Raw genomic sequence first — 256390 nt, forward strand, 5'->3', positions numbered from 1 at the left:
AATGTACGTTCACCACGATGTCACCAAACACGGATGGGACCATCATGATGCTGTAAACAGAACCTGGATTCATCCGAAAAAATGTCGTTTTGCCATTCGTGCACCCAGGTTCGTCGTTGAGTACACCATCGCAGGCGCTCCTGTCTGTGATGCAGTGTCAAGGGTAACTGCTACCATGGTCTCTGAGCTGATAGTCCATGCTGCTGCAAACATCGTCAAACTGTTTGTGCAGATGGTTGTTGTCTTGCAAACGTCCCCATCTGTTGACTCAGGGATCGAGACGTGACTGCACGCTCCGTTACAGCCATGCGGATAAGATGCCTGTCATCTCGACTGCTAGTGATACGAGGCCGTTGGGATCCAGCACGGCGTTCCGTATTACCCTCCTAAACCAACCGATTCCATATTCTGCTAACAGTCATTGGATCCCGACCAACGCGAGCAGCAATTTCACGATACGATAAACCGCAATCGTGATAGACTACAATCCGACTTTTATCAAAGTCGGAAACGTGATGGTACGCATTTCTCCTCCTTATACGAGGCATCAAAACAACGACTCACCAGGCAACGCCGGTCAACTGTTGTTTGTGTATGAGAAATCGGTTGGAAACTTCCGTCATTTCAGCACGTTGTAGGTGTCGCCACCGGCGCCAACCTTGTGCGATTGCTCTGAAAAGCCAATCTTTGCATATCACAGCATCTTCTTCCTGTCGGTTAAATTTCGCGTCTGTAGCACGTCATCTTCGCGGTGTTGCAATTTTAATGGCCAGTAGTGTATTATATAGTTTATTTCATGAATATCAAATTCCTGCTAAATGAACTAGAGTAGAGTCACCTAGATTTAAGCAACGGTTTTTATTAGCTGCAAACATCAAGATCAACAATAGAGTCATCTAAACTTTATAGACACCGGAAGTAAATGTGGAAAAGCGTTTTGTGAAGTTTTTCCTGCTGAGCACACCCAATGTTACATAAGTCTTTATGCAGTTATAGTTGGCGCCTTACGGTGTGCACCCCGCTTGCTCTATGGCGGCTTCGGCGCGAAGCATACATAATAGTTTTGAACAACAGAGAAATTCTTTTGTTTTTGTTTTGACCTGTTGAGTGAATTTAAACAGTGAGCGTATTGTCGTGTAACTAAGAAGAGCCCAAAAAGTGAGTACCTACATCTCCAATTAGGTTATTATTATCTCGAAATTTTATAGTGCATACTCTCAAGATCAGAAATGCATAGAGGCTATAATTCATTGCGAATATTAGATTCTTTCTTTACGCTGTTTCGCAGCAAATAAGTGTTTGTTCTAATATCAAAATGTGCTACAAATTGAAGAATCATTATATTTACCAAATACTGATTTGTGAGTTAGTAAAATAAAAGTAATCTTTTTATCCACTGAATCAATTGGCTTTATTGTCATCCACAACATAAACGTTATACACAACATTCATCTAAAAATGACTAATCATTCATGATCATGACGGTATGAACCTACAGGATAAACGCTGAGAAAAAATTACTTTTAATGGGCGTGTAGGTCATGATCTGTCACCGGAACAATATTGCGGTTTTTTTTAATGAAAAGAATTCACCATTTGTCTCTTACAAAACAAAACTATGAAAAGCAAAGACTGAAGAGGCTAAATCATTCGGTGAATTTTTATTCAAATACCTTTCTGCTCGTGGAGAAAATAAAGATGGCCACGAAACAGTCGTCAAACTGCTGAATCTGGCTCCGTCGTGCAGATAATTATTGATGCTGAGACCGCAAACACAGGTGGAAAGCCTGTTGTATGTGATTTTAATAAAGACTTTGACATAGGAGACACTGGAAGAAAGATAATAATGATGAGAAAATTACTAAGCATGAATCATCGCTTGAACATCTATCAAATTTAGAAAAATGGCAAACACTCCCCTTGGGCTCAAAACGAAATAAAACTTTAGAGAAAGATAATCATAAGATTGTTAACTGAGAGACCACGACATGGAGAAACATTTTGCATCGTCTTTAAGATATTACACTATTTTTAGGCGAACAAATCCTTGCTTTCCGCAGTCATTGTGAAGGCGCTCATTGGAAAACAGATGAAATTTTTTAGAACTGGTGTAATTGATGACGAAATATGACATAGTATTGAAAGTGCATTGTTTGTAACTTGAAGAGTCCGATGGTCGGCAAAGACAGTCCTTTCCTATTTATATGATGATGACGAAGTCCCATACTCCGTAACAGAGCGTAGGGAACGATGCGGGAGACCCGCACCGCTGTACTAGGCAAGGTCCTAGTGGAGGTGGTGTGACATTGCCTTCCTCCGACCGTAATGGGGATGAATCATGATGATGAAGACGACACAACAACACCCAGTCATCTCGAGACAGGTGAAAATCTCTGACCCTGCCGGGAATCGACCCCAGGACCCCGTGCTCTAGAAGCGAGGACGCTACCGGGAGACCACGAGCTGCGGACTCCTATTCTTGAACGGAAAAAAATGATTTTTTGGGTGAAAAAGTTAAGAAAAAATTATTTCAGATATAAAAAAGGCTAAATATTACGAAAGAATTTTCGACAGCACTCTAGACGAAACCTGAACTGACCAAATAAATCAAATAATTAGATATGTCCATGTAGAAGACAACATTGTGGAAGTCCGAGAATCCTTCTTAGTTTTATTTATGCCGCGGCAGACTGTAGGGGATATGTCAGAAGATATTCAACAGCAGCTGGAGAAACATGTTGTGGAGGGCTCGAGATTATCATAATACCGCGTTAATGCCAAATGTACATGGAGGAGTTCAACGAAAAATTTGAGAAATCAATCCAAAATTCTTTTCAGCCCCTATGCTAATCATTCCTTAAATCTTTGTGGAATTCATGCATTCTGTAGCGTCACCCATTTTGGAACTGTAGAGAAATTATATTCTTTCTTCTCGCGCCGACCTCGGTGGTCTAGAGGTTCTAGGCGCTCAGTCCGGAGTCGCGCGACTGCTACGGTCGCAGGTTCGAATCCTGCCTAGGGCATGGATGTTTGTGATGTCCTTAGGTTAGTTAGGTTTAAGTAGTTCTAAGTTATAGGGGACTGATGACTTCAAAAGTTAAGTCCCATAGTGCTCAGAGCCATTTGAACCATTTTTCTCGTCTGCTACATACGGTTTGGAATTACTTGTAGGAAAAAAAGGAGAAAGTCTGAAATGATTGTCTCATTGTCGCTGGAGTGCTCATTACAATTCAGCTGAAGTCATAAAACAAAATGTGGAAAAAAATTGTGAGCACGTTTGCAAAATATCTATTCAAAACAAACCGTGCTACTAGATCTGCAGCAAGTTTGCTCCTTCCAACTATATGCGATTTTACGATTTTGACCTACATCAACTCTTGGCACACGATACAGCTGGAAGTAAATTTAGTTCATCGGTATCTGACTTTGGATAAAGGAATCGTCGAATTAAAAACTCTGAATGAGCGTTTAGTGAGGAAACGAACTACAGTTATAGACACGGTGTTGTTTTTGTCACTAAAAATGCGATGATGTGGCCATACCAGTGACCGCCCATGCACGGCTATGAAGGAAAACACCAAAATTTTTCAAATCGTTGAAACAAAATTTATGCTTGAAGCTTTCGATGGCGCTCTGGCTGTAGGACTGCTGAATCTGGTAGAAATTTACGATGTGCTTGATAAGGAGAAGGTGCTGCAAGTAATAAAAAGTTATCGTAGACATCTAAGCGCAACCCATACGAATGTGAACGTTGCTGCTAGATGGACAGCGCAATAAATCTTTCAGTTTATTATTAAATGGTACTTCAGTGGTTCATTACGCTCCACATCACTTTTAATCCAATACATCTTGACCATTTGTGTCTCAGTAGCGCCATGCGAGAGAAGTTTTTCCAAACTGAAACTAATAAATTATCTTCTTTCCAAGAACGACTAGCCAGTCTGTCCATTTTATCAACTGAAAGAAAAGTTTCAGACGAAATAGGTTTCAATGATGTTATTCAGAATTACAGTAAATGAGGGGCACAAAAACATGCAGTATAATAACATTAGTAATAACGACTACCTCGTAATAAGTTTACAAAACTAACTGGTATAATTGTACAAGCTTTGTTTCTAGACTTATAAAATAAAAGGTAATTTTCTTATTCTATTCATTACTATTTTTTGCAGCCTACCTGTTGGTAGATGTACAAAATGCTGATTCGCATCGTAAATTTCTAACTTATATCTTTAGGTGGCACCGTATATTATAGTTACTAGAGTGCAGAGTACACACATAAAAATACTTAAGTTTTTTGTCAGTCATTACAATTATATTATTCATTTTTTACAAAATGTACACTACAAGTACATCAATTTCTAAGCGGGCTGGGGACCTCATTTAGTTTCGCCACCCCGAGCCTCCGACGGGCTTAGTCCGCCACTGTAAGCAATGCACATGAAACAATGTAGCAGCGTACGGTATGGTACCGACGCTGCGATCTGACCGCGAGAATGCTGAGAGAGAATGATACTAGCCCCTGCTGCACCACAGCGGTATCGCCGGTTGCCGCGAAGCAGCAGTCGTAGGTGAATGGGGCAATGCGTAAGGTTCGCAACCACAGAAGCAGCTGCCATCGGCCTGCCACAGATGCTGTTGGTCTGGGCGTCGAATTATTTATTGAAGGGGTGAAAAAATGCCCTGAAATACAGGAAACATCTCGCGAGGAGTATCGTGATAGGATTGGGAAGAGAGCCGCATGGTTTCAAGTGTGTTTAAAGTTTTGTGAGGATTGTGCTGCGAAACTGAATAAGGAGAGAAGTGATACAGGTAAACATCAGTGTATAACTATTTTCGGGTTGTGTTGTATAGGTGGCGTTTTTGTTCGAATGTGGCCATTTAAAATTTGCAGTAGTGCTAACAAGGAAAACTCCCCATCGCAACCCCCTCAGATTTAGTGGTAAGATAGTTCATTGGATAGCCCACCAAAAACTGAACCCAGATGAAGCATGAAAAGAGGAAGGGGGTGTACTGAGCAAACAAGAAGCAGTGAATAGTCGAAGATCAATATGTACAACATCGAGCAGATTACGTTGAATGCGGCGTAGTGGTCCTGTGGCCACTGTGTTGGTTTGCGAAGGAGGAGATCCGGCTTAAAATCTCTCTCGTGCCCCATTTTCTTTCTCAAAATTATAAACTGCCCTTCGCTCATTGACGTGTCCGTTCACGGTATTCAAATTTGTATTTGTGTCATGGCGTTACGTCCGTTTGCAACGGCGACGTGTAATGTAGGGACCATCAGACGAAAATACCTCCTATTTGTTATACACAAGTACCACATGTTATGTCTATTGTGTTCCGTTTTGAAAGTCTTGACTCTGGAATGCCTTCGTTGTAACATAGTTCACACCCATTTATTCGTTGTTTTAATTGTTGTATGTGTCTTAGTAGATATCTCCAAATTTCAGAAAAGAGCTATACGAATCATAACACATAATTCTCCAAGAAATCACTGTAGGCCCCTTTTCAAACAACTACAAATACTCACAGTACCATCACCGTATATGATTAAAAGCATTCTGTGTACAAGAGCACATATGAAAAATCTACATACAAATGAGGACTGTCACAATTATCATACAAGAAGTCATAAGAATTTGTATGTAGAAAGGGTAAGGACTACACAAACCCAAAAGCATGTAAGTTATTTTGGAATAAAACTTTACAATGCTCTGACAGTGTACATGAAGGAAATAATAGATGAAGTAAAATTTAAGACTGGGCTTAAAAAGTACCTTTTAAGCAAAACTTTCTGTGACATAGATGAGTACTTCGATTGTGTGTAAATTTATTTCCAAAGATTTTAATTTATATGTCTAAATTTGTAATTTTAAAAATGCCTTGAAAGTGATATTCCATTATTATATTTGTAGTACTTGTATGATAACTTTGTTGTGACAATTCCTACATCATGTATATGATTTACAGAAAGATAATAAAATGAAATGAAAAGTCTATGTGCCGTCTCGCCTGCTCTCAATATTCATCAATTTTACTTGTGATGGTGTTATATTCTTACAACATGACTCATATTCTATAACCAGTGTATAATATCACAGTTGCAAAGACTATAGAAGAATTGACATGCAAATGACCGGACGCGCAGTTTACAAATTTGTGAATATATATATGGCGCATGATGGAGATTTGAAACGAATCTACCACTTTGCAGTCGAATACTGTGACCATACAACCTCGACGCCGCGCTTCTTGCAAGCCATTCGATATTGCACATCTTCAGCTTGGACCATTCAATGTTTCTATTTTGCTTCATTTTTCACAGTTCAGCACAGCTTCTGCTTGTTTTCATGCTTGATCTCTGTTCAGTTTTAGACGTCCTATCCACTGGGCCATTTTGACACTAAATCTGTGGGGCGGGAGGGGGGAGGGCGATGGGGAGTTGAGGTTCCTTTGTAAGCAGCAAACTCCTTGCTCCCTGGAAGGATCCTCTTAGTTTGGATGAACAAATCTTCAACTAAGAAAAACAGTTTAAATTAAATTTTGTTATGTCATCTGGTTCAGTATAATCAGTGCTTTATTGTATTGCAGCCACAAAATACATAATTTCGCGCATTTTAATTGCGATATAAATTGAATAGTTTTTCACTTTTGGGAACAAATTGTGTTCACTAAGATTTTTACTGACCTAATTTAGATACATTTTCCTTGCAATGGTGTTTTTCCAGCATAGTGGTCGTGAAAACATTTCTTCTACCATAAAGTGATCTTTGGGTTGACAGGATTCCATTATCCAGATCACCTAGCATGCTTTTCAAATCCCCTGGCATCTCTCAGCCGCCATCCTTCTGTGAATTACACTATGGACTCTTGTGCAAGACTTCCCTCTCAGTTTTATAAAGTTTCCTTTCTAATTTACACAGTTTTGTGTGGCCATTTCTGTACTGATAATGCAGATCAGTTAAGAATGCTGCCGTCACCCAGATACCTGGGAAAGATTAACAGTTGACTTTACAGCTGCTACTTTATTCTTCATTCATCAAATGACTGTACATTCATCTGAAAAGTAATAATTTTCTTTCATCTTCACTTAAATGAATAGTATCACGAATGCCCCTTTCAGCAGCTGTGAACTAACCATTGGGTGAGTCCAAAACTTTCTGTTGCGTTTCTTAATATATGCTTAAACGAAGTAGATAAACATTGCCTGCTTTCTTCTACCTATGTCCATAAGGTTTGGCTTTCAATCTAGTACTGCTGTGCGATTATTGCTCTGATGCTGCTGAGGGTGTATTGAAGATTCTCAGCATAGAGAAAAGTGGTAAGCATGACCACAGCAGTTACACAGTTCTTCCATGAAGTGCTCTGTTGATACCAGATCATGCAAACACCAGGTATGGTATATGTCTAGATCTGACAAAAGTGTTCGACAAAGTAAACTATAGGTTATAATGGGTAATCAAATGGAAACCGAATACCCGCCGCAAGTATACCACGGAATGGTTCCATTCAAAAGTAATCGCCACATGTGTTAAGACATTTATGCCACTGGGAGATGAGAGGTAAGTTCCTGTTTTGTAGAACGTGGTCGGCCGCTGACGGATACACAACTGCAACCCCTCTTGCACTTCCTCGTTCTTGCACGTCCACAATGTCCGGTCGCCAAAGGTGTGTAAGCCACATGGTGAAAAATCCAGCGTGAACCTAGAATGTTGCAGTGTTTCCCAACCATATCGCTGAGGCATAGCCTTCATCTGACTGGCAGTGTGGGTGAGGCAGTACCGTGTGAGAGGATGATTCCCTCTAACACCATACCTGGACGTTTTGACTTTATGACTCATGACAGTTTCTGCAAAGTGTCTTTGTAGTACTGTACATCTGTGCACCGATTGTGGATCCACACTTGAGGAACTCGATGAGGAGAAGTCCCCTTCAGTTGAAGAAGGAGGTCGTCACGACCTTGCCAGAGCTTGTGTGAACAGCTATGTGTCTCTGGCGGGGAAATGTGTGGTGTTCCCACTGTTGGCTTTGTTGTTTGCCCTCATGCTGTCAGATTTCTGTCAGACAGAATCATCCTGTTGCATCATAATGCCCATCCTCACGCTGCCAATTGGACGAAGGCTATGCTTCAGCAGTTTTGTTGGGAGACACTGCAGCATCCGCCGTATAGCCAAGATCTTTCACCATGTGATTTTCACATCCTTAGTGACCTGAAGAAAGACATACATGGACATCAGTTTCAGCTGGACAAGGAAGTGCAAGAGAGGGTGTATTTGTGGGTTCATCAGTGGCCGACCACATTCTTTGAAACAGGCATTCATCATCTTGTCTCCAAGTGAGTGAAATGTCTTAAGTGTTTGGTGATTAATTTGAATGGCACCATTCCATGGTCCCATTGTGACCAGTCTTCGGTTTTCATTTTACTGCCCCTCTTACTTCTAGGGGGAAAAAAAGAAGATTCATCCACCTTACAGCAACTTGAGTGTTGGATCATAAGCAATGCACTAAACTGACATGCAAAAAAGATGAAAAAATTATAAGCCTTCAATCTGTCAGTGAAACTGCAGTGTAAACTGTGTGTTAGGGCTCAATCCTTTATCCCTTCCTCTTCTTTATTGGCACTGCACAATCTATTAACCCCCATATTATAATGTATGCAGGTGACATCTCAATATTATTCCATGGTAAAGAATATAAGGTGCTTGAACCTTTTGCTACTAGTGTGGTAACATAATTAACAATGTACTTCAGCGATCAGGGACTCAACATGAATGCCACCAAATTTCAGTCACAGGCATTTAAAACGGACAATATTCTCTACATCATAGTAAGTAATGTATACAATATTTTAGCAGCAGAAACTGACTGCTGCAAATGCCTAGGTGTGTACGTTGATGACAATCTGCTCTGGACAAACCACATTAACTTTGTACATGGAAAACTCAGTAGTGGCTTATATCTCAAACATCTTGCAAAGATAGCTCCTTGTGAAATACTAAAAACAGTTCACTATGGAACAATTTACCCGTTTATTAACTATGGGATTAAATTATGGGGTTCTGCAGCTGATCTCCATTTAAAGAGAAAATTGCAGCTATAGAAATGAGTTATAAGACTTATACATGAGATAGGTCATAAAGAATCCTGGAGTGAAGTTTTTGTACAGCACAAATATTTAACAATATATTCTTTGTATACATTTAAATTACTTACATTTTCTATGAGTTAATCAACTGAAGTTTTCAAACTTAGATTTGTATATAAGCACAACACCAGAACAGACTATAAGTACAGGGTGATGCAAAAGTCCATTAACATTTGGAATTTAAGTACTTCAAGAAATAATGAAGGTAGAGAGGTAAAAATTGACAAATGTGCTTGAAATGAAATGCTTTTATTGAAACCAAAGAAGTGCACAAAATGACAAATAGATGGTGCTTTATATGATAGAAATGCAATAATTAGTATAATGACTGAGTTTTAACAAATATGATTTTATTTATAACAAATGCTCAACATGTTGGCCATCATTCACCAAGAATACTTGTAGCTGAGGGACAATTTTGTGAACAGCACTGTATAGCATAGCAGTAGGTATGTTGAGAAATTACTATAGGATGTTGTCTTTCATCATTCCTAATGAGGTAGGACAACCTCAATAGACTTAAAACTTCAGATCACAATAAAATCAATAATCACTCAGATTGAAGTCTAGGGACCCAGGAGGCCAAGCATCACAGAAGTGGCCACTTGTAGCAATATGGATGAGAGTCATCCCGCGTAAAAGTTGTACCTTCCAGCAGGTGTTTATCAGCCAGCCTAGGGATGAAGCAATTCTGTAACATATTGGTGAACCCTGCACCAATCACACTGACAGTCTGAAAAGCTGCACCCCACATTTCCTTGAGGGAAAAGGGTCCAATCATAATTGATGTGGTAAATGCACATCACACCATGACTTTATTGTCATGTAATGGAGTTTCTGCAACAGTTCTAGGATTTGGTAATCCAAATTCTGCAGTTGTGGGTGTTGAGAGACCATTGGAGTGTGAAATGGTCTTAATTGGTCCACAACACATTAGACAATCAGTCATAATCTTGACCCATTTCTTGAAGTGCACACACTACACATGCTCTCCATATCACAAAATCAGTGGCTAACAGTTCATGATTATGTTGAATTTTGTAGGGGTAGCAATGGAGTGTACACCTTAGTGCTCTCCAAACAGTAGTGCATGAAATGCAGGTGTGACATGTGAGTTTCCTAGCACTGACTTCATCATGTGGAGATAAATCCTTTAAACTCTCTCTTTCTCCCTGACTTGTCTGAGTAGCAGTAGCACTTGCATCTGGTCACCCACTATGAGGCCAGTTGTCTAGACGACCCATGGTTTTTAACTTGGTGAACATTTTCTCCACACTGACACTTGCCACAGGACCTTTACCCTCTTGAATAACATTCTTATGCTGATAAGATTGTAAAGCAGCAGTAGTGAATTCTTCACTGTGATAATAAAGCTTCACTGACAGTGCAGCTTCTGGTAAAGTTAACATGCTGTGATTGCTGGTGCATGTGACAATCTCTTTCACTACAGCTCACTTTATACATGATTCTTATGCAATGACACTGACATGTTGCTGTCCAGTTTGCATGTTTGCTATCTCTTGACCAGTTTTTGCACTTGTTACTGGTTTCAATAAAACCCCATGTCATTTCAAGCATATTTATCATTTTTTACCTCTGTACTTTCATTATTCTGTATATTAGTGCATTTTTGAATGTTAATGGACTTTGGATGTTGATATACTTTCCGGGATGTGAGGTCATGGTCCAAGAACTTTTCTGCTCCTTACGTTTTGTCCTATTTTAATAGGAAAGAGGAGGCTATGAAACTTAGCGATATATGGACAGTGGCTCTACAAAATTGCTAACAATTTTTATCTTTGACAAGGTGGTAATCGATAGTCAACCTTATCTTTGCTATGGATTATCACTGCTCATCACGTGTCACCTGAACCATGCCCCCCTTTCTCACAATATATAAGTCGCTCTCAGACACCCGACCAGTCAGTCGGCAAGACTCAGTGGAGCAGCGCCTCTGAGGAAGTCCAGCGCAGTCCTGGACGAAACGTAAGGAGCAGAAAAGTTCTTGGATCACGACCTCACATCCCGGAATGTATATCAACAGCCATGTCACCCGGTCATGAAAGCCTTCATTCTACAATTAATGGACTTTATTTGGGTAACCCTCTACTTTATGAAAAGAACAAAATTAAAAATAATTAATGGAAGCCCATACATCCATGATTTGATTTGGTTGAAGAAACCATCAAACTATTTAAGAACATGAAACTGGATTGATTTTAACACAAAATTAATATCTCTTCTTATAATAAATGTTGACCATCGTTCAATGAGTTCTAAGACACTACTTATGACATGAACCCATAGCATATCAACCATTAAGTAATAAATGTATAAAACAGATATAAGACACGACAAGTGTAGTGTGCAAGATATTTTATAAATATAATTATTGTCATATTCAACCAATGGAAAATCCAGGATGGAACAATGACAATATTACGAAAAGGACAGTTGCTTCCCGCCATGTAGCAGAGATGCCAAGTCACACATAGGCACAAAAGAAAGACTATCAAACAAGTAAGCTTTTGATCAAAAAGGCCTTCTTCAGAGTTAGAAAAAAAACACACACACACACACACACACACACACACACACACACACACAGGTGCAAACGCAACTCACACACACTTGACCACAGACCTGACCTTGGCAGCTAGAGACTCTCTCTCTCTCTCTCTCTCTCTCTCTTTTGTGTGTGTGTGTGTGTGTGTGTGTGTGTGTGTGTGTGTGTGTGTGTGTGTGTGTGTGTGTGTGTGTGTGTGTGTGTGTCTAATTCTAATGAAGGCCTTTTTGGCCAAAAACTTACTTGATTGACAGTCTTTTTGTTGTGTCTATCTGCGACTCAGTGTCTTTGCTATATAGTGAGTAGCAACTGGCATTTTGATAATATTTTTATTGTCATATTGTTATTTCTGACATTTACAAAAGCCATCATTGTGATGGCTCCAGGCAAAGAAAATATAAATAAGTAACAAAATAAGTATAAATAGATAAAACACTTGAGTAATCTACAAAGAGAAAAGCTTTTGATTCATGTGCCATGTTTTGTGGTAGAGCATTGTAGCAAAGAGCCCAGAGCAGAATCCTGTGGCATTTTCCACTTAACATGACCTCAGTCACATTCAAACCTTCTTCCTGTTTGTTGACACAGGAGAACAACCTTCTACCTTCTACTTTCTGCTTTCCAGATATGAAATATGTCACTGAAGGGTTTTTTCCCAAATCGAGCAATGTTTCAACTTTTTTAACTGTATTATATGGTATGCACAGTCAAATGTTTTTCTTCAATCACAAACAAATATTTAGTATCCTTAAACTATTGTTTAGCCCTGTTACTGCATCACACACAAAATAATAAATTATATTTTCTATGGATAACACTTTACGGAAGCTGAACTGAGAGTCTGGAAGCAAATTATGACTAGCAAAATGTGGCACTAGTCTTACACATTGTTTTCTCAAAAACTGTTGAACACAAGCATCAAAGAAATTGACCAATAATAGACAGCATCTACTTTCCCATTTTTAGGGTTCTTTACCTCAATCTGTAAAGACAGAACTCCTATAGTATCCGTTTTTTGTCTGCCTGTGTGTCTGATCATTAAGAACCCTTTCTCGTAGGGATGGGTAAAGGTATCAAGTTGAAATTTTTGTCTCATGTTAAGGTCTATGATTCTCTATGATCCTGTAAATAGTTTAAGCTTCTGAGTCAATGTAGCCAAAAGACATGGCCATTTTGCCAGATATTCTGACACTCACAATGTGTGTGTGTGTGTGTGTGTGTGTGTGTGTGTGTGTGTGTGTGTGTGTGTGTGTTTTGTGCCTGGTGTTTTATTAACAGTCCATGTGCCTGGGGGTAGGCTAGAACATGCAAGCTGCCAAAGTGGTGTCCAATAGAAAGACTTGCACCAGGCCATTGAGCCACAAGAAATTATTATTATTACTATTGTTTAACCTTATGTTAAACTGACACATTCAACATCATTACCAAATGTCGTATTCATGGTCTATGGAACAATTATTAATGTAATGTACTGTAATTATCTATGCACATAACTAGCAAATTTCTGAATATGTATGGGAATTGGATATACACTTTAAACTTGTGTCCCCCTCTCTGGCAATAATTTCCTCCCCCCTCTCATTGCCCATCTCCTCCTGCTCCTTCCCTCCCTCTCTCTGTGTATCACCTCCGACTCCTCATCCCTCTCTCTGTCCATTTTATCCTCCCCTCTCTATATGTCCATTTCCTCAACCCCTCCCCCCTCTTCCCTTGTCCCCTTACCACTCTCTCAGACCTTGAGCCTTGTTTATTGTTACTGCAAACAAAACCTGCATTGTGAATTGAAATCGCCTCAAATGAATGGATAAATCAGTTGGTATCATTGGTATATGGAGTATGAGAAAGAGCTCTCCAGCTGCTGAATCTGAAAGGATAGTAGCTTCAATGATAGTATTCCACATAAGTTTTAATCTGTGAATCTGTAGGATTTCAAAGTATTGGACAATTCAGATTCCATGGTAGCATTCTGATCATAAGCAGATAAACCATAAGTACAACTCCCCTGTTTTCTGTAAAACTGATGGCAAGGAAGAAAATAAAACAGCACATTGCTCTGTATACAATTTTTGTTTGAAATCATATCTAAGGAGAAATAATATATATGTGAGAAAAAATTTATGCAATGGTTTACAAGCCTTGCTATCGTAATTGCAACTGCAAGAAAGAAAACTAAAACACAGTTTTGCAGCATAACATAGCATTCTCTTTCTCACAGTCTGTACATTGCCTTTCAAAAAAAATTATGGTCTATGTCTGTCTGAATGTTCATTAGAGTATTGTGTAAAAATTTGAAGTAAATCAGTCCTGTACTTTTTGTAATTTTTGGAAGCAACATTAAGTAACAGCTTATCTTTATATAGAAGCATAGACTAAATTTACATGGAACTCTCAGAATGTAACTCCTACTCACATTTGCCCAGTTTTTATAAAGTTGTTTCACTAATGAGTATTTCAGTCTCTCAGGAAACTGACCATACCTGGAAGACATATTGCACAGGTGACTGAGTACAGAACTGATCTATGGTGTACTGATCTTCATAATCCTACTTGATACCTCATGAAACTCACAGAAGTTTTTATTCTTTAATGATTTAATAAGTAATTTATTTTCATCTTTCCTTGTTCCCTGCAGCTACATATGAGAAAGTTTTCTTGGAATACAAGCTTTTATGAGTTTTGTGTTTTTACCTGTACTTATAAAATGTTGATTCAACTTGCCAGCTGTTGATTGATCAAACAGTTAGTGATTGTTAAATATTTTTGTATGGATCTGGTGGAGTACTTACAGTCTCATTCTGACACAAGAGAGGAGTAATGTTTTGAACACTCACCTTCTCGTGTGATACTTCTTTCACTATTGACCATATAGTTTTAATTTTATTCTGATAGCTTACTATTCTCTTGATGTAATGGTTTGTTTTGGCCTGTCTGCTGACATTCTTCAGCATTTTGAACTACTGTCTGGGCTCTGATTGTCCTTCATATTCTGATACACATCCTGTTTCCTCCTACATGATATCCTAATGCTGTTAGTTATTCAGAATGTCTGCTTATTTGTACTGCATATCAGTCTGAAAATCTTAATGGGAAAGCACTGTTTGAGCAAGTGATAAAGGTTTGGAGAAATTTATTACATTTGTCATTAAAGTTGTTCTGTAAATTTCTTGCCAAATTTGCTGTTTAATATTGGCTGTAAGTGTCTGCATTGTAAGTGTCCTGATATCTATAAATCTTTTGTTTACTACTTTGGGATATGTCCCTGCTTTAATTCCTCTCACTAATAAACAAGCATTTATATCATGATGATCAAAATTCTTCTGAGTGTTGTACAATGTCATTGTATAATATCCTTTAATTATAAACTTAAAACCAATGTTTTGACCATATTACAATAGCCTTCCTCAGGACAAGACTGGTTGACCAGTTTATAATTAAAGCATTTTATATAGTAATGTGTTACAACATCCAGAAGATTTCTAATCATCATGACACCAGATGTGGAAGCCTCTGAAGTTATGTCAAGTATTTATATCATTAATTGTTGTCATAAGTGTTGTGTCCTCTGTAGTTCTATATGCCGCAAGGAATTTTTTTTACCTACATAAACATATTCATGTCTTCCGTTTCTCAACTATAGAATTATATGTGACAGTAACACTATTAGTAATAACAATAATTAAATATAAAAATAAATACTACATATTTACTTCAGTGTTATTAGTTGATAAGGAGAAAGAAATGAATACAGACAGTCATTACATGCTCAGTTAACAACAGCATTTTGAGAATTTCCTTAAAAAAATGCTGTAAGTGCTGAAGACAAGTTCCAGGAAACAAACTTCTTTATTCACTTATTTTCCATTCACAGTTTAAATACTTGTTATGTATACAGTAACAGATATATGTACAAATTAACAATAAATTATTGATACAGTCATGTACATGTTCGAATATTCTACATTCTGTAAAACTTTATAAATACAGCATACACTTTTATCAGTCAATTACAATTTCTTTACAAACTATATGCATTATATACAAACAGTAAAGTACTCTCTCTAAACAAACTGTGACCTTTCCGAAGACTAGTATGAGTTAAATGATAGGTAATAATAGCTTCACTTAAAATAGTAAGAATATGATCAGATCCTTAAGTATTTTTATAACTGCTTGAGCTTTGCCTTTGCTTATATTGCAGATGACAACTATACATTTTTTTTAATTTACTGAGATAGTCCTCCTATAAAACGTTCACTGGCATTTCAAAATATTTGTTGTAAATCATTTTAATTTTCCCCACAAATTGGTACTGAATAATACTTCCTTGTTCTTGTATTGAGATTAACACATATTAGCAACATTTCTGGCACTGAATTAGGTGCACTAGTAGGCCTATATATTTCTTCCAGCATGTAGAAAGTATTAGGAGGTTTGAATTAAAGTTTAGCTACTCACAGAAGTCCAATGTGGGCTGTAATTATAAGATGGCTGTGAAACTTAGTACATATTCTAATGCATTAATGCAGAGCTGACTTATGCTGGAAGAAATTAGTTCCAGGTTTGGCCACCAGTTGCAAATCTGGTACTATGAATGTGAGAGTGACATATAGAAATTTTTCCACATGTAATGGATTAGAAATGGGTCTAGGTCAGGAAAGGTCAAACAAGTGAGAAAAGCATAATGTCAGTTTTACTATTAAGGGCCTGTACACAATTTGTTCAGCAGTATGAGCACTGGTGGCATTGATGAGATGCTGTACAGGGTCAGATTTGCACCTCGTGGCCAAAATTGGAACTTTTTTCCCAGTGTAAATTGGTTCCACAATAATGCTTTAGCATATCTACTGAGTTTCACTGCCTGCCATATAACTACAGTGCGAACTCAACCTCTGTGAGTAGCTGTGTTTTCATTATAACCAACTAGTATCTTACAACCTGCTTATAGCACTTCTAAAGACTTTATTATATCAATTATCCTCTAAATCAGAATGAAACTGCATAGTACATGTCACACTGAGCAGTTTCAATTACACACGTATAATTATGTGAAGCAAATAAAATCTCCTGCAAAAGATGGGCAATGGTTACAACAAATAAACCAGAGTTGTTCATTGTTGTACAATTTACAAACTTTGTGTGTGACAGTAACATGTTTTTTTCATATTACAGCTACGATAGACAGTGTATCACAAAAATATGTTTATTCTCTCTTCTACATCCAAACAAATAGTTTATGATCCATCACATAATGAAATGACTTGCAAAAGACCATGTGACAATATTGTTTTAATGTTATCTCATGAGAAGGGAAATGTAATTATATTAATGTGCAAGACAACAAGATGACTTATTAAATATGTAATATCATTGCTATTTTCAATATTTAGAACTTGCTACACCTGAAAAAGTGCTATTATCTCTGAGCTCTAGATGATCTGTCTACTCCACTTTTATATCATCTAATTTCTTTGTAACTTCCATTGGTAATTATCTGCTCTACTTTGATACAGTAACAGAAAAAAACCAACTCCAACTTCAGCTCCTTGTTATGCTTATCATTATAGGTGGTTTTAGTTGTAACAAAGGCTGTCACATATAATTTAAGGAGTTTCAGTTGAGGAAAAACAAATACATACTGGTGTAGTAAGATGGGTTGGTTAGTACTGACTGTCATGAAATGCCAGTTCAAATACAAATAATAGAAATACCCATACATATATTTTCTCTACCTCTCTCTAGTTACAAAGTGCTAGTTTCTTTTTAATGCAGCTTACTTCTTCTATCTGAAAAATAATGTGATAGATGTAGAAAATTTGAGGTATTTCATTCAGAGCCTTGATTGAGAAGGACTTTTGAGGTGTGTGGAGTATGTAGAAGAAAATGAGCACTCCATTAAACTAAGCTCTAAGTAACCTGGCTGTCCTTTATTACTTCTCACATCTTCCTCTATTTTCACTATGAAGAAGAAAATAACAATTATAAATGCAAGGATATCTTTTTATGCATTTATTTTATTTCTGTATTTGCTGTAATAAGTGATCTAACTCTTGGATGGGTGTACAAGCCTGATTACAGTGTACATGTGAAGGATTTGAAAAATAGGAAAGCATACATCTGACAGGCTATGGAGCACTTAAGTTTATATGTCTCCTTTTTGTACCAATCTACATAAAAGATATGTTACAAATTCATCAAATCCGTATGTGATTTTAGTTTCTAAATTAACAGTTGTCATTGATTAACAGCAACAATAAACGACTGAACTATCATATTCATTCCTCTTCAAAATATTCTTATGAAAGTCTTCTCTACTTGCCAACACTGGCAGTTTAAATATTTTCATGTATGGCATAACATTATGTTCTGTAACTGATAAGTCAATCAACAGAGAATTTTGCTGATACCGAGTTTATTACAAAAATGAAGTTCATTAACTGATAAATATTTTCACCTGGTGATTTACTTTTGCTTGCACCAGGTATATTAGAGAAATAATAAGTATTTCATCACTTTTACCTACCAGCTAGTCACAATAACAGATGCACATATTAGTGTGTAATACTTTTAAGAACTTCCTTCTGTTTATAACATATTCAGATTAAAAACTTTCAGTAATTCTTTCTTTGGAGATTAGTTGAGGCATTTCATCAGAAGAGATAGCCTACTTTCATCTTTAGTCTCAGATTAAGAACAGTAGCTTCATTTATTTCTATTATCAGCTATCAGCCATAGCTTCATTTATTTCTGTCATCAGCTAACAGCCAATGCAAACATTTTGACACAGCTGCATGTTTTGTTATGCTTCTAATTATCTGTTAAGTAAATAAGGTCAATTTAATTTAAAGTTAAGAATTAACTTGTATCTTAAGCTGATGCTAGACAGCCTTTTAAAGTTCATAAAATCAATGGGATACTACTGAAGGCAAAGACTTAAATGAATTTTATTAATCAAGAGTATGACCAAATGTTGCCAGAAAAAATGTCTTTGTATAATATGACTATGTGAAAGATCACTAAGATATTATCAGAACCTGAATATGGCATATACTGCAAAAAATAATAATGTCATAGTACTTGGTAATGGAAGTGCTGCTGATAAGGCACTAATAGAACCATCCATAGGAACACGCTCACACTGACTCATCCTCCATTTACGAATGTTTCCTTCACTGTCTCTTGCTAACAAGCACATTTGTAGGTCACCATGTCGTTTGGGTAAATCTTTCACAACATAGCTACGTGTTATGTAGGATAAGTCTTTCTCAAACAAATTCTGTACAAGTAGGTGTTGATTAGTGCTTTCATTTGATTGCATATTAGGCAGATCTCTCATTAGCAAGTGAAAGTCACCAATGTCTTCAGTACTTGACACATACCATGCCAGGCTAAGGTCACCCTTTTCATTCCTATAACATAAAACAGAATTTTGTAAGTTGATAACAAGAATTTGTGTAGAGCCTGAAAGACATACAGAATTTAGTTTATATTTTAAGACAGCAATGTGTGAAACATGGTATTTTACTATAATTATGACTGGAGTTGGGAAATATTTTTGTTTAAAAATGTAATTAAATATTAGGTTACATTCAAGTTCATTACAGTTCACCAGTGTTTCCAGCCACTTCAGAAGATAATATTATGAACAGTATCATTCTCTCTCTTTTTCTCCGTCTCTCTTCTCCCCGTCCTCGTTTTTTGCTTTTCTTTTTGAAAAAAAAAGAATACACTGCTATTTTACAGTATATTACTGTATTTTTTTCTGTAAAAGTCTATATTTTGTCTTTTGTGCCAATATCAAATACTATAATAAAAGTTCTTAGACCATTATCGAGTACAATGATAAAAGTTCTTAGACCATTAACATATCATACCTGCTAAAGTGAGCTCAAAGCTGACCTTACCAGATATGTAGCATTAATGGTCTAAGAACTTTTAGTATTATAATTGATAATGGCATTAAAGCTGAAACCTAGATTGTACAGAAGAAAAATACAGTAATATACAATCAGATGGTGACCTATTCTTTTGGAAAATATTGTATGACTCTGACTCAGCACCATCGAGTACCATTCTGTCAGTGTTTGTTAATTGTGTAATTGTTATAGTTTCAGTCAAAGATAAAACATTGTTATAGAAAGTAAATGAGGACTATTTTATTTTAACTGTGAATAATACAATTTTAAACATTGAAAATATGTCTTTTATGTGCCACATTTTCACAAAATGAATTCTGTATGAATGGAGAAAAAGGTTGTATTCAATAAATAATGTAACTTGTAATTTGAAATCTCTCTCTCTCTCTCTCTCTCTCTCTCTCTCTCCACACACACACACACACACACACACACACACACACACACACACACACACACACACACACACACACAAACACATTAATCATTCACATTTGTCAAGAAGCCTGCCTCCTGAATTTTTTCACTCACAGAAGAATGTTATAAACAGAACTGTTACACATAAGTGCTACATAAACAGAGTGAGGATTTCAGAAATAGTGTTCGATATTGCAAGCTTCTTGTTCATAATGTTTGTCATGTAACAAACTAACTTTCATCCATTTGATGACTTAAGACTGTCTTTTCATTTTCTCTTTACTAGATCACACAAATTGGTTTCCAGCTACTCTGATAAAATCTACCAAACTGACATGAAAAACAGCACATTCAAGTTTCATGTAAGACACCAAACATAAACATATACTAACCCCTTCAAAAAATGGCAACATTCAGAAAGAATGGCCTTAGTAATCCACTGTCAAATGATGATTGGAATTGTGCTTCAGGAATAATTGCATGAGATTGCAGAGAGGTGTCTTTTTGGCTCAAACAGGGAATGTTGTTATCACAGTTGTGAATGTGTGGAAACAGTGGACAGAAGAAGACTGTAGACAGCAACATGTGGATATTGGCCCACGCAATGTGACCAATGCAGATGATGAATGCAATCTTGTCCACATGACCATAACTGATAGTGTGGAGCACCACTGGATGAAACATGTGATCTTGATTTTCATGTAAATAGAGCAAACTATAAAACAACTGCAAAATCAGGAAGGTTGTAGAGCCTGAGGTACTGCCTCTTCTTCAGACTATTAACATATAACATTTTAGCAGTAAAAGGTCCAACCACATGTCAAGCAATAGTCAGAGAAGTACAGATAAAGCCTTCTCAAATGAAAGTGGAGAAAATTCCACTCCACAGATTCCACTCCTACCAGATTAAAACTGTGTGGTGGACTGGGACTGAAATCTGGAACATTTTCCTTTTGTAGGCAAATGCTCTACTGACAGAGCTACCCAAGCACAATTCACAACTGACCCTCACAGCTTTACTTCCACCAGTACCTCATCTCCTACCTTCCAAGCTTCACAGACGTTCTCCTGCAAAACGTGCAGGACTAGCACTCCTGGAAGAAATGATATTGCAGAGGCATGGCTTAGCCACAGCCTTGGGGATTGTCTCCAGAATGAAATTTGCACTCTGCAACAGAGTGTATCCTATATTAAACTTTCCGGCAGATTAAAATGGTGTGCACGACCTGCTCTCACAGCTTTATTTCCACCAGTACTACTTCTTCTACGTCTTCCAGAGTGAAAATTTCATTCTGGAAAGATCCCCCCCCCCCCCCCCCCCCCCCGTGGCTAAGCTGTGTCTCCCCAGAAACCTTTTTTCGAGAAGTGTTGCTCCTGTAATTTTTGTGGGAGAACTTTTGCGAAATATGAAAGGTAGGAGATGAAGCCATGGCAGAAGCTGTGTGCGTGAGCTGTGACTTGTGCTTGGATAGCTTAGTCAGTAGAGCACTTGTCCAAAAAAAGGCAAAGGTCCTGGGTTTGAGTCCTACTTCAGCATACAGTGCACACTCTGCTGCATACAAACTGTAGTGGGGGACAATCCCTCAGAATATATCCAGAGCCTCTTTAATTCTATACCACAACACATAAGATGTGCTCTTTATAGTATCTGCATCAGTCAACTTTTGTCATGTGGAGCCAGTTACATCATTCTGAATATTTAAACACAGATATCAGGTACAGCTCCGTAATCCCATTTATTATGGTATAGTCATTTGCCTAATCTTTGGACTAAAGTCAATTTCCCTCATATGTCTACTTCTTCGTGGAGCAACTTTCACAAAATTTAGTGCATTTTTCCAGTTTGAGCCCATGTATCAAAGTAATATTGATAAAGCATTGGCAAAAAATTATGCTGGCAGTGTACATTCAAGAGTTGGAAAATATACAGCTAAAATATTGAAATATAATCCTATTTTACTAATTAAGTCATAAACAGTTAGCAGAAATACCTATAAATATATATAATTATGTAATTTTGTGATTTATTAATGCATCTGCAATCACAAGTTGTTCTATGAGAGACCTAAATACCTGTTTTTGCATTACTATACAAAGTTAGGTGAATTGGCACTGCAGGGCAACAGTGACAGAATTTAACATTGTGGTGATTATACCAAGATATCAGAAAGGGTCACAGTTTGAAAACGTTAAAGGAGGAGGTAAACTCAAGAAACAAGCAGACAGAATGTAAATATGATGACGTAGGGAACAGTCATAGCAATAATCAAGTGAAGACATGAATGACAATTTCCATAAAGGGGTGTAACCAATAAACAATGAGAAGAAAAGAAGACATAAAAGAAAACAAATCAAGGAGGTTAAAGTATCTGTTCTACCCTCAAGTAATATCTGCCTTCTATTACCAACCCTGTCTTCTCCAACAAATTGTTCAAATTTTTATCAGTAAAATGGGTTCCCTACAGGAAGTATGCTGGCTTCCCTATTATATGGCATCAGATGAACTCATCAGGCAGTTATTTTTAAAACCAGAGTGTTCATTCAAGCAGATCATACTAGCATTCTGCTGGTGGAAATTATTTTGAAGAAGGTGAAAATAAACTCACCAGTACCCTTGAAGGACTATTAAAAAACCACCATTTGAACCCATATCCAGGAATGATGTAGATCTGTATATTACATCGAGGAACTAAGAGGCAAGAAGACAACAATATATAATGGGCTGTGAAATGGCAATGAGATAGATGGAAAAAATTAAGTAAATTGCTCATTATTTCAAAAGTAATCACCACAATTGCCAAGCCAAGACAGTCAACACCTTCATGGAAAAAGGTTTGCAGTTGCTACAGAACCATGATTGTAACCAGTCATGCACCTACTCACCTGAAGCAAATAGATTGCCACAAGCACCTTTCTTCAGGACTTCATAAATATGGAAATTGCATGGGGAGAGGTCAGGATTGTATGGAGTATGTGTAAGGGCTTCTGAGCGAAACTTCAGCAGTGATTCAAAACAACCTTGGCAGCCTGTGAGCCCTTACACATCATCCATACATTCACAATCTATCCCCATGCACTTTCCATATTTTTTGAGCACCGAAGAAAGACATTCGTAGCCATCAGTTTTCTTTGGATGAAGAGATGCATGCCTGGGTACAATCATGGTTCTGTGGAGAACCGAAAACATTTTTCCATGAAGGCATTGGCTGTCTTGTCGTACAGTGGGATAAATGTTTTAATGGTTATGGTGATTACTCTTGAAATAATGAACAGTTTACTGACTTTTTTCAATCTGTCTCATTTTCATTTGATTGTCCCTTATATAGCCTGGAATAATCTGTTGTCAGAATACCAAACACCTTGGTCGCAAAATCAAGCAAACTCTCATATTCAGATACCACTGCCAAGAATCAAGCAGAAGATTTGTACAACCAAAAAGAGGAAGACGCTAAGCTAAGTTGTTCCTGGCTTCCAACAACTTACAATGGCCAACTACACTCACATTTCAGAAACATGTGATGTCATATAGTGACGTGTGTTTACCTTGCTATGATATTTCAGTAAGTCAATGTGTGCAGTGAATCAAAGCCATGACCCAACCAAAGGTGTCTTATCCAGACAGAGGTCATATGTTTGGTTTCTTGAGAATTTATTCAACCATGGAATTAAAGTCTCAGAAGTTCTAATGAGTATACATTTCACATAAACTTTTAACAAGAAACAATACATTTAAAAAATAACCACTTATTAACACTAGAAATTTTTGGAGACTGCAATCAAGAATTTCAGTCACTTATGAACCTGTTCATAAATACTTTTTGATATAGTAACATCCCATCCAAGCAATGAGATTTAAGGAAAATATTGTCTATTTGAGACAAATTATAAATTGAACAATATTTACATATAACATTATAGCAGTAAATGCCTGAAGGGCTATGCAAAATGGTCTATCAGTAATTCACTGCCAGTATGCAGGGATATTTTTGAGCATATCATAAACACTACATTGTTCAATCAAAATACTTCTTCTTTATGTTAAGCAATAAAGTAAAAGAGTTGACATTTCTTGAGCGGTACTGCATAGTAGGGTTCCTTGAAATAGCTGGCATTGTGAAATATCAATAAGGTTTCATGAACAACACAATGAATCACATAGTGGTGGGTATCTATAACCCACCAAATGGACAGCTGAGTCATTTCTTCAACCACCTTAATAACTTGGTTGGACAGGTCCAAATAACCTCACTATAATGGGTGATTTAAATAATGATGCAACTTCCTGTAATATCAGTAGATGGAAATTATCAAATAAATTAAATATATATACCGTAATCTTACAAATATAGTAACTTCAGCGTCCAGGACAACAAACTAATCTCCTGTATGATAAACTATGTAATAATTAGAAAATATGATAAAAATGGTATTGAGCTCAGTAACCTAGAGTTCCACTACTACTGCCATTATTTCCAGCAAACTGATAGTTTACCTGTGGACCCTACAGAAATGATAAAAATAATTCAGCAGATGTGAAGCCTAACTACTGTGAACATAATCACACTCAAAAATACAGTAGATGAGAAAATTGAGACAGTGTCTTTCAGTTAGAAGGATCAAAAACTATATGGGATGAATTTAATCCAATCCTGCTCCGGCATTTTGATTGTTGTTGTCCAGTTAAAACAGTAACAATATCACTGACTCCCAATCAGTGGGAAAAAAAGAGCTTGAAATTAGCAGCTAGATTAGTCAAACTAAGATAGAATATCCATGACCTCTGTGTTGTACAAGTCATCTGCACTGTATATTTTTAAGGAAAGATATACCTAAATCTTAAGAAAAAAGTCCACACTGAATTAATGACACAGTTTGCAAATGTATGCCATGCCTCATAGAACATCACTAACAAATACTGTAGAAGATATACAAACACAAAAGTGGAAGCAAAAAATATCTGACATGGAGGTCAACAAGCCCATAAAACTGTCTAATCTTCATAATGAACATTGTGTTTTACCAACTGGTGCCATAATTCCAGGCTCAGAACCACTTATCAACTCAACACATTGCTACACAATTGACAAGAGCTTTCAATTCGGGGGAGTAAAAGAACAAGACATAAAAAAATAATTCTATAGCTAAAATATGGCAACACAAATGGTTTGGGTGGTCTTTTCAGCACAGTAATTAAAATTTTGCAGATAATCAAGATAATTCTGTAGCTAAAGATAGTCACTCAAGTGGTTTGGATGATCTTTCCACCACAGTAACTAAAATTGCAAAATCTTCTGGTTAAACCAGTTACATATCGCATCTGCTGTAGCATCAAAGAAGGTATGTTTCCCAGTGCACTGAAAATAAATGTAGTCCGACAATTGCATAAAAAAGGATCAAAGGTGAAAGCATCCTACAGCCAAAATGAGATAATTTTTGAGTTAGTGTTGTCTCCTTGCTGAAACCAAATCAGTATTTTGAAAGGATTGCAATATCACAACAGCTGTCACAGAATTTTTGTATAAAGTCTATAGCTGTCTTGATGAAATGAAGAACATTATGGGCATATTTCTAGATCTCACAAGGGCATTTGGTCCAATCAGCCACACACTGTTCTCACAGAAACTGAGCAATTGCAGTATCAGACACATGTCTCTTAAACTCCTGTCTACATACCTGAAAAATCATAAACAATGCACAAATATAAATTATCATGGGGTGAGAAAAAACAACATTCAGTCCATGAGTGAAACAGAAATGGAAGGTGTGCTGTAGGGATCAATATGGGGCCCGTTTTTGTTTCTCATGTATTTAGATGATATTGTAAAAATTTCTAATTACCATACAATTACTTATGCTGATGCCACCTCTGTGCTATTTTGTGGTGAAAATGGAGAGGAGATAACTCATTTTTCAACACATGGGACATCAGAAGTGTTTAAATATTTTTGTAACATGGGCCCTAAAGTTCATACTAGGAAATTAGAATTACTGGAGTTCAAAGCAGGGCACTCATTCCACAGATGAATAGGAAGTACTTGTGGAATTTTATATGTAGGTAGTGACGAGTGTAAATTCTTTGGTCTACACTTTGGATGGCATTCTTCGATGATAAATTCATTTTAACTTCATACACAGTGAATATGTAGTGCATTGTACTAGCTTAGCTGGCTGTTGAAAACAGTATATAATTGACTGCTGAGGAAATTCTAAGCTATACATGTCATGTATTGACATTTGTAGATAAATATGATATTTATTAAAGTTTTGTACCCAAGTATCATATGTATTTAAACTTTGTACACAAATATGATATGTATTGACCTTGTGCATAATATGATATTTTTCAAAGTGATTATTTAATGACTGCATGCAAAAAGGAATGTAAATAAATAAAAAATCAAGGGAATAGCTAACAATTACAAAGTTTGACCCTCAAATCTGAAAAGAAAATTTTTAAATAATATTTACATGTAACTTACTTTTTAACATTTCTGAATTTTATATCAGGATTGACATCAAAGGCAGGATCATTTTTATATTCTCGCTCAGAGTCACATGTCATCTTGTCCTCACTGACACTACTAAGAGATTGGTTGAACAGATATTCTGGTTGAGCACAGCGAATATCTTTCCAGTGCTGTTTGACATTAAGCTGTGATGACATCCAGTGCTTCAATGGACGCACAAGGCAGTTACATGATAAAGGATTTCCTGAAATGAATTATCATTATTGCTATTGTTGTTTTTATTGTTGTTATTACTACTAATATTCTTAATATTATAAAGCACTGATATACACAACAATATATATCTTTATGATCTAATTGTTTTGAAACTCATTTTTGTCTTTGTACTTACATTTAAGCTGCAAAGTATCATTAACATTATCAGTTGTAAAGTTTGTTTTCTTTGCTGACAAAACGAAAATTGTGTTAAATTGTAAATCAAGTAGAGTTACTTAAATTTCAAATGGGTTCTAGACAATTCATTGTCATCGTATCATGTTAAATAAATAAAATAATTAAAATTTAACTTAAAAAAATCTGCAAGAGACTTACATCCACCATGTGAATAAAATATGGAGACATGCAGTTGAAAAAGGTGTCCAGTGTTAAATTCTTACAATAGGACCTTTATAATAAATTCAGTTAGGTAGAACATTTTGTAGAAATGCTGAAACAACTTGACAAATCTTTATTTATAATGGATATGCTGTCTGGAGCAGCTGAAGAGTACCAAAGAAAGCTTACGTACTATAATTTCCTTCATCCCATAGTATCATACACTTTAATATTCTCTAGTAATTCATCAGATAAGTTAACATTTTCTGAGCCCAGAAATGTACAGTATGAATAATTTGTGGTGTAAATTTACGAACATTCTGCAGGAGCCAATTGAAAAAACGAGTATACTACTTACTTCTTCTCAGTATATTTATTCTTAATGAAATTTGTCATAAATAATGTATCTCTTTTTGGTTTTTGATAGCTCAGTTCATGGAATCATTGCTGGGAATAATCTACATAAAGACTTACTGTCACTGACTTTGGTGCGGTAATGTTTTATTATCAGGAAAACACACACACACACACACACACACACACACACACACACACACACACGCACACGCATGCTGATGAGTCAAAACATTATGAACACTTCGGACTTGTGGGCACATGACACATGATGGCGCTGATAGGAAAGTGTAGTGACGCTTCTCTCTCGTTAAAAAGGCAAAAAATGAACAGTTCTTCGTGTAGAGAATGTAAAAAGCGTGTGATGAAGGGTATTCTGTGTATCAAATACAACTTCTGGTTACACGAAAAGTGCACGAAAGTAAATCTAAAGTTCGTCAGCGATTATTTTCCGTGGACATGTCACGGTTGTTTACGTGACGAAACGGCCGATCTTGTAAGTGCAGTTGATACAAAAAACGAAATTATAAAGTTACTACGAAGTGACATTGAGGCATTAAAAACCGAACTTTCAACCATCAAGAAAGAAAACGATACATTAATACAAGAAAAGAAGTCCTGTGTGTGTAAAAGCCATCAAACGGAAAAGCAAGAAGATCGCGAATATACGAATGACCGATCGTACTTTAAAAACAACATTTCAAGTGTTCCCGTTAATGTCTCGGTAAACTCAGTAAGCCAAAAACCGGAAGACAAATATAAATGGAAGGTGGTGACGTACAGCAAAAGGAAAAACAAGGCGACAGATATGCAACAAAAGGAAAATGACTTTTTAATAATTGGCGATTCGCTGCTGAAGAATATCGCTGTCCCCAATTGCAAGATCGACGTACGACCTGTTATTAGAACGCATCAACTCGGTAAACATTTTAAAAATATGGTAAATGCAAGTCAAGATACTACAGAACCAGATTCTGAAACCAGACATAACTATAATGGGGTATTTATACATGTTGGAACGAATTCGTTAAGGAGCAGCAGTGAGGAAGAAATGGCAAGCGAAACAAGAAACATGATTCGTTCTGCAAGAAATATGTATGCGGGATCTCGTCTGATACTTAGCGGAATCATAAACAGAAAGTCGGTGAGTGAAAAATATATCGCCAAAATAAACTGTGCTCTTAAAGAACAATGTGATCGTCTTGGGGCAATTTTTATAGACCCAAACAAATTCCTTTGTGAAAACTCACTAGCGAAGGATGGCTTGTATTTAAATAGACTGGGGTCTGTAACGTTCAACAGAATGTTTGCAGATGTCTGCAAAATCATTAGATGCAAGGGAAACTAATATGGTCTGAAGGGGGTGAAAAATCATACACTCCAGCTGGAAAAGAAAAATATAAGCACCATACTAAAAAAGACGATACTAAAGAATTTGCCCCAGAAAGCAGCTCACAACATGTAAACCAACAAAAGAAAAATTACATGAAAGTACTTCATCAAAATATTCAATACTTTGGTAACAAAACATTAGAAGCAGAAGTACTCCTGAGTGAAGTAAGACCAGACATATTATGCATAAGTGAACATGGACTAACTGAAAGTAAAATACATAATGTGGCAATAAAGGACTACAAACTAGCTAGTTACTTCTGCAGATCTAAATATAAGGGTGGTGGTGTTTGTATATATATTAAAACAGGTACTCTATCAAAGAATGTAAACAGTGAAGCTGCTACATTTCCCATAGCTAGAGAAAAAGACTTTGAAGTTACTGGTATAGTGGCAGAGGATTTTAGAGTGTTTTGTGTGTACAGGTCACCATGTGGCAATATTAGCATCTTTCTAAAAAAGGTTGCTAGCTTATTGAGAATGAACATGAAGAGAAATCTCATTATATGTGGAGACTTCAACATTGACATGGGAAAAGACACAAAAATAAGACAGGATTTTGAAGAATTGTTAATACAGCATAACATGAAATTGACAATAACTGCACCAACAAGAGTGACAATTATTGACAACATAATTACTAATATGTGTAACTATGAGTCACATGTAGTTCAGACAGAAATATCTGATCATCATGGACAACTAATCAGCTTTTGCAGAAGTAATGACACAGTATCAGAACCAAAACAAACAACCAAAGAAGTTAGGGTCATCACTGAACAAAATATCAACATCTTTAGACAATGTTAAGTAAGGAAACCTGGAATGAAACCCTACAGGCCCAGAGTGCAAATGAAAAATATGATGCATTTGTTTCAACAATTAAGTACCATTTTAATGAAGCATTTCCCAAAGTAAAGAGACAAGAAAGGCAGCAAGATCAAACACAGTGGATTACCAGTGAAATACTAGAACAGCGAAGGAAGCTTCAGGACATGAGACAGATGGGCGAAGCTGAAAACTATAAAATGTTAAAAAAGAAGTATAGAAAAACAATAAGAAAAGCGAAAGCAAGAGCAATTGACACCACTATAGCGAACTCAAAAAACAAGGCAAAGGCAGCTTGGAATGCAATCAATGCTGAAAGAAAGGAAAAAGATGGGTCAAACGAAGAAGAAGGTATTAGGTCAATTAAAATAGACAACACGGTGGTCACAGATGGTATGGAAATAGCAAACATACTGAATAATAACTATATCAGTGTAGTAGAAAACCTAAAATTGGAAAGAAATAGTCAAAGACAGATGGGTATTAAGGTACCAAAAAGATCATGCAGTACTATGTTCTTAAGACCAGTCACGGAAGATGAATTGCGGAAAACTATACAGAAATTGAAGTCCAAGAAATCAGCTGGGGATGATGAAATATCAAATCATGTAATAAAGCTGGTATGTGAGGAGATAATAACACCACTGCTGAACATAGCAAACTGTTCTTTCAGAGATGCAATTTTTCCAGAAAAACTGAAGATAACGAAGGTAGTGCCAGTGTACAAGAAAGGGTGTAAGGATGATCCCAACAACTACAGACCAGTTTCACTGATATCAGGTTTCTCAAAAATCCTAGAAATGCTTATGTATACCAGATTAGTTAACTATTTGGACAAACATAACATTCTCATGACCTCACAACATGGTTTCAGAAAGGGTAAATCTACAGAATCAGCAATTGTCAGACTAACAGAATACATTTTACATTCCTTAGATGAGAAAAAGGTTGTCTCTGCAATGTTTCTGGATCTTTCAAAGGCATTTGACACCATTGACCATGAAATGCTGATACAAAAATTAAGCAACTATGGCATTCGGGGGCAACCAGGTGAATGGAAAAAATCATACTTGTGCAACCGCAAGCAGTATGTATCATTAGGAAACTCGTACCAATCAGAAACCAAATCCATCAAATATGGAGTGCCACAGGGTTCGGTAATGGGGCCATTGTTATTTAATGTATTTGTTAATGATATAGGTGTTGAGGAGGAAGAAAATAAAATATTGTATGCTGATGACATGACAATACTAAATAGTGACCAAAATATGGAACAGCTTGAGAGAAGAGCATACATATCTGCAAATGTCACAGCTCAATGGCTGTTGGAAAATGAACTGGTTATAAATCTGAAAAAGACTATGTATGCAGTGTTTAAAAACAAGGAAAAGGCTGTAGAGCATGGATTTAGAGGTTGATGGAACAAGGCTGGAAGAAGTAGAATCTGCTAGATTCTTAGGTATTCTTGTGGATAATGAACTGAAATGGAAAAAACATATTAATAATGTCCTTAAGAAATTGAGCTCTGTCATATTCTTAATGATGCAGCTATCACAGTATTCAGACAAGAACTTTCTGTGTACAGTGTATCATGGACTTTTCGAACCATACTTACAGTATGGAGTGACTGTGTGGGGAAACTCAAACAAACAAGAGACAAAACGAGTGTTCACATTACAAAAAAAAGCAATTAGGACCATTTTAAGAAGAAAGACCTCTGAAACATGCAGAAACTGTTTCAAGAATTTAGGTATCTTAACTTTTTCATCGTTGTATATATACAAAACAATAATGTACATCACAAAAGGTAGTGAGGACAGGATTACAAATGCTAGTGTACACACCCACAATACAAGAAAGAAGAATGAAGTATGGAGCATACCCCACCGACTGGCAATGCTAGAAAAGGACCCCAGTACTCTGGTATCAGACTACTAAGAAGTCTGCCCAAAACCCTGCAAGATAGTGTACTTCACAATGACTTTCCAAAGAAACTTAAAGACTATCTCATTGAAAAAGAGTTTTACAGTGTTGCAGAATACTTATGCCATTAAATTTGTATATATTGTTACTCATTATCAGTGATGTAAAAATGTAAGCTAAAGGTGTAGAAAAATAAGTGATAAAGAATGTTAATACTTTGACATGTCCTATATTACACGTACATTTACTGTACACAATGTAATCTTACAGGACCAAATAAAATTCAATTCATTCAATTCAATTCAATGTGTATCATCAGAGCAGAGATGAATGGGGAATCATTCTAACAACAACACAGATTGCAAATGGGGAAATCCACTGACATAAGTGACTTTGACAAAGGGCACATTGTTATAGCTTGGAGCCTGGGAATAAGGATCACAGAGAAGATGAAGTTGGTTGGCTGTTCACATGCCATTGTTGTGAGCATCTATGGAAAGTGGTTGAAGAACAGAAAAACTATGAGTAGGCAACAAGATGCTGGATGTCCACACCTCATCTCAAGATGTAAAGTTCAGAGGTTTGCCCACACTGTAAAGCAGGATAGCTAACAATCCGTATCATGTCTGACAACAGTGCACAATGCTGGTGCAGGTTCAGCTGTTTCAGAACAGTAGATGATGCCTACCTGTTCCCATGTTGACAATGTGTCATCATAAGTTACAGTAAGCACAGGGTCATTGAGATTGGACCATGAATCAATGGAAACATGTTGCCTGGTCAAATAAATCATGTTTCTTGTTGATCATCATCTCTGGACAAACTATGGACTGACATGCATCCCATCATGGTTTATGCCTTTTCCAACAGCTGTGGCATCTTCCACCAGGATCACTGGCTGAGTCACGAGGCCAGACTCATACAGTGGCAATTTAAGGAGCATGATAGTGAACTAAAGTTGATGTCTTGGCCACCTAATTCATCTGATCTGAACCCAGTGGAACACATCTGGGACACTTATCTGGTACCTGCCTGCACTCACAAACCAGAGGCCTATAATGTATGGGGATTGCTTTGACTTGTGCACAGACAACTTGTGCCACGTGTCCCTGGAAGTGTATTAAGGACTTGTTGAATCCATGCCATGCAGAATTCCTGCTGTATTGCATCCCAAAGGTGGTGGATCAATGAGCTATTAAACAGATATTCACATTGTTTTTTATCTATCTCTCTCTCTCTATGTGTATGTATGTGTGTGTGTGTGTGTGTGTGTGTGTGTGTGTGTGTGTGTGTGTCTCTGAGTTGAGCCACTGAAAACTAGCAAAAATTTTCCCGAACCATAATTTATTACCACATTTTCCTAACACACTAATAAATTGTGAGATGGGCAAGTTTCTTCAGTCTTTGATGGTTCACCTGAGGATGATTGGCAGGTGCTCAGTTGAAATGTCATGCAGGGAAGTGAGCACGACCAGCTGCCAGCTCAAAACTTTTATGAATGCTCTGTTTGAAGAGCAAATTTTAAAATTAACATGTATTATGCATTTTTTTCTTAAATCTTCCACAACTTTGAGAATCTCTACACTATGAGTTTATGTTCTGACCAGTGTATCTAATATCGTCAAATCTGCCACAACCTTTTGCTTTTCAATTTTGTATAGTGCATTATACAGATGGATAACTATGCAGAGTTTGTACACATTTTTCTTTCATTCTTCAGCAGCTTTTAGTCAAAATTTCATTCATTTCACCTTCACTTTTAGAAACATATTTTGAATCCCTGGAGATTAGACATCATGACAGATCAAGTCAAGGTTTGGAACATGGATGACCTATATTATTCATGATATATTCAGTATTTGTAACATTAGTGATTCAGAAAACTGCAGTAAGTGAATACAGTTCTTATAACTCATGATGTTCCCCTCTGTCACTAACTGAATCTTATTCTGTTTATTGAACACACTCATCACCACCACAGTCGTAGATCATTGTCTTTATCTGAATCTTTCTTATTTTATTCCCTGTGTCCTTATGCAAGATATATTATGTAGACAGTACAGCTGTCCAACCCAAATACCTGTTCTCTAAACATGATAAAAGATGAGTCAGCATTATCTGACAGTTTCTGAATTTATGAATGATTTATTATGTGGCGATAAAGTTGTGGGAACAAAGGATAACAATAATACTGATTAAAGGTTGTAACACACATCACAGCATCGTAATCAGAAGTTTATTACATACCTAAGCACTAGAAACCATAATTACCTGTCACAGCTTTTTCCCTACATATTTTTATATGTCCACTACTGTACTGCCTTTCATTGAAAAAATATTGATATGCCATGTCAGTATCTTGATGTCTATATTTGTTGTACAAGTAAACTACATACTTTGTAAAACTGTGATTCATTGTTAGAAAGAAGTAAGCCAGAGGTTGCTATTTTATTTTCTCTAATATTGAAAGGATAAGTCCAATCAAACACATCTCTCTAGAATGGTATTATCATAGCCAATGATGCTTACATATGTCAGCAACTCATTTGTGAGAAAAACAGTTTTTGTCGATTTTCTCAATTCCAGAAAAAATGACTTGGTTCGTTTTATGGAGTGACTGATTCAATTAAAGATGAGTTTTATGCCTTCTGGGTATTGACTTTCCCACCAGTTATCATCACTAGCTACAGAAACATCATCCATCATTATTGGTGCTGTGATAATGATCTGAATGTTCTAGTTGTGACTCAAACAATGACAATATCAAGGTACAAACAAATTCTGCCCATCATTCATTTATTAGTATGTCTCCCATTAATACAGATAAACCAATACATTTAAGTGAAACTGGAACCCAAAATAATCGAGCTCATTTCCCACATTTTGTTGCTATAGCCTATGTGGGAGATGTGAAAACAGTGCTCTTAATAATGTTGAATCATGACTTCATTCAAGGCATATCCCATGTAAATGTGAGGAAAAACTATTTTAATCAGTATGGTTTCTCAAGAACCAATGTATGTTGATGATGATGCCACTGTGACTGGACACAACTGTCAAAATACCTTTTCAAAAAAATAATTAAATGCCAAAATATCATAGTTGACTTCATTTTCTTTATACTAATACTTCTTTATGACCCACTCTAATTATGTACCAATTACTTTAAGAATAGTTGATGTCAAAAAAGAAAAATTAGGACAGTAAAGGTTTAGTAGGATCCCTATGTATTGAATTTGACAACCAGGAAGTCGACTCAGACAACTAAAAGTTAGTAATAATTCTGACCTCCTGGATTGAAAACCATAGTTTTCTAGAGTCCTTCTGTGACAAAAATGTGTCCCATGAGTTTCATGCAAATATTGCCCATAGCAGACAGAACCATTCAGATATGTATATATTCCTGGGATGGTTCTCCAAAGCCACTAAAATTTTATCCCTTGGATACTGTTCTAATTACGATATTGCAATTTCAGTGTTATTCTGATCATGATGCACTGTGATGACCACAGCCACTATTAAACACATCAGATGAATTCCCAGTTGTGAATAATGACTACCATCAGCTGTAGAATGGAATGACAACAATCAAAATTTGTGCCAGACTGGGAATAGAATCCGGATTTCCTGCTTATTGCGAACGGTTGCCTACTATTTGCTTATCCATGCACGACTCACTGACCCAAAATTCTATTTGTTGTCACCCATACATCTATGATCTGTACTTGCCCATCCATTCTGTGTATTCCCGTACAGATTACAAGTTTTGCTTGAAAGTTGCATGCCCGGTACCGGCAGATAAATACAATATTGCAGTGCCGGTGCTATTCTGATTGCTAACAACAACCACTCAGTCTCACTACTGACAGCTTTGTCCAAAAGTCTTGAAAAAGTAATGCATTCAAGAGTAGCTTCACATATTTCTAAAAATGAAGTACTAATGAAACATTAATTTGGTTTTCAGAAAGGCTTTTTAACAGAAAATGCTATATATACTTTCACTGATCAAATATCAAATGCTCTGAATAACGGAACATCAGCCATTGGGATATTCTGTGATCTCTCAAAGGCATCTGACTGTGTGCATCATGAAATCTTTCTAGATAAGCTTAAGTACAGGGTGATTCAATAAGAATACCACAACTTTAAAAATGTGTATTTAATGAAAGAAACATAATATAACCTTCTGTTATACATCATTACAAAGAGTATTTAAAAAGGTTTTTTTTCACTCAAAAACAAGTTCAGAGATGTTCAATATGGCCCCCTCCAGACACTCGAGCAATATCAACCCGATACTCCAACTCGTTCCACACTCTCTGTAGCATATCAGGCGTAACAGTTTGGATAGCTATTGTTATTTCTCGTTTCAAATCATCAATGGTGGCTGGGAGAGGTGGCCGAAACACAATATCCTTAACATACTCCCATAAGAAAAAATCGCAGGGGGTAAGATCAGGGCTTCTTGGAGGCCAGTGATGAAGTGCTCTGTCACGGGCTGCCTGGCGGCCGATCCATCGCCTCGGGTAGTTGACGTTCAGGTTTCATAACTAACCTTTTTCGTAGGACTCTCCATACAGTTGATTGTGGAATTTGCAGCTCTCTGCTAGTTCTGCAAGTCGATTTTCCTGGGCTGCGAACAAATGCTTGCTGGATGCGTGCTACATTTTCATCACTTGTTCTCGGCCGTCCAGAACTTTTCCCTTTGCACAAACACCCATTCTCTGTAAACTGTTTATACCAACATTTAATACACTACCTATCAGGAGGTTTAACACCATACTTCGTTCGAAATGCACGCTGAACAACTGTCGTCGATTCACTTCTGCCGTACTCAAGAACACAAAAAGCTTTCTGTTGAGTGGTCGCCATCTTAGCATCAACTGACGCTGACGCCTAGTCAACAGTGCCTCAAGCGAACAAATGTAAAACTAAATGAAACCTTATAGCTCCCTTAATTCGCCGACAGATAGTGCTTAGCTCTGCCTTTTGTCGTTGCAGAGTTTTAAATTCCTAAAGTTGTGGTATTCTTTTTGAATCACCCTGTATTATGGTATGAGTGGGACTGTATGCAAATTGTTTAACTCATATTTAACTCGAAGAATACAGAGGGTTGAAATTAACAGTACAGATAATTTGCATAAATCACCAGAGTCCTCTAACTGGGGAGGCATCAAGAATGGTATCCCACAGGATTCTGTCTTGGGGTCCCTTATTGTTCTTAACATATATTAATGACTTGCCACTCTATATTTATAAAAATCAAAGCTAGCTCTTTTTGCTGATGATACAAGTAATAACCCCCCCCCCCCCTGCCCCCCCCCCACCCCTCAAAAAAAGAGAGAATTAGCTAAGGAAATTGTAAATACTGTCTTCCAGAAAACTGTTGAGTACTTCTCTGCAAATTCTGAGAAAACACAGTATATACAATCTTGTACAGAAAATGGCATAACACCATTGATAAATATAGACTTTGAACAGAAGTCTGTGGCTAAGGCAGAATATTCAAAATTTCAGGTTGAACTGGATGAAACACATTGATGACATTCTGAATGGTTAGGTACAGCTCCTTATGCTATGAGGGTTATTGCAAATTTTGGTGATAAACAGATCAGTAGGTACCCTACTATGCCCATTTTCATTCACTACTTTCATATGGCATCATATTTTGGAGTAAATCATCACTAAGAGAAAAAGTATTCATTGCCCAAAAGCACGTAATCAGAATAATAGCTGGAGCCCACACAAGGTCACCTTCAAGACATTTGTTCAAGGAGCTCAGGATATTTACAGTACCTTCGTAATACATATATTCACTCACAATCTTTTTTATTAATAATCCATCCCTGTTCAAAAATATCAGCAAAGTACATAGCAGCAACACTAGAAGAAAGGATGATCTTCACTATTCTGCATTAAATCTGACTTTGGTACAGAAAGGGGTGAATTATGCTGCCACGAAAATCTTTATTGATTTGCCAAATAGCATTACAAGTCTGACTAACAGCCAACTAGCATTTAAGAACAAATTAAAAGAATTTTTGAATGATAACTCCTAATCAGCAGATGAATTTTTAGATATGAAGTAGTAACCATATATATAAAAAAATATCATGTAAAGAAAACTTATGTGGAACTGACACATTCCACATCATTACGAAATGTTGTATTCATTATGTATGGAACAAGGAAATGTGTGTTTGGGCTATTCTAAAAAAGAATTGTTTCATTGCACCATTATGCAATTTTTAAAAAATGTGAAATTCTGATATTTTAAAACAGAAATATGCAAGTCACTATAGAAAAAAGTTGATTGACCAAACAATGATGTTAGTAATAGAATACTTAAAATATTTTTACCATTGGTAGCAAACTTGGTAGTTATTTGGTTTGCTGGTTAGTGTTCCTAACAATAATATTATTAAAATCTGTTAACTATGTTGGATGGGAGGCCCTAAAATGCATAAAAGATTAGTTTGAAATAATTATAGTTATTTGTAATTCATTATAATTAATAAATATATTAATATACAAAAATAAATATTTATGACTGTCTTAGTGTCACCAGACATACTCGTGGACATGTCCTCACAGTAAAGTAAAATCATTGTAGTCTTAACAAAGGCAATATTAAGTAAATGCTGATGTATAACAACTAATAATTTTATGAGACAAGTCATTAGTCAATAGATTGATTTCCTTTATAATGTAGTGAGAATATTTGGTTCCACTTACAATCCCCAAAATGTCTAAAGATGATTTTTCCATGCCGTCAGTACACTATCATAACTCGTGTGATCATATCACCTAGGAATATAGGATGAGGAAGTTAATCTTGTTCTGAAAATGGTATATCCACCCTAAAGTTTGTAATGTGATAGGCCTATATCATGTTATAAATAGGTGGTAACCCAAGCATCAGATTTGTTCACTGGTTTCTCAGCTGGTCTCAAGATGGACATGAAATGGAGTGTGCCTGCAATCTCTCCTCCCTTAATGATATTGCCAATTTTATGTCATAAATGGGCAGCATACTTATGGTTTAGAAATAAAGTTATTACATGAGCTATACTAATAAAACCAAACGACAACACTGAGTCAGTCTTTCTCTCTGCAACTTACCACACACTTAATAATGGCCAGGAATAGCATGTAGGCACCTATAATATCCCATTACTAACTGCACAACAGAATATTTGTTCAAATTGTCCTTGAATTATGTGCTGTAATATGCATACAATAAATCCTACATTTTGTTTCCGAGATACATTTAAGCAGTAGGGAAAAAGAGTGAAAGGAAAAAGATAAGCTTAATTAAACTTATTGCAACCTTCTGTTGCAATGAATAATGTATATAGAAAATTACAATTACCTGAAAATAGCAAATCAGTTCCATTCTTGATTAATGGCATGATCTCAAATGGAAATTCTCTTATTTCATTATTCCTTGCATCTATATATAATAACTGTGATTTTAAAGAAGATATTTGCTTTAGAGGCAAGTTCTTTAATTTGTTGTATGACAGATACAATGAAGTCAGATTTGGTGGTGGCCCAAACACATTTCCTGGCAAATCTGTTAGTTCATTATGTGACAAATCAAGCACTTTAAGTGCTGTCAAGTTTCCAAGTGCATCTGGAAAGTATTTTAACAATTATTATTATTATATCACTTTCAAATGAGATTACCAAATATACTGCAAACTTTGCTTTTACTCACTTGTCCTTATCTCATTTATAAGATTGTGGCTCACATTAAGCAACTGTAGCTTCTTAGTCCCAAATGTTATATCATATGACAGTACTGGCATTGTGTTATAGCTAAGGTCAATTTCTTGCAAACGATAAGGTATCCATGGATTGCTAGGAAATGTTTTCCTTGTTATGGAGGATATCTTGTTGTTACTCAAATTCACCTAAGGACATAGAATGCACTATAATTAATATTTCAAGAAACTTTTTTGTTGATATATATTTGTTTTATATATAACTCAGGAACACACTGGGCTCTTCATCTGTGGAATCACTAGAGACTACTCCATTCTTAAGCCAAATGGTCCAGCCCAAGTTGACCCGTATTGACATGTTAGAGATAAGAATATTAGTTAGGGTTTATGAAATAACTATTTGAGCTGTTAGCTTAGAAAGCAGAGTGCATAGTTTTATTCACAGACATATGGGAAAAGGCATTTGAAAAGATCAATATAGCAAGAGTTTTTAATGGAATTAAATTAAAGAGGGAATAAAGAATTAATTATGTTAACTACAATACTCCTACAATTATTTTTCTATTTTGTACAAGGATAAAAGCTTCTTACTATTGTATCAATGGATGCACTTTATTATGAAGCTGAACTAGTTTACACAGATTCATGGTACTGCAACTAATTTTCTATTCCACAGGTACTTACTCTTTCTAGTGAGAGGCAGTCATCCAATAAACCATGTGTCTTGTTATCTAACTTCTCCAGGTAGTTGTGTGAAAGGTCTAATGTGCGTAATGAAACCAGACCTACAAAATTTTTTATGAAAATAGTAACTCCAGTAACAAAATAATGTTATGAAATGAACCAAGGTCCAGTATATTGAAATATTTTGAAAGTATTTACAAAGATAATCATGCTTTCAACATTTAATTTCATTTTTTCTTGAAGCTATTCTGATTTACATGTTGCTGAAGGCTCAATACGCTTATGTGTAAAACTGAAGGAGGAAAATAACTTTCACATGATGTGTCACTGCCAATTAATGTAGCTTGATGAAACTTGAACACTACATAGAAAGAATTGCTACAGTTTAGTCTTGAAGGTAATTGACAGAAATATGGAATGTGACAAACAGGAACGACACTTTTCTTGAAAAACCATCATTACAGTGAAGTCACCATGATTCATTATGGTCACCTGGACATTAAACATGGTGGCACATGGCTCTTAACAGGGTATTTGATCAGCATGGATGGCAATGAATTCTCTGAAAGATGCTCCCATGTTGGTCACAAGGTCGGTAAGAAGTTATTGCGATAAGGTGTTCCATTCCTACGTGAGTGTGGCTGACAACTACAGGATGATCATTGTTGCATGTGGACATGCTGCAGTATGTTTCCCCAATGCATCCCACATGTGCTCAATGAAATTTAAGTCAGGGAAATTGGCAGGCCAGTCTATTCACCAAGTATCCTCTCGTTCTTGTGGTAGGGCATTCCATTCCTACACCAGCACAGTTGACAACTGCTGGATGGCAGTTGATGGGTACAGAAATTTGCAGTACATCTCCTCGAGGCATCCCACATGTGCTTGATGGGATTTGAGTCTTGGAAAAAGGCAAGCTAGTATATTTGTCAAATATTCTCTCATTCCAAGAGCTCCTCTACTTGCATTATTCCTTGTGGTCATGCATTACCATCCATAAAAATGAAATCAGTGCCAAATGTACCTCTGAAAAGATACATATGTGGAAGGGGTACAGTGTTAAAATAATGTTGACCAGTGAGTGTACCACGTTCAAAGATTTGGAGATCAGTATGCCCAGGCAACATTATGTCTCCTCACATCATAACTCTTGGATCACCAAAATGATCATATTTGACAATGTTCCTGACTGCATCACGTGTTCTGGTTTCTTGCCATGTGGGGGTATGTAAAGCATTGTTGAGCATGATAATTTTGATGGTCCAGATGTTATGACATGGGGAGGCATAATGTCGCACGGGTGTTCTGAAAAACTTTGGACATAGTTCACTCACTGGTCATCATTATTGTAACACTGTACTCTTTGTCCAAGTGCATCTTATCAGGGGTGCATTCATCTGTGACTTCATTTTTAAGGATGATGATGTGTGACTGCATCAAACAGTGCAGGTGGAGTGGTTGTTGGAATGAGAGGATATTTGGCAAATTGACTGGCCTGTCTATTTCCCTGACTTAAATCCCACCAATCATATGTGGAATGCCTTGGGAAGATGTACTGCACATTTCCATATGCACCAACTGCATACTGCAGTTGTCAACTGTGGTGGTGTAAGAATGGAACTCCCTCCCACAAAAGCTCTTTACCAACCTTGTGGCCAACATGGGAACACATTGCAGGGTATGAATTGCCATTGTGATGATCACACAACATGATTAAAAAACCATGTAACGTCCAGGGGGCCATCATGAATCACGGTAAGTGTATTGTTCTATACTACACTATACTATACCAGTTAATTCAATGTATTGTCCAAGTTTCTTTGAGCTATGTTACTGGGCATTGACTCATAATGTGAAAGTTACTTTCGCCCATAAATTCTGCACACCAGTTTACATTCCATGTATGAAGTTTCATGGATGTTAGTAATTTCAAAAGCAGTTACACAAGCTTTTCTCTATACACATATTTACTTGGAATTATGGCATAATATCATTCCTATTGACACAAAAATATACAATGAACAGTTCAGAGGATGTTCCAACCAACAAAATTGAAGTTAGTTTCATCATGAGCTAACATCTAAGCTTCTACATTATAATAGTACAGTATTCTTAGGTATTAATGTTACAAATTAGCGTCATGAGTATGACACTAGTCTTGTGAAAGACTTGTAGGACATTCTGTGATTATAAAAGGGGAAAAACTACAAGTACAAGGTCTATATGAAAACAACCAACAAACTTTCAGTTGCTGTTAAGGTATTGTTTGATGAATGTTGAGTGCAAGGAAGCTATGGTCTCCAGAGGATCATTACTGAACAATTAAACTGTATCCTGGTTTTGTCCTAATTAACTTTTTCTGAGATTACATGATAAGTGTGACAAGAGTGCAAACAAAATATTTACATTAAATTGTGGTATATGCAGTTGACAATAAAGTCACTTCTCCTTTGTATAGCTCACATCTGAAAGTCTCACTCAGTAGATTGGTTGCAATGGTCCTGTTCCATAGCCATTTCATTTACAAAATATGATTCACTGGGACATTTATACATGCAGTCATCAAGTGGACCTACTTTATGAAACTTTAGTGAAAATTTTCATTGATGTATGTGCTAGGACTTTTACAGCTGCTATTGTGTTTCAGTCCCCTAAGATGTCCAATGAACAGTCATTAGTGATCACAGCAGACAATATCTGGACAGCTAGTTTAATAAAAGTTATCTGTTATAATGTAGTAGGTGCTGAACAGTATCCCAATGAAAGTGTACAAGTTTTGCAAAGAATTATTGCATAATTCATGTAATTTTGTTCATAACTTTTGGTTATCCATTACATTTACATGGTAGTACAGATACTAATTTAGTGCTTATTTAATTAGTTTATTTCCATAGATATCAAGAATCTAAATAAGCTATTGGAGAATACAGGTTTCTTGTTTCAATCAATTCAGTAGACATAACTAAAAAACATCTGAAAGTTTGTCAGTAGGCCTCTTAAATCAATCATGCAAACATGCTGTTAAACTATAGATTTTTTTCATTATTTACAGGGTATACACAAGAAAATATTGCCGTGTAAACGTAGAGGATCATTTCAACATTGAAGTACTTTACAGTTATTGTTCTACTTGAAGTGAGAAACCCTTGCCTATGTCTAACCCAAAACCTGACTCATCCACGAAGAATACCTTTAGATAATCACAGTTGTTTATGAAAAAAGAAAATGGAGAGAAAATAATTACCTAAATCTATGTCTGTGAATGTTAGACTGAGTTACACAGCAACTGAATGAGATACAGCCATTAAATTCATTCCTGACTGACAAAATTCATTCACAATATGTTTATTGTACAATATGCATATTTGTTTGCATGACTGCTGCATGGTATCTTCTAGGAGCCCAGAAGGTTGTACAAAACTGTATTGATATTTGGAAGTATGTAGTACAAGTAGTCAATAATTTGTTTATATATTCCTTGAAACTAGTAGAAAATGCATGCAGCGTTCTGTCCAAACTTTGTATGTCACTAAAATTACATATAACTATTTCAAAATGAAATAAGGATTTACATTTTTTTTCTTAAATAAATGAAAGACAAAGCATTTCCATTGCAGTACACATACTTACATTACACTTTTTCTGATTTTGTTATTACAAAAAACACAACCAATGCTTCAATTGTATTTTAGTTACAAACTATGTGCTTATTCACATGGAGTGAAATTGATTTACTGTATATACAAGAATTGTTATTGATTCCAAAATTACTGAAATGTGTACACTGTAAAAATATCTCATTTTTGGAATTTTCTGAACAATTGTCATTTCATAAATGTTGATTCTCCTGAGGAATGCCATGAAAAGTCTTGAATAACACATGCAACATGCAAGATACCATTTAAACTCAGTGGAAACCACATGAGCATTTAAATGCATGATGGTAGTTTTTCAGTTAGTGTCACTTATACATTAAAAGATTTACTCATTTAATTTTATACAAAAATGCCGCTATCAGTATCCTATATTTCATCCAAGACAACACAAGAAAATCACAGGCTTTATTTAGAGATATGTTGCATTTTGACTGAATGTTAGACTGAGTTACACAGCAACTGAATGAGATACAGCCATTAAATTCATTCCTGACTGACAAAATTCATTCACAATATGTTATGGGGGAAGGAGGTAGGTTCAGACATTGTTTGGTGATTTTAATAACTGTATATAAAACATACAGACTTTTCATGTGATGTTTCACAAATCTTAGATATTCATGTTTTGTTTCAACATGTTGGTGTCTATGATACCCTTATTAATATTTCCACTATACATCATAATTACATCTGTCACGTAGCACAATATTCCATTAATTTCCAGAGTAGATGCTACAATGTTTTTGACAGAAATACAGGGTGATTCAAGAAGAATACCACAACTTTAAAAATGTGTATTTAATGAAAGTAACATAATATAACCTTCTGTTATACATCATTACAAAGAGTATTTAAAAAGGTTTTTTTTCACTCAAAAACAAGTTCAGAGATGTTCAATATGGCCCCCTCCAGACACTCGAGCAATATCAACCCGATACTCCAACTCGTTCCACACTCTCTGTAGCATATCAGGCGTAACAGTTTGGATAGCTGCTGTTATTTCTCATTTCAAATCATCAATGGTGGCTGGGAGAGGTGGCCGAAACACCATATCCTTAACATACCCCCATAAGAAAAAATCGCAGGGGGTAAGATCAGGGCTTCTTGGAGGCCAGTGATGAAGTGCTCTGTCACGGGCTGCCTGGCGGCCGATCCATCGCCTCGGGTAGTTGACGTTCAGGTAGTTACGGACAGATAAGTGCCAATGTGGTGGCGCTCCATCCTGCTGAAATATGAATTGTTGTGCTTCTTGTTCGAGCTGAGGGAACAGCCAATTCTCTAACATCTCCAGATACTGTAGTCCAGTTACAGTAGCACCTTCGAAGAAAAAGGGACCAAAAACTTTATTGGCTGAAATGGCACAGAAAACATTCACCTTAGGCGAGTCACGTTCATACTGAGTTGTTTCCCGTGGATTCTCAGTGCCCCATATACAGACATTGTGACGGTCGACTTTCCCGTTAGTGTGGAAAGTTGCTTCATCACTAAACACAATCTTTGAAATGAAAGATTCATCTGTTTCCATTTGAGCAAGGATAAAATCACAGAAATCGATTCTTTTAATCTTATCAGCTGCAGACAGTGCTTGAACCAATTTCAGACGATAAGGTTTCATAACTAACCTTTTTCGTAGGACTCTCCATACAGCTGATTGTGGAATTTGCAGCTCTCTGCTAGCTCTGCGAGTCGATTTTCCTGGGCTGCGAACAAATGCTTGCTGGATGCGTGCTACATTTTCATCACTCGTTCTCGGCCGTCCAGAACTTTTCCCTTTGCACAAACACCCATTATCTGTTAACTGTTTATACCAACATTTAATACACCACCTGTCAGGAGGTTTAACACCATACTTCGTTCAAAATGCACGCTGAACAACTGTCATCGATTCACTTCTGCCATACTCAATAACACAAAAAGCTTTCTGTTGAGCGGTCGCCATCTTAGCATCAACTGACGCTGATGCCTAGTCAACAGTGCCTCAAGCGAACAAATGTACAACTAAATGAAACTTTATAGCTCCCTTAATTCGCCGACAGATAGTGCTTAGCTCTGCCTTTTGTCGTTGCAGAGTTTTAAATTCCTAAAGTTGTGGTATTCTTTTTGAATCACCCTGTATAATTGGTTTATTTCTGATAACATGTATGTATTAAGAAGCTCAGTAGCAGCAACTTCTGCTGTTAGTCTACCTTTGTGGGATAGCTTAGATGAAGAGCTCCTGACTTCTGTAATACATGCAAGGAACATTGATGGTGTGTTAACTTTTAGTATAGTTCTTATGTCACTATATAATATTAATAATGCATTTAGGGTGGAATATTACAGGAAACTGTTACAGTTGCAATGAAAGTAGTTGCATGATACAAACATATTTTCATCCCTTAGTCACAAGTTAGGAAAAGATACTTTTATAATTCAGTGTAAATCATAAGATTACAAGAAAGTGTTATAGAGGACTTAAACCACAGAGACTGCTGCTGCCAATAACACCATCTGCTATCTTTCATTCTGCGACACAGCTACTGTACAGCAGTGTGGTGCATGGCATGAGATGTTAAGTATGTCAGCATATTAATTTGAGAATTCTATTAATGCAGACTAGTTCTTTATCAATATAAGAAGAAGAACAAAAGTGCTTAACTTTGTGACAAGATCAACTTACTCAAAATGAAACATCATCTTGGACAGGTTCTCTTGCAAAAGGGTCTCTGGTGTATGAGGGCTTTCCCAGCCAAAGACCATTTCAATAAGCTTCTTCTGGTGTCATGATATGATAAAATGAGCAATATTTTGGCTACTATTGCAGGCAGCCTTCATCAGAATGATTGTCACCCTAATGAAGACTGCCAGCAATATTAACATAAATGACAATAGTTTTATCACTTCACACACCCAGAAAAAACCTCTGAAGCATTAATTACTGAAGTGGTGATCCCCATAACTTCTATACTCTGCGAACTATCTAATGGTGGATAGAAGGAATGACCCATATGAGCCCAGATATCTCTGAATTTGTTGTCATAGTCATTTTGTGAGAGCCCTGTAAGAGAAAGTAATAAATTACCTGACTCTTCTTGAATATATGATCTTGGAATTTTCATCATGTGCCAACCCTCTGCAGGTTTTCCTGCAATTTGCTACAGTTTTTCACCATTGTAACTTCTCCAAAGACATGTGCAAACAACCTTCTGACATCATCCATCAGATTATTTGTATAGACAATTGATATTTATCACCCTATTACAATTCTCTGGGTTTGTCTCAAAATTACTTTTACATCTGATGATTTTGCCTCATAAAAACAAGAAGTTAAGTTCTTTATGTCAGAAAGTCTTAAATCCAGACAAAATGTTGGTCTAATATTCTGCAAGCTTGTAGTTCAACAGAACTGTAATGAATATCCTCCAGATGTAGTCCACATATCTCTTCATAAGTTCAGTAGTAACTACTGTTTTTGGAATGTAAATGGCGCCTCTTTGAGTACAGGCACTTTTTCCTATAAATACATTATTGTGCCCCTTCAGGATCTAAACCTGTATTGTACAATGAAAACATCTTTGCTTAACCAACATGAAAAGTTGGAAACCATCGTTATGCTGAAAGAAGCAATGGTTGATAAAAGAAAGAATTTTTTCTTCAGTGCATAATGGTTAATACACTGAGAAAATCAGTCACTGAAATTACATAGACAGCTGCAGGATATGATGACAACAGTGTGTATGATCAAATTTATTGTTGACTTATTACTGCCCAAAACAAATGAATGACACCTTTAACTACTCTCTGAACCCAAGTGCCTACTCAACATCATAGAAATAGGGATTGTATAAAACTATTATTCAAGAAGGAATCTGGAAAATAACCCTCTGACTACCAGCCAACTTGTATTCTATCATAATTGTCTAAGATTAACAAGGCTAAATTTATCTTCAAGTGCTGTACAGTGGTTCACTTTACACCTTACAATCCACCAACTTATGTGTCATTTATTTATTTTATTTATTCATTCATCCAGGAATAATCATACAAAGATATGGGATTTTTCAATTTAATGCAATGAAAATAAGTAGTTCAAAAACAGAGAGAACATGTGGGCAACTGTGCCCTTGATGGAGGAACCATCCTGCCATATGCCATAAATGATATTTTTTTAAAAAAACCTTGGAAAATCTAAATCATGATGGCTGGTCAGAGCAAACTCCATCCTCCTGAATATGAGGTCAATTTCTTAACAACAGCACAGCCTCATTTTAGTGGTCCCTTTTGTACAATTTTCTTTTATCTACACACAGTTAGCTTTAAGAAACTTATAACATATAGTTTTCATCTTCATCACTGTACACACTAAGGACACATGTTGGTGATATCTGAACCATGAACATGCTGTTATGTCCATTGTATTAACTACAGTTGTTCAGAAAAATGATTCTGGGCCTGTAAAACTTCATCCATTTTCCATGCATGTTTTCGTGTCCTCCCCTCTATCCACCTGAAAAACTGAGTCAGCATTTCCTCATTGGGGAGTGGTATGTTGAAATCAGGAGAATGACAAGACATGACATGTTCAGAGCAATAAAGACACAAAGGTGGCATTTAGTATCAAGGGTATGACAACAATCAGTTGTTGTTATTGTTGTTGTCATGGTCTTCTGTCTGAAGACTGGTTTGATGCAGCTCTCCCTGTTAGTCTGTCCTGTACAAGGAGCCTGACAGCTGCCTTAACTATACTCTCTCTTAAAGCTACCCATTCATTCTCTGTTATGTTCTTTCTCCTGTTGCAATCAATAGTTGCCTAATGCTCCCTTTATAATACTACAACCTGTATCCATTTAAAATACCTTACAACATTCAAGCCTTGTCTTCTACAATTTTAAACACTCACACTTTCTTCCACTACCAAACAGACCATACTTTGATGCTTTAAGATGCATCCTGTCAACCAATTTGTTCTTTCACTGAAGTTGTGTCACACAGTTCTTTTGTCCCCAGTTTGATTCAGTACCTCTTCATTAGCTAGGCAATCTATCCCTCTGATCTTTGCATTCCTCTGTTGCTCCACTTTTCACCAACTTATATTCTCTTCTTGTTCAAACTGTTAACTGTCCATGTTTGAATTCCGTACAAGGTTATCTCTAGACAAATACCTTCAGAAAAGGATTTATAACATACAAATTTATATTCATTGTTAACCAGTTTCTCTTTGTGAGAAATAGTTTTCTTGCTATTGCCAGTCTTTGTTTTATTTATTCTCTAATTCAGCCATAATCAGTTATTTTTATGCCAAAATAGTGAAATTCATGTACTAATTTTAGTTTCTCATTTCCTAATCTAATTCTCTCAGCATTACCTGACATAATTTGCCTTCATTCCATTACCCTTCTTTTACTTTTGCTGTTCTTCATTATATAATCTCTTTTAAAGACACTGTCCATTACATTCAACTGCTCTTCCAACACCTTTGTCACCAATAACAGAAACCTCAAAGTTGTTAATTTCTTCTTCTTGAATCTTCATTCCCATTCCAAATTTCTACGTGGTTTTCTTCGTAACTTGCTCAGTCTGTGAACTGAATAAATGGGGATTGGCTACAAACCTGCCTCACTTTCTTCTTAACTAACGCTACCTTCTCATGTGCTTTGACTCTAATAACTGCAGTCCATTCCTGTACAAGTTTTAGGTTAGTATTCTACACTCTATAAAGGAATAGTCACGGAGATCAACTGCATCCATTGTGGATAAAGTTCACTTGTAGATGTTATTTTGTCCACTGTATTTTATCTATTCCAACTCCAGAATTATGAAGAGTGTATTCTATACAACATTGCAAAAACTTTCTTTAAATATATGAAATGCTTTAAATGTAGGTTTTTAATATAAATCACGGTGTCAGTATTGCCTCATATGTTCCTAGACTTCTCCAGAACCAAAACCGATAATCACAGAGGTCAGCTTCTACCAGTCTTTAAATTTTTCTGTAAATAATTCATACCCCTAATTTGCAACAATGAATTATTAATCTAATAGTTCTGTAATATTCATTCCTGCAAACACGTGTTTTCTTTGAAACTGGAGTTATTACATTCTTCTTGAAGTACGAGAGTCTTCATTCTTCTTCTTCTTCTTCTTCTTCTTCTTCTTCTCATGGCATTACAACCGTGCATGGATCTTATCCTCTTCAACAAGTTTCTTCCATTCTGCCCTCTCCAGTGCAGTTCTCCACCATCCTCTAACTCAAGGGATTTTATATCCTCTTCTACATCGTCTGTTCACCACTTTCATGGTCTGTGTCTCTGTCCTCATCCAGTTCGCCTCCATTCAAAAACCTTTGTAGTTGTTCATCCAGTATCCATCCTAAGGACATGTCCAAGGCAGGCTATTCTCCTACTTTGTATTGTTCTTACAATGTCAGCTCCCTGTATGAGGCTATCCAGCTCAGTGTTCATTCTAGATCTCTAGAAACCGTTGTTATCCTGAATTGCCATGTAGATCCTGCACAGAACCCTGCATTCAAATATCCTGAGCTGCTGCTCATAAGCACTCATCAGTGTCCATGTTCTACATCTATAGGTTACAACTGGCCTGATCATGACCCTGAAATTTCAGTTGTCTATTTAATAACGTAGAGGCCAACAATTTCCTAAATATGTGGAAGCATGTGCTACCACTTAGGATGCACTGTTTTATTTCAGTTGACATGGAATTTGTCATATCAATATTAGATCCCAGATAATCAAAGTTCTCCACTTGTTCAAAATTGAAACCAGCTGCTGATAGTTTATCCAAGATATTATTTCCCTTCCTGGTGAAATTCATGTATTTAGTCTTCTTTCCATTAATGGCTACGACTCTTAAGTACTGCTGCTTCTTTCAGCTCACCTATTGTTCTCTCTAGTGAAACTCTTCTTTAAGTAATAATTGCTACATCATCAGCATATGCACATATGAGGACTGTTCAAAAAATTGTGGAACTTTCCTAATGTCATGCCGATGGTGTGTAGGAGTGAACTTCATTTGGCATCCCTGCACATTCCTGTGTTTAATGTGTAACTACTGCAAGTTTCATTGTTGTATATCTGGTAGCTATTGTTCTGTGCTGTATTGCATAGAACATTGTGTCACATGGTTTGCAAATTTTGAGGTGGCAAAGTTAGAGGAGCAATGCATCTGCATTAAATTTCACATGAGACTTGAGAAAACCTTTACAGAGACACACAAAATGATGCAGGAAGCCTATGGTGTTGAGTGCTTAAACCATAATTAGTGTTACAAGTTGTTCACATAGTTTGAAAATGGCCAGACAGAAATTACAAATGACCCTCATTCAGGATGCCCTTTGATGTCTACCAACAATGCCCGTGTCAGGAACATCAACAAAATTGTGTGTGCCAATCAAAGACTAACTGTCCAAAAGGTTGCAGAAGAATGTAACATTTCAGTTGGCTCTTGTCATGAATTCTGACACATCATCTTGGAATCCATCTTGTTGCCATCAAATTCAGCCCCGAACTTGTTAGTCAAGATCAGAAAAATCTTTGTCTCCCAATGTGTGAAGAGCTTTTAGATTGTGCGAATAAGAATGTTCCTTAAGAGAATCATAACTGGTGATGAAACTTGGGTCTATGGTTATGATGTTGAGACCAAGGTTCAGTCTTCACCATGGGTCGGAAAAGGTTCTCCAAGACCAAAAAAGCTTGTAAGGTCAGGTCAGATGATAGTTTTCTTTGACTTTGAATTCATGCCACAAGGACAAACTGTTAATCTCTGTTGGTCCACCAAGGCCAGGGGACATCAGCTGGCAAGTAACTTTCAATGTCAATAAACTTCATGTCTTCATATGAAGCAATTGTATAATGATTGTAATTTATGATATCCAGTGATTTATGGTGCTATATGACAAGTTTGTTTATTTGGATAAAAGTGTATGGGGCCTCAAGCTGGCAAAATGAAATGCCAAAATTGATTGCTTTCAGAATAAAATGAAATATCTTAAAGTACATGGTTGTTGGTGAAGTTTATTGGCATGAAAAGAAAACTGTTTATCAGTGGTGCTATTGGGACATCTTGCGACGCCTGTGAGGAAATGTGAGAGTGGCCTGAAATGTGATGAGACAATTCATGGCTCTTACATCATGATAATACACCCGCACATTCATCCCTGTTGGTGCATGACTATTGCACAAAAAATTAAATCACTGTGCTGCCTCATGCTCCATACTCTCCAGACCTGGCCCCTGCAGACTTTTTTAATTTGCGAAGCTGAAAACCCCATTGAAAGGATGAAGATTTGCAACGACAGATGAGATAAAAGGAAATTCGCAGATGGCATTGCATGATCCAGCAAGAGGCATACCAAGACTTCTTCTGGAAGTAGAAACAGTGTTGGGAGCAGTGTATCCATTATGGAGGAGAGTATTTCGAAGCAGACAGTGCACAATAAGTAGAATGTAACCATAGAAAAATTTTGTAGACAAAATTTTGGAATTTTTTGAACAGACCTTGTATCTGGGCTGACTTTGTACGCTATGTGATCAACAGTATCCAGACATCTGGCTGAAAATGACTTACAAGTTCGTGGTGACCTCCTTTGGTAATGCTGGGATTCAGTATGGTGTAGGCCCACCCTTAGCCTTGATCACAGCTTCCTCTCTCGCAGGCATATGTTCAGTCAGGTGCTGGAAGGTTTCCTGGGGAATGGCAGCTCATTCTTCATGCAGCACTGCACTGAAGAGAGGTATTGATGTCGGTCGGTGAGGCTTGGCACAAATTCGATGTTCCAAAACATCCCAAAGGTGTTCTGTAGGGATCAGGTCAGGACCAGTCAATTACAGGGATGTTATTGTCATATAACCACTCCACCACAGGCTGTGCATTAGGAACAGGTACTTGATTGTGTTGAAAGATGCAATCGCCATCCCTGAATTGCTCTTCAACTGTGGGAAGCAAGAAGGTGCTTAAAACATCACTGTAGGCCTGTGCTGTGATAGTGCCAGGCAAAACAACAAGGGATGCCTGCCTCCTCCATGAAAAACATGACCACGCCATAACACCACCACCTCCAAAGTTTACTGTTGGCACTACATACGCTGGCAAATGACGTTCACCGGGCATTCACCATACCCACACCCTGCCATCGGATCGCCACATTGTGTACCATCATTCGTCAGTTGACAAAATGGTTTTCCACTGTTGAACCGTCCAACGTTACCACTCCTTATACCAAGCAAGGCATCGTTTGGCATTACCATGAAATCCAAGTTTTCTCACATCCCACCTAACTATCGTAGTACTTGCAGTGGATCCTTATGCAGTTTGAAATTCCTGTGTGATGGTCTGGATAGATGTCTGCCTATTACACATTAAGACCCTCTTCAACTGTTGGCGGTCTCTGTCAGTCAACAGCTGAGGTTGGCTTTTTACGTGTCCCTTCACATTTCCACTTCACTATCACATCGGAAACAGTGGACCTACAGATGTTAGGAGTGTGGAAATCTCACGTACAGACATGACACCCAATCACCTGTCAGCAATTTCTGAGTGACATCTACATGAAAAAAAAAAGAGAGAGAGAATATGCTGGCATCATCAACCACATCTCTGATGGTGATTCAGTGATCTTCCAGAACCATTTTCTGTACTTCTTCCACACTGTTATCAGTGACTGATGTGCTAGGGCATCCAGAGCAGTCGTTATCTTCAACATCCTCTTGACCCCCTTTGGAACATTTATACCACTTGTAAATTCATGTGTTACTGATAGTAGATTTGCCAAAAGCCATAGTTAACATTTCAAATGTGGTGCTGAACTTTATTCCAGTTTTAAAGAAAAATTTTATGCAGATTTTTTGATCCATCTTTTTTGAAAGCACAAATTCACCAAAGGCTCAAAAACAAAATCTTTTGACCATCACAAATAAACTAAACATTCCAAACAGCTGAAAATGCAGACATACATCAGGAACATGTATACCAAAATGTATGAGTTGGCCAGTTCCACTAGTCAACATGAACAGCAGGGGTCAGATGTAGAAGTAACTTCAGGTGTGCCTCAGGGAAGTGAGCAGTATTTATATTGTCTGCAAGGTCATTAACATACAACATGAACAGCAAAGGTCCCAACACACTAAAAGCCCTCAAGATGTCTAATGGGGATTTAGAAACATCAACTATAAACAGATGCACATTCTTCCTACAAATGACCAGCAACTAGCTATACTAACTTTCATCACTTGTAAGTGTGTAATATACTTGTATATTTCCTTATTAGATGCACATCAAAGTGAAATGGTACATACTTACACATATAATGCATGAAAAGTACAATTAAGAAGTTCTAATGGAACCAATCTAATAAGTAATTCAATCAAAATTAGGTTGCTCTGAATAGAATATATACATGTTTATCAGTCTGCAAGTTCTCCAACATATGGCACAAAAAAAGTATGCTTCTATGGCCAGAAGCATTTATCTCACTGTACTTTACTTCCTGTTTCTGGAAAAGCAGTTTGTCCAGTAGTACGATTTCCATTTCAATACAGTGTAAATCTCACATAATAGGACAACAAGACATTCATGAAGTGATCAGCTGAATAAATACATATTCACAGATTGTTGTTTCAGTTGTGATGCTTCTGCATATTTCCACACTTGTTCAGCATCTTAGACAGCATGCCTCTCAGTTTTACTGGCTATGCAAAACTCATGTTTTGTAAGAAGCAGAAACTGAAGATGATAAAATATAGTATAATTCATACTTTGTAGATGTGTACTTTGATAAGAAAACTATACATAATACACTTCTTAACATTATCTATAAGCAAACATACTCAGAAATGAACCAACACAAATTACAGAATGAATGATATTTTGAAATGTATGCTTACCTAAGAAAGCTCCATTTGGAATGTGAGTTAAATTGTTTGCAGTTAAATTTAGAGTCAGCAATTGAAGAAGCCCCTCAAATGCATTTTTAGAAATGTTATTTAATTTATTGTGGGCCAAATTCAAATCAAACACTACTGGTAGCCTTCCAAATGCACCTCTGCCAAGGGACTTTATTTCATTGTTCTACATGAGAAAAATATCACTTTAGAATTTTTAACTTTGTCTACAATTTACATTTCTATATGTGCTATAATTTATAGCCATTAAAACTTATTGGAAGAATTTCAATAATCACACAGCTTTCTAAAGGTACAGGAACTGTAACTAGGTATAGAAATAGCCTAAAGTATAGTGAGATAAAATAAAATAGAACGTAATATAACAGAAACAAACAGTCCTTCAATGAAGTCATAAATTACTTTTTGCAGTAATAAAAAAAATCATCTCAATCCTCAAATCCATGACAAAGATTCAGAAATAAGTATAAAGAAACATTTATGCTAAGAGATAATTAAATAACATAGTACAAGGAAGATTCTTATGACAGGGAAAAGGAAGACTCAAAGTTAACTGTTTATGAAGAGGATCATGAAAATGATAACTCTATGTACAATGTAAGAGACCAACTAAAAACCTGTACTTTATAAAGGATTTCAGAGAAGTACCTGTACATGCCATTGCTTTAGTGACAGTTTTTGTGCCTCTTCATCTTTAGCTATAGCCTGATGCCGTTAAACAAGTGTGGTAGGATTAATTTTCCACAATATCTTCATAAGAATTAGCTACTGGAGTTATGTTAGCTGTTGTATCATGAACAGACAGCAAGAAAAGGAAATTGCTTAATGTTTTATATATGAAGTGCAAGACTAAAAATCAGAGACTTATCTTTGCTACTAGTGTCTACACAGTACTCGTGTATTTCTTTTAGGTCAGTTGTGATGACAGCAGACAGGAATGAATGTAGTGACAAAGAAAAGACAGTGAGAAAATTGTAAGCAGTTAGTAAATTTAATATGATGAATGATATAGTTATGTTAGATTTAGTTAGATAAATGATGTTAGATCACATGTGTGTTTAATGACAGTGGCAGGTAAATGGTAAGTACCAATAGTGCATATCACTGCATATGTTAGGCTATTCACAGTAGTTCTTCATAAGCAATGTGTCTACTATTTTGGAGAGTGGCAGAAAAAACAATGACAAAGCATTGTTAATTTACTTGTGAACATGCCATATAAAAACTGATAATGGAAGAAATAGTCCTGCCTCAAGTTATTGCCTTTGAAATCTTGGTGTTTGTTCCCGCAATTTACTTATTGCCATTCACTGTGTTGTGATGTTAAGCTTGTAACATTATGAGAAACTGGCTCATGGTGTGAGCTAGTGGCAGCCAGCCAATCAAGCAAGGTATGCAGCTAAGCTGATGGCTGAGTGGTAGATGTTGGCCTTTTCCTGAAGCCAGAGTATGCAAATCACACAAACTTGGTACAGAAAAGTCAAATACACCAGAAAATTACAAATATGAGATGAGGTAGCTGCAACTTCAAGCATAATTCTAGGACACATATTGAGAAAATTTATTAAATTAAGATACATTGTAAAATTAATAACAACTGAACCATTGCAATGATCTGATCATATGAAAAGTAAAATAAGAGCTGACAAGATCAGTAAACATCACAAGCTAATTCAGAAACCATGCTTATACGTAAAGAAATACATAAGAGTTTATTAAAATTGCTATGCAGATGTGCCAATATTGTAAAGATTTGTTCAAAACACTGGGGATTTTAACTGCTGCATGTGAATACATTTACCAGTCAGTTATACACATCAAAAATAACATTGTTAATTACTGCACAAACAGCTCTGTCCATAACCATGCAACAAGAGATAGACTCAACTTACACTTACCAAGAAAAAATAAACATAAAACTCAAAACAGTGTTTTCTATCAAAAGAGATTAAAGAAATTGCAAAAATACACTTATTTGAAAAGGCAGCTGAAAATACCTGTTATGCAATACATTTTATACATTGAAGGATTACTTAGATAAAACAGAGTAGGGGTTTGATAAAAAAATGTTGTACAAATAAATAATAATAATAGTAATAATAATGATTATAAAACATCCAACATTCCACATAACACCTTCACTTTATGTTTTTTTCCCTTCTTTTTTCCTTTCTAGAAATGCTTACCCACAAGCTATGCCTAACACAATACTAACATCTCTTCCTCTTTCTGAGCTCAACATCTCACTCATTATGGAGGGATGCCAACTCAGTTTTTCAGGATAGCAAATGGGAAGTTGAGATACAGAAAATGGCCCAGAGATCAGCAATGTGTGTGTGTGTGTGTGTGTGTGTGTGTGTGTGTGTGTGTGTGTGTGTGTATTTAATAAGCTATCTGTAAAAACAAAGTATTGTATACCAGGGGTAAATTATTATTATGTCTAACTAGAAGTCTGTAAATATATGTGTATACGAATAAGCTTATTTTAAATTGGTCTAAACTTGTAAATACTTTGACATGTCCTATATCCTTGTGAAAAGAGATCTACAGATGAATAAAACTACTACTACTACATAAATACTCTGCAGTTACTTCAGTATGAAGGCAGTTTGGTTTTCCCAGATGCGTATCAAATCTCCCTATTTCAGAAATATTTATAATTTTACATAAACTTTCTCACATTGTAGAAATAGATATAGGCAGGCATCATAAACTTTGTTAATAACTTATTTAGTGCTGTGTTGTTATTTTAATAAGATGTCACAAAATGACCACAAAAAATTTCTCTGTTTTCTAGTATCTTATATGTATTTGTAATTAGCTTTAGATGTGAACAGTGGTCATTATTTATGTGTATAACTTGGATTCAGCAGTGCATGACACCACAGAAAAATATTTAAGGGTGAGCAGCAGGGGGCACTTTGTCTTTGTGTGTTGGTCAGTTGTTGTTGGTGAGTTTGTCATGTGGCTGTGTGAACAAGCAGCCATGTGAATTAGTTATGTTAACTTCCTGTTGGAATAATTTTGTGAGCACAAGTTACAGACTTTAACAGACATGTCCTGAAGACATTGTGATTACCATAGAGGAACCACACTATAAGATGTATAGTACATCCATCATTCAGAAACTTCAGTCAGACAGATCATTTTTTGAATTAGTGGTGTAAACAAAGTATGAATCTCGATTTCACTACCTTATGAATTCTACATTATATACAGAATCTTGATTTCACATTTCATGTTTCATTAGTTTGGTCTGTATGTTGACATGTTAGTCAAAATGTTCTGTACATATAGTTTCTTAAAGGTACCTAATGAGTGTTGGTGGGTTGGAACTCCTAATTGACTCATGCAGTAAATAATGAGGGCATCACTCTGAGTTAATGTTCAAGATGAGATACAGTTTCCTCACTCGGTCCTTTTGTGCATTGCTCCCTTGAATATCTGTAGTGTCTTCTGGATCACCACCTATCATTCTCATTATCATCCCTTGATCTCTTTCTGTACGTCACAATCTGTCATCACTTTTTATCATTTGCAGTACCTAGTATTGATTATTGTTTTGCCATTATTCAACCACACTTTCATGTCATTTCTGTCACCCTGGGCACTTTCCCTGTCATTGTTTCTCATCTGCACCACCTGGATAATTTTTGTGGCATCCCCTGTGACTGCTGTCACCTTCTCACCAGTGGTCAATGAAAAAATTAACCATGGACTTTTCTACCACTATAATATCCCACCCCTGTTCTACTCCTACCTTCACCCTCTATACCCTCTTCACCTTATACCCTTCCTTTTTACCATACTTCTCTCTTACTCCATCACTAGAGTGGCCATTACTGCCAAAGCCAGTTTTACATCACCATGCAACAACAGCACATGTTTTATTATTACCATTCATGATCATATCAGTGCATCTGCAACTGCAGCAGCCATACAACTTCCTCTATGCTTGCAATGTCATTAACCAGGCCACTCTCCAGGTAAGACATCATCCTTTAACAAATCTAATTGAGCCAACCAGATCAATTGCTCAAAAATTTTTAGATATGAAGTAGTAACTGTAAAAATGTGTGATGAAAACTTATGTTAAACTGACACATTCAACATCATTATGAAATGTCATATTCATGATTTAGGGAATGAGTATTAATGTAATGTAATGTACCAGTTCAGATTTGGGAGCAGATAAATTAGCCTGCTGATTAATATTTTTTTTTTCTTTCACAATCTTTCATTTTCTCCCACATTGTCCAGAAGAACTCTGTAGTATTCATCAGTTAGTGTTTAACCTTTACAACATGATCAATCAGAAGAATCCCTTTTCAATCCCAGAATACAGTGACCTTAAATTTCCAGTATATGGAACTAATTTTGTTTCTGGCACAGGGAAACTGACATCCAGCCACTGGTTTTGATGTTTTATTCCGAAATCAGGTGTTGCACCCATCTCTCACTCACATTAACAAATTCGTACATGCAATTACATTGATTCTTTTTAAAGTAACTGAAACTTTCTGAGGCATTTGTTTTTGCCTTTTATTTTGGTCATCTTTCAAAACTGCAGTATCCTTCTTGTATAAAGCTTTCAAATACTTAAATCAGCATGTAAAACATATTGTATTCCATCTCCTCATGTGCCTATGATGTCACCAATGTGCTACACCTTTGATTACTGTTTGTCCAAAATACTGTGCACAATCATCTGTGGTTGCAGTTTTGAAACATTATTGACATAAATTCAGGACCCAATTACTTAACTATTGAAAATGAAGGAGCAGACTCCTCAGAAACTTTTACCAACTTTCAGTGACTTTCTGGTAGCACTGAACCATAGAAAACAAATAATTTTATGATTTCATGGTGTTTCAGTTTATCACACACAACTGATTTAAAATCCATAAAAAAACTATTTTCTTAGATGAATTTAACATTCAACTATGTTTTTATGTAATGTGTGCCAATGTATCTTAAACACAATTTTATTGATATCAATACTGTATCTATTTCAGCCAAAAATATTTCCACAATTCTATATGCATAACATATAGGAAAATTTTGTAGAAACTACCTTCAGTCAGGAAATAAAACATTCACTTTGCTGCCATTCAGAAAATATAGGCACCACAAATACTAGGCCTGAATCTCTAAAATGTATAAAACTTTCAAATGAAACAAAATTGTGAGGCTCAGAGAAGACACTATTGTATGTATAATGTGAAGGAAGAACAGTGGAGACTTATTAATGACTGTTGAAACTACGTGGCAGATGAAAACTGTGTGTCAGATTGAGACTCTAACCTGGGTCCTTAACCTTTTGTGGGCAAGTAATCTAATATTGAACCATCCAAGCATGACTCACGACCTGCTCTCACAGCTTTACTTCCACCAGTACCTCATCTCCTACCTTCAAAACTTCACAGAAGTTTTCCTGCACACCTTGTAGGACTATCTCTCTTAGAAGAAAGGATACTGCAGATGAATCATTTCCAGAATCAATTTTCACTCTACAGTGAAGAGGGTGCTAACATGAAACTTCCTGGCAGATTAAAACTGTGTGCCAGACAGGGACTTGAACCTGTGACCTTTGGCTTTTGTAAGCAAGAACTCTACCAAAACAGCACGCAATCCACTGCAAAGTGAAAATTCATTCTGGATGAACTGTTGACACTGCATTAAAAACTTATTCATACCCTAGACTCCTTACTCTCCAGACATTGCTATCAATGATAAATTATTATTTGTAGAAGTGAAAATTTTCTTCGAATAATCACATTTAGCTGTGGAGAGAACATTCTGTGTATTGCAGTAGCTGGACTGAAATCTGTGCTGTAGGCTATTGATGAAATAGCTGCAAATAATTGTTAGCTGTGAAGGTATTTCTCTTTTTTCTCTTACCTTCAGATTCAGATACTGAAGAGTTGTCAGGCCAGACAGAGCTTCAAATGGAGGTTTTGATACATTATTAAAGCTCAAATCAAGTTTCTGCAACGTCAGTAGGTTGGTGAATGCTCCTGTTTCGAGAGAATCTCCAATTTTATTATGACTGAGGTCAAGAGACAGTAAGGAATTCATTGTTGGCCATGTTGTAAGGGGTGTAATTGATTCAATTGAATTGTTGCTAAGGTCAAGATGAGCTAGTGAGATGGGTAACTGAAATATTTTTTGGATTTTATTGTTGTTGAGCCTGAGAGTTCTTGTTGATGCTAGTCTTGTCAGGGAAGCACGATTAACATCAGATATGTTGTTATTGCTAACATCAAGTTCAAGTAATGTGTGTAAAGCACCAAATGTGGAACCTTTAATGGTCTGTAAAGAGTTGTGACTGAGATTTAAGTATCTGAGACTGAATAGTGTTTGAAAAACTGAGTTCCAGATTTCTGTGATTTGATTGTGGCTTAAATCAACAGTGTGAAGCTCATAGAGTTTAGGAAATGAGTTTCTTGGTATACTTTCCAACATATTATAAGAAACATTTAGTATCTTCAACCCAGTCATATTTTGAAGAGGGACCTGAAATAAAAAGATATATATATGTAAGTAACATTTCAAGCCACTATATCATGTGTGAAATTTTAGCCAACAATGTAAGAAACAATAGTGCACTTTCATGTCTAACAATTTGAAGATTCCTTGCATTGCACTGCCACCCAAAAATATCTACAATAAATAATTTTTTTACTTAAGTCATAAGTGATTAACATTGCATTCCTACAAAGATTCTTAGAAATTTAAATTATATTTCCCAAATACGTACCTGAGAAAGATTTGTGAGTTGGTTGTAAGCAAGATTAAAGTCAATAGCATATGAAGCACTATCAAAAGCTTTTGAGGGGATGTACTGTATCTTATTGTGTGATAAGTCAAGGAGGCTTATGTTTGAACATTGCTCAAATGCTCCAGCCTCAATTTTTTCAATTTCATTGTGCGAAATATTAATCTTCACTAGATAAAGATCTTTGAATGCAAGTTTCTCAATTACTTTTACTTTATTTTCTGAAACATCTATGACCTAAAAACAATGAAGACAAAATAAATATTTAATATTATAAAGTGTGCCAATACAAAAGTAAATAAATAAATGAAAAGTTACGAATGAAAAATAAAAGATGATTTAAATTTTGTTTGATTGAAATATTATATTCAAAAGTGAATTACACACACACACACACACACACACACACACACACACACCATAGAGGTGGCCATACTTAAAAACTGAATTACCTCAACGTACTGAAGCTGTTGAAACATCTGGTAATCAATCTTTTTGATATAATTTCTTGCAAGATTAATGATGCCTATTTTTGGTACAGAACCAAATGTCCCTCTTCCAACATCTGTGATGTTATTATCACTCATGAAAAGATGACGTATAAACCTCATGCCACGGAAGGTATTTGCATCAAGTTTCTTTATCTTATTGTGATTCAGGTTTAGAACCTTGAGGACAGCATTACGAGCAAATGCTCCCCTGAAATGCAGAAATATATTGAAAGCAGAAAAAGCTTTGTTTCTGCACAAATGTAACATAAAATTATTGTGTCATCTAAAAGACCAGGGCAAAGTTTTTTGTCCATACTTTTTGTGATAGCCTAGGTGCTCTTTATGAGGTCATGCACAAAATATAGTAGTTTCTCAGGTATATGTAATGTGTTTTGTAACCTCATGGTGAAACATTCATGCTTAAATTCCCCATGATATTAAATAATAAACACCACAATTTAGTCAAAGCACTTTGAATGACATTCGACTAGAAAACACTTTCACAAATAAAAATTCTGTTATCATACAGATTAATGGTTTATGGGATTGGTGACTTGGAGACCTCAGGCAACTGTAATATGTATAAAATTTGACAAAGCTAGAGGAATATACAGTAAGTATTGTAGACAAAATCTTCATACCTAAGACACTTATGCTTGAAAGCATTTCAAAGGCAAGAAAAATGAGTCACAAACGTGTTTAAATTTAATATACACTACTGGCCATTAAAATTGCTACACCAAAAAGAAATGTAGATGATAAACGGGTATTCACTGGACAAATATATTATACTAGAAACTGGCATGTGATTACATTTTCATGCAGTTTTGGTGCATAGATCGTGAGAAATCAGTATCCAGAACAACCATCTCTGGCCATAATAACGGCCTTGATACGCCTCGGCATTGAGGCAAACAGAGCTTGGATGGCGTGTACATGTACAGCTGCCCATGCACCTTCAACACGACACCACAGTTCATCAAGAGTAGTGACTGGCGTATTGTGGCAAGCCAGTTTCTCCACCACCACTGACCAGACGTTTTCAATTGGTGAGAGATCTGGAGAAGGTGCTGGCCAGGGCAGCAGTCAAACATTTTCTGTATCCAGAAAGGCCCGTACAGGACCTACAACATGCGGTCGTGCATTATCCTGCTGAAATGTAGGGTTTTGCAGGGACTGAATGAGGGGTAGAGCCAGGGGTCGTAACACATCTGAAATATAGCGTCAACTGTTCAAAGTGCCCTCAATGCGAACAAGAGGTGACAGAGACGTGTAACCAATGGCACCCCATACCATCACGCTGGGTGATACGCCAGTATGGCGATGACGAATACACGCTTCCAGTGTGCATTCACTGCGATGTCACCAAACACGGATGCGATCATCATGATGCTGTAAACAGAACCTGGATTCACCCGAAAAAATGTCTTTTTGCCATTCGTGCACCCAGGTTCGTTGTTGAGTACACCATCCCAGGCGCTCCTGTCTGCAATGCAGCATCAAGGGTAAAAGCAGCCATGGTCTCCGAGCTGATAATCCATGCTGCTGCAGAACGTCGTCGAACTGTTCGTGCAGGTGGTTTTTGTGTTGCAAACATCCCAATCGGTTGACTCTGGGATAGAGACGTGACTGCACGATCCGTTACAGCCACGCGGATAAGATGCCTGTCATCTCGACTGCTGGTGATACGATGCCATTGGGATCCAGCACAGCGTTCCATATTACCCTCCTAAACACACCGATTCCATGTTCTGCTAAAAGCTCTCGACCAATGCGAGCAGCAATGTTGCAATACGATAAACCGCAATTGCGATAGGCTACAATCTGACCTTTATCAAAGTCGGAAATGTGATGGTACACATTTCTCCTCCTTACATGAAGCATCACAACAATGTTTCGCCAGGCAATGCCAGTCAACTGCTGTTTGTGTATGAGAAATCGGTTGGAAACTTTCCTCATGTCAGCATGTTGTAGGTGTCGCCACAGGTGCCAACTTTGCATGAATACTCTGAAAAGCTAATCATTTGTATATCACAACATCTTCTTCCTGTTTGTTAAATTTCATGTCTGTAGCATGTCATCTTCTTGGTGTAGCAATTTTAATGGCCAGTAGTGTAGATAGATAATGTCATATACACATATCTGAGTCTTATTCTAGAACACAAATGTTAAGATTGAATAATTGTAGCACTGTTAAAGCACATTCAGAACAAGTAAGGAATATTCACAATATGACTGTTACTGTAGCCATCAACAATTCTCATTGTGTGTGGTCTGATAATGGTATAACTACATTACATTATATTAATGATAGGTGACCACAGAATTAAGAAAGCCTACACATAACTGAGTGACTGAGAAAGGTGATTTCCTCCAAGAAGACTGCCCTTGTATTTATTAGTATGTTAAAGCATACAAAGAAATTTAAGGGGAATTAGTTTTAATGAAAAATTTAGCTTTTTAGATTTCTGAAAGCACTTACTGCTGGTGGATCGACATCACATAGCAAAATCTAGATAATGCTCGCCTATATACAGCATGTAAGTCTGTGTATTGTGAATATACTTCTGCAGTCTACGGTACCAGCATCGTGGTTCCCTTAATTTGATTCCTCAGCCATGAGTACTTTGCTTTTACTTTTGGAGCATGAGTGTTTATAAGAAATCTGCTCAATATTTTGTTTTATTTGTTTGTTTATTACCTATATGTCTATGCTAGCCACATCTATTTGATCATAAAATGAATCAGTACATAAGCTACAGAATATGATAATAAAATTTGTAAATAAAAGAATTAATACAGAATGAAAAAATAATTGATTTGAATTCATGGGGTATATCTCTTGTTTTTTTCTCTCAGTTCTGATGGTAGCCAACTGAAAATGAAATCTGCTGAACCGCTTGTAAGGAAGTGATATCCAAATGCCTAACATTTCTCTGTCTCCTTTGGCTGTTACAAGTCTCTTCAGCACCTTCCATCAAAATTATTCTGACTCAGATCTTACTTATTGTTACTTTTATTAATAGCACACATAAAATATGTTGTATCAAAGTCAACAAACATGAAAAGTCACAGGTTGCAGGTTCAGTTTTTGAACATAGAAAGATAGCTTGTCAGTTCTTCACACCATTACATGTGAATAAGGGAGAGTCTGTAATGTTTGAGAAGAAGTGACTTATCATTGTATGCAGTGTAGTAATACTGGTCATTATAAATTCAACTAAAAGAAATAGTAAAATATGATCTCTCCATTTTCTTAGATTTCTGTGACTGGCAATGGTATACCTTGCTATAATCTGAAGATAGCAATTATTCACAGTTTTTGGATGAAATAACACCTCTCATTAAATTTAAAAAAACTGAATCATTATATGAAACTCATTTACAGCAGCAATTTTTGTTTTTTTCATTATCATAATCTGTCACTTCTTCAATATAACTCAGAAGTAAATGAATATGGAATTTATTTATACAAAAACATCAGGTGCTTTTTCTTGACACATCCACAAAATAAGCTGCAGTGCAGAGTTGGCCAGTATTTATCGAAAATCTTTACTTCTAGATGGTCTATAATTTTAATGGCAATAATTCAAATTTAAACCATCACAGGGCCTAGAATTTGGTCTTCAGATGCTGCACTTGGAATTATAAGTTGCATGCAAACTTTTCCTTACACAGTTTTATAGATGTGTGTAAGAAACAGGCAAAGCAAACTTTGTATCTCACATAAACTAATTCTGTGAGAGACAAAGCACCCACAAAAATTTTGCTTTTGTCTTCACACCAATCACATACAAAGGCTTAAGTAGTACAAAGAGGCAGTGCCTATGATGAATGAGGAAATCAGCTCTCCATCACTTATTTTAGGACAGTTAGTCTTAACACAGCCCAGTGAAGTGGCACAACCACTCATCATTACCACAGTGCTACTGCATTATAGTATTGTTTGATCAGTACGGTTTGTGGTGACTAGAGAAGAAATGTTAGTGGTCTCAAATCTTCTGGCTTCTACTGATCCATAACTAGGACACTAAGTATCAAGGCTGTATGTTATTAATGTGGTTCAATTACACATCACACACACACACACACGCACACACACACACACACACACACACACACACACACACACACACACACACAAAATAGACAGATAACTAGAGAGAGAGAGAGAGAGAAACACATTTCAAAATATTATTCTGATTCTTTACCTTGTCAACTCAGTAAGTGCATTATGAGACAGGTTGCACCAGCCCATCTTTGGAAGATCAGCAATTTGTGATGCATCTATCTTTGTTATGTTATTGTGTGACAAATCAAGCACTTCTGTGTCTCTAAGTCCTTTAAACTGATTTTTGCGCAGCTGTGTTATTCTGTTACCATGCAAATCAAGTTTCTTAAGTTTCCTCAGTGCTACAAAAACATCTGCAGGAATATCAGTGATAAGTCCATTTGTAATATGCAGTTTTTCCAAATGATTTGGAAGCAAGCCTGCAGAAAATGCATTCTGTGGTAACTTTTTCATATTGTGGTTATCAATTTCTAGTACAGAAATGTTACCAAGAATCTGAAACAATGAGTTAATTATTAGTAAACTCTTCAAGTATTAAGATATTAACCATAATTTAATTTTATGAAACTACAATTTAAGAAACAGTGCCACCAGTCAAACATGAATTAGCCTACTTTCATATAAAATCCATGGGCAATATATGCTATGTACTGGTAAATGAAAGTCCCCACAAATAATAATTTGCTTCCCCCTGTCTGACAGATAGCATAACAAGGAGTCCAAATTTTTCAGAAATAGATGAAAATTTCCCGATGGGGACCTATATACAGTTACAAATTAAATAAAGGCACATTTATAATTGTAACTGTATATAGGTCCCCATCGGGAAATTTTCATCTATTTCTGAAAAATTTGGACTCCTTGTTGTGCTATCTGTCAGACAGGGGGAAGCAAATTATTTTTTGTGGGGACTTCAATGTAGATTCCCTGAAAGAGGGTAATAGGAAAGATGACCTTGAAGTATTACTCGATTCTTTCAATTTGACACCCGTTATTGATTTTCCTACTCGGGTGATAAAGGATAGCAGCTCACTGATAGATAACTTCTTTATAGACCAAGATAAGTTTAACCAGATAAATGCTCAGCCTGTTGAGACTGGTCTTTCTGATCATGGTGCACAGCTAGTTACAATATATGACATAGCTCCATTCAGCAGTACTAAACAGTCCTCCAAAGTAGTACGTTCAGTCAATGATTTAACAATTGCAAATTTCAGGGAAAGCCTACAGCAGTTAGAGTGGGATGAGGTGTACTGTGAACCTGATGCCAATTTAAAATATAATTTATTTCATGACACTTTTGTAAATGCATTTGAAAACTGTTTCCCCAAGAAAATAATTAAATATACTCATAAGAAACCATGTAACAAACCATGGCTTACTAACGGTATAAAAATATCTTGTAACCGGAAAAGCGAAATGTATCTGACAGCAAGAAAGAGTAGTGACCCAGAAACTATCAAACATTATAAAAACTACTGTGCTATATTAAGAAAAGTTATTAAAAAATCCAGAAGTATGTGCATCATGTCTGAAATCAGCAACTCTGATAATAAAATTAAAACAATTTGGAATATTATTAAAAGAGAAACAGGTCAACCAAGAGCACAGGAAGACAGTATTACCATCAAATTGAATGAAAACTTTATGAACAAAAAGTCAGAAGTTGAGAATATTTTTAATAATCATTTTCTAAATGTTGTGGATATAGTAGAATCCAGGTGTTCATTAGAAGATGCTAGGCAGTTAATGGAAGAGGCCATACCTATGCAATTTGATACAATTGAAATCTCACCCAATTCTCCCTCTGAAATTAGGAAAATAATAAACTTGCTTAAAAGCAAAAACTCATATGTAATTGATGGCATTTCCAGCAAAATACTAAAAGCTTGTTCTCGACAGATAAGTAAGATTCTCAGCCACCTGTGTAATAGCTCTCTGGAACAGGTCATTTTCCCTGATAGATTGAAATATGCTATTGTTATACCTTTGCATAAAAAAGGGGATAGATCTGATGTCAAAATTACCATCCAATCTCCCTTGTAACAGCTTTATCCAAAATTTTTGAGAAAGTAATGTATTCAAGAGTAGCTTCACATATCTGCAAAAATGAAGTACTAACAAAATGTCAGTTTGGTTTCCAGAAAGGTTTTGCAACAGAAAATGCCATATATGCTTTCACCAATCAAATTCTGAATGATCTGAATAACTGAACACCACCCATTGCGATTTTTTGTGATCTCTCAAAGGCTTTTGATTGTGTAAATCATGAAATTCTGCTAGAGAAGCTCCAGTATGGTGGCATGAGTGGGACAGTGCACCAATGGTTTAATTCATACCTAACTGGAAGAGTGCAGAAAGTTGAAATAAGCAGTTCTCATGATATGCAAAGAGCAGCACATTTCTCAAACTGGGGAACTATCAAGAATGGGGTTCCACAAGGGTCGGTCTTGGGTCCTTTGTTGTTCTTAATATATATTAATGACTTGCCATTCTATATTCATGAAGAGGCAAAGTTAGTTCTCTTTGCTGATGATACAAGTATAGTAATCACACCTGACAAACGAGAATTAATTGATGAAATTGTCAATAATGTCTTTCAGAAAATTACTAAGTGGTTCCTTGTAAATGGACTCACTGAATTTTGATAAGACACAGTACATACAGTTCCGTACAGTAAATTGTATGACGCCATTAATAAATATAGACCTTAATCAGAAGCATATAGCTAAGGTAGAATATTCAAAAATTTTAGGTGTGTCCATTGATGAGAGATTAAATGGGAAGAAACACATTGATGATCTGCTGAAACGTTTGAGTTCAGCTACTTATGCAATATGGGTCATTGCAACTTTTGGTGATAAACATCTTAGTAAATTAGCTTACTACGCCTATTTTCACTCATTGCTTGCATATGGCATCATATTTTGGGGTAATTCATCACTAAGGAATAAAGTATTTATTGCACAAAAGTGTGTAATCAGAATAATAGCTGGAGTCCACCCAAGATCATCCTGCAGACATTTATTTAAGGATCTAGGAATATTCACAGTAGCTTCTCAGTATATATATTCTCTTAAGAAATTTGTTATTAACAACCAAACCCAATTCAAAAGTAATAGCAGTGTCCATAACTACAATACTAGGAGAAAGGATGATCTTCACAATTCAAGATTAAATCTAACTTTGGCACAGAAAGGGGTGAATTATACTGCCACAAAAGTCTTTGGTCACTTACCAAATAGTATCAAAAGTCTGACAGATAACCAACAAGTATTTAAGAAGAAATTAAAGAATTTCTGAATGACAACTCCTTCTACTCCATAGAGGAATTTTTAGATATAAATTAAGAAAAAAAGAAAAAACCAAACAAAAAATTATAAAAAAATAAAAAAAAAATAAAAATGTTGTTATATTAACTTAATTATGTTGTTAAATTAACTTAATTACGTCATGTATTGGAAAATTTGACTCGTTCCACATCATTACAAAATATTGTATTCATGATCCATGAAACTAGTATTAATCTAATCTAATCTACAGATTTATGAATAGTTTTTCATATGGAAATTTTAAAAGGTTGGCAGGTAACAGCCACCATTCACTTTTCCTTGTTATGAAGAGTTTTATTTTTAGAAGAAATTTGACTAACTGACAAGGTCTATTTAAAATCATAGAGTCATAAGACAAACTATGTAGCCCTAATCTTTCTGTAAATAGCAGCAATATTTTTAGTGCCCAAGTACACAGGCATATATTAAGATATTTAACAGTGCAACAGTGTAGCAGCAAACCACTAAAGAACTGCCTGATGAATACTTCAGAGGCAAATCCCATCTTGTGTCCAATACGCCATTAAGTAATATGTATAAAAACAAAGGAAACATAATGTAGGTGTCTTGTGAACTATTATGACAAAGTTTTAAATTATATGTACAGTATTACTGGTAGAAGGAGAAGAAATCCCTCTCAGTTTTAGGGAAGCTACTGTAATTCAATCAAAAAAGGTAAAATTGTTGTATTATTTGCTACATAAATCTCAAAATAATGACTTATCGTGCTCTATACATCTGCTAAATTCTTATTCAACAATCAATATTAGAAAATGAAGGAAATCAGAAGTTACCATTATCAGACATAAAAACAATGAAGTCCAACTTTCTAAATCGCTATCTTTAATTGTTTTTATACATTGCTTTCATTATCGCCAACCTATTTTTGATTATTGAGGATTCATCTTCAACACTACAGAGGCTGTAATTAAGAATGTGACCATTTTCTGAGTCTAGTTTTAAATTGCTTGCAGTTTCCTTGCAGCCCATGTTCTACATACATGTTAATTTTCCTTTTAATAGGTTAGGTTTGGGCAGTATCAGTTGGGATAAAATTTAAATGGCTAAAAAACTGGTTATCTGACTCCAGATATATTTTCTAATGAGAGATGCTGGTGTACATGTATCTACTTGAAAAGAGGCTGTTTCCTTAAGAATCTGCAAATCAATCAGTAATTCCTGTGGTTTACCTCCAGTGCCAGATTCGTATGCATGTTAAAACACTCAGTGCTGATTTGATGTTACTTTCACTAGCATCCACATACCATGTGCAAATAGTCACAGATTTTGGAATGCATTCAGCAAAAAGTTATTATGTATTTGATACTTTCCACAGAATCTTTACAAAAAATTGGTTATGATGACAATGAATGAAAAGTGCGCAGAGGCCTCCAAAGATTTGAATCGTATAGTTGCAGCACCACCCCTTGGTGCACACTTCACAACCCATGCAAGGCAGGCAAGCTAGTTACCTCTGAAATCTTTCTGGCAGGGCCAAAATATTACTAAAGCAGTATGGTGCAACACCCCAATCTGCCACAGTGGTGAGCTAAATTATCTCATGCCAAGCCCTGACACTGCACTGCAGTGCCTCTCCAGGACGCGTGACCATATCAGTTGGACCCTAGATGACTGGAAAACTGTGGCCTGGTCAACTGTCTCAATTTCAGTTGGTAAGAGCTGATGATAGTGTTTGAGTGTGGTGCAGAGCCACCTAGGTTGGTAACAAGGCACTGTGCAAACTGGTGGTGGGTCCATAATGGTGTAGGTCATGTTTACATGGAATGGACTGATTAATTGACTGTAAATTGCAATATTCAGCTACATGGAGACCATTTGCAGCCATTCGTGGACTTCATCTTCCCAAACAATGATGCAATTTTTAAGGATAACAATGTGCCATGTCACTGGGGCACAGTTGTTTGTGATTGAGTTCAAAGCACATTCTGGACAATTTGAGCAAATAATTTGGCAATCCAGATGACAAGGGTCATAATTGAGAGGTCAGTTCATGTACAAAATCCTGTACCAACACCACTTTTGCAATATTATGGACAGCTATAGAGGCAGTATGGCCCAGTATTTGTGAATGGGCCTTCATTGACTTGTGACATCCATGCCACGTCAAGTTGCTGCACGACGCTGGGCAAAAGGAGATCTGACATGATATTAGAAGGTATCCCATGACTTTTTTCACCTCAGTGTGTATACTTATTTTCACTGTCTATGACCACCTCAATATGATCACTAAAGAAAAATGTGACGAATTCCTACAATCACATAGCACAATATCCATGCCGACTGTTGCTTTGAACACTGTAAGTTACAGCTACATTGCACTACATTCATAGGAGTATCTCGGTGTCTCTGTCTTGCAATGACATCAGTAGGTTCATGGGAAAGGCACAGGTACTTCCAAAAAAGAAAAGAAAATGATGAAACTGCAGTTTGAGGCAGAAACCACTGGTACTCAGAGGCTTAATCAAGGAGTAAATGGAGCAGAGCACTTGGTAGCCTATGCCTCATGTCAGCTGAATATAGCAGAAAGGAATTAATGTGCTATGGAGAAGGGATTGATAAGCCTCAGACATGGTATAACATACTTCTGGTGTTATCTATATGGTAAAAAACTGAAGGTAATAACGAGTCACACAGCATTTAAGTGGCTACTAGTGTTCAAAGATCCATCAAGTAGATTAATGCTTTGTGCACTGAAACTTAGTGAAATTGATTTTGATGTAATTTATCAACATGACAAGAATCATGACCTCAGTAGGAACGTGCGCAATGCATGAAGAAGTTTTGTGACAGGCACATGGTCATGTGTTATCAGGGCACAAGGGTCGAAGAACCACAGAACAGTGTGTGACTGAACAGTACTGGTGCTGTAAATGTAAACAGGTTGTGGAGCAATATGTAAAGAACTGTTTACCTTGTGCACAGTGGTCTTAATTGATCCATCAGTGTACTCCACTGCAAAGAATATCAGCAATTAATAAGCCATCTGAAATGATTGGTGTGGTCATTCTAGCAAGAAAACACTATGTGCTGCAATAATGGATATTTTTTTGTATTACCTACGTGGGAATGGTAACTATCCAAAAGCAGCAAGCTGATGCAGTGCCTATGGCCATAGTAAATAATTGGTTGCTGAAGTTCAGTGTTCCAGAGATGTTAATTATGGATCAGGACCCTAATTTATGTCAGAACTGATGAAACAGTTTTGTCATTTATTGTGTATTTGTAAGTCACAAATGAGTGCATTGCATCCACAGATGAATGGGAAAATAGGGTGAGTTCACCAAACAACAGGGAAGATGTTAAGTATATGTCTCATTTATCAAGCTGGTAACATTCTGTAAATACTCATATTGAGCATAGAGTACCATGATGCATGGCACCTGTGAACAAACACATAGTTACTGAACTGAATTTGTGTATTGTTCTTTATCAGGAAAGTGTTTCTTCTGTTTTCATAGAAGATATTTAAAAGTATGACAAATTATCTCAAAAGATTGCAATAATACTTTGTACATCCTAAAACTACTCACAATAACTAACAACTGACTTACCTGAAACGCTTCAACTGGAAAATGCTCCAGCTGGGAATTGATTAAATGAAGCTCTTGCATTGTTCTGTTTATCCCAAGAAACGCATATTGGTCAATGGTTTTTAATGGCGTATCAATGATTTTCAAAATACGGACACGAAGAGGATACAGCATTGGCCCATAAAGCCGACCTAGAAAGGAGAATATCCAGTACAATTCATTAGGTACATAAGAAAGATACAACATAGTGAGAACAACAAAAATAAACTACCACTCTGCTTCATGAAGCCTACCAGTACTTAAAACACTGACGATAGCGAACATACGTGTTTCGCTTTAGTGTAGATGTAATAAACAGAGCTCCAGTGTCGTGATTTGGTGCATATTCATAACAAATTCAGATGTGTAAAATGTTCTGTGAGCACAACACTTAATAAAATAACATTCAGGAAACTGAAAGCCACTAGGTTAAATGGATCGGTATGGAGGTGGCAGATATAGAAGTAAGCCGTGAGTTCCACTAACTGAAACATGACAGAACATGTTTCATGCTCTTCTGTTATGGAGCACTGTAGCCAGAAACTTTGTGAAATGATAAAATCTATTAATTTCTTTTTTAATTATCTGTAAGAGGAGATACAAGTATAAAAAAGCTCTCTATGATACACATATGACAGTTAAAGACCGTTGGTTTTCAGTGTTCCAGAGACATTGTTGCCATAACAACTGTAACATGAGTGAATACCTTCCCATGGTAAACAGGAACATTTGGTAAAAAGACTCTTACTGCTCACGTGTGCCGTTAGCGTTCGACAACGCTGAACGAGCATGATATAGTCACTCATGGGTAGAGTGACTTATAGACTGTAATTGTTCTAGAGGAAATTTCACGATGTCGACCAGTGACAGGTGCGAGACTTGATTCATAAGCGTCAGATTAGCCTAGGAAACACACAATACGTAAGGGCCGATCAAAAAGTTTCCGTTCGAAGGCCATACAGTGCAGAATCGATATGCCAATCAGACAAAATCGCCGTGAGCATTTAGACAATCATCCCACTGAAGCACCAGGTTGGAGGTGCCCGTTTGGTAAAAAACCGTACACATCCTCGTCCGACAGTAATCGTCGTTCCTTCAAGCACTTTTTTTAAGGACGGAAGGTGTGATATTCGCATGGGGAGAGATCTCGACTATAGGGCGAGCGCTCGAGTGTCCCCCCAGTTCAAGTCTCCCAGTTGAGGCTAGCCCCCCAGATCGACCGGAGCCTTGTGTCGAAATGCGACCAGCATGGAACTTGGCATACCATTTCACAACGGTGGTTTTCGACACACATGCTGCCCCATACACATTCCTCATTCTTTGATAGCTGTCTACTGGTGTTTGTCCTTCGGCAGTCAAGAAAAGAGGAACAGCACATTGGTCGTGTTTGGACGCATTTGGTAATAACGCCTCCATGATTAACGCTTCCGCATTTACCACACGCACGTCGGAAAGACACGAATGCCCCACTTATCCCTTTCCATCATGTCGGTGCTTATTCGCCCGCATCGGACTCGCACTACGTTGCATATACGATTCAGCAACGCTCTCAAATGGAAACTTTGTGATCGCCCCTTACAATTCATATGAACAAGATTCAGAGACGTCACTCGATTAGCCCATTACACAAAATGTATCTTACTAACATGAACGATTTGTAACTACATCCTGCTGAAAGTGATGGACATCTTAAGCTATCCATGCCTGAACGATCCACAAAGACGTGAGAGATCGATTGTTAGACACACATGAAGAGCGTCAACATATTCCTAAGGTCCAAAGATACAGTTACATGCGTTTAGCACAAGCAACTGTGTGACTCGCGAACTGTCATATAACCTTAACCCCGCTGCCATCATCTTGGAGGTGACAGGAGAGAATGTTGTTAAACTGCGCAGACTGGTGCTGTGTTACGGACAGAAAGGAAATTATGCCTTACCGAAAAAGATGGCAGACGACTACAATTAAACACTGCAGGCACGAATCAGCTTAATCGTGGTGAACTGTCTGACATCCAGTGTGAGGTTTGAAAAAGTATATATTGTTCTGACGTTCGAAGTGAGTCGAAGTTGGTAGACTCCTTAACGAAGCACACAGCGCAGGCCAGTTCTGTTTGCTAAATGGGTAAAAAAGCGGATACACAGAATAACAGACCAGTAACGCTGACATCCGTCTGTTGCAGGATCCTAGAGAAATTTCTAAGTTCAACAACAAGCTAGTGTAACAGAATAAACACAGCTTCAGAGAAAAACGCTCTTGTGAACCACAGCTTGCTTTATTCATACATACCTTTTAAACAATAGGAGCAATTAAACACTTAGATTCTGTCATCTTCGAGTTCCGAAAGGCAGTCGACACAGAACCACACTGTACCACACTGTCGACTACTATCCAAGATATGATCATAAGGTTTTACCAAATATGACAAAATCTCGAGGCATATTTAACTCACAGAACCTAGTGCGTTACGTTGGACAGTGACTATTTCACAGAAACAAAAGTAACATAAGAAAGCGTAGTAGGGTCTCTAAACGATGTATCAGACTAGGTCAGCAGCACTATCAGATTGTTCGCTGACGATGCTGTTGTGCACATGAAAGTCTCGGCACTGGATTTAGTATCCCTGCTAACGGCAGATATCGATCGCAGCTCAGAGGTGCTGCAGCTCGCGATCGACGGACGCCGGCAAAAGCATACGCAGCACGTCACATGTGCTCACCCACTCTCGTCTGTATGAAGCCTCTCTGGCAGCCGCTAGTTTAGTATTGCATAGTATGTTACATGTGTTACTACCAGTCACGTTTTCCGCTATTCGGATAACGACCCTACTTTAAACATCGATTTACTTGTTCCCACTACAGGTTTCCATCAGTGCTCAGCTCAGATGATTTCGGCTTCGTTAATGGATTTTGCATTCATATTGGGAGCAGGGAGGAAATTGGATGATTTTAATAAACTGTTGACAGAACTGGCCAAAATTTCACTTGGTGTAATGAATTTGTGCTCTTTTTATAAGTAGATAAATGTAATGCAGTGCCTATATGCTGAGAAAGAAACTGATAGTGCCTAATTACGGAATTGGTGGTAAACATCGTAAGATCGTCATATTGTATAAATATTTAGAAGTAATACTAAGGAGCGATATGAAATGGGGCGATCGTGTGAAATTAGTATTCGGGAAGGTCAATGGAAAAATTATATTTGTTGAAAGGGTGCTGAGAAAGTATCTATAAAGGATATCGCATGCAAGGGGCTATTGCGACTCTTTCTAGAGTACAGTTCAGTGTTTGGAGCATTTATCAAGTAGATATGACAACATAGTTACATTTTTTAAACAATGAAATGTGAACCATTTGCGGACAGTTGGTTAGAAGATTTGCTTTTTAAACCTGGTGATATTCTTGTGATAGAGTAAACATCGTTGTCAAAACAGTAGACAAATCAATGCAGATGTGATACTTAACATTTGGAAACAGATACAAGTTCATAAGTAATCGATTTAATTGCACTACTCTATGTGGCCATTAAAAAGAAATAAGTGCAAATGTTAGGTGCTATCGAAACTATTAGATGTATTAAAATCATTTAAAATATTTTATTGTTTAGCCTTAGAAAGTGTAACCACAGACAGTTGTAGATTTAATTATTCAGTAAACCGAAACACATATAGCTACCTTATCCAACAAGACAGGTGTTCCAGTTCGAACTGCTAATACTGAATAAAATGATTTTAAAACATGGAGACGTGTCTGTTCTACCCTGTATCTGTGAGCAATCAATGTCTGAAGGTTAATGAATCTGCAGCCCAATAAGAAACGATACTCTGTGCAACAGACAATTATTTGGAACAGATTCACAAGAGCCATAAATGAGGCATTATTTGGCAAAAGGATAAATATTTGATTGGAACAATATATGGTAACAGATGCGGTACTTCCCAGAATAGAAGTTGCTGTTTTATACGCTCTTTCCTTTTCCCTCACAGAACTGCAAATGTAGAGTTTCAACGAAATGATCAGAACACTGCAGAATGGAACAATTCGTGGCAGAGATCTGGACCGTGTGATCACTGTGGCATTTTATATGGGACAGCTGCAGTGCATATACACCGAAAATGACGTAGCAAGTCCACGTGTTTCCTAGTCGTTTTAGTCACTAAACTGAAACCCCAGATTTTCACTTCGCTGACGAATGAGGGAAGAAAGTACAACACAGCAACTTTTATTTTGGGAAGTGTTAACACATACAGGGTAGTCGAAACAGTCTGAAAAGCTTGTAAGGGTGTTGCAGGGTATTTTGTGCTGAGAAATAAATGTTAAAAAAATTCGATACGTTGCGCCGTTCCCGAGTTAATTAGAACTGATGTTAGCCGACCAGGCTGTTGAGCACGGAAATTAAAGCGGCCCGCCAGAGACAGTGTCACCAAACGTGTCCTTCGTTTGGTTTCCTAAAACCAAACAAGAGAGCAATACCAAAACTGAACGTGGGACGGCAGTGAGGATAGAACCCAAACCAAAGGCTGAGTAGTCTTGTGCGCTACCATTTGCTCTATGAAAACAACTGACATTAATTGTATCTGGCCGGCAGTGGGCAACAGCCTGATTGGTTAACAGCAGTGTTAATTAACTCGGAAACGGCGCAACACATCGAATTCTTTTCTTAACAGCTATTTCTCAGCATAATCTATTCTGCAACATCGTCACAAGCCTTTCAGACTATTTCTGACCACCCTGCATTTTTTTAGAACAAATGTTTATCTTTTTGCCATATAATACCTAATTTATTACTTGTGAATCTGCTGGCCATTGTTGTCTGTTACACGGCATTGTTTCTTCAGTTAACTGTACTTCTGTTGGTTTTATATAGGTCAGACTTCAGGCATTGACAGCACAGTACAAAAAATGTAGAGTGTTAGAGGTAGAAGACCTTGATGGGTGGTAAAGCAGACACATATTCATAATTTAAAATAATTTTTATTCTATTTGTACATTAGAGTTCTGACGTTTCCGTTGTAAGATCTTGCCAGGATTAATACCCACAGCTCCATTTATCCTGCAGTTGATAACTTCCGCGAAAATCATTGAATAACCAATGGGATTGTCGGATAAAACAATTCCAGCGTAGCTGGCTACCTAGTGAAGGCGTGCGTAGGGGGCGCAGTTACATTTCACTGGAAACTTGCACTATAGAAACCTACTTCACGGACGGGTACTGTTAATGCGACCTCGTTCCTGGCTCCAAAGCCCTTAATTTACTGTCGCCGCGCGGTATCAGGCGCCTTGTCACAGTTCGCGCGGCTCCCCCCGTCGGAGGTTCGAATCCTCCCTGGGGCATAGGTGTGTGTGTTGTCCTTAGCGTAGGTTAGTTTAAGTTACATTAAGTAGTGTGTAAGCGTAGGGACCGATGACCTCAGCAACTTGGCACCATAGTCCTTACCACAAATTTCCAAATTAGTTTATTGTTGTATTATTGAAGTAACCGCGATCACATAATGTGGCTTTGTTGTATTATTGTGAATAGTGGCAGAGGACGATAACGAAAGACTATTTTTAAACTTATTGGGGCGTTTAAGATCGTCTAAAAGCACATAAGAACATCCTCCGATCAAATTTAGAAGCATTAAGGATACTGCGTTGACACTATTTGAAATTATCGTCAGAGTGGTAGATAGTCTATTATGTTTACATGTTTTACTCCTAGTAAATGCGTAGCAAAGTATATTTTTTATACAGCACCTTTTTCTTCTGAGATGTAGCGGAAATATGGAATGGGAATGTAAACTCTTATTAAAGCAAATAATGTTTAGTAATAACAGAGTCCTAAGTTAACGAACGAGGCAGTTTAAATTATTAAAATGGCTGCTACTTACCAATATTACACTCGTACAACACCAGTTCCTCAATAGGAGATCGGAGGGCAGCGACGTTGGCCAAACCTACAGCCATTGCTGCTAAATTTGTGTTCTCACAATGTATACTCAGGCCTTGATCACTTTCCTTAGAGCATTTGCAAGGATACAGCATTACACCATTTTCAGGACACCTGTAACGAGGTCCAGGAGGGATGTATTCCGCTGTCACCATCACAGCGAACAGCAGAACTGCGCTGTGTGGTATCATTCTCGAACTCTGAAATAGAAATGAGAAGAAAAACTGATTAAAGTAAGCTCACAGTTTACTTTAAATACAAGAACAGTCTCTGATGAGACAGGCACAGCCATTTTATTGGTTATGATTTGGCTTTGCATCGACGTCAAAATCACCATAGATTGAACACTATCTCAGTTATGTAAAGAAGGAGGATACGTCAGCTGTCACCTTTTTCAAGTAAGCATTTCCTATATTCTTAAGGTATAATGATACGGAAATGTATCTTAACATATCCGTACGGGCTACGAACTTCGTTGTTGCTGGATGACGATCTGTCGTCTGAGCCATTGCATCATTCACCCAGTCCCGTTGCACACAACTCTTTATGAGCTCTAGTGTAAGATTTACTGATTACGTAATTTCTCCAGCGCTAGCTACAGTTCTCTAAGCGGTACAAATACATAGTGTGTAACATATTTGATCATGTAAAAAAGTCAGCATTTTAGCTCACTTAATTTTTTAAGTGGGTGTTGTATATTTAGGAAAAGAGTGAATATAGGACATGTTGGTAGATGAAAACACAAGTGCACATCCTTCCCTCACGGAAAACTTAGCACCATAACAATGAGGCCATCAGAGGTGCTTAACTCACCCAAACTTTATCTCAATTACACCTGAAAAGACGGTAGCGCCATGAGTTAATGATGTATAATACAAAAAATCGTGTAATTTCTGTTAGGTTGTATCTGGAGATCCACATCAATTCTGGCGTCCAGAAAGAGAACTTAAGTCGTCGACGAAGGATGGAGCTTCCAGCTTAACTTTAGTGCCTACACCAGATGAACACAGTAAAGAGTGTACAACAGAGATTGGCCTGGTCTGCAGGCCACGCCCACGTCACCGTTTCACCTGCGGAGTGTTGCCCGCCTCAGGAAAGCAATAAGCAAGGTCGAAAGCGGCTCTGGGCACTTCGTGTGCGATTCTCTCCGTGCTTTATCTACTCTGAGTATCGTAACTGACATCGTGGTGGCCTGGACTTCACCTCTGGATTTGTATTTCGGACGCTGATGGTGACTGTGCATGGATGATCTGTACTGTGTTAAATTACCAACGGCAGCGACTGTTCTTGTTTTTATGGTCTTCGGCAATGTGCATCGGCGATTCGATTGTTGTCCAACAAGTAACTTCTGCTAACAATTGCATATGTCTGGGCGTAACTACTTTTTGTACTGACTACAGAAGAGAATGAGGTTGCCCAAAGCCGCAGGTCTACATTTACGATTATATATACAGGGTGTTTCAAAGTCTGAACATCAAACGCCTAGCAGCGATAGATCTCTTCATGGGGAACAACTTCTACTAGAGACAAAATGTTCGCTAATGCTTTCCACCGACTCTAGGCGTCCTTTAGCATTCACCGACCCTGGGATGACGAGATTTCACCGAACTAGCAGAGTCTACTAACCACTTGTGCTGCATACTACCTGATGAATCATGTTCAACAAGAGGACCTGAAGAATGAGTGTCTCTAAGCGGAGAAAGATGACTTAGAAGCGAATCAGGAAGGTTAATATTGCTGCGCCTACTACCTTTCATAAGGTGCAGATTACAGGACTATAGGCAACATACAAGGAATACCCACCCTGCAGAGGGGGTTGGAACATTTGCACGGAGTGAGATTTGCACGGACTGACACTTACATGGAGCCTGGGGCTCTTGCCGAACTGGCCTTTCACAAGTACAGGCACACTTATGTCTCGCAGTTCAGCACAGCCGATCGTGCGAGCTAGCTCGCGCTCACACCACACCACTGAACAACAACGTATCGCTTCAGGTGGCTCATTAACGCGTTTCGTGGCAAATTTATTTTTAAGATTGATGTATTAATGATAACTGACAATGAAATTCAACATAATGAGAACTGAAGATGAAATTCAATATCTCCTTTAATATTTTGATGTTGCTATATAAGAAACACGGTTTTTTTATTACTGTTGCAGCCTTATGACGACTGCTGTATTAGGACGAAATTTAAATTGACAAATTTATATTTCGTTAGAATTTTATTTAAAGTTAAACACAAAAACACAGAATGTCAATTAATATTACTTATGCTTTTGATTGAGAGATCAGTGTCTGTTACCACTTTTCGATTAATGCTAATTCGAAGACAAGCTCTTAAGTTGAAGTCTACCAGTGAGCTTTTGTGGGTGGATTTGGTTCCTTTCACCGTGAAAAAAAGCAGTATGTACATGTAAGCCCAAACATCGGCATAATTATAGCTGCAGTCTTGTAAAGACGTGAAAATTTACATTGAGGAAACAGAAGTCTACGAGACTAATTTTGCTATGAAACTAATCACTTAAACCGTACACAGTAGGTGTATAAGTTCTAACTGTAGCCAAGTTTCCACACTGCCAACACAACCTGGAAATCAATGAAATTGCGCAACCGTTTGCAAGCTGAAAAGCAGTATGGTAAATTGAGCTAACTGCAGATTCGTTGAGTGTTCCTCAGGAAAACAAAAATGTATTTTCATTGTGAAAATATTGGGAAAATTATTGAGACGGTTATTTCTCTGCTCCCATCTGGTGAATACTTTATTCAGTCTTATCGATTAAAAGCGGTTTTCTTTTTCTGTACATCGACTTCTCGCTGTTCATCTCCCAAATGACCATAATCTTTTGCATGGAATCTATTGCAATGTTGTCGTAAACTGATTTTTGCGTTGTGTTCAAAGTTTTGAAGCCCATTAATAGAACACTAAGCGTATCACATACAATAAAAGGAAAGACTAGGTATCATGCACTGATACGTTGACGTTGATGTGTCTGAATGAAGTTTCTAACACGACCATCATGCTACTTTTCATCCCTTTCAAAATAGCTACTTCTCATTTTAAGGGGACACTTCACTCAAAAACAAACAAAAAATAAAAACAAAAAATTGCATAAGGGCCCGTGGCACACCGAAAGATAACGAAGATAATTTTTCATTTCTATCACCATCAAAAAGAACCAACTTTACTCCGAACTTGGCGTAAACTCATACTGGAAAACTGAAGCGAAACAATTGGCCCCCAGAAGTTGGAAATCAATTACTTTGGCTGTTGACTGCGTAAATATAATTTGAGGGAACACACTGAAGTCTTGTTCATTACAGTCAACAAGCTCCAAGAAAATAGACATTGGCTTACAATCAGTTATCCCTACCATTGCACCACCTCAAGAAGACAGTAGATTTTTACTCAGAATATTCAAGGAAAAGGCTAACCTGAGCTTGAAATTACAAGAATTAGCCTCATATAAGCAGAATGGGAAAACGTTATGGTGCCCGTGAGTTGTAATTGGTATGTGTCTTGTAGTAACATTAATTTTAAGATAAAATATACTGATGCCCGTTGTAAATCAGTAAAGGCTTCTGTATGGTGGTCTCGGTGAACTCAGTTATCTAAGCACTGAGACATGAAACTCTACTACACTACTCGCCAGTCAAAGGTGAACCGCAATGCTGGGAGAAAGCCACGCACGCTGCGCAGTGGTGCGGGAATATGGAACTTTGTGCAGGAAATAGGCTTTTTCGTTCTCCACATTACGTCGCAGGTAGCAGCGGACAGGCCAGTATATCCTACTTCTGAAACACCCTGTCCCTACCTACAGTGTCCTGGGCTCCGTGCAAATGTCAACACATTCCCTTCTCGTACAAGTGTCACTCCGTGCAAGTGTCTGCATGCTGCAGAATGCCTGCACCGTGCCGCCTCTCAGGGGCATAACAAATACAAAAGGATGCCTAATGCAGCCAGGAAGTATCAACAACCATTTTGCATATAACAAAAGTTATTTCCCATGAAGTGATCTATCACACCTAGAAGACTGATACAAAGATTTTGAAATACACACTCTTCAGACAGCTGCGCATAGCTGACCGTACTTTGTACTGTGATATATCTGAGTGGAAGGAGGCTCTAAAGGCATGCATACCGCGACACAACGGACACCTCTACTATGCTCAAGAGCTCCAGAATACGATGAAAAGATTAGATACATATATTAGGCAGTGCGTGACAGAGAGTACATAACTGATGGACCATAGTTCCATCTAGCGTTTATAAATGCCCCGGTCCGAAAATTATTCCACTAGAAATTCCTTAAGACTTTGGTTTTATGCATAATGTACAGGTTGGCTAGGTCACAGATACCACGCACAAAACAGCCACTGTAGGTGCTACTTTGCTCCCACCCAATATGGAACCCAATATGGAACCCGTATGCGGAGGTAATAATGTACTCCTGCAAAATTTCACCCGCCAATATTCCGTTCATCTCAAAGTTATAGGCAAATAACACCCAGAAACTGTCCCTGAGATGATTAATACCAGCATAGGCCAATGATTATTTTTAAATACTGGTTTGTAACTGTAATATGCGTGTTCTTTTGTTTTAACAGCCCTTAACAGATATCTCTGCTTCAAATAAAAGCAATTACAATTTACCTTTATTACATTCTTACAACTCCCACATGACACCCTTTTATTATTGTTGATTGCAAGTTCTGCATTAAAGTGCCCTGCTTGAGTTAGTATAAACCGCGCGAGCGCACGCGCGAAATGTGAAACGCCAGCGAAAAGTACATTACAGTACCAATATTAACTCAGTGCTCAGAGCCATTTGAACCAATATTAACTAAACCATTTGAATTTTCCTGATGGATAAAATATTCGGATGCATTTTATAAAAGCTGATGATCCTGATCAGAAGAAATGTTCATGCACTACGCATGGCGCTGCAGACGATGGAGAATGTTAGGAGCAATATAGTTCTAATTGCAGGGCACAACTTTTATGCTCAATGTGGTCAATGCGACACGCTCATGAGGTGACGACGATGCAAGCATTTAGTGGTCCAGTTTGGGTGCCAACTTGTCCAATTGCCTTAGAACCACTTCTTTCACACGTACGTAACTGTAGTACTATTATTTCCTAATCAGATGAGGATCTGATCTAACGAAGAATGCATTCATGAAGACCGAACACTCGCTCAAGTTTGTACTCATCAACTTGGTTATTTGGCATCATTTGGCGCTTACGAGACATACTGGCGGTTCTTCTACAGGTATAAAACAACATCCAACGTTCTATGCTGCTCTAAGGCAGTTTACGTACAGGTATATAATGTATACGCTTAACAAGATATTTTAGGAGATGCTACTTAGCCCACAAGAATTCTGTCATTCTAAGCATTTGCAAGCGATAACTTACTTTGAATGTGTTGTAAGCACAATTCATTTACATGCAGCTTTCCTGCCATTGAAATTTTCTCAGGAAGTACCGTATTGAACACTGTATGGACAGGACTCTGATACATGCAGTGCCCGAAGAGAAAGTAAACTACAGCTAACTACCAAGCGCACATATCGTTCGAATCGCAAGACACGCCTAGCTTTGAATGTCGCAATTGGCTTGAGCCTTTCTGGTAACCACGCAACAAGTCCTTGGTGGATTTTGCAAGCTTGTTGCCGTAAAAGTTAGTAAAGAAGAAATATCGGAAACAGGCGTTGCACTTGATATCAGTTGCACTGAATCACCTGCAGGATGTTGTTAATAATAATTAAATGACATTAAGATGACACACATTTAGAGCTGTGCTGATTATTCCCAAGAAAATAACCGTTGCTCTCAAGACATTTCATTCCGTGAATCGATGCTCTTTATTAACAAGAATAGGAACAGTAACCAGCCATTTTCAGTACCGTTTATTAACGCTATTACAGGTTTTGCGAATCAAAGCCCATCTTAAGATTTAGTACATTCTTCGATACGACACTTAATTTGTTTATTAAGAATGGAAATAGATACCCAAGACTGTTCACGTCATATGTAAAAACCCAGTGAGTCATCCATCTTTTGCCATGTTTTCCTACGTTCAACGATCCCGTAACGTATTATATATCTCCTATACAGTAAAGTTTGTGAAAGTGGCTTAAAATACTTTGTTGTAATCTCAGATTCAATGTTGACGTCTTCCAATATATAACATGAAAATACATCACCTCCGAAAGTGAGCCTCGCTTTACGCAGCTGGTAATAGCGTGAATAAAATTTATCGAAAGTGACTTGTCGCTGTTGTTACGCGTCAAGCATGTTATTTCTTAGAGCAATGATGATATTTCCGGAACTGTGCTATAGTTTTGACATGCGCTGTGGTTGACACAGACACACACATGCTTTATTTGTTTTTTTACGGCATTCGCTTCTACTAGTGGCCGCTGCTAATCTACTGAGCAAGGTGGCACTGCAATTAAACAACACAGATTCGAATTCAGAAGGACATCATCTCACAACCCCGACCGCCTATCAAAATTTAAATTTTTGGCGATTTCAAAGAATAATCTTAAGCGCGTAGTTCCTTTGGATAGATCACACTGGCGCCTGCCGTTAGCAGTTGAATCACTGAAGATTAAAATTGGTTCAATAGGTGAAAAATTCGTATAGTCGCAAATTTTTGCACATCGGTAGGAGGAACTACCAAGAAACAATGTACTAAAAATCCTGACCGGTGGGGTGTAAGCTTGGAGGTGGTGAGAGGGGTGAGGGTATTTAAATGTTGTTTTTTTTTTGTTTTTCTTGAATAACTCGAAATCTGCTACTTCTAGCGAAATTATTTCCAAGCACAAAATTTAACTACATTATATTTCCTACAAAAAGAGTCTTTATTGTTTTCTCTATGGCTAATAATTTCCACGGTGCAGGGGATGGAAAAATCGAAAGGTATTAAAATAGTGTTTTAATGGTATAAAATTAATGTTCGTTGTTAAATGAAGTAGGGTAGAAAAACGTAGCTATAGATTATTAGTAACACTAACGTAACATATGCACATAGACAGAAACTATGTAAGCCTATGTACACTCTGGAAACTGGTGCTTAGTCATGCTCTACGGCAGCTTCAGTGGTCCTCCGGCAAAAGGCAACTTCCTCCACCCCGAGCGCTGCTCGTTTTTCAGTTTACAAACAAACTGTACCCCGGAACATTTCCTGTACAATTCTGTCATGAGAGTAGCAAAACAACTTCACTGAGCTCGTGTTTATGTAGTGGAGCTATTCTCAGTTTATTAAATGAGTAGTTATTTGTTGTTATTAAGTAAGATATTGGGCCTGTTATAAGCATGACATACTGTCAATATACACTCATCAAAAAAAGTTTTGCATCACCCCGGTTCCCAGAACTGCTGAAGACAGACGTTGACTGTGGATATTGTATCACAGACACAGTCCCTTTGACTCTTCAGAGATGTCACTAAACCCGTCCAAAGATGTAAACAATAATGCATGAGCAACGCCTATTAGACGGAGGGGTGCCGACAGCCGATCAGTTCCAGCCATTCCACTAGGAAGGAGGTACACGGCTCGTGTTGTTTGTAGTTCAACCATGCCTAGACGGTCAATACCACGTTTCGATCGCGTCCGCATTGTTACTTTGTCCCAGGGAGGGCTCTCAAGAAGGGACATGTCCAGGCGTCTCGGAGTGAACTAAAGTGATGTTCGGACGTGGAGGAGATACAGAGAGACAGGAAATGTCGATGACATGCCTTGCTCAGGACGCCCAAGGGCTCTACTGCAGTGGATGACCGCTACCTACGGATTATGGCTAGGAGGAACCCTGACAGCAACGCCACCATGTTGAATAATGCTTTTCTTGCAGCCACAAGACTTTGTGTTACGACTCCAACTGTGTGCAATAGGCTGCATGATGCGCAACTTCACTCCTGACGCCCATGGCGAGGTACATCATTGCAACCACGACATAATGCAGTGCGGTACACATGGGCCCAACAACATGCCAAATGGACCGCTGGGGGTTGGAAACAGTTCTCTTCACCGACGGGTGTCGCATACGCCTTCAACCAGACAATCGTCGGAGACGTGTTTGGAGTCGAGCTGGTCAGGCTGAACGCCTTAGACACACTGTCCAGCAAGTGTAGCAAGATGACGGTTTCCTGCTGTTTTGGGGTGGTATTATGTGGGGCCGACGTACGCCGCTGGTGTTCATGGAAGGCACCGTAACGGCTCTAGGATATGTGAATACCATGCTCCGACCGATGGTGCAACCATATCGGCAGCATATTGGCGAGGCATTCGTCTTCATGGACGACAGTTCGCGCCCCCATCGTACACAACTTGTAAATGACTTCCTTCAGGATAACGACATCGCTCGACTAGAGTGGCCAGCATGTTCTCCAGATATGAACGCTATCGAACATGCCTGAGACAGATTGAAAAGTACTGTTTATGGAGGACGTGACCCACCAACCTTTCTGAGGGATCTACGCCGAATCGCCGTTGACGAGTGGAACAATGTGGATAAACAGTGCCTTGATGAACTTGTGGATAGTATGCCACGACGAATACAGGCATGCAGCAATGCAAGAAGACGTGCTACTGGGTATTAGAGTTACCAGTGCCCACAGCAATCTGAATCACCACCTCCGAAAGTCTCGCTGTATGGTGGTACAACACGCAATGTGCGGTTTTCACGTGCAGTAAAAAGGGCGGAAATGATGTTTATGTTGACATCTATTCCAATTTTCTGTTCAGGTTCCAGAACTCTCGGAACCCAGATGATGCAAAACTTTTATTGATGTGTGTACATTCGATAGTGTCAATATTATTGTCTCCACTGTCAATGTCTGGAATTATGAGAGGTATCAAACGTATCACCCCAAGCTCAGCTTTCTCAAAATCTGAACAGGCCCGGAGGTTTAAATTGTCTCTCTCTGTGTGTCACCTATGTGTTATAAAAATTCACGCATTTCAGCATAAGTCAAACAATCCATTAAAGTAGTTTACTGTTCCAGAATTTAATATGATCAGCCCCATTCCATCAACTGAATCTCATGTCTGCACACACGTCTCTCCCTTCAACCCCCCCCCCCCCCCCACCACCCCTCCAGCTTGTTAAACCCCCAGAGTACAACGTATCCCCTAATACGGCTCTACTGCATTTGGAGGTGGTACACACATTTAATATATTTTCTTATCTCACTTCATTTAACAATAAACATTAATTTTATACCGACAGAGAAAAAATGAGTAAAACCTTCTTTGTGGAAATTTAATGTTGTTTAATTTTCTGCTGGGAAACATTTTCGCTGGAAGCCGCGGTTTTCGAGTTGTTCAAGAAAAAAAAAAAAGACCTTTAAATGCCCCTCCCCCTCCCCCGCCCCCATCCCCCCTCACTCAAACCCCACAAGTCAGGATATTTAGTGTATTGTTCACGGCGCTTTCTTCTACCACTGTACAAAAATTTGATACTAAGCGTATTTTTTCCCATAATTTCCGCGGTTATCGGAATTGTAATGCCGTCATTGTCGAAGGATCGTTAAGTCCCAAATCATTCTTTTCTCATTATTGCCTATCCGAGTTTACGTTTCTTCTCTAACAACATTGTCATCGATGGGATGTTGTTAAACCTTAATGTACCTCCCATCTCCCTTTAACAGTAACCTATGTCACTTGACACCGACCAGAGTTCCTTAACACACAGATTTCCTGATCGAGGCCTTGACAGAAACAGTACATGCTTCCAGCGTGTTCTTGGTCTTGGGTACTGATACGACGCCATTCCATTGTCTTGCAGGAGCTGGTGGACATTTAAGGGAACCTGACGTATAGGTTGGTATGAGTGTAATCTCTTGTCATTCAAAACATAGACAAATCCCCATTCACAATCTGTTGTAGAAATCTTCAGTCCTCTCTCTGCATGCGAGTCTAGATCTTACAAATCCTTCCCGTCGGTAACTCTTGTCTTCTCTCAGCCGTTGCATTCGTCACATCTTCTCAACCAATGTTTTGCGCTATGTGTCGAAAGGACCAGCCATCATCATATAGGCCTCTCTCGGACACAGCTACGCGTACGTAACTTCCTTCGAGGAAAATTGGGACTCCAGAACCGCTGCCACCCATCTCCTGTCGTCGTCGAAACAGACCTCTAGAAATTCTAAGCCCAGAATTTTGTGTAGATTCAAGCTATCCAGACCTTTCCTCGAGTAGTGGTATATTTCTCTTTCACGTTTGCCTCTAAATTTGATTTCCACAGTAGCAGCTGATTTTGTCTTCTGCAGCTGCCAGTAGTTCAAGTGACACATCCACAAGAACAGATCAGACATAGGCCAAACAAAAATGAAGTAAAGTTACTTTTCGGTTGCTGACGGTGCTGTCATTCCCTCTACTGTCTGCATGACGTTCAACAGTTTTCATAATACAGCAATGACGACACTATGCATATTGTAAGGTTCGTTCAAAACGGTCGTGTCAGTTCCACGTCGTACCAGCTGCGAATCTGGTGCAGTGACGTGAAGAAATATGATTATTTAATGCCCTAAATTGTGGTGGATGATGAAACTTGAGACGTGTATCATGTACCTTTGAATAAGTGAATTTTACCCCCACCCCCACACAACCGCCTCCCCCCCGCACACACATACGCTTGCACCACCAAAGAAATCATTCATCTACAGCTACATGATTACTCTGCAATTCACATTTAAGTGCTTGGCAGAGGGTTCATCGAACCACAATCATACTATCTCTCTGCCATTCCACTCCCGAACAGCGCGCGGGAAAAACTAACACCTAAACTTTTCTGTTCGAGCTCAGATTTGTCTTATTTTATTTTGATGATCATTCCTACCTACATCTACATCTACATTTATACTCCGCAAGCCACCCAACGGTGTGTGGCGGAGGGCACTTTACGTGCCACTGTCATTACCTCCCTTTTCTGTTCCAGTCGCGTATGGTTCGCGGGAAGAACGACTGTCTGAAATCCTCCGTGCGCGCTCGAATCTCTCTAATTTTACATTCGTGATCTCCTCGGGAGGTATAAGTAGGGGGAAGCAATATATTCGATACCTCATCCAGAAACGCACCCTCTCGAAAACTGGCGAGCAAGCTACACCGCGATGCAGAGCGCCTCTCTTGCAGTGTCTGCCACTTGAGTTTGCTAAACATCTCCGTAACGCTATCACGGTTACCAAATAACCCTGTGACGAAACGCGCCGCTCTTCTTTGGATCTTCTCTATCTCCTCCGTCAACCCGATCTGGAACGGATCCCACACTGATGAGCAATACTCAAGTATAGGTCGAGCGAGTGTTTTGTAAGCCACCTCCTTTGTTGATGGACTACATTTTCTAAGCACTCTCCCAATGAATCTCAACCTGGTACCCGCCTTACCAACAATTAATTTTATATGATCATTCCACTTCAAATCGTTCCGCACGCATACTACCAGATATTTTACAGAACTAACTGCTACCAGTGTTTGTTTCGCTATCATATAATCATACAATAAAGGATCCTTCTTTCTATGTATTCGCAATACATTACATTTGTCTATGTTAAGGGTCAGTTGCCACTCCCTGCACCACGTGCCTATCCGCTGCAGATCTTCCTGCATTTCGCTACAATTTTCTAATGCTGCAACTTCTCTGTATACTACAGCATCATTCGCGAAAAGCCGCATGGAACTTCCGACACGATATACTAGGTCATTTATATATATTGTGAAAAGCAATGGTCCCATAACACTCCCCTGTGGCACGCCAGAGGTTACTTTAACGTCTGTAGACGTCTCTCCATTGATAACAACATGCTGTGTTCTGTTTGCTAAAAACTCTTCAATCCAGCCACACAGCTGGTCTGATGTTCCGTAGGCTCTTACTTTGTTTATCAGGCGACAGTGCGGAACTGTATCGAACACCTTCCGGAAGTCAAGGAAAATAGCATCTACCTGGGAGCCTGCATCTAATATTTTCTGGGTCTCATGAACAAATAAAGCGAGTTGGGTCTCACACGATCGCTGTTTCCGGAATCCATATTGATTCCTACAGAGTAGATTCTGGGTTTCCAAAAATGACATGATACTCGAGCATAAAACATGTTCTAAAATTCTACAACAGATCGATGTCAAAGATATAGGTCTATAGTTTTGCGCATCTGCTCGACGACCCTTCTTGAAGACTGGGACTACCTGTGCTCTTTTCCAATCATTTGGAACCTTCCGTTCCTCTAGAGACTTGCGGTACACGGTTGTTAGAAAGGGGCAAGTTCTTTCGCGTACTCTGTGTAGAATCGAATTGGTATCCCGTCAGGTCCAGTGGACTTTCCTCAGTTGAGTGATTCCAGTTGCTTTTCTATTCCTTGGACACTTATTTACATGTCAGCCATTTTTTCGTTTTGTGCGAGGATTTAGAGAAGGAACTGCAGTGCGGTCTTCCTCTGTGAAACAGCTTTGGAAAAAGGTGTTTAGTATTTCAGCTTTACGCGTGTCATCCTCTGTTTCGATGCCATCATCATCTCGGAGTGTCTGGATGTGCTGTTTCGAGCCACTTACTGATTTAACGTAAGACCAGAACTTCCTAGGATTTTCTGTCAAGTCGGTAAATAGAATTTTACTTTCGAATTCACTGAACGCTTCACGCATAGCCCTCCTTACGCTAACTTTGACATCGTTTAGCTTCTGTTTGTCTGAGAGGTTTTGGCTGCGTTTACACTTGGAGTGAAGCTCTCTTTGCTTTCGCAGTAGGTTCCTAACTTTGTTGTTGAACCACGGTGGGTTTTTCCCGTCCCTCACAGTTTTACTCGGCACGTACCTGTCTAAAACGCATTTTACGATTGCCTTGAACTTTTTCCATAAACACTCAACATTGTCAGTGTCGGAACAGAAATTTTCGTTTTGATCTGTTAGGTAGTCTGAAATCTGCCTTCTATTACTCTTGCTAAACAGATAAACCTTCCTCCCTTTTTTTATATTCCTATTAACTTCCATATTCAGGGATGCTGCAACGGCCTTATGATCACTGATTCCCTGTTATGCACTTACCGAGTCGAAAAGTTCGGGTCTGTTTGTTATCAGTAGGTCCAAGATGTTATCTCCACGAGTCGGTTCTCTGTTTAATTGCTCGAGTTAATTTTCGGATAGTGCACTCAGTATAATGTCACTCGATGCTCTGTCCCTACCACCCGTCCTAAACATCTGAGTGCCCCAGTCTATATCTGGTAAATTGAAATTTCCACCTAAGACTATAACATGCTGAGAAAATTTATGTGAAATGTATTCCAAATTTTCTCTCAGTTGTTCTGCCACTAATGCTGCTGAGTTGGGAGGTCGGTAAAAGGAGCCAACTATTAATGTAGCTCGGTTGTTGAGTGTGACCGCCACCACTTCTACTTCACTACAAGATAAACTACTACTAACAGCGAAAAACACGCCACCACCGGTTGCATGTAATCTATCCTTTCTGAACACCGTCTGTGCCTTTGTAAAAATTTCGGCAGAATTTATCTCTGGCTTCAGTCAGCTTTCTGTACCTATAACGATTTGAGCTTCGGTGCGTTCTATTAGCGCTTGAAGTTCCGGTACTTTACCAATGCAGCTTCGACAGTTTACAATTACAATACCGATTGCTGCTTGGCCCCCGCATGTCCTGACTTTGCCCCGCACCCTTTGAGGCTGCTGCCCTTTCTGTACTTGCCCGAGGCCATCTAAGATAAAAAACCGCCCAGTCCACGCCACACAACCTCTGCTACCCATGTAGCCGCTTGCTGTGTGTAGTGGACTCCTGATCTATCCAGCGGAACCCGAAACCCCACCACCCTATGGCGCAAGTCGAGGAATCTGCAGCCCACACGGTCGCAGAACCGTCTCAGCCTCTGATTCAGACCCTCCACTCGGCTCTGTACCAAAGGTCCGCAGTCAGTCCTGTCGACGATGCTGCAGATGGTGAGCTCTGCTTTCATCCCGCTAGCGAGACTGGCAGTCTTCACCAAATCAGATAGCCGCCGGAAGCCAGAGAGGATTTCCTCCGATCCGTAGCGACACACATCATTGGTGCCGACATGAGCGACCACCTGCAGATGGGTGCACCTGTACCCTTCATGGCATCCAGAAGGACCCTTTCCACATCTGGACTGACTCCCCCCGGTATGCACACGGAGTGCACATTGGTTTCCTTCCCCTCTCTTGCTGCCATATCCCTAAGGGGCCCCATTACGCGCCTGACGTTGGAGCTCCCAACTACCAGTAAGCCCACGCTCTGCGACCGCCCGGATCTTGCAGATTGAGGGGCAACCTCTGGAACACGACAAGCGGCCATGTCCGGCCGAATATCAGTATCAGCCTGAGACAGAACCTGAAACCGGTTCGTCAGACAAACTATCTATGTAGGTTGGGCTCAACAAAATATTTTCGCGTTCGGAAGGGAAAGTAGGTGACTGAAACTTCGTAAATAGATCTCGCCGCGACTAAAAACGTCTTTGCTTTAATGACTTCCATCCCAACTCGCGTATCATATCTGCCACACTCTCTCCCCTATTACGTGATAATACAAAACGAGCTGCCCGTTTTTGCACCCTTTCGATGTCCTCCGTCAATCCCACCTGGTAAGGATCCCACATCGCGCAACAATATTCTAACAGAGGACGAACGAGTGCAGTGTAAGCTGTCTCTTTAGTGGACTTGTTGCATCTTCTAAGTGTCCTGCCAATGAAACGCAACCTTTGGCTCGCCTTCCCCACAATATTATCTATGTGGTCTTTCCAACTGAAGTTCTTCGTAATTTTAACACCCAGGTACTTAGTTGAATTGACAGCCTTGAGAATTGTACTATTTATCGAGTAATCGAATTCCAACGGATTTCTTTTGGAACTCATGTGGATTACCTCACACTTTTCCTTATTTAGCTTCAACTGCCACCTGCCACACCATACAGCAATCTTTTCTAAATCGCTTTGCAACTGATACTGGTCTTCGGATGACCTTACTAGAGGGTAAATTACAGCATCATCTGCGAACAACCTAAGAGAACTGCTCAGATTGTCACCCAGGTCATTTATGTAGATCAGGAACAGCAGAGGTCCCAGGACGGTTCCCTGGGGAACACCTGATATCACTTCAGTTTTACTCGATGATTTGCCGTCTATTACTACGAACTGCGACCTACCTGACAGGAAATCACGAATCCAGTCGCACAACTGAGGCGATACCCCATAGGCCCGCAGCTTGATTAGAAGTCGCTTGTGAGGAACGGTGTCAAAAGCTTTCCGGAAATCTAGAAATACGGAATCAACTTGAGATCCCCTGTCGATAGCGGCCATTACTTCGTGCGAATAAAGAGCTAGCTGCGTTGCACCAGAACGATGTTTCCTGAAACCATGCTGATTACGTATCAATAGATCGTTCCCTTCGAGGTGATTCATAATGTTTGAATACAGTATATGCTCCAAAACCCTACTGCAAACCGACATCAATGATACAGGTCTGTAGTTCGATGGATTACTCCTACTACCCTTCTTAAACACTGGTGCGACCTGCGCAATTTTCCAATCTGTAGGTACAGATCTATCGGTGAGCGAGCGGTTATATATGATTGCTAAGTAGGGAGCTATTGTATCAGTGTAATCTGAAAGGAACCTAATCGGTATACAGAACATCAGTTTATGGTAGCCATTCTTTGGGGTATATGAAGGCCATACGTCCACCTATTTTGTCCCAAGGTACTGTATCAGCGCTAATTTCCATTGTGAGATTTTGTCGCGACGTACTGCATCAGCGCTAATTTCCGCTGTGAGACATTATAAAAATTACGTCGGCATGGTGAAAACAAATAACGAGGAAAGCTGTGAAGTTTAATTTACTGGATGCCAACGCCCGTCTGATTGCTGCGCATGGTACTGCGGAACAACAGGAGTCCACTGAGGTTGCAGGAGATGGAGTATCAGCGCATCTGTCGAACGGCACAGCTCTCTAACCAAGTTTCTTTCATTTATTTCCACAGCTGAAACATTACCCGAGTGGTAACAGGATTGCAAAAAAAAGTGTGATTGAAGAAATCTTGGTAAATAGATTGAGAGGGCAGGAGTGTTAAAGTCCTACAATGGTATTAAAACAATGGATATAGTTAGTGATTATGTGGAAAAACAACTGTAGATGTATTCTAAAATGAAATAGAGTTAACGAAACTAAATGGCAACTCTATAAATATATTCTGTGGTCAGTACCTTTACTTTCGGGCACTCTGAAGAAATGTTTATATACTCTCGACTCTGGAACATTGGATCATATTCGCCTAGACCAAGGAAATTTGATATTCTCGCTCGTGCTGAGCGAGGGAGCCGAGCGGTTTTAGGCGCTACAGTAAACCACGTGACCGCTACGGTCGCAGGTTCGAATCCTGCCTCGGGCATGGATGTGTGTGATGTCCTTAGGTTAGTTAGGTTTAAGTAGTTATAAGTTCTAGGGGATTGATGACCTCAGAAGTTAAGTGCCATAGTGCTCAGAGCCATTTGAACCATTTTTTTTTGAGCGAGGGAAGTGACGCGGAAGTTAACGCACTGGACTCGTATTTCGGAGGACGAGAGTTCAAATTCGCGTTCGACCATCTAGATTTAGATTTTTCGTGATTTCCATAAATCGGTCCAGGCAAATGCCGGTATGGTTTCTTTGAAAGGACACGACAGATTTCCTTCCCCATCACTGAAACAGTCCCAGTATGTGTTCTGTCTCGAACGACCTCGTTTTCGACGGGACGTTAAAACCAAATCTTCCTTTTTTCGCTCGTCATGAAATTGTTCCTTTTAGTAAGAATGCACATCATTCGTTATTAAAGTCGGGATAGATGAGCCTTGTTTACTGCTGTTTCTTCCACAGGGAAGAAGTAATTTTTGAGAGGTCTGGCTCGTTTCTTCGTCACGCACTAAATGTAAGAAAGCCCGGTGGCTCGCAGTAGCGGAACGGCAAATACAGCGTCCGTTACGACTTACAAAATGCTCGACGAGGCATTGGAGTATTTGACCAGTGCGTTGCTAAAGAACGGATATTCCTTCGCCGAGATAAAATGAGCGTTAAGACAGCTGCTAAAATGTCATAGCGATGTACAGGCGTCTCCGAAATCCAAGGCTTTCCTGCCGCCGATGCAACACTTATTGACCGCATAGCAAAGATCTTGTAGAAACGGAGCATTGCTTTAGTCTACAGATCCACCCGGAAGGTACAGGAACATTTGAAGTCGTCCAAGGCTGCTCGAAAACCTCTGCAATATCAGGAATTTACAGGGTATAATGTAGTTGTACAGGCATAAACGTGGGTACTACTTAAAGAATGTTCGAAAAACGATTAAATGAACGCAAGGAAAACTGTATAAGCGGAGAAACTGACAGATCAACCACAAGCGTATGCTGTGAACGACTATACAGAGACTATTTTGCATGTTTTAAGATGTGCCATGCAATGTGCTTTATACATGTGTTCATGTCTGAAGGGACAGACACTGCTGCGATCTACAGCTATATAAAAACACAAGAAATGTAACTGCCGTAGATCGTAGCAGTGTCTGTTCCAACAGAAATGCATGCAGATTTGAAGGACATTTCATAGCATATGGTTAAACACAGACACTGCAAAACAGTATTACAAGCCTAGAGAGGCAGCGATAATTCCCTGTACGGGAATTACAGCAGCTGTGCGACTGTAGGACGTGGATAAACGATGACAAATGGGGGTTTCAGTCGGTCCGGGAGCCATAATCGGATAATCGAAGTGCTTAAGGCGACGGCTCGCGTAAAGCGGCAAATTCGGGTTCGAGTCCCGATCCGGTGCAAATTTTAATATGTCACCCATAAACTGTGCAGATGAAGTCTAATCGTATTCGAAATTGCGAATACATTTCTACTATACAGGGAGTCTACAGAGATAACTAAACACCAAAGTAATTTAATCGGAAGGAGGAAGGTATGAATTTTGGTGCTGAGAAAGTGTGTATCGATCTTCCACCATGTGTTGCCAGGAATAGCGGACGGCAGCAAAAGACAACGGCCAATTGCACTCGAGTATTAAAAACACATGAAGTCGCGCCTCTGCGTGGGAGCACGCGCAGCCAGGGTGTGCATCAGACCTTCGAAATCTACAACCCCCCTTGAAGATTTCCTCAGCAGAAGGGGACTAAACGTTGTGCTTCAACAAAAAATTCATACGATCACGACATAATAGCCCTGAATGCATCAGTAAGTGTAACTTTTTCGGCCTAATCTTAAACCTTCTAAAGCCCGAGTGTGGTTTCACACACAACTAGGAATACCAGATAACTACAACAGGGCGTACTGAGATCGCGCCGTGCGAAGAATACTTCGCTGCGCGGGATTAGCCGAGCGGTCTGGGTGCTGCAGTCATGGACTGTGCGGCTGGTCCCGGCGGAGGTTCGAGTCCTCCCTCGGCATGGGTGTATGTGTTTGTCCTTACGATAATTTAGGTTAAGTATTGTGTAAGCTTAGGGACTGATGTCCTTAGCAGTTAAGTCCCATAAGATTTCACATACATTTGAACATTTTTGAAGAATACTTCACTAGAGGACTAGAGGGTCACTGTAAAATTTGAGACTTCGTGTATATGCACCAGTGAACAGCGTGGGAAAGCAGACATTGATACAACGATGAGCCAAAACTTACGACCACCTGCCTAACTGCGTGTTGGTCCCATTTTGGAACGCAATACAGCAGGGGTCTTGTGTTGATACGTTGTTGGTAGGTTTTCGGAGGTATGTAGCATCAAACGTCGACGAACAGGCCACACAATTCCCATAAAATTACGGGCCGGCGAATTGCGGTCTTGGAGCTGGCGCCCAGTGGCATCCCAGTTATGTTCCATCGAGTTCAAGTAAGACGAATATGGTGGCCAAGACAGCAACAAGAGTTCACTATTATCCTGCTTAAACGACTGTAGTACGACGCTGGCCTTGTGGTATGGACAGTTATCCTGCTGAAAGATGGCATCGCCGGCAGGGAAAACCAGAAGCACAGTTACCAGAACACGCGGTAGTTATCACCAGATGTGTGCACAGTAGCAAGTTGCGACGCTGACGTCACAGCCGACCCAGCCACACCTCAGTATCTACATCTACATCTACATGACTACTCTGCAATTCACAATTAAGTGCGTGACAGAGGGTTCTCTACCGTTCTACTCTCGAACAGCGCTCGGGAAGAACGAACACTTAAATATTTCCATGCTAACTCTGATTTCTCTTATTTTATTACAATTATCATTTCTCCCTCTGTAGTTGGGCGCCAAGAAAACATTGTCGCATTAGGAAGAGGAAGATGGTGATTGAAATTTCACGTGAAGATTCTGCCGCAGCGAAAAACCCCTTTGTTTTAATGATTGCCAGCCCATTTCCGGCCACTGCCATATAACATGGAGATGTCATTGCGGTTTTGAGTGAATACAAGATTGTTGACGCGAGTATGAGCTCTTATTTGTGATTGACGATTCATGCAGAGTTATGCTATAGTTATCATTGTACTGAGAAATTCTAGGAGCATGTTTTGAATTGTTTTTCATTAAAAATAATGGTTTGCTGTGCGATCGCTTGTTGTACTAACCACTGCAGACAACGAAAAAAGTTGGAGGCGAAAGGGTTAGTGATAACATCACCGATCACAGCACATCTACACGTTATACCTATTGTTTATTCCAGTAACCGTGACACCAAGCATGACATGATTCAGATGATCCACAATAATGTTCATGGAGTCCACAACTTCGATTACTACCGTCGGTCATATGAAAACCCAGATGAATGTAACATATAACATAATATTGCCCTCATGGGCTGCGCCCGTGGCGTGGTACATGTTTCTAGCAGTCGTTCGGCTGGATGACGGCGTGTTCCGACACGACCATCGATCTGATGTAAAAAAAAAAACCTTGATTCATCCGACCATGGAATACGTCTTCAGTGATCCACGATCTAATATATATGATCCCGTGCCTACTGTAACCGTAAATACCGATGTCATTCGTTGAACGTGGGACAATGGTCGTCCGCTGTGGGACCCCACGTTCAATAATGTGCGCTGAGAGGTGTGCTCCGAAACACTTTTGCCTGCACCAGTACTGTATTCTGTCGTCTGATCTGTCACAGATCGCCGCCTATCCTCTTTTATAGACCGGGCAAGTTTCAGAGACGTGCATGTCCAACACCTTGTCGCCTACCATTCTGCAACCAGTTACTACAGATGCTCACGGCGGTGCTACGCGAACAGCCGATCAGCTTCACAGGTGCTCGTTCTCTGGCATCGTGCCATAACCATCTGACCTTTGTCGAAGTCGCTTATGTCAGTGGAATTCCGCATTGCGGTTCGTGTCGGCTAGTGATGGACCGTGATTTTAATGGTTTGACCCACCAGCGTAAGACAGAATGTAAGTGAAACTGTCAGACAAAAACATAAATGGACCGTACTTATTAGTCTTGCAGTATCAGTATCCAAGAAAGTCCAGGATGACTTCACGAGACAAGGAAATTAAATAAATAAACGAATGTCATCCGCTGACATGTTGTCAGTAAAGAAATACGCCTGGCAACCAAGAGCTAGAGGAAATGGACTAAATCCGCACATTGATTTGTTTCGAAAGCAAGTGTATCATTTTCTGCTGATTATGTTGTAGTGAGTAGAGTATACTGTGATATAACTTGGTTGTGAAGGTTTGTTTTGTAATGAAGGTTATTTTGTGATAGAATGTTGTGGTAGATAATGTAGTAATAATGTAAGAACTCGGAGTCTTGCATTCGTAATATTCAATAAAACATCTTCAGGTTTTCAGCCGTGTCACGTAGTTATAGCGCGAAGAGCTTTGGGACACGTATAGGATTGGTCATTGTCAACTGAAAATCCACTTGTCAATGGCCAAGAAGTACTTGGTCGAAATCTCGTGGAATTTTAACCACTTAACACGGCTGGAGGCCCAAGAACATTTTATTTGCTAATGGTAGTAGTTTATAGTAGAGATTAATCTGTCTACTGCAGACCGCTTAGCCGTGGATGTGGAGAAACATATAAAGAATAGATATAGCTATGGAAATACAACGAAATATTACTTTGTGTCGAGGCCCCCTTAAGCATAGCTGGAAATCCGTCTGCTGAGGGAATTGTGGCCAAATTTATAGATAAACATCTATAGGATACAAGTAACTACAGTAACACAAGAAATATCACACTGTGTTAAATGCCACCTTGTAAAATTGTATGAATATCACAGCTAGTTAAGTATGTAAAATGACGGCATTACATGTAAAATCGACAATAAATAAAATATTATATAATTTTCTTGATTATCGAGTAGTACGCAAATGTCCTGCATTAACCATCCCACATTGGAGCAAAGTAACGACGAACCTCTTCCGCCACTAACACCTGTCAGACGTCAACAGTGCGACCTTCTTTGTTTCTCACATGTTTAATGTGTATTCGATTTATGGCTGATTCTGTTACGTAATAATAGCTGATCTTAATAACGCCATGATACACGACGAAGTTTACGAACTAAATCCCGACAGAATGGTTTTTAAATGAAGGATAAAATTATAGGCCTATCATTATGTATTATTCTTTTGATTCCATCTAGGAATGTACTTGTACGTATACACATGTGACGAGTGACTGTTGACTCATTTCTCCCAAAAGTCAGTTGAATGTATTTCTTCAGATTTTTCAATGATTGCCCAAGGAAGCGAATAAACGGAAAAGAAAATATTTTATAAAAATAAGCACAAAACTGCGTACAGTAACTTGTGAGAGAAGTGTTGGCTGTATTTTTATGCAGTTGTCAGCAATTGCTTACGATGTAACGCCTGTATACAGTTACATCATTACATTGGGTTTATCAGCGCTGTAGACAGCATTTATTCATTTGTTTTCCATTTATGAGACGTTCTTTTGGTGGAAACCCGTGACAAACCCAGAAGGTGGAGCAAAACGGATATTAAGCTCATAACAGGAGTGCAAGTAGTGGACTATATGTTAGAAACCTGTGCATGTGGACTTGAAACAGTCTGGAGTCACTTAACCACTTTCACTTGTACTTCATGGCCGAATAATTGCACTATCACGGGGTGCCAACGTTGGAAAATCATATGTACTGTTACTGGAGCGGTTGATCTATATAACGTTAAAGAAAAGTAGCAGTCATTTCTCTTTCTGAACTTTAATTTACTAAGTCTCATTTAGGTTTTGCACATATTCTCAAATGCGCCTCTAATTTAGCTGAAAATGATTCCACGTCCGGAACGTGACTTCACAAAATAAATTAAGGAAAATGGCTGTTTTATGTGTTTTCTCGGATGCTATGGCCAACATCTGCGGTGCAAAATCATAAGTATCGTGGATAAAATAATGTAGTAATCAACTCTTATTTTGTTTTTCTTTTAGTGTGAAGTGATGGTGAGATAATTAACGCTTCTCCGTTCCTCAAAAAAATCTATATGTGTAATCTCCTTCAGATAATACTGTCTGATTTGTATTTAAGAGCATAATATCCACAAATTATTAAAATGCATTATAATTTTAAATTTCTATTGTTACGTTTGTGCGAGGATTATGTAATTCCGAAAGTATTTGCAGCTACTTTTCCCACTGAAGTCATATAGGCACTATCGTATCATTTGCTCGTCGGATGCCTCGATCAGACTTGAAATCGAAGTGTTACACACGTGAGTTGCAGCAGAATAGTTTCTGTGCCTTACGGTAAAAAAAAATGGCTCTAGGTGATTCTGGAACATATAGTCTTTTTGTTGAGTCGCCATACGATTTATATACACCAGCCAGTAATAACAAACCAGTAAAGCCGTCAAGTGTAATTTAATCAAATTCTTCCCAGTTGTTATCACAAACTCTTTTATCCTCAGTATTAGTCATTTCCACCAGCAAAGGCTTCAAGTTTAGTTTGATCTAATTCTTCCCAGTTTTACCAAAAACTCTTTGATCCTCAGTATTAGTCATATCCACCATAATGCTCTGAATATTATCGATCATAAGAGTTTGGAAATATGATCATTTTATCGCTTACTCTGGATATAGCATATCTTGTTGGACCAGGACTCAGCGTAATAATGTTTACACTGGATGACCTTCCAGTTTGTGAAAAAGGATCTAAGTTTCACTAGACAGTTTTGTCTTTTGATAGAACCTCTTGTCTCGCTAGGACGCTGCCATGTGAGGTGTTAATGTTTGAAGTGTCTCCCAATTCAGATGTAGGATGAATGCTGCCGCAACTTCTTCTTCATTAATATTCTCCTCACATCAAACCGCTTGTCAGAAGGAAATTGCTTCTTCATGATAGCTACACAGATATTACTACTATAGGCACATGAAACTAGTCAGCACCGAACAGTTGATAAAACATTACTGGTAGCTGTACTGATTTGAGCTATACTGATTTGAGTAGCTTAATACATGTAAACAATAAGCAGGTAAAGGCCTCTTTTGTTATAAAAAAAAATTATACGTGTATCTCAGACATGTGGAAATAAAATTTTACTACCGATATTTGCACGTGTTCTGAATTTTTCAACAACCTGGTCGTAAAGACCTAAGGAACACCGGTATAGTAAATTTAGCTATAACTAGGGGGAGAAAATCTTGTTTCTTTCATTTGAGTCTTCAGCTATGCAGAATGTATAGAAAAACGAATTCATTAAGCTTTAACGGTAGCGTTTAGATATTAAAAGGTTATGGAAGAACAAACTCCTTTCCGTGTCATACTGACCCCAAGATAACAACATGTTTAAGAATAGAGCTGCCGAGGTTTCCAACACATGCTGGTTCGAGTCTTTTTGGCGAAAGAAACTTTTATAAACTGAATTTGGCCGTCAAAGGGAGAGCGGGCTATTCAGAACGGTTCATGATCGTCAGACTGTGTCCCTATGTTCTGGATTACATTCCAAATCTCTCCAAAGTGTCTCGGGAGAATGAGGCAAGCCAAACTGTTCATGGTATCTGGCCGTCAAGCGGGAAAGTTCAGCTTTGCTACTCAAGGTTAGCAAGCTGTGTCAGCACTTTGTTCGTCATCAACAACACAAAGATGCTGTACACGTTCGCATCACAGTTTATGCACAGATAAACGTAAGGTATAGCCCACACACAACGAAGGAAAGGTGGTAAAACTCATAAAGGAAGTAATCCTTTCCGGCTAGGAGCATAAAAAACTACTCGCAGCCAGAAACAGCGAACTATCATTTTTCAAACCACCAGATCATACTTCTGACCATGACGTGGGCCGCGATTGGAAATAGCCTCCTAGAAAAAGAAACAAAATTCTGAAATTCATCTAGGTAACTCAGGGGGAACACAAGTAACTTTAATGAATATTGCTGAACGTTTCTTTGAAGTTGTTCCCTCTTTTATCTTTGGGACACATCACTTGGCACGTACATAGTCGATTTTGACATGAGTTTGATGTACCAAAGCTATGAGTGGGCTTTATCCAGTTTTCAAAAAAAGCGTGAAGTTACATCCAGTGTTTTTTTTTAGAAGGGATCGACAGAAAAGCTATTGCGATAACAGGGTGTGTCGGAGTAAAAATTTTCTGTGTGTAAGAGCAATAAGACGTTAGGATGCAACTGTAGGTGGGAATAAATATGAAAGGTGATGATAACTATAATTATGTTGAGGAAGTTACGAAATTTCTTACTTCGTATTTACATCGACGCAAATGTAAAGTTCTGCTGTAGTGATTACGGAGTAAGAAACCAGCGAACGACCGTCACTTCGCCTTGAAAAACAGGCAGTTCTTGGCTTGTTACACAGCGAAGCGTGGCGCTGTTTTGTTCCTTTACGGAGACCGCCGGGTCTCCTTGAAGTGCGGGCGGAGTAATCCGAGGACTGTCGTTTCCCGCTAGTGGCCGGCTCTGCAGACCGTTATGTGGTGCACGGAGGCCTTGACATACACGACAGAGTCGATAGCCGGCCGAACTAGTTTTTTAATGGATGCTGCGGCCAGCAGGGGAGACAGGCGTGTCCGACAACAGGAGAGGTTTTCAATCTCACAGAGATTCAGAAGTGTTAACTCTTTTCGAGAAAACAAATGAACTGATATAAATTATGATCAGAAGGAACATTTCTAGCTAGTGTCTACTACCACGGTTTGTCTCCGCATATTCACTGATGTTCTAAATTCAAAGCTGTACTCTGGCATTATGAATATTAAAAGACCGGACAAGTGGAAGCAAGCTCGAGCCCTGAAGTTTCTGTAGAAATTTAATTATGTATATAGACATCTACAGTATCTGATGAGTGAGTTTGCGAGTATCAAAATACGTGACACAAATGGCCGTATCTTTTGATTCCATTAACTTAGAAGCATACGTTTTTTACTCCGCCAATGGGCCGTACACCGTAATACTTTCATAAATTTCAGCTTGATAGCTCTACCCGTTCCTGAGTAAAAAGAGCCTTAACAGACGGACATGCAGATGGGCACTAAAGTGATACTACAAGAGTTCCTTTTTTACCGACTGAGGTGTGGAGGAGGAGGAGATTAGTGTTTAACGCCCCGTCGACAACGAGGTCATTAGAGACGGAGAACAAGCTCGGGTTAGGGAAGGATGGGGAAGGAAATCGGCCGTGCCCTTTCAAAGGAACCATCCCGGCATTTGCCTGAAGTGATCTAGGGAAATCACGGAAAACCTAAATCAGGATGGCCGGACGCGGGATTGAACCGTCGTCCTCCCGAATGCGAGTCCTGTGTGCTAACCACTCCGCCACCTCGCTCGGTGAGGTGTGGAACCCACAAAAAATGTAAAACGACGAACGACTAACTTATTTCTGGACGACGCTAGAAGGAAGTCCGCATAGTCAAAACGTTGTGCTAGTTTTCAGAATACTCCGGCAATTTCCACTCTGAAATCAGAATTTGAACATTTTTCTCCTGGCTGACTTACGAACCCCTTCTTTTCAGGCATCATTAATGGAATTTTCGAAACAAGTAACTAACCTTCCGTACTATATGAAAATATTAAGCACATTGATTGATTCGAATGTAAATAAGTAGGTTCCCGCGGCCGTTGTACCTTTCAATAAAATCGTTGTTGGTGTACTGCCACGCCACCACGTAAAATGCTAAAATACTAAATCGGCCATGTTTCGGCTGTGTTGCAGCGGCTATCCTGAGGGCGTTGTCAGTTACTGCTTGGGGAGGGAGAGGGGAGAAGGGAGTAATTCAGTATGCAGTGTGCGACAAAACAAACCACCAGGCTTTCCAGGACGTAGTCCTCTCAAGTAGAAGAAGAAAATAGTAATTAATTAGTGAATCTGAGTATTGGGCTTTGGTGAATCAGTGTTCCTTCGCCACAGCAAAACTTTCAGATTCTACTAGAAAAACTGGCTTCAATATAAATCCGAAACCAGTCGAGGAGTAAAATAAAGAGCTTTTTAGCAACTGGAGCGAATACTCATTAATTCAGTACAAAGTGTGAAGTAGCAGCGCTCTCCAAATACGGATAAAATAAAAATAAGGAAATGTATTACCCGATTATGGGACTTACTTAGGCGTTATATTTCATTTTTACCGACTCTTTAAACTACATTAATCTTGGGAAACACAGAAACGTAATGTACTAGCATACCACATCAGTCTTGTTATATAGAATGTTCAACATACCCTCCGTTAGAATTGACACATTCGATAACTTACCGTCGACTTGATTGTGGATTAGCTGTTGTTCACTTATCGCGTATGGTTTCGTAGCTTTACAAGTCAACATTTTGAACTTTTAATATAAGGAAGAGCTTTATGTGGTTTCTTGTTAATTTCTGTTTCTATGTACGAGATGTGTTCAAAAATCAACGGGAATTTTTCCAATTTCACGTGTTGTATTAGTATGATTCAAGCGAAGTTTGTCATTGTTGACTTGTTAAAAATGTCTCAAAATTGTCTTTGCAGTGTCAGCCATAATGGATACTTAGTCCGCTGTCAGCTCTCGAAAAAGTTATACGTGATTTGGTAGTATCGACGATTATTTTTTTATATACAAATGTGTTAGAGAATTTGTATTAAATTTTGCTACAAGAAAGGAATAACGTGCAACAAAGTTTTATAAATGTTAAATATTGCTTTTGGTAAATCTGCTATGAGTAAAACAAGGGTTTGCGAGTGGTATAAACATTCGAAGATTGCCACGAAGACGCTGAGGACGACAAGCGCCGTTGGCTTCTCAGCACATCATCAACGGAAGAAATCGTGGAAAAGGTGAAAGAAATGATTATGTACTACAGCAGTCAGTGGAGTCACAGATGATGTCAAAATATCGATTGGCTCATACCACGGAATTTTCTCGAGTGTCTCTTGAATGAAAAGTGTAACAGTAAAATCTGTCCCAAATTTGTTGAATTTCAAACAAAAACGGCAGCGAATGAAAGTTGGACAGGACTCCTCGTTACATGAAGTCAACAACATATCATAATAGGCGAGGAAGCATCGGTTACTCGATTGGCTCAAACGTCGCTGTGGGAGTATTTTTGATCACCAAGACCGAAAAAAAAGCCCCTCAACAAGTGTGGTCAAATATGAAAGTTATGTACAACGGATTCTTCGATTTTAACGGGAATGTGCATGATGAGTTTCCACCACAAGGTCGAATGATCGGCAAAGAGTACTACTTATACGTTCAAAGCCGTTTTCGTGAAGCAATCCAGAAAAAGACCTGGATTTGTGGTCAATAAATTCATAGATTTGGCAGAGCGATAACGTACCCCCTCCCCTCCCCCTCCCCCCCTCACACATCGTTCCTTGTTCGTGAATTTTTTTGGCCTAAGACGATACTTAATGGTGTCCCAGGCTCAATATTCGCCAGACCTTAAAGGGTCGTCGTTTTATAAGCAAGGTTGAGATTAAGAACACATACCTGTAATTGCCGAAAGGTCTCCCAAAAATCGAGTTCCAGGAGAATACTGGAATTGAAAATATCGTTGCCGTAAGTGTGTAACACGAATTGGAAGCTATTTTGAAGGGGAAACGTCGATGTAGATGAATAAATAAAATTCTTTAAAAAAATATCGTTATCTTTTTAACACATCTCGTATATTCCATGAGTAATGTAGGGAAGACAGTTGTACCTGGAGAACAGTTTACCTGTACACGATGCTTCCTAGCCAGTGTTTCAATCTAGTAGCTCATTTTAGATTCACATGAAGGAATGAGAACTAGAAATCGCCATAAGAAGTTTCTGGCATTTTTCGCTGTGGTTTTCTAGCCACAGACAAACGTTAAATATCAGTGGGTTCCACCAACAGCAAGATGTGTGTTTTAACTGGAAATAACGTGAAGATTTGGAGTCAAACCCGCACATACGATCGCTGTTGACTACAGCCGACGCGACATTAAATACCGAATTCTTTTTCACCAGTAGCAAGGAGTGGCGTGTTTGAACCTCAAATGGTATGATGAAAACTTGTGTATCTGACTGACAGTCGAAACCGGCAGCAATCGTTATTGTTGACAACGCACATTTACGTTGGTATTCATATGCTAAAGCTTTAAATAATATGATGAAAATTTTGTGTCGGACTAGGACTCAAAACCAGACAACTGGCTTTCGTGGAGAGTTTCAGTAGTTTTGAGTCTTGGGGAAACAGTTAAATGATGGAACAGTATTGTCGCAAAGGCATCAATTTCCGCGAAAGCGGAGATCTGAGTCGGAATCCCAGTCCAACAACAATATTTTCAAAATCTCCAGTTAAAATACGGTAAGAAATAAGTGTCCTGTGACTTTACATGACAATTGGTGTATAAAAAAATAGAATTTCTGGTATAAAGAAGCTTACTGATGACAGAGATTCTACTTGCCGCCATCTCTGCCTCTGTTATGCCTAAATGGCTCTGTGCACTATAGGACTTAACTTCTGAGGTCATCAGTCCCCTAGACTTACAACTACTTAAACCTAACTAACCTAAGGACATCACACACATCCATGCCCGCGGCAGGATTCGAACCTGGGACCGTAGCAGCAGCGCGGTTCCGGCCTGAAGAGCCTAGAACCGCTCGTCCACAACGGCCGGCACAGTGCGTACTTTCGACTTGATTTTGTAATCACTGAAATAAACTCACATAATGGCCATCTGCACGAACGGTAGTATGCGGAAATTTCTATATGAACAATTCATTTCCAGTTTCCTTTTCCTTTTTCCATTCGCTTACTATATCTTGCCTTCTCGGTCTAGCTTTGTTGCCATTATCTTTGCGTATTGTATTTCTGGTTCCAAAAAAATGGTTCAAATGGCTCTGAGCACTATGGGACTTAACTTCTGAGGTCATCAGTCCCCTAGAACTTAGAACTACTTAAACCTAACTAACCTAAGGACATCGCACACATCCATGCCCGAGGCAGGATTCCAACCTGCGACCGTAGCGGTCACGCGGTTCCAAACTGAAGCGCTTAGAACCGCACGGCCACACCGGCCGGCTTTCTGGTTCCAAACTAACGACAATATCCTGTTATAAAAATAAAATAATGATATACTTCTTGCACTAAAATGAAATTATTTACTGAGCCAGACTGAAATTCCCTTTTTTGTCAGCAATAACGAGACGTTCTTTAAGCATATTTTCTTTGTGTACTAATGAATGTAGTCTTCTTCCTTGGTGCATGCGACATATAAGTAGTGATCAACAGAAATTTTCTTCTGTGATGTTGCTCAGAAAGATCATATAAATAAAAGACGACTACTTGACTGGCAAATTAACATTTGTGTTCTTATTCGAATCTTATCGATCCATTATTTTGGAGTTATTTGTCTTCTGTAAGTGTACTTGGGGGACGAAATGCTTAATATCGTTCATGGGGTTTCGAGGTGAGACGGAGTGATTGTTAGGAAAGTTCGAGACCATTTTTTGTACATTTTTCCTCAAATAAGTCTTTGATGTTGTTCTCTGATACATAATTTGTATTCTTAGAAATATGTACATTATTTATCAAGCAGTTAACGCCGTGCCCCAACAACCAGGTTAGCTGTTGTTATTGGATTTGGGAAACCGTTTCCAGTTCGGTCGCAGTATGGGATTTATAGTAATCGTATCTTCTGCTGTTCTCTTTATTACTGCCGGACTTTTCGGGTCCATTTCCATGTGTCTGTTTGATTCCTGCATGAGAGTAAATGCTCTAAACTGTCCTTCGTTTGGCTGATTGTACCATTCAGCGTGGTTCTTAGTTTTATTTTGTGTAGTTTTGTTGCCATTGGTGTGACGTCGATTTTTGTATCGTACCAGATTGAGCAAATCTTTGTTGAAATTATCGAGTTACTGATGTTTTGCCAGATATTAGTCCAATTATTTGTGCGATGCCTGTTGATAATGGGATTCCGGGAATCACCCTGTGTGAATGCGACATATAGGGTGTATCAAAAGGGACTTTATAACTTTGAAAATTCGTACAAAATTGTTCATACGACTTACAGGTTTAGTTTTGGTGTCATCTTGAACGAATATATATCCGGTTTTGACTGTCTGGTAAGACATCTGGGATTTTCAAAATGTGTGCTTTCCATGTAAGTAAATTGGTCAAAGTGCGCCATTTGTATACCCCCCAGGTTCACTGCACCTGACACCTATTGACTTTTTCTTTTGGGGAATCATCAGGGGTACGTACCTTTGAAAGACTCTCCATCCGAGCTAGAATCCACATCGCAATTGACGTTCTGCAGAGAGATTGGCAACAAATAGACTTAAGATGGGATACGTGCCACATAACCAATTTGTGTAGGTATATGGCAATAAACATTATGTATTTTGCTATAGAATGACACCAAAACCATGTCTGTACGTTAAATGAATAAATCAATATGAGTTTAAAAGCTACGGTCGCAGGTTCGAATCCTGCCTCGGGCATGGATGTGTGTGATGTCCTTAGGTTAGTTAGGTTTAAGTAGTTCTAAGTTCTAGGGGACTGATGACCATAGATGTTAAGTCCCATAGTGCTCAGAGCCATTTGAACCATTTGAGTTTAAAAGTTGTAAACTGTATATCTCTGTAGTGTTGATATTACACACACTCGTTAGCATAGCTACAGTACAACTGAGTTGAGGTAACATCTCCTCATGTAAGCCATAATTGTTTTTATACGGCTCACATTTTACTGGGATTTGTTTATCTTCTGGTTCGAGGCAAGTATATAATTAGCTCATTGGGAGACAATATTCAATTATGTTTAACGTCCTGTTAATGAATAATACAGTGCTTGTATGTTCCATAGTCCAAGTGTTCTTTCTTGACGGTGTACAAGTGCCGTGTGGCATGGGGCTTTAAACAGATTGCCTCTCCATATTTACCATCCGGCGCTTACTACACTGTACGCTCATCCATTGGAGCTGCTGTGGTTCTGTATGCATTGGTGGTCCAGGGACAAACGTGGCACAAAGCCGAAATAATCTTTACTTCGAAAGCTGCGTTTCATCTGATATAACTGCGTAGGCAACAGTGTCGTGATCAGTGTTCATGCAGCACGTGACATGAAGAATATTCAAGAATGTAATCCACCATGCAAGCAAAATTTTACTGAAAAATGTAGACTGATGCATAAGTTCATGGAGATTCTCTTTCGCGTGTTGTAAGTATACTTATAACTCGTCATTTTCTAATTGTGAGTCTAGAACTGCTCTTGCGGAGACTTACTGAATATGGCATAGTTATGCGAAACGTCTTTTGAGCGTTTTAATGAGTGCGAGACGAAAAATGTTGGCACCTGTTGCCAATAACTAAGAGGTCTTGTGTTCGCCATATAATGAAACCGATTAAGGAAATTGTATCAAGTTTTGCTGCTGGACGAGAACGACTGTCTACACTCTACTGATTTGAATGAAGAACCTGTTCAGGAACTTGGCTGGAAAGCAATCCCTACCACACTTATTCTTGTGCCGTCAAACGTTTACCTATCTCGCTCCATATCGAACAGCCATCAAGAAAATTCCTTGTGGACAAAAACGGACTTTAAACATGGATTGAGAACACTTTATCTGTGAAACAGTAGCTTTCTACAGACGTCAAAACTAATAACTGCCTTAGCATTATCTGATTGTTTTATTTACTGTGAGAAAATATGTAGTTAATGATGAATTTCTCTCATACGTTTTTCTGTTACACAAAAGAAATCAACGAGAAGAGCTGTAAAAATATACACTTTTCTTGTAGAAGTGTATTAAAACTTACCGTGATAACCGTACTACTAAAGTATAATTTAATGAAACATTTTGTGTCTATAATACGAGCCTACCCAAAACTCCAACCACTTGTAAGATATTACGCACATTTGACCTCGATATGGCGTTTGTCTACACGACGTCCTGTGTCTTACACAAGAAGCATTTCATAAGAACGACGAAAATATGTAAATCTAGCATGGAGACCAAAACGAAATTCAGTGCACAAATTATATTATGCCGTCCATATATCAATAAAATTGAATATTCACAAAATACTAAAAATTATGTCGGTATAAGCAGAAAATTATAAGTTTTAACAAGGGTGCAGTGTAGAAATTTCTTAAATTTTTCAGCATTCGCATCAGAGGGGTAGCTACTAAATGTGGAATGCAAGAAATTTAAGGTGGAGAAATTAAGGTTTCCCTACTGACTTTCGAACTGGAAACTTGTAGCTTAGTAATGGAAGAGGAAAACAGCTCACAAATTATGTAGGTCACCACTGAGTTTAGAACTACCATTTGAGCTGGTACTGCCATGGTGTTTCATGATACAGGTATTTATCACGTATAATTTGAGATTAGCTGTAGATAATGCATAGAACGACCTTCCTTCAGTCAAATCTTAAATTTGAAAACCCATTATTGCACCTGAAGTGAGAACGATTCAGATTATTTATTCCAAATGACGAGAAACTATCGAGTGAATTTAGTAGGATAATTCTGAGCCACAGCGTGAAGTAAATCAATGACCACATAGTTACCGAACGAAATCTACAATGTTGACAATTCTCCATTAGATTATCGACAGGAAGAATACGTTTACTCACCCATTGTGCATCCTGAGCTGCCTAGCACTTGGGAACCTAGCAGTTTTTAAGACGCCGAAGCACCGCCTGCCACAACGTTGACAGATAGCCGAAATACCTAAATTACAGCACCATGAGTTTCATTCACATTTACGTAACTATGATTCAGATGTAGAGCAAATTATATCCAGATGCTCCAACTAGAACTCGAACATTATGGGTAAAGAGAAAGGGGAATTATGTGGACGGTCCTCCTCTTCAGTAGCTGTCTTAGCTATTTTTGTCTTTCAGCGTTAAGTGTGCTGCAGGCTAAGAAGCTCATTCACCGGAAGCGAATCGCCTTTTTAGCATCACCAGACGCTAGTAGTAACATTATGAGTAACATCCATTTTAATATTATACAGTTAAAAATAATTTTCCTTAACAGTTCTTTCATTGGCACCACCTCTAATACGAAATAATACATATGAAAAAAATAGTACTGATTAGAAAATGCGAATATCAAGAAAGGAATTTCATAAACTGCGAATAACAGTCTCAAATTAGAACAGCCAACTGTGCGACAAAATCTTGCACTATGACCGAAAAATAGGACCCAAGAAGCGGAGAAAGAAAAGGAAATTAATGAATAAGTGCTCTGGAAATTCGATTCCAGCTATTGACAACATGAAAGGAGAAGGAGTTGTGATGAGAATGTGGAACAAGCAACATAAGACGCTGATCTTAATGTCTCGGATATGTCATCGTCTAACAAAACTGTCACTCAGTATACAAGAAACAAAGGAACGTGTCATCTACACGTAACGATTACAATACAACTCAATGTAATTGCTGGTGACGCTTTATCGAGAAATTATCGAATGTAATTCGATACATTAAATACCACGATACTTATGGTCGAATCTTCCTCAGTGGAGAACACTAATTGTAGTTCTGTTTCATCTGGCAGACTATTGAAAAGGCTACATATCGCTTTGAAGAGAGCCCCTGCAAACATCCACTTGTGTCCTGGCACTATTTCTCATTGGATCTTACTTGACTAAAAAAACTGGGGTACATAAATGGGACCAAACCAGATAGAAAAATAGACGTGAAGACTAGAGATCTCACTCTTGACATCACCGTGTAGTGGCTTGAAAAAGTAAAAAATTAGTAAAGCAACTGTTTCAGATGATATGACGTTTATAAAATCAATTAAAAGTTTCAGGGTCAAACATAATTCATTGCTTGCTTAAGAATTCTTGTGCTTAAATGGCCTAAACATAGCGAACAAACGTCAAATAAGTGTCATTGAAGATGCCTTCACGTGGTCTTAGAAACTTACTTTCGTAACTCAAGAGTAGTGTGGACGATGTCTACAGTAGTCATAGCAGTCCCCATGCTGTACAGCATGCGATCTCACTACTCGGCGCATTTATGTAGTTATAGGTAAAATTTATTAGGAGATCTGTTTTGGTCTCATTTATGTGGCCCGAATATTTTTTTTTATTTAGTTAAGCAAGAGCCAATGAGAAGTAGTACCAGGACACAAGTAGATGTCTGCAGGGGCTCTCTTCAAAGCGATATGTAGCCTTTTCAACAGTCTACAAGATGAAATGAAACTGCAGTTAGTGTTCCACACTGAGGAAGATTCGACCACAAATATCGTGACATTTAACGTAGCATTCTGTTCTAAGAATTACATTCGATAATTCTCATATGAGTGTTCTGATAGCCTAGAGGCTTAGTTAGTGTGAAATAACCAAGGAATAAACTCTGAGTTATATCGTAATCGTTACGTGTAGATGAAACGTTCCTTTGTTTCTTGTATTCTGAGTGACAGTTTTGTTTGACGATGACATATCCGAGACATTAAGGTCAGCGTCTTATGTTCCTTGTTCCACATTCTCATCACAACTCCTTCTCCTTTCATGTTATCAATAGCTGGAATCGAATTTCCAGAGCACTTATTCATAAATTTACTTTCTTCTTTCACGGCTTCTTGAGTACTATTTTTAGGTCTTTGCGCAAGATTTTTTCGCACAGTTGGCTGTTATAATTCGAGACTGTTATTCGCAGTTTATGAAATTCCTTTCTTGATATTCGCATTTTCTAATCAGTTCTATTATTTTCATGTGTGTTATTACGTATTAGAGGTGGTGCCAAATGAAAGCACTGTTAAGGAAAATTATTTTTAACTGTATAATATTAAAATGGATGTTACTTGCTCATAATGTTACCAGCGTCTGATGATGCAAAAAAAGGCGATTCGCTTCCGGTGAATGAGCTTCTTAGATTGCAGCTCACTTAATGCTGAAAGACAAAAGTAGCCAAGGCAGCTACTGAGGAGGAGGACCACCCACGTAATTCCCCTTTCTCTCTACCCTTGATGTTCGAGTTGTTGTCGGAGTATCTGAATATTTATTCGCTTTAGATCCGAATCATAGTTCCATAAATGTGAATGAAACCCACGGTGCTGTACGTTACGTATTTCGGCTACCTGTCAACGTGGTGGCAGGCGGCGCTTCGGCGTCTTCAAAACTGCTAGATTCCCAAGTGCTAGGCAGCTCGAGGTGCACAATGGGTGAGTAAACGTACCCTTCCTGTCGATAGTCTAATAGAGAATTGTCACCATTGCAGAATACATTCGGTAACTATGTGGTCATTGATTTACTTCCTACTGTGGCTCAGAATTATCCTACTAAATTCACTCGATAGTTTCTCGTCATTTCGAATAAATAATCTGAGTGATTCTCACTTTAGGTGCAATATTGGGTTATCAGATTTATGGTTGGACTGCAGGAAGGTCGTTCTATGCATAATCAAGAGGTGATCTCATATTTTCCGTTGCGAGATACCAATTTTATTAATCATTATGGAAATAAGAGCTTGCTTCCAGAAGTACTAGCTCGCTAGCTAAGTGATAATGAGGCTGGATTGTGAAAGAGAAAATTCCTTAACCCTTAGCTCTAACCTCCCTATAGATACAGATAATGTGTAAGGTTTCTGCCCCATCTCTTGCCGAGCTACAAGATTACAGTTCGAAAATGTGTAAGGAAAAATTAATTTCTCCACTTTATGTCTCTTCACTACCTAGATTTAACACCCTCAATACCTAAGGGTGAAAAATTAAAGAAATTTCAACCTTGCATCCTTGTTGGTTTATGATTTTCTGCTAATGCTGACACAATTCTTAGATTCTGTGAATATGCCGTTTGATTGCTTTATGTGTGGTATTACGTAATTTGTAAACTGGAATGCAGTTCGTAATACCTGCTTTGGGCCTCCAGATGCTTCAAATTTCATTGTGTGGACTCACACTGGCCTTTACTTCAGATATTTTTTGTTAGGGTCAACCATTATTTTCTTTTTATTATTACACGCTGGTTCAAATGCCGGTCTGGCTATCCCGATTTTTATTTTCCGTTACTTCCCGAAGTCGATTAAGGCAAATACTAGATCTTTTCTTTGAAAGCGCACCGTCGATTTCGTTCCCCATCCTTCGCAATCTTACTTTCTGCTTCGTCTCTAATGACCTCGGCATCGGTGGAATATTAATCCCTAATCAGCGTTCCCCCCATTGGCCTCTGAATGCAAGCGCCTCACGAAGGTTAAATGATCGCAGTTCATCACATTTGCGAATAACTGAGTGAACCATAATGGTAAACAGTAAAAACGTTCATGAAAGCCGTTTTGTCTTCTTGACTCTGGAAAAATGTTTCACGTCAAAACGATCCGATTTGTAACGAGAAAACGAATTACACATACGTACGTTTTTCATTAGACAACTACTATATACAGCACAACAGCAGCTTAAATCAAAAGCAATAGTTCATGTAGCAATTTCCGCTTCCTACCGTTTTTCCAGTTCGTGCAGATGGCCGTTTTGTGTTTCTTATTTCAGTGACTATAAAATGAAGCTGAAAGTACACATTAGGTAGCCTAAGCAGCGGGTGGATGTCGATGCAGACGAATAAGGAAATGAATGTTTTGAACAGAGTGTAATCTACCTGCTGGAGAACAAAATTATCGTCAAGCCTGGAGCGCTTTCCGTTACGACAAAATCATGCTCCCAGCTTATCTGTGGTTCTGTTGTCTGTTGTAATATTTCCGGCTTCTTATTCTTAAGGTCTGGGTTCGATACACACTTTGGACAACCATATTTAACAAGCATGAACAAACCTTCTGTACCTCTTGCTAACGCCAACTGAATAACGTAGGTTTGCACCGTGATTCCAAACCCACATTAAACGTTACGTCCATTCGCTACCGACTGGAGGAGTGTCGGTGTAGGACGGAGATGGCGGCAAGTAGAATCTCTGGCAAAGGTATGTTTCTTTACACCAGAAATATTATTTTACAATGAACCAATTGTTACATCAAGTCACAGGACACTTGTTTCTTACAGTATTTTAAATTCATATGCTAGAAATATTGGTTCTGTACACTCTGCCAGGCACTTAAATATGATTTGCAGAGTATCCATGTAGATGTGGATGTGGATTAGAACTCAGATCTACCATTTGGTTCGATTTGATGCTTTCGGGATGATACAATTTCATCATTTAGTTGTTTCGCCAAGATTCAAAACTTCTCAATGTCTCCACAAAAAGCGCTTATCTGGGTTCGAATCCAGGCCCGACACAAAAATTTTCATCATCTCACTTCAAAAAGTAGCCTGTGCTCACCAAAATGTAAGTTGGAAAATGATTATGAATTGTTTCGTTTCTCCGTGTGGTTGTCAACAATACGATTGGTGCTGATTTCCACTCTCAGTCAGACAGAACTTTGCATCATATCATTTCAGGTTCAAACATGCTACTCCTCCCTATTAGTGAAAATAATTCGATATTTAAGAGTTATTCGTGTATAGTCAACATCAATCATTGTGCAGGTTCGACGTGCAGCCAGCACAGAATCTTGTATCGCCTAATTTCCTGTTAAAACACACACAAATCTTGCTACTGGTGAAACACTCCGATATTTAACATTTGTTCGTAGCTAGAAAACAATGGCGATAGCAGTCGAAACCGAGTACGGTGAAACATTTTCGTCTCGTAATTTCAGTGTCGTCTTGTTCCTAGTGAAAACTTTCGAAATCTAACATCTGATTGTGATTAGTGAACTATCGGTCAGGTAATGAGTTCAACTCCCCGTCAAACACAAAACTCTACGCCCCATCATCTCAAGTTTAATCTTGTGCACACGTTTTTGTTTGTGACTGAAACCATATTTAAGATTTTATGTGGTTAGTTAAGAGGGAAAACAATTGTTGGATAGGAGTCCCCGATCGTGGTCCAGTACAAATACAGAACAATGTTCTCTAGAAGTCTTTTGTAATAATCATTTTATATAGTTAAAGGACTGTACCGAAAAGAGAATAGCGGACCTGCAAAACAGTTTCGTTATGTGGGTTGCATACGAATCAGGCGGTGAGCAATTCTGGTCGTCCGGATACCTATGAAGATGATAGCTGATCAGCCAAAGACGCAATAAGGACCGCAGAGGAAGTGACTGCTATTTCATATTCTCTATATATCCAGGAAGCTGTCAAGATAGTGAAGACAGTCATTAAACAGGAAGATATCTAACATCTGAAAACATATAATTTGTCAAGATAACCAACTAACAAAGTGCATTTATTTTGAAGCGATAGTTGTGGTTAACGTAATGGATTATAAAGACATTTCAGTATATTTTTTACGAATTTTAAATGCAGCTTCATCGGAATGTTTGATACACATGCCCATAGTTATTGACCTTATGGTTGAGCTTCCGTCACTGAACGGCAAAACTCTACAGCCGCCAGACGCCAAAGACACCTTCACACCACTCCACAAGTGCCGCGTCGCTACACCACAACTGTTCTTCCCACCATGGACGTCTCAAAACCATGGGTGTACAACATCTCGGCAATGATAGCTCTGCTACACAAGGTACTTCAGTGACTGTTTTCCTAATCTACAGTCATTTTTTGTGGAATACTTACATTTACGAGGGCTACTCGGAAAGTAAGGAACGATAGGTCGCGAAATGGAAACCACAGTGAAAATCAAAACTGTTTTATTTGCAACAGTTAGCTACAACTTCCAGCTACTTATCTCCATAGTCGCCGATGCGACTTAGATGTTTGTCGTAGCGTTGTACCAACTTTCCAATACCCTCGTTATAGAAGGCAGCCGCCAGTGCTTTACGCCAATTCTCTACGCTGACCTACCGCTCGTTGTCTGTGCCAAAATGTTGTCTTCATAGCCAGCGGTTCATGTGAGCAGAGATGAAACTCAGAGGGAGACAATTACGGGCTGTATTGTGGGTAATCAAACACTTCCAATTGAAAACGGTGCAGGAGCATTTTCATTGCCCCTGCAGAATGCGGCTGAGGATTGTCTTGAAGAAGAAACCGCATGACAGTTATGTAATTGTGGTTGCATAGCTTCAGACGAATTTTCTCACCAAGCCCTTGTACTTGGCGGGAGACACTATTGTTCTTGGTATCTTTATGTGCTCCCTGTGTGCTCAGAAGTAAAAAGAACGACGGAACGCGATCGACGGGCATACTAGAGACACTGCCCAACACACCTGTGCAAAACTTCATCGGATTTTCACTGTGGTTTCCATTTCGCGACCGATCGTTCCTTACTTTCCGTATAACCCTCGTAAATTAGGAATGCGTTGCCTTGAAGTGGAGAAGTGAAGGTAGAGTTTCAGTTTCGCACTGCGCTCGATCGACCTCTGATTTACGTAGATAGTTATTCCATACACGGCTAAGATGAGGTCTGGAGACCAAAACAGTTACAAAACCATCCATAAGTAATTTTTACGCAGAACATCTGCGAATCACTTTGTAAAGTTGAGTACTGGACCTTTCAGGGCTATTATTCTGTGTACTACTGTAGCATTATGCTCACATATAGCAATCTGTACTACCATTTAGTTTCAAGAGCATTCCTTTAGAAGCTGTTATTACGTCTATCGTATTGCTGAGGAATACTTATTACTTGACGGAACTGGAGAAGCTCTTCTGATTATCTGCCGTTAGCTTCGTAGATAGAATGCGGTTCTGTCATGTAACCAGTTACGTTCAGAGTGGATGAGACTAGTTCTCAATATGGAACGAAGGAAGATTAATTCCTAATATGCCTGAGTATCTCGTTATCTTGAGCTCTTGGTGGATGACTTACAGATCCTTAATCCTCTTGACCGCTCATACGGTTTCAGGGTCGAAACAGGATAGAGAAGAATGAAAGACCGAAATCTCAGCGGTGCAGTATCACTAGCGTACAAGACTGATACGAGCCATATAATATCGAGGAAGTTTCAAATATGTTTAAAATGAAATTTTTTGAGATCTGTACTGATGTACGTCAGAGGTGTCAACATGCTGTATCTTTGTGAAAGTCAAAACAGTAGTTTACTGTTTGCATTTACTAGAGATAACTTACGCTTGAATGCTCACGCGCTTAGTTTGATCTATTTTCTATAGAATTATGGTGGACGGGCCTGTAACAGAGATTTGCTACTTCTGCAGGCGATTCTGCTGCCACTGTATTTACTAGCATCTGTATGAAGTGAAAACTGTGTTTGAACGTTTGCAAAGTCTCTTACTTGTTAGATGCTCTTGACAGTCCCATCAACTAACATGCACGATTCTTTGAAAGTCAGAAATTTCAAGATACAATTCTAACTTCGTTTTGATTTAGATTCGGTATATTTTGAGCATAAAAAATGCATGAACAACCTCTTATAACGTTATTCATCACACTAATCTACGTTTTTTCCTCAGGTGCAGGGTGAATCAGAACTCCACCTACAAACTTCCAGAGTTGGTATCTTCTGCCGACCGCGACTGTGGGTCCCTTGTACCAGAATACTCAAAAGATGCCTCTGAACAACCACTGAAAGTTGATCGATGGATTTCTGGTTCACGATGCATATTTAAACTCTCGAAGTAGAGTATAGTGTTTAACGTATTGTATCTGATGTAAAAAAAAAATTCTATAGAACACACCCGGTCAAATATTTTCCAAGTATTCTGAAGAGAACTAACATCAGGAGTTTCTTAAAACTGAAAAATACTGAAGCACAAATACCAAAACAATTTTCTGGCAAAAGGCTTCTTAAACAAAGTTCGGGCGTCTTTGAGAGTAGTTACCAAGGCACACTTTTCATACTGGTGGACTGTTTTCAATCTACGGTATATCCAGAAGGAATAGAAATGACGGGAACGATGAGTTGTGACATGTATTACACCAGATACGAAAATCGTTTGGAAATCATCGTTATTAATGATTCCTCATCCAGCCCCATACTTCTCACCGACTGGTCGGATGTGGAGCCATGGTGCCATAGTTTCGTACGATGACTCCATAGATGAGCCAGCATTATACCCGTAGAATTCAAATGGTTCAAATGGCTCTAAGCACTACGGGACTTAACATATGAGGTCATCAGTCCCCTATACTTAGAACTACTTAAACCTAACTAACCTAAGGACATCACACACATCCATGCCCGAGGCAAGATACGAAACTGCGACAAGAGCAGCAGCGCGGTTCTGGACTGAAGCGCCTAGAACCGCTCGGCCACAGCGGCCGGCTGCCTGTAGAATGTTGCTGAAACCATTTTGATACAGTTCTAGAGGGATGGGATTGCCCTGCTCGAGGATTCATCTCGTTCCATTTCATCCCGTACAAACATTTATCATTGAAGAATACTTCCGCTACCTCCCGACACTGCGCGCTCTTGGCACCGGGAATGCTTATCCTCATATAGATTTCGATGTACTCGCACTGTACCACCGGTGTGGACTAAAATGTTGCACAGAACATCAGTAGACATGACATTTATCCATGTCCTGAGCATTCAGTGGCGGAGCTTCTACAACCACGCCGATCTCTGTGCACTGTGGCGCGTCGCGAGCAAAGATACAATTTTAGGGCAGTGGATTCGAGGAGGTGGTTCCCCTTGTATTCGTTGCCTTTACCTTTTGTTGTTGTTCAGTGCAAAATTATGGACTGATTTGCAGTATTGTGGCCAGGCTATTTCTGTTACAAGTCACTATCGTCATCAACATATTGTTGCCCACGGCGGTTCACTCTGACAGCTGCGGTTTTTTTCGAATCGAAGTACTCATGGTACGCCCTTGATATGGTGAAGAGTGTGTCGACGACCTTGGAGGTACAGTGACCAAGGACTGTACAAGGTTTCGCGGCATCCCATGGCGTCAGGATTGCTCTTTTCAGTCAGTAGTTATCTTAAATTTAATTGCTCGTGTCAGAGTATTAGTTGTGCATCAGCTTACTTAAAACTCATAAAAAATGTTACCAGGTTTATATTCATTCGTGTGTTGAAGCAGGAAATATAATTTTGTCCAAGAGAAATTTCAATTTCTCTTTGGTCAGATAACGCATGAAATTTAAGTAAAAGTATTTAACTTCTTGCAAGTTAACAATCTTGTATTAGGTGTCAACGCTCCAAAGACGATCATTTGAAGTTATGTCATTGTGTCACACGCAAAGTGCTAAGAAGGTAGAGGTAAAGCTGTCGTCAATTGACGGTTGGTTTCACCGCTACAGTGCATTACTTGGCGTGGTTGTATTGGAATTGGTACGCTCTTTCCTTCATCTGACTTATGGACTGACTTTCCCAGCTAACTACAGGAGGATCTACAATTTGACATAGATTCTGAGCAACAGTGCATCTCGGCATTTTTCTCATTAACAAATACTGCAAGAGGGGAAAGAAGTAAAAAATGAGAGACATAAATTGTAGGACTAATCGGGCATCGAACTCTATACTTTTCAGTGTTCAGTCTAGCACTTAACCACTGATCAACCGGAACAGCTTTTTAAAGCATCACAAATCATTTATAATGAGAAACATCATGACATTTATGAGTCGGAATAATGAGCTGTTACCTGCATATCTTTCGTGTAAACAATGTAATGATGACTCCGACGGTACATTTAATCTGACAGCAGTTTACTGTAAAATTGATGACGTCTTAGAAACTCAGATTCCATTTTACTTGTATAAAAAAGTTATATAACAATTTGTATTAGCACTTGTTATTCGAAAGAATCCATTGCAGCCTTACGCACATAATGGCGGCCACCCCGTGCTACAGTCGAATTGCGTGGAGCACTGCCGCCGCCGATGCATACAATCGTCTTTGACCCAGTGCTATAACAGCATATCCTGTAAAAGCCGAAATTTCTCGGTATGAAAAACCAGATTTCTTGTAGACTTATCCTTCTGCCCCGTTTTAAATTACTCAAAGGATACTATTCTTCCCTTTGACCTCAACTAGGCGGCATGACAGTTTCTTTCATGTTTCCACTTCGATCGACGGTTCTTCATGATGTTGAGGGAATCCGTGTCTTATCGCTGTCACGAGACACTGCTGCTGGTCGTCCCGGTACACCATCTCTCTGTGAACTTAAGAGCTTGTTGCTAGTACGTTGTTCTCGATGTCTTCAGAGTTAGGTTAATTTGGGAATTTTTTGCCTTTTGCAATTTTCAAAAGTATTAACGTCTTATAATTGCCGTTTGTAGCTTTCACAAATCTCAAATGCGTTCAGAAAACTTAAGAGCAGTTGATAGCTCAACGTCTATCGTTTTTATCTTACTGAAACGTTGAAATAGCATTTACAAGCCGTATGATCACTTGCCATCGCAGCGGACAAGTGACGGAGGAACAAAAAACACGCATCTACCTGTAACTGGTCTTGTGGTTGAAACTCTACTCGATTACGACATCTGAGAAGAAGAGCTGGTCCCACCACAAAGGGGCGTCTGAGTTTTCAACAAGAAAGCGAGAGAAAGGAAAAACATGATTATAGTTATGAAACTTCTTGGCAGATTAAAACTGTGTGCCCGATCGAGACTCGAACTCGAAAGGCAAAGGGCCCGAGTTCGAGTCTCGGTCGGGCACACAGTTTTAATCTGCCAGGAAGTTTCATATCAGCGCACACTCTGCTGCAGAGTGAAAATCTCATTCTGGTATGATTATAGTTGTTACCACACTGAGTCCTTTTACCAGTGTCAGGAAGCTATTGAAATTCGAGCACCAAATCCCTTCAGATGTATTCAGTAGAATATATTTGACAAAATGCTCCAGCGTTAAACACAAGGTCAGAATATTTGTATAAATTATTCAACTATATTTTCTCGAGAAGTTTCACAAATCATGTACTCACTCCATCTGCCCTTATAGACTCGCAGCTTTGTTCGTACAATACGTTTTTTACCTTGAAAGTTTGCTTTCAGTACAAGAATTCACGCTACCAGACTTTCAAACGGAATGGTCTTTGTCCTTCGGGAATTCTATTCAAGCGCTTTACCGCAGCATCAGACCTCTGGTTACCACATTTTCTGCCGGGGTAGGAAGAGAAAGTTGTGCTGAACCAAAACGTTGCATAAGAGCACAGTCACAGATTTATTGTCGGCACTGTAATGAAATGATGGAAAGTCAAACAGTGAATGTTAAAACCTTTACGCTGTCTGTGCTACTCCACCTGATACTGGCATTGCAAATTTACGATTCGAGGAATGTGAATAGCATAAGTAGGTAGTGTACACAAAACCCATCTCTGAGCTGGAAAAACGCCGATTAATATTAAGGCATAGTCTCAAATGTGATGATTCTTGTTTTAATAGAGATCCGGAAATAGACAGAATGGCAAGAGAAATGAGAGATTCAGAAAAACCACTGTGCTGGGAATGTCATAATAACAGTTCTAGGACTGAAACACAGATGAGAGGGGAAAACGACAGAAGAACTGAACGAAGAGGCGGTAAGGAGATTTCTCGCTGGGTTTGTCATGAGAAACCAACTGTTTCACATCAGTATGACTTTCTGTAAACTTGATAAAACTATTATTCACACTACTAAAGTCTGTGCAACTTTACCACTTACCAAGTATTATAAGAATAGCAGCTGCGTCGTATAACGGATAAGTTTCATGAGTAGTATTATTACTAACTGTTCAGCTGCAACTATTTCCTCAGAACTTAGTTTCCATGCTAGGAAACAAAGCTACCTGACATTGAAAATATGCTTTTCAGGCTTGAAATTCACTTCACAGCTTTTCAACTACGGTTCCGAAGTTTATATTTAAGTCTATGTTTTACTTTATACCGTCTCTCATTCACAGATATTTCAATGAACAACGAAACTCATCACAGGCACAATTGAAGCAAAATGTTCGATGAGAGATATAAATTGTAATGGTACACTTATCACACGTAAAATAAATACTTAAGTGAATTTTAGTGTGAAATGCAGGGTATATCAATAAACTTATTATTTATTTGCAACATAGTTTTACAGAATTGTTTAACCAAATGATTCCGGACTAAATGTAGGTGATCCGTTTCGGTTTGCAAGACGGTAATTCTGAATGTTCCACTCCTTAAAACGCCTCATAAATATATCCCATGAACTAAGCAAGACATTAATTGCATATAATTCAAACAAAGACGTAGGAAGGAAGGTCACAGACGCTGTACGGATCTACTGCGACAACTCCTAGTGTATTTCCGGGGCAATTGCCAAGAAGTTTGAGCTGTTCACTTTCCAGTGTTTCGTGCTGGTAATTACGAGTACATGTAACCTACTACGTCAGTATGGGAGATGTGAAAGGCGACCCAGAATAGAATTTAAGCTGCCTGTTCGAAAGTCTCTGAGTTTTTTACACCTGAACTCAACTATAATGTTGAATTCAGGTTAGGTTAAATAGTAATTCAGCATAAAATGTATTATCTCGTCGACTAAACGTCCTTACACACTTTACAAACAACAAAGGTGAATTATCCTACTTGATTCGTGCGGCTCACCAACAAAGTTATGCTGACATTAGGAGTGATATAACATTGGCTTACGCTACTGTTTCTTTTCCATGAACCATGGACCTTGCCCCTTGTAGGGAGGCTTGAGTGCCCCAGCGATACAAATAGCCGTACCGTACGTGCAACCACAGCGGAGGGATATTTGTTAAGAGGTCAGACGAACATATGGTTCCTGAAGCTGGGTAGCAGCCTTTTCAGTAGGTGCAGGAGCAACGGTCTGGATGATTGAATGATCTGACCTTGTAACATCAACCAAAACGGCCTTGCTGTGCCGGTACTGCGAACGGCTGAAAGCAAGGGGAAACTACAGCTGTAACTTTTCCCGAGTGTATGCAGCTCTACTGTGTGGTTAACTGATGATGGCATCCTCTTGGGTAAAATATTCCGGAGGTAAAATCGTTCCCCAATCGGATCTCCTGGCAGGGACTACTCAGGAGGACGCCGTTATCAGGGGAAACAAAACTGGCGCTCTGCGGATTGGAGCGTGGAATGACAGATCCCTTAACTGGGCAGATAGGTTAAAAAATTTAAAAAGGGAAATAGATAGATTAAAGTTTGATATAGAGGGAATTAGTTAAGTTCTGTGGCAGGAGGAACAGGACATCTGGTCAGGTGAATACAGAATTATAATTACAAAATTAAATAGGGATAATGCAGGAGAAGGTTTAATAATGAATAAAAAAATAGGAACGTGGAGAAGCTACTGTGAACATTGCAGTGAACACATTATTGTAGCCAAGATAGACACGAAGCCCACACCCACCACAGTAGTACAAGTTTATATGACAACTGGCTCCGCAGATGAGGAAGAGATTGAAGAAACGTATGCTGAGATAAAGAAAATTATTCACATAGTTAAGGGAGAGAAGAATTTAATAGTCATGGAGGACTGGAAGTGGATAATAGGCAAAGGAAGAGAAGGAAAAGTAGTATGTGAATACGGGCTAGGGAAGAGGAATGAAAGAGGAAGCCGCCTGGAAGAATTTTGCACAGAGCATAACTTTTAATCACAGCTAACACTTGGTTTAAGAATCATTAAATACTGTTGTATACATGGAAGGACCTGGACGCGCCGGAAGGTTTCAGATCGATTATATAATAGTAATACAGAGACTTCCAGGGGCAGATGTGAACACTGAGCACAATTTATTGGTAATGAACTTCAAATTAAAACTGAAAAAACTGCAGAAAGATAAGAATTCAAGGTGATGTGACCTGGATAAACTGAAAGAATTAGAGGTTGTAGACAGTTTCAGAGGGAGTATTACGGAACTTTTGATAAGAACAGGGAAAGGAATACAGTAGAAGACGAATGGGTAGCTTTGAGAGATGAAATAGTGAAGGCAGCAGAAAACCAAGTAGGTAAAAAGACGAGGGCTAGTAGAAATCCTTGGGCAACACAAGAGGTATTGAATTTAATTGACGAAAGGAGGAAATATAAAAAGGCAGTAAATGAAGCAGGCGAAAGGGAATACAAACGTCTAAAAGATAAGATCGACAGGAAGTACAAAATGACTAAGCGGGAATGATTAGAGGCTAAATGTAAGGATGCAGAAGCATATATCACTAGGGGTAAAACAGTTTCCGCGTACAGGAAAATTAAAGGGACCCTTGGAAAAAAGAGAACCACGTGCATGAATACCAAGTGCTCAGATGGAAAACCAGTCACAAGCAAAGAAAGGAACGCAGAAAAGTGGAAGGAGTATATAGAGTGTCTATACAACGAAAATGTCCTTAAGGGCAATATTACGGAAGTGGAAGAGGATGTAGATGAAGATGAGATGGGAAACATGATACTGCGTGAAGAATTTGACAGAGCACGTAAGTCGAAACAAGGCCCCGGGCCCGTGATAGACAGCATTCCGTTACAACTACTGACAGCTTTGGGAGAGCCAGCCCTGACAAAACTCTTCCATCTGGTGAATAAGATGTATGAGATAGGCGAAACACCCTCAGACTTCAGGAAAAATATAATAACTCCAATTCCAAAGAAAGCATGTGCTGCCACGTGTGAAAATTACCAAACTATCAGTTTAATAAGTCACGGTTGCTAAATATTAACACGAATTTTTTACAGAAGAATGGAAAAACTAGTATAAGGCGACCGCAGGGAAGATCAGTTTGGACTCCGGAGAAATGTAGGAACTCGTGAGGAAATAGTGACTCTACGACTTCTCATAGAAGATAGGTTGAGGAAAGGCAGACCTACGTTTATAGAATTTGTAGATTTAGAGAAAGCTTTTCACAATGTTAACTGGAATACTCTCTTTCGAGTTCTAAAGACGGCAGGGTTAAAATACACGGAGCGAAAGACTATTTACAATTTGTACAGAACCCAGATGGCAGTTACAAGAGTCGAGGGGAACGAAAGGGGGTCAGTGGTTGAGAAGGGAGTGAGACAGAGTTGTAGTCTATCCCCGATGTTATTCAATCTGTATATTTAGGAAGCTGCAAAGGAAACAAAAGAAAAATTTGGAGTGGGGATTATAGTTCAGGGAGAAGAAATAAAATCTTTGAGGTGTGCCGATAACGTAGTAATTCTGTCAGTTATAGCAAAGGACTTGGAAGAGCAGTTGAACGTAATGGACAGTATCTTGATAGGAGGGTATAAGACGAACATTAACTAAAGTAAAACGAGGGTAATGGAATGTAGTCAAACTAAATGAGGTGATGCTGAGAGAATTAGATTAGGAAATGTGGCACTTAAAGTAGTTAGTGAGTTTTGCTATTTGCGCACCAAAATAACTTATGATGGTCGAAGTAGAGAGGATATAAAATGTAAACTGGCAATGGCAAGGAAAGCGTTTCTGAAGAAGAGAAATTCATTAACATCGAGTATAGTTTTAAGTGACAGGCAGTCTTTTCTGGCAGTATTTGTGTGGAGGGTAGCCATGTATGGTAGTGAAACGTGGGCGGTTAACAGTTTTGACAAGAAGAGACTAGAAGCTTTTGAAATTAGGTGTTTCAGAAGAATGTTGAAGATTAGACGGGTTGACCATGTAACTAATGAGGAGGTACTGAATAGAACTGGGGAGAAGAAAAATTTTTGTCGGCTGTCAGGACACATTCTGAGGCATCAATGGATCACCAGTTTAGTACTGGAGGGAAGCGTGGAGGTGTAAAAATCGGAGAGGGAGACAAGAGATGAACACAGCAAGCAGATTCAGAAGAATGTCGGTTGTAGAAGTTACTCGGAGATGAAGAGACTTGCACAGGATACAGTAGCATGGAAAGCTGCATCAGATCTGTCCTTTGACCAGAACAAAATTACTGTTATGTGCAAGGAGCAGCTGGTGAGTATAGGAGTAGAAAAACGGATCACAGGTCAGAAAATACAAATGTATGATTTTGAATGAGTCAGATGCTTTAGATGCAATATATGTTAAGATAGAAGCAATTTTTGTACCTCTGACACAGAAGAAATAATACCTTTCTTAATACAACAGCCCGAGATGAAGTAGAGTTTTGTTCAAATAATTCTCCCGCTATAAATTAAAGAAAAAAAAGGCTTACGAAAAACTGAAGAAAAACAATAACATATACGTAATGAACTGATAAAAAATTCACATAACTGAATTTCTTATTTTAAAATTCCTATTCACGCGAATGTGCAACGTGCTGCATACAGTTAAAATTGCTGTGAACCAGTTAGATTGGCGTTCCCTCTCGTTGTAAGGGGAGCTGAATGTGAGCCCTAACGTGAGTAGGTTAGTCAGGAGCCGGAAACATATTACTCTGACCAATCCGTTCTTTGAATACTGTATTATTTCGCGTGTTTGTTGCCAGACGTTCTCTGTGCGGAAGGATATTATCAATCTGGAGAATGAGCTTGTTCTATTAGTACTGCGCTACATACGCATCTTGTCATTCGAAGAACCTGTACCTCCAACTTTGGTTTTCATAGTCCCGTGATCTCGAGAGGCTCTTCACCAACAGAAATCCTGCTTACCAGCCACTATATTCCTTTTTTCAAAGATATGGTATTAATAGTAACATATCTTCTTCAATACAGCAAGCGTCGCCAATAACTGCCAAAAGTTATCTGTGAGGAGGACTAACTGTCAGTAATCGTGGGTTCCTCACAAGGGTTAGCACAGTCTAAGAGCTTTGTTTTTGATTATTGTTTTCCTCAGTTACAGTTACAACAAATGACTATGAGGCGATACCATCCTTTTCTCAAAAATATACCACCTTCCTCCAAAAAATTCTAGAATGCTCAATAACATATTCTGTAACTGCGAATGTGATTGATCATGTGGTGATGCTAAAGTTATCCATCATTCAGCTATGGTTTAGGAACTGTGTAATATAGACATTGCCATACGTTGTTCACAAAATTGGTCACATAAAATAAAAATTTATATTATATTAATGTGAATAGAATCCATATGGTAATGGAGATACAACAGTTCCAAACGCATGTTTGATGCTCCTACAGAATTACTGATAGCAAATATTTGTCACTTTCATTCGAAATTCATAAAAGCATAACTTAAGCATTACCTAACATATTCGCTTTAATCTTGAACTACACTGCTGTCCAAAATTAAAGCAACAATCGGATATTTTGCAAAGTCGTGTTTATTTTGCCGCAAAACAGCGTAAACAGGTGATAGTGAAGTAGAAACAATTTAAAGAATAGAAAACGTAAATAACTGCAATACGCATAACGGTAGACAAAAATGTTCTTCGTTTTCTCCAACTTAACGGATTTGCACATACATTCCGACGACTGGTTAATTTGCTCAGTATGGGGTGTGACCACCTCTGGCAGCAATACAGACCTGACAACGACGGAGCATGCTGTGAATGATATCATCAATCTCATATTGAGGCAATAATGCCCATTCTTACTCGAGAGCTGCTCGCAAGTCTTGGAGAATGCTTTATGGATGCTGAAATGATTCAACCCGTCTTCCTAATGCACCCCAGACATACTCTATGGGATTTAAATCGTGAGAGCGAGCAAGGCACGCCATGCGTGCAATATCTTCCGTCTCCAAGGAAACATCAACCGCTCTTGCTCTATGAGGTCGATCATTATCGTCCATCAATACAAAGTCTGGGCCCGCACCACTTCGCAACAACCGCACATGAGGTCCCAAGATCTCGTCGCGATATCTGATAGCAGTTAAACATTGCTTATTCATCCATACAATTTCATGAATAGGTATTCATGTGGTCAATATAATTCCTGCTCAAAACACTAGGGATCTTCCTCGATATCGGTCTTTTTCCATAATGTTTGGGTCCCGAAATCGTGTTCCACGTTCCCTTCAGATGCGAATGCGTCGAGAATCACGCTCCAGTAAAACTGGACTCATCTGTGAAAAGAATATTGCCCCCCTTCTCGACTCCCCGGGTGCCATTTTGACGACTCCAATCTAGATGTTCCATTCTGTGAAGACACATCAGAGGTACACATACAGCAGGTCTCCAACAATAAACGCCACTCTGCTGAAGCGTTCTGGACAACGATTGTCTCGAGACAACACGTCTAGTGGATGCTGCGAGGTCAGATGCCAGTTGCCGTGCAGTGCCAAGTCGGTAGCATCGAGTCCTTATTTACAAATAACGCTCCTCTCTTTCTGGTATCACACGTGGTCGGCGCTGCCCTGGTCTTCCGGGTACTGTTCCGGTCTTTATAATTGCTGCCAAATCTGAGAAGCAACAGAATGATTCACATTAAGCCATCGGAACTCATCAGTTTGCGACTGCCCAGCATCCATTCTTCTTATAGCCCTCCACCGCAGAGAGTCTGGGAGGCGTCTTCTTCGTGACATACTGCACCGGTAGTGACTGTATATACAGCGGTTGTGGCTGTGGGACTACCCGGCGAACACTACCCCATTTGAGAGGTGCCCTGACGTCATCGTTAGCGTGTTTGCCCGTTGACCACAATGCCATTTTCCGTGCAGAAGACAAATCGTACGGATATCTGTTGACAGTTTATGTGATTATACAGTGAATTAGACACAAGACGGGGAAATAGCGGTTCGCTGCTTTAATTTTGGACGCGAGTGTTGGTTAGGGTCTAGGTGAGTATAAAATAAAGGATCTAATGCAAGCCGTTAATGAGGTTGCAGAAAAGGGAAATGAGAATGAGTCGCCAGTTTATCACAGATTTATTCATCCGAAGGAAGATTTTAACTCTGGACAAAATCTGTACACACAGCATTTGATATATGTGGAATGGAATCGATAAGTACAAAGGAAGGAAAGAAGTAAGGAAGATTAGGATTAGACGTCCCGCCGACATCGAGGTCATTAGAGACGGAGCACAAGCTCGGAATGTTTCAAGGACGGGGAAGCAAATCGGCTGTGCGCTTTCAAAGGAACGATCCCGGCATTTGCGTGGAGCGATTTAGTGAAATCAATGAAGACCTAAATGTGGATGGCTGGTCACGGATTTGAACCTTCGTCATCCGGAATGCAAGTCTAGTGTGTTAATCACTGTGCCACCTCACCCAATCGTTAATAAGTACAAATATATCTGCCGTAACGCTACAGTTTTATTTATATTTCGGTGAGAGGATGGGAAATTCATAGCTTAAAAAGGTGGCTCTTTTTTGTTTTTAGTTCACTGAACTAAGGTGGACAAAGATTCTTTTCTAATGGAGGTTATCAATGAACATCAATTATCGAATGCGACTGTTTCGTTTCACTCGACTTCAGAAGAAGTGCGAGAAAGAATGGAATGTATTTGAATAAGTAAGGCTATTATTTATAGGAAGAACGAATACGTATGCTATTAAAAGACGAGACCATTAAATTGATTAAATCCTCGGATTATATGAAGACTTGAATTTGTCCCTGTCAAAAGAACCATTCGGAATTCTTGCATTCGTCTTAACGATTTAGGACAAGCACCTGAATCATGATCGGTCAGAAAAGATATTTTACTTCCGTTGCTCATAGGTGTGAGACCAGTGGCTTAAGCATTGTGCCACTTAACTCGATAACAGACAAACTGATGAATGAGTGGCTAATAAAAGGAATGGAAAGGCAGATAAGAGGTTAACAAAACCCACTAGATGAGAATGACATGTTGTCAGCTCTGAAACTGAAATGGGGATGAGTAGGGAAATAAGACCGAAATACTGACAGAGTAACAAGAGCTTCTGCTGGAATTTTCACGATAAATTAACTGCACAACGATCTGCTGAAAGATGTGCCTTCTAGCCTGTAGAAACTGTACCCGATCATTATCCCGCAGTAAAAATTTGTAATTTCGTGTGCAGAACAGCAAAGAATGTGCCCAAGACATCCGATTGATTACGCGCATGCAGTCTAACTGGTTGCACAAACTTTAAAGAAGTAAGCACATGGTCGAAAATCTGATCGTTCATTTATTGTTCCTTGTTTGTTAATAAGGACTGAACAGACGTATTAAGCTCCATATTTTTCTAGTAACTGGAAGTAACTTTTATGTTCTATTATGTATGTGTGTACCCGAACATAACCAGATGGCACATACATTGATGAGCCACAAAATCATGACCACCTGATTAATAGGTTGTTTGTCCGTCTTTGGAACGAAATACATCACTGATTCTGCGTGTCAGGGATCCGAACGTTTGTTGGTGGGTTCGTGGAGGTATGGGGCATTAAATGTCTACGCACCGGTTGTGAATTCGCGTAAGTAACTGGCCGCTGATTTGCGCACACTACGATGGCGGCCAACAGCGACCCAGATGGGAGATGGGTTCCATAGGATTTACATCAGGCGAATTTGGTCTCCGAGATATCAGCGTGACTTCACTATAATGCTCCTCAAACCACTGTAGCACGGTTCTGGCTCCGAGACACGGAAAACTGTACAGCTGAAAGATACATCGCCGTCGGGGAAGACATCAAGCATCAAGGGATGCAGATGGCTTGCAGCTGTCAGTGTGTCTTCGATTACTATCACAGGTGCCATGCAAGCGCAGGAAAATGTCTCCCATAGTATCTACATCTACATTTATACTCCGCAAGCCACCCAACGGTGTGTGGCGGAGGGCACTTTGCGTGCCACTGTCATTACCTCCCTTTCCTCTTCCAGTCGCGTATGGTTCGCGTGAAGAACGACTGCCGGAAAACCTCCGTGTGCGCTCGAATCTCTCTAATTTTACATTCGTGATCTCCTCGGGAGGTGTAAGTAGGAGGAAGCAATGTATTCGATACCTCATCCAGAAACGCACCCTCTCGAAACCTGGACAGCAAACTAGACCTCGATGCAGAGCGCCTCTCTTGCAGAGTCTGCCACTTGAGTTTGCTAAACATCTCCGTAACGCTATCACGCTTACCAAATAACCCTGTGACGAAACGCGCCGCTCTTCTTTGGATCTTTTCTACCTCCTCTGTCAAGCCGACCTGGTACAGATCCCACACTGATGAGCAATATTCAAGTATACGTTTAACGAGTGTTTTGTGAGCCACCTCCTTTGTTGATGGACTACATTTTCTAAGAACTCTCCCAATGAATCTCAACCTGGCACCCGCCTTACCAACAATTAATTTTATATGATCATTCCACTTCAAATCGTTCCGCACGCATACTACCAGATATTTTACAGAACTAACTGCTACCAGTGTTTGTTTCGCTATCATATAATCATACAATAAAGGATCCCTTTTTCTATGTATTCGCAATACATTACATTTGTCTATGTTAGGGGTCAGTTGCCAATCTCTGCACCAAGTGTCTATCCGCTGCAGATCTTCATGCATTTCGCTGCAATTTTCTAATGGTGCAACTTCTCTGTATACTACAGCATCATCCGCGAAAAGCCGCATGGGACTTCCGACACTATCTACTAGGTCATTTATATATATTGTGAAAAGCAGTGGTCCCGTAACACACCCCTGTGGCACGCCAGAGGTTACTTTAACGTCTGTAGACGTCTCTCCATTGATAACAACATGCTGTGTTCTGTTTGCTAAAAACTCTTCAATCCAGCCACACAGCTGGTCTGATATTCCGTAGGCTCTCACTTTGTTTATCAGGCGACAGTGCCGAACTGTATCGAACGCCTTGCGGAAGCCAAGGAAAATGGCATCTACCAGGGAGCCTGTATCTAATATTTTCTGGGTCTCATGAACAAATAAAGCGAGTTGGGTCTCACACGATCGCTGTTTCCGGAATCCATATTGATTCCTACAGAGTAGATTCTGGGTTTCCAAAAACGACATGATACGCGAGCAAAAAACATGTTCTAAAATTCTACAACAGATCGATGTCAGAGATATAGGTCTATAGTTTTGCGCATCTGCTCGACGACCCTTCTTGAAGACTGGGACTACCTGTGCTCTTTTCCAATCATTTGGAACCTTCCGTTCCTCAAGAGACTTGCGGTACACGGCTGTCAGAAGGGGGGAAAGTTCTTTCGCGTACTCTGTGTAGAATCGAATTGGTATCCCGTCAGGTCCAGTGGACTTTCCTCTGTTGAGTGATTCCAGTTGCTTTTCTATTCCTTGGACACTTATTTCGATGTCAGCCATTTTTTCGTTTGTGCTAGGATTTAGAGAAGGAACTGCAGTGCGGTCTTCCTCTGTGAAACAGCTTTGGAAAAAGGTGTTTAGTATTTCAGCTTTACGCGTGTCATCCTCTGTTTCAATGCCATCATCATCCCGGAGTGTCTAGATATGCTGTTTCGATCCACTTACTGATTTAACGTAAGACCAGAACTTCCTAGGATTTTCTGTCAAGTCGGTAAATAGAATTTTACTTTCTATGTCACTGAACGCTTCACGCATTGCCCCCCTTACGCTAACTTTGACATCTGCTCCCACCAGCCTGCGTCCGTGGTGTGCTGCATGTTGCGAGCCGCCGTTCTCCTCGATGACTGCGTTTGTGGAGACGACCATCGACCTAGTGTAGCAATAATCTGATTCACCCGAAGATCAGACACGTTTCCACCGATGGTTGGTAGAATCCCGATGTTCTCATGCCCACTGCAATCGTAACTGACGATGTTTTGGTTCAAATGGTTCAAATGGCTCTGAGCACTATGGGACTTAACAGCTGTGGTCATCAGTCCCCTAGAACTTAAAACTACTTAAACCTAACTAACCTAAGGACATCACACACATCCATGCCGGAGGCAGCATTCGAACCTGCGACGATGTTTTGGGTCAACATATGAACCCGCAAGGGTGATCTGCTGTGGAGCTCCGTGTTCAACAATGTACGGTGAAAGGGGGGGGAGGGGGTTCCGAAACACTTATGCTTGCACCAGCATTGTGCAGTTTCGGCAGAGATGCCACAGAACACCATCAATACTACTTTACCGAGCAGACAAGCCTCAGAATCCGACGTTCTGTGAAGAGTCGTGGACGTCCAACCATTTAGCGCCTAGTGGTAGTTTCACTGTCCTTCAACCTCTCTCCGTAGATGCTCACGACAGTAGCACGTGAACATTCGACCCGCTTCGCCGTTTTCGAGATACTCATTCACAGGCTCTGCGTAATAATAATCTGTCCTTTGATGCCCATATTTTGCTGGGGTGAGCCCCCGTTCGTGACTGCTGTGCTTACATATTTTGTTACCGTATCACGCCCCCGCAACGCCACCAGGCGGCATCCGGCATCCAACGTCGCGGTGAGCAGTGGTCATAATGTTTTGGCTTATCAGTGTATACTGCTAGCGATTGACCATTTCACTGCTGAGTGCGCCATAACAGAGAGCACATTCATTTTCTGTCGGGACATTCCACTGGTAGTGCCCGCTATGCTGAGCACTGCAGTGCCTGCTGTACTGTCGTTATCATCTCTGGCTCTTCTTTAATTATTCTCACTAATGAGTTCTTAAAATAAGCTGTACTTAGAATATTATTTATTGCTGAAGTTTCTAAAACCAGATAAAATTACAAAGAAGCGCATTTCAGAAAGTTTTTTGTGTGATGTATTTCGAAACAAGGAACAACACACAGTCTCACATCACACTGCTTACGCCAGGAAGGCGATGCCTTTCGTTTTTTGTTCTTGCTGCTTGTTCGTGTTGTTTTACTAGCGATTCAACGGTCGGTGCCTTTCTCGAAGGTGCAATACTTTTTCTCGTTTGGTCGACGACCTCCTAATGCTTTCATTTCTCTGTATGTCACGAATGAGGTTGAGATGAACCTCGGTGACTGGAGTATTTTTGCCAGTGTAAACCTTCCAAATAACGTTGGAAATCAACGTCTAAGGAAAAGAGTTCTTTGTACCATTTCTTTGTTTTACGAACACATTCCTTTGAGCTAAGTAGCGTACCGTATTTATACAGTGCACCCATAGACTCGTTATAATCCAACACACATTTTGGTTCAAATTTTTCAATATTAGTTGGGCAGTTCATTTTCAGAGTTGATTTCAAGCCATTTCAAAGCCATGAGAGTGTCTGTTGACTTAAATTCCATCTCAACTTTTTGCAGTTTGGCTTGAAGTTTCGGCGCACCTTCTCTGTTTGTACGAACTGTACCTTCTATATGTGTCCTTCTTTTCGTGCAAACAGTGGAGGAGAGATCGAGTTGTATACCAGTTGCCCAAATACTGCATGTGTTTTATAGCGTGAATTTACTAAGAAAACCTCGAAACGTATACAGTGTCCTAGGACGAATGGTTAATATTCAGGGATACGACAGGGTAGATCATTTGAAACAAAAAACTTCGTATGGACATATGCCGTACTCCGAAAGGTTTCTGAAATAGAACACATTTAATGTGCACTATTATTTATTTTCATTACTATTCAGTGCATTGTCTGGTTTACTCATGTACAGTTAGTAAACTCTAAAACATGCGTTTTTCAAAGTATCAGTTGGAAAGTACTTCTTCTGAAAACAGCAGAAAGGTTTTTTTTACTATATTTTCGCCGTCACCAGCGGACCAAAACCCAGCCGGGGATTGCAAGACGGCTGTGCGCAGCAAATGGCTGAAATTTTTACAATGTATTCCTAAGATCCCGATCTCGAACAAACTTGAAAATTTTCTTGAGATCTTTATCCGTATCTGAGATACTAAAACTCACAGTAATCCTACTTGTACATCTAAAAAATGCCCTTGAAATCTGGTGTGAGGCGAAAACGTAGTTTATAAAGTGACTAGCATGGAGGAACGTGTTATAGTGTCTCCTTTATCATCTGGGAAACTCATGTTGTAGCACCGAAGAACAGGCAAAATTTTTTTGCCCGTAAAACCCGGTCTGAAGTGTGAAATTAGTTTTATGTTATTTCAGTTTCACGTAAGTAAATTATCAAAATTTTACTGACCAGTACATTTCTTTTCATATGAGTTACATGTCTTACTGCAGCCGGGAAAAGGAGGGAACCAGCGAAAAAATGCCCCAATCGGACCTGTTTATTTAAAAGACTCTGACTGAAAATTGGGGTACCAGTTGCCTAATTCTACCTTCCTCAACAGCTTTAAAAATTTTCCCAAAAATTTTTTCATGCGAACATATTCGCAGTTTTTTGTGCTGAGAGAGAAGAAGGCAGTGGCAGTGGCAAAGAGACTGAAAAGTAATAAATACTGGAAGATAAAAAAGCACTCCGTCCTCAGGCCACGAGTGGCCTACCGGGACCATCCGACCGCCGTGTCATCCTCAGAGGAGGATAGGGATAGAGGGGCGTGCGGTCAGCACATCGCTCTCCCGGTCGTTATGATGGTATTCTTGACCGAAGCCGCTACTATTCGGTCGAGTAGCTCCTCAGTTGGCATCACGAGGCTGAGTGCACCCCGAAAAATGGCAATAGCGCATGGCGGCTGGATGGTCACCCATCCAAGTGCCGGCCATTCCCAACAGCGCTTAACTTCGGTGATCTCACGGGAACCGGTGTGTCCACTGCGGCAAGGCCGTTGAAATACTGGAAGATAATAGTTGTAATAGTTGTATTATAGAAAGAAAGAAGAAGAATACGATAACGGTGTGATGGAAAGAGAGAGACACAATGGCAGTAGAACATAATTGACCGAGTCGGAATTATGCTAGGAAAAAGTGAAGGAGACAGTGCCAGGGGGGGGGGGAGTAAAAGGGAAAGAGAAGGGGAAGTGGATGACAGACAGAGTATATGACAATGACAACGAGCAAGAGAAAGACAGCGACGGTGAGAAAAGACAGCAGTAGTAGGAAGTAAAGAATAATATATAAGCAGTAAGAGAGAGCAAGAGGGAGACGGTGACAGTGAGAGAAGACTGTAGTATTAGGACAGTACGAAGGGGACTGTGGCTGTGACACGGGAGACAATGGCAGAGAGACCCAAAGATAGAATGACAATGGGTTGGGTTGAATGAGCGGGTGAGAAAGGGCAAATGGGAGTGTATAGGTATCATCGACTTACAGTAATGGACTAGTGGGTGCGAGTTATAGTCAGGGGAGCTTCTGGGAACTTGAGGTCAACTGCATGTTTAAAAAAAGAGCGAATATATTCACATGCTAAAAATTTGGGGATCTTTTTTAAAGGTGCTGACGAAGGTAGAACGAGGCAGCTGGTACTCTACTGTTCAGACAGAGACTTTTAAAATAAACAGGTACGTATTCGCATTTTTTGTGATCCGATAGGAGCATTTTCCCTCTGCTCATCGTACAATTCACGTTACAGCTGTTGTACAGTTCACAGTAAATGCAATTTTGTACTCCTGGTGGGACACGCGTTACTTGTCTGAGTGCCTCTGCACGTTCCCTAACGAGGGCAGCGTCCATGATGCGACCAAGCAGTGCATCTCGCGCGTTACAATTTAGTTTGTGTATCTCAGACTTCATCCTGTCCTGTAAACAAATACCTAATTGTATAAAGTCTGGCGTTCTTGGCGGCCAATCAGTTGTACTACCACGATCAATCTAGCGATTAGGGTAAGTGCAGTTTAAATGTTCCCTCACATGTCTGGTAAAATGTGAACGGGCTCCGCCATGCTGCAAGCACATTGCAGTCCGCGTGGCCGAAGGAACTTGCTCAAGGTGTTCAACAAAACATGCAAGTAATATGTCCTGTTATTCTCTTTTCTAAAATGAATAGACCGATCAACATTATATATATCGTAACGAATCAGATAATGATAAAAAAACTAATTTGTAAATTAGTTTTCACTGTAGCGTGTGTATTTTTCTGCGACCGTCGATGATTATTACTGGTGTTGTTGATTCCACTCCGTGTAAACATTGCTTCATCAGTGAATAGTATTAATGGAAGCGAATGACGATTGTCACTTAACCAGTGACAGAATTCAAGTCGTTTTCCATTTTCCCCAATTGTGGACACGTTGTATGTGTGAAGGGTAGAATTTTTCCGCATGTCATGTTCGCCATACACGTGCCCTTGGGCCATTGATACGTGCAGAAAGTTGCCATGTGCTGGTAGTAGGACTACGCTACTCCAGTGTCTTACTGCTCCTGCACAGGTTGTTGAACTATACGCTCAGAAGAAAAATGGGAGCTTGTATGAGTACTTGTTTGACGCACTGTGCTGAAAAATCTAGTAAACACTCAGCGATCAGGAATTTGACGTGACGGAAATCGCCGACGGTATTCTTCGACAGCAGCAGGCGCACTACCATCGTAGAGGCAGAAAACATTCTTCGTTAGTACAGATGTGTGACAATTTAGCCAGAGCGTGTACAAACACAGTTAGTCGATGCTTCTCTCTGGTACACTGTCAATCCCTCGCACTAGGCGTCATTTCACTGACTGCGCGGCCCCTCCCGCCGGAGGTTCGAGGCCTCCCTCGGGCATAGGTGTGTGTGTTGTTCTTAGCATAGGTTAGTTTAAGTAGTGTGTAATTCTAGGGACCGATGACCTCTGCAGTTTGGTCCCTTAAGAACTCACACACACACACTGCACTCACAACACAGCACGGACAACTGCGCGTTCGGCAGCCTTGTTTAACGGCAGAAAGACATCTAGAGCAAAGAGGTTCAAAGTAACGAGGTAGATTGGGACAGAACAAAACGTCAAATAGTTAGGGTGGGCGACACGTATACGTGCATCCACTGCCTCCCAACCCCCCCCCCCCAAAAAAAACCGCTAAATGTGTTCCATCTCGTAAACCATGTGCATATGAAGTTTTTTCTTCAAATGAACGAACCAGTCGCATCCCTGAATACTGAAGATTCCTCCGGGGACACCCCGTATATCCGACGTTAGCTTTCCTGGCACCCTCAGCTCCAGTCGCATATATACGTCATTGGAAGTGAAAGCACTACGACTGCGCACGTATATAAACGTCGCTAGTAGATAAAGGGTTAAAACTGATACTTCATGATGCTATAAACGCGGATGATTCGTACTTGTGTATGAAAAGGGTAAGTGTTTCAGCGGAACCGCACGAAAGAAGTATGTGTAACGCCATCTACGCTCTGTACAGGATGGTAAGAAACAGTCTGAAAAGCTTGTAAGAGTGTTGCAGGGTAGGTTGTGCTGAGAAATATTTGTTAGAAAGTAATCGATACGTTGCGCCCTTTCCAAATTAATTAGCACTGAAGTTAGCCAATGAGGGTGTTGCGCGCTCGAATTCAAGCGGCCTGCCAAAGACAGTATCGCAAAACATCTTCTTCGTTTGGTTTCCTGAAAACCAACAAAAAACGATACAAAAATTGGACATTGGACGGTACTAAGGATCGAGCCCGAGCAAAAGGGTGAGCTGTCTCGTGCGCTATCTTCTACGCTATGGGAACAACTGACACTAATTGTATTTGGCGGGCCGCTTGAATTTCCGCGCGCAAGGGAATGATTGGTTATGGTTCAGATGGCTCTGAGCACTATGGGACTTAACATCTGAGGTCATCAGTCCCCTAGAACTTACAACTACTTAAACCTAACTAACTTAAGGACATCACACACATCCATGCCCGAGGCAGGATTCGAACCTGCGACCGAAGTGCCTAGAACCGCTCGGCCACTGCGGGCGGCCGGCGAATGATTGGTTATCTTCAGTGCTAAGTAACTTGGAAACAGCGCAACGCATCAAATTTTTCTTGACTATTATTTCTCAGCACAACCTACACTATAACACCCTTACAGGCTTTTCACTGTTTCTGATCACATTGTATTTAAGGATTTGTCTTTCATAAATCGCATTTAATTGTTGACTGATTGTGGGAAGATGGTATTATGTCTCATGTAAGAAACAAAAACTTCTACGTGTCGAAATTCGATAGCGACAGGATCGTGGGCTTCCGAGACTGTGGTTTATAGTTCCGCAATATTGCCAGTCGCGTTGCTCAAGGCTCCACCACTTTCTCACGAATGTGGAATCGACGGATTCAGCAGCGTCATACTCAACGCTATGCAGTATCTCAACGTTTCAAGGCGACTAGGACCTGTGAAGACAGATATATTGTTGGATTGGCCGTGCAGGATCGGACAGCCCCAAAAGTACCTCCAGTCACCATATAGGCTCATTTGAAGCAAGTCAAGAATCCAGACGGATAGTGTGGCGAGGTCTGGAGCACTACTGGCTGTCAGCATGGCGACCATTGTTGTGGCCTCCCTCAATGGGGCAGCAGAGAGAGGTGTGCCGACGAAAGTGAGGCCAATGCCTTCACTAGGAATAGGAGTGGCACCACGTCGCCTTTTCGTACGAATGCTGGTTCTGCATACAACATGACGATAGAAATATCGATTTGTGGAGGCTCCGAGGAGAACGGACGTAGCCAGATTGCTTTAGTCATCGTCACATGAGCCCAGCTTTTGGTATAATTTTTGTATCCTGCCTAGGAGGCGGCGCGTGGGTATGAACGGGAAAAGATAAGACAAGTCGGTACTGCAAGAAAATGGTTTAATGGTGCAAAAACAAGGTGATAAACGATTACATAACTTTGTACGTAGGTGCGATGCTGAAGCGAAGTGTCCTGGCTGATAAAATGGGCTGAAACTGTCGCGGAGCTCGTAGAGCTCGACAGCACCGGCTAGAGGGCGCTCTCGTCGGTGTCTCGTAGTAGTGCCAACCTAGCAGAGCGCACCTACGTCGTGGCATCGTAGATATCGATACCACAATAATGGTATGAGGTGCCACTGTATATACAATATAATTACCTCTGGTTCGCAATGCTGGTAATCTGATCAGCAGGTGTTACATTTCTGAGGTATTAAGGCCAACAACTTCGAGGTCTACATGACGTTATGCTTCAACAAAATAACGTAAGACCGCATGTTACCCTTGCTGTACCGAGCTATTTCGTTAAAAAGGGTACTCGACGAGCACCACACCTGATGAACTCTGGTATAGCGTTGAAGCAGCATGGAAAGACGTACTAAATTTGGTACTTTATATACCTTCAATCACATGCAAATTTAATCAGATGTTCTTCCTACTATGCTGTCTTCGTCAAATAAGTTAAATTTTGCATTTTGTTGTTCTTCTTAAGTTTGTAATGTTAATGGTCCGAAGAGTGTAATTACTTGAAACTGAGGCCTAATGGTCAGAACAATTTGATTTATCCTCTGAGGTTCTTTTATGGGTTTCATTCCGTTCTGCTGGCATCCGACTGGGTGTCAACATATCTGATAGCTAATAGATTTTGTGATTTCGAAATAATTTCAGTGGTAATCAAGGGCCTGACGCCGCGAATGGAGCTGCGACACCTCTTGCCTGAAGCAAGAAAGAAGCCTGGAGTCTGCAGGTAGCGTTAACTTGCAGACGGCGAACGCGGTGGGCGGCGCCGCCCCGATCGTCGACCGGCGGTGCGGGAAATTGGCAAGACGCGCCAAATAGCGGCGGCGGCAGCAGCAGCGGTACCCGCCCACTGACGAGCCTAACGGGGAGCGACCCGGCTTCCTTGTTACTCACTGCTCGGGGAAAGCCTGTACACACCACCAGCCTTACGAAACACGATTCTTACACACCGCCTTAAGAAGATCAGCCCGTCACAGTCGTAAATTACACCTCTGCGTGACTGAGGTTTTTCATTTGAAAGCGTTTACTGTTATTGCAGGCGAGCTCATCATCACTACCTACGCGTTCTGTTCGCACCGCAGTTTTTACTCGGTACGTTAACCTTCGAGTCTTCCTGGTGCCACGGAGACGCGACCTGACTCGGAGCTGCCTTTCAAGCATAGAGCGCACTGGCGTTGCTAATCGAGCTACATGTTGTCCTTAGAAAGATTTCACCTACATGTCTAGGAAAATGTCGGCTATCCCTTGAATTTGGACTCAACTACAAATAGACGGCAACATGCAAGATAATTCCCCTCTGTCTCACCCCATCCAAAAACATTTCTATCTGTGAAGGAGTGAAAATTGAACTGAAACTTCAATGTATTCTCAAGAACACTTGGAAATACTCCCCTAGTTTAGCCGAGGTGAGAAGCAAGATATTAAATTTTATGCTCAGTAAAGATGGAAAAGTGGTAAATGATACAAAGTTTTGTAATCGTCATTTCTGTAACTTGAACACGCGACAGGGAGAAATGTACAAGTTTTGGATCAGACTCCTCTGTAGTTGCCTCCCATTTGGTACCTTTTAAACTACAGAAATTCGGGAATTTAGGAAAAAACTAGTGAAGTTATCGGGATCTGAGAGAAATGGAGTATATTAGAACAGAGCAAGTTCATCTGATTACAATAAGGACGGTTCAGATTCTCGTTCGAGCATCGAGGAGTTGGTTAGATGCAATCATATGGCGAGAAAGCATCCATATAGTGACACGGGGAAATACTGGCATCAGAGCGCATGGAACCCACGTTTACTAGGTTCAAAATGTGGGGACTGTTTGCTAGGATGAGTTGGATTGACAAGAATGACCGAAGTGGAGGATTTAATGGGTTCCCATCTAGCTTCGCAAGCAATCGCAGATAAGCTGCAATTGAGAGCTCACTTGTGGACAACGCCAGGTCGTTACTGCTGCAGTTCCGCCGATAGTGCGAGGTTACTTTCGCCCAAGCCCAGGCGATGGGTACTACGGCCATGCAGTTCCCATAATTCCGGTTGTTTTTTTCATCACCAACCCTAAAGATGGCGAGATGCAGTTCTGCACTCCTGTCATTTGCTAGCTATTCTCTTCATTTCACAAGTGTTGTATCCAGCGGTATTGACTTATATCTAAGCCTGTGCTTGCGATTATCTCCCTCCACATCTCTTTAACTACAGTTTTAGCAACAGATCGGTCCTAATCTCCGCCTCCGTAGCTCAGTGGTCGCACAAAGTTATATTCTGTCCATCTTGTGGATTAACCAAACTGTGATTAGTGTAATGAAAAGAATACACTTATATACCGGTTCACATGGCATCATGCACGTGGAATCTCGGAATGGATTCAACATAAACTTGCAGCACTACTGCAGACGGCACAGCAATACGTCAAGAGCCGGCCGATGTGGCCGAGCGGTTCTAGGTGCCTCAGTCTTGAACCGCGCAACCGCTACGGTCGCAGGTTCGAATCCTGCCTCGGGCATGGATGTGTGTGATGTTCTTAGGTTAGTTAGGTTTAAGTAGTTCTAAGTTCTAGGGGACTGATGACCTCAGATGTTAAGTCCCATAGTGCTCAGAACCATTTAATACGTCAAGATATAAGAAGTTATGACATCAGAATAAAAGCGACATACCGGCCAGAAAAACAGTATGGTAATCTGACCAGGGGGTCAATTCGTAAACTAATTGATAACATTAGAAACTCCAAGATTAACAGTATTGAAGTTTAAACTGATAACATTACACCATGTATTGCAGAACAAACGAAATTATCAGAACAGTTTTGCAAACTACGCAAGAGAGTGGTATCTCCACGTATGAGATACTAGCTAGGGTACCGGGATTCACTCAGAGAATTAATATGAGATTGCAAGGTAGTTGGAATAAAAGGATAAACTTTAAAGTATAAGAGGTAAAAAATTTTATTGAAAACATACTCTAACTATTTACAGTGCATGTTAAAGTATAAGAGGCAAAGTAATTATTAATAACATATTCTTTCACATTGTTATCCGGGGTATACATGTACAAATTTTTCGAATTTCCTACATATACACTCCTGGAAATTGAAATAAGAACACCGTGAATTCATTGTCCCAGGAAGGGGAAACTTTATTGACACATTCCTGGGGTCAGATACATCACATGATCACACTGACAGAACCACAGGCACATAGACACAGGCAACAGAGCATGCACAATGTCGGCACTAGTACAGTGTATATCCACCTTTCGCAGCAATGCAGGCTGCTATTCTCCCATGGAGACGATCGTAGAGATGCTGGATGTAGTCCTGTGGAATGGCTTGCCATGCCATTTCCACCTGGCGCTTCAGTTGGACCAGCGTTTGTGCAGGACGTGCAGACCGCGTGAGACGACGCTTCATCCAGTCCCAAACATGCTCAATGGGGGACAGATCCGGAGATCTTGCTGGCCAGGGTAGTTGACTTACACCTTCTAGAGCACGTTGGGTGGCACGGGATACATTCGGACGTGCATTGTCCTGTTGGAACAGCAAGTTCCCTTGCCGGTCTAGGAATGGTAGAACGATGGGTTCGATGACGGTTTGGATGTACCGTGCACTATTCAGTGTCCCCTCGACGATCACCAGTGGTGTACGGCCAGTGTAGGAGATCGCTCCCCACACCATGATGCCGGGTGTTGGCCCTGTGTGCCTCGGTCGTATGCAGTCCTGATTGTGGCGCTCACCTGCATGGCGCCAAACACGCATACGTCCATCATTGGCACCAAGGCAGAAGCGACTCTCATCGCTGAAGACGACACGTCTCCATTCGTCCCTCCATTCACGCCTGTCGTGACACCACTGGAGGCGGGCTGCACGATGTTGGGGCGTGAGCGGAAGACGGCCTAACGGTGTGTGGGACCGTAGCCCAGCTTCATGGAGACGGTTAGGGAATGGTCCTCGCCGATACCCCAGGAGCAACAGTGTCCCTAATTTGCTGGGAAGTGGCGGTGCGGTCCCCTACGGCACTGCGTAGGATCCTACGGTCTTGGCGTGCATCCGTGCGTCGCTGCGGTCCGGTCCCAGGTCGACGGGCACGTGCACCTTCCGCCGACCACTGGCGACAACATCGATGTACTGTGGAGACCTCACGCCCCACGTGTTGAGCAATTCGGTGGTACGTCCACCCGGCCTCCCGCATGCCCACTATACACCCTCGCTCAAAGTCCGTCAACTGCACATACGGTTCACGTCCACGCTGTCGCGGCATGCTACCAGTGTTAAAGACTGCGATGGAGCTCCGTATGCCACGGCAAACTGGCTGACACTGACGGCGGCGGTGCACAAATGCTGCGCAGCTAGCGCCATTCGACGGCCAACACCGTGGTTCCTGGTGTGTCCACTGTGCCGTGCGTGTGATCATTGCTTGTACAGCCCTCTCGCAGTGTCCGGAGCAAGTATGGTGGGTCTGACACACCGGTGTCAATGTGTTCTTTTTTCCATTTCCAGGAGTGTAGTTGACTGTGAGAGAAGCAGGAGTCTGAGGTTGGTTCCGCGATATTTTAAGTTTGTTCTTGCGCTTTGTTAATTTGAAAACTGTAGGCTAATTTCATTCGAAATAGCACTCTTTTAAATTGGAATGGCAGTTCAGTAGCGATCATTGGTATTCTGGGAATGAATAGTTTCTGGTCATAAGTACGGCTTCGATCATATTATTCGACAGCTGTTTGACGATCATCCTTGTTGCATTACACAGTTTTGAAGAGTTCAGATTTCTGACTAGTATGATCGGAGATTCAATTTTACGTCAAAGGCAGTGTAATGGCATTCCTGGTACTAGCAAAGACTTTAGAAATTCTGCAGGGAAGTTCACACTTTCTTCAACGTTTACCATCGTCTCTCTCGATCTGTATGTTTTATCTCCACCGGGAATTTTCTTTTGAATAATAAAGTTGATATCGTCGATAATATTATTTTTAGTTGCGAAAATAGCCCTTTCAAATAGCCTGTCCAGATTGGTATAGTTGTGAACAATGTTTGTATAAATTTCGTTGATGAGTTCGTGTTCAGCAGAGGCTATCTACATCTACATGCATACTCCGTAAGCCACTTGACGGTGTGTGGCGGAGGGTACCTTGAGTACCTCTATCGGTTTTGTCTTCTATTCCAGTCTCGTATTGTTCGTGGAAAGAAGGATTGTCGGTATGCTTCTGTGTAGGCTCTAATCTCTCTGATTTTATCCTCATGGTCTCTTCGCGAGATATACGTAGGAGGGAGCAATATACTGCTTTACCCTTCGGTGACGGTATGTTCTCGAAACTTCAACAAAAGGCCGTACCGAACTACTGACCGTCTCTCCTGCAGAGTCTTCCACTGGAGTTTATCTATCATCTCCGTGACGCTTTCGCGATTACTAAATGATCCTGTAGCGAAGCGCGCTGCTCTCCGTTGGATTTTCTCTATCCCTTCTATTAACCCTATCTGGTATGGATCCCACAGTGCTGAGCAGTATTCAAGCAGTGGGCGAACAAGCGTACAGTAACATACTTCCTTTGTTGTCGGATTGCATTTCCTTAGGATTCTTCCAATGAATCTCAGTCTGGCATCTGCTTTACCAACGATCAGCTTTATATGATCATTCCATTTTAAATCACTCCTAATGCGTACTCCCAGATAATTTATGGAATTAACTGCTTCCAGTTGCTGACCTGCTATTTTGTAGCTAAATGATAAGGGATCTATCTTTCTATGTATTCGCAGCACATTACACTTGTCTACATTGAGATTCAATTGCCATTCCCTGCACCATGCGTCAATTAGCTGCAGATCCTCCTGCATTTCAGTACAATTTTCCATTGTTACAACCTCTCGATACACCACAGCATCATCTGCAAAAAGCCTCAGTGAACTTCCGATGTCATCCACAAGGCCATTTATGTATATTGTGAATAGCAACGGTCCTATGACACTCCCCTGCGGCACACCTGAAATCACTCTTACTTCGGAGGACTTCTCTCCATTGAGAATGACATGCTGCGCTCTGTTATCTAGGAACTCTTCAATCCAATCACACAATTGGTCTGATAGCCCATATGCTCTTACTTTGTTCATTAAACGACTGTGGGGGACTGTATCGAACGCCTTGCGGAAGTCAAGAAACACGGCATCTACCTGGGAACCCGTGTCTATGGCCCTCTGAGTCTCGTGGACGAATAGCGCGAGCTGGGTTTCACACGACCGTCTCTTTCGAAACCCATGCTGATTCCTACAGAGTAGATTTCTAGTCTCCAGAAAAGTCATTATACTCGAACATAATACGTGTTCCAAAATTCTACAACTGATCGACGTTAGAGATATAGGTCTATAGTTCTGGACATCTGTTCGACGTCCCTTCTTGAAAACGGGGATAATCTGTGCTCTTTGCCAATCCTTTGGAACGCAACGCTCTTCTAGAGACCTACGGTACACCGCTGCAAGAAGGGGGGCAAGTTCCTTCGCGTACTCTGTGTAAAATCGAACTGGTATCCCATCAGGTCCAGCGGCCTTTCCTCTTTTGAGCGATTTTAATTGTTTCTCCATCCCTCTGTCGTCTATTTCGATATCTACCATTTTGTCATCTGTGCGACAATCTAGAGAAGGAACTACAGTGCAGTCTTCCTCTGTGAAACAGCTTTGGAAAAAGACATTTAGTATTTCGGCCTTTAGTCTGTCATCCTCTGTTTCAGTACCATTTTGGTCACAGAGTGTCTGGACATTTTGTTTTGATCCACCTACCGCTTTGACATAAGACGAAAATTTCTTAGGATTTTCTGCCAAGTCAGTACATAGAACTTTACTTTCGAATTCATTGAACGCCTCTCGCATAGCCCTCCTCACACTACATTTCGCTTCGCGTAATTTTTGTTTGTCTGCAAGGCTTTGGCTATGTTTGTGTTTGCTGTGAAGTTCCCTTTGGTTCCGCAGCAATTTTCTAACTCGGTTGTTGTACCACGGTGGCTCTTTTCCATCTCTTACGATCTTGCTTGGCACATACTCATCTAACGCATATTGTACGATGGTTTTGAACTTTGTCCACTGATCCTCAACACTATCTGTACTTGAGACAAAACTTTTGTGTTGAGCCGTCAGGTACTCTGTACTCTGTTTTTTGTCACTTTTGCTAAGCAGAAAAATCTTCCTACCTTTTTTAATATTTCTATTTACGGCTGAAATCATAGATGCAGTAACCGCTTTATGGTCGCTGATTCCCTGTTCTGCGTTAACTGTTTCAAGTAGTTCGGGTCTGTTTGTCACCAGAAGGTCTAATATGTTATCGCCACGCGTCGGTTCTCTGTTTAACTGCTCAAGGTAGTTTTCAGATAAAGCACTTAAAAAAATTTCACTGAATTCTTTGTCCCTGCCACCCGTTATGACCGTTTGAGTCTCCCAGTCTATATCCGGCAAATTAAAATCTCCACCCAGAACTATAACATGGTGGGGAAATCTACTCTAAATATTTTCCAAATTATCCTTCAGGTGCTCAGCTACTAATGCTGCTGAGCCAGGGGGCCCATAGAGACATCCAATTACCATGTCTGAGCCTGCTTTAACCGTGACCTTCACCCAAATTATTTCACATTTCGAATCTCCGTCTATTTCCTTCGATACTATAGCACTTCTTATCGCTATAAACACGCCTCCCCCTTCACTGTCCAGCCTGTCTCTGCTGTATACATTCCAATCTGAGTTTAGGATTTCATTGCTGTTTACGTCTGGTTTCAGCCAACTTTCTGTCCCTAGTACTATATGGGCATTGTGACCGTTTATTAATGAGAGCAGTTCTGGGACCTTTCTATAGACGCTCCTGCAGTTTACTATTAGCACATTAATATTGTTATTCCTTGTCGCATTTTGCCTACTCCTACCTTGCTGCGTCTCAGGAGGCGTCTTGTCGGACCTAGGGAGGGAATTCTCTAATCTAAAAAACCCACACGTGCACTCCACACGTACTCCGCTACCCTTGTAGCCGCTTCCGGCGTGTAGTGCACGCCTGACCTATTCAGGGGGACCCTACATTTCTCCACCCGATAGCGGAGGTCGAGAAATTTGCACCCCAGATCTCCGCAGAATCGTCTGAGCCTCTGGTTTAAGCCTTCTACTCGGCCCCAAACCAGAGGATCGCGATCGGTTCTGGGAACGATACTACAAATACACTCCTGGAAATGGAAAAAAGAACACATTGACACCGGTGTGTCAGACCCACTTGCTCCGGACACTGCGAGAGGGCTGTACAAGCAATGATCACACGCACGGCACAGCGGACACACCAGGAACCGCAGCATTTGTGCACCGCCGCCGTCAGTGTCAGCCAGTTTGCCGTGGCATACGGAGCTCCATCGCAGACTTTAACACTGGTAGCATGCCGCGACAGCGTGGACGTGAACCGTATGTGCAGTTGACGGACTTTGAGCGAGGGCGTATGGTGGGCATGCGGGAGGCCGGGTGAACGTACCGCCGAATTGCTCAACACGTGGGGCGTGAGGTCTCCACAGTACATCGATGTTGTCGCCAGTGGTCGGCGGAAGGTGCACGTGCCCGTCGACCTGGGACCGGACCGCAGCGACGCACGGATGCACGCCAAGACTGTAGGATCCTACGCAGTGCCGTAGGGGACCGCACCGCCACTTCCCAGCATGGTTGCTCCTGGGGTATCGGCGAGGACCATTCGCAACCGTCTCCATGAAGCTGGGCTACGGTCCCGCATACTGTTAGGCCGTCTTCCGCTCACGCCCCAACATCGTGCAGCCCGCCTCCAGTGGTGTTGCGACAGGCGTGAATGGAGGGACGAATGGAGACGTGTCGTCTTCAGCGATGAGAGTCGCTTCTGCCTTGGCGCCAATGATGGTCGTATGCGTGTTTGGCGCCGTGCAGGTGAGCGCCACAATCAGGACTGCATACGACCGAGGCACACAGGGCCAACACCCGGCATCATGGTGTGGGGAGCGATCTCCTACACTGGCCGTACACCACTGGTGATCGTCGAGGGGACACTGAATAGTGCACGGTACATCCAAACCGTCATCGAACCCATCGTTCTACCATTCCTAGACCGGCAAGGGAACTTGCTGTTCCAACAGGACAATGCACGTCCGCATGTATCCCGTGCCACCCAACGTGCTCTAGAAGGTGTAAGTCAACTACCCTGGCCAGCAAGATCTCCGGATCTGTCCCCCATTGAGCATGTTTGGGACTGGATGAAGCGTCGTCTCACGCGGTCTGCACGTCCAGCACGAACGCTGGTCCAACTGAGGCGCCAGGTGGAAATGGCATGGCAAGCCGTTCCACAGGACTACATCCAGCATCTCTACGATCGTCTCCATGGGAGAATAGCAGCCTGCATTGCTGCGAAAGGTGGATATACACTGTACTAGTGTCGACATTGTGCATGCTCTGTTGCCTGTGTCTATGTGCCTGTGGTTCTGTCAGTGTGATCATGTGATGTATCTGACCCCAGGAATGTGTCAATAAAGTTTCCCCTTCCTGGGACAATGAATTCACGGTGTTCTTATTTCAATTTCCAGGAGTGTAGTTAGCTCAGATTCCACCCCGCGAGCGAGGCTTTCCGCCTTCACCAATTCCGCCAACCGCCTGTACGAACTGAGGATGACCTCTGAACCCAGACAGCAGGAGTCATTGGTGCCGACATGAGCAACAATTTGCAGTCGGGTGCACCCAGTGCTCTCTATCGCCGCCGGCCGCGGTGGTCTAGCGGTTCTAGGCGCACAGTCCGGAACCGCGCGACTGCTACGGTCGCAAGTTCGAATCCTGCCTCGGGCATGGATGTGTGTGATGTCCTTAAGTTAGTTAGGTTTAAGTAGTTCTAAGTTCTAGGGGACTGATGACCACAGATGTTAAGTCCCATAGTGCTCAGAGCCATTCGAGCCCCTCTCTATCGCCGCCGGCAAGGCCTCCTCCACATCTCGGATGAGACCCCCCGGCAAGCAGACAGAGTGAACACTGGTCTTCTTCCCCGACCTTTCCGCTATTTCCCTAAGGGGCTCCATCACCCGCCTAACATTGGAGCTCCCAATAACTAATAAACCCCTCCCCCCTTGTTCCTGCTCGGACTTTGCTGAAGGAGCGGCCACATGTCCACTCACAGGCTATGTTGTAGAAATCACTGTTGAGTTTAAAGATGCCGGTCGTCTGGTCAGTAGGATATGTGCCTTCGCCTATTTGTAAAAGATGTCGAGCAAAATGTGCTGTTGTTTCGTCTTTCGATACTTGAACTCTCACGTTTTTGGTTAGTCGCAGTACTTGTGTGTGTGGCCAGATTTGTGATTTTTTTTTTATAAGTATGCATTGACCTCGTCTGCTGGTGTTGGCTTCGTGATAACTAGAAGTGTTTGTCGAAAACCTCATGAGAGTATGAGTAGAGCTCCTCCTATCATTTCACAGTTTCCTCTCAAGTCTTGTTATGTTCTATCCATGGCTTCGAGTGATTTTTTTATGTGCCATTATCCATTCGTGCCAGAAGTTAATTTTAGCTTGCGTTAGGAATTCATCCCATCCTGATGCTCTTGAGATTTTACATACCAGGAATTGGTCTTCGGCTATGTTGAGTGGTAGTTATAGGGCAGAATGGGCAGTTCGTCCTCATTCCATAAGTGTGGCTGCGATGACGGATAATGCCAGTGCAAGTGCCATGCGTCGTTTAGCACGCATTTCCGCCAGCAATATATTTTTTGGAACCGTTCTCCTCGTGCTTCCTTGTGCGTCCGAATAAACAATTCCTCAAATACTGTTGTAAATCCGGTCCGTGATAATGTTGTTAATTTTCTCTTGATTGTCATTGAAGAATGGTTTGTTGTGAGTAATGTATCTAAGTAGACTTTTTCCTTTGTAATTTCGAAGTTTAGCACACTGACAGCATCAGCATTTGCACTAAGGTCTAGTTGTTTATTGCTAAACATTTATCTTCTAGGCAAATGAGTGTTTCATTGAAGATATCGTCGTTGAATGCAATGGTCGGTTCATGCTAAGCTTATCAGATTTCGTACAGTATGTCAACATTCACATTGTCTTTGAAGGAGTCCCATAGCAGTTTTTGATTCGATGGTTCCATGTTGTTAAAATTATGGCGAATAAGTCTCTCATTTGTTCACCTGAGGCTGAGAGTGAGGCTTCTGGTAGTGTTAATTCCCAGTGGTTACCGTTTTCCAGTAGTCCTAAGTATGGCATGCTTCTCTGTATGTCTGGCGTACGTAACCGCCAACAGTCTTGAGATTTGTGAAACTTCTTGGTACCCGTATTTCGTGTATCAACATCCGGAGATAGAAACATTCGGTGTTGTTCGGATGTACGTTGTATACTCGGCCTACAGCGCCAGTTTTCATAATTTCTGGATGATCTTCTACTGGAATTCCTTGTTTTCGTCGTTGAAAGATTTTTCTTGTTGTGTTACACGCATAATAAGTAGGGACGTCGACATATAGTAATGTTTTCGCGAAAGGATCCGTTTGGCACAGTCGGTGAAAAGCTGTTAACGTTGTGGTTCTGAGGTGGTTCGCTTGCAATTTTTCTGGCGGTGTCCGTTCTCCAAATGTACTGCTATATGTTGCACAGTTGGTTCGCGTTTGTGTGTGGGATAACCGAAAACCTGCCACGCCATTTCGTTACTGTTGATGTATCTTCCCATTTGGTACATGAGTATCTCACAGTTTCTGTCTTATTGTTCGCTCAAATGGTTCAAATAGCTCTGAGCACTATGGGACTTAACTTCTGAGATCATCAGTCCCCTAGAACTTAGAACTACTTAAACCTAACTAACCTAAGGACATCACACACATCCATGCCCGAGGCAGGATTCGAACCTGCGACCGTAGCGGTCGCGCGGTTTCAGACGGCAGTGTCTAGAACCGCTCGGCCACTCCGGCCGGCTGTTGTTCGCTGCCTTTGGCTATTTAAAATACTGCCAAGTCACATTCTTTGTTCGCATACTTACAGACATATTGATGGATTTCTCTTCATTGCAGTATTCTAAGTTTATGTATGCTTGGAACATTTTGGTAAGTAGTGTGTATCTATTTCCAGTTCGTTCCTGCTTCGTATTCGTATTTTTCCTGTGAAGCCACCGTAATCGCCTTCTGTATTTAGCATAGCCATCAACTTCGGTTATTGTGTCGTCCAAGTATGGTTTTGGGTATTTTTCTGTACATTTTCCATCACTCGTACATGGCAAATTGGGGTTTAACGGTCCACATGGTCCGTAAATCATGTTTTTCACTACTATGTGGTTCAGTTCCGGATCTTCTTGTGGATTGGGAAATTCAGCTTGGATAATTTTGTCGAAATCCGTTGGGTAGTTATATGAGATTGTGCTAGAGAGGCAGTTCTCGTTTTTGTCATTCGATTGTGTACATCGAGCGTCTAACGGTTCCAAAGATTTGGTGTTTTGTGATGACTTCAATAAATCTCATTTGTTTTTGTTGGAAAATTCGGGCTATTATGTCGAGTCGATGCACGGGTTCCTGTTCCATATATAATTGTTCTTTGATTTCTGGCCACGGCGAGTTGCATGTGAATGTTACTAAGAGCTGACCTCTTCAGGTCATCCATATTTTCTTATGTAGGTCATGGCGTCTTGAGTGTATTCCTGCATGTGTTTCGGACTATTTATAATGACAGTAAGATTACCATTGTTTCAGTGTCGACAGTGTTTCCGTCACTCATGATTTAGTCTAGAAGTACATTTCTAGAAGTACTTTTTTCCGCGCGCAGTTTCTTCTGATTCAGTCTCATGTACAGCGTCCGTTCTGCTTCTATTTTTGCACACATATCTACCAGGAATTGTTGGAATAAACGGAGAGTGTTGACAATGTGATTGTCTGCTTCATTGTCTCTGATCATTGAACGGTAAACATTGAACTCATTGGAAGTGACTTACTTGTTTGTTTCTACGCCTGTTCCAGGATGGATGTATTTCACATTAAAATGATATCTGTCCTCCCCGGGCAGAAATATTAATGGGTACTGGAGGGCATCATATGAACGGTGTGTCTCTTCAGTGCGTTGTAGTCCTTCTCTTCTTCATTATGTCACGGCTTGTGTTTCCATTGTCCACAATTATGAGGGAGACTCCGTCTATCTGAGGTGCATTAAATCGACGTTTGCGTTCTCCAGGGGGTCTTTTATCGACTCGATTTATAACCTTATAGTCATCAGAAATCATTCAGTCCAGTGCTCTTTTGAATACGTGAATCAGTTGATCTTATTTGTATAAGATTCTCTGTACATCTTGGACTACTTCTCGTGTCAATCCACTAATATTTGTGCATCGTTGACCAATCTCTGTTTCTTCATTATACTTGCAGAAATTTAAGGTCTTCGTTGGGTAGTGATAGTAACGATCCCATGTTGTAATAGATTTCTCCTTGGGTGGAAAAAAATATTATCTATTTCATCTCTGTTAGTGTTGATCGAAGTGATACCGAAAGAAGTCATTTGGAAGCAGGCGTTGTACGCTTTTAGATTTTGAAGAAAGTGTTTTGATTCTGGAGTTTTCCCAGGTCAGGTAATGTAAAAATTCCTGCGACGAACTTCCAGTGGTGGTAATCGAATTTTTCCAGTCATCCAACAGAATCGTGGTGTTCTTCTACTGAATTTTTTCCCGTTGCAAATTTAGCAGATGCTATCCATTTTCCAGGTACGACGTATTTGTGTTTGTTATATTCTTTCGTCGGGTCTTAGTGGAAGTCTTCATTTTTTAGGTTGTATTGTTTACTTGTTCTCGTCTGCGCTTCTCGTAGGGCGATATTTTCATGGCTGGCTTGATTTCACAGTCTTTTATTATAAGAGTGTGTCGCAACACTTGTTTCCTCAATCCGTTCATTTTACCATGGTATAACAAGTCTTATTGTATTTAATCCTTATAAGCATTTTGTCGTATTTTATTGTCAATCTAGTAAGGTTTCTATTACTTTCTAAATTAAGTTACAGGTCTGATGATGGTCATGTCATATGACCGAAACCGGTCACCTCTGTACTTGAAGCATACGTGGTGCGATCAAAACTGAATTTTAAAAAGAAAATTTTTTGAAGAGAATAAAAGCTTCTAAAATACAGTGCTATAGAAGAAAGCTAAAGATTAGATGGTATATCGAGTTGCTAGGGAAGAGGTTCAGAATCGAACTCGAGGAAGGAAATTAATGGCAAAAATTGAGAAAAAGAAGGGATCGGTTGACAGGAAGCAACCTGAGTCGTCGATGAGTAGTCCATTTCGTAATGGAGAGAAGTGTGTGTGTGTGTGTGTGTGTGTGTGTGTGTGTGTGTGTGTGTGTGTGTGTTTGCGGGGGGAAGGGGAGGGCGGTAAAGTTGCAGAAAGAGATATTTCAAGTTATGAGAAAGGGGAGTGTATCACTACGACATTTAGAGTTCTTCCCGGAACCTCCCCGTTTGTCGGCAGATGAAGTGGCACACGCTTCTAAGTCCTCAGTAGTCCACTTTGACTCAGGAAACAGCTATCTTCAGAGAACGAATCTGGTAGACGACATAATTGCACCTAAGACGGCACTGTAAAATAGAAATGCGAAGGGAACCTGTCCATCTTAGAAGGTTCTTCGCGTTTTTTACCAAGTCCAGAAGAACGTGGCAGTCTAACTTGGAAATCAGCAAATAAATCGAGTGACACGAAGAGGATCTAGTGTAATCCACGAGTTTTTAACTTTACATCCCGTTGCCGGCAGGCCGTAGAGTGGGCGAACCAGGAGCAACGGCCAGAAACACTTCGTAAGGTGGTTCTGTTCAGTCGGAATCGGAGTCTTGGAGGGCGACATTCGAACACAGAGCTCTGTTGTGTTGCAGTCTGAGTGGGGTCAAGACGTCTCAGTAGCCACTGATGCTTCGAGTTATTACCTTCGCCAATGTCTGCTCCTGACGCCATCACAGATTTTCCTATTGTAATGACCCGAGATCTACGTCTGAACGGCGCACCGTAATCCGATCCCGGAAGGAGGTAATTCTCTCCCGTTAACAAGCCTCGTCCCGCTGTAGGCTAGGCCTCTTAGTCCACTACATCATATGCCTGTAGTGTTGCGCAAGCAAAGCGCTCAGCGAGAATGTTGCCCAGTCATCAGCTGGTCAATATTTGTTTTCTAAGCCAGTCATTCATTGTCAAGATTGTCACGTTACTTACGCTCATTTCAAGTGGTGGAATACATGCACTTGTAGCGGTAATGATTTATTGTCTAATACCTGATATTTCTGTATGATTCCATTTTATTCTCCTGAAAATTTCTCTTTTAGGTTAGAATGCACTGTAGCATGTTCTAATTGTCTGGGAGTAACCAGCCTTGCACGCGTATCAATAAATTTATCACTTTAGCCAGTACCTACTCTACATAAGCTAATTATCCTATATATTGAAGTATCATAAAAACACAGTGTATACACTAATGAGCCAAAACATCATAACCACCTGCTTAACACTGTGCTGGCACTCAGCTGAACAGCAATACAGCGGGGATTCTGGGTGAAAAGGATTCGACAACTTCTTGACAGGTTTCTGGAGGTATGTGACACCAGATGTCTACATACAGCTCGAGCAGTTCCCGTAAATTGCGGACCAGTGGCTTGTGTGCCCAGAGCTAACACCCAACAGCGTCTCAAATGCGTTCCATTGGATTTAGATCAAGTGACAATCTACATGAATTCACTATCACTCTCCTCAAATAATTGTAGCACGCCGGCCGGAGTGGCCGTGCGGTTCTAGGCGCTACAGTCTGGAACCGAGCGACCGCTACGGTCGCAGGTTCGAATCCTGCCTCGGGCATGGATGTGTGTGATGTCCTTAGGTTAGTTAGGTTTAATTAGTTCTAAGTTCTAGGCGACTGATGACCTCAGAAGTTAAGTCGCATAGTGCTCAGAGCCATTTGAACAAATTGTAGCACAATTCTGGCCTTGTAACACGAGCAGTTATCGTACTGGAAGATGCTATCCTCGTCGGGGAAGACATCAAGCGTGACGAGATGCATGTGGCAAGCAATAATGTTCATGTAGTCCACAACTGTCATGGTAACCTCGGTTACTACCACAGCTATCATGGAACCCCAGGTAAACGTCCCTAATTGCATAATACTGGCGTTAACGGCATTGTTCGTGGCGCAGTGCATGTTTCGAGGACACGTTCACCTGGATGACGGTATACCTGGAAACGATCATCGACATGATACAACAAGAAAGGTGAATCATCCAATTAGGCAAGACGTTTCCACTGGTCTACGGTGCAACCTTGATGATCCTGTGCCCACTGAAATCGTAGTATGCGATGTCGTTGGGTCAACGTGGAACCACGTAGAAGTCGTCTGCTGCAGAGCCCCATGTTCAACATCGTGCGCTGAACAGTGTTCTCCGAAACACTTGTACCTGCCCCATCATCGTACTATATCGTCAGACCTGTCACAAAACGCCGGCTACCCTATTTTATACAGCAGGAAAGCCTGCGACTTCCACGTTCTGTGATGAGGCGTGGACGTCCAGCACCTTGCCGACTGGTGGATTCAAAGTCCTTCAACTACTTTCCAAAAATGGTAACAGCAGCAGCAGCATTCCAACACTTGACCAGCTGCAAGCTGCCACTTGCTAGATCCTCTTTCTGAGACGCTGGGCCGGCCGCGGTGGTCTCGCGGCTCTAGGCCCGCAGTCAGGAACCGTGCGACTGCTACGGTCGCAGGTTCGAATCCTGCCTCGGGCATGGATGTGTGTGATGTCCTTAGGTTAGTTAGGTTTAAGTAATTCTAAGTTCTAGGGGACTGATGACCACAGCAGTTGAGTCCCATAGTGCTCAGAGCCAATTTTTTTGAGACGCTGGGGTATAACAATCCATCAATTGACAAAGTCGCTTATGTCAGTGGATTTCCCCGGTTGCTGCCCATATCGTTGCTAGAATGATACACCATCAGTCTCTGCTAAGGTTAAATACTCTCCTCGTTACGTCACGTTCTCGCAACGCTACGAGGCTGCATTCTGTCTTGCGATGGGCAGTGGTCATAATGTTTCGGCTCATCATTGGAAGACGTCGCAACAGACACGTGAGTGCGGGATTAGCCGAGCGGTCAAGCCGGCACGGTAGCTCAGCGTGTTCGGTCAGAGCGCAGGCTGGTCTCTGTAATAAAAAAAACTGAGTGAAGGGATCAACAAAGAAGTTCAACGGATGTCATTTGACGTCCGCTACGACCAAACACAACGAACAATAAGGAACAAACTGTTAAAAAAAAAAAGCGGTCTAAGGCGCTGCAGTCATGGAGGAGTCCCGGCGGAGGTTCGAGTCCTCCCTCGGGCAGGGGTGTGTGTGTTTGTCCTTAGGATAATTTAGGTTAAGTTGTGTGTAAGCTTAGGGACTGATGACCTTAGCAGTTAAGTCCCATAAGATTTCACACACATCTGAACATGTTTTTGAACAGACACGTGATCCTTGGAATAAACATTAAAGACGTAACAATTTCAACATGAGGCTCTTGTCCAAATTAAAAATTTACCGATCCAGTACGTCCACCGTTTATACACACCTGTATCTTAGTTTTTATTTTTGTTTATGTGCATACCATAGCAAGTGTAGACTTAAAACTCGTGCCTGTAGCAGAATTCAGAATGCGTATACAAACAGTCCCACAACAAGTATGAAGTGCGCCACACACACACACACACACACACACACACACACACACACAGACAATATGCGCGTTTCACTCTCGTCATTTTTTTATTAAATCATCAATTGGTAATTGGGTGCAAAATCGCTCTCTCCTGGGTAGTGGGCGCCGAAAGCGTACGGAGGCCCAGTTAGTTCCATCAAGCGAATCTGATGAATAAGGCATCAACTTGAGTTCACGATCATGCTCCTAAAACAAATGTAACACGATTCTGGCCTTGTGACACGGGCGGATATCTGTTGGACGATACCACTGACGTGTAGGGAAGGGATGCAGGTGGTAAGCATTTGTGCTCACTTAGTGCACAGCTGTCATGATACCTTCTATGAATATCAGCCCTGGTGAATGTCCCGCAAGAGTATAATACTCCAGTCACAGACCTATGTCAGTGGCGTGGTACATGTTTCGAGCAGCCATTCCCTTGGATGTCAGCGTATCCGGACCCGACTATCGAACTGTTGTAACAAGAAATGTGATTTCTGCGACGGAGTGACACATCTACATTGAACCACCGTCCAATCTTAAATATTTTCAACATTTCGCGGCCCTGTCAGCAACTGTATAAATATTAATTTTAATTTTAAAAACCAACAGCCTCAGTTGCAAAGTTTACCTAGCTCTACCTAGGTTTCAGTCTGTATAACCCAACCTTCTTCAGAATAAAAGTAACTACCGTTTGTCCATAGTGGACATCGTCAACTAAAAGGTTGGGTTATCCCGACTGGAACCTAGGTAAAGCTAGGTAAACTTTGCAACTGAGGCTGTTGGTTTTTAAAATTAAAATTAATACCGTCCAATCTCATTTATCATTTAATCGTAACATACGACGTCGTTGGGTCGACATCGGAGAACGTAGGGATCGTCTGCAAAGGAGCTCCATTGTTAATTGGCACTGAGCACTATGGGACTTAACATCTATGGTCATCAGTCATCAGTCATCTATGGTCATCAGTCAGAACTACTTAAACCTAACTAACCTAAGGACATCACACAACACCCAGTCATCAAGAGGCAGAGAAAAAAGGAGCTCCATGTTCCGCAATATACACTGTACGATGTGTTCTGAAACACTTGTGCCTGCACTCTGCTACAGATCGCTACCTCTAATGGTTCACAGAACGATCATGCTACCAACCTCCACCTTCTGTGATAGGGCGTGAACTTTCAACACCTTGCATCTAATCATGGTTTCACCATTCTTCAACCACGTACCATGCATGCTCACGACAGTAGCAATCTAACAGCCAACCAGCTTCACCGTTTCCCAGATGCACGTTTGCAAACATCGGGCCATAACAATCTCGCCTTTGTCGAACTTGTTAATGTCAGTGTATTTCACATTTTTCCCCCTTAAGTGGCTAGAATGACTGCATATACGTCACTGATCCCCGTATATACACTGTTGTTGTTGTGGTCTTCAGTCCTGAGACTGGTTTGATGCAGCTCTCCATGCTACTCTATCCTGTGCAAGCTTTTTCATTTCCCAGTACTTACTGCAACCTACATCCTTCTGAATCTGCTTAGTGTATTCACCTCTTGGTCTCCCTCTACGATTTTTACCCTCCACGCTGCCCTCCAATGCTAAATTTGTGATCCCTTGATGCCTCAGAACATGCCCTACCAACTGGTCCCTTCTTCTTGTCAAGTTGTGCCACAAACTCCACTTCTCCCCAGTTCTATTCAATACCTCCTCATTAGTTATGTGATCTACCCATCTAATCTTCAGCATTCTTCTGTAGCACCACATTTCGAAAGCTTCTATTCTCTTCTTGTTCAAACCATTTATCGTCCATGTTTCACTTCCATACATGGCTACACTCCATGCAAATACTTTTCGAAACAGCTTCCTGACACTTAAATCTATACTCGATGTTAACAAATTTCTCTTCTTCAGAAACGCTTTCCTTGCCATTGCCAGTCTACATTTTATATCATCTCTACTTCGACCATCATCAGTTATTCTGCTCCTCAAATAGCAAAACTCCTTTACTAATTTAAGTATCTCATTTCCTAATCTAATTCCCTCAGCATCACCCGACTGAATTCGACTACATTCCATTATCCTAGTTTTGATTTTGTTGATGTTCATCTTGTATTCTCCTTTCAAGACACTGGCCATTCCGTTCAACTGCTCTTCCAAGTCCTTTGCTGTCTCTGACAGAATTACAATGTCATCGGCGAAACTCAAAGTTTTTATTTCTTCTCCATGGATTTTAATACCTACTCCGAATTTTTCTTTTGTTTCCTTTACTGCTTGCTCAATATACAGATTGAATAACATCGGGGAGAGGCTACAACCCTGTCTCATTACCTTCCCAACCGCAGCTTCCCTTTCATGCCCCTCGACTCTCATAACTGCCATCCGGTTTCTGTACAAATTGTAAATAGCCTTTCGCTCCCTGTATTTTACCCCTGCCACCTTTAGAATTTGAAAGAGAGTATTCCAGTCAACATTGTCAAAAGCTTTCTCTAAGTTTACAAATGTTAGAAACATAGGTTTGCCTTTCCTTAATCTATTTTCTAAGATAAGTAGTAGGGTCAGTATTGCCTCACGTGTTCCAACATTTCTACGGAATCCAAACTGATCTTTCACGATGTCGGCTTCTACCAGTTTTTCCATTCGTCTGTAATGAATTCGCGTTAGTATTTCGCAGCTGTGACTTATTAAACTGATAGTTCGGTAATTTTCACATCTGTCAACACCTGCTTTCTTTTGGATTGTAATTATTATATTCTTCTTGAAGTCTGAGGGTATTTCGCCTGTTTCATACATCTAGCTCACCAGATGGTAGAGTTTTGTCAGGACTAATGAAAAGTACACGGACATCTACATGTGGACATAAATATGGGGTGTGTCCATTCTTCGGATCTATGACAGCGTGAACTCTGCTGGGCACACTTTCAGTTAGGTATCTGAATGTCTGTAGGGGAATGGAAACCGAGATTTTCTCAAGAGCAGGTCTGGCGTGAAGTAGCGTCCTAACACTTACCAGATGTGTTCCACTCGGTTCAGGAAGTGACTCTGTGTAGATCAGTCCATTTCAGGAGTGTTATTTTCTAAAAACCATTCCTTCACAGATGCTGCTTCGTGACAGGGTGCACTGACATACTGATACAAAGAATCGAGGTCACTAAACCGTTCATCTACTGTACGCAGTACCTAAAGTATATCCTTTCGCATTTAGCGTTTTCCCAACCGCGGTATGGGGACCATACCCCAATCATGAGAAATACAGGCATTTCGTAACACCACCTCCTCCGTACTTCACTGTTTGCAGTACACACGACGACAGGTAATGTTCTCCGGGCAATCACCCATCCAAACACTTGCATCGTATTGCCACAGCGTGATTAATCACTCTAAATCACTTATTTCCAGTCAACCACTGTCCAGTGGCCTCGCCCTTTACAGCACATCAAGCGGCGCTTAGCGATAACTACAGAAATGTGTGACTTATGAAGAGCTTCTCGACCATTGTATCCCATTATTCTTAACTCTCTACGCACATTCATTGTGCTAGCTGGACTGTTGTCAGCTCTTTGGAACTCACGGGTGATTTCTTCCGCTGATATCACGTGATCTTTTACAATCACTCTCCCCAATGATCGACGATCCCTGTCCGTCAGTAAAAGAGGTCTGCCTGGACTTGGTTTAGCTGTGGTTGTTCCTTCGCTTCTTCACTTCACAGTCACACTACTAACAGTCGACATGGGCAACAAAAGATGTGTTGAAATGTCCGTGATGGATTTGTTAATCAGGTGATATCCACTGACTAGTCCATGTTCAATGTCAATGAGCTCTCCTGACGGACCCATTCTGCTTCTGCACTGACAACACAATTCTCTCCGCCTCATTTTATACTGGCGGGTCCGTCTATCGTGAGACCTAGTGGTCGATTTCGCTTTACGCCGGGGTGTCCGGATACTTTTGATCAGATAATGTACTTTTATTACCGCGCCACGTACCCGCAGCAAGTAACGAATCATAATGCTTTGGCTCGTCAACGTATGTTTTCCGTGATTTCCACAAATACACTTAATGCAAATGCCGGGATGGTTACTTTGAAATGAACACTACTGATTTCTTTCCCCAGTCCAAATTCCTGCTTCGCTTATAATGACCTCTCGTTGGGACATTAAAACCCAATCTTCCTTCCTTTTCTTCCGTTTTAATAATCAGCAACCGCGTGCGCTTAGAGTGAACCTTAGATGAAATGAACAACCAGGAAGGAAGGAAGCATGGTAAGGTTAAGCGTTTCATCGATATCGAGATTGTTACGGAGTGAGCAGAAGCTTCGTTACATAAGGATGTTGAAGGAATCGCTCGTGTCCTTGCTACAGGAATTAACCCATCATCCGGCTTAACTGACTGGAGAAAAACGAAAATCTTTAGTAAAGATGGGTAGGCGAGGTCTTAATTCTCGGTCCTGTCGAATGAGCCTTGAGTGTTTTAATCACTGAACCATATAATTGCGTTTCATGGAGCAGTTTGGGGGACGTAACGGGTTGCTGAGCAGTTCATTTTTATCGTGGATTGCAGTCTCACTGCAGAAAGGCAGCCTCCATTTACGTAACGTTTCTGGTTTGTGAAAGTCTTAGTGCTTGGTCTTTGCCACAAGAAAGAGTGTTGCAAGGTGAAGCAGTCGAATCTGAGGTGAGAATCAATATTTGGGAGAACTACTTTCTGTCTGTAGATTCGGGGACAACTACTTCATACACTAGCGTTTAATTCAGAAGTTATGGAAAAAAACTTCCTTTCTCTTGGTTTTATTGGTCAACGACGGGCAAGAACTACTTAAAATCAAAACTCATATTTCGCGCTATTCTTATGCATTTCATACTGTAACTACACAAGTTTGGGAAGCGGCGGCTTTGTGTCCCATGAGATAGTTTCGATCTATATTTAAACTTTCCTAAACAAAACAGTCTACATCACGATTAATTTTTATAGCTGGGTTCACGTTCATCTAAAACTTTTTGAAAGAGACAGTTGAAGCCTCTGTCTTTTTAAACTTTTTTTAATCGATATATGACTTTCGGCTGTTTCGCTCTGTGATCCATTTGAAAATGGTTAAACGCGCGAAACTGCAGAAGAAGAATTTATAAATAAGTAGTTTTAACGGTCAAAGGCGACTATTACGCTCTTCAAATTTCTAAACTAACTCTTATTCATAAAATTCTAGTTCAGCTTTCTATTTCATATTATTCTTGGTTGGTTGTTGTAAACTTGTTATTATAGTGCATATGTCCATCATTTTGCTTAAAAAATGAAATCCAAATTTCTGCAGGTATTGATTTCATTATCTGAAACACAATAAGAATTTGTCAGTTACCAGTTACCCCGTTGACTTGTAACCAAACGGAACTTATTATCTCTGTAAGGCCAGATGCTCAGGAATAGCATCATAGAAGCAAAACTATCTGTTGAACAGAACTTAACTTCCCTCTGCCCTCGCCAGACACACAGACACACACATTATCATCACTAATAGCAAAAAAAAAAAAAAAAAAAAAAACCAACACAAGGAAGACAAAATGACGAAGGTGTGTGAGGAAGCTAGGAACGGCACATATTAAAATATCACTATAATGGATGTGTTGAGAAAGGGAGCGTAGTGGTCAAAATTTGGACTAGAGTTTGAGGAGAGCCTACTTCTATCTGCACTCCGACCATCCGGCTATAGGTAGCTGTATCCGAAATTTGGAATGATTGCTTCAGAAAGGTCACCAGTGATTCCATCTTTTATAATTATCCGTGTGTGTAAATGTTTCTTTTTGAGGGGTCTTGCAACAGTGTTGAGAATATATGACGATTTTCAGAAACAGAAATCACGTGTCTCACATCGCAAGTTTGATCGTTAAAAATCTGGATGGGCGGGACTGTGCAGCATGGGCGGGGAGAGGGGGTGGGGTTGACGGTAAGGGACAGATAAACTATAATTAAGAAGCAAAAATATGGTAGAGGACAGTCCAAGTTAGATCTTTGGGTTGAGTGTCACTTGGCAGAAATAGAGGCTAATACTGAGTTACTCTAAGTTAACGAGTAGCAAAAGCATGTGATCGAATGTGGTCCAAAAGGTAGATTCGAGTGGAAAATGGACGCCAGATGAGTAACCATTATATACGGTGGAAAAAATGCTTTATACAGCTCTACAGTTGAGAGATACTGTTGGAGGGGCGGGAAGGCTCACTATTTTATTCTCCTGCTCAATCCCGTTTATATTCAGCTAGGCCGTTCACATTTCGACGGTCACAATATTTTGCTGGTACGAATGAATTAATATGTGAATATAGTCCCCTGAAATGGTTAAACGGACCTCCACTTACCTTTCTCTCCAGTGGCTGTATGATCTGCTGAAAACCAAAACATGACCCTTAAATTAAGAGCAAAACTTCTTTCAGCGCCACTGCCAAGTCCTGTTTCCTCAATTTGTAAAGACCTACGTAGCTAGAAACAACTTACAACGAAACTCACTAGACCATATTACCTGTTTCTATTGACAGTTCGCCGGCCGAAGTGGCCGTGCGGTTAAAGGCGCTGCAGTCTGGAACCGCAAGACCGCTACGGTCGCAGGTTCGAATCCTGCCTCGGGCATGGATGTTTGTGATGTCCTTAGGTTAGTTAGGTTTAACTAGTTCTAAGTTCTAGGGGACTAATGACCTCAGCAGTTGAGTCCCATAGTGCTCAGACCCATTATTGACAGTTCAGGTTTTGCAATTCTTGTCGCTGATGCTTCTTTTCTGTATTCACAAGGTGTATGAGACGTTCGGCGACAGCAACTCTACCATGAATATTTTTCTGCAGTTCCCATGGAACATTTTTCGCTGTCACTGGGTTGCCTACAAGATTACTAGGTCTAATAGTAAATTTTGTGACAGTATAGTTCTTATTAGAGCCTAGAAGACCACTTACGCCTGTCAGTAGCTGTTGTTTCTCATCCTGTACTTTGTTTAGGAGGCAAATAGGGCTCTTTCGCAGTGGAGTCCTTGTATAAAATGTTCGAGGTAGACTTGCCGCGTCAATTTCGGATAAAATCCCAAGCTTTCGATGATTGCCTCCACCATTATGGTCAGGAGCTATGTATGACTGTCGTGAAATTAGCGAGGCTTCCACTTTTATGGCCAAAAGGCCTGCATATGATTGCCTGGGATACGTCATGATGACATCACCGAAACAACGCGTACTGAGTTAGTGCCTTCCATGTCCATGCATTATGCTTGCGTGCTTTATCGAGCCAACCAGATGTCGTCCTTTGGGCATAAAAGTGGAAGCCTCGCCAGTTTCACTACAGTCAGACATTGCCCCTGTCGGCTTCAGCGCCATCACTTGCATCAGGCGGTAAACTAAGAAACCTTTTAGGAGACGAAGCTGTTCATTTTATTATTTTCCACCTTTGTACATTACGTGAACGGCTTCACCTAGGAGCAGGAGCCAATGAAACACATCTTTCCTGCACTTTCCACATTCCCCCTCCTTCCTCCCCTCCCCCCCCCCCTCCACCAACCTTCAGTTCCAAACGCAATACTCATTGCACACGCAGGTACACATTCGCACATGTTGGCGTACAAAGTGTATACTATTGAGTAGCGCACGAAAGAAAAGAGTAGAACAAAAAACCATGGTTCTGGGGAAAGAGAACGCATACAGAAAGTTTGAGACTAAAGATACACCTTCAGATATCCTTAATCTAGTCTTATAGCGGATGCGAAAGAACTTCTATCTCCACTTCCCGCTATTCGTCTTCACGAATTATCAGTTACACTATTTGAGAACTCGAGCCTCCATTTCTCGCTCTCTTTGTAGTAGCTGCTGTATGCTTACGAACAGCATTTGAAAGAGAGCTAGTTGTAGGCGGTGCCTATGTTAGGCGCACGATTGTGTCTGTTAGGGTAATAATCACTGGATTTAAAAAAAAAAAAAAAATCAGTGCGCACTCGTTGTGTGTTGCAGGTGGCATAGGTGGAAGAGGTTATTCCGTGGGAAATCGGAATTACAGGTTGCACTCAACTGCTGATCGTCGCTACATCGACACGAATGATATTTGCCATCTGAAACCTGGAAGCAGTCTGGTTTCTCAACGGAAATATGTACATAATGAATGAAACTTTTTTTGAAAGTTTAGACAAAACCCTGTGATCCCCAGGCGTAAACCAGTTACCAAAACCGATCTGTATCAGATATGTTTTATATTGATATAAAAACTGATGAGCGCAGAAGATTGTGCTCAAAGCTCAAACCCATGATAAATCGTCTTCTAGAGACCTAATTTAGTTTTTAGCGAAAAAAAAGAATAAAATATAATAGTATACCGCCCTGCTGACAACGAGGTCACTAGAGAAGGGGCACAAGCTCAAATTAGGGAAAGATGAGGAATTAAATTGGCCGTGCCCTTTCAAAGTAATCATCCCATCATTTACCTTTACTGATTTAGGGAAATGACGGGAAATCTGCATATGGATGGCTGGACGTGGATCTGAATCGTCATCCTCCCAAATGCTAACCACTGCACTACCTCGCTTGTTGTGTTTGTAGCGGAACTAACAAATAAAACTACTTTCGTTCGGGTAGGTACCATAGATGTTCCAAATGCGAGGCGTAGTTCTCCTTCGTGTCAACACAAAGACTGTGTCATCAGTTTCATGTTAGCCCGCCATATGCTCGTAATTGGAGAGCTTGGTGGCCTGTTTTCAAGCACGACAAGTACCACTTGACAGTGGTATCATGGGGGAAGTTGGCCAACAGTGGAAACTAAACAATTATTACATTTGACACGGATGTTGTCATGTCAGTAATAGAGAGACAAATTAACAGCAATTAGTGCATCCGTGAGAAGGGCTATGAATAAAGCTGATAAAAAAAACCGCATTCATACATACCTTGGCGTAGTACCTTTTCCATTGTCGTAGGAACTGCTGGCACTATGTAAAACCAATTAATGGATCGAAACATTATATTTAAAAATGATTTCAAGAATTAGAACCTTCTACCGTAGCATCATTTGACTGACAGATAAAATCTCATAATCGTTTCGGAGTTAAAAAACAAACAAAAACTACAATGCGAACCATGTAAAAAGCCCAGACGGAACATAGGAACTTTTATTTTGAGAAATATAACTAGCTAGGTAGTGCATGTTTAACATATATTGCTTCAAGCAGGTGTTTATCCTTTTGCCCAATAATACCTCATTTGTGACTCTTGTGTATTTGTTGGTCATAACTATGTTTAGAGTATTTAGATGCAAATTTAAGATGCAACAGGGAAAGCAGAAGGTGGTAAAATAAAGAAGAAAGGACAAAAAGATGTAGATTTACTCAACTACTTCAGCAAATTCGCTTTCTCCTATTCTAGTTTATTGAGTTAGAAACAAGTACATCAAATCATCACACAACAGAAAAAGGAAAAAAAAATCATTAAGCTACTGTACTTCAAGACACTAAGTATCTCAAGAGTTTTCAAAACAAGTTTGTTTTTATTAGGAGATAAAACGTCTTTGCAGGTGATAAAGCTTCTTTTGACGTCCACGGAAACCAGTGAGGTAAACTTTGTATTCCTTCGACATGGAAACTCTAGAGATGTGGCAGATTCATCAATATCCGGATTCTTCTGAATTTAGTGCTAGCTGCCATTCATCACACCAACTAGAGATTTTGGCTAACTCATCTTGTACCCTACTACAGTCACTCAACTTCGACACCTTCCCGTACACCACAACATCATCAACAAACAGCCGCAGATTGTTACCCACCCTGTCCGCCAGAACATTTATGTATGTAGGAAATAATAGCAGTCCTATCACACTCCCATGGAGCACTCCTGACGATATCCTTGTCCGTGATGAACACTGGCCGTTGACAACGTGCTGGGTTCTATTACGAAGCGCCTAGAACCGCTCGGCCACAACGGCCGAAAGATAGGATACGGATAATTTTAGTACCAAGTACCCTGCCGTACACTTACAGTACCTTGCGGAGTTTGAATGTACAAGCAGAAGGAAGGGAGGTTCATGTCCTGGTAACATCAAGGCAGACAATAGCTCAGCTGCACAAAGATGAAGTAGAAAAACTGTACAGTCACTGTCTGGTAGTTACCAAAAGTTATTTAGAGAAACTACAGAAAGACTGTAACAGGGTGTTCCGATGGTTATTTGATAAACACTCTTACCGAATAGTTATTGCCTTCACCACAGCAGTATATCGTTCGGAAACGTTCGGGAAACTGAGCTGCCGCGGAACTGGTTCACATTTCAAATTAGTTGTGACATCGTAAATCCTTGGCCTGTTTTGACATTATCTACTTTCCGCTGAAGCAGTTGCGACATCTCATTTTTCCTCATTCGTGGTGGTGAGTTTACTACGTCTGTGACACATTTCACCAAACAATATTAATCATAACTATTTTCTTATTCTGTGTTCAAGATCATTAGATTACCTAGTCTCAAAGTCAATACTTAACGTTGTACAAGATCTCTCCAAGAAAAAGCCTTCGCTTACACGAAACAGTGAGTGGTTGATTTCACTGTATAAGAAATACACGTTTTTCCTCTGAAATATAAATTACAGCCTTATCGAAAATTTTTAGTATGTGAACTGCAGTGTATAGCGTCACTTACGATATAGCTGTCAATTTCCTTCTTTGCCTAAATATGGCTGCAGTAGTCGCATAAGGAAAGGAAGAGTCGTGTGACACTGTTGGAAGTGAGACTCCGAGGGGTAGACTGAGCCACCTAATTGGAAACGGCTTTCTTCCTCCGCGCACAATGCCCCTTACGTCGAAATAAGTCAGAGTGTAAGTGACATATGGATGCATGTGTAGTGTGGTAGCATGTTTGTATTGTACGATGGTGAGAGAAGAGAGGACATAGCCTACTGCTCGCGAACAGCACCAGCGGGGCCGTCGGGATTAACGTTCCCATCCGACGCACGGGTCACCACCACCACTGTGAGGTGTCCTCACTTCCTGAGACACAGCGAATTTACTCCAGGGCATCACTACAAAGCCTGGTGATCAGGAACTGTACATCACCACCTCTCCTCCGGTTGTTAGTCAAGCACTAACTGTGAACATTTCTCCACCACCAGGATCCGAACCGATTACCTCTGAGCCGTGTACAGTTAGGAACTAGCTAGTGACAGCGATATCAGCAATGGTAGCAACTTACCGGATAAAGAGGTTTGGTGACTCCAGTTGCGAAGGCTGTAATACTTTTATTTCAAATCTTGAGAAGCAGGGTAATATCATGTTATGCATGTTACCCAAATACGAGCATTTATTCTGTAAGATCCCTGTACTGCTTCCAGAGATGTCAGAATATCTGTAGACATTCTTTAACGTGTATAGTTTTCGGTACCATAGAAGAATACGTCTCATTTACTAGCGGTAGTTGACAGGTATTGACACAAAGCTTGTTGATTGAGGACATAGTGACGGATGTGGAGTTACCACACTAACCTTGGACAAAAACAGAAGGAAGGTGGAGTTACACGTCTCATCGGCCTCGAAGTCGTTATAGACTGACTGCTACATTAGCTAAACAACGGTGTGTTTTTAGAGGCGGTGATTTGCTAAGCATTATTCTGAAGCATAAGGGGCTATCAAAAAGTTTCCGTCTCAAGGCCTTGCTGCAGCGTATTTGCAACGTAGCACGACTCCGATGGAGGGGTATACCCCTAAGCACCGCTATGTAGCCAAGGGATTAGTGTGCCATTCGTGTCTTTCCGACGTGCGTGTGGTAAATGCGGAAAGGTGAACTATGGTGACGTTATTACCGAATACGTCCAAACATGACCAACTTAACGTTTCTTGGCTTCCGATGGACAAACACCGGTAGACATCCGTCGGGTAATGAAGTACATATTTATATGGGGCAGCATGGCTGTTTGAAACCACCCTTGTGGAATGGTGCGGCATGGGGTGCAGCTGCTTCGTGATAAGGCACATCCCCATATCGCAAATCTCGTAACGCAGAAGTTACGCTAACTCAAGTGGGAGACCTTCGAGCATCCGCCCTATAGTCCTGAGCTCTCCTTATGCAATTATCACGCCTTCGGTCCCTTAGAAAAGGTCTTGAAGAGTGACGATTTCTGTCAGACGAAGATGTGCAGTAGGCAGTTACGGACTTCTTCAAATGGTTCAAATGGCTCTGAGCACTATGGGACTCAACTGCTGAGGTCATTAGTCCCCTAGAACTTAGAACTAGTTAAACCTAACTAACCTAAGGACATCACAAACATCCATGCCCGAGGCAGGATTCGAACCTGCGACCGTAGCGGTCTTGCGGTTCCAGACTGCAGCGCCTTTAACCGCACGGCCACTTCGGCCGGCCGGACTTCTTCCAGCAGCAGGATACGGTGTTTACCAAACGAGTATCTTGAACCTGGTGCATCAGTAGGTTGATTACCTACATGCTAAAAAATGGTTCAAATGGCTCTAAGCACTGTGAGACTTAACATCTAAGTTCATCAGTCCCCTAGACTTAGAACTACTTATACCTAACTAACCTAAGGACATCACACACATTCATGCCCGAGGCAGGATTCGAACCTGCGACCGTAGCAGCAGCGTGGTTCCGGACTGAAGTGCCTAGAACCGCTCGGTCACAACGACCGGCCCTAAATGCTCACGGTGATTTTGTCTGATTGGGATAACGATTCTGGGCTGTAAGGCCTTTTGCATCTATATTTACATCAACATCAACTTACATATTCCACGAGTCACTGCACTGTGTGCGGTGGAGTGTGCACTGCACCATTGCTAGTCATTTCCTTTCCCGTTCCACTCGCAAACAGAGGAGGGAAAAACGGCTCTCTATATCGCTTCGTATGAGCCTAAATTTTTCTTATGTTATCTTCGTGGTCTTTCAGCGAAATGTATGTTGGTAGCAGTAGAATCGTGCTACAGTCAACTTCAAATGCCAGTTCTCTATCTTCTCAATAGTGTTTCTCGAAAAGAACGTCGCCTTCCCTCCAGTGATTCCCATTTGAATTCCCGAATCATCTCCGTAACACCTGCTTGTTGGTCGAACCTATCGATGACAAATCTAGCAGCCCGCCTGTGAATGACATCGATGTCTTCCTTTAATCTGACCTGGTGCGGATCCCAAACACTCGAGCAATACTCAAGAACTGGTCGTCCGTTCCATTTCACACCGCCTTGCAACGTTACGCCCTGTTTCTTAAACGACGTGAGTGCGTCAAGCAGGACATTGCTGATGCTGTATTCGAACATTACAAGTTCGTTCTTCCTGCTCGTCTGCATTAACTTAAATTTTACTACATTTGGTGCTAGCTGCCATTCATCACACCAACTAGAGATTTTGGTTACCTCACCTCGTACCCTGATACAGTCACTAACTTCGACACCTTTCCGTACTCCACAACATCATTAACAAACAACCGCAGACTGCTACCCACCCTGTCCGCCAGAGCATTTATGTATGTAGGAAATAACAGCAGTCCTATCACACTTCCCTGGAGCACTCCTGATGATATCCTTGTCCGTGATGAACACTGGCCGTCGACAACGTGCTGGGTTCTATTACTTAAGAAGTCTTCGAGCCACTCACATATCTAATTACCTTAGTGAACATTCTGCAGAGGGGCACCGAGTTAAATGCTTTTCGGAAATCTAAAACTATGGAGTCAACCTGTTGCCTCTCATCCATAGTTCGCAATGCGGTATATCTTGTGAGAAAAGAGCTGACTGACTTTTGCACGAGCGATGCTTTCTAAAACCGTGCTGATTCGTGGACATAACCTTTTCGGCCTTAACGCAGAATATGTTCAAGAATTCTGCAGCAAGCCGATGTTAAGAATATTGGTCCGTAATTTTACGGATCCGGTTTTAAATACACAGCAGTCACCTGCGCTTTTTTCCAGTCTCTTAGGACTTTACGCTGGGCGAGAGACTCACGATAAAAGCAAGCTAAGTAAGGAGGCAATGCCGTTGAGTACTCTTCGTAAAACCGAATTTAGATTACAACCTGATCTGGCAACTTACACTCCTGGAAATTGAAATAAGAACACCGTGAATTCATTGTCCCAGGAAGGGGAAACTTTATTGACACATTCCTGGGGTCAGATACATCACATGATCACAGTGACAGAACCACAGGCACATAGACACAGGCAACAGAGCATGCACAATGTCGGCACTAGTACAGTGTATATCCACCTTTCGCAGCAATGTAGGCTGCTATTCTCCCATGGAGACGATCGTAGAGATGCTGGATGTAGTCCTGTGGAACGGCTTGCCATGCCATTTCCACCTGGCGCCTCAGTTGGACCAGCGTTCGTGCTGGACGTGCAGACCGCGTGAAACGACGCTTCATCCAGTCCCAAACATGCTCAATGGGGGACAGATTCGGAGATCTTGCTGGCCAGGGTAGTTGACGTACACCTTCTAGAGCACGTTGGGTGGCACGGGATACATGTGGACGTGCATTGTCCTGTTGGAACAGCAAGTTCCCTTGCCGGTCTAGGAATGGTAGAACGATGGGTTCGATGACGGTTTGGATGTACCGTGCACTATTCAGTGTCCCTTCGACGATCACCAGTGGTGTACGGCCAGTGTAGGAGATCGCTCCTCACACCATGATGCCGGGTGTTGGCCCTGTGTGCCTCGGTCGTATGCAGTCCTGATTGTGGCGCTCACCTGCACGGCGCCAAACACGCATACGACCATCATTGGCACCAAGGCAGAAGCGACTCTCATCGCTGAAGACGACACGTCTCCATTCGTCCCTCCATTCACGCCTGTCGCGACACCACTGGAGGCGGGCTGCACGATGTTGGGGCGTGAGCGGAAGACGGCCTAACGGTGTGCGGGACCGTAGCCCAGCTTCATGGAGACGGTTGCGAATGGTCCTCGCCGATACCCCAGGAGCAACAGTGTCCCTAATTTGCTGGGAAGTGGCGGTGCGGTCCCCTACGGCACTGCGTAGGATCCTACGGTCTTGGCGTGCATCCGTGCGTCGCTGCGGTCCGGTCCCAGGTCGACGGGCACGTGCACCTTCCGCCGACCACTGGCGACAACATCGATGTACTGTGGAGACCTCACGCCCCACGTGTTGAGCAATTCGGCGGTACGTCCACCCGGCCTCCCGCATGCCCACTATACGCCCTCGCTCAGAGTCCGTCAACTGCACATACGGTTCACGTCCACGCTGTCGCGGCTTGCTACCAGTGTTAAAGACTGCGATGGAGCTCCGTATGCCACGGCAAACTGGCTGACACTGACGGCGGCGGTGCACAAATGCTGCGCAGCTAGCGCCATTCGACGGCCAACACCGCGGTTCCTGGTGTGTCCGCTGTGCCGTGCGTGTGATCATTGCTTGTACAGCCCTCTCGCAGTGTCCGGAGCAAGTATGGTGGGTCTGACACACCGGTGTCAATGTGTTCTTTTTTCCATTTCCAGGAGTGTATTTGTTTTCAAATTTTTCTGTTGTTTCTCTACGTCAGCGGAGCTTATTACTGTGATGTCCGTACGGGACTCTGTGCGATGATCAAACGGCGGCATGTTTGTACGGTTGTCCTGTGTGAATTATTTCTTAAACGCGGAATTTAAAACCTTGCCTTTCGTTTTGCTATCTTCTGCTGCCCCACCAAAACGATAAACGAGTGAGTGAATGAAAGCCTTAATCCACTTGCCGATTTTACATAGGACCAAAATTGTCTTGAGTTCTCGGCCATATCCTTTTCTTAGGTTTGACGGTGGTAATCGTTGTATGCTTCACGTATGTATCTTTCCACAGACCCACGAATCTCTATTAACCTTTGCCTACCTTCATTTGCGCGTTCTCTTTTGAATCGAGAATACGACAGCCTTTTGTTTCCTCACTGTTTTCTGAATTTCGTCGTTAAACTTTTTTTTCGCCACTTATATGCAAAGGAAAGCACAAAAAGCCTAAATCTTAATGGCCGGACGGGGGCTTCATTCTCGTACCTACTGAATTTGAAATCAGTTTCTTAACCATTTCCCATATCTTTCATTGTTATATACGAATGCGTAACGTTTCCAATATATAAAAAATATATAAATATCGTGTGCCATAGGAACCTGTACACTCACCAAAGCCGAAATACAGTAACTTCTGAACCGCCGAAATCTTGTTAATGGCACAGTCAGTGCAAGGTGTGGAATCAATTAATATAACTTTTAATTTCTTTTGGTACGTCTCTTACCGACAGGATTACACAGTCTCAGGAGAATTTAATATGACATAGCATGCAATATACTTACCACTCGTAACTAAATGCATGTCTGTAAGCCACATACACACCGGTACAAACAAATGGCAGACTCTGACAGAGGTCGTGTTTGTGAGACCGAAGTAATAATGTCTTGAGTTACGCGTCGGTGGAGCTTTACTATTTTTTTAGTTGTGTTAAAGGAGATAGACGTTTGTAGGCCCAATATATTGCCTACTATGTCTCGGCAAACCTAATAGAAGACTGTTTCATCTTTAGAGACGTAGAAATTTTATTGGCGAACTCCTCTTTCAACACACACTTTCATGTGATAGCTTCAATAAAGTTCTTCACAGTACAAGAAGTCTTTAAAGACGGGCAGCGTTGGCATTTAGTGAACGACTTTGGTGTTTCCTGCATTTAATAATGACTGATGTGCTGGCTCAGCTGTTCAGTATTGGAGTTAGGTGTTGTTGAAGGAATCATCCCAGCGTTCCGCTGTAGTAGGGTAAAGAAATCATAGTGTCTTACATCGGTATGATTGGACCGAAATTTGAACCTAACTCTCCAAGAAATGAGACCTGCGTCTTGACCATTGCGCACATCATGGAAATGGGGAACAGAAACCACACACTTCGTACACAGCATTCTTCTTAGTTCTGCAGGAAATTTTAAACGAAGTATGAAGTAAGTTTTAAAGTCGGAAGAAGCGCAATTTTCCTGACAATATATAAATGATCTAGGCATCGACAAACGGATGGTAAAACCGTTGTTCCTTTGTTGGTGCCAAGGAGGAGCAGTCATAGTAATGAGTTCCTGCAGTAGGACGAAAGGTCAGTGCTCTTAGGGTTGAGTGTTTGCCTGCTAAGAGGCGAGCCCACCCACACCCACACCCACACCCGCACCCGCACCACAGAGCTGCGGCCTCCCTCCCCCCCCCCCCCCCCCCTCCTGTAAGGCAGGAGCGCCTCCCACCTCTGCAGCCTCCTCCAAGGACATCGCGTGACCTACACAAACCTGTCCCCCGCGTTTAAATACTGTTCGAATTATTCAGTCGACTGACCGAACAAAACTCCCACGAACTATTAATTTTGCTACACAGACAGAGAAATCCGCCCATGTCTGAATATCTCTGCCTATGCAGCGTTCTCCAAGTGGGTGTAATGAAATGAACCCTGGAGATAGTGGGGTTGGAGAACAATTTCATTGTGCTCACGTTATCCCTGAACCAGACTGCTACAATTTAGAAAACACTGAAGCGAATGGAAACTGTTAAACATTAGCTTGGTTTGCAATTTAAACTTTTAACCGAAAACTGATACTGTATACAATATCTTCAACCAGACTGATGCATTAACCACAGTTATCGCATGAATAAGATACAGAACCACCTGTGTAAAGACTGACATCGAGAGCTTCAGAAATTTACAATATTTCTTACTAAATGTAATAGATCTGACATCATGACAGTTTTGGAAAGATTGTAGGGAAACAAATTGTAATTTGCCAGTACAGAATCAGAACAAATTGGCTCTATTAACCTAAAAATCATGTTGTCCCCACCTCTCATGTCAGTGAGAGAGATGTGATTTCCTCAAATACGATTGCAGTGTTTCAGCAACTGCGCCATCTCACCTGGTAATGATTTAAGGAAATAAGTGAAATTTTATTCGTTATACCCATGGGACATACATCGATGACAAATGGCAATAATTTTAAGTGCTAGATAAGTATGCATTTTATTTACTGTAATTTCAGCTTACTGAAGGTTTCTTTTCTTTCTTATTTAAAATTCCGGCTACAGTTTAAATACTTTTCTGTCAGTTGCATATAGTGACTTAAAGAACTCATGAAATAAGGAAATAGGGACTATCACACTGAGGTTCGCACCCGAATAAGACTGACTGTGGTGTTCGATCTGCCACTGCTGATTTGTGAGTACGAATCCCCGTAAGCAACTATTGATTTCCGTCGTGATTCTAAAGCGATCAACTTCCATCCCATGCTTCGTTTGTCCGGAAATCACAAAGAAAATAAATCAAGTTTCCTAGAGCTTCTCAAAAATGGCTCAAATTTTTTGACACTGAACATTAACTGACTGAAAACGTCACTCTAGCATTCATACATAGTACTGTTCAAGACATTTTAGCGTTTTTGAAGAAAAACTAATTCCAGCATAACAACGTTGAAAGGTGTTTATGAGTAGCAAATTTTTGTAGATTTCAAAACGTGTTCTCTTGAGCTGTCATCTCTAATAGCATTCTAAAATCATTTTTTGTAACTGTAGATGCAGATAAAATTTTTGGAAGAGTGCACAACAAAGTAACTAAACGTTCATAAGGCAGTTAACATTATTTAAAAAAAAAACACTTCTCGTGGAGTATGACCTAATGCAAGGAATACAATGGTTAAGTTCCTATCTTGTATTCACCTCATAATACAGAAATTTATCATGAGATAAATTAACAAATACTATATTGACAATTTCACATCTTAAGTAACTCTTCCCTTAACGGAGAACAACTCCTTCCAAACACAGTTGACAGAAAAAACGAATGCTCTAGGAGAGCAGTCAATAAATAATGCTAAAACTTTCTTTTCAGCTTCGCGGCGGAAGATGAGTGCTGGCTGCCGTCTCCACACAGTCCATATGCTGTGTGGCGCTCGTGATCCACCTAAGCGACGCAATTGTCCCACGGTCGACAAAGAAAATATTTTATCGGAGGATCCCGATCTACCTGCTCCACTTCAGTGTTCAATAAATAGTTTCAACAAGGGACTTAGCCTTGCTCTGACACGGGAAAGTCTCTGCCAGTACGCCTATAATTCCCTCAGAAAACTCGTGATTCGAATATTCGAGTGGAAAAATGCGTCATTTGAATATCGCCACGTAATATTCACGTAATATTTTACTGGTATCCTTTATTCTCTGGATAACAGTTAAAATTGGAGTCCACTGTCGCAAAAACCAAAGTAGTAGAAATTGCATTGAATAATCACAGCTTATTGTCACTTTATCGGAATTTTGTGAAGTCCATTCTTTCCAGCAAAACCTTTTCCGACTGTTTATTATCTTTACAGACTAACAAGGATTTTCTCTAAAAGTCCTGGACGCTTGGTCAAAAATATAGAGCAGCTTCTTCAAAGCCCATTCCAGTAGCCGCCAGTGATACGAATTGTAACTCTGGTGTCACACTATGTCTATATGCTTCAAACGTCACTCTGCCAATCCCCTATGGCCAACAACTCTCGTCTTAAGAAAGCAAATAAATAAATAAATAAATATCTTGTGTCTCTGAGCCTAATACTAGTCATTTTATTTGACTCCACTTGAGTGGTTTGTGAGTAAAATTCTCGTGTTATTCATTCAATGAATGTCTCGTTTAACCTCATCAGGTTGAGAGGACCTATTCTAATAAACCTTCCACCCCAGAAAAGTAGTAAGTAGTCACCGCGAATCCAATCCGGGACTTCCAGTCACTATTCACCAACACTTACAAACTAGACCACAACGGCAGTCCTTAAAAAAATGACGAGTCTTTCAAACTCTGCAGAGCCAAACCTGCACAGCCTCACTTTACAGAATTCTTGCACCGCACTCTCAGACTTAAAAAGTCTAGAGCAACTCCCGAAAAATTTTCGCCATTTAGCATTTCAGTCTATGAGCACTACTTTTAGAATGACTGATTTCGCTTAGTACGAAACATTAATATTGGCGATTCCTCCCTTTTCACGAATTGCCCTTTATTAGCTGCTGTTGCTAATATTTACATTATAATGAGCAGAAAAGTTTCACTGACTTCCTGGAAGACACTCTTTTTAGCCCAGAAACTTGTAAGAAAGTATTCTGTAAGTGCAGGAATCCTTCTGGAGATCCAATCAGTGCTCTGCTTACGGAAAGTCAGTAACAGCTAACGGTTGCCGACAAATGTGTGCGTCCATAGCTGTGAGAAGACCTGATGCATCTCGCGCAGGTGGGCTTCCGAACACCTGACGCTGTTTCAGAGACATGAAATTAAATCTATGCTGCGGTAGACTCAAGTGTGTATACAAAATAAAATACAGACTGAATTATTCATTACAGTGAAAACGGATACCTGCAAAGCTTGGAAATGGTGGTTTACAAACATTCTCGGAGAGCCTGCAGTCGACGTTGGTTAGCTTTCTCAGAGAGAATCATGGAATAGACCTAACAACAGCTTTCTACAACTATCCTCCATACTTAACTCTCTGTGAGCTACGTTTCCCTACCTGACATCTGCCCTGTTTTCGTTCCTCCCTCCACTCACAGACACCTAGGCTCACGTATAATATCCAGAGTCTGTGGAGCATAAATTAAATTGTATTGAAACTATCAACCTGCATTTACTGCTTGCTACTTTCAGAAATAAATGGGGAATTCTGAAGCTCTGAATTTCTGAATGAGGTAAAGAATTACTCAAATCACGAACTGAATTCTAAGAACAGAAATAAGAAAAGCACTGTTCGCAACAAGAACCGGCCCTCAGTAGTCGATCGGTTCCTCCATGCAAAGCCTTACACATTGTTCTGAATTAATCAAGTACGCGGTAATGTCAAAAATCTCTGCAAACAGGCGAAGACAAAACAGTATTGCTGGAATCGAACCAAGATGCTCTTAAATGAGAGCAGTTAATGGTAATTTATCGGCAGTATAATTATTTTTAGCAATTCTCGCATTTTTCTCGTACGGAGTAGGTCTATATTTAACTACAGAATGAATATGAAAAGGATTCGTTGATAAATTTGATACACTCAAAATGTGACTAATAAAAAATATTTAATGACAGCTAAAATAATGTAATATGAGTTCATCCAATTAACTCTAAGATATAATATGCAGAACAATGGCAATAGCTCTGCAGGGGTCAGAAAGTCTCTGCAAAACGAGCGTGATGTACCAATAACATGCGACTCCTCTTTCTTTAAGCGGCCTTTTCTTTGTCGTACTAGAGATTTAGCTGTACAGTGGAACTACTGTATGACGCAATATCGGATGTGGACGGTTGCAGGGTATGTGCTGTGCGCTGCCTTTCTCGTAGTCGAAGAGAGTAACACAAGATCTACAAAGCTTGTGATTCCAGACTCTTCTGCATTCGACATGTTTGTTGGAACTATCACCAATCGGTTAATACTTTTTAGAAATTTGCGTAATTTCTTTTAGGAGGGTAAATTTCAACACTGAAATAGTTATTAAAAACACATTTGAGATGATTTCTCAGTTAAAATGTTGAATTTCTAAGCAAATGGAAATGCTGATTATTACTCCACTAGGAGAACGATACGGTAACGAACTAGTGGTTTTCATTCAAAACAACCATTCTTTCCACCGAGTGATTACTCACTGAGGTTCCACTGTATTTAACATAACATTCAGATTGCCCAGATATACACACTATGAAGAACATGCTTATCCGAATTCTTACTTTGCTGAAATTAGCATTCACAGGATTTGCGAAGTCTGATTTGACACACTTTTTGACCAGTAATATTTTCATTAGGACATGAACTCCTGATTTCGTAAATTAGTTGGTACCTAGGCAAGCATGACGGAGAAATACAGTTCCGTCAACTTTTAGTGCAATCAGAGACTAAAGTAAATACGCTACAGTATTAGTAAACCGGAACATGAGGTGGTCCCTAGAAGCAAATCCTTGTAATGTGGAGAATATTCTGAATGCCGTCTCTACGCTGACCCTCATGTTGGGGCGCTTACTGATCTTTTTCGATCAGAACCGCACTGTTGATCTTACACTGACGCGGCTAATAATTTCCTTTCCACAGCTTTCCAATCTCAGTCCAAAGCTGTTGCCTTGTAAGAAAGACTTATATTTACAAGTACTTAGTAATTTTGCTGCTGTCTGGATGTACTTCCGTTAGTGACGGAACTAACGTGGTGAGTTGCGAAACTCTTTAGTAAAATATCGAAGTCTTGTGGCAAAAGTAACCTGTCGAAAAAAAGATAGTTTTTGTATTCGGTGAATAGAAAATTTTTTTGTGTTTTACCATTCGTCAGTCTCTCGAACAAGCAAATGTAACTTCAGCAACAGGTCATTTTACATTTTACAGTGTCGGCTTAGCTCAACGGTAAATAATGGGTACAACAGTATCTTATAATACCACCTGTAGCTGTTTGTTGAGTAGTTCTGAGCATAAAGCGGCGATGAAAGAACATATCCTGTAATATTAAAGAGCTGCACAGAGTTTCATAGTCAATAATTTCAAGAAATTACTTGTGAAGTCTGAGTTTGAAAAGAAAATACAGTCAGTGGCTGAAGACAATTCATCGCAACTAAAATTTCCAGAAAGGCACAAACGTGAAAATAAATAACCATGATGGCTTTGCTGCTTCTATGTATACCTATGTGACTGCAGAGGTGATTTGTTGTGGATAAGTACATGCATGTGTACTTTTTATAGCAGCATGGCAGGAAAAGAATGGAGAACATACGACACTCGACTGCTGCACTTTCGCAAAGCAGTCACTGTACTTCTAGACACTAACACTAAATAACACCGCTTACAAAATGGTTAAAATGGCTCTGAGCACTATGGGACTTAACATCTGTGGTCATCAGTCCCCTAGAACTTAGAACTAGTTAAACCTAACTAACCTAAGGACATCACACACATCCATGCCCGAGGCAGGATTCGAACCTGCGACGTAGCAGTCGCGCGGTTCCGTACTGAGCGCCTAGAACCGCTAGACCACGGCGGCCGGCCAACACCGCTTACAGTTCGATCGTTTATGTAGGTACGTCATAAAATAACAATCTTTTTCTTTCATTTGTATCAGTATGCATGGTATTTTGAGAGGTGGTGTTATGGACCAAACACCGCAAAAATGTCCTGTAAACATGGGGTCCTAATGCATTCCTTAAGAACTATGAGCAGTTGTTTATTTTCGCTACTGTGCAACATATCTCTTCTACTGTCAACCCATATTTTTAGAGGTGTAAGTACGGACGAAAACAAGAAAAAATGGCCAGTAAAACATGATCTCTAAAGTACATACCTTAAGAGATCTGAGCATTAGTTCAGTAAAAGACATGTGTTTCAAAGAAGCGAAGACGAAGAAGTGCTCATAGTTCTTAAGGAATGTATTTTAGAGCCCATGTTTACCGGACATTTTTGCCTCCATACTTTGGTCCACACTAACACCACTCAAAATATGGAATTTTTTTTTATCAGAATGCATATTTAGTTTTAGATAGATAATTCGCCTTCAGAAAGAAATTGGGGGTAATGAACAAAATACACTATGCGATCAAATGTATCCGAACACCTGACTGAAAATGACTTACAAGTTCGTGGCGCCCTCCATCTGTAACTCTGGAATTCACTATGTTGTTGGACCACCCTAAGCCTTGATGACAACTTCCACTGTCGCAGGCATACGTTCAGGTTTCTTGGGGAATGGCAGCCCATTCTTCACGGAGTGCTGCACTGAGGAGAGGTATCGATGTCGGTCGGTAAGGCCTGGTACGAACTCGGGGTTCCAAAACATCCCGAAGATGTTCTATAGGATTCAATCAGGACTCCGTGCAGACCAATCCATTACAGGGATGTCACTGTCGTGCAACCACTCCGCCACAGGCTGTGCATTATGAACAGGTGCTCGATCGTGTCGAAAGATGCAATCGCCTTCCCTGAATTGCTCTTCAACAGTGGGAAGCAAGAAGGTGCTTAAAACATCAATGTAGGCATGTGCTGTGACAGTGCCACGCAAAACAATAAAGCGTACAAGCCCCCTCCATGAAAACACGACCACACCGTAACACCACCGCCTCCGAATTTTTCTGTTGGCACTACACACGCTGGTAGATGACGTTCACCGGTCATTCGCCATACCCACACCCTGCTATCGGATCGCCACATTGTGTACCGTGATTCAACAGTCCACAAAACGTTTTTCCACTGTTGAATCATCCAATGTTTACATTCCTTACACGAAGCGAGGCGTCTTTTCCCATTTACCGGCGTGAGGTATGGCTTATGAGCAGCCACTCGACCATGAAATCCAAGTTTTCTCACCTCTTGTCTAACTGTCATAGTACTTGCAGTGCATCCTGATGCAGTTTGGAATTCCTGTGTGATGGTCTGGATAGATGTCTGCCTATTACACGTTACGACCCTTTTCAACGGTTGGCGGTCTCTGTCAGTCAACAGCCAAGGTCGGCCTGTACGCTTTTGTGCTGTACATGTCCCTTCACGTTTCCAATTCACTATCACATTAGAAACAGTGGACCTAGGGATGTTTAGGAGTGTGGAAATCTCGCGTACAGACGTATGACACAAGTGACACCCAACCACCTGACCACCTTCGAAGTCCGTGACTTCCGCGGAGTGCCTCATTCTGCTCTCTCACGATGTTAATGACTTCTGAGGTCGCTGATATGGAGCTCCTGGCAGTAGGTGACAGCACAATGCACCTAATATGAAAAACGTATGTTTTCTGGGGTGTCTGGATACTTTTGATCCCATAGTGTACGTCTATACAAAGCGAAGCTGTTTCACAGTGAGAGAAAGCATGGGGTTGGACAGATAATGAAATTCGATTACTTTCTGAAAATACGATACGGAGGAAGCGAAAAAGCCTTGTCAACCCAATCGTAACGATGACGAAAATGCAAATACATAATTAAGCTACGAAGCCTGAAACGCTTTCCTTCTACATCTATCTCTACATAGATACTCTGCAAGCCACCGTACGGTACGTGGCGAACGGTACCCTGTACCACTACTAGTCATTTTCTTTACTGTTCCACTCGCAAGTAGAGCAAGGGAGAAACGGCTATCTATATGACTCCGTGTGACCCTTAATCCTTCGAAGCTTATCTTCGTGGTCCTTATGCTCAATGTATATTGACGACAGTAGAATCGTTCTGCAATCAGCTTCAAATGCCGGTTCTCTAAATTTTCTCAATAGTATTTCTCGAAAAGAACGTCGCCTTCCCTCCAAGGATTCCCATTTGAGTTCCCGAAGCATCTCCATAACACTTTTATGTTGTTCGAACCTGCCGGTAACAAATCTAGCAGCCGTCCTCCGAACTAACTCGATGTTCTCGTTCAATCCATCCTGGTACGCATCCCAAACACTCGAGCAGTACTCAAAAACAGGTCGCACCAGCGTCCTGTATGCGGTCTCCTTTACAGGTGAACCACTCTTTCCTAAAATTCTCCCACTAAACCGATGTGGACCATTAGCCTCACTCCCCTCCCCTCCCCCCCTCCTCCCCCCCGCCACACACACACACACACACACACTTCTCACATGTTCGTTCCGCTTCATATCGCTTAACAACGTTACCCCCAGATATTTAAACGATGTGACCGCTCAAGCAGGGCACTAGTAATACTGTATCCGAACATTTCAGGTTTCCTACTCATCCGCATTAACTTATATTTTACCACATTTAAGGCTAACTGCCATTCATCGCACCAACTGGAAATTTTGTTTAAGTCGTCTTCCATTTTGTTTAAGTCGTCTCAGCTTCGACACCTTATCGTACACCACGGCATCATCAGCAAACAACCGCAGATTGCTGTCCACCCTGTCCGCCAGATCATTTATTTATACAGAGCATGACATCATTCCTATCCCACTTCCCTGGGGCACTCCTGATGATACCCTTGTCTCTGATGAACACTCGCCGTCGAGGACAACATAATGGGTTCTGTTGTTTAAGAAGTCTTCGAGCCACTCACATATCGGTGAACTTATTCCGTCTGCTCATTATCAGCCTGCACCGTGTCAAATGCTTTCCGGAAATCTAGAAGTTTGGAATCTGCCCGTTGTTCTTCATCCATTGTTCGCCGTACATCTTTCAGGAGAGAACACGAAATGTAGCAGTTAGTTGGTAAAATATCTCCAAATCGAAGCTCACAGTCTCACCATTGCTTTAGGTAAGAACAGAGTTATGAAATTAATGAAATAGGGACAATTGTAATTACCGTAAAATCTTCGTTCTCATACTATCTGTGACCTGCCGGTGTGTTTGAAGTTGATTTTCTTGTACGCTGCCGGCCGCGGTGGCCGTGCGGTTCTAGGCGCTTCAGTCCGGAACCGCGGGACTGCTACGGTCGCAAGTTCGAATCCTGTGTCGGGCATGGATGTGTGTGATGTCCTTAGGTTAGTTCGGTTTAAGTAGTTCTAAGTTCTAGGGGACTGATTACCTAAGATGTTAAGTCCCATAGTGCTCAGAGCCATTTGAACCATTTTTCTTGTACGCTAACACTATATTCGATTACTTCATCTTACCTTAGGTTCTTCATTTACAGGTCACATCGACTTTCGCACAGTAACATTTGTTTTATCTCCTTCATCAATACGGTCGCTCGTGCTTCGCTTACACAACTTGTGCGAAAACTACCTCGTTTCGGTAGCCTTCTTTTAAATCGAAGATGAACTGTGCAGAAGTTGTTCTTAAGTAGGCATATTGCCAGTTGCAGTGTAACACTCTGACACGCAGGTTAATTGGGCTGTGGATACAGTACAGATGTTCAAAGAGGGCGAGAAACGCGTACCCACGCGCAAAATATACAGCAAAATGACAGTGCACAGTTTACGGTCTGTGTTCTGAATAGTAATACAGCGTTGCGTAGCTCCGCATCCGGGTCAGTTACAGAGGATTCGTGTTTCACCGAGACAGTGGATGGACATGTTTGACATTTCCATAATGCAGTATCCATTGGCTTCGATATCGTAGATGACTGTCCCACCGAATTCAGATCGAAACTTTTCGTGTCCAGGAAACTAAAGAACATTCTGCCGCCAACTTCCTTACATGAGTGTGCAGTGTTATTGAAGCTGTCTTTGACTTCGCTCGTAAGTTACGTTGAGATAGGTGGAAACTATTGACGCTGAGAGGACAAATAACACCAGTTTTTGGATTTTTTTACCTAAACTTGGAGTCGCACGACCTTTTCGTGTTAACTGCAGCATGAAAGGCGGCTACGACTTGACCGAGTTTCGTCGACTTCCGCCAGGTCCGACGAAAGTGAGCGGAAGGCTGGCGGCGCACCGGCTCCAAGGCTCTCGCCTGGTCAGCCCGCCGCACAGACGCGCCTTCCCAGAACCGCTGAGCTCACATTTAGTGGGAGGCAGTAGGAGCAGGATCTGACAGCTAAACCAACATTGACACTGGCTTGGTACAGTCTTTCAAAACAAAAAAAGTTTAACTGCAATAGCTGCTCTCATGATTTCTTGAAGCAATACTATATTCGGCTCTACACTGAGTTATAAATTGTTTCAAACGCTCCAGAATCATCTCGTAAATCTTCACAAGACTGTACAATCACTGTTCCAGTTACTCAACTGTATCATGTGGAGTGTTGGACACTTCACTTCTGAGATGACTACAAGCAGAAAAATTAAGAGCGTTGAGGTCAGGTATGGAGTAAACGGGTGAGTTAGCCAATTATCCACAATACAAACTACCGCGAGAACGTTTTCAGACGGTGACAGCAATTATATTTTACAAAGAGCAAAAAACAATGGTTCCTTTCCTGTGTGATTAGAACTGTGGCGTTGTAAGAGCTGGGCTTGACTGCTGGACATGCTGACATACAAATACGATATATGGATTGTGTCATATTTAATACAGAAAACGGACACGGGTGACAGTATACGGTAAAGTTTCCAGTAAACATTGTTCCGTAAAGGCATCGTTGGTGTTGTATTTGGGGATGTTGTGGTTTTGAGCCGCCATTCAATAGGCGGGAGCAAGCAGACACAGTATTGTATGTAAGGGATTATAGAACTGCTCTTTGCTGTACCCCACGCGACGTTCAGCCACACCTATAAGTTATAGTCCCTGTCAGCCTGATACTTCAAAAGTACAAAATCGACACCCTCCGATTTTCACGCCGAACTCATCGACAAGATTATAAATATTATTGACGTTATCTTTCAGAATATGCAAAAAAACAGCGTTATGAGCTATACCGATACCCGGCACCTCGTAACAAGCATATTTCATTCTTTTCCTGCCCAAATTATGAAGCCTATAACAGTACTGCTGCAGAACGCTAGGTCAGCCATCTCCTACAGACGAAGACTGAAACGAGAATTATTCATTAGTTAGCCTGATACCGTCCTGTTATGCGAAACATGATTCAAGTCTCAGCAAACTGTTTGCTTTAAAAATTATTTCATGATAACGGGGGACCGTCACCATGGGAAGGGTGGCTTTGCTATATTGGTAAAACATTTGATGCCGTATTAACAATAACCTCTCAATGTAAGAAAAAATGACGTCAAATTGGTTTCTGTGCGGATACAACCTGTTCACAAAACGTTTGCATTTGTCTCTGCGTATAAATCTCCCCACTACAGTATCTTGGAATACGACTGGGGACACTTAATAACCCAGCTTCGGCCTAGCTTTGTAATAGACGGTGACTTGAGTTCCCGTCATGTAGCGTAGGGAGGAGATATGACAGACAGAAGCGACAGGGCTCTGATGAACGTTATCGAAGATAATAACCTAATGATTGTCAACAATGGAGTTGCTACCATGGTATATTCACCCTTCAGTAGACGTTCAAAAGTAAATGAAACGCTTTGTAACCATCTGTTTACTGAACTTTCTAACTGGCACATTAAAATAGATCCCATGGGATTCGATTATCTCCCAGTAATTTCACATTCTACATCTACACCTACATCTACATTTATACTCCGCAAGCCACACAACGGTGTGTGGCGGAGGGCACTTTACGTGCCACTGTCCTTACCTCCCTTTCCTGTTCCAGTCGCGTATGGTTCGCGGGAAGAACGACTGTCTGAAAGCCTCCGTGCGCGCTCTAATCTCTCTAATTTTACATTCGTGATCTCCTCGGGAGGTATAAGTAGGGGGAAGCAATATATTCGATACCTCATCCAGAAACGCACCCTCTCGAAACCTGGCGAGCAAGCTACACCGCGATGCAGAGCGCCTCTCTTGCAGAGTCTGCCACTTGAGTTCGTTAAACATCTCCGTAACGCTATCACGGTTACCAAATAACCCTGTGACGAAACGCGCCTCTCTTCTTTGGATCTTTTCTATCTCATCCGTCAGACGTTGATACCAAACAACTATGTTACGCTAACAGTAAGTGGAAAATTACGGAATCCAAATGAGACAGGTATACGGGTATAATTAGACAGACACTCGAAAACATACGACGTGACTTTTTGGTAGAAGACGCGTACCGGTACCAATCTTTAACCAGCGCTATGGAATTGGCAGCGGAGGTCAGTTTTCCTAAGAAGAAAAGAGTTCACTATTATAAAGCAATGTTCCCCTCCTTGGTGGAATCCCGAATGCTTTCAAGAAATTACAAAACACAAACTTGCTTTGAAAACCTATCGCCAGAATTCTACTTTTGACAATATCTTGGAAGTGCGAAAAGTTAAAGCGCATCGTGTTAATGAATTCTTGAAAAACGTTAAACAAGATAACTGGATTAAATTTTGCTCTTCACTCAATAGAGCAACCAATATGACCAACATTTGGTATTAAAAAAGGCTTTTAGAAACAACCGACGGCATTCTCCTATTCCTACTTACACTACCATGTCAAAGGTATTTATCGATACACTCTGTCCTCCAATGGTGCATCTCCTAAATCGTCCGTCTCCAGTTGACGATGACTTCTTCCATTCTCTCACGAAGAACTCAACCACTCTTTAAAATCGTCGAGTGACAGATGTCCTGGCATCGATTTTACTCACTACTCTATGCTTGCGAACTTGTGGGAGCCAATGGTAAAACGGATACTGGAACATGACTTGAAAAATGCAATTTGATGCCTCGGAGTTAATAAAGATTCAGGAAAGGCAAAGAGACTATGGAAAATCTATATTCGCTCGCTAAGGATATCAAGTCAGCCTTTCAAACGAGACAAACAGACGTCACCGCTTCTCTGGACATTAAAGGAGTTTATGAAAACGTACACATACCGATTCTCTTGTACAAGCTGAAGGAATTAGGAATTCCTTCAAGGATGGTTAATGATATCTGCACCCTTGTTGCTCAAAGATCAGTCTACGTCAGATTCAAAGACCTTTTCCCATCTCGCAGTGCTTGACACACGATATAACTTTAACCCCCCCCCCTTGTACACTCTGTATACTCATGATTAAGAACGAACGATTTCTCCCTCCACTAAAATATTGCAATATGCTATCGACGTATGTGTTTATTCCAATTGCGAGTCGTATCTTCATGCCAAAACAGCGTTACTCACTACCATAGCGCGCACCGATGAGTGGCTGTCTACTAACGGGCTGGAGGTTTCGGCTGAGAAATCGGTTGATTATCCCTTTTTACAAATCGAAGGCTGTTCACATTGATGGTCATGCCACGTGTGGAATGTTCACTTTTCACATATAATATCATGCTCGATTCCTAGAAATGGTATTTGACTCTCGGTTAAGCTGGGCGGCTCATTCGATCTAATATGAAGTATCTAAGTACGAAGAAGGTTTTAACGTAATTCGCTCACTCACTCGTGTGTTGTGTGGAGCGCAACAGAGTACGTTACTCATCATGTTCTGAGTGATAACTCGATCTCGACTAGATTATTGCTGTCTACTGTATCGCAGTGCACTAAATTAGATACTCGTCAATACAGAGACATTCGTACCTCTCTTGGAGCCTTGTACTCGACGTCCACTAATGCCCTTTTGGTGGAGTCAGGGGAAAGGCCCTTGAACAGTAGACGTCAAATATTGTCCGAGAAATTTACATTCAGGGCATGGCCTTCATCGACAGTTCAGTCTATAAAAGTAGAGATTGCATTTACCGATTATGGACTGCCTCCTGCAAAAGAAAAAACTTCTGGCCAACTGTACCACCTTGCTGTCCCATCGTTCGTTCTATTCGACGTTCTTCGCATTTTCCTTTATTTGAATATTATCTCGTTACACTCAGCTTCCAGATTCAAGTCAATTATTTTCATACGACCGGCGCGGACAGTGTTGTCGTCAACTGCAAAAGCCGGCCGGAGTGGCCGTTCGGTTCTAGGCGCTACAGTCTGGAGCCGAGCGACCGCTACGGTCGCAGGTTCGAATCCTGCCTCGGGCACGGATGTGTGTGATGTCCTTAGGTTAGTTAGGTTTAATTAGTTCTAAGTTCTAGGCGACTGATGACCTCAGAAGTTAAGTCGCATAGTGCTCAGAGCCAGCCAACCGCAAAAAAATGGTTCAAATGGCTCTGAGCACTATGGGACTTAACTTCTGAGGTCATCAGTCCCCTATAACTTAGAACTACTTAAACCTAACCAACCTAAGGACATCACACACATCCATGCCAGAGGCAGGATTCGAACCTGCGACCGTAGCACGTCAACTGCAGCTCAGTGGCCTGATTATCTACGTATTTAAACTGATGGATCCAAAATTTAACTTGATGTGCTTTTATATGCCCTCAGCTTCAAGTCTGAAAAGACTTCAACCTGCCTAAAAGCGCTTCTATTTTTGCAGTGGAGACAGTGGCACTTCTGGATGCTCTCAGGTTTGCATCTTCAGCTCTTATCCGAAAGATATTAATTGTGTCTGACTCCGAGGGTGCCCTTAAAAATATTCAAACACCAGAGATGGAATAAAACAACCAACCGTAATACATCCGCCATAATGAGGGAGCTGAGGTCTTAGCGAAAGAAGCTCCCTCTATAGGGAATGTCATTGGTTTTTAAATTGCCGTGTAGACTAAATACGTGAGTTAAGAGCCACTGAAAACGTCTACTGAAAGAGATGTGGTACGTGTCAACAAACGAAAGGTGTTTATTATGCGGCCTTACAGCCTCGAATTCCTGCGATGACGTGGTTTACGTGCACACATTTGGACCGATCAACAGTATCTACTGTCATTTCACTCCACTTCAACCACGCATATTTTTCGTTGCATTTGCATCAAATCAACATTTATGGTTCTCCTGCACGTGAATGCTAGTGTGAATCGGAAGCAGATGTTAACCCCATATTGCTTTTGTGTCCCAAATTTGACTGTGGTACATTGGACTTTTTGAAGACATTGTTCAGCATGGGCCACCACCTCCCTTAATCAGCTTCTTCTCTTTTGTTTAGCAAAGACATTCGACTTTAGAAAGTTATTGTTAACTTCCTTATGAGTAGTGGGAAAAATCTTTAGGTTTTAATGGTATGTGTTTCTCATTTTTATGTCTTGCTTGTGATGCAATTTCCGTAATGATGTGGACTCATAAAAAAAAACAGTTGTCTGATTTTCTTCTAAATGTGTTTGTTATCATTTTACAGTGGACGAAATTCTGACAGCTTATATGAATCTATGTATTCTTTTTATACAATTCAGTGCACATTGTAACCACGTGTTTTAGACAGCTCAATAGTGAGACAGTGTTGTAGCCTATCCCCGATGTTATTCAATCTGTGCCCTGAGCAAGCAGTAAAGGAAACCAGAGAAAAATTTGGAATAGGAACTAAAGTTCAGAGAGAGCAAATAAAAACTTTGAGGTTTGCCGATAACAATGTAATTCTGACAGAGACAGTGAAAGGCCTGGGAGAGCAGCTGAACAAGATGGATAGCTTCTTGAAAGCAGGATGTAACATGAAAATCACCAAAGGCAAAAAAAGGATAATTGAGTGTAGTCGAATTAAATCAGGTGACGCTGAGGGAACTAGATTAGGGAACGAGACACTAAAAGTATTAGATTAGTGCTACTATTTGGGCAGAAAAATAACAGAACTGAAGATTGCCCAAGCAGAGAGAATATAAACTTTAGATTGGCAATGGAAAGAAAAGCGAATCGGAAGAAGAGAAATTTGTTAACATCGAATATAGATTTAAGTGTTAAGAAGTCTGTTTTGAAAGCATTTGTCTTGAGTGGACCATGTTAGGAAATGAAACGTGGAAGATAAAGAGTCTAGACAAGAAGAGAACAGACGCTTTTGAAATGTTATGCTACAGAAGAATGCTGAAGATTACGTGGTTAGATTGCGTAACTAATGAGGAAGAGCTGAATAGAACTGGGCAGAGAAGAAATTTGTGTGAAAACTTGACTAAATGAAGGGATCGGTTGACAGGACTCATTCGGAGACCTCAAGCGATCACCATTTCAGTGCTGTAGGGAAGTTTGGAGAGTAAAAATCGTAGAGCGAGATCAAGAGACGAATACAGTGAGCAGACACAGAAGGATGTAAGTTGTAGTAGTTATTCGGAGATGAAGAGGCTTGTACAGGATAGAGTAGCATGGAGAGCTGTATCAAACTAGCCTTCGGACTGTAAACCACAACACAACATTATACACACTCTGGAGGCCAAATAAATAAAAAAGAAACAAGCCGCCATTGACTTCAGCATGAAATATTGTCCTAATAGGTGCAAAGGTATTTTAAATGTATAGTTTTCGATTAAGCTCAAATTCCACCCATAGTTGCGCAATGTGGTAGATGCATGATGGGACACTAGCACAATTTGTTTCTGACGTAAGACGACATCTAGTGGATCAATGTCTGTGTCCGCCAGGAGGTACAAGACACAGCCATACACAGAGAGGGCTCCACACGTCAATGCCAGCGTCTAGAGAGTAGTCATGGTCAGACGGCACAGAGGGCCACACAACACGGACTATGTTATGCTTCATCATCACGTCACGCAAATAGTTCCCACGTGAAAATCCATCTAGCAAACGCGGATATAGGAAGACGCACGCCTGTACTTACAGCGTGTATCGTCAGTTAGTTCAAATGGTTCAAATGGCTCTGAGCACTATGGGACTTAACATCTGAGGTCATCAGTCCCCCAGAACTTAGAACTACTTAAACATAAATAACTTAAGGACATCGCACACATCCATGCCCGAGGCAGGATTCGAATCTGCGACCGTGGCATTCGCGTGGTTCCGGACTGAAGCGCCTAGAACCGCACGGCCACCACGGCCGGCCCAAGTTGTCAGTTAGTTAGACAGATCAATACTGTGTCTCAAGGCAGCATCGTAAAGTATCTACAGTCGCAACCGAGGAGAGCGCAGCTGGACATTTTACACGCTTTACTAGCTGTCGTGCGCTGGATTCAGGACTAGTCCAGTGTTCGAAGACAGACAAGTGAACTTTTAACAACATCGCCAAGCGTCTTCACACTCAAGATACTTGATGTATATTTTCTCTTAATAGATTATTGTAAACTGTTGCTAAAATGTGTTGCCTTAAGTTTCGCTGTAGTTTGCCTAAACCTGTTTGGCACTGTGATGAGGCTGTATAATTACTTCGCGCAAAAAGCCGCGCCAATAACAGCAACTGCTTTCTGTTGGGGGAGGGGTCTCTTCTTGCCACATTTAATTTATACGGAGTGAACATTAATAAAACCGACAAACTGCAGGGACGGATTCGTGACTTGAAATGGAGGAAAAATGTCCCATGAACATGTGTCAGGAAATGCATCGTTGCCACGTTATATGCCGCTGACGAATGACAGTTCCTCTGACCACGTGCCGTGTATTCCTTGTTTTTTTTTTTTTTTTTTTTTTTTTTGCGGGCTGTGTTATTGACGCAGCGCACTGTAAGCAGCAGTATGGCCAGGTATTCATGTCGGGAGCAAGCCGAGACATGTTTGTGTATGGCCAGGTAAATGTAAACTGTCGAGAGGCAACACGTCTATACGGAAACAAGCACCCTCATACGCACCAACACAACATATTAAGCCCTTTTTGGGCGTTTGTGTGATCATGGGTTCTTTCAGACAGGCAAACTTGTAAGGAGGTGGCGGACCGTGCGTGCAACAGATTTAGATGACCGTGTTCTACAGGATATTGAGACGAACCCCCGTACAAGCACCAGGCAAGAGGCCCGCCAACATGGTGTAAGTCAAAGCACGATTATGTGTATCCTGCACGACAACCGCTACTATCTCCATCACCTGCAATCCCATGGAGTCCACTCTGCACGTCTGTTGTAATGTGGATGTGATACAGCTGTGTTCTGTGTTTCGGGACGATTTGTTGTCGTTGCTCACACACCGTCCATTTCCAGACACATGTTCATAGGACATTCTTTCCTCTATTTCTAGTCAGGAATCGGTCCCTGCAGTTTGTCGGTTTCATTTATGTTCACCTTGTATATTGACGCCAAATGTATTTGGTGAATACAACACCTCGAGATGGATAGGCCAAGCAGGTCCTGTATCTTCACATCCAACATCACCTGACGTCAGTGCTCTGAACTTTTCTGGCTGGTGTCATCTCAAAGGTGATGTGTCTTGGATCTTGGACTCACGTTGATACAGTGCAGTCTTATCAAGATTTACGAGATGATCCGGCGGGGGGGGGGGGGGGGGGAGTAGGGTTTATGTGAAACGGTTCGTTGTAGAGACGAGTACAGCTTTGCATCCAAATACAAGGATAACACGTTCAATATCTGCTTTAGCAGACGGTGAATAGTACATTGTAACATGCAAAGTTCTGAAGTAATACTGTATTTTTTGTCAAGATAGGCCACGGATAACAATTTGGGCCCAATCAGATGGCGAATAAATCGCAAAGTTTACAGTTCAAATGCTTCTACACTAACCAGGACAATATTTTGTTCTGAAGTCAATGGCGGATCGTCGCCATGCGTTCGCTCTTATTTCACAAAGGATTCGTGTGCTGGCCGATGTTTCCTGGAACACATTTGCTTCTATTATCGTAAAGTATGACTTGTGCCAGTTTTCTCTGTTAATCATAATACACCCTGCGTTATAGTCGATCCATGCAATGTAGCGAGCAAGCAAGAGGGACACATAAAAAGAGGAAGAGAGAACTGAACTTTTGCTGATAATAAATAAGAAAAAACCTACTAGGTCTACAGACTGCGCTAATTCGGCTGACATACTCGAACTATTGGCACGCAGAACTACTCATTGTCATCAGGAGCAACTGTCTGCCAGGATTAGTTCAGTGCCCTCATATGCTAAATAAGAAAGTGCCTGGAAACTTACAGAGATGCACCGAAAGTAGGCTGAGCCCTGAAAAGAATCGAGGCAGTCCTAGTTGGCCCTGTGGAGAAGTGACGTTAGGAGAGTTGTACAGCCCCCAGCGCTGCCTGCCTTTAAACGTCAGGTGTCATTCGTTTCTTCCATTCATTGTCCAATTCGCAACGGCAGTTCCAGCTCAGTAGGTACCACTGAGCAATACTAAAATTATTCCAACACAATTCACTCTCAGCATTTCTTTTAGATCATATCATGATAAGATGGATTTTAGGATAACATATTAATATTATTAAACCGATACATGAGTTATTTATGTTTCCAATACAAAATACTTTTCATCAAACTAGAAAAGAGATCATTACGACATATTTTTGTAGAACTGATTTTTGCCCCTTTTGTTGCCAGACGTTAACAGCCTGTTGGTATTGGATGTCTGGCATCAATTTAACCAGACAGTGATGAAGCGATGAGAAAGTTATCGGCCGTGTCTTGAGGAAGCAGGCATTTCGCTGTTCGTCTAAAACGAGTGAGAGAAAACAGAAAAACTGCTTCATGGCCGATGGGTCATTTTCTAACTACGGCTTCTCCGGAATACGAGACAATGTTTAATTACTGCACCAGCTTTGAAAGTAATCTGAGGAGTTAAAGCGGTACACTGCTGAGTCGTGTTTCACGAACTTCCTCTTCCGAGCATTGTTAATAGCACACGTTTCTCTACTGGCTACTACTACTTGTTTTGTAAATAGCAACGCCTTTTCTTGCTCCACTGTATTTTATTTCTCCCAGACGCGTTTCGTCCTTTTCACTTTAAGGCATCATCAGTGGGATCTAGAATGATACAAAACAAAACAGCAATAAAAGGTGGTTTGTATTTACAAAACAAATATTTCTGTCTTGCTGCGGAGAATGGCCACGCAAACAAACTCGTTAACTGCTACTAATTTATAACTACAGTGCAGGCGTACATACGTAGAACTTTATGAAAATTTATTGTGGAGGAGTAACGAAGTTTGTAATGTCTGAGGTGTGACTTGCTTAAACGATATTCCTAGATTCAGTGGAAATCATATAATTCCCCTATGGAATGGTGCTATTCGTAATTATTAAGGGTCGATCTAATTTCTGCATAATCCGGTAAGTAAATCAGATGGGCATCTTTCCATTTCCGATGATTCACCAATAGTCAACACAAAAATACGTAATGTATCGTTCTTCAGACCTGCAGGAAATATGGCTTACAAGCGACGTTGATTATGAGAATAATCCGGACATTGGCCTAGAATTATTTACGAAAGCCGCAAAAAAATAAAAGAAAATAGGATGGTTGGGTGGTTGGAGTAAGATCTGATTACGGCTCCTCTTGAACACTTTGGCGCACGAGATCGTGGTCAAAAACTCATCCACCAAGAATATTTCTTAAGTACTAGCACGACAATTTCAGTACCATTACTTACTTTGGTAAAAATGGTGTAAAGATTTTCAACTCAATGTTGTAAAATACATTTTGATATCCTGTCTGATTTCATTGTAACACTTTATAATACAGTTTGAGTAGTAAGAGTAATTGCTGAAGTCCCCCCCCCCCCCCCCCGCAATGTACTGGTTTATTCCGATGTATGATATTCTAGAAATGGTGTGATTTAATGACACAGCAGGACGGTGTCGTTCTTGTTTACTATTGGCGAAAAGGAACATCTTCAGTTGGAAAACAGAGATGAGAACTAATCTCTTCAAGCTAGATTCCTAAAATATCTGTTACTAGCTTCGACTAACTGCAGCTATGCTGGTTCTTATTATTGTCCACAATTAAGTTTAGCACTGTACTCTTTAAGGGCGCGTCCTTCACCTAACCAACGTTCACACACTTTATTTTGTCAACATCGATTAAGTCAACACTAGAGTTCTCAGATAGTTATTTGCTGTACGAATCTCGTGTAAGCGTAGACGCATGAAACCAACGTCTTTCATCATATAGATATAATAAACAGCAAAGAACATTAAAGTTTAAGAAATGTCAGTTTGATATCATCAGTAATTACGTGACGACATCTTTAATACGTCATAATAAAGAAACTGTCACATAAATCTCATGCTGTCCTCTAAAAATGGCGTTCTTTAACTTTGTAAAAGCTGTGGAACACTATGTGCGCAAGATTTAGCGTAACACGAATGCGTTGTAGATCAGCTGGGACGCACCTGGGCGAGAGCAAGGCTGAGGCGGCGGCAGCACCGGCGGCGTCAGGCACACGACTGCCGTACCGTTAGATGGCGGCAGCAGCGCCGGCCTGGAGAAAGTGCTCGCAGCCGCAAGTGGAACGTAGCCTCCAGCCGCCGACACACATGGGGCGCCCTCGCTGCTGCTGTAGCCGTCTTGTGCACTGGCTCGTACCACTGTTTGTTTGGTCCGGGCGCTAGGAGTAGCTCAAGTATTTAACCATTTCAAGGTATAAAGCGTAAGGACGAGAGAGGGTGGGAACAAAGAAAGGGAAAATCAATAAATAATAAGACACTTGTATCACATATAGAGTCATGTCAGGAATTCTATACAAACGTCGTAAAGAAGAAATGGACCTAGGAGAATACCAAGCAGGTTTAGGCCATGGAAAAGCTGGCCAGAACAGATGGTTACTTTGAAATTGGTAATGTATTACTTCAAATGAAGACAAAAACAAGAAGTCATAAACTTTGTAGACTTCAAAGAATCTTGTGATTTTATCCAAAGATCTTGAATGATGAAGATACTAAGGAATTTCAGACTTCATCCCACATTAATAAAAATGATAAAATTAACTCTAACAAACACCAAATCTAATGTAAAGTTCAGAGGAGAAATATGTGAACCATTTACGACTGAAATAGGATTATCACAGGGAAGTGGTTTGTTGCCATTACTTTTCAGTAGTGCTCTGGAATACATGGTCTCTATACAGTGAAAAACGTATACCAGTCAAAACTAAATTAAAACGTTATAAGACGGTGGTTCAACCACAGGCGACTTACGGAAGTGTAACTCTTTTCAAAGATATACAGGACATAAAATCCCGTCTGAGGCCTGCGATGATTTTTATGTTAATAATTGGCAACCAATGCTGTACAATCGCAATAAAGTCACGAGATGCTCAATTGACTCTTTTATTAACACATGTTACGCATTTTGGGATTACATCCATCTTCAGACATCACAAATCTCAACTCCTTCCTAACCAACCAGGTGTGCAGCCTTGACAACTCAAAGAAAGTGTCCAGTAACATATGACTACAACTGCGACACAAGCAGTCTTTCTTTGAGTTGTCAAGGCTGCACGCCTGGTTGATTAGGAAGGAGTTGAAATTTGTGATGTCTGAAGATGGGTGTAATCCCGAAACTCGTACTATGTTCTAATAAAAGAGTCAATTGAACATCTCATGACTTAATTGCGATTGTACAACATTGGTTGCCAATTATTAGCTCTTTTCAAAGGAAACAAGGGAGGATATGAAAGAGCTAGAACTAACCCACGACAATTTGAAAAACAAAACAGAAAATATAAAGAAACTGAAAAATATAAAAATAGGATTTAAACCAAAAACAGACAGACGACAGATTATGAAAAGTGTAGTTATTGATGAGGAACGACAACAAAAGATAAGAAGGAATGAAAAGGTACTGGGAAATGCAGAAAGAAAACTTATTTTTGAAGATGACTAGAAAAGATTGACTGAAGTGGTCCAATGAGGCCTTAAATCCTGAAGAAGAAGAAGTCGAAGAAGTATAAAAAAAACAAACAAGGCACTGTTCCTAGAGTGGAGGGAGGTATTGAGAGTCATGATTCCTCCCCCCCCCCCCCCCCCCCCCACTCAAAAAAATGACTTTTGGTAGAAGTGTTTATATTCTCACACATACTAGTTTCCAAATTTCGTAGCTATGGTTGGTTGGTTGATTTGGGGGGAGGGGAGAGGTCATCGGTCCCATAGGATTAAGGAATAAAGTCGGCCGTGCTTTTTCAATGAAACCATCCCGGCATTTGCCTGAAGCGATTTAGGGAACTCACGGAAAACCTAAATCAGATGGCCAGACGTGGGTTTTGAACCGTCGTTCTCCCACTTGTTATCCCAATGTGCTAACCAGTGAGCCACCTTGCTCGATATTTCGCAGCTAACTAATCACAAACTATGTTTAACATAGAATACTCTTCAGATACTTGCATGAGGGTATGCGCACAAGGGTACGATTGCGGCGTGACTAGTAACATCCCAGCTAGGTAACGGCGCCAATTACAGTCTGACCGTAGCTGCCATCAACAACAAATCCGAGGCGGCCCATGAGTCCACAGGTAGAACCAGCAAAATACACGAAGTTGATTAAGGGAAAGTCCATCTACTAAGGAAAAAGAACAAAAAAAGACTGACTTCCCGAAGCAACATTACTCACATTTACACTTCCACATAGCCATACTTTACAGATTTGTGTTCCTAATGCTAATGCTTGGTGAAATTTTGATAATGGTGGGCACACACCTTTTTATGTTGTTGAAATTACGATACTGCGAAAATTGCGAGAGCTTGTTGCTACTACAGTTATAAATCAGTTGCATGACACATGTGCTTCTCAAATATTTAGGAAGAATGCATATCAGGTGCTATATTTCTCTGATTTCTTTTTTTGGATATTATGCTAAAGCGATGTACCAAACACTAATGTGAACAAATTATTATGAATGTGATTGCTGTTAAAAAAATATGTGTAAAAACTTATCGCTCTTTCGAAGTCTCGATTTTCATTCTGTAATTTTTTTCGATTAACACAAAATTAAAATTAAACAGCATTTATGCTAATGCAGTACGTAATTGTGAAAAGTAACGCCAAGGATAACTAAAAATAAAAATTAATAGTTCCGAATCAAAAAGAAAAGTTGTATGTAAAATACACTACTGGCCATTAAACTTGCTACACCACGAAGATAACGTGCTACAGACGCGAAATTTAACCGACAGGAAGACGATGCTGTGATATGCAAATGATTAGCTTTTAACAGCATTCACACAAGGTTGGCGCCGGTGGCGACACCTACAACGTGCTGACATGAGGAAAGTATACACAAACAGCAGTTGACCGGAGTTGTCTGGTGAAATGTTGTTGTGATGCCTCGTGTTGGGAGGAGAAATGCGTACCATCACGTTTCCGACTTTGATTAAGGTCGAATTGTAGCCTATCGCGATTGCGGTTTATCGTATCGCGACATTGCTTTCCGCGTTGGTCGAGATCCAATAGCTGTTAGCAGAATATGGAATCGTTGGGTTCAGGAGGGTAATGCGGAACGTCGTGCTGGAGCCCAACGGCCTCGTATCCAGCAGTCGAGATGACAGGCATCTTATCCGCATGGCTGTAACGGATCGTGCAGCCACGTCTCGATCCCTGAGTCAACAGATGGGGACGTTTGCAAGACAACAACCATCTGCACGAACAGTTCGACGACGTTTGCAGCAGCACGGACTATCAGCTTGGAGACCATGGCTGCGGTTACCCTTGACGCTGCATCACAGGTAGGAGTGTCTGCGATGGTGTACTCAACGACGAACCTGGGTGCACGAATGGCAAAACGTTATTTTTTCGGATGAATACAGACTCTGTTTACAGCATCATGATGGTCGCATCCGTGTTTGGCAACATCGCGGTGAACGCACATTGGAAGCGTGTATTCGTCATCGCCATACTGGCGTATCACCCGGCGTGATGGTATGGGGTGCCATTGGTTACACGTCTCGGTCACCTCTTGTTCGCATTGACGGCACTTTGAACAGTGGACGTTACATGTCAGATGTGTTACGACCCGTGGCTCTACCCTTCATTCGATCCCTGCAAAACCCTACATTTCAGCAGGATAATGCACGACCGCATGTTGCAGGTCCTATACGGGCCTTACTGGATACAGAAAATGTCCGACTGCTGCCCTGGCCAGCACATTCTCCATATCTCTCACCAACTGAAAACATCTGGTCAATGTTGGCCGAGCAATTGGCTCATCACAATACGCTAGTCACTACTCTTGATGAACTGTGGTATCGTGTTGAAGCTGCATGGACAGCTGTACCTGTACACGCCATCCAAGCTCTGTTTGACTCAATGCCCAGGCGTATCAAGGCCGTTATAACGGCCAGAGGTGGTTGTTCTGGGTACTGATTTCTCAGGATCTATGCTCCCAAATTGCGTGAAAATGTAATCACATGTCAGTTCTAGTATAATATATTTGTCCAATGAATACCCGTTTATCATCTGCATTTCCTCTTGGTGTAGCAATATTAATGGCCAGTAGTGTAATATAATTCCGTGATGTAAATTAACAAGTTTTCAGCTGTTAAATATATGCGTGTCCATGATAAAGAAAGAGAGATTTTATACACTTCCTCTCTCTGCTTATGGTGCGTCATCTCGCACCTCAACAGCAGCTTCTCCCATGTATCCAGTGGCTACGGCTAGTGTCGACGTGAGTCTTCAGCAGTCCGGCCACGAGTTTGACTTCCTTCTGCCGATGGCTCCTGTCCGGTTCTCCTCTCGCTCGCGTGAACAGGACTTCACGACTGGTTCTTGGCCTTGAAGCTCACCAGCTGCATTGGTGCATGTTTTCTGCTATTCAATTTGAATCTCCATACAGAGCTTTATTTCTTACTAGATGAGTACCCGGCGTTGACCACATACGTATTTATACCAATTCTATTAGTGCACGTCTTTTTCCATCTACACCGTCCTCCTCACTGCCCATCCCCTTGTCCTCCTCTCTCTGTCCTCCTCCTCCACTCCCCACCCTCTGTCTCCTTATATCTCTCATTCTATTCCTCTGCAGCTCTCCACTCTCTGTCCTGCTCGTGCCGCATCATGCGTGACATTTAAATTTATTGCTTCTCTGTTACTATCTCTGTTCACAAAAAAAATCGCAGACAGTACCCACATATACAGCTGAAAATACCTACAAAATTATATCATTGTATGATCTCCTCCACCACCACCTTTGGGTCCATCTCCTCCTGCCCTTTTGTCTCCTCCTCACTTCCTTTGATTTCCTTCTCCGCCCTCTTTCTGTAGCCGGCCGTGGTGGCCGAGCGGTTCTAGGCGCTTCAGTCCGGAACCGCGCGACTACTACGGTCGCAGGTTCGAATCCTGCCTCGGGCATGGATGTGTGTGATGTCCTTAGGTTAGTTAGGTTTAAGAAGTTCTAAGTTCTAGGTGACCTCAGATGTTAAGTCCCATAGTGCTCAGAGCCATTTGAACCATTTGAACCCTCTCTCTGTCCATCTCCTTCTATCTCTCTCAGTTTTGCCGCAGTACACATATGTCACATATATTTAACACTTTTCACACATATCTGTACACATATTTCAAATGTATTTGTAGCGAATTTTGTCTTATAGTTTCGATTTCACGCAGCTCAGTCTCTGTGACGTCATACCTCCTGAACAACGTGTCCTACAGTGATATAATTCTGCAGTAAAATTCAGTGGTATATATTTATAGTGTCTGCGAAATGTGTTGCGAGTAAGTAAATAATAAAGACGTAATAAATTAGACCATCACGCACGATGCGACAGTTTTTCATGCACCTCAGTGTTCATGACGGTATATCGCCTGAACTTTATATCATACAATGATATAATTTTGTAGGTACATTCAGCGGCATATGTGGGTATTGTCTGCGAAATTTTTTGTGAACATGCCAGTGTTAATGACGTATCTACTGAACTATGTGTCGTATAGTGATATAATTTTGCAGGTACGTTCAATGGCACACTTCAATACTGTCTGCAGCATGTGCAGTGAAAACAGTGAGTTGTAAAGAAATAATAAACTTAAAACGTCATCCCTGATGCGGCAGTTTTACTGCATGAACAGCGAAGCTGTAGTAAGCGTAGATTTTTCTCCTTTCGTCATTTTGTGGGTGTTGTCAGCAAGAAAATGTTTCGTAAAGATTTTAAATTATGTCTAAAGTTTGTTGCAAGTCGTTAGGTGCTCTTATTCTCAAATACTGGATGAATAAAACCTATGAATTCACGTGTTGTGAGCTACACTACTTTTTCACCCCCACCCCCTCCCCTTTGATAGGTAAGTGGTCCTTACTCACACAACGATTTTTTCAGACAGTAAGTGATATGTGTACCAAGTATGGTTAAAATCGGCCCCGAGGTTTAGGAGGAGATGTGGAACATGCATGCGTACATACATATATACGTACAGCCATTTTTATAATATGTATGGATTATATCACGTCACGGGACTTAGTGGAAGTGTACTTGCGAGGGAAGTCATAATTTTTTAATAATCAACGTAAAAAAAAATCAAGAAGGGACCGTGAAACTTACTGATAGAATTAGTCCTTCTCTACACTTTCAGCCTTCGAATTTGTCCGAACGATGGATGAATTACCGAAGGCTTTGTTAATATAAATGTGTATTTTGGCGGTTCAGGAAACGTATATCTCGAAATTCACCTTGTCATCATTCTGGAAATGCTTGTCATGAAATGCCCTCGTCATCCGAGGATGAGGAAAAAGTCACTTGGGTACCATTTCGGGAGAATACGGAGGCTGAGGCAAAATTTGATAGCCCAGAAAAGCACTATGTGTATCCAGTGCAGAATCGACATCTACATCTACATTTATACTCGGCAAGCCACCCAACGGTGTGTGGTGGAGGGCACTTTACGTGCCACTGTCATTACCTCCATTTCCTGTTCCAGTCGCGTATGGTTCACGGGAAGAACGACTGCCGGAAAGCCTCCGTACGCGCTCGAATCCCTCTAATTTTACATTCGTGATCTCCTCGGGAGGTATCAGTAGGGGGAAGCAATATATTCGATACCTCATCCAGAAACGCACCCTCTCGAAACCTGGACAGCAAGCTACACCGCGATGCAGAGCACCTCTCTTGCAGAGTCTGCCACTTGAGTTTGCTAAACATCTCCGTAACGCTATCACGCTTACCAAATAACCCTGTGACGAAACGCGCCTCTTTTCTTTGGATCTTCTCTATCTCCTCTGTCAACCCGACATGGTACGGATCCCACACTGATGATCGATACTCAAGTATAGGTCGAACGAGTGTTTTGTAAGCCACCTCTTTTGTTGATGGACTACATTTTCTAAGGATTCTCCCAATGAATCACAACCTGACACCCGCCTTAACTACAATTAATGTTATGTGATCATTCCACTTCAAATCGTTCCGTACGCTTACTCCCATATATTTTACAGAAGTAACTGCTACCAGTAGGGACGCTGCTGTAGAGCAAAAAACAACCCGTTGCGAACAGCTTTCCGCTACGTGACGTCTTGACAGCCGCCCATAATCTCGCCAGGAGATTCCGGTAGTCTACTGCTGTGATGGTTTGCCCCGTAACGAGAGTAATCTGTTACCACCACCCCAAGGGAAACCCAAAAAAACACCCAGCTTCACCTTGCCCAATTGATTGTTGGTTTTTCGCCTTATCCGTGGTGGTGAATCCACATCTTTAGACTGTTTCCTTTGACGCTTTGTCTCAAGGTCGTACCGATACACCCGGCACTCGTCCATGGTGATTATCCGTCTAAGGAGATCATCGAGATTTGTATGGCACAGCTGCAACATTCCCATAGGTGCCTCGGTCCGGCGGGCTTTCTGAATGGATGCGAGCAGTCGCAGTCTTGGTAATGATCAAAATGTCGTGCAAGTTGTTGAAAACTGACCTATGACTGATTTCCATTTCTTCTGCAATCTCCACGATTGTGATACGTTGGTATTTGGGCAACAGGGCTTCCACTTCTCTTGCATTTCGCGGCCCTTCACAGACAGATGGTCCGCCACTTCTTTCTTTGTCTTTAAGACTTGTGCCAAGTAGTATTGTGATCTTGAGAAATTTGCTATTCGTATGATAGGCTTCATGAATATCGTATCTGTATTGGGTCTAAAAACGTCGAGTGGGAAAATGACTTTTTGGGGTACTTCGAAGAGGAACCATCCCACGATGAGCATAGTTTGTATAATAATGTTTACAGTGCTCTGTGCTACAGCCACGATTCACGACTTTGGTGCTATTTACCGATGAATGTATGTTCACTCGCGACGGCACTGTCATCTTGTACAAAAGTCAGATTTGGGCAGACGAAATTGCGCGTGCGCAGATAGTTAGAAGGCCGGCCGGAGTGGCCGTGCGGTTCTAGGCGCTACAGTCTGGAACCGAGCGACCGCTACGGTCGCAGGTTCGAATCCTGCCTCGGGCATGGATGGGAGTGATGTCCTTAGGTTAGTTAGGTTTAATTAGTTCTAAGTTCTAGGCGACTGATGACCTCAGAAGTTATGTAAGTAGGCTGTTTAGGTTTTTATATTGGTAACGCCACGTAGCGCTCTGTATGAAAATCACTGGCTGTGCTGTGTGCAGTCTGTGGCTGCTTTGCATTGTTGTAATTTGCTATTGTAGTGTTGGGCAGCTGGATGTTAACAGCGTGTAGCGTTGCGCAGTTGGAGGTGAGCCGCCAACAGTGGTGGATGTGGGGAGAGAAATGGCGGAGTTTTGAGAGCGGATGATCTGGACGTGTGTCCACCAGAGACAGTAAATTTGTAAGACTGGATGTCATGAACTGATATATATATATATTACGATTTTTGAACACTATTAAGGTAAATACATTGTTTGTTCTTTATCAAAATCTTTCATTTGCGAACTATGTATAGATTATTGTTAGTCAGGGCCATTCTTCTGTAGGGATTATTCAAAGTCAGATTGCGTTGCGCTAAAAATATTGTGTGTCAGTTGAGTGTTGATCAGAATAAGTAAAGAGAGAAATGTCTGAGTACGTTCAGTTCTGCTCAGCTGTTTGAAAATCAAATAACGTAAGAGGTTTATCAGCACAGTGATTCACTAATTTTTCTAAGGGGAAGTTTCAAATGTCAAATAGAAATTTATTGGTCACAAACAAAGAATAATTTTTACGTTCCAAAATCACACTTGACTTCTTCAGAAATAGGTTATCTTAATGTAAGTGCTAAACATATACAAACCTTGTGACGTGGCATATATTGAAATTGTTCAATTTTTTTCGTAATTGTATAAGTATCTTTTGTTCCTATTATATTACTCAGGATTCTGCAGTCATAAAAATATAAGTTCACGTAAGTTTGTGACTATTACAAAAAGAGGAAATTGTAAAACTTACTAATCTGATGCGCTGACATTCTGGAAGCAATTCTACTTATATATGGAAATCAAATTGGAATGCCTTGAGGGAAGGCGACGTTCTTTCCTAAAAACATTATTCAACAAATTTTGAGAACCAGCATTTGAAGTTGACTGCCAAATGATCCTACTGCCGCCAACAGACATTGCGCGTAAGGACAGCGAAGATAAGATATGAGAAATTATGGCTCATACGTAGGCATACAGGCAGTCGTTTTTCCCTCGATGCATTTGCGAGTAGAACAGGGGAGGGAATGACTAGCAGTGGTACAGGGTATCCTTTGCCAAGTATCGCACGTTGGCTTGCGGAGTATCTATGTACATGTAAATGTAGACGTAGATGTGGATTGCTCACATTGACGTGTGCCTCCATTCCACATTTTCGCCAGGTAAATGCTAGGATGGTGTGGTACAGCACATAAATAGGTGGCACTTTAAACCTCTATGAGATAAGGATAGAAGCTGAAGCTATGAGATAGCTCGTACTTGACATCTTTTGGTGGAGAAAAGCCTCCTAATGAACATGTGAAATTTGGGTAGGAAGTATTATGTTGATGCTTAAAGAGTTTCATTGTAGATTGTGTTGATGTAAACAGAGACACAATGTGGAATATAAATCTAACTGTGAATGAACAACAGCGTGGCCGCAAGAAGAAACAGTGATGTAATCTGACAAAAATTAGTCAGTGGCTTTCGAATCTCGAGAGTAATAACACGCATTATGTGACATAAGCGTTGCGAGTATTACTGAGGAAAGAGGATGGATGGGAAGACCCTGAGGGCATCAGTAGCTGCTTTGGTACAAAAGAAAAAAAACAACAACAGTGACGGGTGTTTTCATCTGCAATCTGAAGTTCCACTGGCAAGGTGCCTGTTATTCAGATTCATTGCACAGTTCAGGAACGGCTTCAACAAGCTATAAAATGATAGATAGCAGAAGGGAATGTGATGCAGCAGAAGAGAGATTAAGTTTGAAGAAAGGGTAGAGACTAATGTAATTGTAATTCTCGTAAAATAAAAAAAAGGAATACATTCTCTTTTATGTAAGACCAATGAGACAAACGTGAGAGACGAAAAATGATCTAAATCATGAGACGGAGGAAGGAAATGGAGGACGACACAGAAAACTGGCATGCAGAATATTCAAATACACCCATGCGAATAAGTAGCTCAATGGAAAATCTCTTTCCTGGCAGTACAGAAAGACCAAGTAGTAAATAAAAAAATTACTGTGAAACCGCGTGGTAGTTTCAGGAACAAGAAGTTGAACCAATGAATAAGCAAATAAATAAATAAGGGGAAATTTTAGGAAACAGAAGACAAAGTGAAATCCCGGTGTATGATGGAGAATGGGTAAAGATTAATTTAAATTTAGAATGTGGGAGACAGAAAAGCCAAATACCTACTTCATACGTTTGGAGAAAAACAGTTTGAGGAATAAATGCATGTTGCGGACCTCAAACCAGTTCAGAAAGAGTAGTTTGTGAGGAAAAAATTTGTACGGAACCTCTTGGTAACTTGGCGAGTAGATTCCTGAGACAAAAAATAAGCAAAAGAGAAATTACAGAAGACGGAAGATGAAGTAAAAGTTCTGAGATATAATAAGGACTAGGTAAATGTTAATTTATACGTAGAATATGGGACAGAGAAAAGCCAACGATGTACCGTAGTATGTAAATAGAAAAACAATTAGAGGAATATATGCATGTTGCTGACTGCAAACTAGTTGCAAGTCAGCCACGGGTCAAGATATTTTAGAAATTTTTAAAGCAAGAAAAGTGCGTTATTTATTAATGATATTGAATGGAGAGGAATTATAATCAAAGGAAGTAGTGAAATGGGCAAACAATATGTGTTTGTACCCAAAAAAGTCTAATAATTGTAAAATGGAAGATGAGAACAGGTGTGCAACTACATAAATAATTGAGAAGTAGTGATAAAAAAGACTCGAATAATCACTTCTTTTTTCATAAATTTCTAAACTGGAATTAAAGCTAATCTTTAAAAGAGTTAATCTTAACCACTTATTTATTTATCGTATGGTACTTATAACAACGCAATCTTGGTTGTATTGCTAAAATTTCATGCGTACTCTTCTAATGAGTTTCGCTAATGTTGCATTTACTTTTTAGTGTTCCAAGAGACTATGTTACATTAACATTTATCTTGAAACGGTGTCTTCCTGTAGGGGATTATTGTAAATAACACGCTTCTACATCTAGATCAGCAGATACAACGCAAGCTAATAATTAATCTAATCTAATCTAATCTACGGTGCGTGGCGGGGGGTATCCTGTACCACTACTAGTCATTCTCTCCCCTGTCCTACTCGCAAATACAGCGAGGGAAAAAGACTGTCTATGTGCTTCCGTATGAGCACTAATTTCTCGTATCTTATCTTCGCGGTCCTTATGCTCAATGTATGTTGGCGACAGTACAACCGTTCGACAGTCAGCTTCAAATTCTGGTTTTCTAAATTTTTTCAGTAGTGTGCTTTGGAAGGAACACCTTCCCTCAAGGAATTACCATTTGAGTTCCATCTCCGTAACACTTATGTGTTGTTTGAGCCTACCGGTAAGAAATCTAGCTGCCCGCCTCAGAACTGCTTCGATGTCCAACTTCAGTCCGACCTGGTGCGGATCACAAACACTGAGCAGTATTTAAGAACAATTCGCACCTGCGACCGATATGCGGTCTCCTTTACATATGAACTACGCTTCCCCAAAACTCTTCCAATAAACCGAAATCGACCATTCGCCTTCCCTACCACAGTTCTCACATGTCCTACACTACAGCATCATCAGCAAACAACCGCAGACTGCTACCCACCCTGTCCACATAACCATTTATGTATATAGAGAACAACAGCGGTCCTATCACACTTCCTTGGGGCACACCTGACTATACGCTTGTCTCTGATAAACACTCGTCATCGAGGACAACATACTGCGTTCTATTACTTAAGGAATCTTCGATCCACTCACATATCTGTGAACCGATTCCATATGCTCGTACCTTCGTTAACAGCGCATTGAGGCATCGTGTCAAATGCTTTCCGGAAATCTAGAAATACGGAATCAGCCTGTTTCTCTTCCTTCGTCCGTAGTCCGCAGAATATCATGTGAGAAAAGGGCAAGCTGAGTTTCATACGAGAGATATTTTCTAAAATCATGCTGATTCGTGGACATCAGCTTCTCAGCCTAAAGAAAATTTATCATACTCGAACTGACAGTATATTCAAGGATTCGCAGCAACCCGAAATTAGGGATATCGGTCTGTAATTTTGCGGGTCCGTTCTTTTACCGCTCTAACATACAGGAGCCACCTGCGCTTTTTTTCCAGTAGCTAAGGACTTTGTGCTGGGCGAGAGATTCGCAATAGTTCCCGAGGTAGGTAAGGGGCAAATGCCGTAGACTACTCTTTGTAAAACCGAACTGGGATTCCATCCGGACCTAGTGACTTATTTGCTTTCAAATCTTTCAGTTGTTTCTCAACGCCAGGGATGTTTGTTACTATGTCGTCCATGCGGGAGTCTGTCCGATGTTCAAATGGCGGTATATTTGTACGATTCTCCTGCGTGGAAGATTTCTTGAACTCAGTATTTAAAACTTCGGCTTTTGTTTTTCCGTGTTCAATTGCCACACCAGACTGGTCAACAAGAGACTGAATGGAAGTCTTAGACTTGCTTAGCGATTTTACATAGCACCAGAATTTTCTCGGGTTCTCTGACGGTGGTAGTTGTTGCATGCTTCGAGGATAGATCTTTTCACAAACGCACGAATCTCTACTAAACATTGCTTCTCGTCATTTATGCGTTCCCTTTTGAACGGAGAGTCCGACAGAGTCTGTTTCCTCAGCATTTTCCGAATTTCGTTATTAAACCATGGTGGATCTTTCCCATCCTTTATCCACTTACTAGGTACATAGCTCTCCACACCACGATTAACAGTCTGCTTGAACTTTGCCCATAATCCCACTAACTCCACCTTACTGGAACTAAGTTACGTCAATTAACTCTCTAAGGGAGATGCTAACAACTGCTTATCTGTTCTATCTACAGAAACACTCTCGTAGCCTTCTTGAGTGATTTATTAACCTTCGTAACCATAGTTGCTATAATGACATCATGGTCGCTAATTCCCGTTTCTATACCGACATTGACGATAAGAACCGGCCTGGTTGTAGCAACAACGTCTTAAGACATTTCCATTGTGTGTAGGCTGCCTAGCTAGCTGCTCAAGACAGTTTTTAAAAAACGTATTGAAAAGTATTTCAGACGTCTGTCTGTCTGTCTGTCTGTATCCCCCGCAATGAATCCATATTCATCCCAGTCTATGTTTGGTAGGCTGGGTACTCAAGTGCTACTGACCATAGACTTGCTTTGAATGGCTCTAGAACTGTCACATCGGGTGGCCGGTAAAAACTGCAACAACTTACTTGGTTTCACGTACACCTGTTATACGCGGCCAGATAACTTCACGGTCACACTCCACTTCGACCTCAATAGAGACAATATTTTTGTCAACTGCAATGAACGCTGCCCCTTCTATGGCCTCTAATCTGTCTTTCCAATATACGTTCCATGACTCGCTAAATGTATCAGCTTTGGTTATATACATGGTTGAGTTCTTCTTCAGTTGTGCCTGTAAAGACTTGTGCTTTACCGGGAAATGAGATAAAAGTGAGTGGCCTTCCAACAGGTTCAAGGTAATGTGAAGTACCAAGTGATTAAATCCTGATACCTTGATTTCTTTTTATCGGAAGTAACGATTTTAACTACTTTCCAGCGAAAAGTAAGCACTGTTTATTCACTGACATTTCTCGTGCACTGTGCAACACTGGAGCTAAACATGTGATAGTGCTCGTATCGAATAGACATTAATACTGAAATAATCTCTATATGGCATGGAAACGTCACTTAGTACCTGTCGCTGCTTCGACGTTTGATGCAGTAGAAACAAGTAAGGTAATCTAGTGCTCCTTGAGGAAGGAAGAAAGGAAGGAAGGAAGATTAGGGTTTAAACGAACGCCCGTCGACAAGAAGGTCATTAGAGACAGAGCACAAGCTCGGATTGTTTCAGGGACGGGAAAAGAAATCACCTGTGCCCTTCCAAAGGAAGGGCCAATACAGAGGCTTACCGACAATCATTCATCCCACGCACTATTCGCGAGTGGAATAGGACTGGAGGGACCAGACAGTGGTACCGAAAGTACCCTCCGTCACACACCATTAGGTGGCTTGCGGAGTATGATGTAGATGTAGATGTATCATCCCGGCATTTGCCTGGAGCTATTCAGAGAAATCACGGAAAGCTAAATCAGGGTGGTCGGACGCATTTTGAACATTGCAAACGAATGAAACTGGCAAATGATCGTAAGAAACAGAACTATCAATTCCTCTAAAATGAGTAAAGAGTTTCCCAGTCAGTTTTCTGTCCAAAGTACAAACAACGTAATAATTTTATTCGACTGTGTAAATACTCTACTGGCCATTAAAATTGCTACACCAAGAAGAAATGCAGATGATAAACGGGTATTCAGTGGACAAATATATTATACTAGAACTGACATGTGATTACATTCTCACACAATTTGGGTGCATAGATCCTGAGAAATCAGTACCCAGAACAACCACCTCTGGCCGAAATAACGGCCTTGATACGCCTGGGCATTGAGTCAAGCAGAGCTTGGATGGCGTGTACAAGTATAGCTGCCCATATAGCTTCAACACGATACCACAGTTCATCAAGAGTAGTGACTGGCGTATTGTGACGAGCCAGTTGCTCGGCCACCATTGACCAGACGTTTTCAGTTGGTGAGAGATCTGGAAAATGTGCTGGCCAGGGCTGCAGTCGAACATTTTCTGTATCCAGAAAGGCCCGTACAGCATCTGCAACATGCGGTCGTGCATTATCCTGCTGAAATGTAGGGTTTCGCAGGGGTCGAATGAAGGGTAGAGCCACGCGTCGTAACACATCTGAAATGTAACGTCCACTGTTCAAAGTGCCGTCAATGCGAACAAGAGGTGACCGAGACGTGTAACCAATGGCACCCCATACCATCACGCCGGGTGATACGTCAGTATGGCGATGACGAATACTCGCTTCCAATGTGCGTTCACCGCGATGTCGCCAAACACGGATTCGACCATAATGATTCTGTAAACAGAATCTGGATTCATCCGAAAAAATAACGTTTTGCCGTTCGTGCACCCAGATTCGTCATGGAGTACACCATCGCAGGCGCTACTGTCTGTGATGCAGCGTCAAGTGTAACCGCAGCCATGGTCTCCGAGCTGATAGTCCATGCAGGTCAAATGTCGTCGAACAGTTCGTGCAGATGGTTGTTGTTTTGCAAACGTCCCCATCTGTTGACTCAGGAATTGAGACGTAGCTGCACGATCCGTTACAGACATGCGGATGAGATGCCCGTCATCTCGACTGCTAGTGATACGAGACAGTTGGGATCCAGCACGGTGTTCCGTATTACCCTCCTGAACCCACCGATTCCATATTCTGCTAACAGTCATTGGATCTCGACCAATGCGAGCAGCAATGTCGCGATACGATAAACCACAATCGCGATAGGCTACAATCCGACCTTTATCAAGGTCGGAAACGTGATGGTACGCATTTCTCCTCCTTACACGAGGCATCACAACAACGTTTCACCAGGCAACGCTGGTCAACTGCTGCTTGTGTATGAGAAATCGGTTGGAAACTTTCCTCATATCAGCGCGTTGTAGGCGTCGCCACCGGCGCCAACCTTGTGTGAATGCTCTGAAAAGCTAATCATTTGCATATCACAGCATCTTCTTCCTGTCGGTTAAATTTCGTGTCTGTTAGCACGTCATCTTCGTGGTGTTGCAATTTTAATGACCAGTAATGTAAATTTTTATATGGTCTTTGCGCCACTACTATCTGGTAGCTACACACATCAAAAAATGTTTTGCATCACCCCAGTTCGGCCGGCCACTGTGGTCGAGCAGTTCTAGGCGTTTCAGTCCGGAACCACGCGGTTGCTACGGTCGCAGGTTCGAATCCTGCCTCGGGCATGGATGTGTGTGATGTCCTTGGGTTAGTTAGGTTTAAGTAGTTCTAAGTCTTGGGGACTGATGACCACAGATGTTAAGTCCCATAGTGTTTAGAGCCATTTTGCACCCCAGTTCCCAGAACTCCTGAAGATTGACGTTGACTGTGAATATTGTATGTCTCTCTGACTGTTCAGGGATGTCACTAAACTCGCCTAAATATGTAAATAACCGTGTATAAGCAGCGCCTATTAGACAGAGGGGGTTCGACAGCCGATCAGTTCCAGTCATTCCACCAGGAAGAAGGTACACGGCTCGTGCAGTCTGTAGTTCAATCATTCCTAGACAGTCAATACTGTGGATCGATCATGTCCTCGTTGTTACTTTGTGCCAGGAAGGGCTCTCAACAAGCTAAGTGTCCAGGCGTCTCGTAGTGAACCAAAGCGATCTTGTTGGGACACGATACAGAGAGACAGGAACTGTCGATGACATGCCTCGCTCGGGCCCCCCAAGGGCTACAACTGCAGTGGATGACCGCTACCCTGGAATATGGCTCGGAGGAACCCTGACAGCTACGCCACCATCTTGAATAATGCTTTTCGTGCAGCCACAGGACGACGCGTTACGGGTCATACTGTACGCAATAGGCTGCATGATGCGCAATTTCACTCCCGACGTCCATGTCGAGGTCCATTTATGCAACCATGACACCATGCAGCTCGGTACAGATGGGTCCAACAACATGCCGAATGGACCGCTCATTATTGGCATCACGATCTCTTCACCGATGAGTGTCGCTTATGCCTTCAACCAGACAATCTTCGGAGACGTGTTTGGAGGCAACCCAGTCAGGCTGAACGCCATAGCCACACTGTTCAGCGAGTGCATCAAGGTGGAGGTTACCTGCTGTTCTGGGGTGACACAGTGTGCGGCCGATGTACGCCGCTGGTGGTCATGGAAGGCGCCGTAACTTCTGTACGATACGTGAATTGCATCCTCCGACCGATAGTGCAAGCATATCGCCCAGCATACTGGCGAGGCATTCGTCTTCATGGACGAAAATTCGCGGCCCCATCGTGCACATTTTGTGAATGACTTCCTTCAGTATAACGACATCGCTCGACTAGAGTGGCCAACATGTTCTCCTGACATGAACCCTATTGAACATGCTTGGGATAGATTTAAAAGGGCTGTTTATGGATGACATGACCCACCAACAATTCTGAGGGATCTACGCCGAACCGCCTTTGAGGAGTGGGACAATTTGGACCAACAGTGTCTTGATGAACTTGTCGATAGTATGCCACGATGAATGCAGGCATGCATCAATGCAAGAGGACGTGCCACTGGGTATTAGAGTTACCATTGTGTACAGCAATCTGGACCACCACCTCTGAAGGTCTCGTTGTTTGGTGGTACAACATGCAATGTGTGGTTTTCATCAGCAATAAAAAGGGCGGAAATGGTGTTTATGTTGATCTCGGATCCAATTTTCTGTATAGGTTCCGGAACTCTCGGAACCGAGGTGATGCAAGGCTGCCGTCTTATTTCGAATTTTTCAACTAATCATCGATTGCGTGTGAACCAAAGCAACAAATTCCACGTATAGTTTAATAATTGCAATACAGTGCGGCACGACTAAAGGCAATAAACGAAGATCTCGCCTCGCCTTCCGATATGGCATTCTGCTTCAACAGTATCCTGACACCTGTTCATGGACAGTATCATTGCATGTGTCCACGCTTCGCCTTTATGATGACTTGAAATCTGATGGGAATACTTACAGTAAGGTGTCTTAATGTCTGTGGAGGGATGATTGCCCATTTATCCTCAACAGCCGAAGACAGGGGAGCTAGTGATACTGGACACTGAGGTTAGGAGTGAATTCGGCGTTCTGACTCCTCCCGAAGGTGTTCCAGTGCGTTCAGGTTGGGACCCTGGACCGTCCAGTCCATTTCAGAACTTTTATGTCTACAAACCACTCCTCACATATGCTGCTTTATGATAGTGCGCTTTGTTCTGTTGACACAATCGTTGTCTCCGAACTGTATGCAATACATAACGCTCAGAATGTGTGCATAACCTTCCGTATTTAACGTTCTATTAAACGCAATGAGGGCACCACAACCTAACCACGAGAAACACCCCCAGACCGTAATAGATCCTCCGCCATACTTCACGATTGCAGCTACACATGTTGGCAGGCAACGTTCTTCAAGCATTCGCCATTCCCTAACCCAAACCCTTCCACTGGATTGCTAAAGGCTATAGCGTGATTCATAACTCCCATAACTTCCCAGTCATCCACTGTCCAGTGGCATCGCTATTTACACCACATGAAGCTTCGCTTAGCTTTGACTATAGAAACGTGTGGCTTATGACAGGGTTGTAGCCTCTCCCCGATGTTATTCAATCTGTATATTGAGCAAGCAGTAAAGGAAACAAAAGAAAAATTCGGAGTAGGTATTAAAATCCATGGAGAAGAAATAAAAACTTTGAGTTTCGCCGATGACATTGTAATTCTGTCAGAGACAGCAAAGGACTTGGAAGAGCAGTTGAACGGAATGGCCAGTGTCTTGAAAGGAGAATACAAGATGAACATCAACAAAATCAAAACTAGGATAATGGAATGTAGTCGAATTCAGTCGGGTGATGCTGAGGGAATTAGATTAGGAAATGAGATACTTAAATTAGTAAAGGAGTTTTGCTATTTGAGGAGCAGAATAACTGATGATGGTCGAAGTAGAGATGATATAAAATGTAGACTGGCAATGGCAAGGAAAGCGTTTCTGAAGAAGAGAAATTTGTTAACATCGAGTATAGATTTAAGTGTCAGGAAGCTGTTTCGAAAAGTATTTGCATGGAGTGTAGCCATGTATGGAAGTGAAACATGGACGATAAATGGTTTGAACAAGAAGAGAATAGAAGCTTTCGAAATGTGGTGCTACAGAAGAATGCTGAAGATTAGATGGGTAGATCACATAACTAATGAGGAGGTATTGAATAGAACTGGGGAGAAGTGGAGTTTGTGGCACAACTTGACAAGAAGAAGGGACCAGTTGGTAGGGCATGTTCTGAGGCATCAAGGGATCACAAATTTAGCATTGGAGGGCAGCGTGGAGGGTAAAAATCGTAGAGGGAGACCAAGAGGTGAATACACTAAGTAGATTCAGAAGGATGTAGGTTGCAGTAGGTACTGGGAGATGAAGAAGCTTGCACAGGATAGAATAGCATGGAGAGCTGCATCAAACCAGTCTCAGGACTGAAGACTACAACAACAACATGAGGAGCTGCGCGACCTTTGTGTCCCATTCTTTTTAATTCCCTACGCTCACTCATTGTGCTAGCTGGACTGCTGGTAACGCTTTGGAACTCACGAGAGATTCCTTCCAATGATTTGGTGTGATTTTTTGCAACCACCTTTCGCACTGCTCGACTGGCCCTGTCAGTCAGTACATGAGGTCTGCCTGGTCTTGATTTACTTTTCGTTGTTCGTTCAAGTCTCCACTTCACAATCCTATTACCAACAGTCGACTGGGACAGCTTTAAAGGTTTGAAATGTCCCTTATGGATCTGCAACTCGGGAGACATCCAGCGACTCCACTGAACTCTCCTGACATACCCAGTCGCTGTTACAAACAACAAGCTCCTCTACTGAGAGCACGATACTCCCTGCCTGTTTTTCTGCTGGCGGGTACGACTCTCGTGACATTTGGTCGTCCATTCCCCATTGCATTGGGGTGTCCGGACACCTTTTATGAGAAACTGTACACATATTTCAGCACCATGTGACGTCGCTTTGCAAGAAGAATGTGTGGTGATCCGTTTGTAGGTTGAATTATTTCGGACTTATAGTGGATTAGTGTATGAGGAAGTGTTTGTAGGGATAAGAGAAATTTGTTCACATCACGCTCTCGTACTGAGGTATTTAAAAGAGGTTCAAAAGGACAACTTCAATTCATAAGACGATCCACGCTAAAAATGACCTTCATTATTGGCCACGGAAGCTGCCAACAGGCAGAGAAATCTTTGGGCCTGACTGCACCTGAAATTTATATCATCATGAAAGACCACTTTAAAGCGAATATTTTTTTTTCTTTGTTGTATCACGTTCCCAGACAGGGGAAAAAAAGAAAAATCCTTTTTCATGGTGAAATCCATAAAGCAAAAAGTCTAAAGCTACGCATTTTTCTGGAAATCTATTAATGACTATTGTCTTCATCGCAGAGAGAGTGCTCAGTTTTGTGATACTTAACGCTCCAGTACAGTGGTCAAACACTTATACTAACTATTCAGTTATAATACATTTCAAATTTCTTGAGCAACTGAAGTTGCACAGTCTGACTTTTCTCTGCTTGCACGAATGAAGGCTTGTCTCTAAAAACGACTAGTTTTCTCACATGAAGGATCCTTTCAGAGATTGGGGCAATAAATATACCAACGTGACACCGAAAACTCCGAAAAATTTGTTTGTAGTGTTTATTAACCATTAAGGGATGCAATGAATGTACTAGAACTTATTTTGACTTATTGAAATAAATCAGACTGACTGTAATACATACTGCACTGGTTTTTGTAGAGACACAGATTGTACATTCTCATGAACATTCTAAAATAGGGACAAAACTACTCTTTCTAAAGTGGAAAACACATGACGATTAAACTTGTGAACAATCAGATAATGTTCTTGTGTGATACATCTGGCATTTCAACTGTTGAAGTTGACATACCCCCCTTCGCCCATGAACTTCTTATTATTTTCCCCACCGAGTATAAATAAGCAGTAACCAGTACTGGTTTCAGATTCACTCGTTTATTTTTCGGCATAAATTACTCATATTTTCCGTTTTTGATCATTTGACTTTTCTTGTTTCGAAATCGGTTCAGAATTGTTTTCTTGCTGTTATGTTTAAGTTCATACGAGTGTGTAAATTGTATCTTTCCATTTGGAAGCTAAACCCGTTAATTTATTTCACTGGATGTGGGACTAGCACTCTAGACGCAGACATACTTTCTTATGTCACTTGTAGCTGTCTGTAATCCGAGGATCTACGTTATGTCAGACAGTGTAGTGCAATACCACTCCGCACACGAGAACCGCCGCAGAGCCAGCGTCGAAGGTGTGGGGCTTAAGGCTGTAGGAGCTCGGGTCGACACACACACACACACACACACACACACACACACACACACACACACACACACACATATACACAATGTGTATGCGTTCCGTGTGCCTGGCATCACAAGTGAATATCAACCGCGTAGCTTTCATCGTAGCGTTAGAAAGGTGCTCATGTGTAGCTGCTCAATATCCCATTTCACTTCCTCTCTCGTTATCTGTGAACAGTGTAAGATCCGGAAGCCACAACAAATCACGCTTTACATATGGTTCATTTAGATACCTCAAGAAGCAGACTGACCGTCATGTTTCTCAAAAAGTTAATCAAGAATACTTCATTTACCTTGGCGGAAAACATTTTCTGTGAAGGAGCACGCACAAGAGCTCAAATATGAATTTGTAGAAATTACATTACCTTTTCAATATAATGAAATACTAGTTCGACACTAGAGCAAAAAGTCTGCACTCTTTGCTATTTGCTATTAGTACGCGACTATCCTTACGCCGTAACAAGAAACATGAAAATGAATTAAGTCAGTAGTATTTGATGAGAAGTTTATAATGGATGTGCTCCGCCAGAAATCCATGATACGTTAATTAAACTTATTTATTTCTTTGGAAAACTTTTCAGAATTTCACCTCTAGCCAATCCTGTAATAGACGTTCAATGTACACTCCTGGAAATGGAAAAAAGAACACATTGACACCGGTGTGTCAGACCCACCATACTTGCTCCGGACACTGCGAGAGAGCTGTACAAGCAATGATCACACGTACGGCACAGCGGACACACCAGGAACCGCGGTGTTGGCCGTCGAATGGCGCTAGCTGCGCAGCATTTGTGCACCGCCGCCGTCAGTGTCAGCCAGTTTGCCGTGGCATACGGAGCTCCATCGCAGTCTTTAACACTGGTAGCATGCCGCGACAGCGTGGACGTGAACCGTATGTGCAGTTGACGGACTTTGAGAGAGGGCGTATAGTGGGCATGAGGGAGGCCGGGTGGACGTACCGCCGAATTGCTCAACACGTGGGGCGTGAGGTCTCCACAGTACATCGATGTTGTCGCCAGTGGTCGGCGGAAGGTGCACGTGCCCGTCGACCTGGGACCGGACCGCAGCGACGCACGGATGCACGCCAAGACCGTAGGATCCTACGCAGTGCCGTAGGGGACCGCATCGCCACTTCCCAGCAAATTAGGGACACTGTTGCTCCTGGGGTATCGGCGAGGACCATTCGCAACCGTCTCCATGAAGCTGGGCTACGGTCCCGCACACCGTTAGGCCGTCTTCCGCTCACGCCCCAACATCGTGCAGCCCGCCTCCAGTGGTGTCGCGACAGGCGTGAATGGAGGGACGAATGGAGACGTGTCGTCTTCAGCGATGAGAGTCGCTTCTGCCTTGGTGCCAATGATGGTCGTATGCGTGTTTGGCGCCGTGCAGGTGAGCGCCACAATCAGGACTGCATACGACCGAGGCACACAGGGCCAACACCCGGCATCATGGTGTGGGGAGCGATCTCCTACACTGGCCGTACACCACTGGTGATCGTCGAGGGGACACTGAATAGTGCACGGTACATCCAAACCGTCATCGAACCCATCGTTCTACCATTCCTAGACCGGCAAGGGAACTTGCTGTTCCAACAGGACAATGCACGTCCGCATGTATCCCGTGCCACCCAACGTGCTCTAGAAGGTGTAAGTCAACTACCCTGGCCAGCAAGATCTCCGGATCTGTCCCCCATTGAGCATGTTTGGGACTGGATGAAGCGTCGTCTCACGCGGTCTGCACGTCCAGCACGAACGCTGGTCCAACTGAGGCGCAAGGTGGAAATGGCATGGCAAGCCGTTCCACAGGACTACATCCAGAATCTCTACGATCGTCTCCATGGGAGAATAGCAGCCTGCATTGCTGCGAAAGGTGGATATACACTGTACTAGTGCCGACATTGTGCATGCTCTGTTGCCTGTGTCTATGTGCCTGTGGTTCTGTCAGTGTGATCATGTGATGTATCTGACCCCAGGAATGTGTCAATAAAGTTTCCCCTTCCTGGGACAATGAATTCACGGTGTTCTTATTTCAATTTCCAGGAGTGTATTTTCTTGTTCCATTCTGAAATGTGAGCATTCGCTTTAAATGTGCTGCATTCCTTTTCTGAAATTACCAAAATTGCTCTGGAAAAGTAACGTTTTTCCAGATGTTGAAAATTGTTCCAAGATACAACTTACGCATGTACCTAGGAACAAATAATCTTTTCAAATTTAAAAGTGTTTCAATGAAAAAAATCTTATCCATACTCTATGTGTTACTTTATTACTCTGATACACACGAATAATCTCTAAGTGAAATAAAATTAAGAAGTATTACCAAAAACTAGTTACAGTTAGAAACATTTGGAAATAGCAGCTATAGGGAACTAACACAAATTTCCGATTTCAGGAAACATTAAACAAATTCAATTCATTTGAAAATGTCGTGTTTCATAGTATAAAACCTTCTGCTGCAAGGTACAAGATGGTGCACTAGCGAAGAAGTTTGGTTTAACCGTCCACATATTATGTAACTAGTCCTAAGTATACAGGGTGGTCCATTGATAGTGGCCGAGCCAAATATCTCACGAAATAAGCATCAAACGAAAAAACTACAAAGAACGAAACTCGTCTAGCTTGAAGGGGGAAACCAGATGGCGCTATGGTTGGCCCGCTAGATGGCGCTGCCATAGGTCAAACGGAAATCAACTGCGTTTTTTAAAGTAGGAACCCCAATTTTTATTACATATTCGTGTCGTACGTAAAGAAATATGAATGTTTTAGTTGGACCACTCTTTTCGCTTTGTGATAGATGGCACTGTAACAGTCACAAATATATGGCTCACAATTGTAGACGAACAGTTGGTAACAGGTAGGTTTTTTTAAATTAAAATACAGAACGTAGGTACGTTTGAACATTTTTTTTTCGGTTGTTCCAATGTGATATATGTACCTTTGTGAACTTACCATTTCTGAGAACGCATGCTGTTACAGCGTGACTACATGTAAATACCGCATTAATGCAATAAATGCTCAAAATGATGTCCGTCAACCTCAATGCATTTGGCAATACGTGTAACAACATTCCTCTCAACAGCGAGTAGTTCGCCTTCCGTAATGTTCGCACATGCATTGACAATGCGCTGACGCATGTTGTCAGGCGTTGTCGGTGGATCACGATAGCAAATATCCTTCAACTTTCCCCACAGAAAGAAATCCAGGGACGTCAGATCCAGTGAACGTGCGGGCCATGGTATAGTACTTCGACGACCAGTCCACCTGTCATGAAATATGCTATTCAATAGCGCTTCAACCGCACGCAAAATATGTGCCGGACATCCATCATGTTGGAAGTACATCGCCATTCTATCATGCAGTGTAACATCTCTCTCTCTCTCTCTTATATATATATATGGTGGTCCATTGATCATGACCGGGCCAAATATCTCACGAAATAAGCGTCAAACGAAAAAACTACAAAAACGTAACTTGTCTAGATTGAAGGGGGAAACCAGATGGTGCTATGGTTGGCCCGCTAGATGGCGCTGCCATAGGCCATACGGATATCAACTGCGTTTTTTTTTAAAGGAACCCCCATTTTTTATTACATATTCGTGTAGTACGTAAATAAATATGAATATTTTAGTTGGACCACTTTTTTCGCTTTGTGATAGATGGCTCTGTAATAGTCACAAACGTATAAGTACGTGGTATCACGTAACGTTCCGCCAGTGCGGACGGTATTTGCTTCGTGATACATTAAAATGGACCGTTTACCAATTGCGGAAAAGGTCGATATCGTGTTGATGTATGGCTATTGTGAACAAAATTCCCAACGGGCGTGTGCTATGTATGCTGCTCGGTATCCTGGAAGACATCATCCAAGTGTCCGGACCGTTCGCTGGATAGTTACGTTATTTAAGGAAACAGGAAGTGTTCAGCCACTTGTGAAACGTCAACCACGACCTGCAATAAATGATGATACCCAAGTAGGTGTTTTAGCTGTTGTCGCGGCTAATCCGCACATCAGTAGCAGACAAATTGCGCGAGAATCGGGAATCTCAAAAACGTCGGTGTTGAGAATGCTACAGCAACATCGATTGCACCCGTACCATATTTCTATGCACCAGGAACTGCATGGCGACGACTTTGAATGTCGTATACAGTTCTGCCACTGGGCACAAGAGAAATTACGGGACGATGACAGATTTTTTGCACCCGTTCTATTTAGCGACGAAGCGTCATTCACCAACAGCGGTAACGTAAACCGGCGTAATATGCACTATTGGGAAAGGGAAAATCCACGATGGCTGCGACAAGTGGAACATCAGTGACCTTGGCGGGCTATGTATGGTGCGGCATTATGGGAGGAAGGATAATTGGCCCCCATTTTATCGATGCCAATCTAAATGGTGCAATGTATGCTGATTTCCTACGTAATGTTCTACCGATGTTACTACAAGATATTTCACTGCATGACAGAATGGCGATGTACTTCCAACATGATGGATGTCTGGTACATAAAAAAACGCAGTTGATATCCGTTTGACCTATGGCAGCGCCATCTAGTGGGCGAACCATAGCGCCATCTGGTTTCCCCCTTCAAGCTAGACAAGTTACGTTCTTTGTAGTTTTTTCGTTTGCCTTTTATTTCGTGAGATATTTGGCCCGGTCACGATCAGTGGACCACCCTGTATACTGAATTTTACTCACTACGAAACTCTCTGACGGAAGAATTAGCACTATTCTCCAAATAGCTCTAATACACTGATCAGCCAGAACATTATGACCACAGACCTACTATCGGTTTAAACCCGTCCAGGAGATAGCGGCGTCAGCTGACGAGGAACGACTTAGTCAGAAACACACACGGTGCATGTAGTATCAGTGAGGTTGCTGTCCGTGTCTAGAATGGGGAAACCGCGTGATCTATCTGAGTATGAGTGAGGGCAGATTGTGATGGCCTGGAGGCAAGGTTCGAGCATTTCGGAAAGTGCACGACTTGTCGGATGTTCGAGGAGTGCTGCGATGAGAACATTCAACACGTGGCGAAACCATGATGAAACAAAATCCAGACGTCGTGGGGTAGGGCGGTCAAGCCTCATTACAGATGTCGGACATCGTAGGCTGGCCAGTCTGGTAAAACAGGACAGGTGGCGAACTGTAGCGGAACTAACATCCGAATTTAATGCTGGGCAGCGTACAGTTGTATCTAAATACACAGTGCACCGAAAACTTCTGACGATTGGCCTCCGAATGTGCCAATTTTAATACCACGACATCGGCAACTACGACTGAAATGGGCACGTGACCATCGGGACCGGACGTTGGCGCATTGGCAGAGCGTTACATAGTCTGCTGAATCCCGATACCTTCTTCACCAAGCTGATGGGAGGGCGCGATCGTGTCGTCTTCCAGGGGAACAGCTGTTTGCCATGTGTACCGCGGGATAGAGACAAACTGGCGGCGGCTCCATTATCCTCTGGGAATATCCACGTGGGCGTCCACGGCTCCAGTGAAGCTCGTGCAAGGCACTATGACGATCAAGGAGTATCATACATTGGTTGCTGAAGAAGTACATCCCTTGCTGACGATCATGTCTCCTGATGGCAGTAGCATTTTTCAACAAGATAATGCACCATGTCACAAGGCCAGGAGTGTGATTGAGTGGTTCGAGGAACACAAATGACGAGTTCCAATTGATGTGTTGGCCTCCCATCTCGCCAAATCTGAACCCCATCGCACACATCTTGGATATGATTGAACGTGGCGTCAGAGCTCATCGCCCCCCTGCACGGAATTTACGGAAATTAAGTGGCTTGTGTGTGCAGATGCGATGTGTGATGCCAGCTTCCTCCAGAGACCTATCAAGGCCTAATTGCTTGCATGCCACGATGCGTCGCTGCTGTTATCCATGCCAAACGTGTATATACTGGCTATTAGGTAGGTGGTAATAACGTTTACTATGCATGTGCTCCGCCAGAAATCCACAATACGTTAATTAAAGCACTAGACGGAATCTGTGTTCCTTGACATGCCACTGTCATCTGTGGCGTTCAAAATCAGGAGACCCACAAATTAAAATATACTATTCCTACTTTTTCTGCTTCAATATTACCAAAAAGGCCAACATATGTTCTGCTGGTAGATCTATCTGTACAAGTTACCAGTAAGTAAATTTATCGTTGGGGCGTAGAAGACTCACTGTGTCAGTATCCACCACCTGAAAACGTTCAACAACGAAGTGGAATTTTAGAACACGTGATGTAATGGGCCTTGCAATTTTACTCTTCTGGCAAGCTGTACATACCTTAGTGCATTTTTTTATGTTCATCTTTCAATACCTCGTGCGCCCGGTGCATTCACTGACTAATCTAGCATGAAATTAACTTCATATAGGCCAAACTGGGTTATAATTACTGATATATGTTTATTTTCGTACGGAGTTAGATTTTGATACTAATCTTTTGAAAGGACTATCTTCGGATGAAATTCTTTGCGAAGAGGGTTTAAGTTAACGTCATGTTTTCGTCGGACTGGCTAGTAATCTGGGAGCAAGAGGTCGTTTAGATGCTGATAATCTCCACAAATAAGACAAACGTAATCTGGTTTGTAACTATATGTAAAGCAATGGCCTACTGTGATTTAGACGGTTGAACAATTTTGTGGATTCGTGTATTCGAATCTTTACTTCACTATAAGCAGTTTGTAAGTTTTTTAAAGAGTTATATAAAATTTACAGGGTACGCGAAATAAATAAATTGTTCCAGTTATTTCAATACACTCTATAGTACATTACTGGCCATTAAAATTTCTACACGAAAAAGAAATGCATATGATAAACGGGTATTCATTGGACAAATATACTTAATTAGAACTGACATGTGATTACATTTTCATGCAATTTGGGTGCATAGATCCTGAGAAATCAGTACCCAGAACAACCACCTCAGGCCGTAATAACGGACTTGATACGCCTGGGCATTGAGTCAAACACAGCTTGGATGGCGTGTACAGGTACAGCTGCCCATGCAGCTTCAACACGATACCACAGTTCATCAAGAGTAGTGACTGGCGTATTGTGATGAGCCAGTTGCTCGGCCACCATTGACCAGACGTTTTCAATTGGTGAGAGATCTGGAAAATGTGCTGGCCAGGGCAGCAGTCGAACATTTTCTGTATCCAGTAAGCCCCGTACAGGATCTGCAACATGCGGTCGTGCATTATCCTGCTGAAATGTAGGGTTTCGCAGGGGTCGAATGAAGGGTAGAGCCACGCGTCGTAACACATCTGATATGTAACGTCCACTGTTCAAAGTGCCGTCAATGCGAACAAGAGGTGACCGAGACGTGTAACCAATGGCACCCCATACCATCACGCCGAGTGATACGCCAGTATGGCGATGACGAATACTCCCTTCCAATGTGCGTTCACCGCGATATCGCCAAACACGGATTCGACCATAATGATTCTGTAAACAGAATCTGGATTCATCCGAAAAAATGACGTTTTGCCGTTCGTGCACCCAGATTCGCCATGGAGTACACCATCGCAGGCGCTCCTGTCTGTGATTCAGCGTCAATAGTAACCGCAGCCATGGTCTCCGAGCTGATAGTCCATGCTGCTCAAACGTCGTCGAACAGTTCGTGCAGATGGTTGTTGTTTTGCAAACGTCCCCATCTGTTGACTCAGGAATCGAGACGTGGCTGCACGATCCGTTACAGACATGAGGATAAGATGCCCGTCATCTCGACTGCTAGTGATACGAGGCAGTTGGGATCCAGCACGGTGTTCCGTATTACCCTCCTGAACCCACCGATTCCATATTCTGCTAAAAGTCATTGGATCTCGACCAACGCGAGCAGCAGTGTCGCGATACGATGAACCGAAATCGCGATAGGCTACAATCCGACCTTTATCAAAGTCGGAAACGTGATGGTACTCATTTCTCCTCCTTATACGAGGCATCACAACAACGTTTCACCAGGCAACGCTGGTCAACTGCTGCTTGTGTATGAGAAATCGGTTGGAAACTTTCCTCATGTCAGGAAGTTGTAGGTGTCGCCACCGGCGCCAACCTTGTGTGAATGCTCTGAAAAGCTAATCATTTGCATATTACAGCATCTTCTTCCTATCGGTTAAATTTCGCGTCTGTTAGCACGTCATCTTCGTGGTGTTGCAATTTTAATGGCCAGTAGTGTATATTCGATTTCACTTACAACTGAGTGCTGGTTGTCAGTAAGTCTTTTGTTATTGAGGTCAACGAAAAGATGAAACGATGAAGAAAGTCGGTGTCTAACGTGTCATTCGTAATTCTTCAGTTAATAGCTGGCCAATGAAAACTGTTTTAAGCCTATGTCAGTATCAGTAATTTTGAACCGTTGGATTGAAACTGAGAAACATTCTCTGCGAACAGTTTATATTCAGTCATTTTCGTTTCATCATTTTTAATTGCTGCTGGAACAGAGTGGCCTACTCTATTGTCTACCAAAAACGGTTGCCCTATATCGTTATATTTGACGATCAAGAGATACTGGCGACCTATAATAACATCTGTTGGTGAACATTTGGGTGCTATTGTATTTGCCTCTTCTCATTCCTCAGTTCTGCCGTTCACAAGCTTCAATATATTTTTCTGGAACAAAGTCATCACCAAAACGAAAATCGCAGTAAAACACACACACGCATTTCCTCGAATATCGTCGTGACGCAGTAACAGACAATGCTGTGATTAATGTGTAGTGGTGGACTGATAGACTCCGACTAACTGCTCGCATGCCTCTTACCCAAAGCCCCATCGTGCTGAGAGCTAATCTGCAATAAGAATGGTATCTGTTTCCTACGGTCATCGAAAATGCCATCGTTAGTGGCACAGCATATCGATTGCATGTGCTGAATTACATGCCTCCATAATGCTGAAACACTTGCTACAAAAATACAGACAAATTGCTTTCGTAAATCGCAAACTCACTCTAATCTCGAGCACCAGTAAAATTGTTTTTCTGTGAGTGTTTTCATAGTTTATGTATTCTACGCTGCACAATATGTGAGCTGTTATACGTCGTATTAATATCAAGCACCTGCGTGGTAGAACCACCGCCTAAGCGTGTATTAGCTGCTTCACATCATCAATACTATTTCCAGGAATGTCGCGAAGTCACCAACACAAGTTTCCTACAGTCTTATACCCTAGCATCTGACTCACTCCATAATTTCACCTCAGGAAACTTGTTCACCAACGTTTCGTAATTCCACAGATATTCGCATTTAATTTGAAGCGGAGACCCAGCAAAAAGTTACGCAGCCCAACTTTCTCTTCACACTGTGGTTTAGTCGGCAGCTGAATTGGAGACGCAGACGTAATCAACACCGCCAGACGATTTCCGCTTCTACCTAAGTCGGTAGACATAGCACAGTTTGGCCGTTACACTCCTCTGCTACAATATGTCAGTTTCTTCAATGAACAAAAATTTTCAATGATAATTGCTATTCTAGTCACACACCTCACACATGAGTTCCACCACAGATTAACTTTTGCCTTAAGTTGTTTCTGCTACTCTATTTCAGTGTGGGAAATTAGGATCTCAAGGAAGTGTTTGAGGACCATAAAGGATCCTCACACTAAAACAACGCTTTACTTTCTTCTTATTATTGTCCGCGTGATAAGTAATTACCCTCATTATGTTTCCAGTAATTTTAAGACTTGATAAGGGAGACATGTTACAATGATGATGACTCTTCAAAACAATTTCCTAAAACGGCCCTTGTGGTAACGTTCCTGCTATGCAAAACGTGCGGAAAATGTGTTATATGAAGCTAGTAACACGTTAGGAAGGTGACTGGGTGTTGTGTGATGTCCTTAGGTTAGTTAGGTTTAAGTAGTTGTAAGTTCTAGGGGACTGATGACCATAGATGTTAAGTCCCATAGTGCTCAGAGCCATTTGAACCATTTTTTGAACGTTAGGAAGGTCGACACGGAGCAGCTACTCTGACTGCAAGACTGAATTTCAAGGGCAGTGTCGTACTTCAGGAACATTTGGTTGCCATGGAATTAAGTAGACTTAGATTGTTTTTGATCAACCCACAGCCGCAGAAATGATTTCTGTAGGCATTTATCGAACGCTTCTTATAGATAACAATTTGTCCATTTTATTTTGACTGTTGAGCTCCGTGGCCGTGGATCATGTAATTTGCCAGCTGAAGATGGGTGCAAACCCGAAATGCATATTGGCATAAATAAAACGCATTCAAAAGTGGCTGGTTGCTGTATTTTTATAGTGAAAAAGCTTCTCGTAGACTTCCATTGTGGGGATCTCTTGAAGAAATTTATGGCAGAAAATATTAAACTGTGTTACACAGATACGGATCGCATTATACATCGTGTAACGACCTCAAACATTTACGATGTGCACAGCTGGTTTGACACATCGGGTTACCCTGAAAATAACATTTATAACATCCCATAAGTCGATAAGAAGAAAGTGTGTGTAATGAAAGCTAAATTATAAGGTGACATCGTTATAGAATTTACGAGACTGAGAGCAAAAATGAACACTTCCAGTACTGTAACACAACGCGTAATGCGTGCGACGAAATGTGTGAAATGCTCATCAGCTAAGGAATTAATCATTGATGATTACATAGAATGTGAATTGAATTTTGTTGATAAATCGGAATTCAGTACATACTCGTAATTTAATCCTAGCTACGTATATATTGCCGGAAAAAAATTAGTGCACCTGGAAAGAAGACGTCGATTTTGATCCGATGACGGCATGTGCCACCTCGGGGACAGTGAATGTATTGATAATTGTTTCAGCGTCGTCCGCCAATAGATAGCATTGTGGCACAGTTGTCTACCCTTCAATAGCGAATGCTTACAGCCAGAGAGCGGTTCAAATGTATGAAGCAAGCAGGCAACCATGCCACAGAGATGTGCTCGTGCTTCCTACAGCTATCTGAGCGAGTTTGAAAGGGATCAAACTGTGGCCTTCCGAGTGGCGGGATGGTCCTTTTGGAGAACTGCCACCTAAGTGGGACATGCTGCGCCCGTTGGTCATGCGACTTCCTGTCGCCCGTAGATGAGGCTCTGGACGTCCACGCAGCACAGACAGATCGTTCAGTTACCACAGCATAGGCAGGAGGTTTGTGAGCCCAGACGTGACAACACTAACTGTTGCGAACTGGTTATTAGCAGTGGGAGTAAGGCACACACACCTCTAGTCCGTCTTCCACTCACGGCACGGCATCGACGTGCAAGGCTTGACTGGTACCGTCAGAGTACCACTTGGAAGATGAAAGGACGCGCCATGATCTTCAGCAATGAAAGTAGATTCTGCCTGCACGTAAGTGATGGTCGTTTGCGCGTATGAAGTAGACCTGGTGTGCGCCACTACTTAGAGGGCGTTCGTCCAAGACACACTTGTCTGGGGTGCGATAAGTTAAACTCTTGTTCAACTTTGTTATTTCTGGAGGCGACGCTAACACGCGCTCGGTACGTGCAGACCGTTGTTAGACCCGTTATTTGCCATTCTTGCAATAGGAAGGTGAAGTGTTGTTCCAACAGGATAACGCTCGCCCATACACCGCCCATGAAACTCTACGTGTTCTGCAAGACATGCAGCAACATTCCTGGCCAGCACGATCTTCGGACTTGTCTTTAATCGGGCGCATGTGGGATGTGATGGAACGACAAGTAACTCCTGAGTCTCGTCAGTCAATAACTCTTACAGAACTACGTGAACAGATCGAGGAGGCGTGGTAAAAGCTATCCCAGGACTGCATTTGCTATCTGTACGATCGACTGGATGCCAGAATCAATGCCTTCGCTGCCACCAGTGGAGGCTAACTCACATACTAATGTGGGTGTTTCAGTATGGTCAATACCTGGTACTTCAGAACTGCTTGTGCTATTGATCTGCAAATGAAATCATTTCATATACACCATATGTACTGTTGCAACAATAAATCTTGAGTGAATCGAGTACCTCTAAAAGAGTGTACTAATTTTTTTCCAGCTATGTAGTTTCTACTAAAGAGGATCATAAATTAGCATTATCGATGAAAGATGATAAACGCTTCATATACGATGATAAAGTGAACACTGTTGCGTTGGCTCATATTCAACATAGGTAGTCAGCAGCTGTGTGTGCAACAGCGGGTGATTTAGAGTTAATTTATCAGTAAAATACAGGTTATGAATGTAATGTTCTGAAACTGTAATCTACGTGTTGCAGATGTACAAAAGATGTAAACTGAAGCTGTCATTTACGTGTGATGTTAATGTACCATACTGAAATTGCAACTTGTAAGTTGTAGATATAAAAAAGATGTAATGGTAGCAGTAACTGAAATTATAGCCTACTTGTCACAGATATATATTTTGGCAATGAAAATGTATCGTACTGGTTATAGATGTATTATGAATATCATTTTAATTGATTCACATACGACTTCTTGTTAGTATAAATTGTATTAAGTAAGTCCGTGGCTCGTGGTCGTGCGGTAGCGTTCTCGCTTCTCGCGCCCGGGTTCGATTCCCGGCGGGGTCAGGGATTTTCTCTGCCTCGTGATGACTGGGTGTTGTGTGATGTCCTTAGGTTGGTTAGGTTTAAGTAGTTCTAAGTTCTAGGGGACTGATGACCATAGATGTTAAGTCCCATAGTGCTCAGAGCTATTTGAACCATTTGTATTAAGTAAGCGAAACAATTTTTGTCTTTTTCCACAAAACATTATTTTTGTATGACCTAGATTTCGGGTTATAAGTGTGTTTTCCAGTACGCAACTGACTCCAAAGATGGCAACCAAGCAAAAGTAATGTTATATGAACTTCTATCAGTTCTATACTAACGCTTCATCTCTGTTGGTTATTTCGACACTGATATATTTTTATCGTAGAACGTTATAACCTTCACTTGGACGGAATCTACTCTAATTAGGAATGAACATACACTGGAGTACAGCTATGAGCACAGGTATGGGTAATTGTGGCACTAAATAAAACAAGAAAAAGCAATCACTCTTCTGTAGCAGATCGATACGTGGAGCACATAACACACAACAGGAGATAGCATTATCTTTTTTCCCACAAGTAGCACACACATAAATACGTAAGACCACACAGATACTCAAACGCACACTCCCTTGGCCACGGCAAGACTAGTTTAGTTAGTGCATATGAGTGGCTGTGTGGCTGTGTGTGAAAGTGTGTACAACTGCTGCTAAAAACAGCTAGTGGTCGAAAGCTAGTGTGAATACTGTTTTCTCTTATTTTTCTCCCCACATCGATCCACTACAGGTGAGTGATTGCCTTTCTCTTATTTTACGTTTCAGAATAATACAGGCACTGCAATATCGTATTTGTTTACATGTTTTCACTATCAATATCTAAGTTCACGAAGAACAGTGCAAGGAAAAACTTGTGGATCAATGCCTTGCGACGAAATGTAACACATCAGTAAAATACAGTGCAATATGTTTTGAGCATGTCCACGGAGCTCAGTCTGACCGAACATCGTAATGTGTTCGTATCAGAGTGTTTCATTTTTTTCGTCGCTTCTGTCTTACACGTAGAATGTAAGTTGCACTGAACAAGTCCTGAATGATTGTAATGTTTCAGTGTTTGATATCTATTTGTTTGACAGAATTTGATGTTAAAATGGCTCTGAGCACTATGGGACTTAACTGCTAAGGTCGTCAGTCCCTTAGAACTTAGAACTACTTAAACTTAACTAACCTAAGGACATCACACAATCCATGTCCGAGGCAGGATTCGAACTTGCGACCGTAGCGGTCGCGCGGTTCCAGACTGTAGCGCCTAGAGCCGCTCGGCCACCCCTGCCGGCCATTTGATGTTAAACTTATTGCTGTTGGCAGCTGGTGTCACAGCAGCTGGCTATGCATTGCATATTCAAAGTAAATGTTTACTTTTGAGATAATGCAGAGATTGAATGTTTTAGCTAGGCAACAAATTACTGGTTTTAAATTTTCAATATATTAATCCTTATTTGACATGCGATGCTAATTTCGTGCATCTGTTCGTTCTCTAGTGTTGCCAAAAGACGTTTTCCTCAATCCAGCTGTACCATCTCATTACATTGTTGTTCATTTGATGCGAAAAATGTACATTGTGTGAGAAGTAAAGGTGCAGGACTGGAGGAGAATCAACCTTTTTCAGAAGCCCAACTGTCACATCAAGCAGCAAAATAGTCTGTTGAATCATGCGATATACGCGTTCAGAAGAACTACAAAGATTAAGAATATTTCAGTGCTTTACAGTGTATCTAATGTGAATGAAGAGTTCTCGTGTTAGTTTTCCAAGACAACATGTTCTGTTCTTCTAACAAGATGTGGCTCAGCTTTGAGGTTATTTGAATCAATGCTTAAATTTTATTGGTTCAAATGGCTCTGAGCACTATGGGACTAAACATCTGTGGTCATCAGTCCCCTAGAACTTAGAAATACTTAAACCTAACTAACCTAAGGACATCACACACATCCATTCCCGAGGCAGGATTCGAACCTGCGACCGTAGCAGTCGCGCGGTTCCGGTCTGAGCGCCTAGAACCGCGAGACCACCGCGGCCGGCGCTTAAATTTTATTCTACAAGATTGTATGATTTTGTCAGGATTATACTTGATACTTGCTTGCCACATCCTAGAACAGTAAGTGGTAACAAATTGGCGCACCTGCCGGCCGGAGTGGCCGTGCGGTTCTGGGCGCTACAGTCTGGAACCGAGCGACCGCTACGGTCGCAGGTTCGAATCCTGCCTCGGGCATGGATGTGTGTGATGTCCTTAGGTTAGTTAGGTTTAATTAGTTCTAAGTTCTAGGCGACTGATGACCTCAGAAGTTAAGTCGCGTAGTGCTCAGAGCCATTTGAACCATTTTTTTGGCGCACCTGGTCTCACAAGTGATGCAATGTGTATGTCCACGGAATTCCATTGATTTAATGGTTACTGACTTTATGAGTGTTTACACAAGACTTTACTTCTGCACTTGAGTGCTTACATGAGATATCAATAGTCACGTGATAATCACTTCGTATTGCAGTTTAGTATGGCTCATGCACTGAGAATGCTGAAAGTCCTTTTCTCACAGAAACCAAAGTGAATGCAAATGCAGTACTTTAATTATCTTTGCAGGACTGTGACTACATTTGTGATAAAGTACGCTGGTTAATAAGTTGCAAGTTTGTTTTGTTCGCCGGCCGGAGTGGTCGAGCGGTTCTAGGCGCTTCAGTCTGGAACCGCACGACCGCTACGGTCGCAGGTTCGAATCCTGCCTCGGGCATGGGCGTGTGTGATGTCCTTGGGTTAGTTAAGTTTAAGTAGTTCTGAGTTCTAGGGGACTGATGACCTCAGAAGTTAAGTCCCATAGTGCTCAGAGCCATTTGAACCATTTTTTGTTTTCTTCGTCAAATGAAAATAAAGAGTTAATTCCACAAAGCACTAGAGTATTGCTTTGTTGCACAGACTTAATAACTGAATAAATAACGTGTATCATAATTAAGAGCGTAAACGCATACAGTTGAAAGTACAAGATGTTTGAAGAAAAAGTCTCAATAAACAAGTGCTTTAAAATGTTCTTTGCTTTTCGTATTTTTGGAGGAGATGATATGGACCCAAACAAAAACAAAGTCCAGCAAACATGGGCTGTAATATGCATACTGTAAGAACTATGAGCACTTACTCGTCTTCGCTACTGTGAAACACATCTCTTCTACCGAACAAGTGTCCATAGCTCTTAAGATATGTACTTTAGAGTCCATATTTACTGGACTTTTTTTCTTGTTTTGGTCTATAATACTCCCCCCAAAATATGGAGAGCGAAAAGCTTTAAGCAGAAGAGATTTGTTTCACAGTACCGAAAATGAAGAAGTTCTCATAGCTCTTAAGGTATGCATTTAGAGCCTATTTTGCTTCTTGTGTTGCGTACTTTCGGTTGTATCCGTTTACGCCATTATTTATGATGCACCCCATATATGCACTGCTTGCTTTAATGGGAAGTTAAAATCATGACTGAAATATACGAGGGTTGGAACTTAAATAGTGGCAACTATTTATTCCCGACCGATACAAAGGAGTTACATGTTTGCACCTGTTACTATCTTTCAAAGTAGTCACCAGCGTTGTGTAGAATCCGTTGCCAGCGATGTGGAAGGCATAGTATACCGTTAGCAGAGCCTGTTCTGTTGATGGTGCAAATGGAGCAGTCTAAAGTTATGGTGATTGTCGTGCACGACTGCGATGGTGTTACCATAACGCATTGCGTTCCTCCACGGCAGATCGTCAATGCACAGTATTACTGTTCGTTTTTGGAGTATCACCTGCGTCCAGCTTTGCGAAAGAAGCAGCGACACTTTCTGCGCATCCCACCCACCATTTTGCACGACAATGCGCGGGCGCATTACAGAGCAAACTGTGGCTGCTCTGTTCGGTCGATGGGACTGGGAAGTACTGTATCATCCACCATATCCACCGGACTGAAGTCCTTGTGACTTTGATTTGATTCCGAAGATGAAGGAAACACTTCGTGGCATTCGCTTGAGAACTATTCCAGAGATTCGACAGGCAGTAGACCGCTCCTGGGGGCCGAACCGCACAATAACCCTGGGTTCGGTGTGGGGCGACGGTGGGGTGGGTGGACTGCTGTGGCCTGTCGTTTGGTTGTGAACCACCGAGGGCTACGGCGGGACGAAGCCTCTCCTTAGCTTCTAGGTCCCGGTTTAATGTATACATACATACCTTTCCGTGACCACCACTGCCATTAATCACATACAGCGGCTACATTCCTGAGAAGACTTTCTGCAATATCGCGAAAAGAACATCCAGCTTGTATAGTCTTATCACACTACCTCGTTCGAACTCGGTAGCCAACTTTTGATAATGGTGTCTTCGTCGTCTTAAAGACAATCTTGACTAACATCAATTCACTACGTCCAATCTCAATGGTAACTAATGCTCACGACCGTTACGGGACGTATTTAAAGCAAACCTGATTTGCGTCCTCATAGTGACGCTACTAACGCCATTCTTATGCGACTGGCGCGAAATCTGAATTGACGTCATCTTTCAGATGTGGAACCACGCCTACCAACTCGTTTATCTCGCACAACTCCTTCTTTGTTTGGGATTTTTTCCCTTATTTCTAATGTTCTGCTGCTCTGTGCTAGCCGTAGAGGATCACAACTGTTACACTGCAATCGGTAAACGTCTGATTTTTGGTAAACGTCGGTGTCATTTTCCTTCTTTAAAATATCAGTATTGAATTATTATATTGTTAAGCAATTTTTATTATTTGTTTCGTTAAAGCTGCGTGTCTGCTTTTTCCTATATGTCAGTATGTCCCAGGTTCCTTACATTAATGTGGTCTTGTAAAACAGTGACAGTTGCAGACCCAAACTGACATAACCGTTATTGTGAAACCCTAGACTTATTTCATTAGTTTCTGTACTACAGCCAAATCTTCTCATTGTCTGACGAAGGTCGATCGGACTGAGAATGATATTTCGCCACAGAAACGCTCCAAATCACCAGGGTGTAGCGGAACACGGAGACAAATGGTTCACAAAACTTATCATTTTCCTTCTTCTCTTGTGCCATCTCTCGACGATGGTAACTGGACAACAGTTACTGCAAAACGGATAAGGTAGTAGCAGTTTAGTTAAGTGGAGGTGTGGACAAAAGCTGGTTGCCACTAGTGTACGCAGAGACTTCAAATTGTAAAAAATGGTTCAAATGGCTCTGAGTACTATGGGACTTAACTTCTAAGCTCATCAGTCCCCTAGAACTTTGAACTACTTAAACCTAACTAACCTAAGGACACCAGACACATCCATGCCCGAGGCAGGATTCGAACCTGCGACCGTAGCGGTCGTGCGGTTCCACACTGTAGCGCATTGAACCGCTCGGCTACCCCGGCCGGTTTCAAATTGTAAAGCCTTCCGAGTAATTTGTAATTTACAGTTACAATGTTTTCATACGAAGGGCAGTCAAACGAAAATGAGACAGATGGATAAAAGTAAATAAACTGTTTATTAATTCCAAAGTAAACTATATATGACGGTAGTACCTGTTCCCGAAAGAACCGTTACCGTGGATGACCATGCAGCTTTGCTAGAAATGAAATGATAATTAAATGGACACCCTAGCTGCAAACAGGCGTTGATGTACTTCATTGGGGACATGTTGAAAATGTGTGCCCCGATCGGGACTCGAACCCGCGATCTCATGCTTACATGGCAGACGCTCTATCCATCTGAGCCACCGCGGGCACAGAGGATAGTGCGTCTGCAGGGACTTATCCCTTGCACGCTCCCCGTGAGATACACATCCCCAACATGTCCACACCACTACATCTATCAGGCGCACTACGAATGTAGTGGTGTGGACATGTTGGGAATGGGGATCTCACGGGGAGCGTGCAAGGGATAAGTCCCTGCAGACGCACTATCCTCTGTGCCCGCGGTGGCTCAGATGGATAGAGCGTCTACCATGTAAGCAGGAGATCCCGGGTTCGAAACCCGGTCGGGGCACACATTTTCAACATGTCCCCAATGAAGTACATCAACGCCTGTTTGTAGCTAGGGTGTCCATTTAATTATCATTTCGAAAGTAAACGCCATAACTGTTAAAACATTTATCCCACTGTCAGGCAAGACAGTCAGTGCCTTCACGGAAAAATGTTTGCTGTTGCCTACGGAACCATGACTGACCCAGGAATGCACCTCTTCGTCCGAAGCAAATCGACCTCCACGAATGTTTTTCTTCGGTGCTCCAAAAATACCGAAAGCGCTTGGGAAGAGATCAGGACTGTACGCAGGATGCGTATGGGGTTCCCAGCGAAACTTCTGCAGCGGGTCACTCGTCTCACAAAGCTAACAAGAAGTTTGGCTGCACAGTCTGTAATACATTGATGAACCAAAACATTATGACCACTGCCCACTGCGAGGTTAAATACCGCCTGTTGACGTTGCTGGCACAAGACGGAGAGCAGAAACGAACGGGGAATCATTTTAGGGACGTTACGGTTCGCAAACAAAGGTAAAATTTTTATGGCATGGCACCTGGTAAGGAGCATCTCGAAAACGGCGAAGCAGGTCGACTGTCCAAGTGCTACTGTCGCCAGCATCTAAGGACGGTGAAACCACGAGTAGGTGATAAGTTGTTGGACGTTCATGATTCAACACAGAAGACGGAGGTCGGAGGCTTGCTCGCTTTATAAAGCAGATTAGGCGGCGGTTTGTGGCAGATCTGACGACAGATGCTGCAGCCCGCCCAGTTAGCCGTGTGGTCTAACGCACGGCTTTCTGGTCGGGAAGGAGCGCCTGGTCCCCATCACGAATCCGCTCGGCGGACTTGTGTCGAGGTCCGGTGAGTCGGCCAGTCTGCGGATGGTTTTTAGGCGCTTTTCCGTCTGCCTCGACGAATGCGGGCTGGATCCCCTTATTCCGCCTCAGCTACACTATGTCCGGGACTGCTGCGCAAACAAGTTCTCTACGTACGCATACACCACCATTACTCTACCACGCAAACATAGGGGTTACACTCGTCTGGTGTGAGACGTTCCCTGGGGCGAAGGGGGTGGGGGGGGGGGGTTTCACCGGGGTCCGAACCGCACAATAACCCTGAAAGAGTGGTTCGGTGTGGGGCGGCAGAGGGTTGAAGTGGACTGCGGTAGTCGTCGTGGGGTTGTGGACCACTGCGGCTGCGGCGTGGACGGACCCCCTCCGTCGTTTCTAGGCCCCCAGTTAACATACAACATGATGCTGCAGGCAGAACTGTTTTGGAGCACGCCGTTCAGTGTACATTGCTGAACAAGAGGCTCCGCAAACGAACCTGCGTGCTCCCATGTTGACCCAACACCATCTTCAGTTATGATTGGAGTCGGGATGAGATCATCGATATTGGACCATGAATCAATGGAAACGTGTTACTTAGTAGGATACATCATATTCTTTGTGATACAAAGTCGAGTGTCGTATCCGAATACAGCGCCATTCAGGCGAACAGCTAATCTACCCGAAGTTGGGGGGCAGTATTGTGCTGTGGAGTATATTCTCCTATGTTTCCAGGGGACAGCTGTGGTCTGCACGAATATTACTGCGGACCCTCTGCATACTTTAGTGCTTGATGTATTCTCCGAAGGCGATAGCATATTCCAGCAGGATAACTGTCCACTTCACAAGGACAGAATCATGCTACATTGATTTGAGGAGCATGATAGTGAACCAGTGGCGAATATACACTGTGGGGAGCGCGGGGCACCCCCCCCCCCTTTCCTTGCGTGGCCGCCCGCATTGCCACCCGCGCCGCCCCCGCCAGTCAGCCCACACGCTATTCGTTCGTCTCCTTCGTCAGTCGACTCTACTGAATCGAGTTATCGGGTAGTTTTACTTTCCTTTATAGCAAGCACGTCCGCGTCATTATATTTTATACGTTTCCGTCTGGCACATAGATAGATAAAACAGACCTACGAGAAAAGTCGCGACCATTCTAGTGATCTCGATACGTTATTCTGTCTGGCATTTGTTCGAGAAAAGTCGCGAATATTCTACTGTTTTCATGTACAGAGAACCTTCGATACGTAGCGTCACAAAAACGGACTATTCGCCGAATAGGAACCTAGTTTACTTTCAGAAGCAGAAATATTAAGAAAGAAGAATGAATAAGCAAAGAGTCCTAGTTCTACATCTACATTTATACTCCGCAAGCCACCCAACGGTGTGTGGCGGAGGGCACTTTACGTGCCACTGTCATTACCTCCCTTTCCTGTTCCAGTCTCGTATGGTTCGCGGGAAGAACGACTTCCGGAAAGCCTCCGCGAGCGCTCGAATCTCTCTAATTTTACATTCGTTATCTCCTTGGGAGGTATAAGTAGGGGGAAGCAATATATTCGATACCTCATCCAGAAACGCACCCTCTCGAAACCTGGACAGCAAACTTCACCTCGATGCAGAGCGCCTCTCTTGCAGAGTCTGCCACTTGAGTTTGCTAAACATCTCCGTAACGCTATCACGCTTACCTAATAACCCTGTGACGAAACGCGCCGCTCTTCTTTGGATCTTCTCTATCTCCTCTGTCAACCCGACCTGGTACGGATCCCACACTGATGAGCAATACTCAAGTATAGGTCGAACGACTGTTTTGTAAGCCACCTCCTTTGTAGATGGACTACATTTTCTAAGGACTCTCCCAATGAATCTCAACCTGGTACCCGCCTTACCAACAATTAATTTTATATGATCATTCCACTTCAAATCGTTCCGCACGCATACTCCCAGATATTTTACAGAAGTAACTGCTACCAGTGTTTGTTCCGCTATCATATAATCATACAATAAAGGATCCTTCTTTCTATGTATTCGCAATACATTACATTTGTCTATGTTAAGGGACAGTTGCCACTCCCTGCACCAAGTGCCTATCCGCTGCAGATCTTCCTGCATTAGTTGTTGCAAGTGCAAGAGTGAGAGTGATCAGTTGATTGTGAAGTATTATTAATAGTAATTCATAGTAATTTCTCAGTAAAAATATTATTACGAGATTCGTAACAATACTTTTACTAATAACGTAACAATAGTTTCCATGCCTAACGTTTTATTACGGAAAAAGTAAAGGTAGCTCAAGATATCTTTAGCGCCCCCTCCTTGAGGTTTTTCTCTATCCGCCCCTGTAGTGAACTCACATTGATGCATTGGTCTCCTAATTCGCCTTATCTGAACCGGGTGGAATACATGTTGGACACTGTCTAACGTCAGCTCCGCGCCCGCAAACTACCCGTCAGTAATTTACGGGATTTGTGTGCTGTGCGTAGACATCTGGTGCCATATACCTCCAGAAACCTACCAACGACTTATCGAATCCGTTCACTCCAAAGACGGATCAACAAGTTATTAATCAAATGGCCATAATGTTTTGGCTCATCAATATGTTTTACCAGCAGTAGACGAAATTCAGAAAGGGGCGCATGCACGTATTTTGTGAAACATACTGTTTTACCAATAATGGGGACATGGTGGCTGTTTTATAATACTCACTTCATAAACTAAAAGTAACTCTACGTTGTAAACACGTGCCTAGTGACGTTATTTTGTATACTCACATAAGAGACCTGAAGAGGAAATGCATTGAGGTATAGTCTGAATGTAAGCTGATGAGCGAGCGGCGCTCGTAGCGGGGGAAACTGCCTTTTCCTGAAGAATACTAAAGGGTGACTGTCGTACAGGATGACTAAATATCCAGTCTGGAACCGCGCGACAACTACGGTCGCAGGTTCGAATCCTGCCTCGGGCACGGTTGTGCGTGATGTCCTTAGGTTAGTTTGGTTTAAGTAGTTCTAATTTCTCGGGGACTGATGACCTCAGAAGTTAAGTCCCATAGTGCTCAGAGCCAGTTGAACCATTTTGACTTAATATCAGTTGTCTCTCTAACAATGTAGAAGAGAGTGCAGGCAGTTACGTAGTTTCTGTCCATATGCATTTATTATGTTAATTTTTGTTAGTGACTCATCTCTGCTTTCCATACAGTGACAACACATTTTGTGGAAAGTAAGCACTTCCCGGCTATGCCAGCACACTGCGTCGGCAGTGATTCATAAGGCGCGCTGTGGAGGGCCTTGAAAAATTTGTGAAACGCCCTGTACTTCCTTATTGTGACGTAGCTGGGTAGATTGAGTGGGGAATCACTTTCCAGACATATGAAGGAGTGAAGTGAATGAAAACAATCCGGCAACCTACCTTTCCTTACGACCGAGCGAGGTGTCGCAGTGCTTTGCAGACTGGACTCGCATTCGGGAGGACGAAGGTTCAAACACCAGTCCGGCCATCCAAATTTAGATTTCGGTAATTTCCCTCAATCGCTCCAGTCAAATGTCGGTATGGTTCCTCTGAAAGGGGCACGTCTGATTTCCTTCTCCATCCTTGACACAGTCCGAACTTGTGCTCCGTCTCTTAATGACCTCGATATCGGCGGGATCTTAAACCTAATCTTCCTTCCTTCCTTTTAACTTTCCTTGCACTTCTATCCCTCACATTCCCTCCCCCCTCCACCCTGTTACACCTTCGGAAACAATTTATCCCTTAACACGGCTTTAATGCTCTTAGATGTGGTACACGTCTTTACTATTTGTGTTTAACGCACTTCATTTAAAGATAAACAGTTTTATACAGTTAGAACAATATTTTAATTCTGCAATTTTTCCGTTCCCTGCAACGCGGAAACTATTAGTCCTACATGAATATAACCTTTCTTGTAGGAGTTTTAATGTAATATTTTTTTTTTTTTTTTTGTATTGGGAAACATTCTCACTAGAGAGCACGGTTTTCGAGATATTCTAGAGAAACGTAAAAACTTGACCTTTAAATCCATCCCCACGTCAAGGCTCACACCCTGCCGCTAAGGATTTTCTGTATGTTGTTCAGAACACTCCCTCCTAGCTCTATGCAAAAATTTATGGTACATGATTTTTCCCCTGATTTTCCTTCGTTGACTGGGCTAATGTTGATATAATTTTATTGATATTGTGCGGTGCTTCTGTTACTTTCTACAGAGTCGCCATGTTTTTCCAAGAATTTTTGGTAACGTGACATACTTTTCTTCCAAACCAGTTTTGCACCAGGTCGGGTCCTGTGCTCGTAACCAGCTGTTCACTCGTGATGTGAATTCATTAGCGGTGTTGAGGTGCTTACCTCCAAGATGACCTTTCAGTTGCGGGAACATGTGAAAATCGCTTGGGGCAAGATCTGATCAATATGGAGGCTGCGGAAACACTTCCCACTTGAATCATCTGAGTTACACCTGGGTCATAGGAGCTGCATGAGGCCGAGCATTGGCTCAAAATGGCTCTGAGCACTATGGGACTTAACTTCTAAGGTCATCAGTCCCCTAGAACTTAGAACTACTTAAACCTAACTAACCTAAGGACATCACACACATCCATGCCCGAGGCAGGATTCGAACCTGCGATCGTAGCGGTCACGCGGTTCCAGACTGCAGTGCCTAGAACCGCACGGCCACCCCAGCCGGCGAGGCCGAGCGTTACCATGAAGGAAGAGAACTTTGCGAGAGAAAGGCCCAGGACGTTGCTTTTGATGGCAGCTCACTGATTTCTCGAGACATTACATTACCTCTCTGTATTCACTGTGTTGGGAGGCAGTCTCAAAAGATGACTGCCATAACTCTCCCTGTTCAGTGTGTGACCTTTGCCTTTTTGTGGCACTTTCGCCAGGTTTTTTCCACACCATACTCTGAAGTTTTGTCTCAGGGGTCGAATGACAGACCCAGGTCTCATTCCCATTTTAATGCGTATATAGCCTTCCCCATAGATGTTAAATCCCGACGGATATCGACAGCTGATAGTTGTTTTGCTGCGGAAAAACAAATGACAGAGCGCGGCTCACAAGCCGGCACACTTTGCTATGGTAACCCCATGCAAACGGGCACCATACTGGCAAGATACGGCGGCACGAATCATAAGCCGATGTGAGCGTTCTCAACACATACCAGTCGAAATCACCGGCCCTGACATGTAACATGCACAATTTGTTGTGCAGAGACATGAAACATGGAAACCTACTTATTGGACGACCTTCGTAGCACTAATAGAATGGTTCCTTACTTGATAAAATCTATAATACATAATGAAGAGGAACGACTTACTGCTGAAACGTTCCTTGCTCTCACGATATTAGAAAAGTTTGCAAATTTTTCCTCCCTTTGTAATACAGCTAGACATCGAAACTCTTTTTAAAGTGCTATTCGACGTACCTTTTGCGTTATTATTGTAATATCGACATAGATATACCAAATAACAGAATATTTTGTTTTGCATCGTAGTCGAAGTACTTTTTTTAAAGAGGAATGTGGCAAAAAATATTGCCTACGTCGTAAAAGTGAACTTCCAATTTTGCATAGTTTGTATACAGAGGCAAAAATGACTTTCCAGAAACGAATAATCTCAGAAACTTTTCCGCGAATGTTAAGTACGGTGCGTATCGTGGATTTCGTGCGCTTCGCTGAAAGATGAACTCCTTGAGTTACTGCCTGCCTACGCGACGCACTGATGTCAGCGTCCAAACACAAGATGCTGATGTCAGCTGTTGTTTATAAACACACTCCACGTTAGCGTCTCTCCACACATATTCATATGTACGGTCAGATATAATGTGTCACGAATCTTCTGAAAAATTCTCGTTATTTTTATACGACTGTTAGAAGCAACACAGGAAATGCTTATTAATCTGCAGAGGTTATGTGATAAAATAATTTGATCAGCACCAAGTCATAACACAGCCCAGAAATACAAACGAAATACAGATCCACCAAAACTCACTCTCATATTCGCGACTCATTGTGTGTCCGCTTCGTACTTCTTCAGGCCAACCAAATTAGCTCCAAACAACTTTTTCTTCCGTGAAAATTTGTTAGTGACACATATCGCTGCTATTAAATTGTAAAGATGTGTTAGAATACAGTATGCTAATAATTACCACGGCACGATATTCTCTCTGTTTGCTGCTCGCTGATGAAATATAAAATTCTATGAATTGTGTACTCTGACTACTTTGATCTGTGATGAAAAAGGCTTGTTAGAAATCCATAATCAGTCCCAAAATTAAACAAAGCAATAATAAAACAGCTAGGACGAAATACATATAATTTTGACTTAGTACTCGCCTCCTGTTACATCATTTAATACCACAGTCGTCACTGCTACTTAGCACCAGAAACTTATTCTTCCTAACACTTGTACAGAAGGCTTTCACCAATTACAGTAAATTGACTTGCTAGGTTTCCGTTTTTCTGTACGAACCAATTCATAAGCGAGAATACAGAAGTAGAATCGCGAATTTTTTTCCTCAGTGGTGATAGCGTCTTTTCGGAGCTGCAACCGATCTTTTTTTGCAATTTAAAAAACAGTTTACTATGTTACCTAAAGTACAATGCAGATAGATGATTGCTTATAAAGCGTAACTTTCGGGATAAAACTGAATGAAGATCTACATTCAGTCTTCACGGAGAATCAGTTTACGCAATGGAGGAAAATTATGTATTGTGAGAAAATAAAACGCCCAAAGTCGCCCTTAAGATTTTATTTATTTTGTTACAACCAGTTTCGGCGCTTCAATGCGCCATCTTCAGGCTGAAGTTGATGCGGAAGGGGTTGAACGATCCCTATAAATATCACATCAGTGACCAGCTTAGCTGGATTCACAGATTATCGGAAAACTTAGGTGTCAGCACTCTAACAATCATGTCAGCCCCTTCCACATCAACTTCAGCCTGAAGATGGCGCGCTGAAGCCCCAAAACTGGTTGCAACAAAATAAATGAAATCTTAAGCACGGGTGTAAGTGTTTTAATTTCTCACAACAGTAAACGGCCGTCGTTCTAGAGACCCCCTGCCAAAAGAATGGACATACAGAAAATTATGTATGTTATTTTGTGAACGAACAGAGCTGAAATATTGGCGATGCTCCAAATACACTCTAAAATGTTGTGAAGAACAAAAAAAAAAAATACTATTAAGTAACAAAATCTAAAGAAAGATTTGAGGCTTAACGTAGACTGTTGTGCAAAAGTGAAAGGTATTGGGATTGGGCACGTTATTTATTTACATGAGAAGAGAATTCCAAATATGCTATGTGTGTTCATATGACCAAAGTTCATTTCTTTCCTACTCTGATCCATGTACATAGATTGACAGTATTCATGCACACGTTCCAACAACTGTTTAAACACGTGATTTACAAAAGGCTTGAGAGAGTTTCAAATTTGTCCTGCTCCCTATTCTGTACCTGTTTTATAAGCCCTGTGGTGTTTATGACAACGTCAAGAGAATTTCGGTTACGGATAGCACAAATACAACGTAATTTGTTTCTGAGAGTTATCAAATAAAGTTCTGATAAATGTTTTCTGACAAAGGATTTCCATTCTGCATCATAGAAATTATAAAAGTATTTGCGTATGAAACGCTGTTTTAAAGCCAACAACAATGTAAATGGTAATAAAGCTTAAACAAGGCTGCAGTCTATCATCAGTATTGTTCACTTTATGCACTGACGAAGTGGCTCAGGCATAGAAAGCAAAAGTACCTACTGGAATTCAGCTACGACAGCGAATAGCCTCTTAACACAGATGACCAAGACATTTTAACAACGCCAGATGACTTGTACGAATCACATCATAAACAAAATTTCTGAAAGATAAAATTGCAAAATCTCGACGTCAAAAACTGAGGTGATGGCATTTAGAGAAAGACTTATTGGATCGAAAATCAATATCGATCATGTGATGCTAGAACAAGTCACGCACAAGTATGACCGAGACATTGAAGATAAGGTTGGAAGTTTTTCCAAAACATGTGGTACATTACTTATGATGCAAGGAAGACACCGCAGGAAATGAACACAAATTTCATACTAGAAAACGATGGCAATCGCAGCTCTGTTGTTTGGGAACGAGACGTGTGCTTAAACACCGAGATGAATCTCAGATCCAAGAAACAGAAATGATATTCTAATGTGCAGTTACAAGCTGCTCCAAAAGAGACAGTATAAGAAATGAGAATGTCAGAGACGAACTAGACCTAGTCTCTAGAAGCAAAATTAATGAATTTAGAAATATATGATACAGTCATGAGCGGAGAATAGACGAAAATCGTACACCAAAATAAGCTGTAAGTAGTGACGGATTTACGCTGTTTGGGGCATCGGGTGCAGCGAAATATTGGGCCCTCCACGAAGAAAAGGAAGAAAATGCTACATGCTAATCATATCTTCAAAGGAATAAAAAGATTTTATCGCATTATTTTTATCTCCAATAAAATCTGAATATGACGTCCATAACTTTTTTCTTATTGTCTGGCCCATTTTAGAACAGATCCGCCTATTTGCGCGTTAATTTCCTATTTGCTCAACCACCGGCGTCTTCAGCGGTAACTTCCACCATTAATTAGCCATTCCCTTGAGTGTCAAGCCAGCGCTTCCAAGATTAATATAATGAACAGTAGCATTAAATTATCACAAAACCTTGAAGTAAAAGCTGAACATAAATGGACTCGGCTCAAAAATCCGTCAAAACTGCGTTTTATGAAACTTGAGTTTATAACTTTTTGTAATTATACGGTATTGTCGCAAAAATCCGTTTTTAAACTCATTATATCCCCGTGTAGGTATAAAACAAACATAGGTTAAAATTTCAAACCTGCCTAACCAAGAAAAATTTTTTCCAAATTGCAACTGCTCCAAGATTGTGTTAACGCAGCTCTAACGTTAGTCATATATATATATATATATATATATATATATATATATATATATAAAATGAAGGGAATGTTCACGTTAAGTTGATGGACTGGAGCTTTCTGTGTATTCTTTGAAGGTGTTAGCAGTAGTTCAATCGCAGAGCAGCTGCCAGCAGCCGCTGTATCTGAACGCATTCAGTTTAGTAGTTTCCTTTATACAAGTTTGTGAAGAAGTAAACATTAAGTGACTATGAGTGTTTAGTAGAGTTTATCAATAACTTTCTAAGTGTCTGCGTCTTTTGCGACCTGCAATAATGTATTTCATTTAATCAAATATTTATGAAAAACAAATTTCTTAGAAGTAAACGTTATAGAAATATATGTTTTCACAATGTATACCGCACTTGGCTTAGTCGGCGGATGATCCACTGTGCGGACAAAGTTAGTACCTACTGTTGGCTTTCTCTTCTTCCTACCTTGAAGATGGTCCTGGATATTTTCGAAGCACTTAAGTCATACTTATTGTCTCGTGGCAACTGCCCTCAAATGTTGCAAAAATTTCTTCTCTAACAGCTCTTCCTCATTGTGGCTGATATTTTTAGCAGATCAGTTAGATGTGTTTGTTGCTACCATTAAAAAAATTGACAGTCGAAATATGTTGCGCACTGAAACTTTTAATTTCATTGTCAGTCTTATATAAAAGTAAATTTCTAGAAAGGTCAACAGATTCATAACATCAGTAGTTAAAGAATTGTTGAAAAATCTTGTAGAGGAAGGAATTATTACAGAAAAAGAGGTCTTCAAATCATTCCAAACGTTTTTGATGACCGTGTGGGTTACATAAAAAAAATTGGAACTCGGGTCGGTATTCGTCCGCAGCTCGTGGTCTCGCGGTCGCGTTCTCGCTTCCAGAGCACGAGGTCCCGGGTTCGATTCCTGTTGGGGTCAGGGGTTTTTCACCTGGCTCGAGGATGACTGGGTGTTTGTGTTGTCCTCATAATTTCATCATCATTCATGAAAGTGGCGAGATTGGGCTGGGCAAAGGTTGGGAATTTGTACGGACGCTGATAACCGTGCAGTTGAGCGCCCCACAAACCAGGCATCGTCATCATGATCATCGGCTCAGTATCAGGACATTCGCGGTCTATCTTGGATTCGTTGCGACGCTCTGCCTTAATGGTCTTATGTTCAGGTTTATCTTAGATTTTTGTCTCAACATAAGTCCTCTGTCCGCGTTCAATGAGAATCCGCAAATCGATAAGTTTGGACAAGTTAAAAACATGATGGAACAGCAGTTAACGAAGTAATTGCCTGTAGAAGAAAGGTGGACTGCAATATTTAAAAAAAGAAGTTTCTTTGGAAAAGAAGAGAAAATTATTAATTTTGCGCCAGGTCTGAAAGGGACAAGTGCTGCAGTAGAAAGTGTTTTTAGTTTGATTAACATGTACTAGTATGACAAAAAAGGTCGTGCTACTTTTGATACAATGACAGCTATTACTATTGCAAAAACTCATTTCAATATGTCTTGCAGATAATTTATTATTGTCTTTTTTCTAACAAGCCATTGCTAGGATCTATTCGATCTTACGATAAATATACAAAAGGTGAAACTTAGGATTAAATGCATAATTTATATCTGATTACTGATTAGTAATGTTTCTTACTTTTTAGAATTAATGAATCGTATCTGTTTAAAATAGAAAATGACTAAATATTTTAGAAAATATATCCAAGCTAAACACATCAAAAAAAGTTTTGCATCACCTCGGTTCCGAGAGTTCTGGAACCTATACAGAAAATTGAAATAGAGATAACATTAACATCATTGCCGCCCTTTTTATTGCTCATGAAAACCGCATATTACATGTTGAACCACCATACAATGAGACCTTCAGAGGTGGTGGTCCAGACTGCTGTACACACTGGTACCTATAATACCCAGTAGCACATCCTCTTGCATTGATGCATGCCTGTATTCGTCGTGGAATACTATCCACAAGTTCAAGGCAGTGTTCGTCCAGATTGTCCCACTCCTCAACGGCGATTCGGCGTAGATCCCTCAGAGTGGTTGATGGGTCACGTCGTCCGTAAACAGCCTTTTTCAATCTATCCCAGGCATGTTTGATAGGGTTCATCTCTGGAAAACATTCTGGCCACTCTAGTCGAGCGATGTCGTTATCCTGAAGGAACTCATTCACAAGATGTGCAAGACGGGGGCGCGAATTGTCGTCCATGAAGACGAATATCTCAGCAATATGCTGCCGATATGGTTGCACTATGGGTCGAATGATGGCATTCACGTATCGTACGGCCGTTACGTCACCTTCCATGATCACCAGCGGTGTACGTCGGCCCCACATAATGCCACACGAAACGGCAGGGAACCTCCACCTTGCTGCACTTGCTGGACAATGTGTCTAAGGTGTTCAGCCTGACCGTGTTGCCTCCAAACACATCTCCGACGATTGTGTGGTTGAAGGCATATGCGGCACTCATCGGTGAAGAGAACGTGATGCTAATCCATTTGGCATGTTGTTGGGCCCATCTGTACCGCGCTGCATGGTGTTGTGATTGCAAAGATGGGCCTCGCCATGGACGTCAGGAGTGAAGTTGCACATCATGCAGTCTATTGTGCATAGTTTGAGTCGTAACACGATGTCCTGTGGCAGCATGAAAAGCATTATTCAACATGGTGGCGTTGCTGTCAGGGTTCCTCCAAACCATAATCGGTAGGTAGCGGTCATCCACTGCAGTAGTAGCCCTTGAACGGCCTGGATGAGGCATATCATCGACAGTTCCTGTCCCTCTGTATCCCCTCCATGTCCAAACCACATTGCTTTGGTTCACTCCGAGACGCTTGGAGACTCGCCTTGTTGAGAGCCTTTCCTGGCACAAAGAAACAATGCGGATGTGATCAAACCGCTGTATTGACCGTCTAGGCATGATTGAACTACAGACAACATGAGCCGTGTGCCTCCTTCCTGGTGGAATGACTGGAACTGATCGGCTGTCGGACCCCTCTGTCTAATAGGTGCTGCTCATGCATAGTTGTTTACATCTTTGGGCAGGCTTAGTGACATCTCTGAACAGTCAAAAGGACTGAGTCTGTGATACAATATCCACCTTCAACGTCTTAAGGAATTTTGGGACCCAGGGTGATGCAAAACTTTCTTTAATGTGAGTATTAAAATAGAAAGGAATATTGTTTTTCTCTTCATTTCTGCAAAAATAATTTCATTTATGTGTATGTATTTACATTTTCTTTTCCATTTCACAAAATGAAGACACAATCTTGCCATAAATTTTTCAGCATCTGCATCATGATAGGCCTATTATTGATTTCAAAATACTATCATGATAGCTGACAAGAAAGGTGGGCTGAAGTGTAAAGTATAAACATAAGTGTCCCGGTTTTTTCTCTATGAAATCTGTTCAGCTTAGCACACTGTCTCACGATGTGAGGGAATGTGACACTGTTGATAGTGATCCGTCCATTGGATGGGGATGTTAACCCATTAGCACCTGAATTTTTTTCTTCTTGAATTTTTTTATTTTTTGTTTATTGTGTCTCTACAAGGCACAAATTACACAACCTAATGTTTTTACCAAAGTCATTACTGCCTTTAGTGAGAAATTTGATGTTGCCACATAGTAACGCTTGGCGTTATCAGTACCTAAAAATGGTTCAAATGGCTCTGAGCACTATGGGACTCAACTGCTGAGGTCATTAGTCCCCTAGAACTTAGAACTAGTTAAACCTAACTAACCTAAGGACATCACAAACATCCATGCCCGAGGCAGGATTCGAACCTGCGACCGTAGCGGTCCTGCGGTTCCAGACTGCAGCGCCTTTAACCGCACGGCCACTTCGGCAGGCATCAGTACCTAAATTTGTATGGTTTACTACTTCAACAAAATAAATAAGTTGGTATAAATTTAATATAAACTCTTCATCATAAAATTGATATTTTATGACACAAGACAATTGACATGTCTAAAAGAATCAAATACTTCAACTCAGTATTATTGTACATGAAACAGAGTAAAACAATCTATGCACAATCTCACCTTACACTTGGAACATATTGTTCTCACAATAGATTTACAGTCCTTGGGAGCACACGTCTTTTTCTTCTTTCATTTTGTATGTTGGATAAGGTGGTCAGTTTTACTAAATCTAATTGGATCTGATATAACAACTGTCAGAAGATGCCCTTGTTGCAGAAAGTCTTCTGGCTTCTTTTTATAAAGCTTGATATTTCTGCAAGTGTACTACTACTACTACTACTACTACTACTACTACTACTACTTCTTCCCTCTTGCATTCCAGAAGAGAAATATTTTAGTTTCTTCCTTTATTATACAAAATCCAACTGTTTTGTATGCGAACATCTAACATCCATGTACAGAAAGACCAGTAGAATTTCTTGCTTCTCATTCCATTATGGTACTATGCTAGATTCTGATCCATCTTATCAGTACCTCCCAAATATGTATTGTATTTTATTTTTCCTACCAGCTTTGGTCCAAGAATCATTATATTTTGATTTTTTAGTTGCGAAAAGCTCTTGACTTGGTCAACTTCTTGAGCACCAAATGGGAAAGAGATCATTGTGACAACTGAGCTGTCCAGCCACAGCACATACAATAACCCACCATTCTTCTCTATTGCTGTCTCAAAATGTCCACGATCTTTGTTGGAAAATGATTTTCTGTATTCTAGTGGACATTGTTTTAGAATTCTGTTTTCTCTGATGGTACCGATGGCAAAGTATCCATAGTACTTGAGAAATTAAAGAGAGATGCGTCTGAAAATAGGTTGTCCATGTAGAACCAGTAGCAACATTCTCTCTTCACTTGGCGGATTTCATCTAATAAAAGAAGGATTGGGCTTCCCGCCTTGCCAAAAAACTACTCATAGATGGCATTTCCTGATGGACCTTTCCCTTGATACAGTTCGTAATTCACCAAATATCCATCTTTGGTACTGAGGCACCAAATCTTATACTTGAATCCAATAGGCTTACCACAGACGAATTGCTTACACATGAGGCGGCTGAGGTAGTTCATAATGACAATGCATCCAAAATTCGTTCAGTTACAGAGATGTTGAAGAAGCACTGGATTGAGAAATTCATACCTGAGGAAACCTGTCATGATGAATGTTTGGTGTGTGTGTGTGTGTGTGTGTGTGTGTGTGTGTGTGTGTGTGTGTGTGTGTGTGTGTGTGTGTGTGTGTGTGTGTGTTTCTGCTTCTGAAGGAGAAATTTTGTCTGAAAGCTAAGAGTTTAGCAGTCATTTCATTGTTTCTGTGTGTGATTCAGTGCCTCCTCTATGTGGTTAGTAGCAATCTGTCTTTTCATATTGTAATTATTCCATCAGAGACTTTCCGTTGGTTGACTCTAAAAGAGTTCATCCATCTTAAGCCTGCATGGTGGCATGACTTGTCGTAGTTTCTATCTTTACCTTGCAAACACACTTGCTAATGGACAGTAGTATAATGTTTTACACATTATGTGGCTTGAATCCACACTTATCAAATGCCTATATAAATTTTTAGAGAATACGGTGACTTGTTTTATGCAAAGCAGCAGTAATCCACGATTGTGGAGAGATGCAGGGCATAGCAAAGTAAATATCCATGCACACAGCAGTAATGTGTGATTATGAGAATTGTCATCAACAGATCTATAAGTGTCTTTTGATTATGAATGAAAAACTACTTAGGTTTAATATTCTACAATGTTTATTATTTATAAACCAGCTTTTGGTTGTTACATCATTGTCAAGGGCAAGGATAAATATGTGTGGATGTGAAATGTTGCAGAATATTACATCATTGCCATCATTTCTCATTCGTAATATACATAATATTATATCAAGGACTGATGGAACAACCAGTAAATGCAACTGTTTTTCCCATACTGTGCTACAGTGAACAGTTTGCATCCACAAGGTACGCTTTCCATGAAAATGTCCAAAAGTTTTGTGGATATGTGATTGCGTTTCTCCTTCAGTGCAGTTTGCAAATTTAGTAGCCTAGGATGATGGCATCTTCTGTGCAACACATTCCTTGAAAGACCTCTATACAAGCTCTATTGGAGTCAGGTGTTTTGAATATGAAAGGCATTTTACTTGTTCAATGTTCTCACTTGCCAGTGTGTCTTCAGTGTGACTGATTCTTTAAGAATGATCCTCAACACTTATGAGAATCAAGTCATAATCCTTCTTTGCAACAGCGCATTATTTTCTGTGATCCTCTAATACCAACAGTGGAAAAAATGGTTAACGGGAAAGCTCACAACAGCATGTCCACCAGTAGGTTCACATCCTGCTGTATCCAGATTTTTTTCACCTTTGCATTTTCTAATATGTTGTGGACACTTTCTTGTTAATTTAACACAAATAATTTCTTCAGTACCCGATGTTATGTAAATGTAAGTTTCATCTTCATTTTGTATGTTAATGGCTATGATAAGTTACCTTCTAAAAGGAACTGCTGGGACTCAAAAGATGACGTCAAAAACTCTGATTTGTCTTGGTCTATGAAAAGAGACAGATTTTTAGAAAAATGTAGGTTTCTACACTGCACAGAAAACACTAAGATCAATCATAATGACAATGCATCCAAAATTCGTTCAGTTACAGAGATGTTGAAGAAGCACTGGATTGAGAAATTCATACCTGAGGAAACCTGTCATATGATGAATGTGTGTGTGTGTGTGTGTGTGTGTGTGTGTGTGTGTGTGTGTGTCATATGCTCATATATATATATATATATATATATATATATATATGGCTACTGTCCACAGCTGCTCAGATGTGAGTGTCTGGGTTTGACTGACAAAAAAGGGGTTAACTATTATCTTACTTTACTTTGGGAGCAGAGGTGGAACAAATAACATCAATGAGATGCTACAAAGAAGTTTCAGGGACACACTATAATAAGCATTTAATAATTTATTTGTGTCATCAATCTAGAATGACAGTAATGATGACACAAGAGAAATCAGAACAAGAATGAAAGCAGCACTATGTGCCCCAGCTGCAGCATAAGCTGTCAATAAAGTAGATGGTGAAGGCATCTACAGTGTATACGCAGCAATGTGTTGCAATTTTGAGAAATCTGCAAGCAAAATAGAAGTCTATTTCAGTTGAAAATAGGAGATAAAACTGAAAGCACATGTGATCATAACATTTTGAAGAGAGTCTGACCAGTCTATTCATTTTAGTTAGTTGCAATTCAGTGGGCCATTGTAGTCCATCTCCTAGTGTGAAGGAGGTGATGTCAATAATAAAAATTTTAATAGGCATGTGTACTTCTTCTACATTTGAGCTATCAATATTGAATAAATTTGGCCTGAAGTAGGATGGAAAGAGCCTCATACAGCTGTAGGTTACAGTAGGGTGCAGCAGGCTTCTAACCAAGAAACTCAGTATAAGTTGGTACCAAAAGAGAGTAGGACGAAAATAGTCTTGCTGCTGGGTAGTAGCAATGGGAGGAGTATAGTCCAGATGGCGCAGGAAGAGTTAGAAGCAAGATACCAGGTCAGAAGTATTGTGAAGCCAAGTGCTAGCCTTAGCCAGGTGACAGAGGATGTAAGAAAATTGTGCAAAAGTTTTGGCAAAGAGAATCAGTTTATTATAGTAGGTGGAGCAGTAATTACAGCATTAGAGGTGACCTGGATAAAATAGGAGTAGCAACTACACACAAATGTGAGTTTTATGGAGGCCCTGGAGTGCTGTGACCAGCCCTGGGTTAATACAGCTGTGAGCCTGAGTTGAGCAGGTTACTGCAGTCTCAAATGAATTCTCATATACCAGGTGTCCCGGTATGAAATGAACGTTTTTTTGTGAAAATGAAACACTAGTTTTGAATTGAAAAGTAAAAACATTTTTTTCAAAGTACAGACCATTGCTTTCTATACATTTTGACCACCTTTCTGGCAATTTGTGGACACCATGCCAATAGAAATGTTCGTCTTTTGAAGCAAACCAGACACCCAATTTTCGACTTCTTCGTAGGAATTGAAGTGTTCCTCAGCCAGTGCGTGTCCCATTGATGAAAACGAATGGTAGTCAGAAGGGACCAAGTCTGGTGAATACAGCGGGTGGGGTAGCAGCTCTCAGCCAAGTGTTTTGATTGTATCCTGAACCAGTTTTGCTTTGTGTGCAGGTGCATTGTCGTGTAAAAAAATTACTTTTCCATGTCTTCTGGCCCATTCTGGTCTTTTTTCGATCAATGCATAGTTGAAATTGATCATTTGTTGTCTGTAGCGATTAGTATTCAGTTTCACTGGGTTTTAGAAGCTCATAATACACCACACCTTTCTGATCTCACCTAACACAGAGCATTGTCATCTTGCCAAATCGATCTGGTTTTGCAGTCGATTTTGATGGTTTTCCCAGATTAACCCATGATTTTCCCCATTTAAGATTCTTAAAATAAATCCATTTTTCATTACCAGTAACAATTAGATGCAAAACTGATTATCTTTCATGTCTTTGAAGCAAAATTTGACAAATGGTTTTTCCGTTTTCCATCTGTCTTTCATTCAATTCATGTGGCACCCATTTTCCACATTTTGGATCTTTCCCATAGCTTTCAAACGGTCAGAAATTGTTTGTTGTGCAACATTTAGCATTGCTGCCATTTGCTTCTGACTCAAAGTATCATCTTCATCCAATACTGCTTGCAATTCGGCGTCTTCGAACTTTTTTGGTGGTCTTCCACGTTCTTCATTTCTTACATCAAAATCATTATTTCTGAACCATTGAAACCATCTTTTGCATGTTGCTTCTGATAGAACATGATCACCATATGCCTCAACAAGCATTCGATGCGACTCTACAGCACTTTTTTTAAATGAAAACAAAAAATTAATGCTTTCCACGAATCATCACTTTCTGGTACAAAATTCGACATTGTTAACACGATGAAAACATATGATGATGTTTGTTCCATGACTTGATGTATACTAAATATCTCTGACAGATGTCATACCAAACAAACAAAAAAATTAAGGCTCGTTCCCTATCGACACATTTGTATCTTAACGCTCATTTCATACCGGTACACCTGGTAAGTGCACTGCCCGTTGCTACAATTGGGAGATGGGGTTATACTAGACATGGCCTGCACCTGAATAGGAGAGGGAAAGGTAGGTTGGCTGAACTTCTTGCAGGAAATGTATGGGGGCCACCATCACACAATGCAGGATCCCTGTGGTTACTGATGTCAGAGAGGTACCTCTTTTAGGTTAGAATCAAGTTTCAGGCACCATATTTTGAAGGAAGTCACTGTAAAGAAGAGCCCCACAAGAATGCATGGGAAAGTATGGACAGGGACTGTGGATAGGTGGTGCTTGGTTGGAGTGTGGATGAGGCATACCAAGATACTCTGTGCAGTTGCGATAATGCTCTGTCCCAGATGGTGCAGTGGTTACTGCATCTGCCTAGTAAGCAGGAGATCCTGGGTTTGAATCCCGGTCTGGTACAGATTTTTGACTCGTCACTGCTGATTCTGCTTAATGTCCTGTTGCAACTGAAGGCATTCATCTTCCTTCAATTTACATATA

The 256390-nt window shown here is 40.9% G+C and overlaps 1 protein-coding gene across 1 annotated transcript; it reads right to left on the reverse strand.

Moving 5' to 3' along the window:
- Window positions 1–15545: 15545 nt before the first annotated feature.
- LOC126470126 (protein artichoke) lies at window positions 15546–197489 on the reverse strand. Its single transcript, XM_050097741.1, has 13 exons — window positions 197406–197489; window positions 78694–78952; window positions 72807–72976; window positions 66042–66397; window positions 61792–62038; window positions 61322–61576; window positions 60463–61077; window positions 54544–54727; window positions 40011–40111; window positions 39320–39515; window positions 38972–39235; window positions 26521–26752; window positions 15546–19117 (listed from the first exon to the last, which is right to left on the reverse strand). Exons 2-13 carry the CDS (start codon window positions 78941–78943, stop codon window positions 18736–18738), a joined length of 3252 nt encoding a protein of 1083 aa, XP_049953698.1. The 5' UTR covers window positions 78944–78952; window positions 197406–197489; the 3' UTR covers window positions 15546–18735.
- Window positions 197490–256390: the final 58901 nt, after the last annotated feature.

This window comes from Schistocerca serialis, chromosome 3, assembly GCF_023864345.2.
Source record: "Schistocerca serialis cubense isolate TAMUIC-IGC-003099 chromosome 3, iqSchSeri2.2, whole genome shotgun sequence".
Classification (NCBI taxonomy): Eukaryota; Metazoa; Arthropoda; class Insecta; order Orthoptera; family Acrididae; genus Schistocerca; species Schistocerca serialis.

Excerpts from the sequence above, each read along its gene's own strand:
- LOC126470126 (XM_050097741.1), bottom strand. The coding sequence starts at position 78,943 with ATGATACCACACAGCGCAGTTCTGCTGTTCGCTGTGATGGTGACAGCG. Across the intron at positions 66,398-72,806 it reads TTCCAGTTGAAGCGTTTCAG|ATTCTTGGTAACATTTCTGT; the intron begins GTAAGTCAGTTG and ends TCATTGTTTCAG. Across the intron at positions 26,753-38,971 it reads AACTGATTTGCTATTTTCAG|GAAATCCTTTATCATGTAAC; the intron begins GTAATTGTAATT and ends AATTCATTTCAG.